General features: G+C 49.8%; 6 protein-coding genes across 10 annotated transcripts; 3 read left to right on the top strand and 3 right to left on the bottom strand.

Moving 5' to 3' along the window:
- Positions 1 to 10,169: 10,169 nt before the first annotated feature.
- Positions 10,170 to 15,854, top strand: STMN1 (stathmin 1). The gene is made up of 5 exons (XM_088843658.1): positions 10,170 to 10,254; positions 12,068 to 12,140; positions 12,637 to 12,809; positions 14,717 to 14,908; positions 15,328 to 15,854. Exons 2-5 carry the CDS (start codon positions 12,128 to 12,130, stop codon positions 15,397 to 15,399), a joined length of 450 nt encoding a protein of 149 aa, XP_088699784.1. The 5' UTR covers positions 10,170 to 10,254; positions 12,068 to 12,127; the 3' UTR covers positions 15,400 to 15,854.
- A 30,507-nt stretch (positions 15,855 to 46,361) lies between these two features.
- On the top strand, positions 46,362 to 57,967 carry PAQR7 (progestin and adipoQ receptor family member 7). The gene is made up of 3 exons (XM_055397819.2): positions 46,362 to 46,650; positions 50,864 to 50,959; positions 55,808 to 57,967. Exons 1-3 carry the CDS (start codon positions 46,612 to 46,614, stop codon positions 56,879 to 56,881), a joined length of 1,209 nt encoding a protein of 402 aa, XP_055253794.2. The 5' UTR covers positions 46,362 to 46,611; the 3' UTR covers positions 56,882 to 57,967.
- A 1,596-nt stretch (positions 57,968 to 59,563) lies between these two features.
- Positions 59,564 to 73,109, top strand: AUNIP (aurora kinase A and ninein interacting protein). The gene is made up of 3 exons (XM_088843629.1): positions 59,564 to 59,719; positions 70,365 to 70,506; positions 71,971 to 73,109. Exons 1-3 carry the CDS (start codon positions 59,636 to 59,638, stop codon positions 72,816 to 72,818), a joined length of 1,074 nt encoding a protein of 357 aa, XP_088699755.1. The 5' UTR covers positions 59,564 to 59,635; the 3' UTR covers positions 72,819 to 73,109.
- An 852-nt stretch (positions 73,110 to 73,961) lies between these two features.
- On the bottom strand, positions 73,962 to 88,812 carry MTFR1L (mitochondrial fission regulator 1 like). Of its 4 annotated transcripts, none has more exons than XM_088843639.1 (7): positions 88,677 to 88,812; positions 85,071 to 85,214; positions 84,557 to 84,661; positions 81,544 to 81,653; positions 80,854 to 81,065; positions 79,283 to 79,604; positions 73,962 to 74,946 (listed from the first exon to the last, which is right to left on the bottom strand). In XM_088843639.1, the coding sequence occupies exons 2-7, from the start codon at positions 85,083 to 85,085 to the stop codon at positions 74,841 to 74,843; spliced, it is 870 nt and encodes a 289-aa protein (XP_088699765.1). In that variant the 5' UTR covers positions 85,086 to 85,214; positions 88,677 to 88,812; the 3' UTR covers positions 73,962 to 74,840. The 4 variants fall into 4 exon arrangements, with proteins under 4 accessions (XP_088699765.1, XP_088699772.1, XP_088699776.1 ...); XM_088843646.1 differs by having other exon boundaries at positions 88,705 to 88,812; XM_088843650.1 differs by lacking the exon at positions 88,677 to 88,812 and adding an exon at positions 87,230 to 88,655.
- Positions 88,813 to 91,507: 2,695 nt separating this feature from the next.
- Positions 91,508 to 108,314, bottom strand: SELENON (selenoprotein N). The gene is made up of 12 exons (XM_088843623.1): positions 108,124 to 108,314; positions 107,373 to 107,490; positions 103,570 to 103,703; positions 101,554 to 101,766; positions 101,250 to 101,374; positions 100,176 to 100,313; positions 98,460 to 98,541; positions 97,676 to 97,864; positions 97,193 to 97,298; positions 95,523 to 95,635; positions 95,332 to 95,433; positions 91,508 to 93,905 (listed from the first exon to the last, which is right to left on the bottom strand). The coding sequence occupies exons 1-12, from the start codon at positions 108,304 to 108,306 to the stop codon at positions 93,735 to 93,737; spliced, it is 1,674 nt and encodes a 557-aa protein (XP_088699749.1). The 5' UTR covers positions 108,307 to 108,314; the 3' UTR covers positions 91,508 to 93,734.
- Positions 108,315 to 125,880: 17,566 nt separating this feature from the next.
- MAN1C1 (mannosidase alpha class 1C member 1) lies at positions 125,881 to 281,532 on the bottom strand. Of its 2 annotated transcripts, none has more exons than XM_088843616.1 (12): positions 281,416 to 281,532; positions 214,901 to 214,997; positions 160,610 to 160,725; positions 158,146 to 158,226; positions 153,639 to 153,733; positions 148,012 to 148,138; positions 144,726 to 144,819; positions 139,420 to 139,535; positions 131,796 to 132,015; positions 128,613 to 128,785; positions 127,388 to 127,503; positions 125,881 to 126,652 (listed from the first exon to the last, which is right to left on the bottom strand). In XM_088843616.1, the coding sequence occupies exons 2-12, from the start codon at positions 214,995 to 214,997 to the stop codon at positions 126,532 to 126,534; spliced, it is 1,356 nt and encodes a 451-aa protein (XP_088699742.1). In that variant the 5' UTR covers positions 281,416 to 281,532; the 3' UTR covers positions 125,881 to 126,531. The 2 variants fall into 2 exon arrangements, with proteins under 2 accessions (XP_088699742.1, XP_055254609.2); XM_055398634.2 differs by lacking the exon at positions 281,416 to 281,532 and adding an exon at positions 279,248 to 279,789.
- Between the last annotated feature and the right edge of the window lie 3,505 nt (positions 281,533 to 285,037).

The following is a 285,037-nucleotide window of genomic DNA, read 5'->3' as shown; positions in this document are numbered from 1 at the left end:
GATATACCCATCTGAATGCAGAGTTCCAAAAATAGCAAGGAGAGATGAAAAAAAGAGCCTTCCTCAGTGATCAGTGCAAAGAAATTGAGGAAAACAATAGAATGGGAAAGACTAGAGATCTCTTCAAGAAAATTAGAGATACCAAGGGACCATTTCATGCAAAGATGGGCACAATAAAGGACAGAAATTGTATGGACTTAACAGAAGCAGAAGATATTAAGAAGAGGTGGCAAGAATACACAGAAGAACTATACAAAAAAGATCTTCATGACCCAGATAATCACGATGGTGTGATCACTCACCTAGAGCCAGACATCCTGGAATGTGAAGTCAAGTGGGCCTTAGGAAGCATTGCTATGAACAAAGCTAGTGGAGGTGATGGAATTCCAGCTGAGCTGTTTCAAATCCTAAAAGATGATGCTGTGAAAGTGCTGCACTCAATATGCCAGCAAATTTGGAAAACTCAGCAGTGGCCACAGGACTGGAAAAGGTTAGTTTTCATTCCAATCCCAAAGAAAGGCAATGCCAAAGAATGCTCAAACTACCACACATTTGCACTCATCTCACATGCTAGTAAAGTCATGCTCAAAATTCTCCAAGCCAGGCTTCAACAGTAAGTGAACCGTTAACTCTGAGATGTTCAAGCTGGTTTTAGAAAAGAGAGGAACCAGAGATCATATTGTCAACATCCATTGGATCATCGAAAAAGCAAGAGAGTTCCAGAATAATATCTATTTCTGCTTTATTGACTATGCCAAAGCCTTTGACTGTGTGGATCACAAAAAACTGTGGACAATTCTGAAAGAGATGGGAATACCAGACCACCTGACCTGCATCTTGAGAAATCTGTATGCAGATCAGGAAGCAACTGTTAGAACTGGGCATGGAACATCAGACTAGTTTCAAATAGGAAAAGGTGTACATCAAGGGTGTATATTGTCACCATGCTTATTTAACTTATATGCAGAGTACATCATGAGAAATGCTGGGCTGGGTGAAGATTTCCAGGAGAAATATCAATAACCTCAGATATGCAGATGACACCACCCTTATGGCAGAAAGTGAAGAAGAACTAAAGAGCCTCTTGATGAAAGTGAAAGAGGAGAGTGAAAAAGATGGCTTAAAACTCAATATTCAGAAAACTAAGATCATGGCATCTGGTTCCATCACTTCATGGCAAATGTATGGGGAAACAGTGAAAACAGTGGCAGACTTTATTTTGGGGGGCTCCAAAATACTGCGGATGCTGATTGCAGCTGTGAAATTAAAAGATGCTTACTCCTTGGAAGAAAAGTTATGACCAACCTAGACAGCATATTAAAAAGCAGAGACATTACTTTGCCAACAAAGGTCCGTCTAGTCAAAGCTATGGTTTTTCCAGTAGTCATGTATGGATGTGAGAGTTGGACTATAAAGGAAGCTGAGTGCCCAAGAATTGATACTTTTGAACTGTGGTGTTGGAGAAGACTCTTGAGAGTCCCTTGAATTGCAAGGAGATCCAACCAGTCCATTCTAAAGGAAATCAGTCCTGAAAATTCATTGGAAGGACTGATGTTGAAGCTGAAAATCCAATACTTTGGCCACCTGATGCGAAGAGCTGACTCATTTGAAAAGACCCTGATGTTGGGAAAGATTGAAGGCAGGAGGAGAAAGGGATGACAGAGGATGAGATGGTTGGAGGGCATCACTGACTCAATGGACATGAGTTTGAGTAAACTCCAGGAGTTGACGATGGACAGGGAGGCCTGGCGTGCTGCAGTCCATGGGGTCAAAAAGAGTCAGACACGACTGAGTGACTCAACTGAACTGAGTTGGCCAAAAATTTCATTCAAGTTTTCCCATAAGGTGGCATGAAAGACCCAATCGAACTTTTTGGCCAACCCAATACTTTGACAAATATACCTCCAAAGTAACCTAGAAACCGGGTTTTGAGTTGAGAATTCTGGAGTTCCTTGGAGTTCCAGGTCAGAATGTGGCTCAGCTAGATCCCTTCACTTCCTATTTATGGCTTCTGTGTGCACCTTCCACACCCCAGACCACATGGCCAGAGTGTATCCACACCCCTTATGAGTAGCCAGCCTTGGGTATGGGGTGTACTCAATGGCAGGGAAGTTCGCCCTTGGGAGGCCGGACCCAGGGAAGGGGTTGGTACAGTTGCTGAAAGTGGACCTTGGCTATTTGGACATGGAGTTCTGGAGTCCTGGTTCTTACAGTGTAGTCTAGAAGAATGCCCAGGCTCAGGGTGTGCATGGCTCCTTGGACCCAGGAGACTCCTTGCCTATGAAAATGGGCACAGCAGGAAGCGGGTCACAGTGAAGCCCTTGGAAGTGCAGAGCCTAGGACAAGGACCCTGTTGACATGTCTAGGAAGATGCTGTCTCTTTGGGCCTCAATTATTTTTAGAGGGACCCACTCACTAGGGTTTGCCCAGGGCTTTCATGGTTGTACCACTGAAAGTCCTGAATTCTAGGAAAAACCCTTAGTCCCAGGCAAACTGGGACAACTGGTCACCCTCACTTCCTCATCTTTACAATTCAAGTTAATAAATCTCATAAGATTGTTGTGGGGGTTAGCATGAGTTAACAAACATGGAGTGTTTAGACCAGTACCTGCCATGTGGTAAGTGGTCTATGAGTATGTTCAGGCTATTAACATGTTTTTTCTATTTTTTTTTATTGTAGTAAAACAGACGTAACATAAAAAGTACCATCATGACCATTTTAAAGTATACAGTTCAGCGATATTAAATACATTCATAATGTTATGCAACCATCACCACTATCCATCTCCATAACTCTTTTCATCTTAGGAAACTGAAACTCTATCCTCATTAAACAGTGTCCCTCATTTGCTCCTCCCCACCATACCAAGTACAGAGGTATTCCCAGAACTGTACTTGCTGGAACACAGAATATGTCTGCTTTTGTTTTTGTTTCTTTTGGCTGTGCTGGGTCTTCGCTGCTGAGCATGGGCTTTCTCTAGTTGCTGTGAGCGGGAGTTATTCTTCCCTGCAGTGCGCAGGTTTCTCGTTGCGGTGGTTTCTCTTGTGGAGCACAGGCTCTAAAGCTCGGGCTTCAGTAGCTGCTGCACGTGGGCTCAGTAGTTGTGGAGCACGGGCTTTCGTTGCTCTGCAGCACGTGGAGTCTTCCTGGACCAGGGGTCAGACCTGCGTCCTCTGCACTGGCAGGTGGATTCCTATCCACTGTACCGCCAGTCCATGACAGTTCCCTTTTTAATTTTAGGATGAGCCTTCGTACTGTTTTCCACAGCAACTGTACCATCGCACATTCTCGCCAACAGTGCACAAAGGTTTCCATTTCTCTACACTCTCACTGACACTTGCTAGTTACTGGCGTTTTGATAGCAGTCATCCTAATTTTGATTTGTATTTACCTAATGACTAGTGATACTGTTTATCTGCATTGTGTATATCTTTTTTGAAGGAATGTCTGTTCAAATACTTTGCCCATTTTCTTTTTGCTTATTTTTTATAAAAATGTCATTGAGGTATAACTGACAACTAAGGCTATGGTTTTTCCAGTGGTCATGTATGGATGTGAGAGTTGGACTATAAAGAAAGCTGATCGCCGAAGAATTGATGCTTTTGAACTATGGTGTTGGAGAAGACTCTTGAGAGTCCCTTGGACTGCAAGGAGATCCAGCCAGTCCACTCTAAAGGAGATCAGTCCTGGGTGTTCATTGGAAGGACTGATGCTGAAGCTGAAACTCCAGTACTTTGGCTTCCTCACGCGAAGAGTTGACTCACTGGAAAAGACTCTGATGCTGGGAGGGATTGGGGGCAGGAGGAGAAGGGGACGACAGAGAATGAGATGGCTGGGTGGCATCACCGACTCGATGGACATGAGTTTGAGTGAACTCTGGGAGTTGGTGATGGACAGGGAGGCCTGGCGTGCTGTGATTCATGGGGTCACAAAGAGTCAGACACGACTAAGTGACTGAACTGAACTGAACATTATGTTAGTTTTAAGTATACAACATCATGATTTTGATATTTGTATGTAGCAAAATCATTACCAGAATAACATCTAATTAATATCTGTCACTGTATGTTAGAACATTTTTTCTTCTTGCGATGAGGACTTTTTAAGATTTACTTTCTTAGCAACTTTCAAGTATGCAATGCAATATTATTAACTATAGGCGCCATGCTGCACATTACATCTCCATGACTTATTTATTCTACAGCTGAAAGTTTATACCTTTCGACCCCTTTCACCCATTTCACCCACTCACACCACCGTCTCTACTCCAGCGACTACCAAACTTTTTCTGTATCTATGAGCTTGTTTCTTTTCGGGGTGGGGGTGGGGGTTGTTTTAGATTCTACATACAAGTAAGATCATAGGGAATTTGTTTTTCTTTGTCTGACTTATTTCACTTAGCATAATGCCCTCAGTGTGATATTAATGCCTTATCAGATATATAATTTGAAAATATTTTCTTACATTCTATGGTTTGCCTTTTTACTCTGTTGATCATGTATTTTGACACACAAAATTTTTAATTTCCCCTAAGTTCAGTTTGTCTGTGTTTTTCTTTTGCTAGCTGGTGTCACATCTGAGAAATCATTGCTAAATCCAGTGTTATGAAGCTTTTTTCCTATGTTTTCTTCTGAGAGTTTTATAGTTTTAGGTTTTATATTTAGATCTTTGATCAATTTTTAGTTAAATTTTTTGTATATGGTGTGAGGTAAGAGTTCAACTTCATTTCTTTGCATGTGGCCATCCAGTTTCCCAGCACTATTAGTTGAAAAGACTATCCTTTCCCCCACTGAATGGATCTTAGCACTCTTGTCAAAAATCATTTGACCATATATGCAAGGGTTTATTTCTAGGCTTGATACTCTGTTCTGTTGGAGTCTGTGTCTGTCTTTATGCCAGTACCACATTGTTTTGATTCCTGTAACTTTGCTGCAAGTTTCAAAATCAAGAAGTACGAGTCCTCCAGCTTCATTCTTTTAGTTACTATCATTTTAAGTATTCCATTGTATTAGAAAGTGCTGTTTCTATAAGTGGAAGCTTACAGAAAGAGGGAAGGGTTGACTGTGCCTTTTTGAGGGGGCTGGGTTTTGTTGCTGTGCTCAGGCTTTCTCAGTTGGGGAAAGCAGGGGCTACTCTCTAGCTGCAGTGTGTGGGCTTCTCACTGTGGTGGCTTCTCTTGTTGCAGAGCATAGCTCTTCTCTGTGTGCAGGAGCTTCAGTAGCTGTGGTGCACAGGTTTATTGCCTTGAGGCATGTAGGATCTTTCTGGACCAGGGATCAAATCTATGTCCCTTGCATTGGCAGGTGGATTCCCAACCACTGGACCATCAGGGAAGTCCATTTGTGTGTGTTTTTAAAAACTTTTGGTTGTGCTGGGTCTTTATTGTGGTACATGGGTTTTCTCTAATGGTGGCATCTGGGAGCTTCTCTCTAGTTGCAGCATGCAGGCTTAGTTGCTCTGCAGCATGTGGGATCTTAATTCCTTAAATAGGGTTCAAACCTCCATCCCCTGCATTGGGAGGCGAATTCTTAGCTACTGGACCATCAGGGAAGTCCTGGAAGAGTTGAATTTGACTGAAGTTTTAGGCCTGAAGGGTGCGAGCCTAGCAAAGCCTCTAAAAGAATGGAGAAATGAGATGTGGTTGGTGGGAAGATGTTAGTTCAGAGTGGGGGTCATACCGAATTTGAGGGCTTTATGGAGCATCCATGAGGAGCTGTCCTTTAGGCAGCTGGAAATGTTTTTTTTAGAGTCCAGGGGAGAGATGGCAGCTCAAGAAGGCATCCGCATAAAAGGAATCATTAGAAGAAGGCATGGACTTAGATAAGAGGGATGAAGGTTAGAACACAGTGAGAAGATGGCACTGATACAGCATGGGCGCCAGAGCTGCTCTAAGGTCAGTTGCTGCTTGTCGAGCATTTATAGGCGTCATCCACACAGACGAAACCAACAGCATGTCTTTCTCGGGGTTTCGAGTTCTCCCCCTCCTTTTCCCTGATGCCTGAAGTTTCTGGGGACAAAACCTGTCAAGTCATTTTTGAATGAATTGAGATAATGACCTAAAATACCACATGGTGGGTGTTGGACTGGTATACATCCCATGAAAGGCAACTTGGCACTATCCAGATTACAAATGTGTTTGTCCTTTGACCTAGCAATACTGCTCTAGGAATACATCTTTCAGATATGCTTCAGTTCAGTCGCTCAGTCGTGTCTGACTCTCTGCGACCCCATGGACAGTGGCATGCCAGGCCTCCCTCTCCATCAACAGCTCCCAGAGTTTACTCAAACTCATGTCCACCGAGTCGGTGATGCCATCCAACCACCTCATCCTCTGTCGTCCCCTTCTCCTCCTGCCTTCAGTCTTTCCCAGCATCAGGGTCTTTTCCAATGAGTCAGTTCTTCGCATCAGGTGACCAAAGTGTTGGAGTTTCAGCTATACTTACCCCTCGGATATACTTACCCAGATGGAAGATACCATCTATATTAGCTTGTTCATTACAGCATTATTTGAAATAGCAAATATTAACCTAAGGGCCATGGACAGGGCACTGGTTAACTAGATTATGGAGCATTCATACATTGGATCCCAGATCCAGGAAATGCTTGATAAATGAATATGGAAAAGATCCCTGACATGTGTTCTTAAGTGAAAAAACACTAAGTGCAGAACGGTTACAGTAGACTGCCATTTTCTTATGAAGGGGGGATTAAGACTACATGGCTACAAATTTGCTAACGTGCATGTAAGCAAAATTGCTTACGTGAAGAAAGCCCTAGGACACACAAGAAACTAGTAACAATGGTTAAAGTCGGGGAAGGGCAAGTAGAGGATTTGGCAGATGGGGATAGAGGAGGGAGAGGAGGAGGAGGAATTTTCATACTTTATTTCTCAACTGCGTGAATGTATTTATTCAAAATGTTAAATTAATTGAATTTTTTAAAATACTCCATGAGAAAAAGTTAACCCAGAGACTATGATTTCCACCCAAAGGAGAAAGTCTACTAGTCATCATTCATTCTTTTATTCAGTAACCTACAGCAATCAAGAAACTTCTGTAGCAATAATGGTTAACAAGTCTTAGCACTGAGAGGGGCCAGGCATCGTGCTAAGCACTTCCACATACAGTATCTCACTTAATCCTCACCACCTCTGCTGGTGCAGGTGTCGCGCATCACAAAAGTGGAAGCTGAGGATGAGTGAGGTGGTTCTTGCCTAAAGTTACGTGCATCCATCCAGGCCCCACCCTCCAGGGCCAGGCTCCGTTCTGGGCAGGCACGATGGATACCAGAGACAGAGACACAACTCCTGCCTTCTTAGGCTTAGTTGTCTAGTGAGGAAGACAAGCAAGTAAAATAGCAGATTCACAGAGAGGTTTTGAACAGGGAAGGGAGTGCTAGAGCATGATGCCTAAGGAATAGGGGACAAAGGGAACAGCGAGACTGGGGACAAGCAGAAAACCTCTCCCACGACACCTTCGGCCAAGGACAGGCCCTATAAACAGCAGTAGAACTCAGTGGCGCCTCTGTGGGAGACAACCCTGCAGCCTCCGAACCAACAATGAACAAAGGCAGCTGGTGCTCTGTAAGAACAGAGCAGATCTGACAACAGCCCGACTTGTTTGATCAGTGTAGACATCCTTTTGGACTTTGAAGCCTGAAGGGCTCTCCTTTAGCTGTCTACACAGATCAAATAAGCTGGATGGCTGCCATATCTCAACTTCACTTTGTGTTAATCCATAGTCACAGCCAGCTCCCCAGCAATTCAACCAAACCATCTGAGCAGAGGCAAAAATAATTCTCATCGGCAAAGACAGATAATCCCAAAATGCAAATGTTAACTCCTTGCTGCCACTTCAGGAGGGAGTGGGTTTTGAAGTTAGTTCTTGGAACCTTCCAAGAAGGGAGCTTCTGCCCCTTTCCAAAGAGAGATGGCAAAGCTGTTTTCTCTCTCACAGTTGAAAGCCCTCCCGATTCCAAAGCTCATTCATGAACACTCAGAAGAACTGACAATACGTAGCTGTGGTCTAGCTCTCAGAAAGGCAGCCCCACCCTAAAGCCCCACCAAACCCTTTTTTATTCATAGAATCATTCTTGGGGAAACCCCACTCCAGTCTCCTCAGTCCTCAAGCAGCAGTGGGGAATCTCAGGAAATCCTCGTCACAGAGATTGTCAGGACCAGGCATCTAACAACAACCCAGAAGCCAAGTGGCATCGTTAAAAAAGATGAAAAATCTACATGAGTTCTAACATCTTCGTTCCTAGCCATGGTTTCCATGGAAATAGACATCTGCTCTAGGGAGAAAGAAAAGGGGTGGGGGGGTGCGGGAAGTGTTATAAGTGCTTTAAAATAATCAGTGTTTTGAAAGATTTATTTTTTTTCTGTCACAACATTAATAGTCAGAAAGGTGAGGTTTTTGTAGCAATTTATTGTATTAAAAAAAATGCATCAAATGGGTGGGACCTTCCTCTGCAAACCTCCAGATCAAGTACAAAGACTTCTAGATAAAGCGTGGTTCAGGGTATAACAGACTTCTCAGCCTTGGATTTCTTGCTCGTGTGTGTTGCCTGTTAATCGTCACTTTTCAGTGAGGTCTTATCCCAACTCCCCTCCAGTCTTCCTGGGGATTTCTGAGATTTCGCTCAGAAAACTGACAGATGGAAACACCCGATTGTTTGGTGGCTAAGTTTGGTTTGAGAAGGAGAAGGTTCTCAGGGCTCAGAATCTGAATTATTGCTGGTCCTGCTCACATGCTAAGGGAAAACCACTTAGATTGGGGGCGGGGGAGAGGCCGACCCCACACAAGGGCAATTGTTGGAGAAAATGCTGCAACAAGCATATTTCAGGCAACAGTGCATTGCTAATTGTTTGCTTTGTGTAGTATGTCTGCTGCCTGTATAATCCAGTTTTCCTTGTCTCAAGCACCTATGAATTATATTTAACTCCTGCATATCCATAGTAAATAGCTGAATATGGGGAGTCTTTAAATGAGGACTCCTGCTCCATCAAAGTAGGTCATGTTTGTTTCTTGGTTTGGGGGAGGTGGAGCCCATCGAGCAGTAAAATGACGGTGTCCTTCTGCCTTGTCAGGATCTCAAGGCAGGTGCTTTGGTGTAATGACCACCACCAAGGACAGAGCCTTGGTTGGGGAATGGAAGAAGGGGCTTGGGAACCATGTTCATTTTATTTATTTTTCCTCTGGGCTTTCTGTGTTTAAGAATGAGGCCAGCCGTTCTAAGATAGCCAGGGTCAGAGCAATTTTCTTTGTGTTTCTGCTGTGCATCTGATCTATCCAGGGCAGGGGGAACCGTGACCTTGTGGCTTCTTTTGTTTTGATTCTTTATAAGGACCCAGCACTGATGTGGGAGCACGTGCTTCAAGAACAAAAGCAACACTTAACTGCAGTCTGTGTAGTCTAGAACTGCAATTGAGCTTCCTTCCCTATCGTCCGGTAAAAGGCTTGGCAGAACAGATGGAGTCTGCATTTAAGCCCAGTGACTTTGTTAGACCAGAGGAGATCAAATTCCAGAGCCGTTTGCTTTTTCCCCCGCACAGGTCTCTATAGAGGGTCACCAGCTCGGGGACCCTAAGACTGTAGGGAGAACGCACACAATGAGTTAAGGGCCACGCCCGTGCCCTGTTGGGGCTGAGTGGGTTAGATTATGATGATGTCACAATACAGGTGACAGGTGGAGGCGTCAAGTGGCATTGTCCCATCACAAGGGCTTAGGCGTCTTAGGTGACTGCACCGAGGGGGCCCCGGAAGGGCAATGCGCTGTTCCAAGGGAGGGCGGCCCTTGGGGTGTGATGTGGGGCAAGGGGCTCCACAGAGGTGGAGTCCAGGGGGGCCACTGTCTTGAGAGGTGGAAAGGGACCTTGCCCCGCCCTTTTCCTAAGAAGGGGAGGAATGGTTCAAACCCAGGCAGGGGCTCAACGCATCACCCGCCTTCCCGGCCAGATGACCGTCCCGGCGCCCCGGGCTCACACCTGGAGACACCCCCGCCCCAAAGCAGCCCTCACCCCTGGCATTGTCCGCCCGTCCCACCAGCCTGAACTACACTTCCCGAGGTGCTCCGGGGTCCCCAGGGGCGGGGTCCACTTGGGCTGTGGGGGGGGTGGGGAGGGGTCGGCACGTGCCGCCGCTCCCAGCCAATGCGGAGCCCGGCGGGGAGGTCACGTGCCGCTGTTTGGCGCTTTTGTGCGCGCCCGGGTCTGTTGGTGCTCAGAGTGTGGCCAGGCGGCTCGGACTGAGCAGGTGGGTGTGGGACTCTCGGGAGGAGGCGGCGGCGGCCGGCCGTGGGCAGCGAGAGGGATGCGGCCAGCGGGAGGGGCCGGCCCTGGGGCAGCGACCCCCTGCTGGAGGCCGGCGGGCGGGGCCACGGGCCGTGAAGGGGCTGGAGGGCGGGGTGGGGGGTCGCTCCGCTTTGTGTGTGGCTCGGGCGGAGCCTCGGCTTTGTCCCTGGCTCCCTGGGGGCGCGGCTGTGGTGGGGAGGGGGTGCGGCCAGCTGGGCGAGCCCGCCGAGGTAGCCCCGAGATGCCTTCGAGGAGACAATAGGGGGCGTAGGCCCAGCCTCCCCCGCCCCCCTGCAGGCGCGGCCCCCGCTGGGGTCCCCATTGTTTGAAGGGGCGGGGCGGCGCCCCCAGGGAGCGACCTGAGGGCCAGACTGCGGGGCCGGAAAGGGCAGCGCCCCCGCCCAGTGTCCGTGAGGCTGCCCGCGGAAGGCTGACACCCCCACGAGAGCTGTCCGGTCCTCTCGGCCCAGGGGCGCGGACGGCTTTGGGTGGCGGAAGACTGGGAGCGGAGGAAAGAGGTGGCCAGCCGATGGCGGGTACCCCACGGTTTCCTCCCGGGTACTGGCACCGCCCGGCCAGCTGCGGCGGGGCTGGGCGCGGGGGGGCGGGGGCGCGCCTCAAGGTGTTTTTGGCGGGAGTTGATGGGGGGCTAGTCCTCGAGGGGAGAGCCCGGGGTGGGCGGAGTTACCCGGATGGGACCGTTAGCCCCGCCCACCCCTCCCCTTCCCACGCGCGCGGGCTCCGGGGTGTTGAGAGTTCGGGGAGATTCGAAAAGGCGCGGGGAGGAAGGGGCGGGGCCCGGGGCCGGAGTGCAGGGCGGGCTCTGATTGGCCGGGGGGCGGCCTGCCGCTATTCCTCTCCGGGACCAGGGCCACGCCCATCCTGGGTCTGGTGTAGGGCGTCTCATGCTGGTCCGGCGGGCTTAGACCGTTTCCCTGCCTCGGATTTTAAGTTCCCGCTGTTGAGAACTTGTATTCCTACGTGTTTGACATTAGACTTGGGTCTGCAGGAATCATGACCTTTGAAAAGATCAAGGGATGTAGAGGGTTTTTTTTTCGTGGAAAAAGTCTGCACAAGGCAGCAAATAGGTGTAACCTAACCCACCCCTGTGTTCTTGCCTGGAAAATCCCAGGGACGGGGGAGCCTGTTGGGCTAACGTCTATGGGGTCGCACAGAGTCGGACACGACTGAAGCGACTTAGCAGCAGCAGCAGCAAGACGTAAAGCTTCATAAAATTGTTGATAATTCATGTTAACCCCCTGTTGAATGAGGACCTTAAGCCTCAGGAACAATAGGAGTACGACATTATTGGTTAATACTAGTTTGGGCGTTTTGTTTTCCACATGGCAGACACAGACAAAGCAAGGGTGGGTATTTCTCGTTTGCACAATGAGTGGTAGGCAGTGTTAAGATGGCTCCGGGGTCTCACTAGGCGTTGAATCTGCACTATCTTCTCACCAGGGGGAGAATATACTGAGGGGTGGGGACCTCGTGATTTAAATCCCTGTCTAATTTTAAAAATCTTAAATATACTTTGAACGGGCACGCTCAGTTAACCTCATCTTGTACAACCAACATTCTATTCAATTCAGATTTCCCAATGTTTGAGTATTTTATAGATTTTTAAATAATTTTCTAACTAATGGTGTCATATTTAATTCCACAGTAGTGTTTTTTTTGACATTGATTTATATGGATGTGATTTGAGGTCCCTTTGAATCAGTGACATGGAAATGCAAAGAAATTGATTGCATGCTTTTGGAAATCGTTTTCAGGGTTTTCCTTGCCAGTGAATCGTGTAGAGTACACTGCCAGTCTCTTGTCTTCTCTTCACCATGGCTTCTTCTGGTAGGTGATCTATTTGGGAAAGCTGAAATTGTGATGGGCTTCTAATTTTAGAATAGGCGATGGCTCAGGTCTTAAGCCATCTTAATTTGGCACTTGTGTTTTGGTCTTACCAAAAAAAATCTTATTTTATAAATTGGAGAGTAATTAAAGAAGAAGAATTACCACTTGAATGTACTGAGAGTACATAGTTAATTGTTTCATTATTAGACGATTTGGTTTGGTCTAAAGGAAAATGTGGAGTTTTGCATGTTTTTGTTCTGTTCAGGGAAATGATTGTCAAATACTGATGTCTCAGAATGGTATTTATCAATCCAAAAATGTCGAGCTTTGCTTTTCTGGGACATGGTATTTAGATAATAATTTCTTGCCTGTAAACACAGCTGCTTCACCAGCCCTAATTCTATTCATTAAATTGATTCGTTTTTAGAAAACGATGAACAGTTTAATAGGAAAAACTCCATTTTTCTGAATATATTATAAATATGATCAAATCTAGATATCCAGGTGAAGGAACTGGAGAAGCGTGCCTCAGGCCAGGCTTTTGAGCTGATTCTCAGCCCTCGATCAAAAGAATCTGTCCCAGAATTTCCCCTTTCCCCTCCTAAGAAGAAGGATCTTTCCCTGGAGGAAATTCAGAAGAAATTAGAAGCTGCAGAAGAAAGACGCAAGGTAAACACCAATTTACAGAAAACCAGATATTTATTAATGTAAGGTGGCAAATCTGTTTTATAAGAGGAGGAAAACAGAATTGTAGCTAGGTGGTGACTGTAAGTATGAAAATTACAGTGGCAGTGGCGGGGAGAGAATACCAGCCATCATTTATTGAGCTCCTATTGTGTACCATTTCCTTTACTTATACAGTTCTCCTTTTCTACTTTGACCCTAGAGGGTAGGTGTTGTCTGAGAGACTGGATTAGAAAATGTTCTCAGGAACGTTAAATCGTTTTCCTGAGTCGTACAGTTAGTGAGTACTGGAGCTGGAGTTTAAGCCCAGTTCTGTCTGAAACCAAAATTCATACTTTTCATGGTTTCTCTTTGGAAAATAAATTGTTGTTGATTCATTTTTTTGTCTCTTAAGGTTTTGGGGTTTGGTTTTTTAAGTTTGTGTGTAAGTCTGTGGTTTTTTAGTTTTTGTTTTGTTTTTTTGAGAGCAGTACAATAAAAACATTTTAAATTGCTAGTGACATGATTGTGTTGCTCTGTCATACTGGCATTACGGTAGCTTTTATCTAGTACTTCTGTTTTAAAGTAGGTATCTTTAAAAAGAACTAATCAGAAAAGTCAGCAAATATTAATATGCTTGTTATAGAAAAACTGAGAACCACAGAAGTTTATAAATAAATTAGAAAATTCATATCCTACTTTGCAGAAATAACTATTGGTAACATTTTCATGTATTTCTTCAGCGTCCTTCTAGTTAAGAATTATACATAAATTCTCATTTAGTCCCTCTTTCTAGCAACTCTTGATTGGGGTGCATGGGTTTAATTTTAAAATTAGGGAAATGAAGGCACAAAAAGGTGAAGTGGTAACCTGCCTGCAACCAACACAGTTTGGTGCTTTGAAGTCTGGTGCCTTTAACCCTGTACATACACTTTGGGGCCCCTTTTAAGCTGCTGTAGAATGGCTGTGCACGTTTCAGTGCCATGTGTGTTCTGTATGTGCGCTGACCCACTGTCAACAGTGAATTCCCTCCCCAGGAAGAGTGGCTGTATTTGCAATGGTGTTTCATCTCTTACCTGCTCTTCTATTTAGTCCACGTTGATGGATTTCATGTAGTTTGAGTTCACGGAAGAGATGCAGCTGAAGGCAGGACAGAGAATTTTTTTTAATCAACGCTGGCCCTGTAGTCATTAGCCAGAGCTTTACATAGTTACTGGCTAAATATAGTGAAACTTATATCATGACTGGGATTTTGAAGAAGAGAATTAACAGAACCAATGGCAGATGTTCTGAAGTTTTCCTGCAAGTTGATGCTTCCAAACACATCGGAATCTGGTAATAAGCTATTCTGAGTCTGTTGAAGGAGGCATACCATGGTAACAGAGCTCCACTGGTCTGGAAGTTAATGCAGTGTCCATAGAAAAATGCTAATAAGCTTTTAAAACAAATCCTTTGGCTTAAATAGTAATCTGGAGGCTTAGTCTTAAATTTTCTATGATTTCTGTGAATTTTCTTTTATCAGTATGGTTACATTTTTTACAATGAACTCATTTTCTTTAGGTAGCCTTTGAAGTTAAAAAATCAAAATTCTTTACAATAAAGTGCCATTTCTAAGTATATATCACTCAAATCGTCTTGATACCATTAAGCAGTAAATGTTACAAAGATTTCCTTAAGGAATAATTGGGCAATAATCTCTGAGCAAATATGGACAGTTTTCCAAAGTAAATACAAACACTGGAAAGTATCGTTTTTACAGTATTCTGATACGGGTAATTCAGGTCCTGGCTTCAGTGTTATTTAAAGGGATCTAACTTTCTATCTTCAGTCCTCTCAGTTGATAATTTCTTCTGTGATTTGACCTAATACTATATAACATTTCAGAGAGCCTAGCCTATTAAACTTTTTTCCAGTCCCATGAAGCCGAAGTCTTGAAGCAGCTTGCTGAGAAACGGGAGCATGAGAAAGAAGTGCTTCAGAAAGCGATAGAGGAGAACAACAACTTCAGTAAAATGGCGGAAGAGAAGCTGACCCACAAGATGGAAGCCAACAAAGAGAACCGAGAGGCTCAAATGGCTGCCAAGCTGGAGCGTTTGCGAGAGAAGGTTGGTGTCTCTTGGCTTTGAGAGGCTTAAGAGCCTGAGGTTTGATGCACCAGTGAAATGGCTTGAACTCTTTGCCTTGATCACATGTCCTTGGTGTCTTTGTCATCAGTTTTGCGGTTAACAAGTTAAATCAGAGGTGTCTTATTTTAAAATAAGGAATATTCACTAAATTGCAGCGCAATTGCATGTTCTTAGGAAGCGCAGTAGAAGGCTGGATCAGTAGGTTCAATGAGTGACCTCGGAAGTTTGAAGATGATGACTTAGAACTCTGTGTGATTCCCATAGTATATATTTATACAATAACAGTATATTATTATACATGCCATATAATGTATGTACTAATGCTGATTTGGGCCTCTTGGGGGCATGACCTTGCAGGCTTTTTTATTTGACTGGTGGTATATACTATTTCTTTACAGGACAAGCACATTGAAGAAGTGCGGAAGAACAAAGAATCCAAAGATCCTGCTGATGAGACTGAAGCCGACTAATTTGTTCTGAGAACTGACTTTCTCCCCCTCCCCTTCCTAAATATCCAAAGACTGTACTGGCCAGTGTCATTTTACTTTTGCCCTCCTGACAAATATTCTAGAAGCTGATGTAGGACTGTATAGGTAGATCCAGACGGTATGATGTTGTTTTAGGGGCTAAAGGGGAGAAACGAAAAGTGTTTTACTCTTTTTCTAAAGTGTTGAAGTCTTTCTAATGTAGCTATTTTTCTTGTTGCATCTTTTCTACTTCAGTACACCTGGTGTGCTGGGTTAATGGCTAGTACTGTATTGGCTCCGTGAAAACATGTCTGTGAAAAGAGTATGTAGTGGCTTCTTTCAAATTGTTAGATGCTGAATATCTGTTCACTTTTAAATCCCAATTCTGTCCCGATCTTACAGACGCTACTGTACTTGAATGGTTAATAAAACTGCACAGTGCTGTTGGTGGCAATGACTTCTTTCTGTCCAGGTAATAAGTTGTCCAGTGATAGAGACCCTCCTAGTTTATGTTTGTTCCAGATGGGGCCTGAGGCTGGTGGAAACAGCCAGCACACACATCCCTGCAGTTCTCTGCCCTGGAGTTTCTTGCTCCGGAGTTGTTTGCATTGTCCTCTTCCACAATCGTCACTTTGTTGTGATGCCTCAGCCCAGATCAGCTGTTATGATAGTCTTTCAGATGTTTATTTGCAAACAGGCATTTTCTGTTTTCTGTGTCCCCATTAAAAAGGCAGACTGAAGGTGCAAATGGTGTTTCTAGAGAACAGTTTAGAGAAACCTTAAGATCCTAGTTAGAGATATTGGATGCTTTATTTGCTTTATGTTACAGGCTGGGGTTGGGGGTGAATCCTAACACTTGCCTGCTTTAGGAACCATTTCTCAAGAATCAAAAGATTAGTAAAACTTTCTGTACCCCTCTAGCAACCCCTATGTACTGATAGAGGGAAATTTATTCTCTGGAGCAGCATTGACTTGGGTGGTGAAGGTTGGTGGTTGCTTTGTCTTGCATCCAGAGGCTACAGTATTTACAGTTTTCACCGGCTTGCCTCTGAATTCCGGGAAAGCCTTTGGCAGCTTTCCGAGGCTATTTGGGAAATAGCCTTAATTACATATGATTATTTGCTTCTCAGACTATCTGCAGAAAAGCTCTTGGAAGCCACATGCCTCCAGTGAAAGAGTTTCCAGGATGACTGCTAATACTGCAGTGGGGTCAGCATGTTGCCACACTTAGGCCTCTGCAGCTCTTGATTGGGGTTTTATCAAACTTATAAGGATAATAATAGCCTATCAACCTTCCTATGTTGTTAGGATTAAAGGAGTGTGTGTGTGCGTGTGTGTAGTAGAGCACACTTAAAACTGTATTTAGTATATATTTAGCACTAATAATGATAACCATTTTTAACCAGAGGCTAGTGAGAGAGCTAATAAGTTTATATGGAGTTGGAAATGACTGTGCAGCTTTTAAGTGCCTTGAATCAACTTAAAATTTTATAAGGTGATCAATTGTAGGGGTTCTGAAAGAAGATTGAATGTAAAAAGTCATGGCTGTATAGGGCAAACAGGAAAAGATCAAGTGTAGTTCAGTATAACAATGGCAATATCTAAACACATAGGCCGAGGTGAAGCTTGTGTGCAGAAATACACCGTTGTCCGTCTTCGGTCTGTCCTATAGTAGGTATTAGAGGTTTGTGTGGGTGAGATGGCACCCACGGGAACCTTTAAAGCATCAGTTCTGAGTAGCTTGGATATAAAGGTGGCCTGAAAGTAGAAATTCATCAGTTATGATACTAGATGTCCTGCAGAGAGCAGTAGGTTTTTGTTCCTGTGGGACATGTGGGGAACGGAACAGAGATCAGGAAAAAGTAAGAAGAGGGTCTAAGATGCACTTGAGGAGGGATCCCCCAGTTGGTTACAGCCAATCCCATGGTGGCCCTGACTTAGTGTCAAAAGTTCCCACCTTGTGATAGCAGTTGTCACAGGGAACTGAAGGAGATCCCTCTAACCCATAGAATCAGAAGCCCTGGCTTTTCTAGTTTACCTCTGACCTTCAGAGAGGTACTAGTCCTGGGCTTCAGTTTTCTCAAACATGAAAAGATTGAATTCGGCTCAGTAATTGCCACTCAAATTGTTTGCCTGTGACTTCGAAGGAGGATTTCCCAGATGGCTTTAGTGGTAAAGGATCCACCTGCCACTGCAGGAGACTCAGGTTCAATCCCCTGGAGGAGGAAATGGTAACCCAGTCCAGTATTCCCACCTGGAGAATCCCGTGGACAGAGGGGCCTGTCCTCTGGGGGTCTCAGAGAGTTGGGCATGACTGAGCAACTGAGCATCCGCACGCAGGCACAACTCGGAGGAGGGGAGTGGGTGTCCAGGAGCTCCTGGGGACTGTATCTGCGCTCCTGGGCCGGAGGACTCTGGCCTGTCTTCACAGTGAGCCAGGCCAGCCTCTCCTGGCAGCTCTTCTGTCAGAGGTCAGAGCGGTTTGACTGCAGCCTGGGGGCTGTCGCCATGGAGCACAGTCTGTTTCCTTTGACTTGAGTGGAAAATGAGGTGCATCCCTTCCTCTTGAGGCTTTTGTACTTGGATATGGTGATTGGCCTAGGCAGAAAGGAGGGGCTTGAGGGATGGGAAGAAAGCCCTTAAATCCACATTTCACAAACAGCTAGAACATGCCCAACTGTGAGCTCTGTGCTAGCGACGCGAAGATGAAATGGGGTCCCCGCACGTCTTGTGTTTATACCTGAAGCGGGCGGGGGAGTGGAACGCCTTGGTGAGAATATGGCCTCAACCACATGCTTGCACTCGGCCAAGTGTCGGTGGGGGGTGTGACCATAGGATTCGGTGGTCTGGGAAGCTTAATAGAGGAGGGAATACTTGAGCCAGTCCTTCAAGAATTCATATATGGACTGGATTACACTTCACTGACTGGGGGGTTTTTGCAGAAACTAATCGGCAATTTGTTATATGAGTGAATTTTGAAACACTGGTCAATAACGTTTGGGTAACAAAAGACATTAATATGTCTCTGGTGAGTATGTTGTTAACATGTACTTTATGAGGACCTGCCATGGTTACTGACTCATGGCAGGCTCTCACAGAGATGCCCTCTCCGTTCCCTTTATCCTGAGCAGTGGGGGCTTCAGAACACAGAACAGGAGTGTTCAGTGAACAAAGCCATTCACTGGAGAGAATGGAGGCGTGGGGCAGGGTGAATTGGAGAGAGAAGGTGACGGAGACCACAGCGGGAGGCTGTCGAAGCACCACAGGGATGAGGTGATGAGCCTCTGAGCTGGATGGGGCCACTGGGCTCTGGAGACACCACACCAAGGAACTGGGAGGCTTTCTGCTGACCGCGGGCATCGGGAGGAGAAATAAACCACCCCAGGGCTGGCTGGAGAGTGGTGTTGCCAGTCCGAGGCTACTGCGGGGTGAGCAGTTCCTGTCGGCGTTGTGATGTCTCCTCAGGTCCAAACGTGTGAGGTGGGTGCCACCACAGGACAAAGAAGTAAACAGGTCTGGAAAGGTGAGGGGATGCCCACAGGTCTAAGCTGGTCAGGGTCTAATGGCACTGAGTCCAGGTCCTTCCTGGGAGGGGGCTGCTCTGCCATTTCGGCGTCCCCTCTTGTCTTGAACCATCCCCGCTCTGCCCCGGATTCAGCAGTGCTGCCACCCTCAAAAAGGCCATGAGTGACCATCTCCTGTTACTCGGAGGGAGAGATTTCAGCCCACCCGCCAGCCTTTTATAAAGGTGTTGCTTTTTTCTGTGCTTTCCTCCCCATGGACAGTTTTGATTCCCAGTGACGTTTAGCACCGCTTTGTCCTCCTAGATAACTGCTTGGCTACCTTACTGTTAGTTGGGTTTCTGAATCACTGTTGAAAATGATTTGCTTACGAATAAGAAGATAAGGCCAGGCTCCTTAGAGAGGAGCTTCCTGCTTTGAATGGGAGGTTGGATTAGGTACCCTGGAAATTGCCTTCCACGTTCAAGCCTAGTTCCAGGTCTTCTCTACCTGATTAGATAAGGGATCCTATCTTGGCCATTTAATGTTCCTCCACTGAGCTGAACTTTTAAGGCACCAGAAGCATTACTGGCACTTAAGTCTCTTGCCATCTGCCTTCCTCTCTCTTTGCCCAGGTCAAGTAGAAGGTCCACAGTGTCCCAGTGGCTGAGGTCCCTGCCAGTGGAAGCTAGCATTCTGCACTTCGGTGGCACAAGGAAGGTTTTCTGACTCGTTATATAGGCACCCAGATTTGTAATACTTAATTGTAGGATTTGATGAGCTCTGAGATGCGGCAGTCTCAGTGGGAGGGGCTCTGGCCAATGGTGGGAAAGGCCTAGCCTTCTCCCAGTGAGATCAAGGGTGGTCAGTACCTTCCTTGGGCACCAAATCCTACCAGGGGCAAGTGTGGGAGATTACCCAGATGCCCATAGCCGCCACAGCAGAATGGAGAGCACCCGGGGGACTGAGCCCTGGGGGTGCAGCGGTCCCTGGGCCCAGGCTTCCAATCTGTGGCCTCACACCTATGGGGGAAAAGTTCCTGGGATTGGGGAGGGACTTGATGGGGTTCTCTGAGAAGCCTAGGCACCCTCTTACATGCTCTTACAACTCTCTGTACTTCGTGGCCGTGACTAATAATTATTTGCATGATCTCAGGGGGTCTCCAAGATAACCCTATGACATTATCATGCCCGTTTCACAGGTAGGAAAGGAGTCCACTGAGATGGATTAGGGTATTTGCCAGAAGTGACATAGCTGACCAAGGGTGGAATCAGGAATCAAACCCCAAGGCCATTCTATACTGCAGCTCCTCATGTTTCACAATGAATTCATTATTGTGGTTATTTGTTTCAACCATGTGTCTCCGGTTAGAAGGAAGTGTTCGCCCAGAGCAGGAGCTGTGCCTGTCACATCACTGGATCTCCAGCACTGAGCCTGGCACATGGTGGGAGGTTAATATGTGCTGAATTAGATGACTATGAGTGGGTGGTGACTCCTCTGGGCATCTGAATTGTTCCTGTCCTGTGTGGACTCGTGGGGAGTCAACCTGATTTTCTAGAAGCAAAGTCTGGCTCTGTCCTGGCTTTGCAGACGGGCCTTGAAGGTGCCCAGTCCTTAACATCCTTCTCAGTTCAAGATTCAAACACACCAACTGCTGGCCTGCACCCAGAGTCAGTCCACAGGCTTGTCTTCACCCTGTGCCATGCTTTAAAATTTTTTAAATTAATTGACAATTAATTACGGTTGAAAATGTGATTTCAGGCTTATCTTGAAAAGCCAGAAAATCCTGCAACCCTGTGCTCGCAGTCCTACCCAGAGGTAATCAGCAGGCTCTGAGCAGCTGCTGCCCCCTTGGGGTGGCACTTGCACACTACAGTGCTTCTGTGCCTCTGGCCCACCCACTTCTGTCCTTACTGATGGCAGGCCCCAGATAGAAACACAGGCGAGAGTTTGCAGGGTTTTCTTCTTTTTTTGGCCACCGTGGCATGTGGGAGCTTAGTTGCCCAAACAGGGATTGAACCTGTGCCCCATGCATTGGAAGCACAGAATCTTAACCACTGGACAGCCAGGAAAGTCCCTGCAGTTCTTGACATAAATGATAGCCACTTTATCCATCAGACAATTGTTTTTTTTTAGGTCAAAAGTCCAATTGGTACAAAAGGATAGACAAGTGACACTCCCTTCTAATGTCCTCCAGGCCGGAGATCCCTGTGTTCCCTTCTTCAGACATGCTGCATCACTGTGATTACGGCCACCAAACCACTGGCTGGTACCTCTCATGGGCCAGACACCAACTGGGCATCAGAGTCACATGGCACTTTTTCAGAATACGGAGACTCAGGACCCTCATCAGACCTTTGCAGGTAGACTTTCTAAAATTGGAGCCCAGGTGTCTAGATGTTTCAAAAACCCAGTGTTTTCTGTTGCTCAGCCAAGCAGAGACCACTGTACTCTGACACAACACTCCAAACACAGGTCCCACTCTGCAGTCCCCACAGCCTGGTGGAAATGCACCCGGAGTCCCAACCATCAAGGCAGCTGCTCAGAGCTGTGCAGACTATACCCTGTGCACAGGAGCACCTAGCTAAGACCTGAAATCTAGCCAGGCCCTCAAACCAAGGCCCACCCCACCCAGAGGAGCAGGCACCGCTTTCAGATTTTCCACGTCAACCATTCAATGAGAGTACGTGCAGGGAAACTGTACTATGATGCAGGGACACATGGGGGCTTCTCAGTTGTGCTGTGAGCCCAGGATGACTTCCTGTAGCAGGTGATGCTTGGGCCACGTTTGCTCTAGGGGTTAGAAGCAAAGAGGGCACAACTTTCCTTCTCATGCAGCTCACCCCACTCCTTCCCCTACCTCACAATTCTCTATGCTTATCAGGGGCCCCAACAGGGACACTTTTATTCGTAATGCACATCAAGAAGACCCTGTGAGACAGACTAGGGTGGAAGGAAGGGTCCAGGCATAAATCAGATCAGTGTGTCTGGCCTGGGGCTGCTTGGGGTTGACTGGCTTGGTATCCAGAAGTTTCTGCTTGAGAAGCAGTGGGTACGGAAATGTTCCTTCTGGAAGTTCTCCTGAGAGACTGCAACACCAGAGTCCACCTCTGAGCAGCCTGAATCAGTTCTGTCAAAGAGCAGCCCTGGGATTGCTGCCAGTCCATAAAACGTTACTGGTCTGCAATGAGATAAGAACAGAAATTGAAAGTAAGCATTTAGGAACTTTTATAACAGCCTTACAAGGTCTGTTGAAGGCTATCCAAGTTGAGGCTAGCATTTTTCTTTTTATTTCATCAAAAATTTTTTATTGTAAAATATACATAACATAAAATGTACCATACTAATCATTTTAAGTGTACATTGCAGTGGCATTAAGAACATTCACAATGTTCTGTAACCATTACCACTATCGAGTATATTTAATTTTATAAAAAATCTAAGTTCTTAGATTAAAAACCTTTTTTTTTTTAGTTGGAGAAGCCCTGATCTAAATCTTGACCTGTGGGCTCCCCAAAGCCTTGAAGATTTGGGGGAAATTGAAGGGCTTAATTCATTGTTTAGTTTCATTTCCCCAGACTGTTGAGATTTGCCCCAGAGAGTGATGGGGGCTGAGGCCCAGGCTCCCTGGGCTAGAGGTGTGGGGGGATGGGCACCACCCTGAAAGGGGGAGGAGGAGGAATTGTGCTGCCTGGGCCAGGGCAGGACCAGGGGTTCTCCCAGGCAGGGCTGCCCAGTGCTCCGGGGGCAGGAAGGCCAGATGAGAGTTGCCGGGTGTCTGGCAGGCCTTTGCCGGGTGTCTGGCAGGCCTTCCTCCTGACTCAGCCGGGGGAGGCTGTTGTTCAGAATTCTAAGAATGTCAACTCCAGCTGGAAGAGCCCTCAGTGACCAGTGCCTACCCTCCTTGTTTAGAGGAAGAGCTTAAGGCTGGAGAGAAAGGATTGCCCAAGGTTACAGCCACTTAGTTTTGGTCCCAAATCCAGGCCTTTCAATTCCCAGGCAGCAGCTCGGTGGAGCTTTTTGGAATCACACAGAATGGAGCCCTGTTAGCTCTTCAGGGGCCGGGGGCTTCTGTGCCCTCACCTGTGAAATGAGGATAATCCCTCGCAGGACGGATGAGTATTGAGTCTGTGCTGGGTTAAATGAAGCGCCTAGCGCAGGGCGAGTCAGTCCCCTGCCCCTTTCCCTTCTTGCCCAGTGACCCTCTTCTCAGTCTGCCATTTTCCCTCGCTGTGGCCCAGGGGACAGAGGAAGGCAGGCCCTCTCTCTCTGGATGGTGGAGAACAGGAAACATAAACCACTGCACCAGCCCACCTGCGCGACTCCTTCCCAACTTGCCATCCCTCTGTGCATGGCGCTTCTGCTGACTCTCTGGGCATCTTTGAGACATTTTTGTTCCTTCTGGGGCTCAGAACATTTGTAGAAGGAGAGTGTTGAACCAGAAGAACTCAAGTCAGTTTCGCAGAGTGGGTATTACCGTTTCGGGTGCTTTATATTTCTGTATCTTTTGTGGGAGAGTCAAACTCCCAGCGGGCCAGACTGGGCTGCCCCTGGTTTACAGCCACCAGCCTCTTTTGATTGTCATCTCTTTCTCTTTGGATTTTCTGATACTTTCTGACTCTTTCCTATCTCTCTTTCCTCCTTTTGTGGTAAAGGAGTTTTGAGCACGTACTGTTTGCTCCACACTGTATAAGCGTTTTGCATAGTCCATCTTACTGAATCCTTAATAATAATTATTATTATTCCATTTCCATGGGAGGAAACAGGTTCGGGGGCTTCCAGTCACCGACCCCAGAGCTGGTTAGTGGCTGAGCCAGCAGGGGGCGCTCTCAACATTATTCCGCAGATGGTGAGGTCATCTTCTGGCCTGAATAGAGCAGGCTCCATATGGTGTCTGCCTGTGCTCCTCTCCTCCCTCCCGTTTTCCCCAAACAGGCTCTCACTCCCACCCAGAGACACTCTGCCTGGCAGGATCACTTGGGCAGTCAGTTCAGTTCAGTCGCTCAGGCGTGTCCAACTCTTTGCAACCCCAAGGACTGTAGCACGCCAGGCTTCCCTGTCCATCGCCAACTCCTAGAGTTTACTCAAATTCACGTCCATTGAGTCGATGATGCCATCCAGCCATCTCATCCTCTGTCATCCCCTTCTCCTCAATATCCCCTTTGCCTTCAATATTTCCCAGCATCAGGTCTTTTCCAGTGAGTCAGTTCTTCACATCAGGTGGCCAAAGTATTGGAGTTTCAGCTTCAACATCAATCCTTCCAATGAATATTCAGGACTGATTTCCTTTAGGATGGGCTGGTTGGATCTCCTTGTAGTCCAAGGGACTCTCAAGAGTTTTCTCCAACACCACAGTTCAAAAGCATCAATTCTTTGGAGCTCAGCTTTCTTTATAGTCCAACTCTCATGTCTATCCATGACTACTGGAAAACCATAGCCTTGACTAGACGGACCTTTGTTGACAAAGTAATGTCTCTGCTTTTTAATATGCTGTCTGGGTTGGAAGTCAGCAGGAAGGGTTTGGATGTTGGTGGAAAGATGGTCACGCATTGGTTCCTATTTCTAACTTGAATCTCAAGTTATTCTAAAGGAGATCAGTCCTGGGTGTTCATTGGAAGGACTGATGCTAACGCTGAAACTCCAGTACTTTGGCCACCTCATTCGTCAAGTTGACTCACTGAAAAAGAGTCTGATGCTAGGAAGAATTGGGGGTGGGAGGAGACGGGGACGACAGAGAATGAGATGGCTGGATGGCATTACCGACTCTATGGACATGAGTTTGAGTGAACTGCGGGAGTTGGTGATGGACAGGGAGGCCTGGCGTGCTGTGATTCATGGGGTCGCAAAGAGTCAGACACGACTGAGCGACTGAACTGAACTGAACCCTCAATCTCCTTCCTCTCCTTACTCTTTAGATGTCTAAGAGCTGAAAGGTCCTCTACGGGAACACCCAAACAAACCTATTCATTCATTTATTCACTGAACAAATACTGAATCCTCTGCCATGCCAGGCAGTCTTAGGCCTTGGGGATATGGCTGTGCACAAGGCAGACGGGGTCCCTGCCCTCACGAGCTTACATTCTGGTGGCGGAGAAAGACAATAGAAGAACTTACGAGGAGTGCATAGAGAAAATGAAAGGGGCGATGTCATAGGCAGTGACCCGTGGCAGAGGGTGAGGAGCCTCCTCACATGGATGGGCAGGGGGTAGTGCATTCCTGGCACACGAAACAGCTCGTGCAAAGGTCCAAAGGCAAGAGCCCGCAGGTGTGAGGAAAGGGCGCACAAAAGGCCTGCTCAGCTGGATAGGGTGTGCAAGAGGGTCTGCTGCAGGGAGGCGGTCAGGGCCCAGCCATGCAAGCCTGTGGGCTAGGGTAGGGGTGCAGTATATATATTCTGTGTGATGTGAAGCCTCTAGGGGCTCTAGGGATGTGATGGGGTTATGTCTGTAAAGGAGCCTTGAGCCACTGTGAAGAAGAGAATGGATGTAAAGTGATCAGGAGTGCAGGAGGGAGAGAGGAGGGAAGTGTGGCCTAAGGTGAGGTCAATAGGCTGGAGAGGCAAAGTTGGGTTCAGGATCTATGTCACAGTGGAGACAGCAGGACGCTGATGGGCTGAATGTGGGCCGTGGAGTAAGGGGTGACCCTGAGTTTTTCACTTGGGCAGCTGAGTGGAGACGTTATCTACTCCAGTGAAGAAGTCTGGAGACAGAACATATGTGGGGGCTGTGGGCTGGGAAGAAGCAATGATTCCGTCTAGCCATGGCAGCAGACCTTGCTGACTGCCTCTCAGTATCCATTCTCTCCTTCTTTGTAACAGAAACCTGATGAACTTCTCTTTGAGTACTGATCTTTTGCCCTTTTCCCATCCTCCTCCTTCCTGCCTGGAATGGAAACATCACACTAGAGATACAATATCCACCTAGTGACCATGAGGGTAAAAGCCATATGATAAGATGGCTGGAGCCAAGTGGTAGGAGTCTCAGTCTGTGGTTATACTCACGAGCTGACATACCAATCTCGGACTGTCCGCCCCTGAGTTCTTGTTCTGTGAAACAAGTTAATCCTTTTACTAGTTCAAGCCACTGTTTTGTGGCTATTCACTGTGTGTCACTGAATACAACTAGAGCTAACGGAATCATGTTAGGTTTGAACACACCCAGCCCAGGAGGCCGACAGGTAATTAATATGCATCACAGTGTGACGGATGTTAGTTACAGAGGAGTCAACAGAAGCACAGACAAGGGGAGCCAAGTCAGACTGGTGTAATGGGGATCAGTCAGGGAGGGCTTCCTGGAGGAGTTCACATCTGAGATGAGGATCAGAGCAGAAGTAGGAGTTGGGCAGGTTTAAAAAAAAAAAAGCAGCAATGAGCGTTTCAGACAAAGGAGCGGCACATGGAGAACTGAGAGAGGCGAGGTGGCAACAGGAGGGTGTTTGGACCGTAGATGGAAGGGCACTAGGGAGGCAGGAGTCTGGGAGGCCATGCAAGGTGTTGTCAGTCGGGACAAGGAGTTTGGGCTTGGCTGGGAAGCCACCAATGGATGGCAAGCAGGGTGGGTCCAGGTTAGATTTGCCTGGGCACCCCATAAACACTTGTTGATGGAATGAACCAGTGGAAGAAGGAATGATAACTGAGGGCTTCCATGCAGGGAGGGGGCAGTCGAATGACCTGACAGCGGAAGGACAAGCCAGGCAGATGCCTGGATGCCAGACCACCACTTTTCTCACCTCCTCTTCCACAGCCCCCCCGCTGGACCAGCACCATCACTCTCCAGGATCCTTCAGGGAGCCTCCACACCGGCCCCAACAGCTGCCTGGTCCCTCTACCGTGCATTCTCCAAGGCAGCCCCATGACCCCTGGAGTCCGATTCTTCATCCTGGTGCTCTGCCCGATGCCTTTGCCACCGCAGCTGCATCCACATGGAAGAAGCCTTCACCCTCACGTCAAAGCTGGCTTTAACAGAGCGTTGCGATGAAAATGTGGGCCAGGACAGATATAAGAGCGAAGAACTCAGAGCAAGAGAACTGTCCTGACCCTGAAGGGCTCCCTCGACCTGATCTGACAAGGAGGAAGATCCAGCATCATCCCCTGTCCTATGGCTTCACATTGCTCTCAAACCCTGAGACGAGGAGAGAAAATGACCCAGGGCAGGCATGAGATGTCCAATATCCCCTCGCAGGTGCTACTGCCCAGGTGGTACCCTCCTGGGAGCTTCTGTTCAGGCCACCAGGGTGGCCGTGGGCTCCGGAGCAGTGTCAACCACATGGTGCCCGGAGTGAGAGCTAGTCCTGCCCCCACCAGTGTCTGGGCTTGATTGACAGTGACTTGAGAGGCACCCTCATAGAGGTTCTGACAAGAAGAGGCTATGACTTCACTCCTGGCAGGAAACTGGTGCTTGATGTGGGGGGAGCAGGGGGTGGGGGCACTGAGTTGGACTTGGGTCAGGAGACAGGCCTGTGTGTCCTCGACCTCCTTCCTGGAGAAGGGCTGAGCTTCTGATGGAAAGGAGGTCGCCCTTGGTAACGCGAGGTCCAGCTGATTGGCAGGAAACCCTCTGATCCTGTCACCTTCTGCTCTTCCCTTGCTGTCCTCAACATGCCAGCCAAGGCCCTGCTTCAGGGCTTTTCTACTGAAGTCCCCTCTTATCTGAGGGGGATATGTTCCAAGACCCCCGGTGAATGCTTGAAACCTCAGTATGGAACCCTGTCTACACAGCTGATGCTTTATCTTTTATCCTGCATATACATACAAACTTATGATAAAGTATAACTTAGCAGTTAGGCATCGTAAGAGATTAACAACAAGACAAATAAAGTAGAACAATTATGGGCTTCCTGAGTGGCTTAGTGATGAAGAATCCAGGTGCCAAAGTAAGAGACACCAGTTTGATCCCTGGGTGAGGAAGATCCATTGGAGGAAGAAATGGCAACCTATTCTAATATTCTGGCCTGGGAAATCCCATGGACAAGGGAGCTTGGCAGGCTACAGTCCATGGGGTCCCAAAGAGTCGGACACGACTTAGCTACTAAACAATAACAAGAATAACAACAACAATTGCAGCAATATACTATAATAAGTTAAGTGAATGTCTCTCAGAAGTGCCTTTTGTACACATTTAATGCCTTTGCCATGTTTTGTGGCTGTGCCACGGGGTATGTAGGATCTTACTTCCCCAACAAGGGATCAAACCTGTGCCCCTTGCGTTGGAAGTGCAGAACTCAACCACTGGGCTGCCAGGCAAGTCCCATGCCTTTTTCTTATTAATTAAGCATTTATCATGTACAGCGCCCATAACTTTTGCAAGTTGAGGCACGATGGCAAAACTAGAGCAGATTTCTTTACCTTCTTCACAATTCCATGGAGAGAAGATCCAGTCAACCTCAGCAGAGAATTTTTTTGTTCTTTCCTTAAGCCCACAACTTTCACCCTTTCAGTTAAAGGAAGCACTTGTCTCTTTGGCATATCTGAATTGTCAGCATCACTACTCTTGCGCTTTGGGGCCATTACTACATAAAATAATGGTGACTTGAACACAGACACTGCATCACCCAACAATCTTTCTATAACCCAAACGGCTACTCAGTGAGTGACTGGCGGGATGTGCTGGATAAAGGGATGATTCTAGGCCTGGCCAGGACCTAACTGGACCGCACAAGGATTTCATCATGTGACCCAGAACCTCACATGATTTAAAACTTATGAGTTGTTTATTTTTGTAAATTTTTATTTTTAAATAATTTATTTACAAATTTATCTGGTTGGTCGTGGTTGTGACGGGTAACTGAAACAGGAAAGGGAAAGCATGGCTAATCGGCAGCTATCGTACTTGCTGTTCCCTTGCTGATCACACAAATGTTGCTTTATCCACAGCAAGGCCTTCTCCGGCCACCCTCCCTAAAACAGCCACCTCCCTGCCCCCAGCACCAGTCTTTTCTTTACCTTCTCTCATTGTATTCACAGCACTCATGCTTATTATCGTCCCCCTGTTAGGAGACAGGTGTCTGTCCTATTCTGAGTCTGTCCTAAGTCCTTGGCTCCTGGAATAGGGCCCAGAACACAGTAGGTTTTGCTGTTCAGTCGCTCAGTCATGTACGACTTTCTGCGACCCCGTGGACTACAGCACACCAGGCTTCCCTGCCTTCACTATCTCCTGGAGCTTGTTCAAACTCATGTCCGTTGAGTCAATGATGCCATCCAACCACCTTGTCTTCTGTCATCCTCTTTTCCTGCCTTCAATCTTTCCCAGCATCAGGGTCTTTTCCAGTGAGTCAGTCTTCATGTCAGGTGGCCAAAGTATTGGAGTTTCAGCTTCAGCATCAGTCCTTTCAATGAATATTCAGCACTGATTTCCTTTAGGATTGATTGGTTTGATCTCCTTGCTGTCCAAGGGACTCTCAAGAGTTTTCTCCAACACCACAGTTCAAAAGCATCAATTCTTTGGCGATCAGCCTTCGTTATAGTCCAGCTCTCACATCCATACATGACTACTGGGAAAACCATAGCTTGATTATATGGACCTTTGTTGGCAAAGTGATGTTTCTGCTTTTTAATATGCTGTCTAGGTTTGTCATAGCTTTTCCTCTAAGGAGCAAGCATCTTTTAATTTCATGGCTGCAGTCGCCATCTGCAGTGATTTTGGAGCCCAAGGAAATAAAGTCTGTCACTGTTTCCACTGTTTCCCCATCTATTTGCCATGGAGTGATGGGACCGGATGCCACGATCTTCATTTTTTTAATGTTGAGTTTTAAGCCAGCTTTTTTACTCTCCTCTTTCACCTTCATCAAGAGGCTCTTTGGTTCGTCTTCGCTTTCTGCCACGGTGGTGTCATCTGCATATATAAGGTTATTGATATTTCTCCTAGAAATCTTGATTCCAGCTTGTGCTACATCCAGCCCAGCATTTCGCATGATGTACTCTGCATATAAGTTAAATAAGTAGGGTGATTGAAGGCAGGAGGAAAAGGGGACAACAGAGGATGATATAGTTGGATGGCATTGGCGACTCAACGGACATGAGTTTGAGCAAGCTCCGGGAGTTGGTGATAGATAGGGAAGCCTGGCATGCTGCAGTCCATGGGGTCGCAAAGAGTCAGACACGACTGAGTGACTGAACTGATGAACTGAAGCGAGTGACAATATACAGCCTTGACGTACTCCTTTCCCAATCTGGAACCAGTCCATTGTTCCGTGTCCAGTTCTAACTGTTGCTTCTTGACCTGCATACAGGTTTCTCAGGAGGCAGGTAAGGTGGTCTGGTATTCCCATCTTTTTAAGAATTTTCCACAGTTTTTTGTGATTCACACAGTCAAAGGCTTTAGCCTAGTCAATGAAGCAGAAGTAGATGTCTTTCTGGAATTCTCTAGCTTTTTCTATGATCCAACGGATGTTGGCGATTTGATCTCTGTCTCCTCTGCCTTTTCTAAATCCAGGTCGAACATCTGGAAATTCTTGGTTCACGTACTGTTGAAGACTAGTTTGGAGGATTTTGAGCATTACTTTGCTAGCATGTGAGATGAGTGTGGTTGTGTGGGAGTTTGAACATTCTTTGGCAGTATGGTGAATGCTGTAGGTGAGCTACTCCATAAACACTTGTTGACGGAAGACGCCTGGGCCACTGACGAAGCCCGCGTGGCCTATAACCGGGTGTGTCCCTTCCCACACCATCATTGCCGTGACCTCTCTGTGTCTCCAGCTCATGTCTCCCACCAGCTGTCAGAGGGAGAGTGGAAATTTCCATTTGACACCGGAACAATAGCCACGTTCCCTGAGCTGGAAGGGCTGAGAGGAAATTTCCATGAACCACCTCTAGCAGCCTGACGGAGTGGTCAGGGAGTCCAGGGAGGGGCTGTGGAGGACCTCTCTCATGCACCTCGTACTTGCCCAGGCCCAACCTAGTATGCAGCAGCATCCTCTACAGATCTGCAGATTGGGACTCTATCCGGGCTTATCTCACACTAGCTCCAGTCTGCCGGGTTCTGGAGCGTCCTCCAACCTTGGAGCAAGAGGGACCCTTAGCCATCATCAAGTTCAATCCCCACATTTTCAAGACAGAGACACTGAGGCCCAGAGAGGGGAAGCAATTTGTCTCAGGTCACACAGAAAGTTAATGGACTCAAACTCAGTTCTCTGACTGCAGTTTTCTTCTTTTCTTTTCTCTTCTGTTCCTTCCCTCCCTCCCAGAGTCCTCCAGCTAATCTTTCCCAAGGGCCACTTTGGGCCAGCCCAGTGCCCTGGACCCTGAACTCCCTGTCCTAGAATTACCCCAGGCTTTGAGGCCAACATATTGCCACTTTCTCTGAAGAGACCTCCAGTTGCCCCTGCCCCTCCACCCCACACATCCTGTCCCTGTCACCAACTTTGCAACCCATTTGAAAATCCTGATGCCCTAATTGCTTCTCATATCAATTCAACTAGAATGTCTAGGGATGCGGTCCAGTCATCAGAATTTTTTTTTTAAAATCCCTCAGTGATTCCATTGCAGCAAAGTTTGGAAACCACTGTTTTGGCCTTGATTAATATCACCTCCCCCTCCTGTTCCTGGGTCCCTAGGTTGCAGATTACGTGGTGATATTTATTTATTTTTGATCCAGATTTACTCTGGGTGCATGGACCTGGGCCTCAGGCCAGATTTAAGCTGAGCAAACCTCTCCCCCTCCTGCTTCTGTTCTTTGCCCTACTCTGGGCTTCCAGTCTGACTAAACCATGTGGTTTGACTTGTCTCACCACCAAGTACTCATTAAATATTTACTGTCAATGATGGCAATGATGTCAGTCTGGCCAATAGGAACTTTGGTGTGGAAGAAGGAAAATGATTTTGGTGTCAGGCAGACTTGGGTTCTGATTCTGGATCTGTTTGCTCTTTCTCAGTCTTGGTTTACTTAGCTATGAAGGGATGTTGAGTGGGAGGGTGAAGTGCCTATCATGAAGTTTCCGTAAAGCTCAAAGATCCTGCCTGATAAATGTAGAGGGCCCAGCAGCTCCTCATCCCAGTTCCTCTGGGGCTAGGCTGCTCTTTCCCAGGTGGTAGGGAAGCATAATGGTTTCTGTGGGTGGAAAGTGGAAAGGAAGGTGACTGTGACCCTGCCCAGGGGCGCTTTCCCACAGTGGAGAGGTGTGGGGGAGGTGCAGAAACAGAAGGGTGGGGGTTCGAAGGGATCAGCTGGACAGGGCCACTACCCTGCCTGGGATGCAGCATGAAGCTTTGGTAGGGCTTTCTCTTGGGAACCCATAAAAGCACCCCATAAGGACAGAATCTGCATTTGGGTACCAGCTGCCCGGAAGCACTAAACCCCAATCACAACCACACTAGACAAAGAAAACCTCTTCTACTCCTCTCACCTCCTCTGACTTACCAGAGAGGGGAAGCTTTAGACCCAAAAGAACATGATAATGTTAATGGACAACAGGACTGGACTTTTGGGGACCCAGAAGTTGAGACTGTTCTTGTACACCCGGGAGGGAAAGGCTAGAGAAGCATCTCAGGCTGGGGCAAGATCTTCAGAAAGATTAAAGGGGCACTGGCAAGAACACACGATGGGACTGCCTGTGCCAGGCTGAAGCCAGATCGGTTGTTCAGTGACTGGCATTTGTATTATGAAATCAGTCTTCTGCTGGTCATTGATGGAGCTGTTGTCAAGTTTCTATGTCATCGTGGGAAGAGCCTTTATTTCTCTGAACCTTCAGTTTCTCTAGCTGTGAAAAGCCCCTGATTTTAAAGGGCCCTGCAAGACTTTGCCAGTTTGTATAAAAGACCTGAGTTGTCTTATTTCCAAGCAGGAAAATTAAATATGTCCTGAGCACAAAGTCTGAAACAACCTCAGGAAGTCAGGTAGCAGGCTGAAAAATGATCTCTCATACTGAGAAAATTAAAGAAAAAATTAATTTGTTGTTTAGAGGCTAATAGTCACATTATTTTTAACAGTTTTATTGAGACATAATTTATGTCCCATAAAATGTACCTCTTTTAAGCATATAATTCAATGGCTTAGCGAATTTACAGAGTTGTACAACCATCATCACAATCTAATTTTAGGATATTCAATCATCCTAAAGAGATCGCTCACGCCAATTCCCACCCTCAGCCCTGGAAACCACTAATCTGTTTTCTGTCTTAGAGATTTGCCTTATCTGGACATTTCACGTAAATGGAGTCATGCAGTGTGTGTTTTTTGCATCTGGCTTCTTTGACTGAGCACAGCGTTTCTGAAGTTCATCCATGTTGCCCTGCGTATCAGTCCTTCATTCTTTTTTATGGCCAAATGATATTCTATTCTATGGATATACCACATTTTATTTATCTTCTCATCATCAATAGATGTTTGGGTTGTTTCCACTTTGGGAAAATGTCTTTGAACATTTATGTATAAGTCTTTTTTTTTTCCCTCTCTTTTCTTTATTCTTTTGGCCAGGCTGTAGGGCTTGCAGGAACTTACTTTGCCAACCAGGGATTGAACCCTCGCTCTTAGCAGTGAAAGCGCTGAGTCTTGACCACTGGACCACCAGGTAATTCCCATTTGTCTTTGGAAATTCCCATTTCCACATAAGTCTTTGTGTGGACATGTGTTTTCAGTTCTTTTGGACATAGCCTCAGTTTCTCTAGCTGTGAAATGCTCCTATTTTTGAAGGGCCCTGCCAGACTTTGCTAGTTTGCAAAAAATACCTGAGGTCTCTTAGTTCCAAGTAGGAAAATTAAACATGTCCTGAGCACCAAGTCTTTGTGTGGACATGTGTTTTCGGTTCTTTCAGGTAGACTCCTAGGAATGGAATTGCTAGGTCATATGATAGATAGCCCCATATGAAATTCTTTGAGGAATTGCCACATTGTTTTCCAAAGTGGCTGTATCGTTTTTATATTCCCATCAGCAGTGTATGAACAGTGTTCCAGTCTCTCCTCATCCTTGACACTGGTTGTTTCCTTTCGTCTAAATTATAGCTGTTCCAGTGGATGTGAAGTGATAATTCACTGTGGTTTGGATTTGCATTCCTACAATGACTAAAGATCCGGAGCATTTTCTCAAGTGCTTACTGGCCATTGGTAAATCCTCTTTGGTGAAATATCTATTCAAACACTTTTCCCATTTAAAAACTGAATTATCTATTGTTTTATTTAGTTGTAAGAGTTCTTTATATATCCTCAGTTCAGTTCAGTCGCTCAGTCGTGTCCGACTCTTTGTGACCCCATGAACCACAGCACGCCAGGCCTCCCTGTCCATCACCAACTCCCGGAGTTCACTCAAACTCATGTCCATTGAGTCGGTGATGCCATCCAGCCATCTCATTCTCTGTCGTCCCCGTCTCCTCCTACCCCCAATCCCTCCTAGCATCAGAGTCTTTTCCAGTGAGTCAACTCGTCGCATGAGGTGGCCAAAGTATTGCAGTTTCAGCTTTAGCATAAGTCCTTCCAATGAACAACCAGGACTGATCTCCTTTAGAATGGACTGGTTGGATCTCCTGCAGTCCAAGGGACTCTCAAGAGTCTTCTCCAGCACCACAATTCAAAAGCATCAATTCTTCGGCGCTCAGCTTTCTTCACAGTCCAACTCTCACATCCATACATGACCACGGGAAAAACCTGAGCCTTGACTAGACGGACCTTGGTTGGCAAAGTAATGTCTCTGCTTTTTAATATGCTATCTAGGCTGGTCATAACTTTCCTTCCAAGGAGTAAGCGTCTTTTAATTTCATGGCTGCAATCAGCATCCGCAGTGATTTTGGAGCCCCAAAAAATAAAGTCTGACACTGTTTCCACTGTTTCCCCATCTATTTCCCATGAAGTGATGGGACCAGATGCCATGATCTTTGTTTTCTGAATGTTGAGCTTCAAGCCAACCTTCTCACTCTCCTCTTTCACTTTCATCAAGAGGCCTTTTAGTTCCTCTTCACTTTCTGCCATAAGGGTGGTGTCATCTGCATATCTGAGGTTATTGATATTTCTCCCGGCAATCTTGATTCCAGCTTGTGCTTCCTCCAGCCCAGCGTTCCTCATGATGTACTCTGCATAGAAGTTAAACAAGCAGGGTGACAAGATACAACCTTGACGTACTCCTTTTCCTATTTGGAACCAGTCTGTTGTTCCATGTCCAGTTCTGACTGTTGCTTCCTGACCTGCATACAGGTTTCTCAAGAGGCAGGTCAGGTGGTCTGGGATTCCCATCTCTTTCAGAATGTTCCACAGTTTATTGTGATCCACACAGTCAAAGGCTTTGGCATAGTAAATGAAGCAGAAATAGATGTTTTTCTGGAACTCTCTTGCTTTCTCCATGATCCAGCGGATGTTGGCAATTTGATCTCTGGTTCCTCTGCCTTTTCTAAAACCTGCTTGAACATCTGGAAGGTCACGATTCACATATTGCTGAAGCCTAGCTTGGAGAATTTTGATATAAGTTATTGAGCAGATACATGATATTTAGGAATATTTTTCTCCCAGTCTTAACTTTTTTTAGTTAATTATCATAAATGTAAGAGTTTGTTTCTGAACTCTCAATGCTATTCCATCGACCTATATATCTGTTGTTATGACAGTACCACAGTGTTTTGGTTATGTGGTTTGATACTATATTTTGAAATCATGAAATATAAATCCTCTACTTCATTCTTCTTTTTCAGAATTGTTTCACTTATTTTGCATTCAATGTATTTTCATATTTTAGGAACAGCTTTGGAGGTTGGATGAGGATCAGCTTGCCAATTTCTGCAAAAAAAAATGTTTTCTGGGAGTTTGACAGGGATTGAAGTGAATATATAGATCAATTTGGGGAGAACTGCTGTCTTAACAGTACTGAGTCTTTCAATCCATGAACATAGATTGTCTTTCCATATATTTATATCTTTTAAAATCTCTTTCAGCAATATTTTATAGATTTCATTGCACTATTTTTTTCATGATAATTTCTATTTATTGTTGAGAATAGAAAATATGGTTTTATTTAGACTCTCCTTTAAAATATTCTTCTTCTTTTCTTTTTTGGAGAGAGTGAACAGATCTCTTGATTTTATTTTTACAGAACAAGTTTACATATAGTTCCACTATACACTGCAATTATTTTTTAAGTAGATAAATTAAGATTTTTGGTTGGAATTTCAACATCAAATTCTCAAAAACTCTTAACATTCATTAATAGAATGAGTGTACGGAGAAGTAGAAGGATACGGTAGACCTGAAGAGCACTATAAACCAAGTCAACATAATGAAGATTCACATAATTTTCACACAACAGCAGGATACAAAGTTCCCATAGATTATAAACCAGGAGACACTGGAAGACTTCCAGGGACATAAAATAAGGGGCAAAAATCTCATGGTCTAAAGGTATTGAAATCATACAGAGTCTGTTCTCTTATCACTGTGGAATTGTTAGAAATGAATAAAAGATATTTGAAAATAACCCACATATTTTCAACCTTGAACTATTTTTATTCCTCAATGTTTACTTATTTTTTATGTGATTATGTGCAATGTTACTTTATTTATTTTTTATTGAGGTATTATTGACATCTAACACGACTGAAGCAACTTAGCAGCAGCAGCATTATATTAGTTTTAGGCATACAACATAATGAGTTAACATTTGCATATATTGTAAACTGATCATCACAAGTCTAGTTAACATCTGTCACAATACATAGACATACTTTTTTTTCTTATGATGAGAACTTTTAAAGATTGTTTCTTTTGGCAGCTTTCAAATAGGCAATACATTATTGGTGTATATTGGCGACTATAGTCTTCATGCTCTATTTTATCAGTTCAGTCAAGTTTGGTCGCTCAGTTGTGTCTGACTCTTTGCGACCCCATGGACTGCAGCACGCCAGGATATATTATATCCCCGTGAGTAATTTACTTTGTACCTAGAAGTTTGTACCTTTTGACCTGATTCACCCATCTCATCCATTCCCCACTGCCTATTTCTGACAGCCTCCACTCTTCTCTGTACCTGTGAGCTTGTGGTGTTTTTTTTTGGTTGTTGTTGTTTGTGGTTGTTCACACAAGTGAGATCATACAGTATTTGTCTTTCTCTGTCTGACTTATTTTACTGAGCATAACACCTTAAGGTCCATTCATATTGTTGCAAGTGGCAAGATCCCATCCTTTTGATGGCTAAATAGCATTCCATGTCGTGTGTGTGTGTGTGTGTATACCTGTATGCAGATATATGGCACGTCTTCTTTATCCATTCATCCGTCGATACTTAGGTTGTTTCCACATGCAATGTTAGTTTAATGCTGAAAGCAAAGGAGAGAGAAAGGAAAAGAAAAATATCCTGAGTAGGCTTTTGAGAAATGGTTAAGCACATTATGGTCTGTTCTACCAAAGAGATATTCTGGGATTATTAAAAGTGGTTGTTGCGTGTTTCCCCCAGAAGGATCACTCTGACCGTGGAGACTGTTGAGCGTGGGAACAGCACTGAATTCATCTCCCCTTTCCCGAGGCTGAGTGGACAGCCGGACACAGCCTAGATGCTGCGTGTGGCAGCAGCTCACGCTGACTGCCAAACATTTGTTTCTTCTCCTATTGCACTTCCTCACCCCCTGAAGTCAGTTGTGGCCACGTGACTTGCTTTAACCAATGAAACATGAAAGAATGTGCTATTTGTCACTCCTGAGCAGAAACTTTAATAGCCAGTGTGCATACTTTAGCCTCTGCAGAGGTGGCTGGATGCACCTCAAGGCTGCTCCATCAGCCTGGCCCCGGAGTGAGGATGACACGGAATAGAGACGCTGACAATGGACATGTAGAATGAGCGAGAAATACAACCTGCTTTAAACTGCTAAGATAGCGTTGTTACTGCAGCAAACCTAACTCCTCCTGACTAGTATAAATATTTATAACTAGGATAAATATTTGTTGAAAAGGATAAATGAAACTGAAAAGTAGAACATTAAATTCTGCCTTGTCTAAAACTGTGAAAAAGATGTCAGAAAATCGGCTGTAAACTTAAGGAAGTTAAAGTCAGAGTGTTAAAGGAGGGGATTTGGGGTGAATTGTTTCTCTTTTAAAAGTGTCTTTTGGGACTTCTCTGGTGGTCCTGTGGTTAGGAATCCATTTGCTTATACAAGGGACACAAGTTTGATCCCTGGTCTGGGAAGATCCCACATGCCTTGGGGCAACTGAGCCCGTGTGCCAAAACTATAGAGCCAGCATGCTGCTGCTGAAGCCCACATGCCTAGAGCCCATGCTCTGAAATAAGAGAAGCCACCATGATGAGAAGTCCATGCACCGCAACTAGAGAGTAGCCCCCACTGGCTGCAACTAGAGAAAGCCCATGCTCAGCAATGAAGATCCAGCACAGCCAAAAATAAATAAATAAATTAAAAGTGTCTTTTGGATTCCTGGACCCAATCCCAATGTCTATGTGAGTTGGGGGAGGGCCAGACTCCCAGACAACACTGGATGATTCTCAGACCCAGCAAGGCTTCTGAGAATTCAACTCAGTTCTGACACTCTACCCAGAAACAGCATCAGATCCCACAGGTTTAAGAACTCAGTCCCGCAAGACGAGCCCTCTCTCCCATTTCAGATGCCAGTCACAAGCTTAGGTTATCGCCTGTGATTCTGACCAACCAGCTATGGGTCACAGGTTCCAATAACCCCCTCCTTGGGTCTGATTAACTTGCTACAGGGTTTTAGAAACCCTGTGTCAGGAACAGGGTCAAAGACAAATATTAGAACAAGAGATGCTCTTAGTGCCCGCATCACTTAGGAAATGACAAGGATTTCAGAAGTTCTATGTCAGAAATGGGGCCAAAGATCAACTGTATTTCTTTTAATAAATCACAGTATCACAGTGTGTTTTAATGCATATTCAGCCTCACTCATAATAGGAGAAATGTGAAGCAAAAGAAAACTGAGATTCCAAACATCAAAAGATTTGACTTGCACTCAGTTGGTGGAAGTGTAAACTAGTCCAATGTGAAGAAGTACACTTTGGTGATAACTATCAAAATCCCCTGGCAAATGTTGTACAGAAGAAAACATCTTTGTCTTTCGCCCCACTGCCCGTGAAGACACTTTCTGCAGCTGGGTCTTCTTGTCCCTTGGTTGAAACCGAGAGCAGATTCCATGCCTTCACTGGACGCGCTCAGATTTTAAAAGTTTCCGATCACGTTAAGTCATCAAGTAGTTTCAGTAATTTGAAAGAGTTGAGTCACAACTTCAGACCTCTTTCCCGGCCCAGGCTTGCTCCGCAATGAAGACATCTTTCCTTTTCCCATCCCTCTCTGTTTCTCCCTCCCTCCATTCCATTAACCTCTGTTAAGCCCTACTGTGTGTTAGGAACTCTTCCAGTTCTGGGGAAATAGCAGGGACCAGGAAGGACGGGTGACCCTGGGGTTATCAGTATGGCAGTGATAGGGACAGGGTAAAGGGACACAGTAGGGAATTAAATAGTTAATCCCACTAGGGAATTGTAAGTAAAAAAAGAAGAAGAAGGTGTGGGGAGACCCTGTAAGTTAATGATTACTTAAGAAAGTTAATGATTCAGTTCAGTTCAGTCGCTCAGTTGTGTCTGACTCTTTGTGACCCCGTGGACAGCAGCACCCCAGGCTTCCCTGTCCATCACCAACTCCCCTAGCTTACTCAAATTCAAAGTCCCTGGAGCTTACAGTCTAATGGAAAAGACAACAATAAAATAGGAAATCAATTGCAGAATTATTACTTAACCACAAAACCAAGCAGGTTACTTGGCATAAAGTGCATGCAGCAGAGGCATGAGACATGCCCCCAGACAATAAAGATGATGGCATGAGACCCACATCCTGCCCAGTGAGCTCAGTTAAATTAATGGCCCCTAGGACATGCTCTCTGCACCCACATACACAAACAATAATTTATGGAAAGGTGACATTTCAAAGCAAAGACTCTCATTGTACTGAGATGTGGAACTACTTTTCCATTGCACCATGACAGTCCTGGCTTGACCCCGTAGGGACAAGAAAATTCCCCTGCCCAACCTGGAGAAGGCGCTGATGATGGAAGTGTGATATCTATTCAAGAAAGAGGAAGAAGGTGGTCTTTTCCCCTCCCCACTTGTCCTTTGATTGTAAAACAGTAGCCTACTAAGTTCTCCATGTGCAGCCCTTGCCCATTGGTAAGCCTCATAAGCATCCTACTCTAACAAACCACTGATCTATCACTTTGCCTTTCATGGAATTCTTTCTGTGCTGAGACACAAAGGACCAGAGTTCCTTGGAGCTCCCTGAAATGCCACCTAGCATTTTCCGCAGGCATGCTGAGTGTCCAGAAGGAAAATGAGACTGGGATGGCTTACCAGAGGTACTTGGTGGGATAGGGGTGCCATTGAGGATTGGGTGCCAGTTGATATAAGTGGTCAGGGAAAGCCTCTGCTGGTAAGGTGACATTTAAGTAGAGATGTGAAGGAAGGGGCAGCCAGACATTCAGCTTTTTGGAGCCAGGCCCAGATTCATGGCCATGGAACCTGTGCAGTCACATGGGGCTCTGTACTCTGAAGGGTCCCATGCTTGATTTAATACTCTGCTCTTGCTACCTTGAAGTTTTAAGTTTTGAACAAAGCCTTGCATTTTTGTTTGTACAGGGCCCCAGAAGTCAAGTAATAGGTTCTGTCTGGGGCAAAGTGAGCTCCAGACAGAAGGAATATCTGGTGCAAAGGCAAAGAGATGGGGAGATGTTGGCAGCTTGAGTCTGGAAAGGAGCCAGGGTGGTACCATGACTGGCTCCTTTATGCCTGCTGTATGAGGCTGCACCCCTTCCCGCAGCAAGTTATAGGATCAGAAAGTATCTGACTTAACCCTCCATCTTCAGCTAGTTTTCTTGCTTTCCAGGTTTGTTGGGCTTCCCTGGTGACTCAGATGGTAAAGAATCTGCCTACCAGGCAGGAGACTTAAGAGACTTGGATTCAATCCCTGGGTTGGGCAGATCCCCTGGAGAAGGGAAAGGCTGCTGCTGCTGCTGCTAAGTCACTTCAGTCGTGTCCGACTCTGTGTGACCCCATAGATGGAAGCCCACCAGGCTCCCCCGTCCCTGGGATTCTCCAGGCAAGAACACTGGAGTGGGTTGCCATGTCCTTGGCTACCCACTCAAATATTCTTGTTCAGAGAATTCCATGGACGGGGAGCCTGGCGGGCTACAGTCCATGAGGTCACAAAGAGTTGGCACGACTGGGCAACTAACACTTTCACTTTCAGGTTTGCTGTTGTTGTATAGTCACTGGGTTGCGTCTGACTTTTTAGGGACCACATGGACTGGGGTCCGCCAGGCTCCTCTGTCCATGGGATTTCCCAGGCAAGAATTCTTGAGTTGTCATCTTCTTCTCCCGGGGATCTTCCTGACCCAGGGATCAAACTGGAGTCTCCTGCATTGGCAAATGAATTCTTTAACAGCTGAGCCAGAGAGAAAACCCCAGACTTGGCAGAGATTTAAAACTGACTCTTCCTGTGGGTGGGTCTGCTTTCCTGGAAGTCCTGGTTTGGTTTTCCCCAAAATCAGAGCCTGAAACAGAGACTTTAGAGATAGTTTATTTGGGAGGTGATCGCTGGAAGTGAAGGGAGGGAGTGGGCAGAGAGACCCGAAAGGAGGCAGAGCAGAGGAGGAGGGTCTGCCGGTCTGCCCTGCAGACAGTGCCCTTCAGAGCTGTCTTCTCCAGGACCGGAGGCTGGGGCTTTCTCCAACAGCTCTGACACACCAGTGGCTGAGGGCTGCTCCCAGGGTGTTGACCACCTGTATTTCTATTCTGCAGCTCAGCAGGCAGGCTGAGCTAGAGCTTCCAAGAGAGCCCTGAGGCCAGAAAGTAGAGGCAGGCTTGGTGGGTGCTTGGAGTGCGGCTGGAGTCAGCACATTCTGAACAGCCCGCCACTGCTGAGGCTGAAATCTTGGTGGGCCAAGAAGATACAGCCTGGGCCACTCTTGTGTTTGCCACACAGGATGGTCACTGCGGGGCCTCCCACCTGGCAATCCCTTGCTTCCCTTGCTGAGAACAAAGTGCATCCACCAGCCAGTTGCTTACAGTGAACCTGCCCTGTTCCCAAAACATCTCAGGACACCTCCAGCCTCCTTCTGCTGAGGCACTGGGCCATTTCTGGAGACCTCTCTGGGTGGGATCTAAGCTGCCCCAGACTGACTGTCTCCTATGACCCAGTTCTGGTCGGGGGCAGCACAGACCCATGACCCGCTCACATACCAGTGCAGTTCCCTCCTCCCACTGCTCCCTCCTCTGCTGCTACTAACCCCTTTGGGATCTTTAGGTAAGAGTTAGAGACCAGCCACAGAGTCCAGCCCACTACCTCTCTGACTGGTCTCTCTGAAGCCACCTCATTAGGCTTGAAATGAGAAGAAAGCCATCCAATCCCACCTAACTCTCACCAGAAAAAACCCCTCTCTCTAACTCCAGTCTCCCCACTGCTCTCAGGGTTGAAGCCGTCCTACCTTGACTCTCTACATTCTAGCATCACCAACCCCCCTACCTTTCCAATGTCCTCTGCTGCCACCAGGGCCCCTATATTTAAAGTTTTCCATCCCCTAAACTTACCCCACCACTCACACCTCTGCGCCTTTGCACATATTGTTCCCTCTGCCTTGAAAGTTCTTTCCCCTCCCCAGGGCTTGGGGAGAAACTCCTCATACTGTAAGACTCACCCCAAGTGGCCTTGACACAGAGAATCTCTGTAGGAAGCCAGTCCCTCCTGCATTGCACTCCCCGTGCCCCAAGCATGGTTGAGATTATGGTCTTGAGTCAGATTCCCCGGGTTCGAACTCTGGTTTTGCTATCTGTATGAGTCAGGAATAGCTTCAACGATGCTGTGTAACAAACCATTTCAAAATTTGGGGGCTTACCACAAGTTTTTCTTTACTTTCTTTTATTTTTCTCACCTGTTGGCAAGGGGATGAAGTAAAGAACTGAAACAGACTGATAGTTGACCTTTATCGAGCAGTCCCTCTGTGCCAGGCTCTGTGAACATGTCACATGTATTATTTCATTTAATCCTCATGCCAACCCTATATGGTGGGTATCATTAGCCTGTTTTAGAGTGAAGCAGATACATAACTTACTGGTAAGTGGTAGAACTAAGATGTGAACCCAGGTAGAACACACCCATGTGCCTCACGGCTTAGCTGCCTCCAGAGAACGGAAGAACTTGCTTGGGCGGAAAAGACAAGAATGTGTTCCAGGGACTTCCCTCATGGTCCAGTGGCTAAGACTCTGTGCTCCCAATGCAGGGGGCCTAGGTTTGACCCCTGGCCAAGGAACTAGATCCTGCATGGCACGACTAAAACCTTGTACAGTCAGGTAAATAAATACAAAAAAAAAAAGATTGTGTTCCAGATAGCTCAGGCGCCCCATTCATCCTTTTACTTCGGGTCCACTGAAGCCCTTCCAGATGGCCTCCCCACTCAGAGCCCGATCTATGAGGCCTTTGGCTCCTTAGGCCTGCCCAGAAATCTAGTCTTCCTGTTCCTTCAAGGGCCGAGCCCGGCATCCGGGAGGGCAGGTGGATGTTGCACAGGTTATAGAATAACCTGTTCCCCTTTCCAGGGACAGGCCTTAAAGGTTTATTGGGGCTCTGGGATCCTGGAGCAGTCGAGTCACTGGGCCTCAACCAGGTGGCCTGAGCCAGGGGAGGGCAGGGAAGTGAGGTGCCCTTGGCTGCCCTGGGGCTGCTCTCACCCTCCCTGGGTTGGAAGGAGTCGGAGCAGAGGAGGGCAGGGAAGGACGCGTGCTGGCCCCACAGCTCCACTCTTTGATACCAGTACTGTGTAGCAGATAAGAGCTGGACTTGGATCCAAGTCTGCCACTAGGCAACTGGGTGACCTTGGGCAAGTAGGATCCTCTCAAGTCTGTTTCCTCATCTGCAAACAGAGATAATGACAGCACCCCATCATGTACTTACAGTGTGTCTAACAGGCTTTGTACATGGCAAGTGCGTCATGACTGATCATTGTTTCTACTTTTATTATTTTTATCATTCAGCTCCCAAGTATCCAAGCCAAGTTTCCCGGTTAAGTGGTTTTTCTCCCCCAAGAGCAAATACAGGTTCACTGATGCATGTGTGTGTATGTGCTCAGTCACTTCAGTCATGTCCGACTCTCTGCGACCCCATGGACTGTAGCCTGCCAGGCTCCTCAGTCCATGGGATTTTCACGGTAAGAATACTGGAGTGGGTTGCCATGCTCTCCTCTAGGGGATCTTCCTGACCCAGGGATCAAACCCATGTCTCCTGAATCTCCTGCCCAGACCCTAAACACACCCTGAGTTATGAGACTTGGGATACGTCATTTCTCTTCACTGGGCTTCATGTTTTCTAGCCATAAAATGGGGAGTAACACATTTGATGTGCAGGAATGCATGAGGCCAAATGAGAGAATTTAATAGTCTCATGTCCCCTTTCTGACCCTCAGTTTCCCAATTTGTAAAATGAGTTAATAGGATTATCTGGATCAAAGGAGGTATTTTTGCCCATGGCAAGAGCTTAATAAACTATGCTACTGCTGCTAAGTCACTTCAGTCGTGTCCGACTCTGTGTGACCCCATAGACGGAAGCCCACCAGGCTCCCCCTTCCCTGGGATTCTCCAGGCAAGAACACTGGAGTGGATTGCCATTTCCTTCTCCAGTGTGTGAAAGTGAAAATAAACTATAGCTTTAAAAACAAGTCCAGGGCCTTCCCTAGTGGTCCAGTGGTGAAGACTCCTTGCTCCCAATGCAGGGGTCCAGGGTTCAATCCCTGGTCAGGGAACTAGACCCGACATGCTGCAACTAAAGATCCCGCAGAACGCAATAAAAAGAATCCACATGCTACAACTTAAGAACCTCCATGCGGCAAAGAAGATCGAAGATCCAGCATGCCACAGTTAGGACCTGGTGCAGCCAAACAGATAAATAAATAGATATTAAAAACAACATAAAACAAACAAGTCCAGGGCAGAGCAGGTGTTCCACAAGTGGAAACTGAATCCAAATCACCTTTCAAGTTGTTATTCACTTCGGTAGAATATGTTTCATCAGGTAGAATGTAATCTCTGTAATGTCCTTCCTTGTTTTCATTTGCTATACCCTGCTGCTGCTGCTGCTAAGTCGCTTCAGTCGTGTCTGACTCTGTGAGACCCCATAGATGGCAGCCCACCAGGCTCTCCCGTCCCTGGGATTCTCCAGGCAAGAACACTAGAGTGGGTTGCCATTTCCTTCTCCAATGTGTGAAAGTGAAAAGTGAAAGTGAAGTCGCTCAGTCCTGTCCGACCCTTAGCGACCCCATGGACTGCAGCCTACCAGGCTCCTCCATCCATGGGATTTTCTAGGCAAGAGTACTGGAGTGGCTTGCCATTGCCTTCTCCTTGCTATACCCTACCTGTTCTAAATGATCGGATTTTCTATGCCACTTTTCCTAGCTCTAAGGGCAATGGAGATTTAAGTAATTCTTGTGTGCTTGTCTGAACCGGTGGAAGTAGAGACTTATTTCATCCTATTACACTATGATTATACAGGTTTTGTTATAAAAGAGAAATGTGCATTCGTCTAGTACATTGCAGTTGACAAACAACCTTCATATCTACTTTAGTTTCACTTACTTCTCCTAACACCCCTGTCAGGTTGGTATTATTTGCTCTGTTTTACAGGTAATAAAACTGAGGCCCACCGAGAACAAGGAAACTTGCCTAAGATCACATAGTTAGTTGGGGTAGCACTAGAACTTGGATCCTATCATCATGGCTTTGCCCCACAACTGTCCCTCTGAATGGGCTCAGAGCTCCCTGAGGGCAGGGGGTGTCCCCCCCAGACAGTCTCCTCTCAGTTCCATCCATCAGGCTGATGCTTCCAAGACAGGTCCGGGTTTCTCCCCAATCTGCCTGGTCCAGATCTTTACATACCTGAGGAGCAGACAAGCCTGCCATTGTTGGTCCTGTATCTCCTGAGGGCCTGCTGGGGCAGGGATAGCCTCCCCTTCAGGTACTCCCTCTCTTGCGGGGAGATGTTACACCAGGGAGGAGAAAGCAGGCTTTGGCCACATGGAAAGGCCTGTGGAAACCTGGATCCGCGACCAGGGATTGAACTCGCGGCCTCAGCAGTGAAAGCGCTGAGACCTAACCACTGGACCACCAGGGAATCCCCAAAGCAGGTGTTTTACTGGAAGTCTAAATAGTGTGTCTTGGGCTGGGCAGGGGAGGTTAGGGGAAGCTGCCCGAAGACAGCGCTCTAGGTGGGGACGTGAATAAGACAGGGTGCAGGGGTAGGGTGGAGCTCCCCGGGCAGCGAGGTTGAAGACGGGGAAGGTCAGGCGCATCTGACCAGAAGCGGCCTAGTGAGGTGGGCTGTGTGGGTTTACGTGGCTTCAGGGCTCGGCTGCGGGCTCTCACTGGAAAATTCGGGTGCTCCAGCTCTAACTCGCTGCCTCCCTCTCGGGTCAGCCAGGTCCAGACTCCGGAGCTTGCAGCTCAAGTCGCCGGAAGTGGGAGCGACTCCTCCGCGGAGCAGCAGCTTCTGCTTTCTCGGCCTCCGAGTCCCCCAGAGACGCAGGAGCTCGCCGGGCTGTCGTCGCCGGTGTGGGTGACCCCTCTCGCCGCCGAGCGCAACACAGGGGCGCGGGCCGGGGGCGGCGGGGCGCTGCTGGCGCCGGGCCGGGCCGGCTTGGTGGGCGGGCGGGATCACCCCGGCCTGGGCCCCGAACCCGGCGTCGGCGGCCAGTCCTCGCCCGGCTCGGGGCGGGGCCTCCGCCCGGCCGCCCCCTTTCATCGGCGCTCCGGCTGCCTGGATGCCGAGGGCAGCCTCTCGCAGCTCCGCTCGGCCGCAGGTACCGGCCGCCGGAGAGCTGGGGGTGCTGGGCGGCGGGGCCGGGCGGGCGCAGGGTGCATCCGAGACGCGGGGCTGGGGGTCTTGGTTTGGGGGGTGGCGGGCGGGCAGAGGCACGTGGGGAGGAAGGGAGGACCCGCAGGACGGCGCCGGCAGAGAGAGAGCATCTCCCGCTGGAGCGGGAGGCTGACGGTGAATCAGCTGGAGGGGGCGCCGCGGCGGAGGGACTGGACTGGGAGGCGCGGAGCTGGACGGGGAGCCTCTCCGGGAGGAGCGGGAGCAGGCTGGAGGCCCGGGGCCATCAGAGCCGCCAGCGGGAGCACGCCCGTGAGGGGGGCGGGCCCTGGGGCGAGCTGGCCCCGGGGAGGACCGCGGTGTCGGAGGAGGATGGACACGGACCACGCTCGTCCCACGGAAGGGGGGATCTAGGGAGATTCTGGGGGTGAAAGGGGGTGTGAGTACCTGGAACTGGGTGATGTGACGGACTCCCAGCTGGGAAACCGGAAACAGTGGAAGAGCACGGCAGGGGGCTCAGAGGGGCTCTCACTCCGAAGGAGCGTAGGTCCGTTGGGATCGGGGCTCCTTTGGTGTCAGCAGAGCCTGAGGGATCCCCCCACTCGCTGAGGGACGCACTTGTCTCAAGACAAGCTGAGGACTATAGGGAAACCCTGGAGCATCCTCCTCACCCCCGCTCACCACCACCCAACTAAACCTGGCGGGAGTGAGAGGTCAGGTCAGGCCAAGACTGGGGAGTTGAGTGATATATTTTCAGGGTCTGGCTGATCCTAGGTGGATGTCCCTGACATTGGAGAGGGACCCAGCCTTCCGTCTTGGGACTTATACCACCAGGGGGCCCCTTAGTGAGAGGCTGCTTTTCCCCAGCTTAGTTCCCCTGCCAAGAGGTCAGTAGGGAAACTGGTCAGTGATAAACCCAGGTCCCTTTTCTGTCCCCATGTCCTGGGCAGTTGTAGCTAGCTCACCTGGGCCTGTTTTCCTCCAGCAGGTGTTTCCCTGTCCTCAGAGCAGTTGTGAGTCTGAGCCCCACAGAGGAATTCCTTTAAGAGTGATTTATTTCATTCTGATCACACTGTTCAGTACAAATGGAGGCAGTTACAAAAAACAAAAGAGGTTTCTGTTCAGTTTTGGAAGACATGGAGGAGCTTTTTCTTTAAACGCAGTGGGAGGCACTGGCGAATTGGTTTGCATTGAGGGAGGTGACCTAGTTGCTGAGATATCAAGAAGCCAGACAGGGATGAAAACTTTGCTTGTATAATCTGTGGCCACCCGCTGGGTGCCTGGGAGTTGACCGCAGTGGATGAAGGACAGGAGCACTGGTTCTGGAGTAAGATTGGCCTGCTCTGGCATCCTGCCTCCCTCCGGGGCTGTGACCCCAGCGCAGCCACAGGCTCAGAGTTGCTGAGAGGGACAGGTGAAATGTGTGTAAAGCCACTGTAAATGACGACTGTTAGTGCCTCGTCTGAGGAATAATACTTCAGGCTCTGCCATATTGTGTTATCCTTGTCAGGACTTCTCAAGAGGGTTTACTTCTGACAGCCCCGTTGTTAACACTGGCCTGGCCTTGATTGTTTTTATCTAATGAGGTTAAACTTAGCCTTCCTTGGCAAGATAAAGTTGTCTTTAAGAGAGTGTGCTGAACTGTCAGGGCCCAGAGAAGTGACGATGAATATTTTGCTTGACAGGAAGGAGGCAAAAGAAGTAGAATTATAATCAAATACTACTTACAATAGGTGCTATTTAGTAAGGCTGTTAAGCTCCAGGAAGGCAGGGTATGAATACCCTTAGGTGTTACCCTTTAGCTGTCAATTAACTGGGCTATTAGTTCCCTGAGGGTGGTGTTTTAACTGCCTTGTTCACAGCTGAAGCTGCAGCTTCTGACACTGCTGCTGCTGCTGCTGCTAAGTCACTTCAGTCGTGTCCGACTCTGTGTGACCCCATAGACAGAAGCCCACCAGGCTCCCCCGTCCCTGAGATTCTCCAGGCAAGAACACTGGAGTGGGTTGCCATTTCCCTCTCCAATGTGTGAAAGTAAAAAGTGAAAGTGAAGTCGCTCAGTCGTGTCCGACCCTTAGTGACCCCACGGACTGCAGCCTACCAGGCTGCTCCATCCATGGGATTTTCTAGGCAAGAGTACTGGAGTGGCTTGCCATTGCCTTCTCCATTCTGACACTGAGTAAGCCTGAAACAAATACTGTTGGAATGCTTCAGGGCCTAAAGGGCCCTTTGAAGTCATCAGAGAATGCATTCTGTCCTTCGACATTTGGAGAAACAGGGCCAAGAACAGAAGGGGCTTGTCAGGGCCACACAGGGATTGAGTAGCCGAGTCAGGACCAGAATCAACAAAGCCGGTGGAGCCAAAGCCATGCCAGAGCCAACATCCAGCATCTGTGACTTTGTTGTTCTTGAGGTAGCTATTATTATTCTCAGATTTTAAATGGACCGGTACAGAGAGGTGAAACAAAGTCACACAACTGGTAAGTTCCAAACCTGAAATCCCGTCCTCACATAAAAACAGGGACCTGGCTTGTCTTGAAGTAACTGCCTGAGGACAGTGAGCAGGTGAGCAGATGCCGTCCCTGGGAGCAGCAGCTCTCTGCAGTTCTCCGTGATTACAGCCGGGGGGCTTCTCTCTGGGATTTATTTTCCTGGGCTCAGGGGTATTTCGTTTGTGTGGGTGAGCCCCATCAGGCAGCCTGTCTGCTTTGTTCACCATCTGCCCCCAACCCGGCAGCCCTGTGCCCCGCGTCCAGTACTCACTGAGTAAAATCTGTGAGATGGGTACAACTCAGGGCTCTCCCACTCCGAAGCCCATTCACCACCTAATCCCCACAAACTGGTCTGCTGTTTTGCCCCCAGAGATATTAAGGAGCCTCTCTCTGACAGTGTGTATCAGGGGGAGACCAGGGGAACTTGAGGGTGGCAAGCTTTGGTTGAGGAAGCAGGTGAGGAGGTTGACCTTAAGTTTAGAAAAGGGAAATGTTCATTGGGAGAGCTGAGGAGGTGGGAGGGGAGAAGAAGAAGATGATGCTTAGGCTGACAGAAGACTTCCCACTGGTGGTCCAGTGGTTAAGAATCCGCCTGCCGGTGCAGGGGACACAGGTTCAATCCCTGGTCGGAGAAATCACCACACGCTGCAGGGTAATTAAGCCCACGCACCACAGCTACTGAGCCCGGGTGCCCTAGAGCCTGTGCTCTGCAACAAGAGAAGCCGCTGCAATGAAAAGCCTACACACTGCGATGGAGAGTAGCCACCACTCACAGCAACTCAAGTCTGCAAGGAGCAGGGAAGATGCAGCAGAGTCAAAAATAAGTAAAATAAACAAAAAAAAAGACATCCCACTTGGGTCCTGGAGATCCCAGTTCTGAAGTTCAGCCAAACCAGAAGGCTCCCAAACCTGCAAGACAGGCCACATATTCCCCGCTAACGGTCTTCCACCTTTACCCTCCTGCTCAAGGATGGGGCTCCTGGGGCTGCTGGGACTGAAGCCCCTTTCTCTGGGGATTTCACTTCTCTTGAGTCAGTGGGCAAGTGCAAGTCTTCAGGGCTCTGTGAATCCAGAGAGGTTACTCTGAATGGCCTTTGCTAAGAACACTTTAATTATTAAATAAGGTCAGTGTCCCCAGAAGTCCAAACTCCAGCCATATTGCCCTGGTCCCTAGATGTACCCTCAGAGGAAGGTAAATGTTTAAAGAGATACAGATAATGTTGTAAGGCCTCCAAACCCAGTGGAACCAGATACTGAGGCCTAAAAGAGCACTGAGAGTTTTTAGAGAACCCAAAGCAAGCTTTTCAAGTTGGGAATATTTTAAATACTAATACTCAGGCTAGGAATATTTCAGATACTACTACTATTAATAATTGATACTAATAATAGGAATCATTTCCCGAATCCCTAAACTGTGCTAAAACTGTTCTCATAGATTTAATCTTTGTAGCATTCTATGAGGTTCAGTTCAGTTCAGTTCAGTCGCTCAGTCGTGTCCGACTCTCCACGTAGATAATGTTAAAATTCCCATGAGGGAGCTGAGGATTAGAGAAGGTAAGTCACTTGTCTTAGGTCACACAGCTAGTGTGTTATGGAATCAGAAGTCAATTTGGTTTGTCTGAATCTGAAGTCCATCTGCTTCATGAGCCTTTATAGTGTCTGTTTTCTCCTTGATTTCTAACTTCCTTCCATTCTGATCCCACCGAGTAGGGGACAGAAGCCAGTCAAGTCTGCCCGATATCCATCCACCAGGCCCTGGACAGCTGGTCTCAGTCCAGCTTTGCCTGCCTTGCCGTGGGATCTTGGGTAAGTCACAACATTTCAGCCAGCTCTCAGTCTCCCCAAATATCTCATGCAGAGGTTAACCATGATCTTCCTTCTTCAGCTGAGGCCTGGCTAGTGGGGGCAGAGTTTAGCCAGGATTTGACCAAGGTGGCAGTGCTAACAGAGGGGAGGGTGGAGGGTGGAGGTGGTCTTTAGCCCCACCCTCTGGTGACGTCACACAAGACACCTACAGTCCCTGGAAGCCCCACCCCTAGTGACCCTCACCTGTGGAAGTGCCATCCAGTGCCTGGCATCTGGGGAATTTTTTCTGTTCTATAGCAGAAGCCGTCAGCCCCAGTGTTCAAGAGAAACCCTTAGGTAACTAGTGCAATTAGGGAGACTTGGAGGGGGGGCCATGGGACTTCCCAGGTGGTGTTAGTGGTAAAGAACCTGCTTTCTAATGTTCGATCCCTGGGTTGGGAAGGTCCCCTGGAGAAGGGCATGGCAACCCACTCCAGTATTCTTGCCTGAAGAATCCCATGGACCGTACCCTGGCAAGCTACAATCCATGGGGTTGTAAAGAGCTGGACATGCCTGAAGCAACTGAGCATGGAGGAGGGCCATGAGGGTGTACTGGAGTGGGTTGAGATGCCTGGAACAAGACTGGGGTGGGCAAACTACTCAGAGGATGCCCTGAGCCTGCCCTCTGGGTCCACCCTCATCGTTCTGGTCACGCTAGACTCCTACCCCTGCTTCTTTCCCCTGGATCCAGGTCCCCTTTCATGGAGTCAGGAGATGGGAACCAGTTCTGAAAATAGAGCTGTTCACATGGAACTGGGCTGCTGGCTGAGGTCTAAAGGAAACAGGGCGACTAGACCTCTGTCACCCCGGTATCTGGTGTCTGGGTTCTGTGCTCAAAGTCCACCGTGTATGGGGGGTAGGCAACAGGGAGTGATTCGTCACCTGCCTGAGGAGGTGGCTGTGAGCCCGGCTTCACTGGTGCAGAGAGTAGGGCTGAGGTGAGACTGAGGTCCTTGGATGCAAGTCAGTTGCTAGAAGCCTAAGGAAGCAATTTGCTGGAAAGGATCTGGTCACCTGCTTTAGAGCGGTGTTTCCCAAAGTGGTTCCGTGGGATGCAGCTGGCTGTGACGGGAAGCAGGGCAGCAGGAGTGGCTGAGGGTATCTGAGCTCTGCAGTCACAGAGCTGGGTCCAGATCCTGGCTTCACCTCTCTCTGCCTACCTCACAGGCTAGTTAGGAGAGTTGCAACAAGGATATGAGTGAGAAAGTGAAAGAAAGGCGCTCAGTCGGGTCCGACTCTTTGAGACCCCATGGACTGTATAGTCCATGGAATTCTCCAGGCCAGAATACTGGAGTGGGTAGCCGTTCCCTTCTCCAGGGGATCTTTCCAGCCCAGGGATCGAACCCAGATCTCCCACATTACAGGCAGATTCTTTACCAACTGAGCCACCGGGCTATGAGTGAGCATATTGTAAACTCTCACTGCATTTCAGCTAGCTTTATAATCATTACCGGGAAAGGAAATCCTTGGTCATGTAAGTCTGGCAAATGTATTGAGCTGGTCAAAAAGTGTTTGGGTTTTCCCATTAACATCTTATGGAAAAACCTGAACGAAGTTTTTGGCCAACCCAATAGGTTCAACAAAGTGAAGCAGGCTTCTTTGGTGCAGGCCTTCTCTGATCTTTTCATATGCTCTTAGGACTTGGGAAGTTCTAAGAGTGGGGTATGGAGCGTTGAACTGGATGTAACAGATTTTAGGGAGCCAGGAACTAAGGCACTATTGCATGTCATCATTCCCAGGCCTTTGTCCTCATGGTGGAATGGAAAGCTAGCTGAATTGGGCAACTCTCGGGAAAGCCTTCCTGTCTCTGGGCTCCTGTTTTCTCAAGGTAAAACAAAGGAACTTCATGAGATGCTTTCAGAGGCCTTTTCTGGTTCCCTGAGGTTCTGAGTTGGAAAGACAGAGCTGTAGACAAGGATGGAGGCCAGACTGCTGAGGCTAAAGACCTGTCTCTCGGGGAGGAGAAGAAATCCAATTCTGGCAAGTGCATTCACCCTGCAAGTGGGCCGGGGGGTTCTTGTGCTCTGCACAGAAGTGGCCCCACGACTGTCATTAGCAAGGGCTTGCTGATGAATTGGTTCATCAGCAGGGTCTGATTCCTAAACCCGTGGCCATCTTGGGATGGAAAGTAGAAGGCTCTTGTGCTCCCCTCTGTAGCACCTCCCACGCAGTGGCATAATGACTTATTTAACTCCTGATTCCCTGCCAGGCTAGGAAAGGTCAGAGGCCAGGGCCGACTCCATAGTGTAATGCAGGAGGAACTAAGGGATGCAAATCAGGCTGGGGATGAGGTGGAGTGTGGGCTGGCTTGACGTTGCCTTTGCACAACAAGCACCCTGTGTTTGCTTGGACTGTGTGCGAATTATTGGGGCTTTGGGGGTGATCATGGTGCTGCTGATGGCGAAGAACTTGAGTGCTTTATCTTGCCCAGATTTCTTGCATTTTAGAATGATTGGTGCAAAGGAAGTTGCAGTAAATATCTGATGAATGATGAACAGAGTAAGTTTGGTTGCGGCGTCCATTAAGCTTCTTGGTGAGAATTTGAGGGAGGGGAGTTGTCTGTTTAGCTAGTTGTCTGGATAGTTTATCAATACATATTTGATTTAATGAATGGTACAGTGAGTAATGATAAGCCTGAATTAAGCAACTAGTATCAGGCAAAAACAGTATATAATTATTAAATTATTAATAGTACTTGCCACCTTGTCTTGCAGAGGGCAGTTTCGGGAAGTGGTTAAAATTACAAACTGAGAGACTTCCGTGGTGGTTCAGTGGTTAAGACTCCACATTTCCAATGCAGGGGCGCAGTTTCGATCCCTGGTTAGGGAACGAACTCCTACATGCTGTGCAGTGCTGTCAAAAAATAAAATAATAGTAATAATAATAAAAAGACTGCAAACTGAATTTATATCATGCCTCTACTGCTTATTAGGCAGGGTACTCAACTTCTCTGTGCTTGTTTCCTTGTCTGAAAAATGGGCATATGATAGTACCTAACTCACAGGGTGTTGTGTTGATTAAATGAATCAAATATGCATAAATTGCTTAAGACACTGTCTAGCACATGCTGTGTAAGCATTTGCTATGCTTTGGTTTCCTCTCTATAACCTCTACCATATTATGAAGTTCCTGAAGGCAAGGATCAAATTCTTTTCTACTCTCCTCCCACCCCACACTCTGGGACCCAGCACAGGACATGAGGCAGAGAAGGAGCTCAGTAAGTGTTTTTTAAATGAATAAATGAATGAATATATTTAAATGATAACTTGTATAATCCATTATAGATCTTCCACAGGGGAAAGTGAGGGGGCATTAAGGGGGAAAGTGTACTGGTCATAAGGGATTTCAGTAGAGGGAAAGGAAGTTGACACAGGGTCTCACATTTGGGTTAGGTGGGAAATGAGGGTGGGAGCAGGTCATGGGGTCTTGAATGCAGGGTGAGGGTTTAGATTGGATTTATTTACAGTTAGCAACGTGCAAGGTCTGGAGGCAGGAACTTTTCAGCAGGGGTATGGCTGCTACTGCTGCTAAGTCACTTCAGTCGTGTCCGACTCTGTGTGACCCCATAGACGGAAGCCCACCAGGCTCCCCCGTCCCTGGGATTCTCCAGGCAAGACCACTGGAGTGGGTTGCCATTTCCTTCTCCAATGTGTGAAAGTGAAAAGTGAAAGTGAAGTCGCTCAGTCGTGTCCGACCCTTAGCGACCCCACGGACTGCAGCCTACCAGGCTCCTCCATCCATGGGATTTTCTAGGCAAGAGTACTGGAGTGGCTTGCCATTGCCTTCTCCGAGGGGTATGGCTAGGGCTGTTTTTATAGGATCAGTTGTTACTAGGGACTTGTGGGGGGAAAAGTGGCTTTTTGATTTGGGCCTTGAAGGCTATGAAGTATTATCAGGATGCTATTATGCTGATTTTTCATTCCACAAGCATGAAATGAATGAAAATGAGCACCAGCCACCTGTGAAGCACCAGGGGTTCACAAAATAATAAGACAAATAAGCCTACCCTGGAGGAGCTTGCATTAACAACTTAATGCCAATGAGAAGTGTTATAATGGTCAAAGGACAGTGGGCATTTGAGTGGAGTAGAAGGGTCAGCATCAGAAGACGGGGGGCCAGGGAAACCCGGGAAAATATCACAGAAGAAATGGATTTTGCGGGATGACTTGGAGTTTGCCAGACAGGCAAGATGAGGTAAATGTCTCAGGTGGAGGGACCAGCTTACCCGGAGCTACAGACATGTGAAGCAACAGGTCCAGGGGCTTGACGAGGCTGTGGCTGGGTGTGATGTGTACTGTGGTTGAGTAATAAAGCTGGGAAAGGTAGCAGGGACCAGATCATGTAGGCTAATGGAGGGTTAGTGGGAGACCCAGGCCATTTGGAAGAAGCTAAAGGTAGAGGTAGCAAATCTGTTATTAGCAAGGACATTGTCACTACCGTGTGAAGACTGCTGACAGCATGAACACGGGAAGAAAACAACGGGGGCTGCTGCATGGAGCCTGGATGGGAACGGAGTTGGCTGACATAGTGAGCCTCTTTGAGTAACGCCTGCCTCAAACATTTATTGAGCACCTTCTATATGCCAGGCACTATTCTAGGCCCTTGGGTTAGATCAAGGAGCAGAAGAATCGTGAGTCAGAGCTGAGCTGTCCCTGAGGACAACTCTGCTCCTTTTTAACTCAGTGTAGGGATAAGGTGGTAGGGAAGAGGGAGGAAGAACTGGGCAGCAAAACCCGCCCAGCTGCTGCTCACGGGGCAGGAGGGTGAAGACACCAGCTCCCTAACTTAGCTCGGGCCTTTCTCTTCCAGCCCCCTGCCCAGCCCACGGCCATGGCCACGATGGTGGCCCAGAAGCTCAGCCACCTCCTGCCCAGTCTGCGGCAGGTCCACCAGGAGCCTCAGCCGTCTGCGCCATCAGAGCCTGTGTTCACTGTGGATCGAGCCGAGGTGCCGCCCCTCTTCTGGAAGCCGTACATCTATGTGGGCTACCGGCCGCTGCATCGGACCTGGCGCTTCTACTTCCGCACGCTGTTCCAGCAGCACAACGAGGCGGTGAACGTCTGGACCCACCTGCTGGCCGCCCTGGTGCTGTTGCTGCGGCTCGCCATCTTTGCGGGCACCGTGGACTTCTGGGGAGACCCGCATGCCCTGCCCCTCTTCATCATTGTCCTCGCCTCCTTCACCTACCTTTCCCTCAGCGCCTTGGCTCACCTCCTGCAGGCCAAGTCCGAGTTCTGGCATTACAGCTTCTTCTTCCTGGACTACGTGGGTGTGGCTGTGTACCAGTTTGGCAGCGCCCTGGCGCACTTCTACTATGCCATTGAGCCCGCCTGGCACGCCCAAGTGCAGACCATCTTCCTACCCACGGCTGCCTTTCTTGCTTGGCTTTCCTGCACTGGCTCCTGCTACAACAAGTACATCCAGAAGCCTGGCCTGCTGGGCCGCACTTGCCAGGAGGTACCCTCCGCACTGGCCTACGCACTGGATATCAGCCCCGTGGCGCACCGCATCCTTGTGTCCCCTGACCCTGCCACAGATGACCCGGCTCTTCTCTACCACAAATGCCAGGTGGTCTTCTTTCTGTTGGCTGCGGCTTTCTTCTCTGCCTTCATGCCTGAGCGCTGGTTCCCTGGCAGCTGCCATGTCTTCGGGCAGGGCCACCAGCTCTTCCATGTCTTTTTGGTACTGTGCACGCTGGCCCAGCTGGAGGCCGTGGCGCTGGACTATGAGGCCCGGCGGTCCATCTATGAGCCTCTGCACACCCGCTGGCCCCACAACTTCTCCGGCCTCTTCTTGCTCACCGTAGGCAGCAGCATCCTCACCGCGTTCCTCCTGAGCCAGCTGGTACGGCGCAAACTTGATCTTGATCAGAAGACTCAGTGAAGGGGGTGGCAGCTGGTAGGGAGGGAGGTATAGTGGGGGCCCAAGGGTCTGGATGGGAACAGATGGGAACCTTGGCTCCAGATGGGAACAAGTCCTGGTAAAGTTGTTTGTGTCTGGCCCGCAGTGATTCTCTGTGCATGCCTCAGCTGCCAAAGGCAGCACTGGCCAGTCCTTGGATTTGAGGATTGGCTGGAGCTGCTGGGGTCTACTCTTGGGCCTGCCCCAGCTGCCTACCCTGGGCGAGGGAAAGAGAAAGATGTGGGTCACCCTGGTTTTGCCTCCCCTCACTGCCTCTCTCACTTAGGGGTGAGGATGGGGGATCAGCTAGGGCCAAGACCCTGACTTGGGGCTTATCTGGGAGGGGGTGAAGTTGGGATTTAGGTTAGAGTCAGATCTGAGCTGAGGGACAGGGGAAGCATCAGCAGCACCCTCTACCCAGATCCCCTTGGGAAAGGACAGCCCTCTGTTGTGTGCAGGACTTTAAATTCCTTGAACTCCAGCTTGGAGTTTGGGTGCTCCAGAGAACCCCCAAAGGTAGAAGTTGTGCCAGGTAGAAATGGATCGCATCCACTGCCCCGCAGCTCTCCAGTCCCAGTGAGCTCCACCCTTCTAGCGCTGGAGTCTGTGTCCCACACATCCTGTTCCCATCGTCTTTCCTGGGTCCCTCGTTCACGACTCAGTGTTTATCTGTTCAGTGTTTCTTGGGCCTCTACTCAGAGACAGGCTATTGATGGGGCTCTATGGATTAATGCAGGATGGTAAAGGCTTTACTATCCAATGAACTGTCAGGGGAAACACTGACGAGGGGATAATTAGTGCTGCCTGGGACCCTCAGGGTCTTGGGTTGAGAAGGGTGAGTAGGAGTTTGCAGATGGAGAAGAGGAAGTGTATTCCAGGCAGAGGGAAAAAGCTGTTCAAAGGCCAAGAGGGATGGAAGGAGGAGTTCACTGGGGCTGAAATCAGGGGTGGTCTGGACTCTGATGTCCTGGATGCAATAAAATGACTGTGCTAACAGCTGCCTCCTTGCTTCTTGTCTCCTCTCCTGGAGAGAGGGCCCTGGTGCACCCCTTGGGTCTGCTCATTGTGTTGAAGAGGGTTTTCAGGGGGAGCTTGGGGGGGTGGGCAAAGGGAGGAGATCCTGTTTTATCTTTGCCTGGGTGTGGGGTTGGGGCCTTACTTACTGTATATGGGAACTTTTTTTTGATAGGAAAAGTGGGGCAGTTTTGTTACTACATAAATATTAGACGTTAAAAGAATATGTTTAAAATATATAATTTGACAAATATTTCATTTCTTGGTCTTTTAATCAAGGAAGATCTTTCTGTTAACTTTTATGATATTGTTACATGTCAACATTTACAGTATAGCCTTTTCCCCAGTACATAAGCAATAAATGGCAATATATGTACAGTGAGGGAAAATTAGGAAGTGCAGGTAAGAAAAGCAAAAAATCTTGAATGAATAAGGGATATCACTCCACTGCTAAAATATCCTGTCGTGCATATATTTTATCTGTGGAGACTGTGGTTATATATGCTAGTATTTTTGTATTTCTGAGGACTTAGCACAATGCTTGGCATGTGTGTGTGTGTGTGTGTGTGTGTGTGTGTGTGTGTGCTGCTCAGTCATGTCCGACTTTGTGACCCTGTGAGCTGTACCCCACCAGGCTTCTCTGTCCATAGGATTTCCAGGCAAGAATACTGGAGTGGGTTGCCATTTCCTTCTCCAGGGGATCTTCCTCACCCAGGGAGTGTGTCTCCTGCATTGGCAGGCGGATTCTTTACCAACTGCACCAACTGGGAAGCCCAGGTGCATTTGGCTTTCAGAATTTCCAAAGTACTTTCACAAACTTTGCTTGATCCTCTTTAAAATTCAAGGTCACACAGTAAGTACTGAAAGCTAGTTCTTGACTCCAAAGTTTTAGTTTTCATTCTACTTAACGCTTTCTAAATCCTTTCTCATGAGGTTTCATAGTTATGCTTAGTTTTTTTGTTTTGAATTACAAAGGTAATCCGTTTAAGGTAGTGCTGAGGACCCCAGCTTTGGAGCTGGCAGGCCAGAACCTCCTCTCCTCTTTTTTGAGATGTTCCTGGGCTTCCTAGATGTTCCTTGGTTTCCCAGGTGGCCCTCGGGGTAAAGAACCCGCCTGCCAATGCAGGTAGACCATAAGAGACACGGGTTCGATCCCTGGGTCAGGAAGATCCCCTAGAGGAGGAAATGGCAACCCACTCCAGTATTCTTGTCTGGAGAATCCCACGGTCAGAGGAGCCTGGCTGGTTACGGTCCATAGGGTCGCAAAGAGTCGGACATGACTGAAGACTAAGCATGCATAAGAATTCAGCAACATGAAAAGGAAGACCCCGAGCTCTGATGGTTATGAGTAAGAGAGTGCAACTAACTCAACAAAAAGAAAATGCATATTCCTTATGCAGCGTCGCGAACGCGTTCACACAGCACAGTTCCGGAATACAACTTTTGGATGAGAAAGCCAGAAAGAACCTGGCCTTGGTGATCCGCTCCACGCCCCACCGTTGTCCTGGTTAAAGCGTAAGACCGCAGCGCTGGGGGAAGGGGGCGGGGCTTGGGCGGGGCGGGGCTGACGCTGAGGGCGGTGCCTGCGCCGGGGCGGGCGCGGCTAGCTCCGCCCCCAGCGTTGGCGGGAGATCCGAACGTCTGCCGAGTCTCTGATGGCGGTTGCGTGAGGTGGCTCGAGCTTCCAGCGGGTGTCCCGTTGGCGTGGTCTTCTCAGCGGCCATGAGGCGCAGAGGCCCGGAGAAGGAGGAGGAGGCCTGCGGCGTGTGGCTGGACGCCGCGGCGCTGAAGAGGCGGAAAGTGCAGGTGGGTCGTTGCGGCGGGGAGAGGGTGGTTCGGCAGGGCCTAGGGGCCCATTGGCGGAGAAGGCAATGGCACCCACTCCAGTGTTCTTGCCTGGAGAATCCCAGGGACAGAGGAGCCTGGTGGGCTGCCGTCTATGGGGTGGCACAGAGTCGGACACTACTGAAGCGACTCAGCATGCCTGCATGCGTTGGAGAAGGCAATGGCACCCACTCCAGTGTTCTTGCCTGGAGAAGCCCTGGGACAGAGGAGCCTGGTGGGCTGCCGTCTATGGGGTCGCACAGAGTCGGACACCACTGAAGCGACTGAGCAGTAGCAGCAGGGGCCCAAAGGCATGTGAAGAGAGGCGTTTGGGTGAACTTGGAGGTGATGGAGGTAGAATCGGGGAGCTAGAACGAACATATTTGGCAGTTGAGGGGAGAGAGGGGCCGGAATCTGAAAAAGGCTGAAAAATGGGATTTGGGAAGGGTGGAGAGAAGAAAATGGGGTAGGAAGGCAGACCGGCAGGCTGGGTGGGGCGGCGAGGTTTCGAGGTGAGGGAGAGGTTGGAGAGAAAATTTGCTTTGAGGAGCGTAATGGAGCAGACAGACTCCTTAACGTAGAATTCCTGCGAGAAGGTAGCAGAGGCTCAAGCACGCGAAGGGGTGGGTGCGTATGCAAAGGGAAGTTCTCGCCGGGAGGGTCTGCTGCCCAGAACTGGTAACTTCGGCGGGGGGTGGGGGGGCGGGAATAGAAGAAAGGAAAAACAAAAATAGTGAGCGTCCACTGGATGTCACATACTGTATTAAGTATTTAATATGTGTTATTTGTATCATCACCTTTATGGGAGTAAGGAGACTGAGGTGAGGTTAATTAGGCCAGGTTCAACCAACTAGGAAAATTGGAAATCACACACAGGTTTGGCACATATGCAAGATTCTGTTAGTCATTACACAGAAACAAAAGTATGAGATAATAATATTTACTGTTTATTGAGCATTTTAAGCCGGACATTGTGCTGAGTATTTCCGATGAGTTATTGTTTGGTGCAATTTTATGTAGTAGTAATATAATGATAACCATTTACAAATCAAAAACAGGCTCAAAACAGATACTTAGGGTAGAATTCTTGCTCTCAAGTTGGTTACAGTCTTGTGGAGAAAAGAAAAAAGTTATACAGGTAAGAGCAATATGTAACTTACTGTTTCCTATGTGTCAGGCACTCAGCTGGAACATTACATGCCTTATCAGTGGCAGGTACTTAAAGTAAGTACTGTCATTATCTCTCTTTTATAGATGAAAAAAATTGAGGCTTGGATTTAGAAATTTGCCTAAGTGAGCAGGGGTTCAGGCTCAGTTCCAACTGCTGCAAAGGCCAGTGCTCTTAACCATTGTGAGGCAGTGTGTGTCCAGATGAGTGGTTTCAAGAGAAATGTGATTTTCTAGGCCAGAGAGACTGTCATAACTTGAGGTGATTAGGGATGATTTAACTGAACAGGTGGAAAGGTATTTGAGACTGGAAGGGCATGCTGGATTTGGGTGTTTTTGGCAGTAGTCCAAAGACCAGGTCTAAATGGTTAATCTAATGGTTAATCTAAACCATTAATGAGAATCTTTCCTGTAGGTAACTACAACCTGCTCAACAAAATCAATTGAGGACCATTAAAAAGTGTCTTACAACTAAAGTTATTTTTAACAAATGAATCACTTACTTAAAAAAAAAAATTTTAACTTAAAAAAAATCTTATACATCTTCTTGGAGTAGGTAATATATTCATGTAGTAATTTAAAATGTTTAGCATATGAAGTGAAATATCCAACATTTATAACCTTTCCCTGTCTCAGAGGCCACAACTTTCTTGGGTATCCTTCCAGAGATAATCTGTGCATCTACAAGCAAATGCATAACTATTCTTTTAAATAGTAGCATGATATATACTGTTCTGCAGCTTGCTTATTTCACTCATTGTATCTTAAGGATTATTTCAGATGGCTCACAGAAAGCTGCTTCATTCATTTTAAGGACTACATAGCATTCTGTTATGAAATAGTATCCATTATATGCAATAATAATGTCTTAGTCAGCTGGGCTGCCATAACAGAGTACCATAGACTGGGTGGCTTAAACCAACAGAATTGATTTTTTCATTGTTCTGGAGGCTGGAAGTCTGAGATCAGGGTGCCAGTATGGTTGGATTCTAGTGAGGACTTCTGGCTTGAAAACGGCTGCCTTATTCTTGTGTCCTCAAGTGGTCTTTTCTTGGTGTGTATGTGTCTGTAGAGAGAGACAGAGATGTGTGCGTGTACTTGACCTGAAGCCACAAGAAGGCTAGTGTTGCTGAAGCAGAGTCAGACAAACAGGAGTAGATGAGATTTCAAGAGTGTGAGAGAGCATCGGTGGCCAAATCATGTCATGTGGGTGTTAGAGCTTCAGCATGTGAATTTTGGAGTACACAATTCAGCCGTCGCAAGTATGTATGTGCTGTGCTTAGTTGCTCAGTCACGTCGGACTCTTTGTGACCCCATGGAATGTAGCCCGCGAGGCTCCTCTGTCCATGAGGATTCTCCAGTCAAGAATACTAGAGTGGATTGCCATGCTCTCCTCCAGGGAATCAAACCCAGGTCTCTCGCATTGCAGGTGGTATTCTTTACCATTTGAGTCATAGGGAAGCCCGCAAGTATATATAGTATTTATGTTTACCAGTCTTTTCTTGATAAGAAGCTGTCTCTAATCTTTTGCTCTTAAAAATACTTATGAAATGAAGAGTTTTATACACACATCCTTTTGTACATATGCAAATAAATCATCTGCAGGATCAATTTCTAGAAATGAGATAACTCTTGAAAGAATGTATGTTTTTAAAATTAAGAACATGAAACATGTAACCTTGTTTAGTAAATACAAAAAAGTCTCTTTCTTCTATCCAGTGGTTAAAATGTAGATCACTTCAGAAATCTGAAATGTATTTCCTGTAGCACAGGAGTTCTTGAGAGAGAGTCTGTGTCAGCCTTATATTTTTTGTTAACTGTGTTTGTTGAATTAGCAAAGTTGTCTTGCTTCCTTGTCAACTTTTTTGTTCTTCTCTAGTGTGTGAATGAGTATGCTCCAAAAATAGGAGTTTTATCATATTATAGCATAGATAGAATGGTGACCTTTCCCCCCACATATAGGGGAAAAGGCTAATTAGATACAGTGCCTGATGAACTCTGGACGGAGGTTCGTGACATTGTACAGGAGACAGGGACCAAGACCATCCCCATGGAAAAGAAATGCAAAAAAGCAAAATGGCTGTCTGAGGAGGCCTTACAAATAGCTGTGAAAAGAAGAGAAGCGAAAAGCAAAGGAGAAAAGCAAAGATATAGGCATCTGAATGCAGAGTTCCAAAGAAAAGCAAGGAGAGATAAGAAAGCCTTCCTCAGCGATCGATGCAAAGAAATAGAGGACAACAACAGAACAGGAAAAACAAGAGATCTCTTCAAAAAAATCAGAGATATCAAGGGAACATTTCATGCAAAGATGGGCTCGATAAAGGACAGAAATGGTATGGACTTAACAGAAGCAGAAGATATTAAGAAGAGGTGGCAAGAATACACAGAAGAACTGTACAAAAAAGATCTTCACGACGAAGATAATCACAATGGTGTGATCACTCACCTGGAGCCAGACATCTTGGAATGTGAAGTCAAGTGGGCCTTAGAAAGCATCACTACGAACAAAGCTAGTGGAGGTGATGGAATTCCAATTGCGCTATTTCAAATCCTGAAAAATGATGCTATGAAAGTGCTGCACTCAATATGCCAGCAAATTTGGAAAACTCAGCAGTGGCCACAGGACTGGAAAAGGTCAGTCTTCATTCCAATCCCAAAGAAAGGCAATGCCAAAGAATGCTCAAACTACTGCACAATTGCACTCATCTCACATGCTAGTAAAGTCATGCTCAAAATTCTCCAAGCAAGGCTTCAGCAGTATGTGAACCGTGAACTTCCACATGTTCAAGCAAGTTTTAGAAAAGGCAGAGGAACCAGAGATCAAATTGCCAACATCCGCTGGATCATGGAGAAAGCAAGAGAGTTCCAGAAAAACATCTATTTCTGCTTCACTGACTATGCCAAAGCCTTTGACTGTGTGGATCACAATCAACTGTGGAACATTCTGAAAGAGATGGGAATCCCAGACCCACCTGACCTGCCTCTTGAGAAACCTGTATGCAGGTCAGGAAGTAACAGAACTGGACATGGAACAACAGACTGGTTCCAAATAGGAAAAGGAGTACGTCAAGGTTGTATCTTGTCACCCTGCTTATTTAATTTATATGCAGAGTACATCATGAGGAACGCTGGGCTGGAAGAAACACAAGCTGGAATCAGGATTGCTGGGAGAAATATCAGTAACCTCAGATATGCAGATGACACCACCCTTATGGCAGAAGGTGAAGAGGAACTCAAAAGCCTCTTGATGAAAGTGAAAGAGGAGAGTGAAAAGGTTGGCTTGAAGCTCAACATTCAGAAAATGAAGATCATGGCATCTGGTCCCATCACTTCATGGGAAATAGATGGGGAAACAGTGGAAACAGTGTCAGACTTTATTTTTTGGGGCTCCACAATCACTGCGGATGCTGATTGCAGCCAGGAAATTAAAAGACGCTTACTCCTTGGAAGGAAAGTTATGACCAACCTAGATAGCATATTAAAAAGCAGAGACATTACTTTGCCAACCAAGGTCCGTCTAGTCAAGGCTCAGGTTTTTCCCGTGGTCATGTATGGATGTGAGATTTGGACTGTGAAGAAAGCTGAGCGCCAAAGAATTGATGCTTTTGAACTGTAGTATTGGAGAAGACTCTTGAGAGCCCCTTGGACTGCAAGGAGATCCAACCAGTCCATTCTAAAGGAGATCAGTCCTGGGTGTTCTTTGGAAGGACTGATGCTAAAGCTGAAACTCTAATACTTGGACCACCTCATGCGAAGAGTTGACTCATTGGAAAAGACCCTGATGCTGGGAGGGATTGGGGGCAGGAGGAGAAGGGGATGGCAGAGGATGAGATGGCTGAATGGTATCACCGACTCGATGGACATGAATTTGAGTAAACTCCGGGAGTTGGTGATGGACAGGGAGGCCTGGCGTGCTGTGATTCATGGGGTCACAAAGAGTCGGACACGACTGAGCGACTGAACTGAGCTAAATTTGCCCATTCCTGTCATAGCTTTTCTTCCAAGGAGCAAGTGTCTTTTAATTTCATGGCTGCAGTCACCATCTGCAGTGATTTTGGAGTCCAAGGAAATAAAATCTGTCACTGTTTCCATTGTTTCCCCATCTGTTTCCATGAAGTGATGGGACTGGATGCCTTGATCTTCACTTTTTTAATGTTGAGTTTTTAGCCAGCTTTTTCACTTTTCCCTTTACCTTCATCAAGAGGCTCTTTAGTTTTTCTTCACTTTCTGTCATAAGGATGGTGTCATCTGCATATCTGAGGTTATGGATATTTCTCCCTGCAATCTTGATTCCAGCTTATGCTTCATCCAGCCTGGCATTTTGCATGATGTATTCTGCATATAAGTTAAATAAGCAGGGGGACAGTATATAGCCTTGACATACTCCTTTCCCAATTTGGAACCAGTCCATTGTTTCATGTCTGGTTTCAACTGTTGCTTCTTGACCTGCATACAGGTTTATCAGGAGGGAGGTCAGGTGGTGTGGTATTCCCATCTCTTGAGGAATTTTCCAGTTTGTTGTGATCCACACAGTGAAAGGCTTTAGTGTAGTCAATGAAGCAGATGTTTTTCTGGAAGTCTCTTGCTTTTTCGATAATCCAACAGTTGTTCACAATTTGATCCTTGCTTCCTCTCCCTTTTCTAAATCCAGCTTGAACATCTGGAAGTTCTTGGTTCATGTACTGTTGGAGCCTAGCTTGGAGACTTTTGAGCATTACTTTGCTAGCATGTAAAATGAGTACAATTGTGTGGTAGTTTGAACATTCTTTGGCATTGTCTTTCTTTGGGACTGGAATCAAAACTGACTTTTTCCAGCACGTGGCCACTGCTTAGTTTTCCAAATTTGCTGACATATTGAGTGCAGCACTTTCACAGCATCATCTTTTAGGATTTGAAATAGCTCAGCTGGAATTCCTTCACCTCCACAGCTTTGTTTGTAGTGATGCTTGCTAAGGCCCACTTAACTTCACATTCCAGGATGTGTGGCTCTAGGTGAGTGATCACACCATCGTGGTTATCTGGGTCCACAATGCAGTACTTGGGTACTTTTTATTGGCCATCTTTGAAAAAGACAATTACAGTTTTTTGTGGTTTTCAGCAAATTCGAAAAAATTGGGGCTATTATTTCTACGTATATTTTCTGCTGTCTCTCACCTTGTGTTTTGGAATTCTTGTTATCTGTGGGCTCCATATACCACAGATCATTAAGAATTTATTCTTTTCAGTGTCTCACTCTGATTCATTTTGGATTGTTTATGTTGCTATAACTTCAGGTCCCGCTGTTTTTTTTTTCCTGTAGTCTATAATCTATTAAGGCCATCTAGTGAATGTTTCATAACTTCTCTTTCTTTCATTATTTTCACATCTTCCTTTAAATCCTTGACCATATTTAAAGTTTGCAAATTCTGTCATCCTTTATATATATATATATATACATACACATACATACACACGGGCCTAACAGCTCAGCTTGCAGTTCCCTGGCCAGGGAGTGAACCCAGGTCCTCAGCAGTGAAAGGGTGAAGTCCTAACCACTAAACGGCCAGGGAATTCCCAGTCATCCCTGGTTTTTCTGAGTCTGTTTCCATTAACTGACCCCCCACTCCACCCCCACCTCCCCATTATGGGTTATTTTCCTGCATTTCACATATCTAGCAATGTTTTGTTGGGTGCTCGACCATGGTTCTACATTGCGGGGGGTCTGGATTTTGTTGTCTTTAAAGAATATTGAAATTGGTTTTGGCGGGCTTGCTCTTTTAAAAAAGTACTCATTTATGTTTATTTTTGGCTGTGCCAGTCTTCACTGAGGCACTGGCCTTTCCTCGAGTTGCAGAGTGGAGGCTACTCCAGTTGCGGTGTGAGGGCTTCTGCTTGCTGTGGTTTCTCGTTGTGGAGCGCGGGTCTAGGGTGCACAGGCTACAGTAGTTGCGGCTCCTGGGCTCTGGAGCACAGGCTCAATCAGGAGTTGTGGCGCATGGGCTTAGCTGTTCCTTGGCATGTGGTATCTTCCTGAATCAGGAATCAAATCCACGTCTCCTGCATCGGCGGGTGGATTCTTTACCACTGAGCCACCAGGGAAGTCCCAGTCAGCTTGTTTTTAAACTTTGTTAGGACTGGTCGATTCAGCAAACATGAACTTGGGCAAACTCTGGGTGATCGTGAGGGACAAGGCAACCTGGTGTGCTGCAGTCCATGGGGTTGCTAAGGGTCTGACATGACTTGGTGACTGAAAAACAGAGAGAGGACAGGTTTGGAATAGTTTTTGTTCTGGGGCCAGTTTAGAATTGCTAAGGGGTGATCCTTCTACTAATTCTGCTAAATGTCACTGATGTTAAAAAAGGTCTTTCCAGGAAGAAATGTGTCTTTAGGTCTTCCATCCATTTTTTGATTGGGGTTTTTTTTTTTTTTTATATTGAGCTCCATAAGCTGTTTGTATATTTTGGAGATTGGTCTTTTGTCTGTTGCTTTGTTTGCAAATGTTTTCTCCCATTTTGAGAGTTGTCTTTTCATCTTATTTGTGGTTTCCTTTGCTGTGCAAAAGCTTTTACGTTTAATTAGGTTCCATTTGTTTAGTTTTGTTTTTGTTTTCATTACTCTAGGGCTGAAAAAGATCTTGCTGTGGTTTATGTCAGAGTATATTTCCTATGTTTTCCTCTAAGAGTTTTATAGTGTCCGGTCTTACATTTAGGTCTTTAATCCAAGTATCATATATTAACACATATATGTAGAGTCTAGAAAAATGGCACAGATGAACCTATTTCCAGGGCAGGAATAGAGATGAAGATGTAGAGAATGGATGTGTAGACACAGGGATAAGGTGAGGGTGGGATGAATTGGGAGATTAGGATTGACATAAATACACTACCATGTGTAAACAGATAGCTAATGGGAACCTTCTGTATAGCACAGGGAAATCAGCTTGGTGCTCTGTGATGACCTAGGTGGGTGGGATAGGGGTGTGGGTGGGAGGGAGGTCCAAGAGGGAGGAGTTATATGGCTCAAACAGTAAAGAATCTGCCTGCAGTGCAGGAGACCTGGGTACGGTCCCTGGGTTAGGCAGATTCCCTGGAGAAGGAAATGGCCACCCACTCCAGTATTCTTGTCTGGAGAATTCCATGGACAAAGGAGCCTGGTGGGCTACAGTAAATGGGGTCATGAAGAGTCAGACCCAACTGAGCGACTAACACTTTCACTTCTCACTTAGTTGTACAGCAGAAACTAACAACACTGAAAAGCAATTATACTCCAATTTAAAAAAAAGTGTTTCTACATTGTCTAGTGAGAACCCTCCCAGCCCTGTGTGAGCTCTAGGAATTGTCCATCTTGCGCTTCCTGGCATTTTTTGTGTGACCTCACAGGGGTTTTGCTTGGGTTTGTTTTCAGTAATGAACTGAAGGGCTCTCTATGCAGATTTCTGGATGTGCTTCTCTGTGCTGCAAATCCCAGCCACCTCATCTTTCCCCAAATCCCAGTCTCAGCCTGCTCAATTCATCAAGACTGCAGTGCTCTGCCTGGGCATCTCTACATACAGTGCAGTCTGACAAGTGCTACCTAGGGCAATCCAGGTTCACCTTTTTCCTGCTTTTGGGGATCACAGTCCTGCATTGCCTGTTATCCATCATCCAAAATCAGTTGTTTCTGTATCTGATTCAGTTTTCTAGTTTTGTATGGTGGAAGGAAATACTCCATACTAATACTACAAGTCAGAGTATGAATTTTATGCCCAGGATTTTCCAAATGTTAAAATGAAGTCAACTTTGGGCTAGAATTAATAATTTGGGTTCAAATTTCAGGCCTACTTCCAAATTGGTACATTGTTATTGTTCATTTGCTAAGTTGTGTCTGGCTTTGCGACCCCATGGGCTGCAGCACGCCAGGCTTTCCTGTCCTTCACTGTCTCCTGGAATTTGCTGAAACTCACGTCTATTGAGTTGGTGATGCCATCCAACTTCTGTCCAACCATCTCATCCTCTGTCGTCCCTTTCTCCTCCTGCCTTAATCTTTCCCAGTCAGGGTCTTTTCCAATGAGTCGCATCAGGTGGCCAAAGTATTGGAGCTTCAGCATCATTCCTTCCAGAGAATATTCAGGGTTGATTTCCTTTAGGATTGACTGGTTTGATCTCCTTGCAGTCCATGGGACTCTCAAGAGTATTCTCCAGCACCACAGTTTGAAAGCAGCATTTCTTTGGCACTCAGCCTTCTTTGTGGTCCAACTCTCACATCCATACATGACTACTGGAAAAACCATAGCTTTGACTATATGGACCTTTGTTGGCAAAGTTGTGTCTCTGCTTTTTAATATGCTGTCTAGGTTTGTCATAGCTTTTCTTCCAAGGAGCAAGTGTCTCCTTGTCAAGTGGGCCTTAGGAAGAATTACTACAAACAAAACTAGTGGAGGTGATGGAATTCCAGCTGAGCTATTTCAAAATCTAAAAGATGATGCTGTTAAACTGCTGCACTCAATATGCCAGCAAATTTGGAAAACTCAGCAGTGGCCACAGGACTGGAAAAGGTTAGTTTTCATTCCAATCCCAAAGGCAATGACAAAGAATGTTCAAACTACTATTCAAATGTGCTTGTTTTGCATGCTAGCAAGATAATGCTCAAAATCCTTCAAGCTACACTTCAACAGTATGTGAAATTGGTACATGGATATTGGCAAATCTCATTCTGTCTTTGACTTTCACAGCCAAATCGAGTATAATCCTACTTTCCCTACTTTTTGGGCATTCCACAACAAGCAAATGGAAACAAAATCAAATCTCAAATAAAGGAGCATGGGATGAGTGTAAGTGTAGTGAGATTTGTGCTGCTTTATTGCTCCTCTTCTTATTAACAGCCAACTATTATTAAATGTTGTCTATACATAAGAATTGTGTAAGCCTTCTACATGAATTAACTCACCAAATCCTCGTAACTGCCCTGTGGGCTTGGTACTGTCATTGTCTCCATTTCACAGATGAGAATGATACAGAGATCAAACAACTTCTAGAGGGTCATGCAGCTAACGGGCTGTGGCAAAACTGGTATTGATTTGAGCAGAAGCTGTGTCACTCGGGAGCCATGCTGTTAAACCACTATGTGACTATTTGAAAACTACTGAAAATGAATCAGCTGCTGCTGCTGTAGAATCATAAATTATCTTTAAGTATAAAGGAGAGAATATCTTCTGTGGAATCCCTTCAACAGATCCTGTTTGTTTAGTCAGCCTGCTGATTTCCATGGGGAAGCAGAAAGAATGGGCTAGAATTGGAATGTATGATTCTTGAGGAAAAACAGACACCATCAGTATGGCAGAAAACGGTGGAAGGTGAGGTACAGCCAAAACTAGAGAAGAGAATATGCGTGGAGTCCAAAGATCTAGTGTGGTTCCAAGAGGGCAACTGGTGTTTATTCTTTCCTGTCTGGTAGCTGTCTTGATATTAATCGTTGCTATTATTCTTTTTCTCCCCTTCCTTAGACACACTTAATCAACTCAAGCACCAAAATGTTAACACTCCTTCCTGGAGAGAGAAAGGCTAAAATTTCTTTTACTCAAAGAAGCTGTCCATCTGCAGGCACTCGGCAGACCAGCATGGCTTCCTTCCTCACCTTGCGGCCAGGTATGGTAAGCACACTGGAAGCAATCAGGGTGCAAAAGGGAGTGCACTCCTTCTTCCAAGCTGGAACATTTGTGAGCAGTGGCGTCACTTGTGCTTTGTGTTAAACTTCGCTGACTCATTAGATGAGTTATAAAGCACAAGCAAGCATCGTCTTTTGGAAAGCAATGTATACGTGCTTTTACAAACAAGCTTTTCTGGTTCTGTTTATCACAGTCTAAAATTAAATATTGGTATTCTTTGACAGAGCAGTGAGGAAAGGTATACTTGAGGATTGGGGGTGCAGAGGGGAGCCATCAGTAAGGTATATGTCTTGGATTGGCCATAGTCAGTAGTCTGTGTAAGATTAATTGATAATTGATATGTCTATATGAAGCTTCTCAACAAAGTTCAGAGGTGTTTTTTTCTTAGAAAGCTTGGCATAAAGTTGGCTTGCGTCTCATCATTCCTTGGCAATTCTTTGTTCGCATGTTCCTCTTTGGAGACCAGCTGCCTCAGAGCAGGCTGGGGCTTACAGAGCAGGATGCTTGTCAGTTGAAGGGTGCTGGGAAGAGTTCTAATTCTTGGTGCCATTCCCAGGACTGCTTTGCCTAAGCCTTCAAAATGCTTTCTCCCTACCAGAAACAAAAACTTAAAACAATCTTTTGCTTTAAGCAACGAGTGCAGATTTTTTCAAAACCACTTTCCAATTCAAAATTCTTGTATATTCTATATAGTCTGTATTGAAATCTTAGAAAAAGTTGAGAATGCTTTTAAAAAATAATTTCTGTAGTATATTTCTTGGAGAAGGAAAGAAGAAAGTTATCAGCTTTGTTTATAATTAGATCTTGGCATCATTTGTGGGGGAGTAGGAATTTCATGTTACATTTATCCTTAGGGCAGATAGGATCCATTCCACACCTGACAAAACGTAGAGGCTGGACACTAATAGTTTTTTAATCGTCCTTTCTACTGATTGACTTAGCAAATAATTGTATCTTTATTCCATTTTCCATGAAATAGTTGGGAGTGGGAGACCTACATTCTCACTGTCAACAAAAGATTTCTGAGTTGGCTGGTTAATGTGATCTCTGAGACTTTACAAAAATGGTACATATTGAACATGTTTCTTAAAGGATAATATCCAGGAGTAATATTTGGCCGGCATCACTATTCAGAAGAAACTACATGTTAAAAAACAAAAGCAAAACTGACCTGCCCTATTGTGTTAAACAAGCCCATAACATGAAAATGTGAAGAGCAGGCTGTGGTCAGATTATATGCCATGTTGGACTTTATTAGGTAGGTCAAAGCAAGCACCTATATATTTGAGAAGGGGATATAAGGGCTGTGTTTTAGACTGGAGATTGAAAGGCAGGAAGATCAAAGGTAGTTACGGTAGCTGACACTGATGACAGAAGAGGCCACCTGAATCCTACTCAGGTGGGGTTTTCCTGCAGAGTAACATTTGTTCATCTGTTTTACTAGGAAAGACAAATGGTTCTGACCAGAGGAGTGTTTCACCTCATACAGAAAGTCAGACCAACAAAGAGCCTAAGGAAGACGCAACCCAGTTGGAACATCTGACCCAGGGCTTGAGGGATGACTTCACGGCACCCCCTTTAGCCACTTCAACCCCTGCAGACATCCAGGAAGGCAGCCTTTCTCCTCAGCCTCTCAGGGCCTCCTGCCACTGTGGAGCAGGAACCCCGTACTTGACTGTGCCGTCTTCGTTCCGGCCTGCTACCCCAGTCTGTGCTGCAGAGAGTGAGGCCTCACTGGCCTGCTCCTCTGCCCAAGACCTGAAGAGTTCTTGCTTGCTGGACCAAAAGGAGGGCGAGGATTCTTCCTGTCAAAGGGAATGGCTTCATGGATCTAAGAAAAGTAATTATCAGAGTGTGGAGAGACACAGTAAAACAACTGGGCGCAAGGGCCATCAGCTCTTGGATAAGACTAACTTGGAAAATGTGTCTGCCAAAAGAAACAGGCAGGCCCCAGTCCTTCAAACATACCAGGATTCCTGGAGTGGAGCAAACACGAAAGCAGTGAAACAAAGCTCTTGCTCTATTCCTGAGTTTTCCTGGGACAGTGAAAGGAATGACAAGGACTCCTGGAGTCAGCTTTTTACCGAGGATTCTCAGGGCCAGCGGGTCATTGCCCACAACTCTAGAGCTCCTTTCCGAGATGTAACCAATGACCAAAATCAGGGCTATGGGCAGGTCCCTAATAGCCCTTGGGCTCAGTGCCAGGACAGGACCACCCAGTTCAATCTACAGCCTGATGTGCTGTTTACCCAGGACTCTGAAGGTAATCAAGTTATCAGGCACCAAGCCTAAATGTCTTTGTGAGGGTTTGGGTGTTTGGTTCTAAAAGTACCTAGAAATGACATATAAGAAAGCATCTTCAGGGGGTGAGTATGTTTGAGTAGGAGAATGTAAGAATTTTGTTTTAGAAAGGTCATTCAGGAGAATGATCTTTGGTGGGAGGGAAGCATGGGATGAGGCTGTTGTTACTGAGCATTTTCTTTGTGTCAATAAAGCAGGTGGTACCACTTGTTGAGACAGTGTGATTGGCTTCATGTCTTCCCCTGAGGGTGAGGTGGCTGGTGAATTACCTGCATGAGTTGTGGTGAGCACTGAAGGGGCAGGGCAGGAACTCATCCCTCCACTAGAGCCCGCTATGCAGCCTGCATAGAGGCACCTCTTTGCCCTTTTAGATGCTTCTGACTTGGAAGCTGCTTCTTATGGATGTGTGTTTTTCTAATCTTTGGCTGTAATTTTACCCACTCAACCTAAGCTTGTCACCGTTATTCTTGACACTTTTGAGTGATAAGGCAATTCTCCCAGACCCAGGCACACAGGGGCAGGGAGGATAGACAGAGAAGTAGAATGATTAGGTACTTTTGTTATTTTATTTTTGTGGTAACTTTACAGCATTTTAAGGTTATATATGTTTAAACATCTCCCTGAAAAGGGCTGACTTATAATGATCTAAATGTGACTGTGTCTTTCTTCTATTATAAGGTGGGAGAGAACTCCCTTTGTAAAACTATGAATCCAAATAAATGATGGTTTACAAAGCTGGCTCTGATGGTAACTAAAACATTACCAATTTTGTTTTTTTGAAAAAGCAATGTTCCATCACTGCCATGGGTCTGATCTGAACACAAAGCCAATCTGATTTGTCTTCTATTCAAGACATCATCCACCGGGTGGCAGTTTCCCATGTTGCAGGTGTGGTACCTAGGAGGCTTAAAAATAAACCTCGAGGGGGCAAGTGTGCAAGTTATAGGATGGACAAGCTTTAAGAAATTAAGTGTTTCTAAAGGAGACAAGAAGCTCCCTAGGGAAGAAGCTTCCTCCTATAAAGGCAGGAACCTGTTTACAAAAGCTCATATAACTTGAAATTAATAGGAATTCTATACCTGTGGGGGATACTGGGTGGTCACAACTCAAGAGATGGACACAACCAACGCAGTATCTCTCCAAATCCTTCCTTTAATGTCAGGTAGTGCTTCAACCCAAACACACACAGGATACATACTGTAGAGAAAAGGACCTGAGGGCATCTGAGTCATGCATGGTATGGTAAGTACAAACCTTGGCCCCACGCAAAGGAGCAGTCAAGGGCCTGGAAGATTCACCTCTTCATTTCTCTTTCCTGCTGGGCTTAAAGTCCATGGAAGAGAAAGAGCTTTCAATCAGTGGAACCAATGAGGCGCCAGGGCCTTGGAGGGTAGATTTGGTTGTACAGTATTACAAAATATATTTAAGAAAAAAACAGCCCAGGCCTCCCAGCAGTATCCCAAGTCTCAGCGGGTCCAGTGGCCCAACCTTTACATGTAGATGTTAAGACAAGGAAGGGGGAGAGAATGATTGCTGGGCATTGGTGTCAGTTCATGATGGAGCAGCATAAGATTTTCCCTGCCCTGTGAACGTGCACATATATTTACAGCCCCCTCCCCTCAGCCCTGCTCTGCTGCAAGGAAGCGGCTGAGAGTGAGTGACAGCTGGGCACAAAGTGTTCGGTGAGACCAGTAATGGGGTCTAGTGCAGTGAAGTCAGTCTTTCATTTAGGACCTACTTTCACACAGGAGAAAGGATAAACCAGAAAGTTCTATCTCACCCTTAAACTGAGACATTCCAACGTATATAATTACCTGTGTCTCAGCTCACAACAGTCCTTTAGCTTCTAAGGTTTGAGTATGGAAACATAACGCAGCTCTTCTTGGTCCCAGCTCTAGCTTTCGGCAAGACTGTTGCAGATTTCTAACTGATGGGCAGAAACGTCTGCGGTGAGGACGGCAGCTACTGAAGGAATTCCAGGAGCGTGAGACTGAGTTGCAGAGCTGAATGATATCAGTTCCCTTTTCTACTGATATCTTCTTCCTTCAGAGCAAACTTCCTCCTTAGGACCTCAGAGATAAGAACAGCAGGATCTTCCTCCTTCAGGGAACTCCGGCTCCTAGAAATAGAATAATAGCTTATGTTTATTGAGTACTTTGGTTTTTCCAGTAGTCAGGTATGGATGAGAGTTGGACTATAAAGAAAGCTGAGCGCCGAAGAATTGATGCTTTTGAACTGTGGTGTTGGAGAAGACTCTTGAGAGTCCCTTGGACTGCAAGGAGATCCAACCAGTCCATCCTAAAGGAGATCAGTCCTGGGTGTTCATTGGAAGGACTGATGTTGCAGCTGAAACTCCAATACTTTGGCCACCTGATGCGAAGAGCTGACTCATTTGAAAAGACCCTGATGCTGGGAAAGATTGAAGGTGGGAGGAGAAGGGGACGACAGAGGATGAGATGGTTGGATGGCATCACCGACTCAATGGACACGAGTTTGAGTAAACTCCAGGATTTGGTGATGGACAGGGAGGCCTGGCGTGCTGCAGTCCACGGGGTCGCAAAGAGTTGGACACGACTGAGCGATGGAACTGAACTGATTGAGTACTTACTCTGTCCTGACCAGGTTTGTATTGGAATGAATACAATCTTTAGTCCTCACAACACTCTTATGAGGTAGAAGCTATTACAGTCCTTTTTTACCAATGAGGAGATTGAAGCACAGCAATGTTATGACTATGCCCAAAGTCATTAGTCAGTAAGCGATGAGTCCAGAGTTTAAAACCAAGCTTGCACATCTCATCTTTTAATTAGACATGGTTTTATGATTTCCTGCAATGGCTATAAAATGTGGGCAAAGGACCATTAACCTGTTGGTATTGGCCTGTCATGGCTAAGCTTCTGCTCCCACATCCTGGCTCTATCTTATAAGCAATCCAGAATTTATAGTTAAATGTTCACATTATAAGGGACCATGGGAGCAAAATCAGTTCCAGTTTCAGGTAGTTTCAAATTACCTGATAACCTCAGGTATCTTCCTGGAAAGTAGTTGCTTGAAATCCTAGTGAACTTAAGTATATACATCCTCGTGAAGGCATTTTATTGGTCATTATGCTAGATATAAGGGCTAAGACGGAGAAGGCAATGGCACCCCACTCCAGCACTCTTGCCTGGAAAATCCCATGGATGGAGGAGCCTGGAAGGCTGCAGTCCATGGGGTCGCTGAGGGTCGGACACGACTGAGCAACTTCACTTTAACTTTTCACTTTCATGCGTTGGAGAAGGAAATGGCAACCCACTCCACTATTCTTGCCTGGAGAATTCCAGGGATGGAGGAGCCTGGTGGGCTGCTGTCTATGGGGTCGCACAGTCGGATACGACTGAAGTGACTTAGCAGCAGCAGCAAGGGCTAAGATTATTATTAAACCTCGAAAACCAAACCAAGAGCAACTGTCACATTTGTCTGTCACATTTCTGAACCTTGAGGACAGGACTACTTTCCCATCAACCCAGCTCCTTCTATCAACAAAGGAGAAAAGATCCCAGGGCATGAGTCAGAGGAAGGGCTTAGCAGTAGGGGATCATAGATCTAATTGGTATGAGAGGCAAGTGTAAGCTCGTTGGAGAGTCAATCTATAAAACACTGATCAGAAGAAGAAAGCAGCAGCAGCTGAATCTGGGAACGCGGGAGATCAAAGAACTGTGGGTCTGCATGACCAGCCTGACTAGGGACAGGTAGTAGGATCCACTACCAGCACCCTTGTCTAGTTTTCAGAAGAAAATGGGACCAGAAAACAAAAAGGGATCTTGTGTGAGGCAAGTCACTGTCCCTTTAAGAGTAACTTTATTGTTTCAGGAGGCAGCCCTCACCTCCCCAGCCCTGAAAACAGCTTTTTTTTTTAAAAGGCAAAATAATTTTTAATGGCATAAATGAATAAGCAAACAATGTACAACATCTGAGCCCTAGTTAACTCATGTGTAGCTACAGATTGATTAATCTGTTTGTAGGTTCACAGATGGGTTCTGTAACTAAGACACTTAACAAAGGGTAATTCTGAAATGTAAGATTTACACATCTACAGATACTGGCTTATCTGCATCCACCCAACAATTTTTCTTTATTTTTTATTGAAGGATAATTGCTTTACACAATTTTGCTGTTTTCTGTCAAACCTCAACATGAATCAGCCATAGGTATACATATGTCCCCTCTTTTGAACCTCCCTCCCCATCCCACCCCTCTAGGTTGATACAGAGCCCCTGTTTGAGTTTCCTGAGCCATACAGCAAATTCCCGTTGGCTATTTATTCTACACATGGTAATGTAAGTTTCCATGTTACTCTTTCCACGCATCTCACCCTCTCCCCCCTCTCCCCATGTCCATAAGTCTATTCTCCATGTCTGTTTCTCCACTGCTGCCCTATAGATAATTCCTCAGAACCATTTTTCTAGATTCCGTATATATATGTTAGAATACGGTATTTATCTTTCTGACTCACCTCACTCTGTATAATAGGTTCTAGGTTCATCCACCTCATTACAACTGACTCAAACGCGTTCCTTTTTATGGCTAATATTCCATTGTGTATGTGTACTACAACTTCTTTATCCATTCATCTGTCGATGGACATCTAGGTTGCTTCCATGTTCTAACTATTGTAAATAGTGCTGCAATGAACAATGGGATACATGTGTCTCTTTCAATTTTGATTTCCTCAGGGCATATGCCTAGGGATTGCTGGGTCATATGGTAGTTTTTTTCCAATTTTTTAGGGAATCTCCATACCATCTTCCATAGGGGCTGTATCAATTTACATTCCCACCAACAGTGCAAGAGTATTCCCTTTTCTCCACACCCTCTCCAGCATTTATTGTTTGTAGACTTTTTGATGAAGGCCGTTCTGACTGGTGTGAGGTGATATCTTGTATTTTTGATTTGCATTTCTCTAATAATGAGCGATGTTGAGCATCTCTGCATGTGTTTGTTAGCCATCTGCATGTCTCCTTTGGAGAAATGTCTGTTTAGGTCTTTTCCCCTACTTTTTGATTGGGTTGTTTTTCTGGCACTGAGTTGTATGAGCTGTTTGTATATTTAGGAAATTGATCCTTTGTCAGTTGTTTCATTTGCTGTTGTTTTCTCACATTCTAAGGGTTGTCTTTTCATCTTGCTTACAGTCTCCTTTGCTGTGCAAAAGCTTTTAAGTTTAATCACAGTTCACTTGTTTACTTTTGTTATTTCCATTACTCTAGGAGATGGCTCATAGAGAATCTTGCTTTCTGTCGAGTGTTCTGCTTGTTTTCCTCTAATAAGAGTTTTAGTTTCTAGTCTTACATTTAGGTCTTTAATCTATTTTGAGTTTATCTTTGTGTATAGTGTTAGGAGGTATTCTAATTTCATTCTTTTACATGGAGCTGTCCAGTTTTCCCAGCACCATTGATTGAAGAGGCTGAAAACAGCTTTTTAACTGCATTAAAAAATACATTAACTGTATTAAAAAATACAGCTGCACACCTGGCCTCTGGACTTTGAGGTTAAGATGTCAAATATTTCAATGCCCAGGAATCTACATTTAAAGAAACACTTCTGGTATGTCCCATGCAGTAGAGAAACACTGCAAGCAGGTGACTCTCAGGCTGGAGCTCTAGGGCTTCTCTGTTAGATGAGTTTCTCATGGTAGGTATTTCCCAAATCCCCTCACGCTCCTGTCACAAACACCTAGAGTTCTATTCCTTGGGTGTTCTGCTTTGCTAAGTTTAAGGTGTACTTTGAACAAACCCAAGCAATTCTGATAGGCAGCCAGAGTTAGGCACTAGGCTTCTCAAAAGCTTTGTTCGTAGATCTGTGTTTCCAGGGTTGGTTTAAATAATGGACCGCTGTTTAAAGGGAATTCTCCTTCCACCAAGTCAGTCTACTTTTTTGAGATACTAAAATAACTATTATGCAACTGTACTTTGAAGGATGGGGTGCAGGGACACTTATTACTAGCAGTATGAGAACCGAAGTGGTGAAGCCTCGCTGAAGGACAGAAGCTGGATTAGATGAGCCTTCTTATTAAACCTCTGTTTAGTAACATTTGGTTGTGTTAGATCACCCCAACCAAATGTAAAGTGTTGCTCTTTTTTCAAACTGGGGGCCCCAGGCACTAGCAAGTGGACAGCAAGCTTTGTGGATGAAATTACACATTGCTACTAATGAGGATTTACTACGTAAGTATTTACTTTCTATTAGATAATCGGCCACAGGCAACTTAAACAGTAAACAGACCATCATAGGGGATTCAGTGGCTAAGACTCTGAGGTTCCAATGCAGGGGGCCTGGGTTCAATCCCTGGTCAGGGAACTAGATCCCACATACCACAACGAAGATCCCATATCCCAAGGGGCATAATGAAGACCCAGCACAGCCCCCTTTGCCCACCCCCCAAAATGGTCATCATAAGCTCCTTAACGTATACTTACAGGTCTTGGCTCTGCTTCATCCGGTGGAAGTCCTTTAGGATACCCATCATATCTGCAAAGCTGCTGGCCTTGGACAGAGAGACGCAGTCATCCTCTTCAGACGAGCTGCAGGTAGCTTTGTGTTCCGGTCTGCAACATTCAGGGCTGGCAGAACAAAGCAGGGGGACTGATGGAAGCTCAGGGACCTCTATCTCGGTCTCCTCGGTGATGTCACTAATGACAAAGGAAGTTGTAGAGTGGAATGAGGGTCCAAAACAAGGTAAGGGAGAAGAGACATTTGAACTTCCTGGAGATAAGAAATCTGGCGTTAATGAAGCCGAAGCTGAAAGAGAAAACAATAGGCATGGATGGACATTGGGGCTAAAATACAGCAGTCACATCTCCCTACAAGCACTGCCTACCAAATATTCACTTCCTGGGCTGACACCACGACATTCTGGGTTCCTCCACTACCTTCCCCTCTCAGGGTCTCAAGAAGATGTAGCAGCAGTACACTTTTCCAGTGTTCAGAAGGGCAGAAAAGCTCACCCCATAGACGCCTTGCTTCTTAAAAGCTCCCATTTTGCAGTGGGCGATGGAATGACAGCACTCTTTAGACTGAGGCAACAGTGTAGAACCATGGCCTGAATTTGCCCTTTCTCAACTAGGCCAGCGCTTCTGACTGTGTGCCTTGAATGCAGCTACCTGTGACTGAGAGAACTGCTCTACAGCAAAAAAAAAAGAATGCTGATAGCTCTCCCAGTTCCCAAATTTTATGAAGAGAATTTCCTCAGTTTCTAAGTTTCTAGGGAATATTTTTGGATTTTTCCTAAACTACTTCAGCATGTCTCTTGGATGATTAAAAAAAATGTAGTTAACAAATATCAATGGAAAATTCAAGTCCATTTTCGCTATAAAACTGCCACATGAGGGAATTAAATACATAAAAATTTCAAAGAGAAAACCATGATTTTCACATGTTCTACCAACTGACAAGGTTTGCGAGCTATGACTTTGAGTCAATGAGTAGCAAAAAAGTGAGAATGGGAGGAATATGAGGGTTAAACACTGAGCATCCTGGGAGAGATCCACCTGCTGGTATTTCCTGCATCTGGTCAGCCCATCCATTCCCAGTGATTCTCCCTTAACTGCACACAGAAGGGCTAAGGGATGGAGAGGTGGTCCCTGGTACAAAGTCAGAGTGCAAGGAAAGGGAAAATATGCTTACAAAGGGGGATATCTCTCAGTGGTAGGGAATACTTATTTCTCATATTGAAAAGGAGAGCCACTGACCACTCATGGAAAACATGATCTTAAAAGACATTTGGAAGAGAGTTGGTTTTTGTGGCTGAGGGAGGGAATCTGCCTGGGGCCCCAGATTAAGTGAAGATTTTGTTCCTAATGCAACCAGTCTACCTCAAATGGTTGACAGAAACCATCCAAAGATTATACAGGCTAGTCAGGCTTTAGGGCAGTCCCAGGGCCCTAGACTCCAGTATCCCCGAATCAAGTACCATTCTTACCCCTATCCTGTCCAAAAGTTAAGCAAAAACAAACAGCCTGCTCTTTGGTCCTGGCTCAGGGGCTCCTACCTGCATCAGCTGCCACTATTTTGGCAATCTGGCTGCGCAGGTGGCTCAGCTCATCCTGCAACTCGGTGGTGCGGCTGAGGGCTGGCAGAGCTGGCTTCTTCAGGGCCAGGAGCCTCTCCTCCGACCCACGCAGGTTGGGCACTGAGGCATTGCGCTGCATGACGATCAGAGGGCTGGGCTTCCAGGTGTGCCTCAGGGGGCGTGTATCACTCCTGGACCAGGCAGAGAAAAGTGTCAGAGACATGGGCCACTGCACTGCTTCCAAAATTCCTTCATACACTCCTGCAAGAGTTATATAGCCAGACCTCCCTGGTGGTCCAGTGATTAAGAATCTGCCTGCCAATGCAGGGAACAGGGTTCCACCCCGATCTGGGAAGCTTCCTCATGCTGCAGGGCAACTGAGCTACGTGCCACAGCTACTGAAGCCCGTGCCTCTAGAGCCCACGCTCCACAATGAGAGAAGCCACTGCAACGGGAAGCCTGCACACGGCAACGAAGACCGAGTGCAGCCAAAACTTAAACAAAGGAGGGAAGTTAGCCTCCTGCTCTTAAAAACACGAGCAACACAGCCCAGTCCTACCCCCACTCCTAGCTCTCACTCCTGCTGCCCTCCGTCTCACTCTTCTGCCGACCACCTCATCTGTGAAGAAGCTTCTCATTCCCCAGTTGGCAGACTACTGCCTCGGCTACCTGACCCGGGCATAAGTCTCCTCTTCATCTGCAGCAATCCAGGCGATGTCAGCCAGGGTAGGAACTGGGGGCACATCCCTCAGACACAGGTCAGAGATGTTGGGCAGGGTCTGTGGGGAAGGAAAATTCATTAACATTTACTGCCATCATGATGAGACAACTGGAAACGGCAAAATACATAGGAGAACATCTAATCCAGCACTGGGTGTAGGGAAGAATTCCTAAAGGATGTCCCAATTGGAAGCAGCTTCAATAAGAGGCCAGAAGTAAGAGTCTATGAAATTACAAATAATTCAGCATGGCTGGAACAGGAAGGATAGCGTGGTGGGGAGTTGGGAGAGATTGGAAAGTGAATTAGGAGCTCTGAAATAATGAGCCATTGAAAGGTCAAGTAATAAGGATTAGATGTGAAGTTTTAAAAGATTACTCTGGCTACGGTTTGGAGCATGGATGGGAAGGTGGAGAGCAATCATAAGATTTTACTGGAAAAAAGAGTCACACTCATTTAAGTCTGACATGTCATGGCTTTTAAGCTGTAACTGCAGAAGTAAGTGGCTGTAATGGAGACCAGTATGGCCCAGAGCCTAAAATATTTACTATCTGGTCCTCTGCTGACCCCTGGCTAGAGCAAAGAAGTCTTCAGTAGGACTGGCAAGAGTTACTTTTTAACAGAGATGCCCACTGTCTAGCCTTCTGGTTGTGAGAATACAGGTGCAAGAACGTGGACAATCTGTTACATCAACAGGAAATTTCTCCTGGCAAGCTCTTTACAACACCTTTGGAGCATACTGGGATCTACATGTTACAGCAACACTGTTAGAAACAAAGCTGATAATTTGACTATTTAGATTTAAATTTAAAAAAATGTCTAATTAGACAAAAGGAATCATAATGTAATTCCTTAAAATATCTCCTCCACCCAAAAGAACAACTAGGGAACAGGGAGATTGAGAGACACCATGTTAAATGAAAAATTAGGAAGGTTCAATTGTATTCTGACTGTTTACAACAAAGAAAAATACATGCTTAGAAAAAAACGGGAAAGAACTAAAACGTGTGTCATGACTATGTGATTACAGGCAACTTGTTTCCCTGTTTTCATAATTTAATATTTTCATAAGGGTAAATTAAAAAATCAATAAGATTCCCTTACAATTTTTTAAGGTAATCAACTTACAACAGATCTAGAGACAGTTTCTCAAAAATCCACCTATATATGAGTTAAATTCAGATGTTTCTGCTATAGACTGTTCAGTAGGTAGATCCAGAACTGATAGCTCTGATTTTTTGATAGGGAATCTGGGTCTCATAGAAGTCAAGTGATGCTCCAAGGTTACAAAGGAGCGCTAATGACGCAGGAGTTAATGCTAAGATGGGCCATTTAGGGGACGCCTCCATTTGCTTTCCTTGATTAGCCAGAGGGCTGCTCTGGTGCTGCTGCTGCTGCTAAGTCACTTCAGTCGTGTCCTACTCTGTGTGACCCCATAGATGGAAGCCCACCAGGCTCCCCCGTCCCTGGGATTCTCCAGGCCAGAACACTGGAGTGGGCTCCTCTGCTACTGGCAATTAAATGAGTTAACAAATATAAAGTACTTAGCACAGTGCCTGGCACATAGTGTGGGCTCAATAAATGTAGCTTGTATTACTAATACTACTTCTGCTCAGTGGGAGCCTGTGCCGTTGATCATCTCTGCCCAGCAGCATCCAGCCAAAGGACTGGAGAGGCTACAGTCAAATGTGGGGGCAACCATGACTGACTCACGCTCCCGAGCTGTCCTTCCCATTGTTCCTGATGCTTGAGGCAGCCAGGGCCACATTCAGCCCTAGGCAATAACTGGGAATCTGGGTCAAGAGACAACACCCTGCACCCAACCCCAAGCCCATTCCAATTCAGACTCCAGATAAGCTCCTACACAGTTTGCAGCTCAGCATCCGGTATACAAACTCAGCTCCTTCATTTGTTTCGCCCCAGGCCTACATCTTCTCAGGCACATATTTCTGTCTCCTTTGTGTAGGCAGAAAGCTGAAGTAGTTCTTTTGTGTTCCAACTCCCCAAAGGCACACACCTTAAGCATCTAACTTGGAGCTGACGCTTAACCATTAGTTCTTACAGGAAGGCAGCTAGGACTAATAAATGCTATTTAGCTTTCCACTGCACAAGGGAGTCTTACTCACCTGGGTTAGACAAGAGTCTGTGCTACAGAGTGAACGCTAAAGGCCCCCTGGGCACAGAGGGGAGACTGAGAGAGCCCAGTAAAGGAATGGCTAAACTTGGCTAGAGAAGAGAAGGTGAGGAATAAAGACATCAGGGAAATACTGGCAACAGGCAGCTACGCAGGGCAAGCCTTAGGGCTGGTGAAGAAAAGCAGTTTAAGTGTTAGTTGCTCAGTTGTGTCCGACTTTTTGCAACCCCATGGACTGTAGCCCACCAGGCTCCTCTGTCCATGGGATTTCCCATGCAAGAAATGGGTGCCATTTCCTTCTCCAAGGATCTTCCTGACCCAGGGATCAAACCTGGGTCCCTTGCGGTGCAGGCAGATTCTTTACTGCCTGAGCCACCAGGGAAGCCCTGAGTGACACCATATTAAAAGAAAAGCAGAGTTCATCTCAAAATCACACACAGTGTTCTGTGAGGGGACCTGCCAGGGTTGCAGGCACACACCTCAGAGCACATACCTGGCTAGTCTGGAGATCCAGTTCAGCAGGGGCCTTTGGCCTACTCTGATACACTGGATTGCTGGAGCCTGATGAAATTTGAGTTGCTTAGCAGAGGCATCAAAGATGCAATATGATTAATTTATGAGCAGATTGGAAGTTTGACTTGTGGTCACAGGTTTGTGTGCAATCAGAAAGCCACAGTGACCAGGATACATTAAAAGCAGTTAAAATATTTTTTGAAAAATGAAGATGTGATCAGGAAAGCAACCTGTCTTGGCAACGTCAAGGAATCTGGGCCACAGAAGCAGTACCACTTTCCCATACTCTCTGGGCCACTATTTTCCAGCTCACTTACCTCAAAGGATGCCCGGGGACATGGCTTCAGGGGCAAGTTGGTCCCAATTCTTCTCACTACACTTCGAGCAGCGCCATGTGGCTTATTTTGCCAGATTGGGATGGTCTAAAGCACAGAGAGACAGCCACAACCTCAGAAAAAATCCAACTGCTGTCCCCATCCTCTCCCCTATCTTCCCTTTAGCAGGAGTCAACCTTCGCCTTGGCCAGATACCTAAGAGGACACCTGCTGTTGCTGAGGCACAGTAAATGCTGGGAGGGTCCAAAGAAACGGTGAGGAATTAGCTGCCCTCCCTTCCCACTACACAGAGTGACAGAAACACACTGACTCCCTAACTGCCCCAATATCACAGTTGGTTCTGCCTGGAGAGAGGGGATGGAAGGCAGGACCCTTCAACTCCAAGCCTGGGTTGGGGAAGAATTAACTTGAGGATCTCAGAACTTCCTAGAGAACGTTTAGCAGGTCTAGTGCTTAATCTTCCCCACTACACCCTTGCCCTGGGAATGCCCCTTACCACATTGGCTTCCATTCCTGACGTTTCAACTGGCTCCTGCACTTGAAGGACAAGGCAGCCACCAGGCAGCGCTAGAGGCTTGGGGAGGCAGGGAGTATAATGCCTTCATATCAGGCCATCTTAAGGAACACCAGACTTCTCTTCCTGTGAAACAATCCCCACAGAAGACTCAGTGGCTACCATACAAGCCCCACAAAACCAGGCCCAACAGTGTTAGTTGCTCTGTCATGTTTGACTCTTTGCGACCCCATGGACTGTACCCCACCAGGGTCCTCTGTCCATGGGATTCTCCAGGCAAGAATACTGGAGTGGGTAGCCATTCGTTTCTCCAGGGCATCTTCCCAACCCAGGGCTCAAACCCAGGTATCCCACATTGCAGGCAGATTCTTTACCATCTGAGCCACCAGAGAAGCCCATGACTAACAGTGAGGCTTCTCTGACGTTTCACAGGGGAAGAAAACCAGCCAAAGAGGCTGCGCTCACCCAACCATGGCTTCTACAAATCCAGACCCTTAGAGGTTCTATTCCAGATGCACCATGTGAGCCTGGCCAAAGCTGGGAGCATTCCTGAGTCCTTAGGTTACCTGAGGCAAAACTTCTAAAGAATATTTGTGTATAACTTAATCACTGTGCTGTATACCCGAAATAAACAGGATGTTGTAAATGAACTATACGTCAATTAAGTTTTTTTAAGTTGGTAAGATAAAAACAAACTTCTAAAGATGTAAATAGAACCCTTTGGCAGAGTGTAGGTGCCATCCAAATCCAACATTCATTCCTAAGGATAAGATATAAAAAGGTCCAGCATGTGCCACCCAGCCTAGCACTGCTGGGCCACTACACCGGGCAGATGTAAAACAGACAACGGGAGAAAGAAGCCAGTATGGCCGAACTCAGGCTACTGGGGAAGAGCCAGAACTTTTTGTCCTGGCTCAGCCTTCAACTGGCTTAATAGCCTTAGGCAAGTTGCTTAATCTTTCAGAATGTAGTTTCTCTATCTGTAAGAAGACAGGAAGAGCTGCCACTCAGGGTTACTGAGAGGGTCAGTCAGTGAAATAAGATTTTACAGTACTTAATGAACTGTTGAAACAAGACACAGATGGGCGGATTCCTCATAGCTGCCCCTGCATGGTGAGCACTTGCAGTCAATGAACTCATTCAGTCCCTAGTTCATCAAACACTCACTCTGTGCCAGGACCTATGCTGGGCTCTGTAGGAAAGAGTAAGACGCAGCCACACTCTCAAGGAGCTCACAATCTAGAAGAGAGACAAGACTCGAATACCTAATTCCACCAGAGGCTGAATATCACTGTCTAAGAAAGGCACAACAGGCAGCTGGCCAGGTAAGTTCAGTCCCCTGGCCCCAAGGCCCATAGTGAGTTCAGAGGGGCTAAAGCTGAAACTGCAATACTTTGGCCACCTCATGCGACGAGTTGACTCACTGGAAAAGACTCTGATGCTGGGAAAGGTTGGGGGCGGGAGGAGAAGGGGACGACAGAGAATGAGATGGCTGGATGGCATCACCGACTCTGTGGACATGAGTTTGAGTGTACTCCGGGAGTTGGTGATGGACAGGGAGGCCTGGCGTGCTGAGATTCATGGGGTCACGGAGAGTCGGACACGACTGAGTGACTGAACTGAACTGAACTGAAGAAGGGAAAGAAAACAGCAACAATAGCACAGGTCTAGGAAAAGAAGGTGAAGAGATGTATAAAGAGCAGAGTGTGGTAAGGCCAGAAAGGTAGGGGAGGGGGGCGCGTGTCAGGTGATGGTCAGGTCTCGAGGGCTGGGAATGTTCTAGGTAAGGAATCAGTGCAGAGCCAAGGGCAGTCTCTGAAGAGGGGATGGGCTGGACTAACCAGCTCTTTCCCGAAACCTCCCTTGGAGGGTCTCTCCTCACCTCTAGGAGAGGAGGTATTACTCTGCGACACAGGAGGAAAGGAAGCTAGAAGAGAGGAAGGGCTTGCTTTAAGGTTACTTGGTGGCCACGGCCGGAGAAGGCAACGGCAAGCCACTCCGGTACTCTTGCCTAGAAAATCCCATGGACAGAGGAGCCTGGTAGGCTGCAGTCCATGGGGTCGCTACGAGTCAGACAGGACTGAGCGACTTCACTTTCACACATTGGAGAAGGAAATGGCAACCCACTCCAGTGTTCTTGCCTGGAGAATCCCAGGGACGGAGGAGCCTGGTGGGCTGCCGTCTATGGGGTCGCAGAGTCGGATACGACTGAAGTGACTTAGCAGCAGCAGCAGTGGCCAGGGCAGTAGAAAGCACCCAAGTCTGGTCCAGATCCTCCTGCCTCCAACCTGGGTTCCATCTTCTCAGCAAAGTTCAAGACTTTTATAAAAGTCCTTCGGTGTGCCAGGCTCTGTGCTGTCAGTGCCTGCCACAAGCTCCACACAACAGCGCTTCCCTGTGTTTCTCACTTTAGTCACTGCAGCTACTACCTCTCCAAACTTACCTCCAAACTCGGTTGGGCCTAATCCTCACCTGGCAGCCAGAGGCCTCTTTTTAAAACACATTGGGACTAGATCCCTGCCAAGCTTCAACCCCTCATGCTTGCTAGAGCCAAGAAGATAACACCAAAACTCTTCAGCATGGCCAGCAGGCCCTCCCTGTCTTTCTCTCCCAGCCGACAAGGCCTGTGCACTCTGGTGAAGGCACACTTCACCGCCACACCTGCCTTCCCCTGCCCTCCACCCACACTGGCCTTGCAGTCCCTCAGTGGCCTTGTCTACTCTATTCACTCCGCTCGAAACTCTACCAGCCTACCAGCCTCTCACCAAGCTCATCCTCAATGACTCCTGGAGCTCAGCTGAAGCACTGCCTCCCCTTCCCAGAAGGCGTCCCGTGTTTCCTCCGGAGCAGCAGTAACTAGATAACGGTGCAGCTTGTGCAGTTTGTCCGAAGGGCGGGATTTCCAGATACAACCCAGAGCCCGCTCCCTACCCGGCAGGCACTCGAGCATTTGTTAAGAAACGCGTCAACGAGAACGCCGACTTAGCCTTGAACCCTGCACAAGTGTCTGCCTAGAAAACTCCCCACGGCTCGCTGGCCGCGCGCCTGGCTCCCACCACCTCCGAGCCCGCACTGCCCTTTCCGGGTCTGCTGCCCTGGAGTTTTTACACACGGTCCCCCAGCGCCTCCCGAGCGGGGCCCGGCCGCACCATCCCGGGCCCCGCCGGGGCCGCCGCGCTCAGCGCCCTTCCGCGCCGGGGTGGGAGCGGCCGCGGGGGCTCTGTCCAGGGCACGCCTCCCTTCCCCCGCAGCAGCCCGACCCGACGGGGTCAAGGTCGCCAAGTTCTCGCCGCGGCTCGGGGGTGGGGGGCGCCGTGGACTCAAAGGCCCGGCGCCGGGTCCCGGAGGAGGCGAGGCGGCGGCCGAAACGAGACGCCTCTGGTGCGGCTGGGTGACCCGGGCGAGCAACTGCCCCCCGGGGACTCGGTTTCCCCTCAGCCGAGCGTGGCGGACAACACGAGTTCCCGCGAGAACCAGCGCGGGCTCATCGGCCGCGGGCCGCGCCCGGCGCCCGGCCCTCGGCCGCGCGGCACGCCGTGCCGGAGGGCCGCGCTCCCGCTCCAGGGCGGCACTCGGACCTAGTCTCACCTCCGCCGGCGGCTCCGGATCCACTCACCTCACGGCCCCTCCTACCACAGCGGGCCGCCCAGCCTCCCTCGCCCTCGCTCCCGCTGACCCACCCCCCGGAAGCGGTCCCTCGCAGCTGCGCGGAGCCACGGCCGCGCGCGTCTTCCGGAAGCGGGCCCTGCTGGGGGTGGGGCGAGAGGGGCTCCTGCGGGGCCGAGGCGGGGCGGCAGAGGGGATGCGCCTCCCGTAGGCCACGGGCCCCGGGAGAAAGTTGATGGCGCCGGGGAACCCCCGAGGCCGGCCGGCTCTTTCCCGCTCTCCACGCTTAGTCCCGATCCAACCTTTGGAAGGGATGTGTGTTGCTCTTCGGCCTCCAGATTGATCGGTGTCTGCTGTCACCACCTCGACTACAAGCTCCAGAAGCTTCGCGCCGGCGTTCAAGGCTCCAGACTTAGTGCTTGCCCCACCTCATCTCACTCTGGTTCCTTCAGTTGTTTTTTTTTTTGGTAAACTTATTTTAATTGGAGGCTAGTTACTTTACAGTATTGTAGTGGGTTTTGCCATGCATTCACATGATCAGCCATGGGTGTACATGTGTCCACCATCGTGAACCCCTCTCCCACTGCCCTCTGGTTCCTTCAGTTTATGCTTCCCAGTCAAGACCCTCTACAGTCTTCTCTGCACCAAGAATGAGCCTCTTTCTCCTCTTGACTCTTGCCCTCCAGTACTTTGTAGCTTTCTTCTATTTTAGCCGTTGTGTATCACACACTCATACCCACCACGGTATAATGTGAGTTGGTTGATCAGATGGGTAGACTGACAAGCAAGACACCAGAGGCATTGCGAAAGAGACCCACATTCCTTCCAGGCTCACTCACCCACTCTCTGTGCTCAACCCCCCAGTCTTGGTCACCATGGCATCCAGGCCTGGGTCACATGCCCTCCTCTGACTTCAGTGTGACTATGCCTGGCTCCCAGGCTGCTGTTCTTTGGTCTCAAAGCTTGAAAGTCCTAGCTGCCAGGGACAGATGGGCTTCACGGTGGGGAGACTTTGTGCTGTCACACAGGACTCGTGGTCAGACAGACTCCTTGTTTTAATGCCCTATTGTTGCTCTCTTGAAATTAACAAATCATTTTTTTTCAACAAGGGCCCTGCATTTTCATTTTGCACTGGACCCTGCAAACTATGTAGCTGGTCCTATTCAGAGACTGTGTCCACCCTGATTCCCACATACTGCAAATGATGAAATTTGACTTCCAGGTCCAGCCCTCTTTCCAGGATGACAAATTGTTGCTTTAATCATCACTTTCCCATCCTGGGCAATGGCAGATCTTGCGAATCCACTCTAGCTGCCTTTCCTTGGATGTGGTAGTGCAGTCTTTGTTTTTCCCGCAGATCCCTTTTACCCAGCACATGACCCTATCCCCCAGCAGCTGTTCTGGCTGCTCACAGCTGCCCCATTCTCAGAATGGAAGCCCTAACCTAATAAGTTACTCTACCTCTAAGCCTCGGAGTGACTGATACAAGGTACAAGAGGCCAGTTCAATTTGGCAGTATGGTTTATGCTCTAGAGCCTTTCTTCTGTGATCTGGCCAAGGTTTGGCTTTCAGATTCTATTCTGGCTCAAGGTTCTTTCTTTCCCCTTTCTTCTTCAATAGCCATGAAATTAAAAGACGCTTACTCCTTGGAAGGAAAGTTATAACCAACCTAGACAGCATATTAAAAAGCAGAGACGTTGTCAACAAAGGTCTGTCTAGTCAAGGCTATGGTTTTTCCAGTAGTTATGTATGGATGTGAGAGTTGGACTATAAAGAAAGCTGAGCGCCAAAGAATTGATGCATTTGAACTGTGGTATTGGAGAAGACTCTTGAGAGTCCCTTGGACTGCAAGGAGATCCAACCAGTCCATCCTAAAGGAGATCAGTCCTGGGTGTTCTTTGGTAGGGCTGATGCTGAAGCTGAAACTCCAATACTTTGGCCACCTGATGAGAAGAGCTGACTCATTTGAAAAGACCCTGATGCTGGGAGGGATTGGGGGCAGGAGGAGAAGGGGATGACAGAGGATGAAATAGCTGGATGGCATCACCGACTCAATGGACATGGATTTGGGTGGACTCTGGGTGTTGATGATGGACAGGGAGGCCTGGCGTGCTGCAGTCCATAGGGTCGCAAGAGTCGGACACAACTGAGCGACTGAACTAACTTCTTCAATCCTTCTTTTACAGGTTTTTCCTTAAGTTACAGCCTCAAAAAAAAAAAAAATCCTAATGCTTATTTCAGGCTGTTTCTAAGATGATGGAGTTAACTTCAGAATCTTTCTCAACACAGAACACCAGATTCTAAAAAATAATAAGTTCTCTAGGTCTATCACAGATTTATTTTAAGCAAGTTACTCGAGCCTTCTGGTGACAAATAAATTAGTCCCCAAAGGGATTCCAGTCATGCTCCCTTGCCCATCTGCCAAATCCCGCAAAGGTTGTTGTTCAGTCACTGATTTGGCTCTTTGCAACCCCACGGACTATATAGCACGCCGGCCTCTGTCTTTCTAGTGATTCACGTCCATTGAGTCGGTGATGCCATCTCATCCTCTGCTGCCCCCTCCTCTTTTTGCCTTCAGTCTTTCCCAGCATCGGGGTCTTTTCCGATGAATCCATTCTTCGCATCAGGTGGCCAAAGTATTTTAAGCTTCACCTTCAGTATCAGTCCTTCCAATGAATATTCAGGGTTGGTTTCCTTTAGGATTGAGTGGTTTGATCTCCTTGCAGCCCAAGGGCCTCTCAATTCAAAAGTATCAATTCTTCAGCAGAGGAGTGAGATGGAGAACAGAACAGAACAGAACAAAGGAAAGGCACTTAGAACCACCCTAACCTCTTCACTTTTATTATAAGATGCACTGGGGACAGAGGAGGGAAGTGGAGGAGGGGTGACAAGAGGGCAGCTGCCCCCCCCCCATAAGCCTTTGAGCACAGTAAGGGGTCAGGCAAAGGCATCAGGAGGGGATGCAGGAAGTGCAAGCATCACCTTCCACGGGACAAGGATCCCTCATCATGGCGTTGGCCTTCTTAGCCCGGCATGAGGGGAATAACCTGCTGGGTGGGAGGGCTGAATGTCTGCTACCGCCACCCATGGCTGGAAGCACTGAGACACCCTTAATGCCCTCCCTCCCTGGAAGGGGAATGAAAGCACTGCTTCCCAGGAGGGACACAAAGAACCTGGCCGAGTTTGCTGGCTCATGTCTCATTTGCTTTAGAGAAGACAGGGGAAGCCGACATTTTGGTTTGAAAGGCTTTCTTTTTTGCCTTGGTGAAAACAGGCAGGGGACAGAGGTGGGAGGGACAAGACAAAACACTGCCAACATCAAGACACAGGCTGAAAGTCAAGTCTACCACTGAGTCACCTTGGGCAAGTCACTTCGCTTTCCTGAAACTTGGTTCCTTCATCTACAAAATGGGAGTGATGACTTTCTGCCTCGTGTTCTTTGTTGTGAGGAGTAAATGAGAAAATGCACGTCATCTTAACAGAGTGCCTTAGATAGAGAAAGCTCTCAGTAACTAGCTATTATCGTGATACATGATACAACATCGAGAACAAGACCATGAGGAAGGCTCAGTGTGGAAACTCTAGTGGCGGGCATGGGGACTCAGCAGGTGGGAGGCCAGGGAGTGCATATGAGCAGACGTTTGCCTTCCTTTCAGGCTGAAGAGGGAGCCCCCCCACCACAGTGGGTCAGGGGAGGGGCATATGTAGGGGTGGGGAGGGGTCTTCGTGAAAACCCCAGGGCTCCTCATGGGCCTGAGCGGAGGATAAGGATACAGTTGGGGGTATACGGACCCTCTGGGGATTATTTTTAAAAAGTTGGCCAAGAAGAAGGAAGAGAGGGGGATGTTTCTTCCCACAGGAGCAACTGCGAAAACATCAAGCTGGATCCACCTAAGCTTTCAGATCCAGCCATCATGGGGCGGCTGCTAGGGGAACACCATTGCCCCCTTCTTTCTCCTCAGGGCCAGAGCTATCAAAAATACATATAAACTGTGAGAAAGTTCACATAAAAACGCTTTCTGCATGTATTAAAAAAAAAAGACTGGCCGCGGTCAGTGGCTCGGGATGTGGACTCAGAGCAGCCAAGGAGAGTTGGTGGCCGCCCAGCGGTAGACAATCTGGTCTGGGCTGCCTGACGGCTGGGACAGTGCCTGCTCCAGGGGAGGCTGCGTTCTTTGGGAGATGTTTCTGTGGAGCTGAGGTTTGGGGTAGGGGGTGGGTGGGGGCTGTTACGGAGGCACTGGCTCCATGAGTCTTGCTGTGACCTGTGCTGGGGTAGGCCATGGGGAAGCTGAGGCCCTTGGCCTCAGTGGACTCCTTGTCAAGGGCAGAAGCTTCCTTCACAGTAAACCTCCCAGAGAGCAGGCCTCCAGGAAGTCCTGAAACAGGTTCTGGGGTCCTTTCGTCAGATTGGATTGAGTGTTCTGGAGAGCAGCAGGGGTACAGTATGATTTCCCCTTCTGAAGGAGGGTTCTGCCCAGAGCTTCCAGAAGGCTGATGTCACCTGGGCAGGGGACACCAGGCGCAGGAGGGCAGCCAGGCAGGCCTCTGGCCTGGAAGAAGGCTCCAGACAAACAGGAGTGCTTCCTTGGCAGCCTCCCCCACCCCAGGCCAAGGCTTCTTGATGTCTCTTTTGGAGGGGTGAAGGTACGGAGAGGGAGTGGCCCTGTCTTTTTAGCACCCATTCTTCCCTATTGTTCGCCCTGCAAGGGCCAGGACTATGTGCCCGAGTTGGGGAGGTCCGAGGAGATGGCCCCAGGCCATCTCTTTTGGGGTCTCAAGCAGCTTCCAGAGCCAGGAATGTAGTTAAAGACTGGTGGTGGCAGCCAGCGCTCAAGGTCAGCCAAGGACCCCCTTTCACCCACCTCCGAGGCAAAGCTCGGATGGCCGCCATTAGCTGACCCCGGTCCCCACAGGCAGCCTTAGAGGCGGAGCGAAGGGCTTGGTGTGTGACACACGGGAAGACTGCTCTGGAGCTCCCGGGAGGAGAGGCCTGTCCAGCTCCCCGTCCAGCTGGTGTCTCACTGGCCAGCAGGCTCACTAGGGCTGGAGGAGGGGCAGGCCGCGCCGGAGGCCCTCCTTCAGGAACTGCATGTAGGTGGCCGTGGACGGGTCTTCAAAGGTGGACGAGAAGCTGAAGACGTGGTTCTCAATGTCCTCGGGCTTCATGGACGTGATGTCCAAGAAGTAGTTGGCGTTGATGTGGTGGACCTGGGGGAAGAGCTGGGTGAGGAGAGCGGGGGTGGGGGCCAGTGCCCACCATGGCTGTGACTTTCCTCGTCTGCGCAGATGACGGACAGGCCGGGCAGCCGTGAGCGCTGCTGGAACCGTGCCCCTTCTCCGCTCACAGGGCTCTCGGCCTCCAGGGCTCCACACCTCACCCACCAGGCGAAACTTAGGGCCTTTCAGTGTCACCTCTCCCCCCAACCCCACCTCTGTGCCCTTTGACCCTCTTGCCACTGCTCCCATAAGCCCTGAAATCCACACTCACTTCTGTCAAAATACCTGCATGCCCAGGCCTGTGTCCCCATCAGCCTCCCACTCCAGCTAGTGAGCACCTTAAGGGCAGGTGCCCGGTAAACGAACGGGAGAGTGCAGGCCATCCACTGCCCCGGTGGAATCCTGTCTGCCCAGCTCTGCCACCTGGGGCCCTGCTGGGCTGGGTCCACTAAGGGGGTCGTCCATGGACCGGTGTGAGCTGGCTGATACCCCGGGGCCTTCCCTTCCCTGAGCCTGAAACAGAAGCTTCCCTGGTAGCTCAGCTGGTAAAGAATCTGCCTATAATGCCGAAGACCCCTGTCTGATCCCTGGGTCGGGAAGATCCCCTGGAGAAGGGAATGGAAACCCACTCCTTGCCTAGAAGATCCCATGGACAGAGGAGACTGATGGGCTACTGTCCTTGGGGTCGCAGAGTCGGACACGACTGAGGGACTGATGCTCGGGGTCAACCCAGCTCTCGCTCCTGCGCTGCTCCCCACCTGCCGACCTCCCACCCTGCCCATACCCCAGGGCTGAAAGGAGAAGGAGCAGCTTTGCTCAGAAGAGCAGGCGATGCTGAGGCTCACAGGTGGGTGCCTGTTTTCAGAGCCAGCTATGCTTCTTGTGCGGCTTTTGCCACGTCTCTGAACCTTTCTGAGCCTCAGTTTGTAAAAATCAGCATTTGTGATCAGCAATCTCACAAAGCTTCTGTGAGAATCCCACTTAAGGATGCGAGTGAGTGCTGTGTCAGGGGCCCTGAGGGAGAGGGAGGGTCTTGCCTCCACCTAGGGTGGCATCAGGTCCTTTCTGCTGTCACAAGGCCAGCCACCTGCCACCCCCATCCCTTCCATGCCAGGGCTGGCTGCAATGGTCTGAGGTGAGACTTCCCTTCTGGGTCACATTCCTGTCCACTCTGCTGTCAGACTGTGCCTGCTGCTGCCCACTGTGTCCCAGAGTGCTGCTAAGGTCCCCGTTCCGAGCGAAGGTCCCGACACCCACAGGCAGGCCGAGGGGATATCAGGGGATAACTGAGGCTGGGACTGGCTAAGAGACCAGCCAGGAGGTGGCAAAGTCAGACTGGGATGATGAGGTCTGTAAGTCTCAGCCCTGGCTCGCTGCTTCCTCTGCCCGCGGCTGAGGCCACATGGCGGGGACCTACCACGGTGCCATTGGGCAGGCAGATCATCATCTCCACAGGGAAGCTGTACTTCTCCAGGTGCAGGCCGGCCAGCTTCTGGTGGGCTGGGTTCTCCTGGTTGTTCTGTGGGGACAGTTGGGCATGCTCCTGCCGCCTGGGCTCTACTGTCCCGGGGGCTGCCATGGGGCTCTTCCCACCCACCTGCCACTCACCTGCAGGTCCTCCAGCTCCTTCACCAGGGACCAGGTGCTGATGAAGCTCTCGTTGAGGAGGGCGAGGATGGGCGAACTTTCCAGGACGGTCTCCCGGAGAGTCCGCCCCGAACCTGTTCAGGGAAAAGCAAGGTCAGGCACACACATGTCTCACTGGGTTTTCAATCAGCAGTAAACCTCAGGGACTACAGAATACTCTGTGCACCCAGGTGAAATAACAGTGATTCAAACAGTGCCACAGAAGAGGTACTGAATACCTGGTAGTTGTAATTAACATCAGTAACATACTGGCAGAGACATTACTTTGCCAACCAAGGTCCGTCTAGTCAAGGCTATGGTTTTTCCCATGGTCATGTATGGATGTGAGAGTCGGACTGTGAAGAAAGCTGATCACCAAAGAATTGATGCTTTTGAACTGTGGTGTTGGAGAAGACTCTTGAGAGTCCCTTGGACGGCAAGGAGATCCAACCAGTCCATTCTAAAGGAGATCAATCCTGGGTGTTCATTGGAAGGACTGATGCTAAAGCTGAAACTGCAATACTTTGGCCACCTCATGCGACGAGTTGACTCACTGGAAAAGACTCTGATGCTGGGAGTGATTGGGGGCGGGAGGAGAAGGGGACAACAGAGAATGAGATGGCTGGATGGCATCACCGACTTGGACATGAGTTTGAGTGAACTCCGGGAGTTGGTGATGGACAGGGAGGCCTGGCGTGCTGTGATTCATGGGGTCGCAGAGTCGGACACGACTGAGCGACTGAACTGAACTGAACATACTGGCATCCTGGGCTGAGACTTGGCATTGGGCCCCACCTAGCCCAAGGGCTTGCAGACATTGACAGCTTCTTTAATCCACTAAATGCTGCCCCAGGGCCTTTGCACTGACTATCCTTCTATTTATCTAAAACACTTCCTCCTGTCACTTGACAAACTCTCTTAATCATCCTTCAGAGTCTCAGTTTGCGTCACACTTTCAAATAAGCCTTCCCCGACCTCCCGGTTACACACTCTTGTGCCACTCTGGCCCTTGCCTTGTGTAAACTTGCCACACTTGCAGTGTCTGCCTTCTGCACACACTGTGTGCTCCCTGAGCCCAGGGACCGCTTCTGACTTCCTCAGTACAGGACGTCCAGCATCCAGCCTACGGCTGGGCACAGGAGGTATCCAGGATGTCTGTCGCCTGGCGAGACGAGGGCAGGGGCACTGTCTGCTCCTCTTTGTAACCCCCGTCAAGCACCCAGAGAACCTTGCACCCAGGAGGTCTTTGGTGTATTTTCTGATTAACTGAAAAGTGTCCAGGCTCTGCACTATTTTTCTCACTTGTGTGCAACACTTTCCAGAGCATGGGCGCTTTCACGTCTGTTTTCACAACTGTGGGAGGTAAGTATGTTATCCTTTTATTGCTAAGAAAACTGAGGTCTGGGAAGGAAAATCACTTGGCCAAAGCCTCCTGGCTGAAGATGGCAGAGCTGGGCTCCTTCTCCTGAGTCCAACAGCTTGCTCGGAGCTCAGCACAGCACCCCAGAGCCCTCACCCCACCTCCCTGCTCCATGCTGTCCTCAAGCAACCTCAGGCCCTGATAGGAGAGTCCCATGGTCTCAGAGCCTCCTGCAACCACGAGAAGTGACACCTTTCCCTACTCTCCCCTTGGACTGGCGGGGTCTCCTCACCTCAGCAGGACTGGTCGTCCAGGGCCCCCCACAGCAGGATTGAGTGCACCAGCTTGTTCTTGGCCTTGGCTTGGTCAAAGGCCTCGGTGAAAGGCAGGTAGGTGACCTGGGGCCAAGTGGGGACAGAGAAAAGCTATTGTGTGCGGCCAGGGTCCCACTGTAGGGGCTGAGTGTGTGATGTGCACGTAGGTGTGTGTGTGTGTGTAGTGGATATGTGTGTGTTTATGTATGCTCATTTATGGATGTGTGTATACATACGCATGGATGTTTGTTGTGTGTGTGTGATGCTGAGCCAGGGGGTGGCTCCGCCAAGTTCTGAAGGACAAAAGGGAGGCTCCCCAGCCCAGGCTGAGCCCCACAGGGAGGCAGCCTCAGCCGCAAGCCCTGCCTGGCACTCGGTGCCCAGTGCCCAACTGCCGCTCCTCAGCTCTCGCCCCAGCCCCAGGGAGCCCACCCCTGCCTGTGCCCACGGTCCCGCCTCACCTTCTTGAAGGGGTACATGGCCACCTCCAGGCGCCGGGCTGCCTCCTCCCAGCTCAGCTCCTGCTGCCACTGGATCTCCTCAAACACAAACTGGAGGGGCTCCCCTGAGGGCAGGCGGCTGTCGATCAGGTTGCCATCCTCATCCAGGATCACGGAGGGCACCGAGGGCCCCAGTGCCTCCAGTTCCATCTGGGCAGGGGTCAGTGAGGGATGTCTCAATGAGGGGCAAGAGTCCTCCAGGGGCCCCGAGAGACCCTCAGAGACATGCCACTCATTGCAGAGGTGGGGAGACAGGCCCAGGGAAGGGCAAGGCCCGGTCAAGGCTGTGCAGTGAGTCCAGGACAGAGCCCACTGTCCAGCCAGGGCTCCACTGAGGGAAGCCGGCTGAGGGCCCATGGCAGCTGCTGGACTCTGCGTGCAGGAATACGTGTCTTCCCAGGATTCTGCTTTGCCTGCCAGGAGCTCTGTCATTCCGTGTCCTGAGGCTCCTAGCCAGCTGGGTCTCCCTGCAGCCAGGCTGACAGACCCTGTGGCAGGGCCCTGCCACCAAGCCCCACCCTCCAACCTGGGGCTTCCTGGGTGGCTCAGTGGTAAAGAACCTGCCTGCCAATGCAGGAGATGCAGGAGACCCGGGTTCGATTCCCGGGTCTGAAAGATCTCCTGGAAGAGGAAATGGCAACCCACTCCAGTATTCTTGCCTGGGAAATCCCACAGACAGAGGAGCCTGGTGGGCTACAGTCCATAGGGTCGCAAAGAGTCGGACAGGGACCACCTGTGCGCTCACCTGGGGTATGTAGCCGATGTCCACCTCCATGTTGCTGCTCTCACTGGCCCCGTACAGCCACTCCATGTCCACATTCAGAGACCTGGAGATGGGAGAGGGTGTCCAGGGCACAACACCATCATCAAAGCTCATCAGACATCCGACTTTATCTCACCGAAAGCCTGCCGCCGGCCCCATTTTATAGATGAGGATGCTGAGACTCAGCAGGGTGAACCCAAGGTCTCAGAGCCGCTGGGATGCTGACGGCAGAGCCTGGGGCCTTTTCTCTCCCCAGGCTGCGTCTTCTAAAGGCACGAGGACCACACCACCCTCCACCAACCCAGGACTTTACAGGGTACAAAGGGCTTCCACATCCGTGGTTCATCCACGGCCCGCGACCCATGACTCTTAGAGGCAGCGGTCATCAGGGCCTCCCCCAGCACCTTCCCCAGAGTGGGGCAGGAGTAAAAAACCGGTACTGTCTTCTCGCTGCGGGCCTCCTCCACTGTCTCCAGTGGGAAGTCTGGCCTGATCATGTGCAACCTTCAGATCCGCCACATGAGGGCGCCCCAGGACAGGCTACCAATCACCTTGGGCCGGTGGAGCAGGCAGGGGAGCTCGGGACAAGCGCTAGGCCTGGGACGGCAGGGCCAGGAGCGGTTGCCCCTGCTCCTTCTGTTTCATCCAATCCAGGCCCCCACCTCCACCCCGGGGCTGGGGGGCAGACGTGCCCTGGGCTGAGCCCCTGCAGCACAGGGACTTGCTTGCTGAGCAAGGGAGAGGAGGGCCGGTCCTTCCTCGTCACTTTTCCATGGAGCTGGAGCCCCTGGGCCCCTCGCTGTCCTCGGTAACCCTCAGAGGACAGCAGGTCGCTCCTGGTCCCGGGTTCTCTTCCCAGGCTGTCCCGGCAACCCTCTCACTCCTGCCCAGGACCCAGCCGCCTATCTAGCAGATGAGGAAACTGAGGCCTGGCGGGAGCCAGGGCCTTGCCCACAGTCACTGGTGCCATGGCTGAGACTTAGCTCTGGGTCATTCAGCTCCCAGCCCAGTTACCGTCCTGGTACAGTCACTCAGGCCTCCCTGAGCGGCCGCTTGCCGTCTGGGACAAAGCTGGAAAGGCTTTCTGCGTCCCCTGTTCCCCTGACAAGAGGCTCACCCTGAGCAGGTGGAACAGGCAGGCAGGTGGCTGGCATCGAGCCCTTCCAGAAGCCGTCCCCGGTCCCCACCTAGGGTCTGGGGTAGCAACTGCAGGCAAGGAGGGCCTGCCCCTTAGATCTCTGCATGTGTTGTTCCCTCTGCCTGGCTAAATCCTCCTCAGCCCCCAGGTCGCTGCACAGACATCCCTTCCTTTGGGAAGGCTTCCTGCACCCCCACCAGTCGGGTCCCTGCCCACCTGCCAGCCTTTCCCTAGGGTGCCAGGGCAAGGTGTGGTCACGGGTCTGTCAGCAGGATGAGCAGAGGGGCGCTCCAGCTTCAGGGAGGGGCTGCGGGCTGCTGCCGTGGGTCCCAGCAGAGCTGGCTGATCACTCCGTCATCCCTTAAGCGTGTCCCAGGCACTACCTGGGATGACAGAATGACCACCTCCCCGCCCCCGACCACCTCATACTGGCTCCTCTGAGGTCAGCTCCAGGTGCCTCCCAAGAGAAGGGGCTTTGGGGAGACTCACGGGGGCTGAACTCTGGGAGCTGGCGGGGGGCACATGGGAGCAGGACGCGGTGGTGGGACAGAGGCTCTCACCTGTGATTGGGCACAAAGAGCCGGAAGTCGCGGACGTGGCTCGCATCTTTGGAGAGGATGACGTGGCCGGTGAACTGGCCGGGGGAGAACCAGAAGGGGAAGTCGGGGGGCTCGCTGAGCTGGAACTCGGCGTGGATGCTGGAGGGAAAGGACCAGCTGGGAGCGGGTCCCCTGGCCGAGCAGAGCTTGCCTGCCCTCCTCCTTCTGCCCCAAAGCCTGGAACCCACACAGGGATGGCTAGACTCTGGGTGGGGCAGAGGGCTGGGCAGGGGGCAGAGGAGTGTGCAGGGCAGGGAGAGGGGAGGCCCTCAAGATGCTGCCCCACCTTCAGGGCCCAGTTTCCCCGCACCTTCCCTGGAAGCCTAGCTGACCCTCCTCTGAGCTCTCACAGCCTCTCCAGGGGCTATGTGACCTGGTGTCACAGCTCTTATGCACTCCCTTCCATGTGGACGACAGTCACGGCCATCAGCTCTGTGCTAAAGCACACTATAGCACAGGGAAGACTCTTGAGAGTCCCTTGGACTGCAAGGAGATCCAACCAGTCCATCCTAAAGGAAATCAGTCCTGAATATTCACTGGAAGGACTGATGCTGAAGCTGAAATTCCAATACTTTGGCCACCTGATGCGAAGGACTAACTTACTGGAAAAGACCCTAATGCTAGGAAAGATTGAAGGCAGGAGCAAAAGGGGACGACAGAGAATGAGATGGTTGAATGGCATCACTGACTTAATGGACATGGGTTTGGGTGAACTCCGGGAGTTGGTGATGGACAGGGAGGCCTGGCGTGCTGCGGTTCAGGGGTTGCAAAGAGTCGGACACGACTGAGCGACTGAACTGAAAGCATACTCAGCACCTTTCTCCTTCCTCCTGGAGGAAGCCACCCCCTTCCTGGTGCGCGAGGAGGAACGTGAGGCTCAGAAAGCAAAGCTGCTTGGCCAGGCCCGCAGGGCGGTAAGTGGTGGTGATGGTGGTGGCGGGGTCTGACCCTGGCTCCTGGGGCTGTACCCTTCCGTGCTGCCCTGGAGCCCCAGGCCCAGGTGAAAGCAGGGATAGGGCTGCCAGGACCCCTCACCGGAACATCACGGTGTAATAGAAGTCGCTGATGGCGGTCAGGCAGGCCACGGCCCCCTGAGGGGCAAAACGGGTCTTCACGAAGGGCCGTGGGTGGAACATGCTCAGGAGCCGGTGGATGATGACCTGCGGGGACGGCAGTGGGACCCGGGGTTGGCTTGCGGGGACCCGGCTCCCCTGGGTGAGTGTTGGCCCTAGACCAGGGGTGGGGCCAGATGGAGGCAGGAGTGCAGGGCAGGGGGCAGGCCAGCAGCCTTGGGGTCCAGGTGCAGGGTTGGGGCATGGGGCCCCAGGGCTGCCCTCACCTCCTTGCCCTTGGGCGGCGGTGGGTAGAAGCGGTTGTTGGACAGGTAGCCGGTGAAGACGCTCAGCTCACTGGGGATGATCCACCAGGGCTCACCCAGCTCCACGTGGCCCTGGGGCGGGAGGAAGGGCCGGAAGTGCCGGGCAGCAAACACGGCGCTAGGCGAGGCTGCCATGGTCCAGTTGCGGAGGCCGGACAGGGCCAGGCGAGAGACCTGGGGCAGGGAGACCGTCAGTGCTCTGGGGCACTGAGAACCTCCCAGGCTGCCTGGAGGTCTCCTCGAGCCCTGAGCCAACCCACAAACCCAGGAAACAGAGGCACTGGGAGGCTCCTGCTCTGGTCAGGATGGGGTGAGCCTGGCTGGGACCGTCCTGCCAGAGCTGAGGCGCACTTCGCCTCCCCCAGTCCCCAGCCTGGGAAGCGGTGCCCCTTCGGGCCCTTGGGTCTAGCCCAGGCCAGACACCTCTTGCAAGGACAGGGGAATCGAGGCAGCAGGAGGGGTCACCTAGGACTGGAACCACCTCTTCCTGCCCTGCACCTGTTCCCTCCACTCGGTGGGAGGGACTCATCCGCTCAGACACCACTCCAGCCCACCAATGGCGGACCTTCTCCACCCAGACCTTACTGGACTCCCCCTGGACGTCCTCCAGGACCTCAGCTCCAGCAGTCCAACCTGACCCCATACAGTCCGTACCAGACCCGTGCCCCTCCTCCAGCCCCCATCAGGCGATGGGTCCCCCATGCACCTGGCCACCAGCTAGAAGCCTGAGATACCCCAACCACCCCTCCCCACCCCCTTCCTTTAGTAGCCCCCCCCCGCCTTTCTTCCCTCCCCAGCATCCCTTGGGTTGTCCTTCTTTTCCATCACCAAGGCCTCCCCTTCCCTCTTCCTGTCTTCCCATCCCTTATGGGAACTGGTCTTCTTCCCTTCCATTTCTCCCCAGCTGCCGGCCTGGAAAGCCTAGATCTGATGAAGGATGTCTCCTATTTCAAAACACATTATGGTATTTGGCTGCTGCAAAATGAAGGCCAAAGTCAGGCAGCTGAGCCCCTGGGCCATCATGCAACTTCTCTTCCAGTCCCACTGATGGGGACGCCCCTGCACGTGTCCCCTGTGCCTGGGGTCCAGTCACCCCCTCTCTCTGTCCTCGGGGTCCTGTCAGGCATCTCCTCCTGCCTTCAGGCCTTTGTTTGTGCTGAAGTGATGGTTCGGTTGAGACACAAAGGCTGAGTAGGTGTGGGCAAGGCAAAGAGAAAAGGTGTTCTTGGCTGAGGGACCAGCATGTAAGCTGGCCTACAGGTGGAGGACAGTCTGGACATCTAGAGTCATGGACAGCTAAGAGGAGAGCGAGCAGGAAAGGCGGCAGGGCCTGGGGATGCCAGATCCTGGGAGGGCTTGAGACCTTGTCCACAGGGCCTTGGGTTCAGGTGGGGCTGCTTAGGATGGCACTTGTTAGGGTCATTCCCCACCCCAGAGCCCCTGCCAGGGACTAAACTTCAGGTCTAGTTCATCAGAGCTCAAGAGAGCACCTCTCAGGTGCCAGGTACTGGGCTAGGGGCCTGGGGATACACAGATGTGTCACAGGCCTTGCCCTGAGGAAATCGCAGCCTTGGAGTGGAAGACTGACCTGCAGAAAGTAATGATTATGAGCAAGGTGGCGCATCAGCATGGTCTCCAGCATACCGGCTGTCTCCTCCAGCCAGACCCTCCCTACCCTGTGGACACCTGCCCGAGCCCTCCTCCCCTGCAACTGCTGTCAGAGGTCATTCCCTCTAGCGAGCCATCTGGGTCACAGGTTCATGCTTATCCCTCCGAGCTCCCCTACCAGAGCGAGGGCCTGGACGGTGGGGACAGGGCCTGGCACACTGGGTGCACAGAGGGCACTGGCTAAGGGAAGGAAGGAAGGAAAGGTGAGCAGCGCACACACCGTCCTCAGGAGGCGAGTGCTCTCGCAGATGGTCCCCCTGTCTCTGGTCCTGTCTCTGGGAGGCCCCTGCCCCTCCTGCCCCAACTTACCCCTAGGAACCCATCTTTGCTCTTGGTCATGGACTCCGGGAGCAGAGGCTGGAATCGGGCTTCTATGGTGAGAGTCTCCTCGCTGGGGTCAGGGGGCAGCTCCTCCTCCTCATAGTCGGCTGTAGGAGTCGACCCTATGAGACACAGGCCGCTGGAGAGGGGTCCTCCCTTAGACGGCAGGGCCTTACTTCCTAGGATGTCCGCATGGGCCAGTGATTAAGGAAGCCAGGCTTGGGAGGGGTGGGGGTGGGAGGTTGTAACAGGTAACAATCACCAAAGTAACAATATAGATTACATCGTTTATCAAACACATACAGATAAATTGTATATGTATTGGGCTAGCCCAAAAGTTGTTTGGGTTCTCCCATAACATCTTACAGGAAAACTCGAATGAACTTTTGGGCCAACCCAGTATGACATACAAAGTGTACATTTAATGAATACAACATAGTATATCCCACATATACAATTTCTCCTCTATATATCGCGTTTTAGTTTCAGAGTAGTCCTGTGAGGCAATACTCTCAATTCCATGTTACAAATGAGAAACTGGAGACTCAGAGAGTTGAAGTCACTTCCCAAGGACACACAGCCACGCCGTGCATGAATCAGGATTAGAATATGGGCCTGCTGTCCCCTAAACCTACAATCAACCACAACTCTCTTCTGGGGACATTAAGATCTCCAAAGTTTCCTCAAAGGTTCAGGAACCAGATGACCTGGGTTCAACTAGCTGTCCCACCCCTCACCAGCTATGTGGTGGTTGGCCCAGGGGCCTGTTATGAGGATTAAATGAGGTAATCCACGTGGTGTTAGCACCAGGCTTGGTACAGATAAGTCATAATAAATGCCAACTGTATGACTATTACCAGTGGTTTCAGGGTTGGGGATCCACAGGGCTAGAGCCCAAACCTAATTCTGACCCTAACGTGTGCTCCTTCTACCAGGCCAGGCTGGCTGGTCCCCTTCCGTCAGCCCATCTCTGGGGTGAGGTCAGCTCTATTTCCTGGACCATTTGCGGGCAAATCCCTCAGCCCTTCTGGGTTTCCTACATGAGAGATGGAGCCCATGCTACTATGCATGTCCAGTAATGGAGGTCTCATGGAGAAGCAAGGGCTGCTCGGAGAGGTCAGGGAACGTGGAATCAGGCAATCTTTGGTGTCACAGAAAGAGCGCTAGTCCTGAAGTCAGGAGACCTGCTTCTCCCTGATTTCCTGGGTGGTCCCTTTCCCCATCGGTATAAGAAGGGGCTGGACTGACAGTAGCTGAACTTGATTCACTGGATTTCTTCCTGCTCAGAGACCTGCCAAGTCTGTAGTCTTTCAAGGGTGGAGGGAGTCAGGATGAAGGCTTGGCGGGGGGGGGCGGGGGGGGTGACTAATAGCAGGGCGGGGCCCCACGACCCAGATAACGGAATGAAGCATGGGCGGGTCACGCCATGACTGCTCTCCTGGGGGCAGCGACCATTGCTTGGTATCTGTTGACGGACCGACAGACTGGATGGGTACATTCAAAGAAGTGCTTACCCAGGAATCACTGGAATGACCAAGATGCCTTTTCACACTACAGATGCCCAGAACCCCCTGAGTCAGACCTACTGGGTCAGTCTTCAGGGGCTAGAACCTGGAGAAAGCATGCTTTTGATTAGCACCCCACCCCCAGTGGCTTCTGATGGAAACCCCTGTTCTAAAGCATCCCAGTTACTTCCGCATTTCTAAGTCAAGGCAGCAAAATTTCAAAACGGCAATCTGGAAACCTCAGAGGAACAGAGCAGCAGGAATATGTAGGGTTACTGGCCAGCTTGCTTATCCAGTCATTTTATGGTTATCACATAATTCTGAATAATAATGCTCTGCATTTTGTGGCTTTTTGGTTTTTAAACAAAAAGCTGTATTTCCCGACTTATACGTAAACTTTGCTCACTATAGACAATTTGTAAAAATGTTAAGCTACAAAGCAGAAAATTAGGCATACATAACTGTGCCACGGAGAGACGACTGCCTGCCTCTGTTTCCTGCTGAGATTTGGTGTTTCTTTTTGGTTTCATTTTTTGTTCTCCCAACAACCTGGTCCAGTTTTGTACTCACAGCGGCTTCGGTGGTAATGGAGAGAGAGATTATTTTCCCCGATGGAGAAAAAGATTTGTGTAAAAAAACTAAAAGCATCCCCTAGCTCAGCAAGTTTGGCCAACATGTCATTATGAGGGAACTTTGGCTCTCTAGGGGCAGAAAAGGACAAGGAGGTGGCTGTGTGGCTGCTCGGAGAAGTGCGTGCAAAATACAAAGTCAAAGCAAGTCCGCACGGGACTGACCTGTGTACTTGTCCATCTGCTTTCATGACAGAACCTGACTGCCTCTGGGAGGCACTGACATGTCTGCTTCAGAAAATTAGCATTTTTCATCTGCCTCTTCTCCTCTGACAGGGACTGCAGACCACCGGGCCGGACCTAGGCTGACCTACCCAACCCAATCCTGAGACACAGAAAGCCCATCTTGGACCTTGGGTGCTTACTCTCCTGAGAGCAGCTGGCATCTCTTTCTGCCATCTATTGACCTACTTACACCAGGCGATCTGGGTAACAAGTAGATGCCCAAGATCAGAAGTTCAAGAAACATCACAAGATATGGACACAGAGGTCAGGGTGGTGATGGAGCGGTGGGAGAGACATTTTATAATTCATTAGAATGCTTTAGCTCATCTTTACAACCGAAATCAAATTACATCCAGGCAAAAACGGGTGACAAAATAGGATAGGAATCTGACAGTTCCCCAGGAAAGTTTAATATTTAGTAGTAAGAGCAATAGCTGTCTATTGATTATCCAGGCTTCCCAGGTGGCGCAGTGGTAAAGAATCTGCCTGCCAGTGCAGGAGATGAAGGAGACTTGAGTTCAATCCCCAGGCTGGGAAGATCCCTTGGAGTAGGAAATGGCAACACACTCTAGTATGCTTGCCTGGAAAATTCCATGGACAGAGGAACCTGGCAGGCTACAGTCTACAGGGTCGCAAAGAGTCAGACATGACTGAGCACACATACCATGCCACTGACCGTCTACTGCATACTGGGCACTTTGCAGACGTTTTCTCTAATCCTCAAATCAGCTGGTGCAGGATTTGAAGACAGAAGCTCCCTAATCCTCGCCCTGCACCTTTCCCTCCTGGGCAGGCTGGTGAGCCTTCCTGCTCCCCAGTCTCTCAAACTACACATATGAGGATCAGGTCAGCATCCATCTCACAGGCCCTGCTAAGAGATAACTCAGAAGGTGCTTAAAGTGAGTCTGGTCCTGGGAAAGCGGTCAGAGTGTTAGCTTGTAATATTTACCCGTAAGGAGAACAGGCTCAGAAAGGGTGTGTATGTGTGCGTGTGTGCACGCATATGTGTATGTGTGTACTTATGGTGAGGCAGCTTGCCCAAACCACCAGCTAGAAAGTATCTCTGAAGCCCAGGGCAGCTGAAGGTGCTTCAAGTGATGTCTGGTCCTGAGGAAGTGGTCAGAGAATGTTAGCTTGTAATATTCACCTGTGAGGAGAACAGGCTCGGGCGTGTGTGTGTGTGTGTGTGTGTGTCTTTGTGTGTCTTTGTGTATGAGTCTGTGTCTGTGTATCTGTGTGTGTGTCTGTGTCTCTGTGTGTGTGTACTCATGTTGAGGCCGCTTGCCCAAAGCACCTGCTAGAAAGTATCTCTGAAGCCCAGGGCAGCCTCCTCCTACTCCAGGCAGTCCTCCTGCTCCGAACAAACACAGAGCAAGAACCAGAGGGCGGTGCCCCAGGTCCCTCCTCCCGGGTCCCCAGCCCCTCCTGGTACCTGTCAGCTTCTCAGCGATGGGCTTGAACTCCTCGGGGCTGATGTACATGTCCCGGTCAGTGTCCAGGGAGGAGAAGAGGAAGAGGCCTTCTGTCCCCAGGGTTTTCAGTGCTGAATCCTGCTTGGGAGGAGGCGCTGGGCTCAGCAACCGGATACCCAACTGGTATCAGAAACCGCTCTCACCACCACCTTCCGGAGTTCTTTCAGCCCATCCATCTCCCAACCATCTGTCCAAATGCCACTTCTGCGCGCCCCAGAGCCCAGGTTATCCACCCCCAACCCCGTTCCCATCCCTCTCGGTCCCTGCTACACTCCGAGCCTTCGTCCACTGTCCACTCTCCGAGGGCCCGCCTCGTGTCCGGAGCCATCGAGAGTCACCCTCTTGGTCCACCCAGCGTCCTCCCTGGTCTCCCCTCCCCGGGCCCGCCCGCCCGGGTGCTCGGTCCCGGCCTCGCTCAGGGCTTTGTCTGCGGTGGACTGTCCCAGTCACCCATCCGCCCGCTCCCCTCGGAGCCGGTCCCGGCCCCCGCCTCACTCGGGGCCAGTCCGCTCAGGCCCGCGTCAGTCCTTCCCAGCCCGCCCGATCTCTGGAGCCCCCCTTTTCCTCCCTGGCCGCCCTCCCGGCCTCCGGCCCCGGCTCCCTCGGGTCGGGCGGCCCTTCCACCCCCGCCCCGTCCCCCACCGGCCCCCGGCCCCGCCGAGCCCCGCCGCCCGGGCCCACCCGAGTGTCCCCGGCCCCGCCGACTCGGACCTGCCTCGCGGCCGCCTGGGCCTCGCTGTAGCGGGCGAAGGCCCGGGCGGCGGCGGCGGCCGCGGCGGCGGCGAGCAGCGCCCCGAGCAGCGCCAGGGCGCGGGCGCGGCGCGGCGGGGGCGCGGGCGGCGCGGCGGGGCCGGGGCCCGCAGGCCCGCGCTCGCCCGGCCGGGTCCGGCCCATGGCGGCGGCGGCGGGCGGGGCGGCGGCGGGCGCAGAGCCGCGGCGGCGCAGGCGGGGCGGGGCGGGGCGGCCGGGGGCGCGGGGTCGGCGCCCGGCGGCGCGGGCTGGGCGGGGCCGGGCCGGGCGCCGGGGCCCCGCTCCACACACACCCCCAGCCGTCCGGCGGTATCTCCTTCCTTCACTTTCCTCTCCCCGAACGAAACCGGGCCTCCGCGTGCCGCCGAGCCTGGCGGAGCCCGGGAGCACTCTCAGGCCGGGCACCGGGAGGAGATGCGAGGGAGGCCAGAGGCGGGCCGGGTACCCACTCTCCCCGCATCCCGCCCTCCCTCTTACCCGACCTGCTTTCTGAAATGTCTCCAGTCATCGCGAAACAGAAAACTACCCGAGTTCAGCCCTCCCTGTTTCTTTCACGGTCCTGCTGGAAGGCCACCTCTGCAGATTCATCAGGGCCAGGAGCTACCTGTGTAAGGACACAGGCAGGTGCAGCCCTGAGCCCTCACCTGCGGGGCCCAAGTTTCCTCACCTGTAAGGAGGATTCTGAGAGGCTCTTCTGTGGGTTGGTTGGTGCTGTTCAGTCACTCAGTCGTGTCCGACTCTTTGTGACACCATGGACTGCAGCACACCAGGCTTCCTTGTCCATCACCAACTCCCGCAGTTTACTCAAACTCATGTCCATTGAGTGGGTGATGTCATCCAACCATCTCATCCTCTGTTGTCCCCTTCTCCTCCCACCTTCAATCTTTCCCAGCATCAGGGTCTTTTCAAATGAGTCAGCTCTTCGCATCAGGTGGCCAAAGTATTGGAGCTTCAGCTTCAGCATCAGTCCTTCCAATGAATATTCAGGACTGATTTCCTTTAGGATGGACTGGTTGGATCTCCTTGCAGTCCAAGGGACTCTCAAGCGTCTTCTCCAACACCACAGCTCAAAAGCATTAATCCTTCAGTGCCCAGCCTTTTTTATGGTCCAACTTTCACATCCATAAATGACTACTGGAAAAACCATAACTTTGACTATAGGGAAATACCCGGTCTGGTGGGGGTGGCAGCCCCCAGGTACAGGGCAACGCTGGCTGTGAGTCACCCCTCTCTGCTGGACCTGGCCTGGCCACTAGAATGGTTTTTCTGGAGAACAACACTTAGGGGAGGGCCTTGGGCATAGAGGCAGGTGGAGTTTGAGGAAGTACTTTCAAGTCCTCCGAAACCTTGGTTCCATTGGGCCTCTTTTCCGTTATATCAAGGGCCCCGGGATCCCAGGGGTGGCTGTGCCTGCACTTCCCCAAGAGAGGGCAGCAGCTGCCAAAGCCTCTGCACAGGAACCCAGAGTCTGAGGAGCAGTGTGTGTGCTGTCCTTGGAGATGACTGCCAGCCCCAGGGCAGGGCACCGCCCAGGTCTGGGATGTCAGGGGGAATTTAGCAGGTACTTAGCACCCACTGTGTGCTGGACTTGGTGCCAGGAAATTCATGCCATCCCATTTCATCCTCAGGCCCCCCAATGAGGCTTGTTTGCCTTATTTTAAAATTGAGGAGCCTGGGAATTCCTTAGAGGTCCAGTGGTTAGGGGGCTTCCCGGGTGGCTCTGTGTGAAGAATCCTCCTGCCAATGCAGGAAATGCACAAGATGTGAATCAAGAAGATCCCCTGGAGTGGGAAATGACAACCCACTCCAGTATTCTTGCCTGGAAAATTTCATGGATAGAGGAGCCTGGTGGGCTACAGTCCATGGGGTCACAAAGAGTAGGACACGATTGAGCACAGAGGCATGCACACCAGTGGTTAGGACTCTGTGTGTTCCCTGCTGGGGCCCAGGTTTGTTTCCTGGGCCAATAACTAAGATTCTGCAAGTCACAAGGGAGGGCCCAAATAGTAATAATAATAAATTAAAATTGAGGATCCTGAGCCCTGACACCCAGGTCTATCTGAGTCCAAATCTCTTGACATGCTACCTCTCAGGGATGATCCAGCTGACTGAGTGGTGGGGGTGGCACTGGTCTCTACCACTTCAGTCCTTCATGGATAACCAGCCATGACAGTGCCATATGAGCAGGGTCCTGCCTTCCTAGTGTCCATAAATGACCTGGAACATAGTGGGCACTCTCATGTCTTTTGAATGACTGATGCCCAGGGACCAAGAGTTGTGGACCCTGGACCCAGCCCTTGCCCAGCTCTCTGGCCCCCCATCCTCCGAGGGACCCACAGAGGCCTGACATCTGATGTCGGTTTCTGAAGGCGTCCAACTGTGCCACTTCCAACTCATTACTGCTGATGTTTGGGGACACCCTGCTTACAACAGATGCTATTAGAAAACCAAATTCCGTTCTTTCAGGAAGCAAAGCTAACAGAGCACAAAGCAGGTTGGGGGGAAGATTGATGAGTCAAGGCCCCTGGAAAATAAATGAGGGACGTTTCCTTCACCAGATCACTTTTACTTATTACACTTGCTTTTTGTTAAAGACACAGGACCCCACTGGTCTCGGTGGCCCAGGGCTGGAGAGATGTGACTGAGATTGGGAGGGAGCATGTCTCTCAAAGCTGTGGGGTTTCTGGGCAGAGGGGGAGTGGAGAGAGGTGGACTTACAAGATTTGACTCAGGTCAGTGAAACTCTGGAAAAAGGGTCAATCTTGGGATCCAGCTCTGGGGAGACATCAGCTCTGGCCTTGGCAGTGTCCCGCTGGTGGTCACCCTTCCCAGGAGGGCTGGCCTCCAAGCCAAGGACCAGGGCAGAGCAGGACAGAGCCTTGAGAGATTGGGCCAGCTGGGTGGCTGTAGCCAGGGGCAGCCCTGCAGGAGCTCTTTGGCACCTCCCGTGTGGGCAGGGTGATATTTGGTAGTAGCAGCAAGTGGAGACTGCACCAAGGTAAGTGGCATGTTGGCCATGTCCTTCTCACCCATTAGCAGGGAGATCACGCATTCACCTACTCAGCAAATAGTTACTGAGGGCCGTCTATGCTCTGGTCTGGGCACCAGGGATCCATCAGAGGATAAGGCGAATCTGTGATCTTTTTCTATTGAATTAAATTTTTAATTAATTAAAAAAAGAAAGATCTTGAGAGGGATCCTGGTATTGGCAGTGAAACACTGCGGGTCTATGATCTCAGGTCTAAAGAGAAAGAGTAGACTAGCCAGCAACATTGGTTCCAAGTCGGTGGGATCAGCCGCCACTTGACATTTGCTTCAGTTCTTTCTGGGAGGAAAGAGAAGGGCAGGGAGGCAGGGAGCGTCTCAGCAAAGCTGGCTTCAGCTCTGGCCACCTCACCTGCCCACTGGGTTTAAGGAGCTCCAGGCTACGAGTTTCAAAACCATAGGGCACCCAGTCCATCACTCAGGAGAAGGGAAGTCACTCCAGGTTCCCAGAAATCTCCTATCTCAGATCCGAGTGTCCAGGGTTTCAGCTGAGTTTTTCAGGCCAACCAGCAGTTACTTGGTCAGTCCTGCAGCCTTGACCCCATCTCTGGAAAGGGCTACAGTCAGAGGGAGTAGGGGGAGTCTAGCCCCCAAGCGTTTGGAGGCACAATTAACGAAGGAAGGGCCCTGGGCTCACTGATTCTAGGAGGGAAACTGGTGCAGGCAGCATCTCTCCTGGGCTGGACAGAGTGAAGCCTGGACACACAGCGGATCCATTCCTATTGCAGCTACCAGCCCTTAGGATTGCTCCCCGGCCTGTCTCGGCTTCCCTCGGTCTCAGCTGCTTCTGAGATGCGCCTGTTGTGGCAAGTCCGTCTCCAGCCGGTGGACAAAGTTCATTGGTTCCCCAACCACAGCCCAGTCAGTCCAGCTCCTCTTGTTTAGCTCGGGTTTCTCTACCATGCAGCAGCCTGGTTTGTCCCCAATTCCCTCATGTCCCCTGATGGTTCCGGGTTGACCGATCTGCCTAGGACCCCAGAGGGTTCTTGCTCTGATGCCTGGACTGCCTCCTCCTCACTCCCCTCAGCTGTAAAAAAACCCTGGGTTTACTCAGCTGGACAGGTCTAGAGCAAGTAGTGTCCTCGGAACCCTTAGCTGAGCAGGAAAGGTCAGCATCTCAGACCCCGAGAGACTAGCAGGGTCAGGGAGCGGGATGGGCAGGCCGGCACCAGGTTCTGTCTCCCACTGACCTGGAATCCTGTTCTGCTCTGGCTTCGAGTCGTCTGGCCGCAGTTGGTGGTGGTGGGGGTTCCCTCTCCGTGCCCACCAGGGTAGGGCTCCCAGGCTCGCTTCTCAGTGCAGTGGGGGAGCCAAGGGCTAGAGTCGCTGGTCTTCTGGACAAATCAGCGGAAACTGACTCCCGGGAAGTGAGTGCCCGGCGAGAGGGATGCATGCAGGGGATGGTCCCCTTGGCTGTCAGGAGGGGTCAAGAGAGGCTTCACAGAGCCGATGTCCAGCCGGGTCCGAATGCGGGAGCTCACTGGGTGGAGCACTGGAAAGAACGTTCCAGGGGCAGGCAGAACAGAGGCAGAGGCTCGAGTCATGTCTATGGCTTTCTGAGGGTGTAGTCCTGTGGGTCTGGGCAGAGGGGGATTCAGGGCAGAGGTGGGGGTGCTGTGAAGGGAGAGGTGGCAGGAAAGACAAGCCGAGCTCCACGCAGCTTGTGAAAGCTTGGACTTCACGCTGGGGCAGTGCAGTCCCAGTAGGGTGGGACCTTCCGCCACTGAGGCACCTTTGGATGCTGGAGACCCGTCCCTCATCCCGTGTCCTGGCTTCTGCCTGGAGGCACAGGAGTTCTGTGTGCACGCCCCGGGTGTCCGTGTAGGCCCTCCCGCTGCTCCCCTGGAAGAGGAGGCAGGTGGTCTTGGTGGCTGGGTCTTGGCCTCACACCCAGCTGTGGCTCCTTCTCTCTCACACACACCCACGTCCACACCTGCCTGCCTTCTGGAAGCTTCCTCTTTTCTTCTGCTCCCTGTGTCCCTGGGGTACGGGCGCCAGGAAAAGGTCTCTCTTCTGCAAGGGGCTCTGCCGCTCTCCAGGGAGTAAAACCAAATGAAGACTTTTCTTCACTAGCTCTGGGCTTCCCAGGTGGCTCTGTGGGAAAGAATCTGCCTGTAACACAGCGGACGCGGGTTTGGTCCCTGGATCAGGAAGATCCCCTGGAGAAGAAAATGGCAACCAGGTCCTGTATTCTTGCCTGGGAAATCCCATGGACAGAGGAGCCTGGGGGACCAGAGTCCTTGGGGTCGCAAAGAGTCGGACACGACTGAGCGACTAAACATGCATGTGCCCTGGCTCACTGGGATAATAGACCTGGAGGGGGTGGGGTGAGGTTAGGGGCAGTGAGAGCCATTTGGCTCTACTTTCTTGTGTTTCTCCTCTGTCGTCTAGGACCTTGGAAAGTCAGAGGGGTGATTTGCTCACATCCAACACTAGCATCTTGGCCGCAGTAATAAGCCCAGTGTCACTTGGGAACAAGGTGTCACTTGGGAAAACTGAGGCTTCTGTTGGCATTGCAGGAGTGGCTTTACCTGCCTGGACCCCATGGGCCTCTCAACAAAGTAAGTACCTGTTCTGTGCTGGCCTAGGGAAGAAGACAGACTGTACTTCCTCCCTTGGACCTAAATATTCTAGCAGGAGGAGAGAGATGATAAAAACTCAGAGAAGGTAGTTTCAGATAATAGTGAACATGAAGGGGTAAGACAAGGTGACACGGGGTGATGCAGGCAGGGGAACATGACTTCAGCTAGCAGCTCATGTTTACACTGCAGCCTGAGTGAGAAGAAGAGGCCATTCTTTGGAGAATGGAGGCAAGGACATCCCAGGCCGAGAGAAGAGGAACCGGCAAGTGCAAAGGCCTGGAGGTAGAAACAAGCTTGGTGTGTTCAAGAAACGTGAAGAAGGCAGAGTGAGCCATCCGGAGAGTGAAAGGAGAAAAGGTTGGTGAAGAGGCTGGGGCCATGTCATCAGGAATCTTGCAGGCTGTGGCCGCAAGTTTCAGTTAGATATGCCGGGAAACCCTTTTGGGTGTTAAGCAGGGGACTGACATGTGAGTTTATTCTGTTCGTCTATGCATCTGTGCTGGGCCTTAGTTCCAGCTCGTAGGAATCTTTCATCTCCCTTGCAGCACATGGGAGCTTTAGTTGCAGCATTTCAAACTCTTAGTTGGGGCATGTGGGATCTAGTTCCCTGATCAGGGATCAAATCCACACCCCCTGCATTGGGAGAGCAGAGTCTTAGCCACTGGACCCCCTAGAGAAGTCTTTGTGATTTGTTTTTGAAAAGACCTTTTTCATAGCCAAAAAGAGAGAAATAACCCAGATTTCTATTGATGAGTGGATAAACAAAAGGTGGTATAGCCAAACAATGGGTATTATTCAGTAATTAAAAGGAGAGAAGTGCTGATGTGTGTTACAGTGTGAACAAACCTCAGAAACATCATATTGAATGAAAGAAGCCAGACACAGAGACCACATATTGTATGAGTCCATTTATATGAAATGTCCAGAATGGGCGGATCTGTGGAGACAGAAAGTACATTAGTGGTTGCCTGGGGCGGGAGTGGATGCCGGGGAGGAGAAAGGATGCGCTAATGGATACAGCATTCTTTTGGGGGGTATTGAATGCTCTAAAATTAGATTGTGGTGATGCTTGTACAACTCTGTGAATATACTAAGAAACATGAATCGTATGCTCTAAGTGGGTGAATTTTATGGCATATGAATTAGAATTCAATAACGTGTTTTCTGGGTCGAGAAGAGACTGAGGGGAGCAGGAGTGGAAGGAGGGAGCCAGGAGGCTCGTTTAGTCCCCTTGCTGGGCTGGTGAGGAGCTGGAAAGAGGTGGAAAGAGGCAGTCAGCCATGTGGTGGAGACAGGGCTTGCTGATGGCTCAGGGGAGGCCGGTGAGACCAAAGACAAGCGTCGATTAGGGCTTGAGCTCGGGTGAAGGAGGAAACAGAACAGACTCCATCTTGAAAGCAGGACTCCATCTTGGGCTGGACTGTGGACCTTGAGTTATATGCCTGGTATCTATGAAAACGACAGACCAACTGGAAAACCAGGCCCCTGGAAGGAAGAGCCCCGGGGCTCGTACCTAGACTCTCCATGTACCTAGACTCTCCTTGACTAAGAGAATACCCTAATTATCTGTGTAGCTGAATAGAATAATACATGCTATTATGCTTATTGGGGTATGACCACAGGACTATTGATAATTGTCCGCTATTAACTACCTAGTCTTAAGGCATATGAATCACGGGTTAACTTTGTATCTTTCTTTTTCCTTTGTTCAGACTAGTTTCAAGGAATCTTCTACACTTAGGGTGTATTCAGTTCAGTTCAGTCACTCAGTCGTGTCCGACTCTCCACGACCCCATGAATCACAGCACGCCAGGCCTCCCTGTCCATCACCAACTCCCGGAGTTCACTCAAACTCATGTGCACAGAGTCGGTGATGCCATCCAGCCATCTCATTCTCTGTCGTCCCCGTCTCCTCCTGCCCCCAATCACTCCCAGCATCAGAGTCTTTTCCAGTGAGTCAACTTGTCGCATGAGGTGGCCAAAGTATTGCAGCTTCAGCTTTAGCATCAGTCCTTCCAATGAACACCCAGGATCGATCTCCTTTAGAATGGACTGGTTGGATCTCCTTGCCGTCCAAGGGACTCTCAAGAGTCTTCTCCAACACCACAGTTCAAAAGCATCAATTCTTCGGCGATCAGCTTTCTTCACAGGTTTTCACAAAAACTGAGCAGAGTCCTTGGCTAAGAGGAGACTCTGCCTTGCGCCTGTCGGTGTAATAAACTGCACTCCTATCTGCACTGTCCTTCTGAGTGAGTTTGTTTCCCGGAATGCATGGCCACAACACAGGTAGATGGTAAGGCCGTTTCCAGAAGTCTGAGAGGCCCAGCCTGTGGGGAGCTGGGTCAGGTCTGCTGCATGGAGATGCCCTGAGCTGCCAGAAAGGCCGCGGGTGTGGGAGTCTGGAGCTGTGAGCTGCTGGACTGCAGACTTGGGAGTCGCCAGCCTCCAGATGACATCTAAAGCCCCCAGATTCAGCGAGATCTCAAAGGAGAGCGAAGAGGCCTTCAGCCTGTGTGGCCGCAGCAGCTGAACGTGGTCCCAGACGTGGCCAAACCTTGGAATCTGAGTGGCTTTGACTGGATTCACAGGCATGGGGCTGGAGCTATGATTAGCCAGAAAATAGATTAATTGGAGGGGTCACGACAGCCTTTGGCTAGACTCTCAGACTGTCCAGGCAGAGAGATTGGTTTCCTGGGGTCAGGAGGTCCCACACGGACTGCTTTATTCTCAGCAGCATTAGCCTGGCTGCCACCAGCATGGCCTGGAGCCTCTGAACAGAGACCAGGCCCCACCCCTACCCTCTTGGTCTGAGGAAGTGGGGAGCTGTTCTCAAGGGCACCTGCGACTCTGAGGCACAGTCAGGGTTGAGAATCGCTGGGCTAGCATGAGCACCTCCAAGTTTTCCTGTGTGGGTTTCTGGAGCGCTAAGCACTGAATGCCAAATCCGGGAGAATTTTTCCTTTTTATAAAATCACCCTCCCTGCACTCCTGTTGCTCATTCAGGACTGGAGGCTGAGAGTTTCAAATGCAGAGACAGCCAGGTTCCAAACAAGCTACAAAAAGCAGTGACTCTGACATTTGGGGGACTTTAAACAGGGTTGGGCACAGGAAGACGGTGCGGAGTTATGAGCCCCACGCTCTGCCCCTCGCGTCTGTTTTGAACTGTGGCCAAGGAGAGGGCAGAGATTGGGGTCAACCTCCCGGTTTGCCCAGGACTGAGGGCCACCCAGTATGAAAAGCTGCAAAGGCCAAGGCGGGTTGTGATGAGCCAGCCGCCCTACAAGGGAGGGACATGTCTCAGGTGCCTCCAGGGTGTTTTATTTCATAAGCTCTGATCTTAGCTGTGTGCTTCAGAGGTTTGAGCCACAAAGGATAGAAAAGGGCTTTGTGACAGCCAGACAAAAAAGCATGAAGGTCCTTCTTATATAGGAGATAAGTCGTTAGAGGTTGTCTCTTATCAGTTGAGACAGAGGAAAACTCAGTGGAGTTTTTATAATTCAAAGACCAAGAAGGGAATTAAATTTTGTGCTGAAATTAGTGGTGGACGAGGTCATCAGAGGATTCACTCTGGGGAGGGCAGGTATTGACAGGAAGCAGCAGGAAGATTTTCTGGGGGCTGGAAGTGTTGTGTCTTGATGAGGGAGATAGTTTTAAGGTGTGTGTGTATACGGGTCAACATTTCGTCAGCTGTACGTTTAAGATTACTGTCCTTTACATGTGTTGCTGAATCTGCATTAAACCTAAAAGGTTGTGTTTTTTTTTTAAAGTAAATATTTCTATGACATTAGGCACCTTCAGTTTTCAACTGTCTTTCATTCTATTTTCAGTTTGGGTCAGGGCTGAATATAAAATAAGAAAACCCCCTTGCAATCTTTTAAAGAGAAGTTTCATTTAAAACCTCATGGAGAAACAGGACTAATTAGAGACACGAAAAGGAAAGTAGATTGAAGGGAGGACTTGGGGTTGGAGGGGGAGAAAGGGAGGGGTTTCCTTAAGGGCAGGTTGAGCTCGGAGACAAAGATGAAAGGCAGGAGGAGGCGGACAGTCTCCAAGGAGGTTGGAGGTAATGAATTGTTCAACAGGAGCGATCCCGGAGAGACTCAACAGAGACAGAGGCAGGCTCTCAGACAGCAGGTCTGATGTTTCCCCGGGGGGCTGGGGGAGGGCACCCTTATGGGGAGCCCCTAAAGCCATGGTGGGCAGCAGCTGTCAGGGCAGGCCCCTTGGCCAGTGGGTGAGCCTTGGGCAGGGAAAGTGTGGAGGTCATATGGTGACTGTAGGTGAGGAGCCATGTACTGGAGGGAAAGCCCTGGAAAGGTGCAGAGTCAAGACCCTCCAGGGGGTGCCAGGCAGACCACAGGGTAGAAAGGGAGGGGGTGCTCTGGGCATGAGGGTAGAATCCAGGCCTGGGGGGGATGCTTCCGGAAGGCGATCATCTCCTGGTTAGCATTCCCCACGAGGGGAGGGTGTGAAGGTGGACAGAGTACTGTGTTTGAGACCTGGAACTCACTGACTTCCTGCCTGCCACAAGTCCAGAAGGTTCTCAAGGGAAAAGGGAGAAAGACCCTGGGCCCCACAAACAGCCTGATTCCGCACATACAAGGGAAGGAGAAGAGCCATTGTAGGAAGCAACTTCTATTTTTAAAAAACCCAGCTGGGCTTGTTGAAAGGAGTTGGGGTTGGGGGGTGGACAGAGGGGCGTGGAAGCTGCAGGAACAAAGGTCAAAGGAAAGCTGGGGTGGCTTGAAGTCTCCCGGGCCGGAGACCAGAGGAACCCAGAGACCGAGGACTGGCCATGCAACACCCGGCAGAGGACACTGGGCTCTCTCTGCACTCCTGGGGTCACTGGTTCCAGAAGTTTCTGCTTCGGAACCCATGAATGGTTTTCCACTGAGACCGATGTGAGGGGAGAAAGAAAAACATTCTTAGACATCTCCACTCAGAAGGGAGAGGAAACTTTCAAAAATGTAAAGGAGGTCATCTCAGGCCCCAGCTTGAAACCCCACTTAGCTTCTTGCTGCTCTCAGATGAAGAGCCAACTCCGCCCAGTTCTGGAGGCCCTGCAGGTTGGAGCCCGGTCAGTCTGAACTCTTCCAGCTGGTAGGACCACGCCTCCCCCTGGCTTGCTGCCTTCCCGGCCCTCAGACAGACCAGAACTTCCTCCGCTGAGCCTTTGCACAAGGGACTGGCTGTCCCCTCTGCCTGCGATGCTCCATCACCCTTGTCAGCTCCCCGGGGACTCTCACATGTCCCCTGTCTGTGGTCTCTCCGCCTGCACTCACCTTACGGATATGTTTGAGGTTTGGTCACTAGCGTGGAAGTCCTGTGGGAGCAGCCACCTTGCCTGTCGCGTTCTCAGCTGCAGTTTTAGCACCCCGCTCTTCGTGCGGCAGAGACGTTTAATAGCTACTTGTTGAATTACAAAAACCTGGAGGATTCTGGAATCGAGGCTGGGGCGGCAGCCATGAGCTCCCTAACGCAACCTCAAGAACTTACTGGGTGGGAGAAAGCACAGTCAGCCTGATCGGGGATGGATCTGTCACACATATGGGGTCCTCTGTTTATAGGAGGGCTGGGAGCTGTGACCCTGGACAAAGCCCACACTCCAATCAGCACCGGCTGCCAGCAAGCAGGAGCAGAGGGACCTAGTCTTTAAAAATATGCTGACTCGGACTTCCCTGGTGGTCCAGTGGCTAAGAATCCATGTGCCAGTGCAGGGGACATAGGTTTGATCCCTGGTCCAGGAAGATTCCACAGGCCTTGGCGCAACTGAGCCTGGGCACCGTGACTTCTGAGCTTGGACTCTGGAGTCTGTGCTCCACAACAGGAGGAGCCACCGGCATGCCAAGCTCATGCGCCGCTTGAGAATAGCCCCTGCTCGCTGCGACTCGAGAAAGCCTGCGCAGAGCCAAAAACAAGTTTAAAAACAAGATGCAGAATCGGTACCTGGAGAGAGTCCCACACAAGTCCTGGGACTGCCGCAGTTGAAATTCTCTAAGGAATTTCAGAAGATGGAAATGCTCCTGATGACTCCGTTCTTGCGAGGTGGCTGAGCACGTACGGGCTTCTCCCCCAGGTTAGAGGAAGTGGTCCCCGATGCTACACCACCTGGCCCTTGGGGGAGCTGAGGCCTTTCTCCATCTGGGAGCCTCTGTCACTACTGCAGTCCCTGCATGGTGAGGGCATCTGAGTCTGATAGGGCTCTGGAGTATCATTTTCAGGGATAATGGCCAGAGGGAGTGGAGTTTGCTTGTCGATGCTAACCTCCAGCTGGTGCTGGGATTTTTCACGTCCTGTTGAGTATGACCCCAGAAAAGCAAGACGCTCCAGAAACTCGGGGTCAGATTAAATCAACATTGGGAGTGGTAACAGGGATGTAGGAGATAGCTCAGGAGGCAGCTGGGGCTGTAGGAACCCTAACATCTGAGAGGCCCTGACATCTAAGGAAAACAATTGAAAGCAGAATTTTTATTCTGGTCAAGACTGAGCAGAATAAAAAAATGGAAGGAGGAGGAGTTGGGACTTCAATTTCTTTGGATTTCAGTTTTCATCAGAAAGGAGGTTTCGTTGTGAATTTTATTTCTTTTTTGAGGAGAGAATTAATTGTTTGGAGGGTGTTCGTATTGTTCAAAACAGGGGGCACTTCTTATTTGGTTTATGGCAGGACCTCTGATGAGCACACACAGAGTTGAGGCGGAAATGATATGGAATGGAGACAGGCCAGGCATGGGTTTTATTCTGGGGTGTGGGGTGGCCTTGGGGATCAGTCAGCATCGGTTCTCCCACACCTACCTGTGCCAGGGTCACCCGAGGGCTTGTTACCAAAAGACTGCTGGTGCCCCCAGAGCTGCTGGTTCAGTCGATCTGGGGGGTTGCCTGAGAACCTGCATTGCTAAGAAGCTCCCGTGTGCTGCTGGTGCTTTGGGCTCAGTTCCATACTCTGGGAGTGTGACCTAAGGATGCTCCAGCTCTGAATCAGCCCAACACAAAACCCCCTTTTTCAGGCCTCAGGGGAGCTCCCGAAGGAACAGTGACTGGGGGAGAGGGGCTCCCGATGGGGTCAGGACCATCTGGGTGTGCTCCCACCCCCACCGCCAGGGAGACAGCGAACCCCTGATGACCGCAAGGTTGGCCAATAAATCCTAAGGCTTAGGAGAGGGAAGTCAACGGGTGTTTGTGTGTGCACATGAGTGTGTATTTGTGTGCTTGTACATGTGTGTGTGTATGCACACATAAGTGTGCATATGTGTGTGTGCGTACATGTGAGTGCATGTGCGTGCATGCGAGTGTGTGAAACCTTTTCCTCAGGATGCTCTCATCTCAGCCCCCAGACTGGAGAGTGATAAACAGTCTGGCCTGTTTCACTCTCTCAGTGGGACAAGGGCTGGGCTGATCAAGTCAGTTTTCTCCTGTGTAAATAACTGCCTCCCTTCCAAGGAGGGATTCAAGGTCTCCAGCAAGAGGAAAGACAAATAGGATCTCAAACACCTTCCAGAGCAGAGATGCCTCTCCGCCTGCATCCTGGACAAGCTCTCAGCCTCTTCCTCCAGCCGGCCACTCCTGCCTGAGCATCCTTCACAAACTGACCGGCCCTTGGAAGCCTGTGGACAGCCTGCAAATCTTCATCCCAATTTCCCAGTTTTCGCAGATTCGGGGCTAACGGCAATATGCCTGTTCCATGCGAAAAGCAGAAAATGTTCAGATTTATTGCTTGGAGAGTTTGGTCTGTCTCTTGGGCCTGGTTGATGCAGTTTCCTCCAAGTTTCATAGCATTTTGTTAAAAGAAGAATTTTTGACAGTAGTGTTTTGCCTCACATTTACTCGAGGTTTAAAGTTTACAGAGTGTTCACGTAATAACAATAATCACTATAGGTATTGAGTTCCTACACCGGGGAGCTCAGTTAACCCTGGAAACCACTTTCCCTTTCCACAGATGGAAAAGCAGAGGCCCAGAGAGGTTAAGGGGCTAGGTCACACAGCCCAGGGAGAGGACGGGGTGGAACTGAACCCAGGTCCATTTGGTTTCAGCCTGCGTTCCTCCTCTCCTTCGTCCTTCTTATCTTCAGCCTGACTGAATGCATTCCAATCTGCAGAAAAACAGTGAGAAAAAACACAAAGCAAAAACCAGAGGCTTTTGCAGAAAACAGAGGTTGGAATGCATATAAAAATAACCGCGTATGTTCAAGGGACCCCTCAGGTCCCCAAACAATATGTTTCGTGTAAGATTCTTTCTATAATGATGCAGGTGGCAGAGGGTCCAGTGGGGCAGGTCGCCAGTGAGCAGAGGACTGACTTTCTAAGTTTTAGGACTGCCCTGTCCAAACAGTGGCCAGGAACCACACACAGCTATTTAATTAAAATGAAATGAAAAATTTAGTTCTTCAGTCGCACTTGCCACATTTTAAGAGCTCAATATCCATATGTGGCCACCCGTTTGGACAGCAGGGGTCTAGAACATTTCCATCATCACAGAAAGCTCTACTGTATAGCATTGTTCTAAGCCCTGATCGCGCTGCTCCTGTCTTACCCTGACTGTCCTGGGGGAGGGGGAGCCACAGTACAGGTGACAGATGCCTATTCTAAGGCAGGCGCCTCCGGAGTCAAGGTACCTATAGTCGCCATCCCAACACCCAAGGCCCTCTACTTTACTCTGAGAGATGACAATACAGGGGAAGCAGACAAAGGCCAAAAACCGAACGAGTGGCCGTTAACTGAGGCCATGCGACTCAAAGTGTGGCCCAAGGACTGGCAGCATCAGCATCTCCTGGGAGCTCTTTAGAAACGCTCCATGCCAGACTCTGAATCAGAACCTGTGTTTTAACAAGACCCCCAGGAGATCAGGTGCACATTTAAATTTGAGAAGCTGTGACTTAAGAGACAGGCTGAGCGGGATCAAAATATTGTCCCAAATATAGGAAACCAATCAGATATTTTTAGACACACAAAAAAATAGCATCAGCACCCTGTTCCCCCAGCAGTGTGTGATTAAACATGAGTCACGGAGGGCTGAGCGTCTCTGCACCACGTGATTAATCAGCATCGTTCCTAGGTCAGGCCCCTCGGGAGGAGCTGGGGGGAGCTGGCCCATTCCCCATCCCTAGCACTTTCTTAAACCAAGATGAGGTCACCTCTCCAAAGCAAAGAGAAGAGCGCTAAGACTCACATCCTGGGTCTCAGGGATGCTGCCTTTATATCAGATTTTCTATTTTTGCCTTTTCTTTCCAATGCGTCTGGCTTTGAACTTTGTAAATTGCCAAAGACACAATGCACTGTGTAAAGTCAGCCTGAACAAACACACAGTCCTTTAAAGGGAAGCACCTGGCAAAGGACTGTGTCCCCCCTTCCCAGGGACGTGATGTCCCACGGCCCCAGTGCCTGGAGCCAGGTGCTAATGAAGCTTTCTGGGAAGGAACCTGCAACAAACTGATCCATGAAGAAAACAGGTGGAAGAGGTGGTTCCATCTGCGATGAGGGCAAAGACGAGGCTTCAAGGGAGCCTGGCAGCACACTGCCCGCCTCCCCGCCACCCCCCGAGCTGGGGACGGGGAGGTCTGCTTCAGGGATGGTTCCAGAGCGCGGGTTCCTACAGCTGACTCACTCTCTTATTCCCCTCTCCTCTCAGCCTACCTTGGGTCTTACTTATTTTTATCCCCAGAATGGAGTTAAGTTGCCAAAAGGATGATATTTCTCCACCTGCAAGGGCCCTCCTGGAGGATGAATTTTAAAATATTCATTTTTACAACTTGCTCCCAGCGATAATGCAGAAGACAAGAATGCTGTGGGGAGGAGAGGGGGACAGTGACATGGGCCCAGCGGGGAGGCCTGGGGCCTTGGGGAACTGCTAAGTGGCTCTGCCATGAGAGACATCCCAGGAATTGACTCCAAGGGGCTGGACCGGGGAAAAGGGGAAGGGGCCAGTATGCGTTCATACCCTCTTTATAATGCTGGGAAGAATCAAAGCCATACCTGAGAACAGTCCTGCTGTTCTTGCCTTGTCAGCAGACAGATGTGTTGTTTTGGTAGCAAACTTCATTTTTTCTCCAGGGACAGCCCATTGCCCATTGCATGGGGTCTTGGTGGGTCTGTCGGTCAAGATGCCTCGCCCTCCCCTTGGCTAGGGGCACGTGACCCACGTCAGGCTCTTTGGAAGCTCGCGTCCTTGAAGGGAGACACAGTAGAATCTGGAGCAAATATTTGGATTCACCCGTCCTGGTGGTGGTGCCTGGGGAGGCTGCCCCCTGATTCTTGCAACCTGGACCCCTCGCAATATCCTCTTTCCTGTCCTTCTTGAGGTCTGGCTGTTCTCTCCTGAGCCACTCCGAGGCATTCTAATACTGTATTGTTATTGTTAATTTTTTTTGCTTAAGTTAGAAAGAGTTGGTTTCAGTTATTTGCAGCTAAGAATCCGAAATGACACAAACCCAAACGCCCAGCAATCGGGGCTTAAAAGCATGATACAGCCCACAATGGAGTATGACACAGCCAGGTACAACAAAGAGACACGTGTGCAGAAAAGATGTGTACAACATATAGTGCAGTGCAGAGCAGATTCTAACAAAACAGGATGCCATAGTATGATTCAATGCTTGCAAAATACACTCTGTACCATCATAGAAAAAGGTCTGGAAAAAACATAACAGTATTTATTCTGGTGCTGACGGATTCATTATTTCCCTGATGCTGGGAAAGACTGACAGCAAAAATAAGGGGGCGGCAGAGGATGAGATGGTTGGATGGCATCACTGACTCAAGGGACGTAAATCTGAGCAAACTCCAGGAGATAGTGGAGGACAGGGGAGCCTGGTGTGCTGCAGGCCATGGGGTCTCAAAGAGTTGGAAATGACTTAGTGACTGAACAACAACATTTATTCTGGAGGGTATGAAGGGGAATGATGTTTCTTTCAGCTTACCATGAAGATATTCCTCACCGTTCTATAATATTTGTATAATGACTCCTCTGTTTTGCTTTTAAAAAAATGGGCCCAAGCAGGGGACACTTTCTTGGTGCCTGTCAAGAGTGATTTGCTGGGTTCAGGCAACAACTTATTTACCAAATGCCAGGGCTCCTGCTACAGCCACAGCTTCCTTGTAGCTCGGACTGTTAAGAAGATGCTGGAAACGTCTGAGTCTCCGTAACAGGAAGCAGCATCTCACACAGCCTGAGGGCACCAGGCACATTCTGCTAATGAGAACCTTATGAGGTGAAGGGTCCACCCTCCGCTTGGTGGAAAAGAGAAGTTCAGAGACAGGAGACCTGCCCAGGTCCCCCCTCCGTGGGGGTTTAAAGCCAAGTCACCTGGCCCAGGGTCTCAGTATCCCAGGGTGCTACTCAGCTTCATTAACAGACAGAATGAAGTGGCTGAGCCTGGAGATGGACTCAGAACCGTCCTGTGAAGTCAACTGTGTGGACACGCTGCCGAGGGGTGAGGGTGAGGGAGGAGACACTCTCCCCAAGCTGTGGGGGCCTGAACTCTCTGCCCTGAAGAATGGCCAGCTCCCTGGGTGGCGGTCAGGGGGAGAGATCTGTGGGGTACTCTTCCCTCCCAGGTCTCAGCTTGAAGGTCATACACTCACAGAGGCTCTCCCTAACCCCTGACCCCTCCTCTAAGGTAGGTCCCGGCGCCAGTGCCTCCGTCTGTTTGTCTCCTTTGGAGCACTTCAAGGAGCTTCTGCAGTCTTTCTGCTCCACGGTCTGTGTCTCCCTGCTTGACTATATGCTCCCTGAGGGACAGGCTTCCGACTGTTCCCCTCACAGCTGTGTCCCTGTGTCTGGCCCCCTGCAGACACTCACCAAGTAGCTGCAGAACGATGGAATAAATGAACACTGGATGGGGGTGGTGAGCAAACCACAGGGGCTGGTCTCGCCTCTGCCTTCATGGCTGTGTGACCTCGGGCATGTTGCTGCCCCTCTCTGGGTCTCTTCCAAGCCATGATGTAAGTATAAATATCCAATAGGGCCGATGCAAGGGAAGGTAATAGAAGCTGGCATCTTCACTAAATTATACCTTAAATCAACTGCTGCTTGATTATTCTTTCTGATGATAACATGGCAGTGCTTTCCCCAGGAGTCACTGATGTGCAATGAACCCAATTGTATCTCTTATTCAATAAACTCTTTTATTGTAACTTTACAGATTTTTCCATTACAGTAATGAAAACAGCACTAGTGATTCATAACTGGCCCAAATCAAAGGGGAACTCTTCCTCAAATTATAAGGTAAATGACACATAATTGAACAAATAGTAAATGTTGGGCAAAAGGAATTCAAAATATAGAAAATGAGGGTCAAGATTTTGTGTGTGTGTGTGAGTGCAAACACTTTAAGGTTTAGTTTATCAGGATGATAGCAGTTTTGAAAGCACATGATTTTGAAAACTATATTTATAATCTGTGATAAAACACAAATGTAGAGAAAAGGCAAAATCAAGCAAAACCCAATAAACCGCCAGAACGAAAGGAAGTGAATCAAACCCACGAGGCTGCAACGCAAACCTCCGGTGCTTTGGCCCTGGAACGGCGAGAGAGAGCAGGTTTCACAGAAATTCTCTGTGGAAAGGAATGTCTGGGCCTGGTGTGACATCTCTGCGTCTCCAAGTCCTGTCTCCTCACAGAGGAAAAGAAGTTGCTCGTCCAACACATCGGCTGGGTCTGCCAGGCAGGGGCCCACGTTCCCAATCCGTTTGAGAACAACCCCCAAATCCAGAAGAGGTGACCTGGGAGCAGCAGGGACCTGGGTGGGCGTCAGCCCCCGCCCCGGCCAGAGCTGTCCGAGTGGTTCACGGGGAGCGGGTGGGCCTCCGTGTTGAACACCCAGTCTTCCAGGGAGAGCATGTCATCTTCAGAGAACAGAAGATACAGATACCTGTGCCCAGCGGGGAGGGAGCAAGATAGACTGTCAGTGCCCCGGGGAAGGGGGATCCACTGGAAACAGTGCTCAGAGCTCGGGGGGCCTCCGGGACAGGCCTGTGCCCAAGGGGGCAGGGAGGTCACAGACCCTGAATCTGTCCAGAGGGCCCATCCCTGGGAAGGAGCGGTGGACACCGGGGGGAGGGCACATTGAGCTTTAGGCCAGACAGAGCTGCTTCATTCTGCCTCTGCCCCCAGCCCCCACTCTGCACCTCCCCCACAACCAGCTTCCCCTAATGGAAGGAGAGACCATTCCCACACATCCTGAAGGGCTAAAGCACAAGGGACCTGCTTTAGCAAACTGCGAGGAAATGGAGGCCAACTTCTACCCAGAAGGGAGAGGACGGCGCAGTGGCTGAACTGCTGTGGTGACGGTACTGACGCCATCATGGTGATACTCTGCCCGTTTTACAGAGAACTTAAGGAACAGGCTGAAGCAGTTCACTGCTCACACAGCTAATGCTCAGGTGCGTGGAGTCTGGCCCACCTCAATCTGCGTGGAGAAACTGGCATGGCCCAGGGCCCCTGCCCCGAGTGGGATAAGCCCCCATCCCTCTTGGGCGCCCTCCTGGGACGGCAGAACCTGACTGATGGTGATGGTGGAGCCTGCCCTCCCTGCCTGCTTCCCTGCCTCCCTAAGAAAAGACGGAGCTGCCTTCTGTAAAGAATACCGGCCAAACCCCCAACTCACTTTAGAGTCTCTGCCAGAAAGAACGTCTGCTGCTTGTTGTCATGGTTGGGAACCTTACTGTATACGTCCTGGATCCCGGAGAACCCAGCTTCCGTCCGACAGTATTTCTCCAAGGCCTGAAGGAATGGAAGGCAGACTTGATGTGGGGAGAGGAGAGGTCTCCCCAAGACCCATGCCTGCCCAGTTCTTTAACAGGCATGGGATCCCCCCACGCCCTGCCCTGCTTCGGCTGGCGACTCCAGCGTTTGTGGGAGCAGCAGGCCAAACTCCTCTCAGGGTTCAGCCACCCTGCGTGAGCAGGCTCCCTGGGCCCTGCCTGAGCTCTTCACCTGGTGGGAACTCACAGGAAGCTTTTCTGCCTCTCGGGGAACTAGACTGGCCTGACAGACTCCCTCACGGTGGCGGACAGAGGGCAGGGAAGGGGAGGGTGATGTTCCTGGCCTGGGATGTGGGACTGGACTTGGCTCGCCCTAGGGATTCCCTGTAGAGAAGTAGTCCTTGGGCCAGAGGCTTGTCTGCCTTCTGCACAGAAATGCAATTTTTACCCACTGAGCATCTATGGGTGGGGCCCAGGGGGACAAAACACATGGCCTTCAATGGTCAAGAACCAGGGTTCTTAGAAAAGGAGGGGACTCTGGCCAGTGCAGCGTGTCTGTGAGCCTGAGCAGGCCCCGCCCCCTGTCAGAGCGTGTGTTCTGGGTGGTCTGGGCCCCCCAGGGCAGTGGGCCAGGGCAGAACAACAGAGGGAGCTCTGCATCCATCCAGGAATCTTCTGGAGTCCCCACCCTGCCTCTGACACCTGCCCCAAAGAGGGAAAGGACTGGAGGAGCAGAACCCAGAGAGGGGAGGCCCAGGGTTGGGCTGGCTTTGGGGAGAGGAGGCAGGTGAGCTGGCAGCCTGCTCCTGTTTGAGACGAGTGATCGATAGCCACCTGTCCAGGCTTCAGGTCAGAAAGTGGTGACCCTGTGTGTGCTGGGTCGCCTCTGGCTGCTGCCCTGTGTTCGCCCCCTAAGTCTACTGACACTACTGGGCACTCAACCCTCTTCACAGGCTCTGGGCCTGCTTCTGCCCAGCTGGTGACTCTTGGCCCTGCAACTCAACCTTGACCCTTTGCACTCTCAGCCTTAGCCAGACGCCAGCCTGGCTGGCCCTTCCTCTGGGATTTGGACACTGGCTGGGAATGGTCAGCGGCACCTGCTGCCGGTCCACCGCCCCCTCCACTCACCGTTGCCACTTCCCAGCCCCACTCCCTGTAGACAGGGTCGTGGGTCTGCCGCCACAGGTACATGTAGCTCTCCACCACCTCCGGCCGCAGGATGTAGTAGCTCTCGCTCGTCTGCGTGGCCACGGCCTCTCTGCCCGAGTTAAACCAGAAGGCCTCGGGCCCCAGTTTGGTATCTGTGGGTAAATGACCAACCAGGGAGCCTGGGTCAGACCTCCCATCTCCTCCCAGCTCTTCAGGACCCTGCTGCCCCAGGACAGATGGAAGCCTCTGGAAGCCCTGGCCGGGACTGGTTGGTGATGGATGGGCATGGGCTGGCCTGTCTGATTTGCCTGATAAGCTGCCTGGCAGAGGTATAGCTCCCCTCCTGGCCTAAACTGGCCAAAGCAAGACCCTTAGGCCTCGAAACTTTGGCAGTTTTAGACCCTGAGAATCCAGACGAACGTCCCAGCAGTTCAGGGAGACAAAGGTTTGGGTGGTGTGCCTGTCACTGTGTATTTTGAGACCACAGTCCTGCTAAGATGTTAACCGGAGCTCAGCCAAGAAAGGGTTGCAGGTTTAAGCGTATCTGGGGAACAGTGGGTTAAAACCAAGTAAAAGTCTCTTGTCTGTCGACCCTTCTTTAACTGGCTAATGCAATGATGCTTCTCCATTGCCTGCCCCCCACTCCTACCCCATCCCACCTTCTCTGGGAACTGCTTCTGACACTTTCCAGAACCGCCTTTCCAGAGCTGATGGTTTGGGGGTCTGCTGAGGTGGAGATGAGGGAAGATTTGCCCAGAAGGCACACATATTCAGGCAGAGGAAGCTGAATATAGGCCTGCTGAGGTCTGGGTTTTGCTGTCCTTGTCTGTTTTTGGTCAATTTGCTGCCGTTCCCATTTTCTTATAACCACCACTGCAGCCACCACGGATGAGTTCAAGGGTTGGGCGCTTTACATCCATTTATTTCAATCCTTAAAAAAATGTTGTTTTGGTTAAGGCAGATATTATCTGCCTCTCAGGCATGTGGAAACTGAGGATCAGAGAGGCTATGTGATTTGTCCAAGGTAACACAGCAAGCAGCCATGAAATTAAAAGACGCTTACTTTCCCGTGGTCATGTATGGATGTGAGAGTTGGACTGTGAAGAAAGCTGAGCGCCAAAGAATCGATGCTTTTGAACTGTGGTGCTGGAGAAGACTCTTGAGAGTCCCTTGGACTGCAAGGAGATCCAACCAGTCCATTCTAGAGGAGATCAATCCTGGGTGTTCATTGGAAGGACTTATGCTAAAGCTGAAACTCCAATACTTTGGCCACCTCATGTGACGAGTTGACTCACTGGAAAAGACTGATGCTGGGAGCAATTAGGGGTAGGAGGAGACGGGGACGACGGAGAATGAGGTGGCTGGATGGCATCACCGACTTGATGGACATGAGTTTGAGTGAACTCCGGGAGTTGGTGATGGACAGGGAGGCCTGGCGTGCTGTGGTTCATGGGGTCGCTAAGAGTCGGACACGACTGAGCGACTGAACTGAACTGAACTGAACACAGCAAGCTGTGGCTGAGCTGGAGTGTGACCCTTTCCCCAGGCTGTCCTCTCTCTTTCTCTTCTGGGTCTGACTATCTAGGTCCAAAATCTAGGGGATATAGGTCAGATCATCTTCCCTTTAATGCCTGCCCATCCTGTCCGGTCAGCGGAGGGCCCAGCTCTGGTCCTAACATGGCCCTCCCCACTTCCCCTGAGGGCTCAGAACCCCTAGACGCTCTGGGCTGCTTTTTCTCAGGAACACACTGGAGATTTGCAGGACATCCTACTCATTCATGGAGGGCTTCACAGAAGAGGAATTAGGCAGACCCTGGCCCCTCCAATCCTCTCAAGTGGCGGAGCCGCTCGTGGCCATCAGAACCCAGCCGTTTCTCCAGGCTGCTAACAGGGCGAGGGTGAGAGTGACCGCGGCAGCCATCCGTGGCGGAGCCGGGCTGGCTGCAGAAACACGCTCTGTTAAGCAGACTGTCTCTTATGGTCTGGGCTGATTGTCCCCGGCAAATAGCAGGCTTTTTCTCATTCCTGAGATTTCCTGTTTGTTTATGGTGCTGGCAGAGACAGCTCTTTGAAGGGAACTGAAGACCAGTTTTCAGGACCCACTGCCAATAGCTGGCCTCCTGAATACAGCTCCAGGAGCTCTGGATTCCACTGCTGCGCTCACATACTCTCTTCCGTGGACCGTTAACAAACGCCTCCCACAATGCTGGCTGAAGGTGCAGGCTGACTACTTACCATGGGGCCTAGGAGACCTGTGTTATGTTCCCTTTGAACAGATGAGAAAACAAAGGCCACCAGCTGGGTGAGTGGCAGAGTGGTACTCAAGTCAGGATTTTTTTTTTTTTACTGGAAATCTTGCGTGGGTCCTCTCCTCCAACCAAGGCTGGGATTACAACTCAGAGCAGTGGGCCCCTTTTGGGGTCCTGGGGTGGGGTGGCCTGGGGCTTTTTCTGAGGGGCGCTGTTTGGAGAGGCAGCACACAGGTGGGGCGGGGCATCTGAAGACCTGGGTTCCAGCCTGGCTGAGCTGCTCAGGCGCAGTGTGGTTTTGGTGTAGGCACTGTGTTCCCCCTGTAAAATGAGGGCATGGGCTTATGGTCACTAACAGTGGCTTCTGAGTCTAATGTTTGGCAGTTCTGCCGTGAGAGCTGGCGGGGATGGTGCAGAAGCTCTTGAGCTTCCCAGGGGGTCTTGGATCAGAAGGTGATTATGGGGGTGGTGCCAGGAGGTGGTAAGACCCTCTAAATAAGAGGATTCCAGGGAGGAAAGACGGGGTATGTTGCACGGTAGGAGCTCAGGGAGAAGGAATCTGCTAGGCTCAGGAAGCAAACGTTTCCAGCTCTGTGCCCCTCATGTGGGAGCCTGGCTGGGTCACCTCTGAGCCTCAGTTTCTTCAACTGTGCTGTGAGGGTCAGCGATGGGAGCTGGGTGTTGAATGATGCCCAGCACAGGCAGAGTGCTTAACACAACACTGGGTTCCCTGAAACTGAGGACAATTTCGGTGCACGGATAGCACGCCGGCATTCAGAGTCTGCGTAACCCCGGAGGCGAGGCACCCCTAAGTCCCTGTGTTCCCTTCACTCACTGCCGCTCTCCTGGTCGTTCCAGTCCCCCCTGCTATCCAGCCTGTCTTCCCTGCTGCCCCTTCCCCTCGCAGGGTTACCTGAGCGGGCGTACGACTCGTGGCACGTCTTGGTGATCTGGGCTGCGAGATCTCGGTAGTGGGCCCTCTTTTCTTCCTTGGCATCCTCAGCGCCAAGGGCGATCATGCCCCCGGAGAAACAGGCCAGGTGCCCCATCTTGTGGTCCAGGATCCCCCCTCGCCACTCGGCGATGTAGGTCAGGCCCCCGGGAGACACATTCACCAGGTGGGTCTCTATCGCCTGGGAGCAGGTGGGAATCGGGCAGGGAGGAAGGACGAGCAGGGCAAAGAGAAGGGAAAGGAGAGGCCGGAAAGTGAACACTGCGGAGATGCAGCAAGCGCAAATCAGCCCTCCACCCCAGACAAAGGGGGCCTGCTGACCTTGGCTGGGGGTGGTCCCCGGCGGGGCTGGCGGGAGTTTCTGCCACTCGCCCAGCTGAGGTGGGGTGGGGGGCTTGGGCACAAGGCAGCTTCCCCAGGGGGAGTCTCTTACACAGATTTTAAAAAATCCTTTACGTTCAAACATTTTTAGAAAAAAAATCATAAAATTATTATCATTCTCCATTATATCCTCTGTCTCCTGCACTGCAGGTGGATTCTTTACCAGCTAAGCCACAAGGGAAGCCCATATCCTCTGTTAAGGAATCTTAACCTGAAGCCTGGATGGCCTGTGGATGGGCTCGAGGGGGTCCAGAATTCCCCTAATATTGTGTGTGACACTTTAGAGCATTTTCAAGGGAAGAGGATCAGTTATATTTGATCAGATTCTCAAAAGGGACCACAGACAGTAAGAGCTGCCCCCTACAAGCCCTTATCAGAGGCTTCCTCACTTGATGCCCATAATAAGCCAGGCACAGCGGTCAATTGGCTTGTCCCAGGTCTCCCGCCACACCAGGATCAGGACAAGGACCCCCACATGCCCATATCTGATTCCTTCCAGGACCTGACAGCTGCTCCTCTTGGTGACAAGGGGCTTTCAGAGTCCCTTCCTGCTCCCCCAAGAGGTGATGCTGTTGAGGAAAGACTCCCAGGATATTGGCGGAGGGTGTAGGTGTCAGGCCATCACACCCCTGACTTCCTGCCGTTAGTCAATGGGACTCCAGGAGCCCTGGAGACAGAGGTAATGGTGGCAGCCACCCACACAGCACAGGACTGCACTCAATGGGTCCTGCCCCAGGAGCCTGGCCAGGCGTCTGCCTCCAATGGTCCCCTCCCTTCTATTCTCTGGGGTGGGATGGGGGGGTCTATGCACTCTGTAAATAGCACACGTGCCTGCATCTTGGGCCTGTGTAATGCCCTCCCATGGTTTCCAAGTGCCCTCAGACAAAAGTCCAGCAGGGCCTCCGAGACTCTGTGATCTGCACCCTGAGGTTTAACCCAACGCCAGGGACATGGCTCCCAGGTGTAGACTCCAGATCAAACCGCATCTCCACCAGCCCCAAGCTGTGTGACACTGGGTCGGTTCTCTGCTCTCTCTGTGCCTCAACTTCCTCATGTATAAAATCAGGGAGAGAGCACGAGCCACTTCACAGGGTTATGAGGGTTCAATGTGACCTGTCTGCAGAGCTTAGCATGTTTCTTTGTGCAGAGAGGCCTTAATAAAGAGGCCTCTGGCAACTTGCTACCTCTAACTCTGCTGCTTCCTTGGTAAGAATACCCCCGTCGAAACCACGGTGGCCCCGTCACTCTACGACCGTTATCTCTCTATATGGTGCTGGCCCCACGTGCCTGCTCCTATTTGTATATGATTCTAGGGACATCTGCCTCCATCCCAGGACCCTGTGTGCCAGGTGATGGCAGAAGCCACCACCATCAACTACCAGCCAGTGGCTGGCACAGAGGAAGTGCTCAGACAACATTTGTTCCTTGATCTGTTCTTCTTTGCCAGAAAAAGCAGAGAGGCTGGCAATTATGACTCCTTTCCAGTCTGTCCTCCGGCCACCCCCACTCCCTCCCTCTCTGGCCCTGGCCACACCTTGTGCCCCCTCCCAGCCCCCAAGACATTTTGTGAGCACTCTCAGTGCCAGTGCTGTGCTCCACGCAGGGGATACAGCCCAGAAGATGGGCCTGGGCCCCAGGGAGCTCACCGGTGGGCACAGAGGCTTCCCAAGAAAAGCAAATACACCCGAGAATCATGAGTTATGATCAACATTTGAATAAAACAAGTTAAGGGGATGAGACAGAAAAAAGCTTGGGGAGGGGGGTGGTCCTACGCTGCAGAGTGAGGTCAGAAATGGTTTCAACGCTGGTGACCTCCACCAAGACCTTTTTTTCCTGCCTCGGGCTTTGTTGCAACAGCTGTTTCTCCCCTAAGCTCCAGCCCCAACTTGCTACCTCCAGCTCTGCCACTTCCTTGGCGAGAATACCCCTGTCGAACCCACGGCGGCCCCGTCACTCTACGACCCTGTTATCTCTCTATGGGGTGCTGGCCCCACGTGCCTGTTCCTTTCTGTATACGTTTCTATGGGACGTCTGCCTCCATCCAAGGACTCTGAGTGCCAGGTGACGGCAGAAGCCACCACCATCAACCACCAGCCAGTGGCTGGCACAGGGGAGGTGCTCAGACAGCATTTGTTCCTTGATCTGTTTTTCCTTTGCCCTCGGCTATCAGGCCCAAACTGGTGGGCTGGCAGCAGGACCCTCGCTGAGCAGCAGATGGGGAAGCTCTGATGATGTGACTGATGCGCCAGGGCACTGGTCTCCTTGGGAGGAGCACTGGGGCGACCTGCAGGGCTGCAGGACCCTGGCTCCTGGGCAGAGCTGGGTCCACCGCAGCTGCTCTGCAGCGCTAATGCGTTGGAGCGGGGAAGGGCGGCAGGGCTAGTCCTGAGTGCAGAACCCTGGTTCAGTTACCCACTGTCAACAATTGGGAGAGAACCCAGACATCCAGGGAGATCCTAGGAAGCTTCGCACTGCAGCTGGAAATCGGCACCTTTAAGACTGTCTCCCATCGGTTAACTTCTGTTTGGGGTTAATGGGGCTTCCCTGGTGGCTCAGAGGGTAAAGAATCTGCCTGCAATGTGGGAGACCTGGGATCGATCCCTGGGTTGTGAAGATCCCCTGGAGAAGGGAATAGCTACCCACTCCAGTATTCTGGCCTGGAGAATTTCATGGACAGAGGAGCCTGGCGGGCTACAGTCCGTGGGGTCGTAAAGAGTCGGACATGATGGAGCAACTAATACTTTCACCACACGAAGTAACTTGGTTAAGAGTGAAAAGACAGGCCAGTCTCTCTCTGAAGCTATAACTGAGAAAAGCAAATGTAAAGGTGAAAAAGCAAACCCCAGTTCAGTTCAGTTCAGTCGTGTCCGACTCTTTGTGACCCCATGAATCACAGCACACCAGACCTCCCTGTCCATCACCAACTCCCAGAGTTCACTCAAACTCACCCCTAAAGCTTTCTAAAACCCTAAGCAAGATAAGAGACAGCACAGTCGGGCAACTGACCGGTAGAAAGGCTAAAATCATAGCAAGAGACAGAGTAGAGGGCTGAGTTTGAACCCCAGCTCTGCAGTTTGAGAGTTGCATGACTTTGGGCAAGTTGCTTTACTTTTCTGAAGGCTCTCTTTCATCATCTGTAAACTGGGAACAATACTTCCTGGATGGTTACGAAGCCGCTCCAAGACTCTGGCTAAGCACTGGCATTGATGGTTCCTCCCTTTGCCTCCTGGAGGACACCCCGTCTGCACCCTCCTGAGGGGGCTGTCAGACCAGCCAGGATTCTCTGTGATTTGGCAGCTGGTAAGTGGAGGATCTGGAGTCAGTGAGACCTGTGTTTGAGCCTTGGCTGTGACACTTGCTGCTGGGGGCTTTGGGCCTTTCTTTTTTAAAAATTAATTTATTTTTTAATTGAAGGATAACTGCTTAACAGAATTTTGTTGTTTTCTGCCAAATATCAACATGAATCAGCCAGAGGTATACATATGTCCTATCCCTCTTGAACCTCCCATCTCCCTCCCCATCCCACCCCTCTAGGTTGTTACAGAGCCCCTGTTTGAGTTCCCTGAGTCATATAGCAAATTTCCACTGGCTATCTATTTTACATATGGTAATGTAAAGTAATGCTCAAATTTTGAGCTAGCAAAGTAAAATTTGGTAAAGTAAAATTTAATTTGGTAAAAAAAGTAAAATTTAGAAAAAAATTGAGCTAGCAAAGTAATGCTCAAAATTTTCCAAGCCAGGCTTCAACAGTACATGAACCGTGAACTTCCAGATATTCAAGCTGGATTTAGAAAAGGCAGAGGAACCAGAGATCAAATTGCCAACATCCGCTGGATCATTGAAAAAGGAAAATAGTTGCAGAAAAACATCTATTTCTGCTTCATTGACTATGCCAAAGCCTTTGACTGTGTGGGTCACAATGAACTGCGGAAAATTCTTCAAGAGATGGGAATACCAGACCACCTGACCTGCCTCTTGAGAAATCTGTATGCAGGTCGGGAAGCAACAGTTAGAACTGGACATGGAACACAGACTGGTTCCAAATAGGGAAAGGAATATGTCAAGGTTGTGTATTGTCACCCTGCTTATTTAATTTATATGCAGAGCACATCAAGAGAAACGCTGGGCTGGATGAAGCACAAGATGGAATCAAGATTGCCAGGAGAAATATCAATAACCTCAGATATGCAGATGACACCATTTATGGCAGAAAGCGAAGAAGAACTAAAGAGCCTCCTGATGAAAGTGAAAGAGGAGAGTGAAAAAGTTGACTTAAACCTCAACATTCAAAAAACTAGGATCACGGCATCTGGTCCCATCACTTCATGGCAAATAGATGGGGAAGCACTGGAAACTGACAGACTTTATTTTTTGGGCCCCAAAATCACTGCAGATGGTGACTGTCACCACGAAATTAAAAGACGCTTGCTCTTTGGAAGGAAAGTTAGGACCAACCTAGACAGCATATTAAAAGTCTGAGCGCCGAAGAATTGATGCTTTTGAACTGTGGTGTTGGAGAAGACTCTTGAGAGTCCCTTGGACTGCAAGGAGATCCAACCAGTCCATCCTAAAGGAGATCAGTCCTGAATATTCATTGGAAGGACTGATGCTGAAGCTGAAACTCCAATACTTTGGCCACCTGATGCAAACAGCTGACTCATTTGAAAAGACCCTGATGAGGGAAAAGATTGAAGGCAGGAGAAGGGGACAATAGAGGATGAGATGGTTGGATGGCATCACCGACTCAATGGATATGAGTTTGAGTAGGCTCCAGGAGTTGGGGATGGACAGGGAAGCCTGGTGTGCTGCCGTCCATGGGGTCGCAAAGAGTTGGACACGACTGACCAAACTGAATGTAAGTTTCTATGTTCCTCTTTCCATACATTTTACCCTCTCCTTCCTCCTCCAGACCTTGGGCCTTTCTAAGCCTCAGTTTAATTACCTGTAAGAAGGGGACAAAATGAGGCCAGGCACCCAGCACAGCTGCCTGGAGGAGACCACAAGGACAGAAACTCCCCGTTCTTTCTCCTCTTGACCCCCAGGGGTGTGCCTGCCTGCCTGTCTGAACCCCTGCTCCCCATGCCCACCCTAGCAGGAAATTGGTCTGACCTGCACACTGGAGGCCCTGAGGCGGCTTTGACAGTGGTTGCCTGGGTCCCAACCCAGAGGTTGTAAAGTAACCTTGTTGGGGTGCAGTCTGGGCACCGGGATTTTACAGCTCCCCAGGTGATTTTTAACATGCCAACAAGGTTGACAACCACCAGAAAATTCTTCAAAGCCCCAAACTCGCCAGAGGCCCAGCCTTTACCCAGGGTCAGAGACACTGCAGGCTCTTCATTGGGGAGATCAAATGCCAGAGCAAAGCTGAGTTCTCTCCTGTTCAATCAAGTGTTTCTATAAAGCTCCCCGTTTGCTTAAATAATTCATGGCCATTTCTTCCCTTGAAGCCTCAACTACAGTGTGCCCTGAGGGCTGGGAACCGGGCTGCTCGTTAACTTTTCTGTTTATTCTGCAAGGAAGGCAGAAAGGGCCTCTCCAGGCAGCACTGCTGGACCTGACCGCTAATCCTTGACAGACGCTGCAGGCGCTCAGTCGTGTCCGACTCTTCGCAACCCCATGGACTGCAGCCTACAGGCTCCTCCGTCCATGGGATTTTCCAGGCAAGAGTACTGGAGTGGGGTGCCATTGCCTTGTCCGATCCAGTTGCTGCCCACCCCCATTCATCCACCTATATCCACCCACCCACCCACTCAGTCGTCCCTCTGTCCTTCCTTCCCGCCCTCCCTCTGTCCATTCATTTGCTCATAAGACAGTGACTGTACGCCCCCAAGGCACCAAGCACTGTTTTGGGAGTCAAGCACACAGTCAATGAATAGACAAGATCCTTGTTCTAGACAGTTCAGGAAGAGAGACCGTGCACGAGAGAACAAGTAACACGTGTGATCACTTTAGATGCTGATAAAGGTGAAGGCGGTTAATAATGAGCCTAAGGTATGTGAGAGAGAGAGAAGCTGGGGAAGGCTAATTCTGTGGCCTTTGAGTTGACCAACAGGCAGGACCCAGCCACGTGAATGATATTCCAGGTAGGAGGGCAACAGGTACCAAAGCCCTGAGGTGGGAAAGAGCCGGCGTGCCTGAGGGAGGCTGGGGACCAGAGCTCAGAGGGCAAGGGGGAGAGAGAGAGGTCAGGGTGATTGGCAGGCCCAGGTCAGGGACCGTGGGCAAAGGCGAGAAGCCTGGTTTGTTCCAAGCGCCGAGCAGCGGTGCGGGGAGGGACATGCACTTTTAACTATTCAGGCTGCCGTGGAAGAACTGACTTAGAGCGGGGAGGGGTGAGCAAGGAATCCAGCTGGCTTCGATCAAGGAGGGAGCAGAACAGATCCAACCTGCTCAATGTACTTTATCAGGAAACTGAGGCCTGGAGCCTGCCTTTTCTCTCGTTGGGCTCAAAGGTATCTTACCAGTGGGCTGCTGGGCTCCACTCCCCCTTCAGAATAGCCTAGGCTAACTGGCTGCCCGTCAGCCCCACAGCCTCTGCCCCTTTGGCTCATCTGAGCCTAGCATCCTTCTTCACTCCACGCCACATGAACAGACCAGCTGAGGGCGGGGGGCGGAGACGGGCGGCTGGCTTTGGAGACCTGGACTTCTGCCCGTTCTGTGCTGTGTGACTTTGAGCCAGTGCCTTCCTCTCTGGGCCCAGAGTCCGGTGTCCATCCCCATCAAGAGAAGGAACAGAATGGGGTGCCTCGCTGAGGGAGGCCCCTCCCAGCTTGGATGTGCTAATTACGTGGTTCAGCCGGAAGATGGCTGAAGGTCTTGCTTTGGCCGCCTCCCTTGGGGGCCCCTGTGTTCTGGGTTCTGACACAGCAGGAGCACAGACCCTGTGGTTTCTGAACCAGGCTGCCTGCTGCTTCCCCCAGGCCTCGGACAAATGACTCCACCGCCTTCAGTCTGGGTTGTGCATTTGTAAAACGAAGGGGCTGACATGGCCCCGATTTCAGGGTGTTTGAGAAGAGTCACAGACAGGGTGTGAAGAGCGACGGGCTGGGGAGGGGCCAGTCGCGGGGTTCCTTTGGGCCCGCTCGCTGTGGGGGGCGGGGGTGGGCAGAGGTGGGTGGGCGGCAGGCTCCCAGCTCTCAGGGACCCTCGGGGAACGGGTGGGGAGTGACCAAACCGCCCATGCAGAGTCGGGCGCCTGTCTTACCTCCAAGGCTTCGTAGTACATATCTTTAGCTTCCATATCTGTCTTGGCCGACATCAGCCAGGACTTGATCAAATATTCATAAAAACTGTCCCCGAGTCCTCCAACCGAGACGTGGTCTGTGAGGGGAGAGAGGACAGGAATATTACTCCACCGGCCGCCGGCAGGACTCACCGGGTGAGCTCGGTGGGGAGTGCGCATTTAATCCCCGGCCTCGGAGACCCCAGCAGAACAGTTCAGGAGTGCCAGGAGAAAGGCGTGGCCTGCGACTGGGGGCCACCGGGGCAGCTTGAGCTCGATGGTCCCACACAAAAGTGCAGGGGCTCCTCTGGCTGCTATAAATCATGTCGTTTAGCAGGTGGAGGACAGCAGGGCCGCTGGTTATTAACTGTAAATGAGTTGCATTTCTTTAAAAAGATAATCTGGTGGCAGGCAGTTCAGGGATTTTTTATTACCTGGTGCCAAACATGGTAATTAATGCTGGGCAGGTTCATAAAAGGCCATGGGAAGGAGGAACGAGAGGCTTAATTTAGTCGGTCAGAGTGTAGAGCTATTCTGAAAAAGCCAGGTTTAAATTTAGCCAATTGGGATGAATGGAGTTCAAAGGAACAGGGGGAGGGAAAGCCGGGTTGGAGGACCCCTCCGTCCGCCCTGGGGGAGCAGGACCTCCAGGCGTGGCTGGACAAGCAGGTGTCCCCATGTAGGTCAGCTCCGAGAGGGTGACAGCTGACAGAGGAGCGCTTAATTACAGAAGCAAGAGTGCACTTCACTCCCACTAACAGGCAACATCAAGGCATTCAGCAGATACCACAAGGAGCGAACTGTGGTTCTTGGTTAAGCAGGGAGACAGAGAGAGGAAGGAAAGGGGCTGGATGAGGGCAGGGCGTGGGAAATGGGAAGAGGATTTTCAGCTCCTCTGGAGAAAGACGGGGCCCAAAGTGAGGAGGGAGGGGAAGTGGGTGGGGGCAAGAGAAAGAAATAGAGAATATGGCAACAGCTACCCTTTATCGAGGGTCTGCTGTGGGCCGGAAGCTTTACTGGATTATGTGTAACAGTCTTCCCAAGAATCCTGTAAAGTAAGCATGACAAACCCCATTTCTCAGATGGGAAAACTGAGAGCGAGCCTAAAGAGCTCAGCCACCAAGCCAGCAGGCTCTCACTTTCTGCAGCTTCACACAGTCAACCAAGAGAAGGCGAAAGAAAGGGCAGGTGTGGAGAGGGAGAGACCAGAAATGGGAGGAAGAGACAGATGGGAACCAGCAGAGGGGGCTTACAGGAGGCCCCCACGGTAAACCAGCCCTGCCAGCCCCCTCCGGCCCCCTCCTTAAACAAATCCCAGTCCAGCTAGGGCTCAGGAAGGGGACAAGCACTTGGGAAAATGGGAACAGACCAGATAAAGCGTGGGGCTTAGGGAGGTGTGGGAGGGGGCCAGCGTGGGCTAGACTTTGTTACCCAAAAAGGTGGAACCAGCCTAGTGTCCCCCTCGGCCCCTTTCCCTGGGGAAGGATACAGCTGGGCAAGCACAGAGGTGGGCAGGGCTGTGCCAGCCCTGACAGATGGACAGTGTGTCCACAGCCCTGGCAGGAGACCTGCGCAGAGCAGAGGGAGGGGGAAGCTGGAGAGTGGACCAGGTCAGCCTCCGCAGAAGGGGCTGTGGCTGGTGGCACACAGAAGGGGCACGGTGACCTCCACGGTCACCTGCTGGGCCTGCCCCCTGTCCACCGCCCCAAACACTGCAGCCCCACCCACCCACACTCTGTCTCAGCTGTGATGACCCCTCTGCCAGGAAGACCTTTCCCCCTGGCATGGCTCAGGCCCTCTCCCTGCTTTGCTCCACCTAGAGAGGCTTTCCTCCATGTCCTCACAGTGGGACATGAGGAAGGAGGGAAAGAAGGCAGCTGTGCCCTCTGGCCCTGTGCCCTCCTGCGGCAGGTGCTAGGTGACAGCGGCCCCCCACCATTGCTGGGTGCTGTATTGTCAGGACCTGTCTGTGGGTCTGCCTCCCCTGCTCGGCTGTGGGCTGTGTGGGGAGGGACTGTGGGAGATTCGCAGCTGTGCCCAATACCTCCACGGCACACAGCGGAAGCCCCAGTGGGCCCCAAATGAGAGAAAGGCGAGCAGATCTGGGCTGTGCTGGGAAGGACCTTGAAGGCCACGCCAGAGAGGCTGGACTTCATCATGTGACTGCAGAGCGTGGGTGAGTGACGAGGTCCAGGGCTTCACCTGGCAGGTGTGTGTGGGAGAGGGGAGCCAGGTCAGCAGGTGTCCCACAGCTGTTTGAGACAGGATCCCCCTTGGGATGTGCGGAGAGTTTCACAGGGCCTTGCCTGGGGTGCACAGTTCTCATCTGGAGGTCCTGCTGCTTTCTAGCCTGTGTGTGTGTGTGTGATGTGTGTGATGTGTGATGTGTCTGTGTGTGTAATGTGTGTGGGCAATGTGTGTGTGTGTGTGTGTGTGTGGTGTCTTCCCACACCAAGGGGCACAGGGGAAAAGTACAGGAGTGGGAATTAGAAACATGGATCCGCCATTAGCTCGGGACAAATCAGACCCCCCACCCCTTGCCTTGGGGGCCTCCTTCTCCTGATTTGTAAAATGCAGATGGGAGCACGAGTCTGTGTGCGTGAGTGGAGCTGGATTCTTCTGCTTCCTGACCATGTCAACAACACTCCCATCACACTCGGCAGCAGGAGGCGGCCACCCTACATGCCCGGGAATCAACAGCAGGAAAGTAGCATGAACCTGGGGAGGTGGCCAGGCTGCAGCTGGCAGGCCGCTCACACTCCTACACCCAGGGGGGAGAATCCTGGCTCGCCACGTCCCTCCCACCAAGGACGGTGTGGGATTCAGGCAGAGAACAAGGAGGCCAAGCCACTCCAGGGGCCAAGCCAGAGGGCTAGCAGCTCTTCAAGCTCTCGGCGGCTCTGCTGGGGCCAGTCTCATCTTGGTGCTTGGTGCCAGCGGCAGCCTGGTGGACTTATCCTGGCTGCGACGTCCTAGGGGCGGGAGGGTCTCGGCCTCTCGCTACCCTGACGCCCAGCTTCGGGCAGGAGTGGGGACTGGGCAAGAGCATGGGTCTGGGCTGGGATGCAGCCTCAGTTAGTTCTTTGCCTCCTGAAGCTGCAATGTCTGTGGCTGCAAGTGGGCTACACAGAGGATTCAAGGAGAGATAAGAACGTGAACTTGGCTTATGCAAGGTGGGAATGGCATCATCTGCTGGAAAATCAGAGTCATCCAGAAAACAAAACCAAACGGAACCCAGTGAAAACCACAGAAAACCTGAGGTGACCTCTAGCACCGAAGCCAGGGGAGGAGGAAGGTAGGTGCCCAGAGGAGCAGGGCTTTCTCTATAACCTTCCCTCTGCAATCCAGTGGGTCTTGGCTTCATACTTTATTAACAGGAAACAATTTTCCATATGTGACTGAGTCTGCCCAGCCCTGCGACCCTGGGTGCAGCCTGCAAAGAAAATTATGCTTCTCAGCAGGGCAGGGGAAGGCGGGGAGCCTCCCCTGTAATTTGCCCAAGGTGGCCCTTCAGGCTGGGAAGCCACGTCCCTAGTTCCCTGGTAACGGGTTTTGCCGCATTGTCCTGGAGCAGCTAGGGCCAGCAGCTGCACAGTTTATCTCTTTCACCCAGTCAGGCCTTGCAATTAAAGGCAGTAACAGTTATTGAACTGTCTCTTCCCGTAGCCATAATCTGTAATTCAAACCTTCATTTTCCTCTGGCACTTCTGAATTTGGTAGTGTGTTTTGGTTATAAATACTTTGCGTTTCTCCAAGCAGTTTTTGTAGGAGGCTCCTTGGGAATGAGGTCATCACCAAGGAAAATTCCTGGGTCGAATTTTCTGGGCTTCCTGGACCGGCGGATCCTAGCAGCTCTGGCTTGGAAGGGCAGGCCTCTGCAGTTTCCTCACAGTATCCCTACTGGCCGGTCAGCTGGCCGTCTAGGCCCTGCTTGCATACTTTTGGTGATGGGTGCTTACCTGTTGGGACAACCTATGCCATCTTTTAATTTTTTTTAAGTCTTTGTTTGAATTTGTTACGATAGCGCTTCTGTTTTATGTTTTGGTTTTTTGGCCTTGAGGCGTGTGAGAGCTTGGCTCTCTACCAGGGATCCAACCCGCACCCTCTGCATTGGAAGGCAACATCTTAACAACCGGACAGCAACCGCCAAGGAAATCACAGCCCGTGTCATCCCTGGAGAATGAACCGAAATCTGTTTACTGCAGCTTTTGACCATTGCTCCCACACCCTTCTGTAGTACACAAAGTATGTACTCTAGTATCTATGTGTACTAGAGATATGTAGTACACATATCTCTAGCTCTTCTCCCATTTTGCAAGAGAGGAAACCAGGGCTCAGAAAGAAGAGGTGGCGTTCCCCCTGCCCCCCCAGGGTGGGCGGGAATTAGGCTCAGGTCCACCTCGTCCTGAGCCCTTGCTGATGACATTAAAACTGGGGTTGGAGGCAGGGAAAGGGGTAAGGGGGCAAAAAGAAAGGTAAGGGTAAAGGGAAAGGGTCCCTGTCTGGGTAGAGGCAGTGGAAGTGGGGCTTCTGGGTGAGTCTTGGGAAGCCCTGAGAGGCAGGGCGCATGGAACCAATTTGTGCTGACTGTGACCACACGACTAGGGCCTTGGTCAAAAAGGCAAGGCAGAGCCAGGCTTCCCGACAGCGGGCCAATACTGGGGGCTGGGAGACTTTAACACTCCCCTGCCTGAGTTTCACAAACCCTATTCTGTTTCAGTGGGTGGAGCTGGGGGCTGTGAATGAGGCTCCAGAGGTGACCCACAGCTGTCTGGTTGAGAGAAAAGCCTCTGAACATAAACAGCTGGAAATCCTAGCACCGATTCTTATAGGTGTAAGATATGGGTGAGGAACTCATGATTTTTATATTGCTGTATAGGGAGGATCTGCTTAAATGTTTTTTTAAGAAATTAAAGTTGGAGGAAGGGAACCAGATGAAATGGGGTGGGAGGGGATTGCATGGCTTTTCTTGGAGCCACGTTTGGAGTAAACCTCTAACTGGAGCACTCTTGCAAGTTTGGGGGAGGATGAAGGAGGTTTCGGAGGGCATCAGAAGAGATGGGAGGCTGGGGATGGCCAGCACGTGGACGACGCACAGGGTGGGCCTCACGTCTGTCACAACGGCAATGGCAACAGCAATGAGCACACCCCATGGCACCCGGCAGGAGGGTGGTGCCCAGGAGCCCTGAGCAAATGCACCGCCGCTCACTTGGGCCAGGTGCCACACACAGCCAGGCAGGCGGGGAAGCTGGGCAGAAACCCGGTGGACCAGGGGCACCCGTACTCACGTTGCATCCAGTTCCCGCTCACCGGGCTGAGGAAGTTGGGGTAGAGGCCGAAGGGCTTGTCAATTTCCCGAAGGACCTTCCGGATGTTTCTGACCTGCCGAGAGATGGACACCAGGCACATCTTTACTTTCTCCAAGGAGCCAGCTGATTCCCAGCCCACTGAGGACCAGGGTGGCTGATTCCAGTCCAGAGAGGAAAACAGAACACATTCCAACAAGGAAGGAAGGGAGAGCTGGGTAACCAGCAGTTGGTTCCAATCTGGAGGTCAAGAGAGGGGCCCTTGTGCTCAAGAGTGGGGCATGGCAGGATGTGGCCACAGTTGGGCCTGACCTCCCACCTCTGTGCTGACCAATCTGCCAGGGGCCCTGCCAGTCTCCCCTTCCCCACCTTACCCCTTCCTCACTGTGTGTGGATTTCGGGGAGTCTTTTTACAAGGGGCTTCGTATAAGTGATAGTCGCTCATTTGTAAGTGCTAGACAAAACTGTCTTTTTAACAGTCAGAAATGGTTAAATATTGGCAGTTTCACATAGCTCAGCCTGGTAATATGTTGTTTTATCTGACACGGTAGGAACCATTCCAGAAGGGAGGATCCTTAGCATCCTTGTGCCCTAATAGGTATCTCGGGGTTTTAATAACAACTGCAACAGCTGTTAACATTTCTCAGTTGCTCTGAGCCAGACACATCAGATACACGATCGCCAACCCTCCTAACAATCCATACGGGATTATCATCTCAGTTTAACAGGCAAGAGACCAGGGCGTCAGAGAGGTGCAGTCACTTGCCCGTGGTCACGGGGCTTGTAAGTGGCAGAACCAGGGCGTGAGTCTGGTCTGTCCGTCCACACGGAGTGGCCCCAGGTCCAACAGGGATCAGGGCAGGGACCGTGCAGCAGCATGCAACAGAGGCTGCCCCCACTGGAGCAGAGGCCGGATCTGCAACCTTCGGGGCTGCGAAGGGCATGACATGGGATTCAGCAAGGCTTTATCCATCAGGGGCTGCTGTCTGGCAGAACATGAAATCTTCCGGTGCAGCTCCGCAGGACAGAAAGGCCCTTGGGGACCGAGCTGTAGCATGCTCGCAGATTTATCTACAAGCTGAGGAGCAGTGTTTTAGCTGTCAGACCTTTCTATCTGGGCACAGAAGCTTGCTTGCACTTAGCTTTGCCACATCAGATCTCATATCCATTTATGCTAACGGAGTCCATTATGGGGGACAGGGCTGCGCTTGCACCTGAGTTAGTCTTGATTGTCCTGGTGGTGAGCAGTGAAGCGGGCTAAATGAGCTCCCCTGGAGGGTGCGGGAACTTCCAGAACGGGGGCCAATTTGTTGACTGCCAATAATCGCCTGTGTGAGAGGCATGTCTGGGGGAATCAAAGGAAGTGGAGAATGTAAATGTAGTGACAGAGAGGTGGAGGGACTCTTGTGAAAAAGCTGGATGCCTGCTGTAGTGATCTAGTCTTGAAAGAGCATGGGTTTCAGGGCCAGAAAGTCCCTGGGTTTGAGTTTCGGCTTAATCACTTACCAGATGGATGACTCAGGACAGGTGATTGAACCTCTCTGAGTCTCAGTTTCCTCCTCTGTCAGATGGGGATAAAAGAAGACACGCCTCACAGGCTTGGTGGGAAAATCAGAGCCATTATACGTTGCCCAGCAAATCGCAGGTGCTTAGGCAGCGGCATCTCCAGTCTAGCAGGAACCAGAGCAACTCCTCACCTCACTCCTCTATGAGCCAGCTGTGGTATTCCTAGAGGAGTCTGGCTCAAGAGCAGTGGAAATAGGGAGGCTGGGGGCAAAGACAGCCTGGAGTCAAGCAAAAGGACCAGAGACTAGAATATAAGATTCATCAGAAGTGGGATTGAATTTACTCCATGAGCTCTGGAGCTGGGGTGTCCCAGGGAGGCAGAGTCCTCTCAATATAAGGAGGGGCTTCTGAAGGGAGGTCTGGCAACATGAGGGGCTGTTTAAGGGTGATGGTGAGCCCCAGTGCTGAGCAAGTGAACAAGGGGTTGAAAAACTCTTCTTGAGATGCTTGAGAAAGCTTGGGTGGATTCCCACATTGAGTAAGCGGGGGTCCTCAACCTGACATCAAAAAGCACATGGGTGCTGTTTTCTTTTTTTTTGATGTAGACCATTTAAAAAATCTTTATTGAATTCGTTACAATATTGCTTTTATGTTTTGGTTTTTTGGGCATGTGGGATCTTAGGTCCCCGACCAGGGATCAAACCCACACCCCGCCACCCTGTACTAGAAGACAAATCCTTAACCACTGGGCCTCCAGGGAAGTCCTGTCTGGGTGCTTATTTAAAATGCAGATTCTTGGGCTTGGGGTGACACTCAGAAATCTGCTTCTTCACCAGCCAGCGTGCTAGGTGATGCTGTGAGGCTGGTTGGCTGATGTAAGCCTGGGAGCCACTGGCAGTGGTATGACTCTGTGACCCCCTGGCTCCCTTGGCATTCTAAGAGACTAACACAGGACCAGGGAAGAGAAGACTTTGGCAGTGGGGAGGGGGGCGCGGTGGTCTCCTGCTTCCTGGAGGGCAGGGCTTTATCTCCCTACAGGGCCAGGACTCAGGAAGGGTCAAGTACCATCGGTGGGTGGTGTGTGTCCACTTTCCTTCTTTGGGTTTAGAGTCAGATCTACAGGGACCCCTCCAGATGGGACTGCCCTGGGCTATGACCCCGAGAAACCGCTCTTTCTGGAGGGCTTCACGGGGCAGGGGCAGCTGTCAGGAGGGACAAAGGCCTGGACACTAGCTCTCTGCACCCCTGTGGTCTTAGCCAGCCAGGTAACTGAGAAGGAACAGACGTGAGCCTCTGCCACGGAGGGAAATCGCTTTGCCAGCCTGCTGACAGCATGAGCTAGACGGGCGTCTGGAAGCGTTAAGGCAGGCAGATCTCACCCGAAGAAGTTAAATGTCTCTGGAAGGGGGACTTTGGTGCCGGGTGGCCAGTTCCTGCCAATGCAAGCTGGTGCCTAGATTTCCCTGGTTGCACTTGCTCCGGATTTCACACGTGTGTGGTTGCTGCCGAGCTCACACCTATACCGGGTAAAACCTTCTCGCTGGCAGCCATGTCTCTTCCCCGCTCACTCCTTGTTCTCACCTTCCCTGCCGCCTGGCATCGGGTACAATTAGGCAACTACTTGCTACACTGGCCCTGGCTGCGGGCTTTCAGCTCCTCCGCCCCCCCACCTCAGCTGGCCCGTGCTCCAGCTCCCTGTCACAAGCTGAGTGCTCACCCTCTGCTCTCTGCAAGGGAAAGAAGGAGCAGAGAGAAGACTTGCCTTTTCTGCGAAGACCGGGTTGCCAGAGAGCTGGGTGAGGTGTAAGAACTCCAAATGCAGGGATCCAAACTCCGCCAGGATGCTGCTGCTTCCTGCCATGGCCCAGCCCCAGCTCCTGTTGGAGCCGCTGAAAAGACAGAAGCAGTTGGGGTCAGCCCCTGCTGGCAGGGCTGGCTCCTCTGCTCCGTGGGGAAGCACCTACTATGTGCTGGGCACTGGACTAGGAGCTTCACCACTCAATCTCAGTGAGTCCTCCCTGGGGGTTGATAACTGTTCGTACCCCCGTTTATCTGATGAGGATGTTCAGGTTGGTGAGAAACTTGCCTACAGGTCATTTAAACCCAGGGCTGTCTGACAGGCAACAGTCTTTGTTTCTACGGTCAAGCAGCTCCTGTAAGATGTGTGGGCTCTCGAAGGACATGAGAAGAGCTGCCTTGGTGGTCAAGACCTGGCACAGACACGATGCTAAATTTACAGGCGATAGGGATGATGCTGTCAGGGACCACAAAGACCCCCAAGAACATTCTATCTGCATCCATGTTTTCAAGGGCAACTGATTGCTCACAATCATTGTTGCTGCATGTGGAGAGGGACTCTGCATGGCCCTTTCCTTCCCTCCACAGTCACTGCTGCCCGTGGACTCACAACGGCCCCCACCTGGAACTTTGTGGAACCCACACCCGAAGGGTGGATGGCTCTTCTAAGACCACCCACCAGGGACTACCCAGACCCTGGGAAGTCCGAGGCTAGGGATGAAAGCAGCAGGGGCTCTCTGAGCAAAGGTCTCCTCGCCGCAGAGATGCATGCGTTTCATGAACACCTTAGATGGATCACCAGCATGACTTAGCGACTCCGCTGGAGAAGGCTGTCAGCTCCTCCCTTTCCTTGAAAGTACTGGGTGCTTTCAAGGAGGAAGAGTGTAGAGGCAGGGCCTTGGGTAATCCTCCCATTTGCCCCTTTCACAGATGGGGAAAACAAGGCACAGGTTGGTGACGTCACTGCCGGAGATCACACGGTTAAGTGGAGCCGCTGGGACCCCGGGAGCTGGCCTCTGTCCGTCCTCTGTCTCCTAAGGACAGGACCTAGGAGGGCAAGTGTGGGCCTGGGAGGTCACAGTTTGCCAGCTGAGGGGCCTTGCTTTATCTGGGTGGGCTGGGGCTCCCCTGAGGTTGCCCTTCTCCTCTCTGATGTGGTTTCAGGAAACTCTTGCAGAAACAGATGGAATCAAGTTCAAGGATCTTTTGGAGCAATGACCTCAATAAACACACCAATTTCCTTGGGTATTACTCTGACTCTGGGCAGGTGGGGAGGGAGGGGTTGCACAGAGGGGAAATTTGAGTTCTAGACAGTAAATAAAACAGCTTCCAGATACAGGCACTGGGGCAGGCTGTCCACATCATGACTGCATTTAAAGCCCACAAAGTTAAGCATCATTAATCCCTGAGGAAACAGAGGGAAGTGAGTTGTCTTTAGAAGCTCAGAACCAGTAGGTGGTGGAGGTAGGATTTGAACTGAGATCTGGTGGCCTCGGCCTCAGAGAGTACGACCCTCAGGGCTCCCCCAGATGGCCCCCTATCCACCCCAGAGAGGGGGAAGCTGATCCCTCTGTGTCCCTCTTCCCTCCAGGCCAGGAGACCTCTCTCTCCAGCCTGCGACCTCAGTGGGAGCCGCAGGCACCCACAGAGGGCTTCCTGAATAATTGATGCTTCCTGCCCTGGCAGAGAAATTCAAGGTAAACAAACAAAAAACAAGCCCCAGCCACGATCAGCAGTCTTTTGTTCTCCTTTTCCTTACAGGAGCCTCTCCTTCCTTCCCCTCCCTCCCAATGCTCACCCTCCCAAGTGGACCTTCAGTGGTGGAGTCGCCCCGGGCAGGCGCAGGCAGTGGGCCGGGCGCTTTCCTCTCTCTGACTTGGCCTCACATATTGGTTTCCCCAGTTCCCAGCTAGGGGACGTCAGGCGGGTCAGGGAATTCACCTCACAGAGTCATTGTCAGTTATAGATCACGCACGCGATGACCGTCATTGTAACCATTATGTAACAATGCACATTCAACTATGTTGTCTGTTAGAGTTAAGCTCTCGATATGTGCCAGGCAGCAGCGGTATCTTATTTTACCTTCACATCCAACTGCAGGGGTAGATAGCAAGATTCTTATTTCACAGGTTAGGACAGTCAGCCTCAGAGAGGGTAAGACACTTTTTCAAGGTCACACAGTAACTTGATAGTGTTAGCTGAGCTGAAACCAAATCCAAATCGTAGGCCCTTTGTGCCCCTAATGCATCCGTTCTGGGCAGCATCCATTCGGAGACCAGGAGGTCTTCTGATCAGCCTTGTGACTGGTGGGCTGATGGAAGCGGGTCTGCTACCCTCCCTGCCTTTTCAGCCTGCAAGTGGGCCTGTAGCCTGCGTTCTCTCCCCTGGTGTGAGGAGCTGCTCCATAATAACCCGTCCCCAGCCTGGCAGAAGCTTCTGTGTGTGTACCTGTGGGTATGGTATCAACACAGTCGTTAATTCTGGAACCAGGCAGAGACTGGATTCTAATTTCTAACTTTGCTGCTGTGTGATCTTGGATAAGTTACCTCACCTCTCTGAGTCTATCAGTTTAAAGTGGGGTCCGTGTGGTTGCCGTGTGATGAAGAGAGAGAATCCATAACGTCGGGCCCTAGGACACGGTGACCATTCGACAAACCTGCATAATTACTGCCACATGGATGCATGCGTGTGGCAGAAATGTGCACTTGTAAACACATATTTGGGCGTGAATCTGTACACGTAGGGATGGGGGAGTGCGTGTGGCAAAGGTGAGGCTGGCTCTCTGAGCCTTCATGATTAGGGTGAGTGGCAGTGGAGTGCACGCGTGTGTGTGAGCCTGAGCGTGTGAAAGCTACCTGGAGAGGCGGACTCAGCTGCAGAGGCCCTGGGACTGGACACCTCCCCTCTCCCAGAGTCCAGTGGTCCTGCAGGTCACAGGTCATGGCTGCCCCCTGCCTCTGCCTCCCAGGCCTGCCGCCAGGGAGGAGGAGTGGTCATGCTCACTCAGGAAGCACGACCCCTCAGGGTCGTCCTCCTAGTTACTGCCCTTCCTCCTGGGGCCCCGGGCAGAGCTGCCCACAGCCAGCCCCGCGCCGGGCAGGGGCAGCAGCGTGGACCCCGCTCCGCCAGCAGGACCTCTCCAAAGGCAACACTCAGCACCACGCCCCCAGGGCTGTATACATCCCTGACGCTTTCCCTGGCAGAACCAAGAGGCATTTTTAGCAACAGACTCTCTTACCCAGAAAATGAGAGGGAGGTGTTGCCAGGAAATATGCATTTACATACATATGTATACAGCCCTGGCAGCATGCAAACAGCCTAAAAATAAATGCGCTTTCTTAATCAGAAATGTCAGGATCTGTGTGAGATCAGGTCTGGGCTCTGAGGGACCTGGGAAAGGCAGGCGGCCAGGGCCACAGCGTGTGGGGCTTGCTGGGTGTCAGGGGAGGGGTTGCCACGTATGGAGGAGGGAGGGGTGCCTGAGCTAAGGTCTTATCCTGACCCTGGGCAGGGAGGCCCAAGAAGCTAGACCCGGGACATAGAGTCAGAATCACAGTGTGCTTTATGTCTTGGCTCCGAGACATCTGGCCAAGCGTTTGTGGGAAAGGAACCTGAAAAGATATCCAACTGCCCACCTCTGAGGAGTCAAGCCTGGCACTGAGATGGTGTTTCAGTGGGTCCCTAGGGGTCCTCGCTGGCCTGTCACAGAGACTAAAGTGACATCACTCCCCAGGAATCCTTTCAGAGCAGAGATGGTAAGTCATGATGCCGAGCAGGGCGAGTCCCCTCTTCTTTGCAAGGTGGAACCTCCTCTGGACGGACAGGGGCGGTAGGGACTCTACCTGAGCCCACAGACTCTGCCTACCCTCCCCTGTGGGGCTGAGATTCCTGAGATGAGAAACTGCTTCAGGTGATGGGACGAGAAGTTCAGTGTGATGGAAATATTGCAGCTCTTTCCCCAGGGTAAGGCTGTAGCAGGGTCTAAAGCACAGCCCCAGAGCGCTCCCTGGGTGCCTGGGGGCCAGTTCGTGCCTTCTACTAAGTCTCCTGGCTCTGTTCCATGCAGTGATGGGCAGCAGGGTTCCTGCCTGAGGGAGGGCCAGCTGGGCATCAGGAGCACAGCTGTTGATCCATAACGAAATGAGTTAAAAGTTGGCCCCGTTACCTGTGAGCTAGAAGACCTTGGGCAGCGGCCATAAGATAAATGCTGACCCTAAAGGACTGCCGTGTGGAGAGTGATAGGCAAGGTGATGAGCGAAACCCTCAGCATGACACCAGGCACAGAGTGACCGCTCAATAAACGTCGGAATCAGCAACCATCAGAGCCGGCCTCTCGTCCCATACACGGTGCCTCGAGCGAACATGCGTGGAAGGAGTGAGAAAAGAAGGGGATGTGTGTCCTGCACTCGAGAAGCTCTAGGGCTGGTGGGGGAACGCGGGGAACGAGGGTAATGAAGGCCAAATGGAGCAGAGAGAGTGCCTGGTGGCCAGGCAAGGCCAGGATGCTTTTGGCTTCTGGAGAAGGTGGCATCTGAGCTGGGCTCTGATGCTCAGAGAAGCGGCGAAAAGCCCAGGAGACAAAAAGGAGGAGGGCAGGCAAGGCAGTGGGGTGCACAGGGGCCTCCAGGAGCAAGCTGTGTGGTCCTCAGTGGCTCTTAAGGCCTGCTGGCTGCTGTCCCCTTGACTTTCACCCTGCTCTTCCCCTCTGGGAAGCAGCGGGACGCAGGTAAGTCCCCGAAGGCTTTGGAGTGGGCTGGAGCTGCAGCCTGGCTCCACGTGCTCCAGCCACGTCCCCCAAGGTCCCGTCCACTCTGGCTCTGGGACTTGGTGAACGTCCAGAAAGATGCTAGCTCCCTCACTGAATTAAGCAACCCACTGGGAGGGAAAATGATGGAAGTGGCCAGTGAAAATCAATGGCCAGTGGAAAGAAGCATACCCGTGGTTTCTTGCTTAGTGGAGTCACATGGGATATTTTGGGTCTCATCCAACACTTCTGATATAATCCACATTTTTTTTGCAAGGAGAATTTGTTTTTATAGGGGGGACTCACAATAAATATTATTGAAAATGGAGTGGGAAGTCTTGGGCTCATGTCCTAGATGGCCCTTTACTGGCTTATGTGACCTCAGCCAGGGTCTTTCCTCCTTGGAGTCTGAGGCTCCATGGGGTCGATGTTTCAAGAAGCCCCTCTGGGCTCCTGAGACTTGGCTCTGAAAGGAGCTGAGGGTGAGAGTCAGCAAACCAAGGTCCCTCTGTCCATGGTTCTGACTCCCCAGCGGCTGCGGGTTCCTGTCCGTGGTGGGAGGTGTGATGTTCCTCCTGGCCAGGCATCCCAGCTTGGGAGGGGGGTGGTTGGGGCACAGCTGTGGGGCTGTGAGTCATGGCAGCATTACAGGAGGGTCCGAGGCACGGCGACCCCCTTCTCCACACCAGGAAGATCAGGTGAGCCCTTGGCTAAGGCTGGCTTTCACTATGCCACCCACTCCCTGTGATTTCCACACCAGAATCACCCCACCCCACCCGCCACCCTGTGCCTCAGTTTCCATGCAGATGCAGCCAAAGCCACAAGGGGGAAACCAGAAGGCATCCTACCTTTTGAAGTTCACCACGCCTTTTGGGATTCCCGTGGGGGTGTCAAAGGCTGGCAGGAGTTTCTCTCCCAGCTTGATGGCCTTTATCCGGAACACCTGTAAAGGAAGGGTCAAAGGGCACTGCGAATCCTGGCAGATAAGCCCGCCAAGGCTGCTGGACCTAGAGTAGGAGGTTTATTAGGCTCTGGGGTCAGACAGGCCTGGACGTGAACCTGACTCCATGATTTCCTGGCTCAATTTCCCTCCTCATTTATAAATCAAGGACCATACTACCTTCTTCAGAGGGTTGCTGGTGGCAGGAAAATCAGATAACGGTTGTAAAGCACCTACTGTGGTGTCAGGACCGGGATGAAGGCTCGGTGATTATGCTGTGATTAGGGTGACTGGAGGGAAGACGGAGCAATCAGGGCAGCGGTCACCAATGTCAGTGCCAGCCTGCACTGCAGCACCAGTGCTGCCCAGGCTGGGCACATGGGAAGCACCTTCGGACAGAATATAAGGAGCACTGGCCTGGGAGCTCCAGGCCTCGCTCCCCAACTTGGCTTTCATGTGCTTCTCAGCAAACCTCTACCTTCCCCCACGCCGTAAACCCAGGGGAAGGGCCTTCCCCACTGACATTCTGCCCACTGTTCCTGTTTTACAGCAGGAAAGGTGAATGGCTAAACCAGGGATATGATGGCTAGGGAGCCCAGGTGTCAGGGACCCTGCCCAAGGCTCTGGGTACCCTCAAACTGTTCTGATTAATTCAAAATCACCTGTGACTCTCTGAGGAAATAAATCAGGGAAGTTGCAACAACTTAACTTTATGGCTATTTATTCCAGTGTTGTTTACAATAGTAGAAAAAGTGGAAATACACTAAATATCAAGTAACAGGCAAATGGTGAAATTATGGCTTTTAAGCGCAACCACTGAAGTGATGTTGGAGACGGTTATTTTATAGCAAAAAAAGGGGTTTATGATCTATTAAGAGAAAATATTTCACAATGGTGTAATTCAACTTTTGCATGAGGAAAGGTTGAGAAAACGCTGAAATATTAACAACGGTCTTCCCAAAGGACTAGGCTCATGGAGGATTTTTATTTTCTTCTTTTGGTTTATCTCTATTTTCTGTGCTATTTTTACAATAAAAGCAAACCCACAAAAAGGTTATTTATTTTTTTAAAAAATAAGATGGAAGTCCCCAAGCAACCACTCCTGGTGAGACAACAAGCATTTCCTTTCACTTCGGGGCTCCAAGGGGGTCTCAGTGCACTGACCCCTCTGTGTGTCGTTGCAAGATGAAGTGTTCCTGAGGTATCTCCTTCTAACACGTGCAGTTTATAGCTGCTCAGGCAGCTGTCTGGGGACCACAGTGGGGAAGGAGTTTGTGAACACCGCCTGCGATGTGGATTAGAGGGCTCTGTGGAGCAGGTGTGGTTCCGGTTTAGGAAGGAGGGTGAGAGGGAGGGAGGGAGGTGGGAGAATTGCCCCTGGGGGCTGGCTGTGATGGGTGAGAGATGATAATGTCCAGTGCCAGACAGTGGGTCCTAGAAGTGGGTACAGGGGCAGCAGAGCACAATCCCCAACGAGTTTGTCTAGACACCAGATTCCCAAGCCTCGAGTCACCCCAGAAGCCACTGGTTCAGTAACAAGGGGCTCTTGTTTGAAGGTCCTGATATTTCATTTGACTCCCAGGGGGGTTGAGCACAGAGGCACAAAGGAACCCACGGGGATCTGACGCAGGCTGAGGCTCCAGGCTGCCCTCTGCTCGAGGACTCCAAGCTAACTCCTCTGAAATGCTCCTCTCTGCCAGCAAACCACATCTCCTTTGGAAGGTCCTCCTGCCGACTGGCACAGCAGGGTCTCGACCATCCCAGGCAGGATGCTGGGGGACTGTGTAGACAGGAGTAGTACCACGGGGAATAGAAAGCCCATCCTTCTTATCGTTTGGAAATGATGTGTCTTATATATGTGACCTTCAATCCTTGCAACAGCCTTGGGGAAGACAAAACTGAGTCTCAGAGAAGCAATTTGCCCAAGGTTGTGGAGCTATGTTATGTGGCTCTTTTCCAGGACACCACACTGCCTCACCAACACAGAGAGAGTCGGCCTCAGACAGTCGTGGTAAACAACGGGCGGTGGCCTCCTAGTTCCAGAACAGAGGTGAGAGAGACTGGCAGAAATTACGTGTCACAGAGTGGAAAGGGCTCTGGACTGGGAGTCAGAGCCCAGGTTCAGATCTCCCGTCTGGGCAGCTGCGTGACCTTGGGTGAGCCATGTGCTGTCTCTGAGCCTCCTCTGCACAAAGGAACAGTGATGTGTGCCCTGGCTGCTTCAGAGAGAGTCTTCTAGAAAACAGATGAGAGGATGTACATAAGTGAATATGCTATATAAGCTGTAAAGTGCTCTGCGAATGTCACTTGGTGCGGCTGTGGCTGTACTTCTCATTCTTCTGGGAGCAGAGTCTCCGTCCACCCTACCCAGCAGGAGCTCCACCTCCTGCACGTTCCCTCCATAGCAAGAAAGGCCTTAGCACCGGAAGGGATGTGGGGGCTCCTTCACCGTTCATTCCACAAACACTCGTGGGAACAGCCCACCCCAAGGATACCCACTGTGGGCAAGACGGAGGAGGAGAGGGGAGGGCGTCCTCACCCTGGTGTGGCCAAGTCCCGGTGACAAGCAGTGATGCCGGGCCAGGCTGAGCAAGGGCTAGGACCCAAGCCGTGGCAGGAAGGCCACAGGAGCCCGTGTGACTTGCACCAGATGGCTCTCTAGATCTCGGTCTGCACACCTGCGAGGGCAGCCTGGTCTCTGCCACGTGGAGAGAGGGGTCAGGGAGGCGTATCTGGGGGGACGGGGCAGCACCGATCACCCAGGAGCCTGCCTGCTCAAGGGCTCTGCACCGATCAGGCCCTCCTGGGGCCTCCTGGACCACGGCACTCACACCACACCCCACTGCCTGCTCTGCCCCCCAGAAATCATTGGTCCCACACACACCCCAGTGGGCCCTGAGCTGTATTGCTCCTCCCCCATCCTGGACAGGAGGCTGGGGAGTGCCTGGGCAGAGCCTGGTGCCTTTCTCGACTCCACATCATTTTCCTGTCCTGGGGTTTTTCAAACGACATTCAGGCCTTAGGCGGCTCGCAGGGTTCCCATGGACCATCAGTTCAGTTCAGTTCAGTTGCTCAGTCATGTCCGACTCTTTGCGACCCCATGGACTGCAGCATGCCAGGCCTCCCTGTTCATCACTAACTCCTGGAGTTTACTCAAACTCATGTCCATTGAGTCAGTGATGCCATCCAGCCATCTCATCCTCTGTCATCCCCTTCTCCTCCTGCCCTCAATCTTTCCCAGCATCAGGGTCTTTTCCAATGAGACAGCTCTTTGCATCAGTTGGCCAAAGTATTGGAGTTTCAGCTTCAACATCAGTCCTTCCAATGAATATTCAGGACTGATTTCCTTTAGGACTGACTGGTTGGATCTCCTTGCAGTCCAAGGGACTCTCAAGAGTCTTCTCCAACACCACAGTTCAAAAGCACCAATTCTTCAGCGCTCGGCTTTCTTTACAGTCCAACTCTCACATCCATCATTTGGGGACAAATTGGTATAAGCAGGAATCTCTGCTGAGATCAGGCGTGAGGGAGAGGGGCCTTGAGCGACCGCAGAGATCGAGGGCTCACTGCTGCCTCCACACCCTTGGCATCTGGGACAGCCCAGCGACCTCCTCCGACAGCAGTGGCAGAGACTCCCTGTCGGCAGGGAGGGGACACAGCAGGGGACACGGTCTCTGAGTGGACACAGCAGTGATGCGCAGAGCAGTGCAGCCCTCTGGGTAACAGAGACATGACTGATGGCTGACCCATGTGCTGGGACTCAGCCAGCTTGCCCCTCAATCCTCAGACACTCCCCAGGGATGAAGTCCCTGCTCTGTGATCTCAGGGTTCCTTACAGTGCAGAGAACATGGGCTCTGGAGCCTTTCAGCCCTGGGTCCGAACCCCTTCCCTCTCATCCCGTTTCACAAGAGCTCTCTGACACCACGGGCTTAGGATCACCCCATGGAGGGGAAGGTAGGAGGCCCAGGAGCGGGAGCAGAAACTTGCTCAGAGCCAGCCACAGGCTGGTGCCCCGTGTGGGCGAGAGGCAGCTTCTTCTACTCCATGCCCAGGGTCCCACCTTCTCGCCTCATTTCAAGGCTCTCCTTCTGGAAGCCAACACAGCTTGCCTGGGCTGAGTGGCCAGCAGTGGCTGCCCACCTCCCTGGTCACCCCCCTGAGACCTGGAGCTGGTGTCTGGCCCAGAAGCAGCTGCCCTTAAAGATTTACCACCAACTGTGGGAGCCAGTTCTGAGCAACAGAGTGGACGCACTAGACAGAAGAGGAGGAAGGATCTGCAGGTGGTCCTCTGGAGACGGGAGGTGGGTCCCGGGAACCCCTGCCTCCTCATTGGTAAAATGAGGGGGGTGGGGCTGGTGTTCTCCCAAGCCCTTAGCAGCCAGGATGACCCAGGGGCCTCAAGAGGCCAACTCACCTCTTCTCCCGTCAGGTAGAAGGCTGAGAGGAGTCCTCCGATGTACCGGATGTTCACTTCGAACAAGGACGCCTCTCCGCTCTGCAGGGCAGAAAGATGGGGAGGGCAGAGGGGACATTCGTGAGATCCCCACAGGGCTCCCTGGGGCCGCTGGGCCCTTGAGACAGGTCACACCTGCCACCCACCGCCTCTGCTCCACTGGCCTGGCCACACCTGGGCCAGGCTCCAAGCCCTTGCCCAGCGGGCCGGGCTCCCCGCGGTGGGGGTTTTCAGAGCAAAAGGCGAGAGGGATCAGCACCTGCCCGGCGGCAGCTACCGCACATTTACAGAGTTCCAAATAAACACTGGGCTTGGCTTCCTTCCCTGGCCCTTGCCAGAGGCCATCGGAGCAAAGTTATGCCTGGCTGCTCTCCAAGGAGCTCGAGATCGCGTAGGGGGAGCTGCCGGCTGAAACTTAACCCAAGGACCGGCAAATCCTCTCCCAGTCTGGCCCCGTCCCCTCTCCGAGGGAGCCCCCCTTGGCTTTGCAGGAGGCTGGTGTGGTTCTTCTTTGGGGTGACAGGGCAAGTAGAAGGTTCCCAGAGGAGGTTCTGGGGCAAAAGGAGGGCTGCCAGGCAGATCCTGACAGGCAATCAGCACTTTCTTAGCTTCCGCTCTGTAGCCCTCAGGGTACACCCACACTCGCCTTCAACGTTGTTGTTTTCTTTCTGAAGCCTGGACAGCAAAGCAGGGGTATTGGAGCATCGCGCTAAGGACCAGATCTGGCTTAATATCCCACCTGAGTCACTCACTTGGCTTTCGGACTTTGGGCAAGATATTCAGCCTTTCCCACTCCGAGTTTCTTCTTCCTGAGCGGGTGGATAGGAGATGCTGACTGGGGCAGGGGAGAGGCCTGCCCAGTGCCTGTCCAGGGCTGGGTGTGGCTCCAAAAAGGTACCTGCTGTTAACCCCCCTTGCTCCTGAGGGTTCTCTTTGCACACTTCCCACACTGCAGTCTTTGTTACTGATGACAATGACGGCCATCCTTTTATCTGGGAGAGCTTTTCCACTAACAGAGCCCATGCATAGCTGCTCCTCTCTTTTGCCTTCCAGTCCTTGCTGAAGTCATCACTCCCACCTTTCAGATGAGACAGCCCAGACTCAGAGAGGTGAAGAGCCCCCACCTGGCTTTCTTCCAGGGACACTCCCTAACTGTCCCTGGGCTGCCTGCATGTCCCTAGGCTCCCCAGCCCTGCTACCACCCGGCCCCTTGGGCAGCTGCCTGAGGCCCACTCTCTTCCCAACATCTGCTCAGGGGTCCAGATGGGCTCTGGAGCCACTCCCACCTTCTCCTGCCTCTGCTCCCATAGGAAATGGCAGGATTCTGCACTTTCTCACCTCACGCAGACTGGGCAGAAGTCATAACAAGTTTCGAAATCATCACAGGGATGATGGCATCACTTTATCCGCACTGGACTTCACAGTGTGTTATAAAATGCTTTTTACAACCTTCCGTGGTCATCCATCCCTACAAGTCTGTGAATCAGGCACCAGCATCACCCCGTCTTTCAGGTGGGAAACAGGTCCAGGAAGGCCACATGACTGTTTTCCAGCCTGCGGGCCAAGCTGGAGGCTCCCCTGTAGCGTTGCTCTCCCAGACCTTTTCCACTCTGTCTCTCTGCCTTGCTCCACGGTGACACGGTCCCCTCTAGGAGCAGAGGCGTCCACTCTGCCAGGAGTTACAGGAGCCATCCCAGTTCACAGCAGGACCTGTCACTCATGGAGCCCCAGCTGGAGCCTGACAGTGGGCTTTGACATGACCCCACCATCTGCCTCCACGTCCTGCTCCCCAAGACCACCTAAACGGCTTCTCCCTGCGGGGAGCTGGGACTGCCAGGATGGATCTGTCACTTTAGTCCAGGCTGGGAGATCGCTGGGAGAGGCAGGCGTCTGGTATCTAAGGCTTTTGTACCATCCACACACATGAGCGTTCCCTCCCCAAGGCCTGGTCCTTGAGGTCCTGAGCAGGGTTGCCTGCAAAAGCTGGAGACCAAGAGGGTCCCAGACCTGGCCATGGGCCTCACACCAGATGGCCTTCATGCCCCCTCACCTGTCTCAAGAGGGCAGTGCAGGGGCACATAGATGGGAGCACCGGCTCAGGGCAGCTCCAAGCAGATAGCCACTTCTCCCTTCCCAGAGTCGCTTCCCCTGTTGCAGCTGTTCTGTCTGACAGACTTAGGGCAGAAGGAGCTTCCTGGGTGGGAGCAACGTGCATGGAGTTCAGGCTGGTAGATATTCATGGGCTGGTGGGACATCCCCTACCTTAAGGCTGGTCACAGGGGAGGGCACTTAGCACAGAGCGTTGGGAGCCCTGGCTCTGATAATGCCCTGCTGGGCAGCCTGGGTCTCGGAGATGGGAGGGAAGCTGGTGGCTGACCTCTCGGGCCCCTTCCAGCCCTAATACCCCAGGAGGCCTCGGACTCACCACATTCAGGTGGAAGCTCTCTTCGACCCAGGCCTTGGCCTCCTGGAACTCCTCCTTCAGCTCCATGAGGTAGAGGGTGTCAAGGGAGTCGATGACCGTGGCCCCGCTGAGGCCTCCTGCAGGCGCAGAGGAGGCAGGGCGTGACCCAGGGTCGTTCTCATCCTTCCCGCCCCAACCATAAGCCACCTTTCGCCAGGCCCCCTCTAAACACCTGGGCAGGCTCCCAGGCACAACTCAGGGAGACTCCAGGGTCACCAGCCTTTAAAGGTACATCTGGGACCCAGAGTCCTCCCTTTGCTTCCTCCTCAGGGCAGCAAAGAGCGGGTGGTGGGTCGGGGAGACAAGTTCAAGGGCTGAGCCGCTTCCCAGACCTTGGTTCACCGTTGCATCGGCCAGCAAGTCAACTATCAGCACCAGGAGGGCACCGACCACTTTCCTGTGATGCTGGAGGCGAGGGGAGGGGTGGGTGAACTGGCATTTGGTCTACAAAATCTTAAAAAATGTGCTAGCGCTCTGCCTCTTCAATTCCATTCTTTACTTTATGCTAAGAAAAAAGATGTTCATAACTATTTACCCAGGAAGGTATTTACTGCAGTAACATATAATGAGTGAAAAGTGAAAGTGTTAGTGGCTCAATCGTCTCTGACTATTTGTGACCCCATTGTAGCCCACCAAGCTCCTCTGTCCATGGAATTCTTCAGGCAAGAATACTGTAGGGGGTAGCCATTCCCTTCTCCAGGGGATCTTCCCAACCCAGGGATAGAACCCAGGTCTTGCAGGCAGAACTTGAAAGCAGATTCTTTTTTTTTTTTTTGAAGACAGACTCTTTACCATCTGAGCCACCAGGAAAGCCCCAAATATAATGGGTAAAAGTTGGGGGAAAAGAGCTCCAAGTCCAATAATAAGGGATCAGTTATACTAATTGTGGCTTATGTAGAAACCAGGACACTATGCGTACATTCACACCACTGAGAAAGATGATTAGTTGGGGAGATATCCATAGGATCCGATAAGCTAAAAAAATTAAATTGCAAAAAAAAAAGCAGAGTATAATTTCTTTACTGTTTGCCAGTATGGACAAGCTGGTACGGAATTAAGTCTGGCAGGAAGTGATTCAGTGGTTATCTCTGAGGGTGAGGATTACAGGTGCTTTTTGATTGCTTCTAGCTCATGGATTATTTTTATAACCAGAAATTTATTTATGCCTAAAAAAAAAAAAAAAAAGGAAAGACAGTTTGAGCAAAGAAACCAAACACAAGCACAAACTAAAGAGTCCATGGCCACCCCTGGGCCTCAGACTCCTGTCTTGGGAGTAAAGGCAGAGAAAGCTGTACAGCTTCACCCTCACAAGCCGGACAGAAAAGCAGTGAGGACGACCTCCCCATGTGGGACAAGAGAGCGTGGCTTGTAGATAATGGTGATGGAGGAAAGGAGGGAGAAAGAGAAGTGCTTGGTGCCACCTGGAGGGCTTCCTGGAAGCAGGCTCCCACTAACTCTGTATTACAGTCATCACAGGCAGCAGTAATCTCCTTCAGGGACTAGGGGGTAACTTAAGAGGAGCAATGTTCCTTTAGTGTACTCCTTGCAGAATACTCCTTCCCCCAGAGGCCTCCAGAGCTGGCCAACGGGTGCTGAGCCCCACTTGAGTTTGAAGCACGGCTCTGCGGGCCCTCCTGCATCCAGAGCTAGTGTCTGATCTCCTTAATGAGTGCTTCCCTAACTGCTCACTTGTGCTGACTTTGCAGAGTAATTCCTATGAAACTCCAACACTTAACCACCTCTCTAGGCTGGGCAAGGTCAGATAAAAGGCATGCCCTGGAAAAGGATGGGAGGTAGACTCAGAAGAAGTTGGCAGAAAGTTAAGTCTGGAGGTTAAAGAGCCATTTCCAGGAGGAAGGGTTTTGCAAGGAAAAGTAGAAGGTGGGGAGGGCTGGCAGAGTGGTTGGGGGTGAGGGTGGGAGGAAACGACTTGCTTCCCAGTCCAGAGACGTGTGTCCTGGGATGGCTTTGGCATTTGGGTTGAAATGAATTTCCAGAATATCAACTCCTCCCACACTTAAGCATTAACAGGAAAACATACTCAAAGCCAAACAAAGTCAATCTTTTCCTGGTTTATCCTGTCTGCTTCCAGGCAGGTGTCCAAGGCCGAACACAGTTCGTGGGAACTCTGGGTCCTCCTGATGTGCTTGGGCCTTGGGACACAGATGGGCCACCCACGGACAGAGACATGCCCAGACCCAAGGGTACTGGCCTGGCATCCATGCTCCAGGCTCTGATGCCTTCCCATTAACCACAGGGCCTCAAACCTGAGTTCTTAAGGGCCTGGAGGAATTCTTGAGATTCCCCCCCTTGCCTCACCCCTAGATTTCATAGATGAGGACCCCAGAGAGATCCCCTTCAAGTTTAGGCCAAGAGAGGAGAGGAGTCCCAGGCTGGGCCACATGTAATGTGTTTTCCGTATGACGGCATCTCGGTTCGCTGGGAAACAATTTCATATCTGCTAGCTGAGCCCCCTTCCTGGTGGGGCCAGGAGGCTGCTCTGATCAGTGAGGAGAAGAGAAGCCCAAGCTGCGTGTCCTTCAGGGCCAAGGGCGAGGCGGCCCAGAGTATCTGATTTCTGGATCCTGTCCCTGGGCTGCTGGGTGTTTTCACCCCATGGGCCCTCCGTCTCCTGGGCTGACCCTGAGCCCAGAGGTCCCGGGACCTCGGCTGGGCTGGGAGGGCAGCCAGGGTGCCTCGTGATCAGCTGTCCTCCTGAACACTCCCGAGGCTGCTCACTAAGAGATCTGTTGGCAGGGTTCTGCCCCGGCTCTCAGCTTCCTCTCACCCTGCCCCCAGCCACCACCCTGCTGGGCTACAAGCCAGCAAGTCACTTATTGCAAAACTTTTCGTTTCAGGCCAGAGGTTGCCTGGTGGCCCGGCCGCCAGGCAGGAGAGAAGGCGTGATACTGAAGTCAACTCTATCGGCACCTGTGGCCTGTCTGGGGTGGCTCCCCCAGGGGAAAATAGATCCGACCGTTCAGTCAACAGGCCCACAACTTGTCGGGAAAGAGCCAGAGGGGCGCAGAGAGTCAGGCAGCTGGCTTGGCAGTTTCCTGGGCTGCGGCAGCCCACTCTCCCAGCTCTAGCTCTGAACTCTTGTTCACAAAGGACACCGCTGGCTCCCCTTTCTGCCAGGGCAGGAGGCAGTGGTGGTGGTGGTTCAGTCACTAAGTTGTGTCTGACTCTCACGACCCCATGGACTGTAGCCTGCCAGGCTCATTCTATCCATGGGATTCTCCAGGCAAGAATACTAAAGTGGGTTGCCATTTCCTTCTCCAGGAAGCGAGGCAGTGGGGTCTGTTAAAAAACAAAAAAACAAACCACAGCTCTGGGTTCAAATCCCAGATTGGGTCAGCAACATATCTCCTCTAAGTGCCAAAGTTCTCATCTGTAAAATGAGGTAAAAACCACTGGGCTGGGGTACTGGGGAGCTACTGAAGGTTCCTGAGCTGGGACAGGGTACCATATACTGCCCAGCCTAAATACACTTGCACATGTCTGGCATGGAGTAAGCGCTTGACAAATCAGTTCACTGCTCTTATTTCTGGGGTCCCTTAGCTCACCTTGAAATTCTGGCCTGGCCCAGGGAGGCATGAGTTCACATTCTGGCTCCATTATGTACTAGCTGTGTGACAGGGCAAGTCGCTGTATCTTGCTGAGACTCATTTTTCTCATCTGCAAGATGAGGAATACAGTAGGACCAACCTGATAAGGCTGCTGGGAGGGTTAAGTGGGGCGGTGGATGAAAAGGAGCTGGCACGATGTTGGGTACACGTGAGCTTGCTCCTACAAGCAGAGGTGTGGCCCTCTCTGTCCCCAGCTGGCCCTGGGCAGCCCCTCCACAGAGTCTTCTAGGGTCACTGAGGCCCTGTGATGCTCTTGCATTTGCTGGTCTCTCACCAGCCCGTGGGGCTCCAGACACAGCTTGTAAAAGTCTTGACCTCAACTTAAAGGAAAAGCGCATACAGGTCCCACCTGTGTCCGCCGCTTCCCACCCCTGACTTGGCTGTGCTGCTGCCTGCCTCCAAAAAGGTCTGCCTGCCTCCCAGGCCTCTCTGATTCACCCTGCACTTTGTCACCTTACCTGTCTTCCTAAAACCAGATCCACTGTGCCCCTCCCCAGCTCAGGAACCTGCAAAGGCTTTGCAGCACCCATGTGACAACCGGGGACAGGGGGTGAGGCCTTTTAGGTCTGAGTCCAGAAGATCTGGCTAATATCAACTCCCATCCAGCTCTGCATCCTGGACACAGGTTGCATGCTCTGGCCTCCCTACATTTGCGTGTGTGGTCTCCTCTGACAGGAGAGCTTCTCTGTGCATCTGGGCATACACAAAGCCTTCACCTTCTTCAAGGTCACCTCCCACTGGCAGCCTTCTCTGATTGCACCCAGCCAACCTCTTCTTCCTGCCCAGAGAGCTCCCATAGGACTTTCCCAGGCCTCCCACTCAGGTGCCCTTCATTCCTGCCCTGTACTGTGAGGCTCTAACTAGACTGTGAACTCCTTGAGGCCAAATGCTCCCATGGCTTCTCTCACACCCCTTCCCTGTTGCCCCAAAGGCCAGAGCCCCCAACCGCAATGCCACCCACCATTCCCTGCAGCCTCAGCACCTGCCCTGACTTCTATGACACTTCTGCAAACTGCCAGGAATCACCTTCCCCATCCCCGCTTCTCCTGCGGGATCTGGAGCCCGCCCAGGGCCTCCTCGGCCAGGAAGCCACTGTGATCCTCCCTCGCAGTCTGCATGAAGTCTCACGTGCCCTGAGACATCCTCACCAGCCCCTCAGGACCCACTCTCTAGGCTCGTACACGCTCATCTCCACGACAAGTGCGCCACTCTCGCCACCGTAACGGAGCTGTCAATTCTCTGCCCTGTCCTCTGCCACAGCAGGGCTCAGTCTGCAGCAGGGTCGCCTCCACGCTCGAGAGACAGTGGCCAATGCGGTGGGCAGACAGGAGGGAGGAGACCCGGCCGGCGCATCTCTGGCACAGGCTCCCTGGCCTCGCGCTGGCTCTGGGCCTTCAGGACGGCCCTCTTCCTCCTGCTTCTCCTCCTCACGCTGCGGTTGCTTCTCCCCAGTCTCCTTGGCTGGTTCTCCCTCATCGTCCGTGAAAGCCTGGGGCTCTGTCGGCTGTTCTCCTTCCTCTTCTTCATGACGCTGTCTGGCCTCACGGCTTAAACACCATCCACAGGCCGATGACTCCCAATTTAAATATCCAGCCAGGACCTTGACCTCCAGCCCAGGCTCACTATTCAACCACGCCTTACTCACACTTCCACTTGGAGATCTAGAGACATCTCGCCTGGTAGCTTGTCTGAAGACAAATCCTGCCCCTCCCTCCCAACCTGTCCCTCCCACAGTCTTCCCACCTCGGTGAATGCCCACCCCCTCCTCCCAGGAGCTGTGGCCCCAAGCCCTTGACTCCTCACCTCTCGCCCCCACAGCTTATCCTGCAGCAAATGTTGGTGGCTCTGTCTTCGTAAGAGCTCCCACCTCCACCCACCCCTCACCTCCTCTGGCCATCCACCTTCAGAAATGCAAGTTGTGTCACGCCTTTCCTCTGCTCAAAACCCTCCCAGGGCTCCCCTCCTGCCTGGAGGGCTGTGATCCTGCCCTGGCTTCCTCTCTCTGCTTGGCCTCCCTACCTTCATGCCAGCTGCTAGTTGCTCCCAGAGCCCTCCAAGCCCTAGAGCCTTGGCCTCAGTGCTTGTGATAGCTCTCCCCTCTCTCTCTTTATCTTCAGCAACTTTATCCCTGGCAATGTACACACGGGTCTGCTTCCCTGTTTACTGTCTTCCCCAACAGAGCGTAAACTGCTGGAGGGGAGGCTCTGTTTTGTGCACTGCAGTCCTCCACTGCCTAGAGCACTTCCTGCCCATCACAGGTGCCTGATGGGTATTTAGGAATAATGGGGCCCCTTCCTGGGGCAGGGAAGGCTTTGAAGGGGCTGTCGCTCATTCATATGTTTCCGTGCTTGGCTACAGTCTGGCACCCAGAGGCATTAAAGGTAAATGTGTGGGTTGAACAGACTGAACCTATCACGTGGGCATCTTCAGTGACAACGTCCAGGGCAGCTTAACTCTGTGCTCTAGGAGCTGGCGCCAATCAACAAAGGAGACCCTCTCAGCAGGCTGTGGCCAGATTGGCCAGAGTGGTTGAGCGGGTCCATACCACTGCACTACACAGAGCTATCTGTCTCACATGTCAGGCTCTACAAGGGAATGGACCCTGGGACCCCACGTCTTCCTCCCCTGGGGGCTGCCTGGCCATGAACCACCCTGCCCTGCTGGACTGTGGTTTGTATTGCCTCTTCTAACTCTGCCATATTAATGATGATGAGGTTTCTATGTGACATTATATTAGCAAAGAGAAATGGGTCAGGCTGGGGCAACATAAGCTCCAGAAAGAACATTTAGATAGAAAAAAAATTACCCAAGGTGTAGCCTATTACTGCAATATCCCCAGAGCCAAATACTAATGGTTGCATTTAATTTGATGACACAATCCAGAGACTTTTCTTAATCTGTAAAGCAACAACACAAATGTCTTTCTCAGCTTCCAAAGAAACCAATGTGGCTGTGAGGCAGGTTGAGTTCCCAAAGATGGATGCCACAGGACGTCCTACCCCACAAGAGAACCTCTGCCCACAGCTCCTCTCCTTGAACCCGGCTGCAACTTTGTGACTACTTGGAACAACAGAAGAAAGCAAAATGGATGATGTGCTGGTTTTCAGGCCCAGACTTTAAGAAACAGGCAGTTTCTACTTCCTGTCTCTTGGAATGCTGGCTCTTGGGATCAGCCGCCATATTGCAAGGAAGCCCAAGAAAGTCCACAAGGAGAGAACATGTGGCGAAGCCATACGTATGCTCTCTGACAGACAGCCCATCTGAGGTTCCAGTCACCGTCTGCATCCATTCCAGACATGGGAACGAAAAAGCTTCCAGAAGGTTCCAGTTATCAAGTCACCTTCGGCCTTCAAGCTTTCCCAGGTTAACGGCCGTATATCCTAAGGCCTATGGCAGGGAGATAAGCTGTCCCCATTGCGCCCTTTCTGAATTCTTAGCCCACTGGATCTGTGAGCATAATAAAATCATTGTTTTAAGCCAGTAAGTTTTGGAGTAATTTGCTATGCAGCAGTAGCAGCTGGAATGTTCTGCCACATGGGTTTCTATGAGGATGAATTAAAGCGATATCCCCACTACCCCAAAGTACATTGTTTAAAACGACCTGAGGTCTTCTGTGAAAGAGTGAAAAAGGAGAGTGAAAAAGCTGGCTTAAAACTCAACATTCAAAAAACTAAGATCATGGTATCTGGTCCCATCACTCCATGGCAAATAGATGGAGAAACAATGGAAACAGTGACAGACTTTATTTTCCTGGGCTCCAAAATCACTGCAGATGGTGACTTCAGACATGAAATTAAAAGACACTTGCTCCTTGGAAGAAAAGCTATGACCAACCTAGACAGCATATTAAAAAGCAGAGACATTACTTTTCTGACAAAGGTCTGTCTAATCAAAGTTATTGCTTTTCCAGTAGTCATGTATGGATGTGAGAGTTGGACTATAAAGAAAGCTGAGCAGCAAAGAACTGATGCTTGTGAACTGTGGTGCTGGAGAAGACTCTTGAGAGTCCCTTGGACTGCAAGGAGATACAGCCAGTCCACCCTAAAGGAAATCAGTCCTGAATATTCATTGGAAGGACTGATGTTGAAGCTGACACTCCAATACTTTGGCCACCTGATGCAAAGAACTGTCTCATTTGAAAAGACCCTGATGCTGGGAAAGATTGAAGGCAGGAGGAGAAGGAGACAACAGAAGATGAGGTGGTTGGATGGACATGAGTTTGAGTAAACTCCGGGAGTTGGTGATGGACAGGGAAGCCTGGCGTGCTGCAGTCCATGGGGTTACAAAGAGTCGGACATGACTGAGCGACTGAACTGAACTAAGGTCTTCTGGTTGCATAAAATATTTTAGGGATGAGGACTTTTATCAGGTCTGGGTTATTTGTTTTCCTCCAGGAGGAATTTTTTCCTTGAAGCTTTCCATAATGATTAGTTCCTGGATTACATAAAGTTGTGTTCAGGGGCTGAGTATTTCCAGGAAAAGGTTTCTTGATGCCTCCGGAAGGACTGAAGATATTTTTTAGGAAATATTCTTGGAATCCAACAGAATGTTCTTACGAGAAGCTGATTAATAAAAGGTGACCGGATCTGACTGTATCACTGCCCTTTAAAAAAGCCCTCAAAGCCTCCTGTTCTCCAAGTTCAAAGTCCTGGGCACAGTGTGCAGGGTGCCTGTGGTCCAGGCCTTGGCACCCTCTCCAGTCTCACTTCCCTTCTGCTCTCTTTGCACGTGATGCCCTGCCCAGAGCAGACCACTAGCAGCTCCCCAAACACCCTGCAGTGTCTGCTGATGCGAGCGCTGTGTCTTTTCTCAGGATGTTCCAGAACCACGAAGCAGAGCTGACTGCCCCCTCCTTTGCAAGCCTGACTCGCTCTGCAGCAGGCGCCTCTGTCACAGCACGGTCCACCCTGCATCTGACATCTTTGCCCGTGAATCATCTCTGCCCATGAATCATCTTTGCCTGTGAATCCCGGAGGGCAGTGGCTGGGTCTGACTCTTCCCAGGAGCCCCAGCATCCATCCTCAGGCCAGGCACCAAGAAGGCAAGAACAAATGGCTGCTGCGTGAATAAATGGCTGGTAGAAATACCCACAGCACTTTCTTAGGGATTTCCAAACATTTCACAAGCCCTTTTGGCCTCGGAAAAAACACAGTGCTCATAGCAGTGACCAGTTATCCGAGGAAAGCACTGTCAGAGGGACATGATGGGCAGCTGCTGACATCAGGGCCCTGGTGGAACTAATGGCTTCCTGCATCCTTCCCAAACACATGCCACACTTTGCGGCCACAGCCGGCTGGAGAACGCTTGTTGTGGCTGACCACCGGATGATGTTTACTGCGACGAATGGCCAGACACGGTTCACTGAAGCAGCCTGCTGGACAGGGTTCCTCATTGGAAAACAGGGTGTGTTTAAAAATGTTAATGTTTTGTTTGTTTTTAAATAAGAGCTGCGGGTGCAGGCTGACCTGGAAACTGGTATTCAGACAATTCCCTGCAACAGTGCTGTGTAACAAGCTCTGAACTGCTTTCATCTCAGAATATCTCAGAGAGAAGAAAAGGCAGATGGAGAAACTGGAACTCAGGGTGCTCACAGCTGTAACCAGACTTTTCAGACCATGTGACTTTACAGACTTGGTTTTAACCCAGCTTCATCCTTTCCCAGCTGTGTGATCACAGGCAACTGACTTGACCTCCCTGGGGCTGAGAAAAATGGGACAATGGGGCGTCGTTTTGAGAACGGAGTGACCAGTTCAGATGGATAAATACCAGAGCACTCAGTAGGCGCTCAGTACCAGAGAATCTGATACCCCCAGCACAGAGCAGGTACTCTGTGCACAGGGCTGTTATCATAAGGCTCAGTTCTGGCAGAGGAAGGCATACCCTCGCCCCAGAAGGAAAGGATGGCACGGCCTATGTGCCAAGCAGGCAGGAGCTGCGGGCTCTCAGGAAGGCAGGACCAAGCTGTGCAGGCACTCTGGCATTTTTAACACACTTCTTGCCTCAACAGGAAGAAGAGCAGAAGCCGGAGTCCTGATGCTCACCCCAAGAGACCCTAAACCCAACCGCTGGTCTGGGTAGCTCCTGAGGGCAGACCCAGAGTATCTCCATGGTCTGGCTTCCCCCTGCAAATTAGACGATTGCTTAGTACTGTCCCTCATCAGCCTTGGTCTTATCCATGTAACCTTTTTTGGCATCACGGTGGGAAGGGAATTAAAATTGGCTCTGACTTGAGGCTCGGCCCTGAGACTTGCCAGTGGGATTAGTGGACACGACTTGCACAGAGGTTTGAAATGAGCTTGCATGGGTGGATTTGCCCTCCTGCGTGCCCACCTTTCACCAGGAGAAAAACAAGTCTCAAACAGTCACTGGTCCATGAAGGATGACAGATGGATGGAGCAGACCTGAACCAGCTGAGAGCAGCCTAGATAAACCAAACCCCAGCCTATTTGCAGCCATGTGAACAAAAAATAAAAGCTGACTGTTGTCTGCCACTCACGGTGGAGTAATGTTTTACATGGCATTATTTTGAAAATAGATGACTGATAAAATGCCCTTTCGGTCCTATTTCTTAACAGTCTTGGCATGTTTTCTATACCCTAGCTAGACTACAGACTCTATGACTGTAGTGAGACTCCTTTTCTCACCTTCCAGCCCTTTATTCTGTCTGCTTGGAAGTGCCTCCTCTAACCCAAAGTGTCTCCACAGATGGCCAAACCCAATGTCTACTTTAAGTCCCAGAGAAGTCTTCCTCCATGAAGACATCCCTGATTGCCCCACCTGGACCTAAGGTCATCCTCCTCTGAATGTTTATTAAAAGAATTGCTTTTCAACTTTCCTTATAGAAATCTGTGTCCTTTTCTCCACAGATGGCCAAACCCAATGTCTACTTTAAGTCCCAGAGAAAATGCTACTTCCTCCATGAAGACATCCCTGATTGCCCCACCTGGACCTAAGGTCATCCTCCTCTGAATGTTTATTAAAAGAATTGCTTTTCAACTTTCCTTATAGAAATCTGTGTCCTTTTCTCAAGTCCATCCCAGGCAGTGAATGTCTTCAGGGCAGAATCTAAGCCTGTTAACCGAAGCTGTCACAGGCCCTGGAGAATAAAGTTGTCACTGAGAACTACTGAATGATGCCTTCCACCCACTGCCTCCCACCTGGATGACGAAGACTCTGGAGAGCCAGGGCCCCTACCAGAGGCTGTTCCTAACATGGTGGCAGGTGTGGAGGGTTGGAGGGGGAGGGCAGAGACCGAGTCCACGAATCTCTGAAATCCTGGCCCAGGGCGGACACCCAACCGAAGTTCGCTTGTGGAATGTGGGATTCTCCTAAATGCCCACCGCAGAGGTTAACAAGAACAGCTGTAGACAGCAGTCCGTGCCGGGCACAGGCTTACATGTTTACACACATCTTTTTTAAGCCTTGTGAAAACGCTTATCATTGTCCCTCTTTTACAGGTAAAGATGGAAACTTCAAGAATTAAGTCACTTGCCCCAGGTTTATTCATTTACCCGAGAACACACTGTGGAGTCAGGCTGCGCCGGGGGCTGAGCACAGCGGGGAGCGGACAGTCCCGGTCCCCACCCTCAAGGAGCTGCGGGTCTGGAGCGGGAGAAAGACACCAGCCAGGTATCACGATGGCACTGGGTTACGAAGGACTGTGTGCGGCAGAGGGAAAGAGAACGGGCATGGCCGAGCCTTTGAGTTGAGGCCTGAAGGAAGCACCGGAGGGAAGAGGGCGTCGGGGCAGGCCAGGCCGCTACACGGCAAACAGAACGGAGCGGGGAAGTCTTAGCCTGCTTGTGCAGTAGAGAGGAGGCGTGGGCTGGTGAGAAAGAGGGAACATAGTGGGTGGTGAGGGGTGGTGGGCCACCCACACAGGGCCTCGGGGGCTCAGGAAGCCTCGTGTGGATGGCTTAGGACCCCAGCTGCCTGGTGTTTTAAAGCGACACACAGCGGCTGTGTGAAGAGTGTCCTGGAGGGGGACCCAGTGGGGACCCCAGGTAGAATAATCCCTGGAAGCTGCCCATCTTGGCTGGGGAGTGGCCCTAGTCACTTAGGATGAGTAGGAGGGAGGCAGGGATCACCTGGGCCTGTGCTTCGAGACCCCTGAAGGCAGCCGGAGACAGCTGGTGGGAGGCTATTTACCAGTCCAGGGTAAGGAGAATTAACCAAGAGCACAGGGCAACATCAGCCAGTCACCTCACTTCAGCCCCGTTGAGGGGAGCCTCCAGCTGCCCTCTGAAAGCGCCAGGGCCTCCCAGGTCCATGGACGCAAGGTCACAGTGTCATCTTGTATATACATGGTGGCCACACAGAGCTATACATTGATCATGGCAAACACAGCCTGCAGGCCAGAGCCAAGAGGCACAGATGCAAGGCTGTGATAACAAGATGAGTGATGACTCCTGGAAAGGGGAAAAGCAAGGAAATCAAAGAGGCCCTATTCATCCTAAGAAGCATAAAGAGATGGCAGAGGCAGTGCTGGGAGAGCCTGGTACAGAGCTGTGCCCCAGCCGAAGGCCCCTCCAGTCGCTGGGACGGCCGAGCTGCACGGAACGGTCCAAGCCCTGGAGCCCCACTCACTAGCTGCCTCAGTTTCCTCATCTGTACAATGGAGCAACCATACCTCCACCCTGCAGAACCACCCTGAGGGTCAGGGATCATACCGCTTCCGGTCCATAGCCAGCCTCGACTGAACCTGTGTGGAGGCAAATGGGGGCACTTTTTAAACAGCCTCTCAGCAACCCTCTGAGGAGGGTGCAATTGTGTCGCTTTTTATCAAGTGGGGAAACTGAGGCTGAGACAGGTCATGGAAGGTTCCCAAGGTTGATGAATGGGGAGCCAGGATTCAACTCTCTGCCTGCCTCAGAGACTCCCCATTTCATTGCTGGGTCATCTTGCTTCTGTGCAGTTTCTGGAAACTTGGCCAGGTTCAGAGGGCCTGGGAGGGTTCCAGGGAGGTGCCCACAGCCACTAGACCCCCAGGTCATCTCCTCAGGGCTTGGCAGCACCTGCCATCTGTGGGCGGGAGCAGTGCCTGTGTGAAAGCAGCTGGTACCTTCCAGCAGGAGTCCTGCCTTGATGCTCAGACAAGCCTCCACAAAGCCTTCCCAGATCTCCTCGAGGGAGTGCTGCTTTCTCCCTGCACCATTCTGAGTCCCACTGCCAATCACCTGGCCAGGCCAACTCTAGGAGTGTTCCTGTTGGTCTGTCTCTCTAACAAGCAGGAGCCTGGAAGGCAGAGATCCTGCCATATTCATCTTGAGACCATCTACGATGGCTTCCCTGGTGGCTCAGATGGTAAAGAATCTGCCTGCAATGCAGGAGACCTGGTTTCAATCCCTGGGTCGGGAAGATCCCCTGGAGAAGGAAATGGCAACCCACTCCAGTATTCTTGCCTGGAGAATTCTATGGACAGAGGCTACATACAGTCCATGGGGTCGCAAAGAGTTGGACATGACTGAGCGAATAACACATACACACACACACACACTCACACACTTGATGCCAGGTGTGCTCAGCAGGGTCTGAGTCAACATATACAGAATTAACCTGGAGAGAGAACTGAGGAGGAGCCCAGCAGGCACGAGCAGAGGCCAGACCAGCTGGCTCTCTTCCCATCAGGTCCACGATGGCCTCTCCTGATTCGCCCTCAGCATCCAGGGAAGAGGAGGGGGCTGGTTCCCCCTCCTCCACAGATACCTGAGACCTTCCCTTTCCTTAATCCATAGACCCCTTTCAGAATCTGCTAGAAGCTACCCCAACCCCTCCCCTTTACTAAATGGACATTTGCATGCATTTTACACAGAAAGTAGCACAGGTTTCCCACTGGCAGACCTATCTGGGTTGAAAACCTAACTGAGATGGGGGATCCTCTGGGCAGATTTTTATTTCCTACAAAGGATGAGGTGAGGAATTTATTAGAGTCAGGGGGATGTAGAAACAAATCCTACCTTACTATTTCTAGCTGTGTGATCTCTGGTTAGCTGGTTTACCCACATAAGCCTCAACATCCTCATCTGTGAAATGGGGACAATGTCAGGTACTGCACATTATTAGAGAGAATGCACTAATAGGTGGACAGGGAAAGTTGTTTTTTCCCTTTAGATAAGAAAATCAGCTGCAGCAGGTGCCTCTGAGTCACCTTTCACTTGATTTCATTTGACTTCTTTTAATAGGCAGCAGTGATAATGGAAAAAGCATAGGCTTCAAGTCAAAATGTTTGAGCCTTGGCTCTGTGTATTACCAGCTATGTGACCACAACCAGTTCCTTAACGTCTCTGAGCCACGAGTCTGCATTTGTCAGAAGGGACTGGTAACAGCCCCCTTGAAGATGTGGGTGGCTTGGATGCGGCACAGAGTCCGGCAGAAACAGGGAGCAGGAGGGGAAGGGTCTGTGTGAACTGAACAGGGAGAGCCCCTTACCCACCTGCCCATGTGTGCCCACTGCCCATTCCTGGTGCGACAGCCCTGAGCACGCTTCCTGGGTGAGAACTGCTTCTGTTTTAGATCTGGAGCCCAAGGCAATAAACAAATGCAGCAGACGTGCCCTGGCCCAGAAGACAACTCCCTCTGCTTCAGAGAAAACACACAGTTCAATTTCCCAAAGATCGAACCCGGGAGTCTTTCAAGGCTTTCCCAGAGAGAGCAGTTCTCGGAATTCTCAGGCGCCACCCTCATGCAACTAAACAATTAAAGCCCAAGTATTTGTCATTCTCAGCAAAGGTTTGCGAGGATGAGTGAGAAAATGAAAAAAAAAAAATCTGATTTCAGTGGCACAGTGTTCAGAAATATATGGTAATCCATTTTTGTCAATCCACGGAAGGCACAGCTCAAATCATTAAAAAGCCATCGTACTTAATCATGCATGGAGAAGGCTGGGCTGTGACTCTCAGATCATTTTCAAATGGTTTCAGGTTAACTTTCAAAAACTGACAGGCAAGCAGGCAGGGGATTATGACAGATGATAATCTGAAGAATTTCTGGTTCTATTTCTCAGAGGATGAGGGATTTATTTGAGAGAAAATTGCCACCCAGACCTCAGCATGATGGCAACAGTGAGGGAGAATCCAGGATGGATCAGCCGTGACCTCTGCCCTTGGGGAGTCTGCAGCTGCTTTCTCAGAAAGACAGCAAGTTCAGAGCAAACTATTAAGTAAGCAAATAATTGTGATGCATTGTGACAGGGGCTAATAACAGGCGGAAGTTGACCCAGTGGTTAAGTCTCAGCTGTGAGCATACAGACCTGGGTTTGGAATTCGTCTTTGCCACCCACTCCGTGACCTCACGCAGGTTCTGAATCTCTCAGTCTCGGGTTCCTCATCTATAAAAAGGGATAGCCAGCTCATAGGCTCAGGAGGTTATGACTGAGCTCATTCCTATAAATCCTTTCACATGGCGCCTGGTACACACTGAGCTCTCGGTCAATGCTGGCAAAGCAGCTACCTCTGCGGAAGGAAGCCTCCCAGGTGGCCTCTGATTGGGCTCAGGAAGGATAAGCGGGAGTCTGCAGGGAGGAGGGGTGGAGGAAGGATGTTCAGGCAGAGGGCACAGCACATGCAAAGGCCCTGAGGTGAGAGGTTGGCCAGGGAGGTGCACAGGGCGTGCGGGGAGCAGGACGAGGGAGGGAGTGCTGCAAGGGAGTCCTCCTGTGAAGGTCAGTGACCGCCAGGCTGAGGCATTCGGACTGTATTGAAGGCGGGGGCGGTGTTTGCGACCTCAGAGGGTCAGGGACATCCTGCGTCTTCTTCCAGGTCTTAGTGCATGTTGGTTGCTTGTTGAATTCTCAGGGACCAGCTCCCATCAAACTCAATCCAGGCCTTTGTGTTAGAAAAACACCCCAGTAGTGGTCATGCTCCCCGCTCAGGGCAGAGCTGCTGGAGGGGAGCCACCATCCAGTCAGGAACCGTGCTTCCCACCTCCCTTACATTTAGGAGGGGCCTTCTGACCTGGTTCTGGCTGGTGGCATAGGGTGTAAGTTACACACAGACTGAGCCCTGGTCCATGAAACCCGCTGTGGGATCCTCTGAGGCTGAGGTGACCTTGAGAGTCACAATCTGAAGATGACGGAGCCTCTGTTACCCTGTCCCTGAGGGACCGTGATGGGTGGGGCTCCCTCCTCCTGCCATTAATTTGACCTTACACAAGCAAGAAATAAACGTCTGCTCCCAATCCATAAATGATCTCTGGGTTTATCTGTTACAACATCTCGCATTACCTTAAATAAATACACCCATTACACAGCATGACCGTGGGCATGTTATTTTGCCTCTCTGAGCCTCAGTTTCTCTAATGCGATTGTCGTGATGTGAGGGAAAGCATTGCTGGTGTTGTGGCTTCAAATCTCTCTGAGAGCCTGCAGGGAAGTGCAGCTAAGGGCTTGGAGATGCTCTGGGCAAGGGGTCCAGATCTAGCAGCAGATCCTGACCTGGACTGGAGACCCTCACTCCAGGCTTTAGTTCTGCCCCTTGGCAGAGATGTTCCCCAAATGGCTGAGGGAGGGGGCTGGGGCCTGGCTTCTGTCTCTTGGCTTCTGCTCCCCTGGGAAGCAGTCAGCCCAGCCTCCCTGATGATAACTTGTTCCAGCCTCTCACAACTCATTAGCAGGAAATTGCATGCCCTGCCAGAAAGAGGCACGTCTGATTTTTCAGACATGTCAGGTAGACACTGTTATCAAAACCCTGTCATGTCTCTGCACAGCCCCGCATCCTTTTCTGAGGTCCTCCTGGCAGGCTCTGTGCTCAGGGCACATGCTTGCTATCTTGGGAGATCGAAGAGCCTTGTTCAGTTGAGCATTCCGCCAGCCAGCTTGCAAGGAGCAGGGGCTTGGGACGGAAGCCCGAGCCGCTGGCCGAGGCTCATGCTCCACCCTGCCATTAAGCCGTCCTGCACTCCCAGCCTAGGACTGAGGCTGAGACCCGCAGAGGAGACAGGAGGAAGGCCTGAGTGGTCTGTGACGTGCTGAGCTGGATCTGGCCAAAGACAACTTTAACAGGATCCCAGTCATTACACAGAGAAGGCAATGGCAAGCCACTCCAGTACTCTTGCCTGGAAAACCCCATGGTTGGAGGAGCCCTAGGCTGCAGTCCGTGGGGTCGCTAACGGTCGGACACGACTGAGCAACTTCACTTTCACTTTTCACTTTCACACATTGGAGAAGGAAATGGCAACCCACTCCAGTGTTCTTGCCTGGAGAATCCCAGGGGCGGGGGAGCCTGGTGGGCTTCCGTCTATGGGGTCACACAGAGTCGGACACGACTGAAGTGACTTAGCAGCAGTCATTACATGTCCTTTTGCGGACAGGGTTTCCTCTCCCATAGATTGGAAGTAGGGATGGAGAATGCCCCACCCCTAGCCTCTGGAGCCCGAAATTGGGGCAGGGCCACCTCATCTTGTACACATGGCCCCGGTGGCCCTGTGCTCAGGTGGGTGGGTGCAGACATTGACCTTTTCCACCTTCTGTGCCCTCACCTTTGCTCAATGCGCACTGGCCAGCGCTAGTGGAAGGCATGTAAAGAGCTCTCAGATCACCTGATAGAGTAAAGACCATCAACACCCTGGGCTCGGCGCTATGGAGAGACAGAGAAGAGCCAACAACAAGGACAGAAAGCATCCGTCTCCACAGCCTTTTCACACAAGAATGAATCTGTCTGGGCCTTATATCCTCTCTGAGGAATACCATTACCCTATTCCACTGAGGAGGAAACTGAAGCTCACAGATTCAGCGACTGGTGCTCAAGGTAACCCAGCTAACGCACTAGGCAGTAATCCGAGCTGCATCCTGTGAATGTCCCATAATAACCAGTCACTTGCTTAGAAGGTCCTACATGTCAAGTACTAGACTAAGCATTTTGTCAGTTCTCCAGCTGAGGTCATATGATCTCCATTTCCAGGTGATCTATGGAGGCTCAGAGAGGTTAAGCAACTTGTCCAAGGTCACACAGCAAGCAGGCAGTAACCACAGCCTTCATGGCTACAGTGGTGCTCTCTCCCTACACCAGCTGCCTCACCAGGGAGAAAGGTCCCACCTAGGGAGGCAGCGAAAGAGGGAGGCTACCAGATCCTACCAAGCAAAAAAGCAGCAGACAAAATTGCACAGATGCTGGTCACCACTCCGTTAAAAACCCGAGTGGGCACGGACTGGATAGGGTGGGATCTGGTAGACAGTTGGGTGGGTGTCTCAGAGTGAGGCAGGGCCTGGCAACTTCTGTTAGTTCACGGTCTCCCTTGGCTGAGTTTTCCTTGTAAGGATGGCTGAGGGTCAAAGTGAATAGGGGCCAGGTAGGCACAGGTGTGGTGGCTCCTCGGTTCCTTGGTCCTGGCAGCAGGGGGTTCTCCCTCCTTCTCCCAGGTGCAGGAGCCACCTGGCCAGGTAACCTCTTCACCCCACTGCATGCCAGACAGCCTTCAGTCTCAGGCAGAGATCCCAGCAAACTAGCGCCCACTGCGCTGAGCATGTGGAGCTTTTGAAATAGCGAGACTCGCAGGAGAGGGGCTGAGCAGCTGCGACAGCCCAGGCAGTGCGTGTCTGTGGTCCCCTATCCCGGAGGCCAAGGCCAACGAGCTGGTTTCCAATTACCTTCTAAAAGGCCCTCCGTGATGTAGCCCCTGCCCTCCGGGCAGCTCATTACCCACCTCTTCTTTCATGCTCCAGTCACTCTCAGGGCAGCACACAGGACTGCCAAACCTCCTCCCCGGCTGTCCTTTCTGCCCAGAATGGCCCCCATCTCCACCTGCCTATTCTTCAGCTCTGGAATACACGTCTGCTGTTCTCAGCTGCCCTGAATCCACCCTCCAGCTTTCAGACGGGGCTATACATCTTAAACTTCTGTTCAAGCAAACGCTCTAGGAGAATCCTTTCAGAACTCCTGCAGGAAGCCAAGGTGGGGTGGAGAAGGAGAGCGGGGAAGGGGAGAGGGGCACCGAAAGGTGAGGTGAGGTGAGGTGGCCCGAGGGTGCCCGGCACGCCCATGCTCCAGCCAGCTCTGCGCAGCCTTGCTCTAAGCTGCCTCTGCAACAGCTCCCGGGCTCTCACGCCACTGTGCCTTGCACCTGCTACGCCCTTCACCCAGAAGGCAATTCTACTCTTCTCTATCCGAGCAGCCCCCGCTCAAGCCTCAGGGCCCAGTTGGATACTATCCACTCTGCGATACTACAGTAGTAGGCTCCTTCCTCTGTATTTTCAGCACTGCGTATGTCACAATGACGTGTGGGTCCTTTCCTCGAGGAGAACTCTTTCGGGATAAGGGACTTGGCCAACTCATCTTTGCATCTCTTTTATCAGCCCAGAATTGGCCTGGAAATGTCTCATGAGTGAACAAATGAACCTCCTCCTCTAAGACCTCAAGAGGCCTAATTCCCCTCTTCCTGCTGGGCCTTCTTCTCCAGTCATGAGAGGAACAAACTGTGCCCTTTGTCTTCATACCACGTTGGTATTGACCAGAGTTGGATTTTAATGGCGCTTTGACAAAAGGCAGCACCCACGTTCATTTTCCTTGGTTAATTACATTTCCCAATTGAAATGCTTATCTCTGGGCTGATGTTAAAGACATAATCAGTTTCCAGAATGGATTCAAAGGAGGTGAGAAGCAAGAAAATAATTAAGCTAACTTCTGATTGAATCAAATAATTAAGCAGATTAAATCGGCTGTTTGTGATCTAGAGCCCAGCCCAAGCCTGGGGAGTGCATTTTTCTATCGGAGAGATTATTTCTGATTGTTTTAGAGATGGAGAGCCTTTCTTCTGAGTAGTATGTAAAAGACTGACTCCTTCTGCTGAATGCAAAATCAGAGTGGCAGGACCCCAGCTTCCTGGTCTAGGTAAAGCAGTCTGGGTTTAGGGAAAGAAAGCTTGAAGCAGGGAGGGGCGCTCTGTTTCAGAACCACACCTGGACACTCGTGGCACAAGGGCTGCATTGCTGGCCTTAGTTTCTCACTTCTCCTTGTGTCCATGCCCTCTGCCCTCTGAGTAGGCTTTCCTGCCCTGTCCTCTTATTCGGGGCTCAGGCATGTGGCTAACTTTAGCCAATCATAGCCCATGTGATATAAGCAGAGGCTTGAAGAAATACTTGCCTGGCCATCACTGTGAGAACATGCTAGCACTAGACCCTGAAAAGGAAAGACGTAGAGCAGAGCTGAGTTGACCAGTTGTCCCAGCCAAGGGTTTCCTAGGATAGTTCACAGTCAGCTGTCCTACTTGAGATCAGCAGTCACTTAGCTGACCCAACCTGGAGTTGCTAAACCCTGAAGACTCCCAGGCTAAATGAAAACTTAGTGTTTCATTACTTAGTGTTACCAGTGAGGTCTGTGAGTGTGTGTTATGCAGTGTCACTGTAGGGCTAGATTATCCCTCAGCCTGGGATGATCCATTCTCTAGCCCCAACTCTAGAAGGTCCTCTCTACCCTCAGTTCAGCATCACTTAGAACCCTGGTAGGTGACCAGTAAATACTGGGTTGGGCAAAAAGTTCATTCAGTTAGTGAATACGTTGTTCGATAAAGTTCTTGGTGAAAATGAAAAAATGTCTTTTATTTTTACTTTAAACTGAATGAACTTTTTGGCAGACCCAATATTTACACAAAAACTCATCTGATCTTTACAAAGGCTCCTGGGTGGTTGTCAGGACAGGGATCATTTACCCCATTTTATAGACGATGGTGTGAAGGCTCCAAGCAATTAGAATAGCAAGGGATTATGGTTACGGAGAGTGGGTTGGATGAATACATCAGCCTCTGTTTCTATCCCTACCCTGAGACTCCACTGAAACAACAGTATAATTTTTTTTTTAAGATATCAATTTAGAAGGACAAAACAGAGGAGAGGTAACAGCAACAATCTCGGCCTCTGCTAAAGAGAGATGTGTAACAATGAATTAGCAAAGCCGGGAAAGTAGAACCTGTGCCAAGATGCTGAAAGCACATGCATCAGGTCTATACCAGAGAAGCTCACAGGGTCTGGAATTGGTGGCAAGAGCAGCATCTCTGAAGGATTTATCGGAAGTCATCTTAAAATAGTCATTCCATTGATAAAGGTGGGGACAACATCCTGAGAGCATGGGGGTTTGGGACTGCCCCACTTTGTCCCCTAGCTCTTCTGCCTACCTGGTTCTCAGCAAACAGAAGCCTGGAGTTCATTCTCAGAGAGGAGAATGGAAACATCTCAGCAGACGCTGAGCAGCCACAGAAGGCAAAGACCTTTATCTAGAGTTCTCTGTTGCTTCACCCTGCAGTGAGGTATCAGCCAAAAAAACCCACTCACCACATCGGAGCCCCAACCACCTTCTTTCCTGGCCCCTATTTAACACGCATACAGCCAAGGGTCCCTAAACATTTTAGGGAAAACTCATATGTGCAATAGACATACATACACTCAAATGAACAGGAAAAGTATGTTTAGAGGACACAGGAAGGAGGAAACTACAAAAAAATAATCATATCCTCAGAGAGACAAAAGGAAATGTTGCACCCATGAGATAAGAACAGGATGCTCACAAAAGAACATTCACAAAGCAAAACACCTCTTGGAAATTAATACATAGTCTGACAGAAGAAATAAAAGCCCTACAGAAGAGTTGGATGATAAACCTGAGGAAGTTTCCCAGAGTAGAACCAAAGAGAAAGACGAGGATGGGGAACAAATGCAAGTCTCAGACACTGCTGGTGGGGATGAAAAAGGGTACATTCACTTTGAAAAAAACAGTTTGGCAGCTCCTTACAAAGTTAACCACACACTTAATACATGACCCAACAGTTCCACTCCTGGGTACACACATCTACACAAAAACTTGTACATGATATGCAAAATAGCATTATTTATAATATCCCCAAATTGGAAACAACCCAAATATTCATCAGTTGGTGAATGGAAAAAACCAACTATGGAATAGTCATACAATGGAATATACTCAACAATAAAGAAGTGCAAACGACTATACATACAACAATATGGATGAACCTTAAAAACAATGTTAAGTGAAAGAACATGACACAAGACTTCACACTCTGTGGTTCTATTTATAAGAGATTGTAGAAGGTTCAAACTTGATTGTCTGGGCCAGAAGTTGAAGAAGGATCAACTGCAGAGGGGCATGAGAGAACTTTCAGAGGACAAAACATTCTGTATCGTGATTTTCAGTTCATTTCAGTTTAGTCGCTCAGTCGAGTCCAGCTCTTTGTGACCCCATGGATTGCAGCACGCCAGGCTTCCCTGTCCATCACCAACTCCTGGAGCTTGCTTAAACTCATGTCCATTGAGCCAGTGATGCCATCCAACCATCTCATCCTCTGTGGTCCCCCTCTCCTCCCGCCTTCAATCTTTTCCAGCATCAGGGTCTTTTCCAATGTGTCAGTTCTTTGCATCAGGTGGCCAAAGTATTGGAGCTTCAGCTTCAGCATCAGTCCTTCCAATAAATATTCAGGACTGATTTCCTTTAGGATTGACTGGTTGAGGATCGTCATTTTGGTGATGGTTACAAGCACTTCTCAAAATGCACTGAATTTTGAGAATTTTTGTTATTCTCTTAGAATCATAGAGTGTGTACTCTTGTGTCATGTTCTTTCACTTAACAATTGAATTTTTAAGTACACTTAAAACTGGGTGTATTTTATTGTAAAAAATTATACATCAATGTAGTTGATTTGAAAGTAAAAAAAAGAGAGTTACTGATTCAATTGGGGTTTAAATCAAGGATATTTCATGGAGAAGGCAGAATATAAGCTTGGTTTTTAAAAATGAACTTGAGAGACATATGGAAGAGAAGAGCAGTGACCTGTCAAGGAGAGCAAATCGTGCAGGTGTGGCTGAAACTGCTAGTGCTCCCCTAACATGCATTCTCTCCTAATGTCTGTAGGAACAGAAACCACAACTTCATCTGAGCACATGGCCATAAGAATAAAGCCCACATTCCCCAGCCTGCCTTGCACCTCGGTGTAGGCATGTACACAAGCTCCAATCTGTATTGTAACTTGGGGATATAAGTGGAAGTAACTTGGGGATGTAAGTAGAAGTGGGGTGTGCAACTTCTGGAGAGTATGTTTAAAGTGAAGGGACATTCATTCTCTCCCCCCTTTTCTCTTACTGCTGGCTGAAATGTGACATGATGACCAGAGCCAGAGCAGCCACCTTGGACAACAGTGGACTAAATGCCTGTGTGTCTCCAAAATTCATGTCAAAACCCTAACCCTCAATGTGATGGCATTTGGAGATGAGGCTTTCAGGAAGTAATTTGGGTTAGATGAGGTCATGAGGGTGGAATTGTCTGATGGGATTAGAGCTCCTATAGAGAGCTTGTGCATTCTCTCTCTCTTTCCCCTACCAACCCTCTCCTGCTCTTGTTCCTGTTTCATAAGTCCACAGAGAAATCATTTGAGATGTAAGCACACAGCAAGATGGTGGGTGCCTACAAACCAAGAGAAGATGCCTCAGAATGAAACCCACCTTGGCAGCACTTTGATCCTGGACTTCCCAGCCTTCAGAACACTGGAAATAAATTTCTGTTGCTTAAGACATCCGACCTGTGGTATTTTGTTTCGGCACCTCAAGTAGACTAATACACACAAAATAGACTACGTGTGTGCTTCCTGAGGACAGGGCCTGAGGCCCCCTCAACACTCCCACAACCCTTGCACCTAGCTGCAGAAGACTTGTTGTGGGATCTCAGGTATTTGCTGAAGGAAAGAATGAAAGGTTGATGTTGCAGAAATCTGAGGTTTCACAGCCAGAATTTGCCCATCCTTTTGGTTAACAGGTTCCCAAGTTGCTTTCAGGGGTGCCTCCTCTTCTCTCTCACTCCTAGTTCATGTCCTTCTTCATGGAATGGGGCTGTCTAGAACCCCGGCAATGGGAATGAGTGATCGAGACCCCAGCCAACCCCTACCTTTCATCCCTTTGGACCTAAGGATATGTTAGGGACAGACAGAGCCATGGGTCCCATTAAAGCTTGTCAGAGATAATCTTGGGACTTCAAGTGAACAATAAAAAAAGTGGCACACACAAATTGAGCGGATGAAAGATAAAGCAGCTGTAGCCAAATTGCTATCATTAAGGAACAGCCAATCTGAGGATAAAGCCAACTGAGAGAAAGTAGAGCACAGAGACAGAGGGGGAATGGAGCCCTGGTGACTTCATTTGATGCCTGGATCAAGCTGTGCCTGAAGTCCATCCAATCCCAGTGATTTAAACTAGGTGATCTAGTAAATGTCCTTGGGGGTTAAACCAAATGGGCTTCAGTCTTTATCTCTTACAACCCAGAGAGTGCATACTGACACAACTGACCTTAAGGGTCAATGTCACTTTTAAAATATGTCATCTTGGGAGCAGTGCTGCCATCTAAAAAGGGGGCCAGGGCATGACCAGGTTGTTGCATTAACTCTACTTCCTTTCAAGCATAGCTGACTCCGAGAACTCGAACAAGGCCTTGTTGATTCTACCTGGTATGTGACATTGTAAACCAATCTCACGTTATCAGCATTGCAAAAATTCCCCTATAAAAACACAGGAGTCTAAAATGTTAATCTGGGAATTAGTGGACATTTATCTTCTTTTGGATTGGTATAATTTCCTCCCATTTTTTTATCTGCTTTCTGAGCCACCTCATTTATCTAAGCTTTCAAAAGCTCATGCAAAACACATAATGTACTTCAGCTACAAAAATCAATGCTTGAGAATGTGTTTTTTACCAGGATTGCTACAGAAATTTTTCCTGTTGCTTTTCAGAGCCCTCACTACCAAAATTTTTATTCATGAATAAGAGTCAGAATAGTTCCAATTACAAACAAAGCTTTTCCCTAATTATCAAATAAAGGGGAAAATGTAATTTTAAAAAATAATTCTGTTTTTTTAAAATATATTTTTGAAGAGGAGGAGATTTATATTAGTTTGGACTTCAAACAACCGTCCCCTACCCCTCAACCTCACCGAGACTGACTTTAATTAAAGACCATTTACCCTGGGAATGGATTGCTTGCTGCAATTTGTACCAAAGAGACACATTTGCAGACAAATGGATTGCAGTTCTTAGATTTTGCTCAAACGACAAAAGGAGCGATTATGTTCCCTAGTCACTTCCTCACTCTGAAGAACTCTATTAAGAGAATAATTTGAACGGTCTCTCTGCTACTCTGCATTTTAAAGTGTGATCTATTTCAATGCCACCAACATTTTCCCCCTTTAAAAATAATGAGTGATATTTAAGGAAAAATGCCAGCTGGGTGTCTATTTGAGGAGGGGCTTGTAGGAAACATGAAGGTTTACATAACTCCCTCTGAAGCCCCAGCTGCTCCCAAGTGCATGGGTAACCTGTAGCTTTGTTTTGTGGCTGCAAATAGCAGACAGAGACAGTCCCAGAGCACAGGAGGAGGCTAATCGAATTCCCACGCTCGCTCTGAACACCTTGTTCTATTTTCCATTTCCTGGCTGCCCAGTGCCAGAGGGGTTTCAATGGGGCTGTCTAACTCTGGAGCCATGGATTTGAAATGGAACTGTCAGCCCTAAGGATTCCTGACTCATATGTGGTCTGAAAACAAGCCCATGGATCCGCTGAAGGAAGCCCAAACTGTATGGAGGTCGCTGGTATTATATGAAAACAAGCCCAGGGGTACCTCCTCCATGACCCTATAAACACCTGCGTGCTGTTATAATGTTCCATGCATCTGTTATCCTAAAGGACTGAGGGTGGGTGCCTTGAAAACCGGGGCTTGTCTACCTCTTCAGGGCTTAGCTCAGTAGCTGGCACACAGTGGGGCTCCCTAAATGCAGTGAGTGACGGAGTGAGAACATGTCCTTCAGGTCTGTCCAGTTGGAGCTGAGCCCAGCACCAACACTGACTGGACCCCTGGGCAATTCGTCCCAAACCCAGGAAAGGCCTATCTAGTCCTTGGCCTGAGATGATGGGAACCAGCCTTCCTCCTCTCACGCTGGTCCACGCACTATTTGGTTTCAGAGAGTTTAGAACAGGGAAGAATCTGATGTGGTCAACTGCAAAAACGTTCCCAGTTCTTCACCCTTCCCTGCACCCATGTCTTTGGTAATGTGATTTAGCAGATGATTTCAGTCCATCTCCTCACCTCTTTGTCCAGGCTGGCCTTTGAACCTGCTTAGCCAACAGAATACGAAAGAAGTAATGGTGCACCTTCTAAGCCTGGGTCTTAAGAGGACATGCATGCTTCCACCTTTCTTTTGGACACCTGTCTCTGTCAAGAGAAGTCCAGGTCCATATGAAGCCAAATTAGGTAATCCAACCAAGTCCATCCGAGACCAAGGGCTCCCAAGTGACTTAACAACTGACTACAGATTCATGAGCCAGACTATCCAAGACCCATCGACTGGTAAGAAATAATAAATAGTTTTGTTTTAAATCACTAAGTTTGAGGATGGTTTGTTATATAGCAATAGCTGACTGGTATATGGAGCTCAGCATTCCAAACAAGTAGGCACCCTGAAGCCCAGAAACGGGAGAGAACGTTCCGAAAACCACGAATGCCAGTGACAAGAATCCATGAACGGAACCACTCACTCAGGGCCCTTTCAACTACACTGAACACTGGTCTTTCTTTAAGTACCCATTTCTTTTCATCTTTCTAAGTCATCAGCCCTCAGGTTCTGGACAAAGGGCAGGGGCAGGCACATGAAGATCACCCAGCAGCCATGAAGAGGCCAAGGACAAGTCATTAGTTTCCATCTCACTACCTCCGAGGTACGAGAATCATACTCCCAGGAAGCCACTAGGTTCCCACACATTGTAACCACGTGTATTGCCATGAAAATCACCCACAGTGGCCTTTCCCCAATTTGTAAAAAATTACGGAAATCAATAGGACTTTTAATGTCAATAGTCATCTACAAAAGGAACTTAGAACAGCATTTGGCACACAGTAAGTGTTCAATAAATATAAGTTATTATTATTGTTAAATTCTCCTCTCATATTTCTTCTTAAACCTCTGGCATCTGCTACGATGTGTCAACTAGCAGGCAAAATGCATGGATAACAATACCCACAGCTAACATTCACTGAGCACCCTGCAGCCCTTCTACATGTCATCGATGTTGCTCTTCACCCTTCTCTGAGGTACCAACCCCCTCTTACAGATGAGGAAACTGAGGTTCAGGGAGATGAATTCATCCAAGGTTAATAAAGCTAGAAAGTGGCTAGACTCACACCTCAGTTGTCCGACGCAAGCCTGGGGCAGCACAGATCATGACATGATTATTCTTTATTTTCTCTTGTGCTTAGCCTAGAGGAGAGACTGAACAAAAGTACAGAATGAATAAATATATTTCAAGAATTCAAAGACAAAAATGTCTCCCTGCCCCATCCCAAGAAGGGCTGAAAATAAAAAGATTGACAAGGGACTTCCCTTGTGGCCCAATGGCTAAGACTCCACTTGCCAATGCAGGGGATACAGGTTTGACTCTGGGGTCCAGGAAGATTCCACATGCCACGAGGCAACTAAGCCTGTGTGCCATAACTACTGAGCCCAAGCTCTAGAGCCCTCCGCCACGACAGCTGAGCACATGGGCGGCAACTACTGAAGCTTGCGGGCTCTAGGGCCCATTCTCTGCAGCAAAGAAGCCATCAAGATGAGAAGCCTGTACCCTGCAGCCAGACAGTAGCCTTCACTCGCAGCAGCTAGAGAAATTACACTCAGCAATGAAGACCCAGTGCAGAAAAAAGAGAGACAGAGAGAGAAAGAGATAGACAATATTAAGTACTGGTGAGGGTGTGAAGCGACTGGAACTCTCACGCAGTTTCCCCACCAACTCCCCACACTCCCTCCTCCCCCACCAAACCCCAGGCTCTCACACTTGAAATGACATTTTCTGTAATCGAGAGGGCTGGGCAGCAACTGTGTCTGATTGGCTGACACAATTAAACATGAGCTTCAGATCTATGGGTAGGGTGGACGAGAACTATCTGTGAGCCCCTAGAGTGTTAAGCTTGATCCAGTACTGCTCCTTTCCATGGAACTCACTCATCGCTTCTTCATACTTTATTGGGCACCTACTAGATGCCAACACAGAGACGTAGAAGCTGCTCCTGTTATGATCGCAATATAGAAAGGTGGCCCTATTGGACTTCTCTAAACTCAAACCAGCCTGCTTGATCTTTGGTTACCTCCTCTACATGCTGCATCAGGTCCCTAAGTGTACTTCCTTTCTGAGAGGAGAAAATACACCTATAATCCAAGCCTCTCCATCTTAGAAATAACCAAAGCAGCAGGGATACCATCTATACTGACCTTTCAATTCTCAAATCAGGAAAACTGTACCCTCCCTGGAACATGGAAGCCTAGAGATTTTCTCTGTTCAAGGGTGCTGCAATGGACTGAATGTGCCTCCCCAAATATCATATGTTGAAGTCCTAACACCCAGCATGATGGTATTAGGAGGTTAGGCCTTTGGGAGGAGGTTTTTAGGTAACGAGGGTGGAGCCCTCATAAATGGGATCAGAATCCCTTTTATAAGAGAGCTCTCTTGCCCCTTTCACCCTGTGAAGACACGGTAAGAAGACAATAGTTTATGAACCGGGAAGCCAGCCCTCAAGGAGACAATTACTCTGCCAGCACATTGATCCTGGACTTTCCAGCCTCCAGAATCGTGCAAAAGAAAGGTTTGTTCTTTAAGCCACCCATTCTGTAGTATTTTTGTTATAGTTGACCAAGACAGGTGCTATTTTGTGGGGGCAGTATGACCTTCCACTCCACCAGCCTGCCCCTGCTTAGTGCTGCGTGACAACTCAGTTCAGCAGGTCCTGGATTCCTGCGTGGCAATGGACATTGGCTATGTCACATCTGGGAAGATCTGTGGATTCCCAAGTTCCTAAGCTCAGGAAAATGCAAGTGTCCAAATCCCAGGTGATACTGACTAAGAAATCCATTAGGGTTTCTCAGATACTTTCCAAGACAGTGGCCCTTTGGTTCTGTCTTGGGATTGAACTCCCCATCTCATAGGTCCTAAGATCACACATGCAGTTGTCTAACACAACCCAGATGCCCACTGAAAGATGAACGGATAAACAAGTTGTGTAATTGTATACAACGGAATACTACTCAGCCATAAAAAAGAACAAATCCGAGTCAGTTCTAGTGAGGTGGAGGAACCTAGAGCCTGTTACACAGAGTGAAGTAAGTCAGAAAGAAAACAACAAATAATGCCTGTAGGATCTCTATAGCAACAGAGACTCAGACATGGAGAACAGCTTGTGGACACAGTGGGGGAAGGAGAGGGTAGGATGAATTGGGAGTTTAGCATTGAAACATCGGCATTACCATATGCAAAATAGACAGCTAGGAGGAAGTTGCTGTGTATAACACTGGGAGCTCAGCCTGCTGCTCTGTGACAACCTAGCGGGGTGGGATGGGGAAGAGGTTCAAGGGGGAGGGGGCACATGTATACTAATGGTTGATGCATGTTGCTGTGTGGCAGAAACCAGCACAACATTGTAAAGCAATTATCAGTCAGTTCAGTTCAGTTCAGTCACTCAGTCATGTCCGACTCTCCGCGACCCCATGAATCACAGCATGCCAGGCCTCCCTGTCCACCACCAACTCCCGGAGTTCACTCAAACTCATGTCCACAGAGTCGGTGATGCCATCCAGCCATCTCATTCTCTGTCGTCCCCTTCTCCTCCCACCCCCAACCTTTCCCAGCATCAGACTCTTTTCCAGTGAGTCAACTCGACAATTATCCTCCCCCGCAAAAAATACTGTCATATGATTCTTCTTGTTTAATCCTTCTAACTCTAATCCTTTTTCTAATTAAGAAAGTATTACCGATCCTCTAACCATAATATAATTACATTAGATTTGAGAAGAATTGTCTTTGTTTTAATACCGTTTTATCATTATTTTGTTAACTACACTGTCTAACAAAATTACTTGTTGTTGTTCAGTAGCTAAGTCGTGTCTGACTCTTTGTGATCCCATGGACTGCAGCACGCCAGGCTCCCCTGTCCTCCACTATCTCCTGGAGTTTGCTCAAATTCATGTCCATTGAGTCAATGATGCTATATAACCATCTTATCCTCTGCCGCCCCCCTTTCCCTTCAATCTTCCCCAGCATCAGGGTCTTTTCCAATGAGTAAGCTCTTCGCATGAGGTGGCCAAAGTATTGGAGCTTCAGTATCAGGCCTTCCAATGAATATTCAGGACTGATATTTCCTTTAGAATTGACTGGCTTGATCTCCTTGCACTCGAAGGGACTCTCAAGAGTCTTCTCCAGCACCACAATTTGAAAGCATCAGTTCTTTGACACTCAGCCTTCTTTACAGTCCAACTCTCACATCCATACATGACTACTGGGAAAACCATAGCTTTGACTATATGGATCTTTGTTGGCAAAGTAATGTCTCTGCTTTTTAACATGCTGTCTAGGTTCGCCACAGCTTTCCTTCCAAGGAGCAAGCATCTTTTAATTTCATGGCTGCAGTCACTGCAGCCTGCAGTGATTTTGGAGCCCAAGAAAATAAAACCTATCACTGTTTCCACTTTCTCCCCATTTGCCATCAAGTGATGAGACTAGATGCCACGGTCTTAGTTTTCTGAATGTTGAGTTTTAGGCCATCTTTTTCACGCTCCTCTTTCACCCTCATCAAGAGGCTCTTTAGTTCCTCTTAGCTTTCTGCCATTGGAGTGGTGTCATCTGCAAATCTGAGGTTGTTGATATTTCTGCCAGCAATCTTGATTCCAGCTTGTGATTTATCCAGCCTGGCATTTCGCATGGTGTACTCTGCAGTACTTAGTTGCTAAACTTTGTGGGGGGAGTATGTAACTCATAGCAGCAGTCTCCAACCCTTGTGGCAGCAGGGATAGGTTACGTGGAAGACAATTTTTCCATGGACTGTGGGCAGGGGGGATGGTTTCTGGATGATTCTCATAAGGAGCACGCAACCTAGATCCCTCATACGTGCAGTTGACAAGGGTTCATGCTCCTGTGAGAGTCTAATGCTGTCGCTGATCTGACAGGAGATGGAGCTTAGGCAGTAGTGTGAGTGATGGAGAGTGGCTGTAAGTACAGATGAAGTTTCTCACTTGCCTGCTGCTCACCTCCTGCGGTGCGGCCTGGTTCCTAACAGGCCACAGACCAGTATCAGTCTGCAGCCCCCGGGGGGTTGGGCATCCTTGACTTAAAACATAAGTGGAATTGAACTCAATGAGGGAGAAGGCACTAATTTCAAAACCCTAACCCTTTGAGGATGGTCTGGGTTAGGAAATAGTCTCCCCATTTTACGGGCTTCCCTGGTAGCTCAGCTGGTAAAGAATGTGCCTGCAATGCAGGAGGCCCCGATTCAATTCCTGGGTAGGGAAGATGCCCTGGAGAAGGGATAGGCTACCCACTCCAGGATTCTTGGGCTTCCCTGGTGGCTCAGCTGGTAAAGAATCTGCCTGTAATGCAGGAGACCTGGGTTTGATCCCTGGGTTGGGAAGATCCCCTGGAGGAGGGCATGGCAACCCACTCTACTATTCTTGCCTGGAAAATCCCCATGGACAGAGGGGCCTGGTGGGCTATAGTTCGTGGGGTTGCAAAGGGTCAGACATGACTGAGCGACTAAGCATGGTACAGCACTCCCCTTTTTACAGATGAGGACACTGAGGTCTAAGAAGAAAATTCCTGGCTGAGGATCAAACAGGCTTCCTGCCTGACTCAATCTAGTGTTCCTTCTACTATATATCTCATAAATAAGGTAGGGTGGGGAGCAGAGAGGTGGGGAGAGAGGGGCATAGTATTACAGCTCTCCTGTTTTTACTGCATTAGGTGTTTTTGTGTGTTATCACCACAACCAGGTGAGGTGAGACTGTGCCCATTTTACAGATGAGGAAACAAATTCAGGAGAGCTGACTGGTTTGCCCAATGTAATGACAGTAACCAATGGCAAAGCAAAATTTAAGCCCAGGTTTTGAATCTGTGCAGCGGCAGGCAGAGGCCTACTTTCTAGAAAGAGAGTTATTGGGTTCCCAGTCTGGTGAGTGACAAATTAGCAGGATGTGACAATGCCTGGTTCAGACACTGACTTCTAAAAGCAGTCCTCAGGTGGTAGGTTAGAACTGCTTGAGGCTGGGCAGTATCGGGAATATGAGCTGGCCTCTCAAAGGAACCACCTGGAAAGAAATGAGTCACTTATGTTATTCTAGTAGATATGTTTTTTAAAAACATGTAAGTTTTGAGGTCAAATAAAATAAGACCATGAGCCTGGAAGGATAAAAGGCTGTCGAGAGTTTCAGCTCCAGTATGTCTTGTTATCTCAGGCCATGCTCTTAGGATTCTGCCCCCAAATACTTATTTTGGCTGTACACCCTCATCTCTTCTGTGCTCTGGGGCAAATCTGTGTTCCTGGCTCTGGGAAACAGGAAGTATCTGAGGTCTGCAGCGTAGCTGTCACCAACGCCTGGAGACCTTTTCCATCAATCAAGCTCTAGCCCACCCATCTGCAACATCTAAGGCTTCATAGCGGTTAAGAATCTGCCTGCTGGGCAGGAGATGTGGGTTTGATCCCTGGGTCAGGATGATCCTGTGGAGGAGGAAATAGCAACCCGCTCCAGTATTCTTGCCTGAAAAATCCCACGGACAGAGGAGCCTGGTGGGCTACCATGGGGTCATAAAGAGTCGGACATGACTTAGTGACTGAGCACACACACCACTCTTCACAGAGAAATGAACAGAAACAGCTTCTCTTTAATAGTTGAGCTGAGATTTCTGATGTGGTCCATTGCAATCACCCACAGACAGGAAAGGAAAGCTGAGTGCCTGCCCTGGGGGCAGGGGCTGGAGGCCTTTTCCTTTCCACTCCCAGCACTTGCTTCCCAACATCCATCTTAACAGTGTTGCAGCTGACTTTCCCGTGAGACACGAGCCGTGTCAGGCCAGGACCCAGGGCTGGTTTCGCTCTGAAATCTCCAGCGTCTAATCCAATATTTGGAACTCTGTAGGAGCTCCACCGCGATGGCTCGTGGGATAAACGAAGGAACGAACAAATGACTCAGTCCTGTCCGATGACTGCTTCCCTGCACCAGGGGCCTGGCGGCTGGTGACGAATGTGAGGCTAACGATAAGCAAGAAGAGGTGAAGTTTGTTGTTCAAGGTTACAGCAAAGTTCTGGACAGAGAGAACAGACGCTGACCTTCCCAGCCTCAAAGCTTGCAGTAGCTTTTCCCAGTTGGCCCACGCCTTTTTGAAGCCCTTAAATGCATTTTCTCCCCCAGATCAAGTTACTGCAGAGGCAAACCAATTCTCTGGTTAAGTGAAAAGAATGTGAGCAGATTATCTATTGATTGCCATCCTTCCAGGTTTTATGGATAAAGACCCCCTACCTGGACTCTGCATGGAGCATTGACAGGCCAAGTGGCCGCGTGATGGGAGGTTGAGAGGCCAGAGCTTTGAACAGCCTGATTTTAGCGCTCTGGTAATCTCCGCTGTGTGGGATGGCTTTCGACATTGGCATTTCCGCTCCCTGGGTTTTAAAGAATGAGAAATCTGTGGCTGATCACATATTCAGCAGCCAAAGGCACTTATTCGAAGACCTAAATTGCAGAAATAACTCGCCTGATTAGTTGAATGAATATGAGTCAGATCATCAAGCTCAATCTATGGATAAATCAGGAAGAGTTAGCTGGGCCCAATGGAGGGCAAGTCTCTTCGGCAAGTCTCATCAGCCTCTTCTGCCGGGCCAAGACACACTTTCCCTGCAAGGTGGCCCAGGTGGGAATCCTTGAGCCTCTGCTCCTGAGAGAGGCTTTGCCTTGCTCTGCTTATGAATCAGGACCAGCCGCACCCCGAGCCCCAGCTTCCAGGCAGACTTTCAAGTTCGGAGGCAACTGGACCGCTGATTATTCCCCAAGGGCAGATCCCCTGAGGATGAGCCCAGCCTAGTGAGAGACGTGTGAAGAGGGCCCCAGCTTCGCCCTGGGGCCACAAGCCTGTCCTCCTCGTGCTCGCTGGTGAGTTCCTGCAAAACAAGCCTGAGCTTCTAGGCGTCAGCCTTAGATTAGCCCAGTCCAGCAGCATCATCACCATGCAAATCTCTAACAGCCCTGCTGCGTGCCCAACTCCCCTGAGTGGCCTGCAAGGGTTCCCCAGCCAGAGCCGGGCTCCCACAAGGAAGTGTTCTAGAAGGAGTTACAGAGCCTCTGAGCACAGTGCATGCTCAGCCTGCCTGTACTGCAGCCCAGCTGTAGCCCAGCCCTGCTGAGCTGTCAGAGACCTTACGGCTCCCTGAAAGTGGGCCTCCGGTCAACTCTTCCTCTATCTGGAACATTCCCAAGAAGGCACGTCCCAGGGACTGAGGACCACACCTAAGTCATAGAGGAATGGCACCCCAACACCCACCGATTCTTCCTTTCCTGTTCCTATTATGTGATGGTGGCGGTGACGGGACTCTGAGAAGACCAGGCCTTGAGTGAGGTGGTCACAGAGTAAAGAGCTGGAGGAGACGCAGCAGGGGACAGGTACCCTTAAACCATCAAATGAAGGCTATACAGACCTAACCCTTTCCATCAAAGCTTGGAGGATCAGAGAGTTTGGGTTCCAATTATGGCTCAGCAATTTGCCAGCTGTGTGACCCTGGCCAAAGTGCACACCCTCTCTGGACTTCAGTGTCCTCATCTGTAAAATGTAGATATTTCTATATATAGTTATTTGTAAGACTCAGACTCAACAAATAATATATTTAAAGCAGTCAGGAGAGTGCCATGTGGTAAATGCTTGCACATGTTAGCTGCTGCTGCTGCTGCTAAGTCACTTCAGTCGTGTCCGACTCTGTGTGACCCCATAGATGGCAGCCCACCAGGCTCCACCATCCCTGGGATTCTCCAGGCAAGAACACTGGAGTGGGTTGCCATTTCCTTCTCCTAGCCCTGTTTTAAAAACCTATCTTAAAATATTAGGACACGTATGCCAAGATTAGTGAACTGAATTAGAAAGAATGGCAAAAAAAATCAGAAATAACCTAAATGTCCAGTAGAAAGATAAGAAAAATATACATAAAATGTATATACATACATACTGTGCTGCAGTCCGTGGGGTCACAGAGTTGGGCATGACTGAGCAACTGAACTGAACTGATGTATATATATAAACATGTGTGAATATACACATCGTATATGTGTGTGTGTGTATATATGTTACTTCCCAGATGGCTCAGCCGGTAAAGAATCCACCTGCAATGCGGGAGACAGAAGAGACGTGCGTTTGATCCCTAAGTCGGGAATACCCCTGGAGGAGGAAATGGCAAACCACTCCAGTCTCCTTGCTTGAAATATCCCATGGACAGAGGAGTCTGAAGGGCTACAGTCCATGGGTTTGCAAAGAGCAGGACATGACTGAGCATCCAACCACACACACATGTATATGTTCATACAACAGATGACTGCAGTGCCATTAAACATGACGATATAATTGCTAGTGTTTAACAGCTTGAAAAGGTGATCAGAAAAACACTTTTTAAGTGTTAAGTGAAAAAGGCAGATTATGAGACAGTGCTTTTTATATTATTCCACTTATGTAGAAATACATATTCATATGTATGCATTTTTCATGAAAGAAGACATACCTGGAGAGACACACGAAACCGTGGGTCACCTCTGAGTGATGGAACTTCAGGAGCTTCTCTTTCTGGTTCTTATTTGGAATTTCTAATTTCTCTACAATGGGCATGTACTACATCTACCTTTTTTTTTTTTTTTTAAAGGAAAAAGGAGATGGAGTAACTTTAAGGTAGAAAAGGATTTTCACACCCAGATAATTCCAACACAGATAAAAGGATTTGTTCAAACTTCATCACTCTCCAACTGAGAAGAGGCATGAAGAATGGCAACCTTAAAAGAGAAAATCCCACATTTCAAGGTTTAGTGTCTGAGAAGAGTAGGTTGAAAACTGAGAGTGTCTCGGGCCATCCTGATGCATCCTTCCCCATCGCTCCATCCCCCGGGACACCGACCTTGAAAGTCAGCAATAAACCACACACAGAAGGTGTCTTTCTCACAGAGAACACAGAATCAGAGTATCACAGTGACAACGAACGTCTACTTTACCTCGCAAAGAGACTCTTCCCACTGAGATGGGGGAATTTGGGGCACAAATCAGCGCTCTGGAAGGAGGAGACATTTTCACAGGATCAGCTGGAGGTCGGGGAAAACTGCAAAGTCTAAACATTCTTCATGTCATAACTTTGTCAGCTGTGTTGAAGTTGACAAGATGCTTACCCAGCATCTCAAGTCATATGCCCAATTGAAGTGGTTAAATGTGTAAGCTATAATAATACTGCAAAGATTTCATAAGCCTGTGCCCAGGGCTTTAGCAAGACTGCCTGCCTTTTCTCTCCACACCAGGAGCGGCACAGCCAGACTGTCCAAAAGTGGGTCGCAGGACAGGAGCCACTGGTTTACCCACCGGCCCATTTCCAGCATCTGAGCTGTGGCCTGGGGCTGGCACTGGTTGCAGGGTCAGTCAGAAGCTGTGCCTGCCTTCAGGAAGCAGATTATACTACAGAGCACGTTCTTCCAAGAGGAAAACACAAATCCAGTTTGCATTCCCTCACAAAGGGAACATCGGAGCTTGGAGGCAGCAAGGAAGAGAAAGGGGTAGATGGGCAGAGAGGCTGTCCCACGACTCAGCCTTGGGAGAGAGACGGGGGCCGGCAGTGGGCAGAGAGGCTGTCCCACGACTCAGCCTTGGGAGAGAGACGGGGGCCGGCAGTGGGCAGAGAGGCTGTCCCACGACTCAGCCTTGGGAGAGAGACGGGGGCCGGCAGTGGGCAGAGAGGCTGTCCCACGACTCAGCCTTGGGAGAGAGACGGGGGCCGGGGCTGCCGAGGTTCCTGACTGGCTCCTACGACCAGAGACAGGGGTGGAGATGTGCTGAAGGTGTAAGGAGCCAGGTCAGTGCGCCAGGCGGGGGTCCACAGCGGGCTGGGCAGTGGGATGGGCACTAACAGGGGAAGGCGGGGCCCCGCCAGTGCCCAAGGAGAGGGACCATTTGTGATAATACAGCTCCTTTGAGGTTTCTCCTATCAAAAGCATCCAAAATCCTCTGGCCCCACAGGAAGGTGGGGCTAACATACATCCACACTCCCAGCCCCTTCTCAAACCACACTTTAGAAAGAGCTCACAGTCACACTGAGAACACCCTGTTAGCTGGGGGTAGGGTTAGTTCCCAAGTACCATGTGGCTGGAAGACACTGTCTTTTCACAATTGCTCTGCCTGCCATTTGCACAGGTCGTGCTCACTGAACATCTGCTGAATGAACCCCTAGACGGGCTGGACCACTCACCCCACATGGCTGCTCTCCAGACCACTGCAGCCTTCCTGCTGAACTGGAGACTGGCCTTCCACATCCAATAAAGTGTGACCTCCCCTCATCCCACCCAGGTGGCAGACTCAGCATCCACAGTGGGGCAGGGGGCTCACCCTGGCCAAAGGCACCACCTGGGCTGACGGGTCTGCGAGAAATGGACCAATCACTTCGGGAACCACATTCTTTAGGCCCAGGAGGGTCCCATGGTTCCTAACCCAGCCTGTGTATCAGAATCACCGGTGGGGAGATTCTACCTTTAACACAGGTTCCTGGGCCAGATCCAGACCTGCTGAATCAGAGTTTCTCGAGATAGACCACAAAAATCTGCATTTGCAAAAGCCTATGGGTAATTCTGATGCTTCTCCCTGGTAAGAGCTACAAATTGGTCCACACTGCTCATTTCATAGACAGCAAGACTATGCCAGAGAGAGGGGAGAAAGTGTGTTGTCCAAGGTCACACAGGCAGAACAGGGAGGGGACCTAATCCTCCTGCTTCCCTGGGCAGCTCTGACAATATTAACAGTAAAAACTGATGATGATAATGGCAGCTACTGTTTATCAATGCGGCTCTAAGCCCTTCACGTGTATTAACCAACTGAATGCTCGCAACCGCCACTCTGTGCCACACACATTATTATTCTTGTTTTTTCCAGGAGAGAAAACTGTAGCAGAGAGGTTCATTGAATCACCCAAGGTCACACAGCCAGAAAATGGTGACAATGGTGACCAGGCAACCTGGTGACAAACCTGTGCTCTTAACCCGTTAGTATAACTGCTTTCAATCACCAGGAGCCTTCCTTGGATTTTGCTTCTTCCCCGGTGTGTGGAACTGCAGACTCTGGGATGCTCTGGGGTCTGGTCTCTGTGGAGCTGCCCAGCTTTGCACCCTGGAGGAGGAAGACAGAGCCCCAGCCCTGATCCTGGGACCCGGGGGAGCCCAGAGAGTCCCTTGCTTGCCGAGGGAGCTCCTTTTGCATTTCCATCTGGGTCTGAGTATGGTTCATGTCCTAGGAATTCAAGTCCCTTCAGACAAAGCGTTGACTCATTAGAAAAGATCCTGATGCTGGGAAAGACTGAAGGCAGGGGAAGAAGGGGATGACAGAGGGTGAGATAGTTGGATGGCATCACCGATTCAATGGACATGAGTTTGGCAAGCTCTGGGAGATGGCGGAGGACAGGGAGGCCTGGCGTGCTGCAGTCCATGGGGTCACAAAGAGTCGGACACGACTGGGTGACTGAACGACAGCAACAGATGAAGCCGTGACCCCAGCGGAGAGAAGGCCCCTCGCTGTGGGTCAGGGCAAGGACGGACGGGGCAGCTCCCCGGACAGCCCCCGAGACACCCTCAGACGGCGGTGAGCGTCGTGCAGTAATCGCCTTGTCTGAAGTGTCTGAGACTTTGTCCTCCTCGGTTTGGGGAAAACAAGTAACTACTCTGGCTTCACTTTTTCAGCCCAACGCAGGGCAGAGGGACACCATGGACCAAGGCCAAGCTGTGTCAACAGAATCTCGGCGGCAATCTCCTTTTAATCAATAAACATACACAGGCACTTCTTTGCCCTTCACTAGTCCTCCGGACACCCCAAAGCACCATCTGGGCCTGGTGACAGGCTGGTGTCACACAGGGAAGGTGACACATCTGGCCCACGGGGGGCTCACAGTCCCTGAGGCAGAAGAAAGAGGACAGGGGAGCTTCGGAGGCAGAGAAGCCTGGGTTGGAACCGCTGCTCTGCCTCTTCGCAGGCCTGGGTTGGTTAGATCTTTTCAGAGCCTTGGTTTCCTCGTTACACCCACACCTCAAAGAGGCACCATCAGGAAAAAACGAAACTCACGAGCAGGTTCCTGTGCTGGCAGGTGGGCACCTGCAGCGACTCCTGCCAGCCCAGTTCTAACAGAGACAAAAAACCCTGGGCTGCTGGCAGGTGTACTGCCAGCATTCCTGACAACAGTTCTTGTCAGGAAGAACTTCCCATGGACAGTGAGCAGGTGCAGGCTTTCCCAACCCGACTTTCACAGGTCCAACCTTGGTAAAATAAATAAACAACTCAAAATAATCTTTTACAGCTGCATTGGTATAAAGAAGCGGGATTCATTATTTTATATTTGCATTTTCTTCCGATTTGAGAAGGAATTAAAATGAAAATACTTTTGTGAACCCCAGGCACTGCGTGTCAGGGAGAGGTTAGGCCCTGTGCAAGGAATGCCTGGCTGGATGCGGGATGCTCAGACAAGATCTCTTCAAGATGCAGCCTCCCACCTCCACTCCCACCAACCACCCTTGCATCTGAGCACCAACATTCTACACAGCAGGACCCCTTGACCTTGGTCTGAGCTGCTCCCCAGCCTGTAACAGAAATTTCACGGGTGTCTGCCAAAACCCTGAGCAACTCTGGGGTAGGTGCTGCCTCCTCCCGTTTGACTCCTCCTAAGTGCCACTGTCCCTGTGACTCCCCAGCAATGAAACGTGGAGAATGTGAGGAAACCTTTCACATAGTCTCAAGAACTTGCTCAGCAGCTCTTGGTCAAAACTGATGTCCTCTCTCGCAGCTGCGTCGTTAAGGCATGCATGTTCTGTCCAGCTGCACAGGCAGACGTCATTTGTCTTTTTTCCAATGTGCTCATCGCGTTGTTCTTTGCACCCTCTTCCCTGCTCCAGACCTGGCTCAGAGCCCGGCACATAGTAGGGACTCAATGCAAAGCTGCAGAGCTGAACGAAAACTCTCCACGTCCCCCCGCGTTCTCAGCTGCTTGTTGCAAAATAACATCCAGACGCATTTCTGGGCAGCTGCTATTTTGGGAATGGGTTGTTTAAGGAGTGGAGCCCTGGCTGCTAGACGTAGGAAGCAGGCAGAGGGCCTCGGGCATGATGGCTCACTTCCTCCCTGTCCTAATCATTTGCTTGGTCATTGGTGGGATTAGACAACAGCAATTATCCTACATGGTCTATTCCCAGAATTCAAAGTTACTGGGGGAGAAAATACAATTGTGCTTTATCCAGTCATTAAAAAACAAAATAAGAGCAGTGGATTTCAAACCGCCTTTCAGACTTGATGAAAAGAAAAACAAACTTGAGTATTAGCTTCAAATTGCGCTGACAACACACTTCCGGATCCTTTGTCCTCCTCCAGGCTCTTTTTAGAATTTTTCAACAATTCCTATTGATCCCTGCGTGGTTCTCATGCTGACCATTTATGCCCCCTCTGCGGAGCAGGGAACGGTTCTGCCGGCCTCAGAGGCCCCTGCGGGGAGGTAGGGGAATTGAAGTCGGGTCCCCTCCCTCCAGAGGAGTGGCCACCACAGCCTGTGCAGTACCTCTCCGTCTGTAGCTGATCAGTCAGGGTGAAACACACTCCAATCACCCTACTCTTTTAGGACCTAGAAGTAACACGAGAGCCCATATGCCAGAGGCCCAAAGTGTATGGTGGGGAGACAAGCCCAGAGAGGGAATGAGCTTGGCTTGGGTCACACAGCAGATTGGTGGCTGAGAAGCCATAAGAAGTCAGGTCTCCTGGCTTTTGGAGTCTGGGGTGGGGAGAAAACACTGGGAAGCATTCATGGGACTCCCTTAATATGCCAGATACCCACAGAGGGTCTCTCACCATACCTTCACCCTCTCAATCCACAAAGAACACCTTTTAGACCCCAAGGGGCCATAGTCTTGGAGAAGGCAATGGCACCCCACTCCAGTACTCCTGCCTGGGAAATCCCATGGATGGACAGGCCTAGTAGGCTGCAGTCCATGGGGTCGCTAAGAGTCGGACACGACTGAGGACCTTCACTTTCCCTTTTCACTTTCATGCATTGGAGAAGGAAATGGCAACCCACTCCAGTGTTCTTGCCTGGAGAATCCCAGGGACGGCGGAGCCTGGTGGGCTGCCGTCTAAGGGGTCGCACAGAGTCGGACACGACTGAAGCAACTTGGCAGCAGCAGCAGCAGGGCCATAGTCTTGCTCAATCTCTCTTTTGAGGTCTTTGCACATGTGTTTCTGAGCCCATGATCCCGCTCTTATGCTTCTTTCATGTTTCAGGCCTCAGTAGAGGCCATGTCCCCTCCCCACTCAGGAAATCTTTCTAAAGCCTATACCTCCAAGGATGAGTTAAGGAGCCCTTGGTATGAGCTTATACCTCACAGCACTCATATTGCCTTAACTGAAACTACAAGTTCATGCATACATCTCCCCGCTAGCCTGGGGCATCCATGTGGGCGTCCATCTTGCTCCCTGGTACTTGCCCTGTGTCTAGAGCAGGGTCTAGTGGCACACAGAAGGCACAGAATGGTCACTGGCAGATAAAGAAATGGTCTTATGTGATCCAGGAAGGTGTCATCATCCTCATTCCACAGAAGAGAAAACTGAGTTCAGAATGGAAATTTTCCACTTACCCAGTGAGTTAGTGGAAGAGATGGGTTTGGACAACTCAAGTCTCCTGACTCCAAAGTCAGCATTTTCTCCATTAAGATCCCTTTCCTAGCCCAGTAACTGAACTAGAGAAATGCCAGTTCATACCATCTTGGCTCGTGTGTCATAGCCGAGTGGGCTGGGAAGTAGAGAGGCCACCCATGGTGCTGGGGAGACAGTGTGGGGAGAGGGGATTGAAGGAAGCCATTGCTGACTGTTCCTTGTGCTACAAGGAGGCACTTGAGGCAAGCTGGCCTGAGAGCCTCGATCTACCAGTAAGTCCAGGCAGGAGGGGCAGGGGTCTGCTCCAGGCCAGGGCTGAGCCAGCAGCACAGGGCGGCTCTGCCTTGGGAACCACAGGCCCAGGAAGCTGAGGCTTTGAACGTGGGGTGTGGTGGGATCTTGATGCAGAGGAAGGCAGCATTCAGCAAGAGGCTAATACTGAGCACACTGAGGACAGCAAGCCTTGGTGAGGATCGTAGAATCAGAACGTCACACACAGCTGGTGGACTGCTAGTTTATCCTCTCTGGAAAGCCGGGAGCATTCAACTAAAGCTCAACATATCGACACAGAAGGACCCAGCAATTCCAACCTTGGGTCGATCTCAACATAAGATGACTGCTCGTTTCCACCAAAAGCACATATCAAAGTGTTCATTAACTTCAAATACTCTTCATAGGAATGTAAATGGTGCAGCCACTGTGGAAAGCAGTAGCAGTTCCTCAAAAATTTGCACATACAATTACCATATGACTCAGCAATTCCATTCCTGGGCATATACCAAAAGAAATAAAAACCAACATTTCATACACGAAAACTTAAACAGGAATGTTCATAGGAGCATCATTCATAACAGCCAAAAAAAAGTAGACACAATCCAAACATCCACTGACAGCTAAATGGATAAATAAAATGTGGCATGCTCATACAATGGAATATTACTTGCCAATAAAAAGGGATAAAGTACTGATATCTGCTACCATGTGGATGAACCTTGAAACATTATACTCAGTGAAAGAAGCTGTTCAGAAAAGGCCAGTTTCAGATGGTTCCTTTTATAGGAAGTGTTCAGAATAGACAAATCTGGGGATTTCCCTGGTGGTCCAGTGGCTAAGACTCCATGGTCTAAAGTCAAGGGGCCCAGGTTCAATACCTGGTCAGGGAACTAGATCCCACATGCCACAACTAACAGTTCACACGCTGCAACTAAAGATCCTGAAGGCTGCAACTAAGACCTGGTGCAGCCAAATGAATAAATAAATATTAAACAACAAAAGAAAGCCTTCCTCAGTGACCAATGCAAAGAAATAGAGGAAAACAACAGAATAGGAAAAACAAGAGATCTCTTTAAGAAAATTAGAGATTCCAAGGGAACATTTCATGCAAAGATTGGCTCGATAAAGGACAGAAATGGTATGGACCTAACAGAAGCAGAAGATATTAAGAAGAGGTGGCAAGAATACACAGAAGAATTATACAAAAAAGATCTTCACGACCAAGATAGTCACAATAATGTGATCACTGACCTAGAGCCAGACATCTTGGAATGTGAAGTCAAGTGGGCCTTAGAAAGCATCACTATGAACAAAGCTAGTGGAGGTGATGGAATTCCAGTTGAGCTATTTCAAATCCTGAAAGATGATGCTGTGAAAGTGCTGCACTCAATATGCCAGCAAATTTGGAGAACTCAGCAGTGGCCACAGGCCTGGAAAAGGTCAGTCTTCATTCCAATCCCAAAGAAAGGCAATGCCAAAGAATGCTCAAACTACCGCACAATTGCACTCATCTCACACACTAGTAAAGTCATGCTCAAAATTCTCCAAACCAGGCTTCAGCAATATGTGAACCGTGAACTCCCAGAGGTTCAAGCAGGTTTTAGAAAAGGCAGAGGCACCAGAGATCAAATTGCCAACATCCACTGGATCATGGAGAAAGCAAGAGAGTTCCAGAAAAACATCTATTTCTGCTTCATTGACTATGCCAAAGCCTTTGACTGTGTGGATCACAATCAACTGTGGAAAATTCTGAAAGAGATGGGCATAACAGACCATCTGACCTGCCTCTTGAGAAACCTGTATGCAGGTCAGGAAGCAACAGTCAGAACTGTACATGGAACAACAGACTGGTTCCAAATAGGAAAAGGAGTATGTCAAGGCTGTATATTGTCGCCTTGCTTATTTAACTTATATGCAGAGTACATCATGAGGAACACTGGGCTGGAAGAAGCACAAGCTGGAATCAAGATTGCTGGGAGAAATATCAATAACCTCAGATATGCAGATGACACTACCCTTATGGCAGAAAGTGAAGAGGAACTCAAAAGCCTCTTGATGAAAGTGAAAGAGGAGAGTGAAAAGGTTGGCTTGAAGCTCAACATTCAGAAAACAAAGATCATGGCATCTGGTCCCATCACTTCATGGGAAATAGATGGGGAAACAGTGGAAACAGTGTCAGACTTTATTTTTTTGGGCTCCAAAATCACTGCAGATGCTGATTGCAGCCATGAAATTAAAAGACGCTTACTCCTTGGAAGGAAAGTTATGACCAACCTTGATAGTATATTAAAAAGCAGAGACATTACTTTGCCAACCAAGGTCCGTCTAGTCAAGGCTATGGTTTTTCCCGTGGTCATGTATGGATGTGAGAGTTGGACTGTGAAGAAAGCTGATCGCCGAAGAATTGATGCTTTTGAACTGTGGTGCTGGAGAAGACTCTTGAGAAATCCAACCAGTCCATTCTAAAGGAGATCAATCCTGGGTGTTCATTGGAAGGACTGATGCTAAAGCTGAAACTGCAATACTTTGGCCACCTCATGCGACGAGTTGACTCACTGGAAAAGACTCTGATGCTGGGAAAGGTTGGGGGCGGGAGGAGAAGGGGACGACAGAGAATGAGATGGCTGGATGGCACCACCGACTCTGTGGACATGAGTTTGAGTGAACTCCGGGAGTTGGTGATGGACAGGGAGGCCTGGCGTGCTGTGATTCATGGGGTCGCGGAGAGTCGGACACGACTGAGCGACTGAACTGAACTGAACTAACAAAAAAAGAATAGACTAATCTATAAAGGGATAGAAAGCAGATTAGTGGTGGCTTTGGGCTGTTGGGGAAGGAAATGGCAACCCACTCCACTGTCTTGCCTGGAGAATCGCAGCGACGGGGGAGCCTGGTGGGCTTCCATCTGTGGGGTCGCACAGAGTCGGACATGACTGAAGCGACTTAGCAGCAGCAGCAGCAGGGCTGTTGGGGAGGGAGGGTTGGGGAGAAATGGTGAGCAACAGCTAAAGGGTGCAGAGTTTCCTTGTGGGATGGTGAAAATGTTTTAAAATAATTGTGGTGATAATTGCAAATATAATCAATCACTAAATTTTAAACAAAGAAACAAAAAGTGTTTATAGCAGCTTTCTCATAATTACCAAATACTGGGAACAAATTTGTCCAGGAACAGTAGAATGGGTAAACTTGAAAAAGAATGAACCCTTCATGGTACAGTTATGAGTGAAAAAAAGTAAACCATGAAAGTACATACAGTGTGATATGAACTTACTTTTTTTTTGGCTGCACCCTGAGGTATGTGGGATCTTAGTTTCCCGACCAGGGATGGAACCGGCCCCACCTGCATTGGAAGCATGGCGCCTGGACTCCACGTCCACTGGACCACCAGGGAAGTCCATGATAGGAAATTTTAAAGCAGACAAAACAAATCTAAGGTGATAGAAATCAGAAAAGTGGTGGCCCTTGGGGACCGCTGACCAGGAAGTGTCGGGGGAACATTTTAGGGATAACAGAAATGCTCTCTGTCTTGATCTGTGGGGGTGGTTACAGGGGTCTATCTACATGTAAAACTCACTGGACTGCGCACTTAAGATTTGGGCATTTTATTCTAAGTTACAAATTACATCTCAATTTTTAAAAAGGATTTAATTAAAAAGATAATGGCTCAAGTCACAGGACCAGGGTTCAAGTCCTGGCCGTTAGGCCTTCTCAAGAGTCCCTGTCCCCCTGTGCCTCTTTCCCCATCTTTAGACACTGGACCAGATGGTTTCAAAGACTCCAGCTGGCACAGACAGTCTGAGATTCTGTGAATTCACATACCTATTTGTCACTGAGTTTGCTGGGAAATTTGGCAAGTGCTTGCCATCAATGTGGTGCAAAGAAAAGAAGGCTGGCTGTCTGCTGTGGGCTCTGCCTTGTTTCCAAGGAAGGCAAGGTCTTTGGAAATTGGGCAGGAACACATCACCCCCAGGAAGGAATGTCAGTTTCAATATGAATCATCTTGTGCATCACCAGTAACTGACTCTGGGAATAGATACCCTGACTCACTCCTCCCCAACAGGAGCAAGACTTGCCACTAAAATTTCAGATTTCAAGAGAATCAGTATATCCCAAATAGCTTCTCCGAGGCCAAAAAAAAAAAAAAAAGGAATCAGCCTAGTAACCAACCAAGAGTCACGGGGAGGACACCGGGAGCCCAGGGTGCAAACCTCTTTGTCCTAAAGCAGAGACAGGGCCCAGGGGAGGTCGCCGGCTCACTTGGCTGCTGGCGCCAGGGCTGGGACAGGGACCCAAAGCTCTGAGCCTTGAGTTTTCTTTTTACAACAACCTGCTGCTATATTTTCTAAAGAAATAAATTATGCTCTGTGCTGGTGGGAAGCCTTTTAAATGAAAAGAAAAAGAAAACAGCCAAGAGGCATCTTAATTAGAAACTGCTTGGGGAAAAAAACAAAATCTTTGCAGGGAGGAGGGTGCAGAGCAGAGGGCTCTGAACGGTCAGCTGCCCAAGAGCCTGAATGTGCAGAGGGCTGATTCAGAGGTAAGCCTGCTGCTTTGCTAACCACCCAGGTGGACATTCTGGTCTTCAGAAGGTGGCCAGGGAGCTGTGGATCTGATATTCGAGGCCACAGAGAGGCCACCATGGGGGGCAGAACCCGACCAGCAGTTGCCAGTCCATCTGTCCTTCGCACGCATGGGGTACAGACTTTCATCCTATCTCCCTCCTTGCACTAAAGGCCATTTGCCAGTGACCACCGCTTCTAATCCATTTCCTCTGAGCTTTGACAGCCTCTGGCCTCTGGATGGAGCAGCCTGGGCTCCTCAGACACGTGACTGCTGGGAAGGTCTGTTCGCTGCCCTGAAGCCTGACCCAGTCTACCCAAGGAATTGCAACATCACCACCTCCGCTGAGGCTGATGACAGCTCTTTCTCAAAACAAACTCCAAGCCTGGGTCAGGAATGTGCATCACGGCCAGCCAAAATCAGGAAGCGGCCTGACATCAATTTTCCAAGAACTAAGGACACTTGGTGTTTTGTTTTTCAGAAAACAAAACAAAACAAAACCTCTGAAAAACAAAACCTGTAAGAGCGGATACGGCATTTTCAACCAGATAAGTCCAAGTGCCCTGGTACTTGATAAGACAGGAGACAGGAAAAGGACTGGGAAGGGTGGATCTGCACTTGGGGAAGAAAAATCGACTGTTTTATGAGGAGTTACTAAGTGCAGGCTCTGTACTGGGAGGACCAAGGCCTGCTGGGCCCCTTTTACAGGTGAGTAAACTGAGGTTCAGAGAACTCTGTCTCTTGTCCAATTTAAATCAGCAGGTAAATCTGAACCAAAGATTTGAACCTGGGCACAGCTCCAAAGTCAAAACTGCTGCCACCCAGAAACAGACTCAGAGATCCATGGAAACAATGTGGAGATCCATGGAAAGTGGGGAAATGACTGATTTCCCCAAACGATCTGCAAAGTGTGCAACTCCCCTGGCAGCCACACTGCAGTGTGTGTGTGAGAGAGGCTGTGAACCTTTTGTGGAAGGCACTGCTAAGTCACACGCCTCAGCACAATTGTAAAAATGACATCTTGGGGCCTGGATTGATTCCCTCTTCAACATCATATTTGCTCTGTTTACAAGGCAGAGATGCTTTTTTTCCCCCCTCTCTGCCAAGGCCAAATATTCCTGGGCTGTGATCTGAAAATCGTGCTGTGTTCATTTTAGCTCTTGACTCACCCAAAGCCATAAATCATCCCTTGAAATGGGGATCTGGTTGGGCAGTTCTATCAAGGATTCACCAGGTGGAGGCAAAATCCAGTCCGGGCTCTCACGGTCACCCGGGGCCGGCTCAGAGATTCTGGCCACACAAGCATCTCTATCCTCCAAAGATAAGATGCCCACGATCAGAGCCGCTGACTAAGCAGGACTGCTGCTCTTTCAGGGTCAGCCTGCTGACTCTAATGCACTTGGTGATGGGGGAGGTCAAGGCAGCTGCAGAGGATGCGCGCACAGCAGGGCCAGGAAGAAGGGCTTCAGGGAAAACAGGGCAGGCAGAGACTGCAGGGGGCAATTCATTCACTTGATAATATTTATCGAGAGCCTACTGTGTGCCAGGCACTGTTGTTTTCCTTGGGATGTAATTATTCTCACAATTATTTTACAATAGACACAATAATAACGGCAGTAGCTTACAGTTAATGAGTGCATATAGGCAAGTTTATTTAAGCATATGGGCAGGTTTTCCACACATCAACTTTCATCTAATCCTCACCACTGCTGGGTGAAGGAGGCATTATCCTCATGGTATAGATGGAGAAACTGAGGTGCACAGAGTTTAAGAATCTGGCCCAACATCACATGATTAGTAAGTGGCAGATCTGGGATTCAAACTCAGGCTGGCCTGGTTCTCAAATCCATGGTTCATCAAATCCATCATGCTGACAGCCAATAGCATGTTTTGCAAGTAGGTGTTTTTAGACTGTTGGGCAGAGATAAAATATTTGCCTATGGTGGGAGATAAGAGGGAAATCTTAATGTTTTTCCCAGGCCCTGTATAGTTAACTGATGTCTAAAAAGTCATGATGCCTTCGGATGGGTGGCTGCAGACCCTGACCTGAAATACAGGTCTTTCTGGGCTTCCCTGAGGGCAGTGGAGCAGAAGAAGCAATACCACCACCTGGAGACTATCCCCTGGCTCCGTTCCCTTCTCTACAGATGCCCATGTGGTCACTGGGAGACAGGGCAGTATTGGTGGTTTGTGGACCGGGCTTTGGAATCTGATGGAGCTGTGATCAAGTCTCTGCTTGATTACTGTATGACTAAGCAAGTCCTAAAACTTTTCAGGCCTCAGTTTCCTCATCTGTGAAATGGGGATAAGTGGGTAATTCATACCTTAGCGGAGCTGTGAGCAGGACATGAGAGAAAGCAGCGACAGTGCCAGGTGTGATACATGTGCAGGAAGCAGGTGGGCTCTTGGTCCCTAAATCATGCACCTCCTGACAATTCACTCTTGCTAGAGTTCTGAGAAAGCCCAGCTCCTGGTGGTGATCTGCCCAGGACCACAGGCCTTGCTCTGTCAATTGGGCTAATCTCAGAGTGGGTGGTGAAAAGAGCACAGAGCTGCGACTCTGGCCTCCAGAGTTCAAATTCCAGACCTAAAGTTAGCCTGCTGTGTCACCCTGGGCAAGTGCCTTCCCTGCTGTGGGCTTGGTTTCCCCATATCTAAGATGAAGGAGTTGGACTTGCCATCAAAGGGCCTCCCAAGACTCTGTTTCCAGCACTGATTTCCCCCACTGCTGAGGGAGAATGAAGGTTTTACGACTGCTCTTCTGGGAGGATTAATGCTCACTAAGTGCTTCAAGGCTGGCAGCTGGCACCGAGTGGAGGCCTCAGTACTCTCTTGGAAACCCTTCTGCTGGCAGGAGGCCAAGTTACTCCACATTCTTGAACCCTAACCTTCCCGTGACTCTTCCCTGTTAAAAATTCCACTGTAAGCTACTTAAATGAAAGGGTGAGAGGCACACTGCCTACCAGCGGCCTGCCCACTCATGATCTGCCATGGGCACTCGAGGGCTGCGGGGAACAGGACAGGAGGGATCAGGGCTGGGAAAGCCCTGGAGTCCTCGTGTGGGTCCCTGAGTCCAAGACACGTGGTCACAGCCCAGTCAAAGTGGGAGAAGTGCACACTGTCCTATGGGTCTCACGCCATCCTCATAGCGGCTGAACTGAAGGATGCTTCCTGTGAGCCAGGCGTGGATACAAGCGCTTCTCACGTATTAACACATTCAGTTCTCAAAACAATCCTGTGAGTCGACATGACAGACCCCACTTCACAGCTGGAAACTGAGGCCCAGGAAGGTTAAGAAACTTGCCTAAGGTCACACAGCTGGGAAGTGGCAGGGTAGCATGCGAGCCCAAGCCGTCTGGTTTCAGAGTCTGTGCTCTTCAGCTGACTTCTTTAATATTGCCCCAGGTTCTAGCAGCAGCCCCTTTTACAGGGAAGGAGGCTGGGCCTCTGAGTACTGAGCGAGTCGCTATACTTTATAGCATCCCCAGCAGCAGCTTTATGGCAGGTTCCTCTACACTCCCCTCCTCGAATATGCTCTTCAAGTGGCGGGCTCACCTCTGTGACTTCACAGTGCTGAGAGCATCGCCACTGTGTGCCGGCTGTTCCCGTGAGGAACAGGCCATGTCCTCCCTGCTGGCAACTAGCACTAGGGTCTTGAGGGCATTTTCTGGCAGGATCTGCAGAGCAGGACTGTGGTGAATTAAAAGCCACTTTAACACTCAATTGCTCAGGACACAAAAGCTAACTTGAGTGGTGCCTCACCCAGAGGTCTGACTCTCCAAGTGACAACAGATTCGGGAAGGGACACACGGGCGGCAGGGAGGAGAAATTCAGTTAGGTGAACCACCCCATATGGAGCCCAGACTCCGCATCCGATGTCCTCGCTGTAGCCCCTGCAAATCCTGCAGAGCCAGGCACCGGCGTGAACCTGTTAGTCCTCCCCATATGCAACTCTCCTGGTCCTGCAGGTCTGGGGAGGAAGATGTCTGAGCCCACGCCAGACCCACACACACCAGGATGCAACTCAGGGACCCCGAACATCCACCCAGCTGGGCAGAGCAGGGTGGGGACGGCCGACAGCTGACCAGGGCCTGCAGGGCTCAGCTTCCAGTGAGGTGACTGATGACAGAGGCTGCCAGAGCCCAGGAATGATGCCACCCATAAGCCCGTATGAGTCCAGCAAAAGTAGCAGTGGTATGACAAGCAGCTTAATTCAGGCCAGTTCATCTCCTACCTTCTAGAATAGTCAGGCTTCCAAGTCCCTCGTGGGTCCAACCCAAACTAGAACCTCCTCCAGGCTTCTCAAATGCCCTGAAACCCTCCTCCTCCGGGGGTGTTCCCATAAGCCTCTGTGTCATCAGATCCATTTGCGGCAATGATAAGCATAACTACAACCTATTAAGACAGTTCTGTCGGGAAGCCCTGGGCTGGGCTGGGGTAATGTTTTCCTTTTTTTTTTTAAAAAAAAAAAGATTTATTTACTGTTTTCGGGGGTGGGCTTGTGCTGGGTCTTCATTGCTGCACTCAGGCTTTACCTAGTTGCAGAGAGCAGGGGCATCTCCTGTTTCGAAGCATGAGCTCTAGGTGTGTGGGCTTCAGTAGCTGGGGCTCATGGGTTCTACAGTGTGGCCTCAGTAGGCACATGGGCTTAGTTGCTCTGTGGCGTGTGGGATCTTCCCAGACCAGGGATCAAACCCATGTTCCCTGCATTGGCAGGCAGATTCTTAACCACTGGGACACTGGGGAAGCCCCTGGGATAATGTTATCATTAGTTCCACTTTACAGAGAACTCAGACTCAGAGAGAAATACCTTGCCCAGGGTCACTCAGATAGGAAGTAGTGAAGTCAGTCTGAACTTGCTGGGCTCCGGGGGTCCAGAACGCAAGCCAGAGAAGGACTGTTGATCCCCTCTAGTTGCCCCTCATTCTGAGAGCATTTAGATGACCCCAGAGGGGCCCCAAGGAAGGATTCCCAGTGTACATCTTGGCAGAGCTGGTAGAGTTATCGCTGTACCATTTACCCCTGCGTCCCCAGCAGTTAGGGCCAGACGTGCTAAACAAGCAGCTAAACAAGCAGCTGCTGAGTGACAGAGCAAGAAACCAAGGCTAGTTTCTCCTTGGCCAGTGCCTGGGGCCCTGCATGTCCTCTTTTCCAAGGAGACAGCCGCCCACTGCGGCTCAACTGCTGGCTGCAGAAGGCAGGCCTCGCTTCACTGCCAGGACTGCTGCGGACATGGGGTGACGGGACACCCAGGGCCTTGCCAAGGCTGCTCATGGGAGAGAGGGGACCTCAGCACCCACCGTGGGCTCACCTGGGCAACTGCCAACCACATTTATTACACTGGAAATCTTAAATCACTCCTATATACTTGGCCCTTTGTTCAGGGTGTTCTTGCACCCTCGCATAGCAACCTGAGTGTGAAAGACGAATGAACAGGAGCCCAGAGAGGTCAAGTTACTTGGACTTGGACACACAGATAGTTCAGGGCAGAGTGAGGACTTGCACCCAGGTCTCCTGGTTTAAGATCCAGGTTTCTTTGCATCGTTCCAGGCTGCCCTCTCTCCCTCAGGCTCCGTGATGGGAAAGGGGTTGGAGGGTTGAGATGTGCATCACAGGCCCTGAGGAATTTCATAAAATGGGACTTGGTTCAGCCCAGTTCCTCCCAGTAGTGCTCCCTATGGGTGCTCCCTCTATCCCCATGAGTGGTCACAGCAGTAGCTAAGCCCATGCTCTGCAGTTTCAGAAATCAACAGCCTCCCGTCCACCTCCACCAATTTCCTGAATATTTGCACCCTGTGCAGAGAGGAAAGGATTACTTCCCTCAATGACACTAGTAACCAAAGCTCTAACAACTCTGATGAGAGCCACACTAGTCATCTTTCCCCAGGGCTGATGTGGGTATTGGGGAAGGTCCATGATCTGGGCAGGGAAGGCAGTTAGCCTCCAAAACTGGAATTCACACATTTCATATTTGAGGTTAAAGAAACATCTGCCTTCCTCTTTCCAACTCAGGAGTCCTCTCTCCAAACCTGTCCTAAGACAACATTTTGTGCACAAAGATGGTAATAACGTGCTATTTCTATTGGTGAAAAATTGGAAAGAACATTTGCCCAACATCAGTGGAATGGTTAAATGAATTATGGCACATCAATGCAATAATTGTATCCAATAAGAATATTCTTTTTTGTTTTTGGCCATACCACATGGCATGCAGAATATATTAGCTGCCCGACCAGAGATTGAACCTGTGCCCCCTGCCATGGAAGTGCAAAGTCTTAACCACTGGACCACTAGAGAAGTCTCCCCATTAAAAATATTCTTTATGAAAAATTTTACATGAGTTAAGGAAACACATGATGTAACATTAAGCTAAAAAAAGAAGGAATATAATATTATATAGAGAAGACGGAAGAGAATACTAAGGAAAGATTGAAAGGAAATAAGCCATAGTATGTTAAAAACCAGAGACATTACTTTGTCAACAAAGGTCCATCTAGTCAAGGCTATGGTTTTTCTAGTGGTCATGTATGGATGTGAGGGTTTGACCATAAAGAAGGTTGAGTGCCAAAGAATTGATGCTTTTGAACTGTGGTGTTGGAGAAGACTCTTGAGAGTCCCTTGGATTACAAGGAGATCAAACCAGTCAATCCTAAAGGAATTCAATCCTGAATATTCATTGGAAGGACCATGCTGAAGCTGAAGCTCCAATACTTTGGCCACCTGATGTGAAGAGCTGACTCATTAGAAAAGACCCTGATGCTGGGAAAGACAGAAGGCAGGAGGAGAAGGCGATGACAGAGGATGAGATGGCTGGATGGCATCACTGACTCGATGGACATGAGTCTGAGCAGGCACTGGGAGTTGGTGATGGACAGGGAAGCCTGGAGTGCTGCAGTCCATGGGGTCTCAAAGAGTCGGACACGACTGAGCAACTGAACAACAACAAAGCAAGACGTCCACAGAGGCTGCATCTGTGTGGTGGAATGAGTTATCTTTTGCCAGCTTTACTCTTTTGATACTTTCTCTTATCCCCTACATGCCTATCATAATCAGGGGAAAAAAAGCAAGATTCACCCCAAATCACACCCTCCTACCCAAGGGAAGCAAACTGTCTGAACAGCCAGAAGGGTCAGGATGCTGCCTGGCGTAGATCCTGGGTCTCTTTTCACGTAACACAAATACGCATGGAAGGCTTTTCTTTGTAAACCTGCTTTTGAAATTTTTCTGGAGAATTTCATCTGACTTAGGTCTTTGGTTCTTGGTGTCAGGAGTCTGTGCTTCTGAGGAGTGGGAAATACAGGTGAGGAGTTTCTGTCTCCAACCCCACCCTACCCAAATAGCTCCTGTCTCTCAGGGAAGAAGAAAGCCCCGTGCCTCCAGCATCTTCTCACACGAAAGGCCTGCAGAGAAGGGAGCTGGCAGTTTGTCCAAGAATTACATTTGAAACCTGAAGCTGTGCCCGCAATGAGGCACTCTGCAGACTTTCCAGCTGAGAGGGGCTTTTGAGGCTCTGGGTGAAGAGGATCTCATAGCAGCAAAGGGCAGAGAGGTCGGGCAGTGAGGCTGCAGGTCAAACTCAAGCTGCCAACACGCGGTGGCACCCATGGGGCTTCCTAACGTGACTGTGTGTTCACCAAGCCGGCTGGCAACAGACACGCCCCCAAGACCCCCAAGGCAGTGTGTGTGCCCAGTTTATCAGAGGCATGTCTGGTTTCTCTAGGCAAACACCCCAGATCATTTCACAGTTGCTTGAAGAAGTGGATTTAAACCCCATCCTCTGTGTCCTTCAGATCTGCACGACTTCCCTGTGGAAACCCATGTCCATCACTCACTGTCCCCACTCACATTTCCAAGTCTGTCTGCTCTGAAAATTAACAACAGGTGCATTGAAAGAAGAGTGTGAGGTGAGGGAGAAGCATGTGGGTTTCCCTCAAACCTAGAAGGCTCAGCAACCTAGACAACCCTGAAGGGAACTCACACTTCGGAGCCTCCAGGTCTGGGGAAAGAGGGACACCGCTCAGGAGGCAAAAATGCCAACAATAAAACTGTCCCCGAGCAGGGACACTGCTCAGCCCCCAGGGGCAGGGGGTCTCCCGAGGTCAGCTCACCGAACATGTTGCCCTCGTAGCCGTCTCTCGTGAGGGGCCGGAGCTCATTTTTTCCCATCGCGTAGCGCTTGTAGCTCTGCCAGGCGAACTGCATCATCTGTAAGGAAGAGAAGAAACAGGCTGAGCGTGCAGAGTTGCGGCAGCACGGGCTGGCCACACGGCCTCGCGCCCTGCAGCGGGATTTGAAACCACATTACGAAAGCAATCTTCCACACTGAGGAAGACAACTTCCTCTCACCATCATTTTCATAGTTACACCTGGAAGACCATTCTCCTCAGACCACCCCACACATCCTGTGTCTACCCACAGATTCTGCAGAGATGACACAAGTGATACTAAGTACCTTCTGGCCATCCGGATGTGAGTGCCACCGTGGAAAGACACCTCCTCCATGAAGCTTTCTTGGACTTAAAGTGACCCTTTGAAGAGAAGGAAGTGAAACTCCCCAAGGGATGTCTGTTAGAATCTAATAGAACCATCCCCTGAGGGAGGGATGAACTCCCGTTTTGTAGATAAGGAGACAGGTCAAGAGAGGAGGTAACCTGCCTGGGGTTACCCACTGAGTCAGTGAGAATGCCAGGACTTGAGCACATGCCCTCTGGCCCCGAAGTCTTAAGTCTGTTTCCTGAAGTCACTGCAGGAGTCTCCTTGAACTCCTCCGACACTTGGCTTGGCTGTCCCAGGCCTCCAAGCACCCCAGCAGGTCACTGTTAGTTTTCAATTCACTGGCTCTGAACCATGAACTCTTGAAAGCCATTAAACTATACTTTCTTTGCTTCAGTTTCCCTAAAGCACCCTGCACAGGTCTTGGCAATGAGTAATTGTCAGCCTTGTCTCCCAGTGTGTGCATGAGTTCTTCCTATGCTAAGTCACTTCAGTCATGACTGACTCTTTGCGACCCTATGAACTGTAGTCCGCCAGGCTCCTCTGTCCATGGGATTTTCCAGGCAAGAATACTGGAGTGGGTTGCCATTCCCTTCTCCAGGGGATCTTCCTGACCCAGGGATCGAATCTGAATCTCTTACATCTCTCCTGCACTGGCAGGCAGGATCTTTACCATGAACACTATCATTAGGTCAATTATGTCAGCCCCTTGGTAGCATCACAGAAGCACCTCTGTCCCCTCACTGTGCTTAGCACTGAGGCTGGAGGGACGCAAGGTGACAGTTTGTCCCCAGCTCTGCCTTTTGCTTTTGATGGCAGGATGAAGGAGGAGGACAGCTGCGCAGCGCTCTGGGATGACCATGGGGTTGAGGAAGGGGCCAGGCCAGGCGGTGGAGGCACTCCTGAGAGACAGGTAGGTGGGAGGCAGCCTGGACTAGTGGAAGGAACTCAGGCTTCTGGGCCAGGGAGGCCTGGGTTCTAATTCTCTCTCTGCCACTCTCTCTTTGATTTTGGCAAGCGACTAAAAGTCTCTAAGCCTCAGCTGTCTCATCTCTGAGATGGGAATACAAGGCCTGCTCTGCCACAATCCTGAAAGGTTTAAATGAAAGCAAGTAACTGGAAATGCCCAGTTTCGACCTGACACAGCAAGTGATCGATAAACACAAGTCCTCCTTCCTGCTCAGCCTTTAAAATACCCCTTGGGTTCTCCAAAGCCTCGTCCATCCACCCCTCCCCTCAGCCACCTTGTTAGTTCCTAGACTTGGACTGCATCTGCGTCACCTGGGGAGCTTGTTAAAACAGGCTGTTGGGCCCCATCTTTGAGTTTCTGATCCAGCAGGTCTGGGGTGGGACCTGGGATTTTTGGCTAAGAGACTCCGCATGGTCCATGGGCCACACCTGAGAACCACTGGTCTACTGTGTGTGTTTATTTCTACTTCTCGGCTCACTTCCAGACACTGTCTGGCACCCTTCTGCTTTTCTCCTTCGGTCTCCCGGCCCACCTTCCTGCTTCAGCTCTGTCTTTCTGGACAATGCCACCTGCACTCTCCGTGCTCTGCCACTCCTGGTGCCAAGCCATGTCTTCCAGGCACACCTAGACAGTAACTGCTGCCATGCTCACCACTGGGGCCCAAACACACAGACCCAGAGGGCAGACATGCCATGTCTATGACCTGCGCTCTCCATGAAATCATGATACTAGAATAATCTAATATTCTCTCTCCACTTCAGAGATGATGAAACTGAGGCTCGAGATGGAAGGCGGTCAGGGAGGCACAGTCACCAGGACTGGTGGTGGGTGTGCGGCCCTTTCAACTCCCAGGCTGGCAAACCCCACCTCCATGCTTGGCCTGCCATGTGGCTTCCCATGGGACACACATGTGAATGTCATGGTAATGCATGCCGAGCACTTGGCACAGGCTTTGGGTCCTGGTTCCATTCCTCTGTTATTTTCTACTTATCTTGAATTGGCAATAAGGGAAACTAATTGCCGGGTATGAGTGCTTAAGGGAGACCAGCCTCCTCCCTCAGGCTCTCTTATTCTGGGGGGGCCTCAATTAAGTCGTGGGGGAGGTGGCTGGGTAGGGGAGCAGCAGGAGGCTGTTCCAACATAAATGGCAGCAGGAGAGCAGGAGCGGATGTCGCGAGGGGGAGGACCGAGCCCCACCCCAGGCCCCGCCTACTAGAGAGGGAGGGAAGTGGGTGTGCAGGAGTAATTAAGAGAACCATACATAGGTATCCACTTGTTCTCAAAGGAGCTGTCACTGCAGGGACGTGGGGATGTTTGGATCATGGCCTGTTCTCACAGTCCTCTCCATCAACGGAGGGGAAGGAAGGCACACACAATCCCAGTGTCACTGGGACAGGATTCAGAAGGCAATCAGAGCTGCTCGGTCACACACACATGTGCCCAAGGGCACACAGACCCTTGAAAGCTCAGCCGAATGTCTGCACCTCAGGTCGCCAGCCCAGGCACTGGATGAGCAGGGGTGATGGGGAAAGGTCACAGCCAGGCAGTCTTCACTTCTCTTCCCCACCCGCCCTAACCTACCAGGTGGCCTGTCCTGTGCTTGCCGCAGTTTGGGGTGCAGTCATTATGGGAGTGCTCCCCAGTCCCCTCCCTCCACTTCCCTGCCAACCGCTTATCTACTTTCAAGTCTCAGTGGAAATCTAAAAGAGGGTGTGTCTTCTAAGTAACAGAACGGCTCAGGAAAAGGCGTGTGTCTCAAGGGGAGCTCCTGGGTGCATACTGTGCTTGGTCACTCAGTTGTGTCTGACTCTTGCGACCCCATGGACTACAGCCCGCCAGGATCCTCTGTCCATTGGGTTCTCCAGGCAAGAATACTGGAGTGAGTTGCCATGCCCTCCTCCAGGGGATCTTCCCAACCCAGGGATCGAACCCAGGTCTCCCACACTGCAGGTGGATTCTTTACCATATGAGCCACCAGGGAAGCCCCAAGGGGAGCTTCACGGGCACCCAAATATCCTGATGGACATGTAGGATCGTGAGGACACAAGAGGATGACCCTGGAACTAGTGCTGTGTGCCTTGGGCAACCCCTGGGCTTGGCTTTAGAAATGGACGGTCCCTGGCTTCCGGTTTAGGCAGTTCTAAGGCCTGAAAGGTGACCCGGCCACCTCTTGCCCCATGCAAATTCCTTAATAAAAGGCTAAGCAATCTCTCTTTGAACACCATGAGTGATGGGGTGCTCACCATCTTACCAGGCAGCTCATTCAACCGCGGAGTTTCACAAAGTTCTTAATCAATCCAAATCTGCTTTTCCCTGTGGGCCATGTGGAAGACAGCTCATACGCTCCCACCACAGATCTTCACACAGGAGAAGTGAACTCTCAAGCCACTCTAGGCTGCCTACTGGCCACGGAACATACCAGCTCCTTCAACAGTTCCCCTGATGGCAGAGCTCTGAATCCCCTGAAACTGCAGGCATAGATCATAGCATTTTTCCAGGATGCCCAGACTTTATCGCCCATTTGTAAAGGTTGGTTTTTGGTAACAAGCAGAAACCAAAGTGCAAACTCTCCCTGGTCCAGATATATCTGGACCAGACTTTGTGGGTGTGGATTTGCCATTTGTCCTTAATAACTGCATGTCGTTGGACTCTGCATACCATTCTGTGCTGTCAGGATCTTTCTGGAACCAGATCTTATCATTCAATGTGCATGTGTCTGCCTGTTTTGGGTATTTTGCCTGCTTTGATGGCTCTGTCATCTGCATCTCCCCCAAGTTTGGACAGAAATATTCAGTGGCTGGGATGAACGCAGAATCAGGGAAACGGCAGCAGGGGCCCTTCACCTGACTCCCGCCCTGCTCTCTGAGTGTCATCTGTCAACACGGGAGGAATCTGCCAGACAATCAGTCCAAGCTCCACATCTCCATTTTGTGTACAGATATTGTGAAGGACAGGACTGAAACACAAAAAACACTCTGTCCCAGTACAGGGAAAATAGATTTTTTTTTTCTTTTAAAGAGAAATCAGGGCTTAGCCTGGTATGATCTGCTCTTAGAGAACCCAGTTTGGCCCCTATGGGTCCTCCTTTTTCGGTTCTAAATGCTTGCAACTCACCAACTTAAAAACCCATCAGTTCCACTAGGATGGCTGTAATCAACAAGATGGACAATAACAAGTGTTGGCCAGGCTGTGAAGAAATTGGAACCCTCATCAATTGCTGGTGGAAATGAAAATGGCTGCAATTGCTTTGGAAAACAGTTTAGCATAAAAAGTTAAATACAGAGTATCATGTGACCTAGCGATTGCACTCTCAGTGCAGACCTGCACAGAACAGAGATAACACAGCAGGCCTGAGACTTCTATCCCTAGAAAGGCCCTGCTTGCACATTTGGCCCTTGGTTGCTGTCTGGGAACTTGAGTTTAGTGAGTGTTCTCACCATTCTCTGATGGGTAAGGGTGGTTTACTGCACCCGGATGGCACAAACAATGGGGTGTATGCTGAACACCCGCTTTCCTTCTGGGAGTCTGGAATTTTGGTACGTGTTAGGCAGGAGGTTCTTCCATGACCAGCCCCCAATAAAACTCTGGGCATTAAGTCTCGAATGAACTTCCCTGGTGAACAGCGTCTCACACCTGTTGTCCCAATTCAGTGCTGGACGAATGAAGTGTGTTCTGTTTGACTCCACCCAGAGAGCACTCTTGCAAGCTGGGCCTGGTTTCCTTCTGGGCTTCCTGCATGCACATTTCCTCTTTGCCGATTTTGCTTTGTGTCCTTTCAGTGCAGTAAATCAGCCAGGGATAGGACTATGTGCCAGGTCCTCTGAGCCATCCTGGTGAGTCACTGAAGCTAGCCATAGTATTGGGAACCCTGACACATACCCTAGAAAACTGAAGACCTATGTCCACACAGAGAGTTGTACACGAATGTGCATAGCACCACTATTTGTAATAGCCCCTAAGTGCAAACAACCCAAATGTCCACTGACTGATGAGTGAATCAACAAAATATGTTGTTGTTTAGTCACTCAGTTGTGTCTGACTCTTGGCGACCCCATGAACTGCAGCACGCCAGGCTTCCCTGTCCATCACCAATTCCCGGAGCTTGCTCAAACTCACATCCACTGAGTCGGTGATGCCATCCAACCATCTCATCCTCTGTCGTCCCCTTCTCTTCCCACCTTCAATCTTGCCCAGAATCAGGGTCTTTTCCAATGAGTCAGTTCTTCTCATCAGGTGACCAGTATTGGAGCTTCAGTATCAGTCCTTTCAATGAGTATTCAGGACTGATTTCCTTTAGGACGGATCGGTTTGATCTCCTTGCCGTCCAACGGACTCTCAAGAGCCTTCTCCAACACCACAGTTCAAAAGCATCAATTCTTTGGTGCCAGTCTTCATTATGGTCCAATTCTCACATCCATACACGATTACTGGAAAAACCACAGCTTTGACGAGATAGATCTTTGTCAGCAAAGTAATGTCTCTGCTTTTTAATATGCTGTCTAGGTTGGTCATAACTTTCCTTCCAAGGAGTAAGTGTCTTTTAATATCATGGCTGCAGTCACCATCTGCAGTGATTTTGGAGCTGAAGAAAATAAAATCTGTCACTGTTTCCATTGTTTCTTCATCTATTTGCCATGAAGTGATGGGACCGGATGCCGTGATCTTAGTTTTTTGAATGCTGAGTTTTAAGTCAGCTTTTTCACTCTCCTCTTTCACCTTCATCAAGAGGCTCTTTGACTGATGAATGGCTGATGAATGAATCAACAAAATGTGTAAACAGATATTATATAATGGAATATTATTTGTCCATAAAAAGGGATGCAGTGCTGATACCTGCTCCAGCATGGATGAACCTTGGAAACACTGTGCTGAGTGGAAGAAGCCAGATATAAAAAGCTGCACAGATTTTATTCATATGAAATATCCAGGACAGGCAAATCCAGGCCAACAGAAAGCAGATTAACGGTTAGATGGACTGGGGAAAAGGACATGGAGAATGGTTAGTAATGGGGATAGGGTCTTTTGGGGGTGATGAAATGTTTTAAAATTGATTGTGATAATGACTGTACAACTCTGGGAATACACGAAAATCCACTGGATTTTACACTTTAAAACAGTGAATTTTATTATATGTGAATTATAACTCAATAAAGTTGTTATTAATATATAATTTTAAAAACTATTAATATGGACAAACAGATATCACATGCCATTTAACACGCCATTTCAGTGGTAATCTTGCCAAAAATGCAAACCTGAACTAAATCATGAGGAAAGATCAGACAAACTCAAACTGAGGGACAACTTACAACATAAAGGGAAGCCTGGTAATACAGCGGTAAAGAATCTGTCTGCCAAGCAAGAGATGCAGGTTCGATTCCTGGATTGAGAAGATACCCTGGAGGAGGAAATGACAATCCATTCCAGTATTCTTGCTTGGGAAATCCCACTGACAGAAGGAGCCTGGCGGGCTACAGTCCGTGGGGTTGTAAGAGTTGGACATGACTTAGAGACTACACCACCACCACCACTACAACATAAATGGCCTTTACTCTTCAAAAACATCAAGGTCATGAAAGAAAAGACAAGACTGAGGAATCGTTCCAGCTACAGGAGACTAAAGTGACATGAACTAAATGCAATACATGATCTTGGATGTGATGCTGGAGCAGAAATAACAACTACTATTATCATCACTACTATAAAGGACAATTGTCAAGAAAATTGACAAAATGTGAATATACAATCAGATAGTATTGTATCAATGTTAATTTTCTGGTTTTACTGTGGTTACGGAGGAAAGCAGAATGAACCTTTTGGAGATACACAGTGAAGTATTTAGGAGTAAGGGGCGTTATGCTTGCAACTTATTTCCAAATAGTTCTGAAACCTGCATGCGTGCGCGCGCGTGTGTGTGTGGGGAGAGAGTACACACAAAGTGAACAGGGCAAAACACTAACATTACGCTGAAGCTCCAAGACTTTGGCCACCTGATGCAAAGAACTGACTCACTGGAAAAGACCCTGATGCTGGGAAAGATTGAAGGCAGGAGGGGAAGGGGACGACAGAGGATGAGATGGTTGGATGGCATCACTGACTCAATGGACATGGGTTTGAGTGAACTCCGGGAGTTCGTGATGTAAAGGGAGGCCTGGCGTGCTGCAGTCCATGGGGGTCACAAAGAGTTGGACACAACTGAGCAACTGAACTGAACTGAACTGAACTCAGAGGAATCTGGGTGAAGGATAAATATGAATCTTTGTAATATTTTTTGTAACTTTTCTAAAAGTCTGAAATTTTTTCCCATAACTTTATTTTTTATCTTTTGGCCACACTGTGTGGCATGCAGGATCTTAGTTCCCTGACCGGGGATCAAACCCATGCTCCCCGCAATGGAAACACAGTCTTAACCACTGGACCACTTGGGAAGTTCGTGATGTTCTTTTTAAAAAATATTGGGGAACTCTGCAGGATATTGGTGTCATTTTCAAAGAATAACAAGAAGATATAAGAAAGCCTTCCTCAGCAATCAACGCAAAGAAATAGAGGAAAACAATAGAATGGGAAAGACTAGAGATCTCTTCAAGAAAATTAGAGATACCAAGAGACATTTCATGCAAAGATGGGCTCAATAAAGGACAGAAAATGTATGGACTAACAGAAGCAAAAGATATTAAGAAAAGGTGGCAAGAATACACAGAAGAACTGTACAAAAAAGATCTTCACGACCCAGATAATCATGATGGTGTGATCACTCACCTAGAGCCAGACATCCTAGAATGTGAAGTCAAGGAAGCATCACTACAAACAAAGCTAGTGGAGGTGATGGAATTCCAGTGGAGCTATTTCAAATCCTGAAAGATGATGCTGTGAAAGTGCTGCACTCAGTATGCCAGCAAATATGGAAAACTCAGCAGTGGTCACAAGACTGGAAAAAGTCAGTTTTCATTCCAATCCCAAAGAAAGGCAATGCCAAAGAATGCTCAAATTACTGCACAATTGCACTCATCTCACATGCTAGTAAAGTAACGCTTAAAATTCTCCAAGCCGGGTTTCAGCAATACGTGAACTGTGAACTTCCAGATGTTCAAGCAGGATTTAGAAAAGGCAGAGGAACCAGAGATCAAATTGCCAGCATCTGATGGATCATGGAGAAAGCAAGAGAGTTCCAGAAAAACACCTATTTCTGCTTTATTGACTATGCCAAAGCCTTTGACTGTGTGGATCACAATAAAATATAGAAAATTCTGAAAGAGATGGGAATACCAGACCACCTGACCTGCCTCTTGAGAAACCTGTATGCAGGTCAGGAAGCAACAGTTAGAACTGGACATGGAACAGACTGGTTCCAAATAGGAAAAGGAGTACGTCAAGGCTGTATATTGTCACCCTGCTTATTTAACTTATATGCAGAGTACATCATGAGAAACGCTGGGCTGGAGGAAGCACAAGCTGGAATCAAGATTTCCAGGAGAAATATCAATAACCTCAGATATGCAGATGACACCACCCTTATGGCAGAAAGTGAAGAGGAACTAAAGAGCCTCTTGATGAAAGTGAAAGAGGAGAGTTAAAAAGTTGGCTTAAAGCTCAACTTTCAGAAAAGTAAGATCATGGCATCCAGTCCCATTACTTCATGGCAGATAGATGGGGAAACAGTGGAAACAGTGGCTGACTTTAATTTTCTGGGCTCCAAAATCATTGCAGATGGGGATTGCAGCCATGAAATTAAGACGCTTACTCCTTGGAAGGAAAGTTATGACCAACCTAGACAGCATATTAAAAAGCAGAGACATTACTTTGCCAACAAAGGTCCATCTAGTCAAGGCTATAGTTTTTCCAGTGGTCATGTATGGATGTGAGAGTTGGACTGTGAAGAAAGTTGAGCACAGAAGAATTGATGCTTTTGAACTGTGGTGTTGGAGAAGACTCTTGAGAGTCCCTTATACTGCAAGGAGATCCAACCAGTCCATCCTAAAGGAGATCAGCTGGGTGTTCATTGGTAGGACTGATGTTGAAGCTGAGACTCCAATACTTTGGCCACCTAATGTGAAGAGCTGAATCATTTGAAAAGACCCTGACGCTGGGAAAGATTAAGGGCAGGAGAAGAAGGGGACGACAGAGGATGAGACGGTTGGATGGCATCACCGACTCGATGGACATGGGTTTTGGTGAACTCCAGGAGTTGGTGATGGACAGGGAGGCCTGGCGTACAGCATTTCATGGGGTCGCAAAGAGTCAGACATGACTGAGAGAGTGAACTGAACTGAACTGATGTCATTTTCAACCGAATTTATACAGTACAGAATTCTGTTTTCTTCCACTTTTATAAATTATGACAAAATGTTGTTTCCAGTCTCCTGTGGTTCCTCTTACTCCTCGGTTCCTCAAAAGCCCTACTGGGCTTTCATGTCCCCTTCACCAAGCCTGGCCCGCCCACGCTGGTCAGAAGATGGAGCAAATGAGGAACCCGTAACTTTGGTTTCTTGCTTTATCATCATCTTACTACATTCAAATGAGGTGCCCATCCTTACTCTACTCTTCCTGCTCCAAAGCTAAACTAAAATGCACCTTTTGTGGTACAAGCCTTTTCCTAAAAGTTCCAGGTCAGTTTGGGCTCAGCAACCCCATGCCCTTTTCTCGCATCTCTGGGTCACTCCTTTCACTTGAGCTTGGTTCTGTGCCCCATACTTCCTTCTTCCACCTACATCCTTTCCAATAGTTTAAAAAACAAGGTTGATCTAGCTGTCTATCCAACTACCTATCTACCTGCCCATCTATCTTTCCATTAAACCAAGGTATGCAAGCTCACTGCAGAAAAGCAAAGAGAAAGAAAACAATCACCCATCATTTAAATATTATAACCACCATTCCCACTGGGTGGTCTTTCTTTTCACTCTTCTTCATTCATCTTCACTTTTTCCCGTGATGGTGACATAAACATCTTCCATTTTATTACAAAGCCTTTGCAAACATCATTTTAGCTAGCGATATAAGAGCCTGGCAAGTAGGTTCAGCATCAGTTACTTAACCTTGCTCCCATACAATTGGACATGGCAGTGTTTTCTACTTTGGGGCTACTGTAAATAATGCCTTCATGGACATCTTTGTACATACTCCCTTCTCTATATTTCAGGTAAATTCCTTAGGACAGAGCCTCCAAGAAATTACCAGGAAAAAATAAAAACTTATTAACAAGTACATTCTCTTTTAAAGATTAAACCCAGACAGCTTGTTTTACCCACCACTAGGCAAAACTTCACGAACAGGAAAGTGAAAGTCGCTCAGTCGTGTCTGACTCTTTGCAACCCCACGGACTATTATATAGTCCATGAAATTCTCCCGGCCAGAATACTGGAGTGGGTAGACTTTCCCTTCTCTAGGGGATCTTTCCAACCCAGAGATCAAACTGAGGTCTCCTGCTTTGCAGGTGGATTCTGTACCAGCTGAGCCACAAGGGACACCCAAGAATACAGGAGTGGGTCGCCTGTCCCTTCTCCAGCAGATCTTCCTGATCCAGGAATTGAACCGGGGTCTCCTGCATTGCAGGCAGATTCTTTACCAACTGAGCTATCAGGGAAGCCCTCACGAATAGGAAAGCATACAACCATTTTGTGAATACATAAAGTATTTGCTCGGGAAGGTAAAGCTAACAGTACTACAGTACTCATGATCATTGCTCATATTTGTTTAGCTCTTTGCACACTTCCTTAATTTGACTGGACAGTTCAGTGGGCTTGACAGGTATTGTTCCCAATTAAAAATAATCATGCAAGGGATAAAGTATGAGATGTAAAGTATGAAACAAGTGTTAAAAATCGTGTTTCCAAGGAAGGAGAGGGTGAGATGAGTGGAGAGAGTAGCATGGAAACATATGCACTAGCATATGTAAAACAGATAGCTAATGGAAGTTTGCTGTATGACTCAGGGAACTCAGAATGGGCCTCTGTAACAACCTGAAAGGCTGCAAAAGGATCGGTAGTGGAAGCGAGGTTTTGAGAGGGAGGGGACAGATATACACCTATGGCTAATTCATGCTGATGTATGGCAGCAAACAAACCAACCCTGTCAAGCAAGCATCCTCCAATTAAAAATAAATTTTTGAAAAATGTGTTTCCTGGGTATTCCCTCAGGGTTCAGTGGTTAAGGACTCTGTGCTTCCCCTGCAGTGGCCTGGGTTTGATCCCTGATTGGGGAACTAAGATCCCACAAGCCAAAGAGCCAAAAAAAGTTATGCTTCTAAGTATTTAGTGATATAAGCTAAATATCACTATATAGAGAGAGACACACACAAAGATGCTTGTTATATAATATTAGTTGGAAAAGCAGGACACCAAGTCATATGGCATGAAGATCACTGGATTATTATTAGTATTTTAAAGGAGAAAGACCGGAAGGATATGCACAAAAATATTGACAGTGGTTGTGTCAGATAGTGAGTGGTTTAGTGGTCATTTTTTCTTCGTATTGACCTATATTTTCTGGATTTTCTACAACGACTATCTATAAATGTTTGTAAGGTGAAAATGAAAGATTGTTAAATAAAAAGCAAGGAAAAATGATACAGTGTTACTCCTAAGTCAAAGGGAGTGCATGGCTGATTAGCCATGGGGTGGATGGGAAGGAGTGGGTTTTGACAGAGTAGACGGCCTTTACAGCCAGGAGTCAGAAAGGGCCCAACCAGCAAGAGAAACAACATAAACAGAAGCAGAGAGCCAGAACCTCACAGTCAGATAGGACTTAATGCCAGAGACATTACCTATTTGCCAAGCCACATTTTACAAGAACCATGTGAGACCAGACAAGGGAAACGACTCGTCATCCCCTAGATGCGTAAGTTAATAGTGCAGGGACGGTCGTGCTTCCAAAAAGATGGGCCAGGACGGTGAAGCAGCTGATGTAGGCAGGGGCAGCCTGAACCACAGCAAGAGAAACCTGGGACAGACTCAAAATGTGGCTGTAGGAATCAACAGACGCGAGAGCTAAACGCCTCTGCCCCACTGGGATCTGGAAACACGCACCAGGCAGTCATCCTCTGTATGTGCGTGTATCTATGTGTCTGTGTGCGCACATGTGTGTGTGTGTGCATCATGCATGCCCATGCTAGAGACAGAGGGAGCTCCGGATGGTCTCTGGAAGCTCCTCCCTTCCAGCAGCCTATGATTTATAGATTCAAAGAACACCTAACAATAGACCACAAAGCAGTCCCTTTGCCGAGCTCTGCAGAGGCAGGCAACAAAGCTCCAGTGATGGAGAGTCAGGCAGAGCAATTGCAGCCGAATCCTAAGACACAGCTTCAGTTCTCTCTCAAACAAAAGCTGTTCTTGTCCACCTGAACAAACTGCAATGACATGAAACCTTACAATGAAAAATATTTACAAGTTTGAGGCAGACATTATTATTTTGCTTAAGATGCTCTTTCTCCCTGTCTCAGAGTTCTAGAATCCTGTCCTGCAGAAAACTAGAATCCATGGCTATCGCCCTTGCACAGACACCCACCCCAGCCTGAGGAGCCCCCAAACAACACAGCCAAGACAGAAAGGAAGTGTTTGAGGAGACAAAGAAATGGAACTACTGGGAGACTGTCTGGAGAGTGGAAACTGGACAGAGAGTTTGCCTCAGAAAGTTCTTTGGCGGCAACTAGGGAGAAAGGAGGAGAAGGCAATGGCAAGCCACTCCAGTACTCTTGCCTAGAAAATCCCATGGACGGAGAAGCCTGGTAGGCTGTAGCCCATGGGGTCACTAAGTCAGACACGACTGAGCGACTTCACTTTCACACACTGGAGAAGGAGGTGGCAACCCACTCCAGTGTTCTTGCCTGGAGAATCCCAGGGACGGGGGAGCCTGGTGGGCTGCCGTCTATGGGGTCGCACAGAGTCGGACTCGACTGAAGCGACTTAGCAGCAGCAGCAGGGAGAAAGGAGCGATCACCGAAACAAGTGAGACATCCTCCCCTTTTTAAAATAAAGCATGCGCACAGACAGATCAGGACTGGCGAGGACCCAGAAGCACAGTTGCAACATCACAAAGCTGCCAAGAAGGGAAATGGATTTTCCCAGTCATTAAAGTGCTCACACGGTGACTTGCAGCCTTATTGGCGTCTTCCAGCAGTGACACCTGGCCCATCTGCAGGGGCTGAGCAGGAAAGGGCTTGGTCTCCAATCATCCCAGGAACTAATGATCACACAGATTAAGAGATTAGAATGGTGGGTCGATTTTGTTCTCTTTCATTTTCAGTATGGCCCAGGGAAACAGCTGACAGCTTGGTACTAACAACCATCCACATTAGATTTCTCAATCCACCCCCATCAATGGGTCCCCCACAAAATGATCTGACTGACAACTGCGGAGACATCTGTGAATGGACGTGACCCCGGGTCCCTGGTTCAGAAGCAGACTCAGGATGGGGTCTGGTTGTGCTGAGGGGTGGAGGGGCGGGTGGGGAATAGACAGAGAGGTGCTACCTCCAACCCTCTCACTGAGCTATTGGGCAAAGGGAGGAAGTGAAACTGTGAAATAGCTTCTGACCTATCTGAGGTCCAGACAGCTCTCCCCGTTCCTGCCCAGGGTGGGATTCAGATTTGAGTAGCTTCAGAAATCTCCCACCATCTGCAGCTGTTCTGAGGCACCATGGCTGAGAGTGTGGGCTCTGGAGGCAGACAGACCTCTGTTATTCAGTGTGGTCCAGGGACCACCGGTGGGGCAGATCCGGGCAGCATGTTAGGAATGCAGCATCCTGGGGCCCATCTCAGACCTGCTGAACCAAAGCCAGCATTTAACAAGATCTCCAGGTGATCCACTTTTTTCAATTTCAGTCTGAATTTGGCAATAAGGAGTTCATGATCTGAGCCACAATCAGCTCCTGGTCTTGTTTTTGCTGACTGTATAGAGCTTTTCCATCTTTGGCTGCAAAGAATATAATCAATCTGATTTCGGTGTCGACCATCTGGTGATGTCCATGTGCAGAGTCTTCTCTTGTGTTGTTGGAAGAGGGTGTTTTAAAAAGGGTCAACTGTTGTTGACCAGTGCGTTCTCTTGGCAAAACTCTATTAGCCTTTGCCCTGCTTCATTCCGTGCTCCAAGGCCAAATTTGCCTGTTACTCCAGGTGTTTGTTAACTTCCTACTTTTGCATTCCTGTCCCCTATAATGAAAAGGGCATCTTTTTTGGGTGTTAGTTCTAGAAGGTCTTGTAGGTCTTCATAGAACTGTTCAACTTCAGCTTCTTCAGCGTTACTGGTTAGGGCATAGACTTGGATTACCGTGATATTGAATGGTTTGCCTTGGAAACAAACAGAGATCATTCTGTCGTTTCTGAGATTGCATCCAAGTACTGCATTTCGGACTCTTTTGTTGACCATGATGGCTACTCCATTTCTTCTAAGGGATTCCTGCCCACAGAAGTAGATATAATGGTCATCTGAGTTAAATTCACCCATTCCAGTCCATCTTAGTTCGCTGATTCTTAGAATGTTGATGTTCACTCTTGTCATCTCCTGTTTGACCACTTCCAATTTGCCTTGATTCATGGACTTAACATCCCAGGTTCCTATGCAATATTGCTCTTTACAGCATCGGACTTTGCTTCCATCACCAGTCCCACCCACAACTGGATGTTGTTTTTGCTTTGGCTCTGTCTCTTCATTCTTTCTGGAGTTATTTCTCCACTGATCTGCAGTAGCATATTGGGCACCTACCGACCTGGGGAGTTCCTCTTTCAGTGTCCTATCATTTTGCCTTTTCATACTGTTCATGGGGTTCTCAAGGCAAGAATACTGAAGTGGTTTGCCATTCCCTTCTTCAGTGGACCATTCTGTCAGACCTCTCCACCACGACCTGTCCACCTTGGGTGGCCCCACACGGCATGGCTTAGTTTCATTGAGTTAGACAAGGTCCCACCACTTCATGGCAAATAGATGGGGAAACAGTGGAAACAGTGGCTGACTTTATTTTTCTGGGCTCCAAAATCACTGCAGATGGTGACTGCAGCCATGAAATTAAAAGACGCTTACTCCTTGGAAGGAAAGTTATGACCAACCTAGACAGCATATTAAAAAGCAGAGACATTACTTTGTCAACAAAGGTCCGTCTAGTCAAGGCTATGGTTTTTCCAGTGGTCATGTATGGATGTGAGAGTTGGACTATAAAGAAAGCTGAGCACTGAAGAATTGATGTTTTTGAACTGTGGGGTTAAAAAAGACTCTTGAGAGTCCCTTGGACTGCAAGGAGATCTAACTGCTGCTGCTGCTGCTGCGTCACTTCAGTCGTGTCCGACTCTGCGTGACCCCATAGACAGAAGCCCACCAGGGTCCCCCGTCCCCGGGATTCTCCAGGCAAGAACACTGGAGTGGGTTGCCATTTCCTTCTCCAATGTGTGAAAGTGAAAAGTGAAAGTGAAGTCATTCAGTCGTGTCTGACCCTTAGTGACCCCACGGACTGCAGCCTATCAGGTTCCTCCATCCATGGGATTTTCTAGGCAAGAGTACTGGAGTGGCTCGCCATTGCCTTCTCCGGGAGATCTAACTAGTCCATCCTAAAAGAAATCAGTCCTGAATATTCATTGGAAGGACTGATGCTGAAGCTGAAACTCCAATACTTTGGCCACCTGATGTAAAGAGTTGACTCATTTGAAAAGACCCTGATGCTGGGAAAGACTGAGGGCAGGAGGAGAAGGGGACGACAGAGGATGAGATGGTTGGATGGCATCACCGACTCAATGGACATGAGTTTGGGTGAACTCCGGGAGTTGGTGATGGACAGGGAGGCCTGGTGTGCTGCGGTTCAAGGGCTCTGCCACCTACTGGCTTTGTGGTCTTGAGTGACTGACTTGACCTCTGTGAGTCTCAGTTTCCTCATCTGTAAAAGGACAGGAACATTTAATCCTTATGATAACCCTGGGAGTAAATAAGAACACACAAAGAGTGCTTAGCATAGCAGCTGGCACATAACACGTGCTCAGTCAAAAGCGGCCATAGGATGACTGCTCCGTTTTAATTTATCTCCCGTCTCCCTCTGCGCACTCCTCTCTGCACCTCTTCTTGAATCTACACACTCCCGCCTCTCTGGGGGACCCTGCAGCAGCCTCCAACCTGGCTGGAGGCTCCTGTTTGGTCTCTTACACAGTGCCCCACACTATAGCCACAGTGATTATGCAAAGTGCAAATTTATTCACATCTCGGCCCCACCCCACACACACACTTCAGGATCTCCAACACCTCCAACAGGAGGCCCACAGGTACAGCAAGAGCGGGTGAGACACTTTCCTACCGCACACGCGCGTGCTCTTGGTGCGGGGTCTGAAGGCAGACAAAAGCAGCTGGTGGAGAAGGCCACAAGCAACTCTGAGCTCTGCCGCCGGACTGAAGCTGGCTCCCCAGCTGTAAAGTGAAGGGTCCTCCCCACTCCAGTCTATCAAAGACGGGGCACCGGGGTGGAGGCAGGAGGTGGGGACAAGGATGACTGACAACAGGAAACACCGCAGCACACCTGTGAGTGAAATTCCAAGCGGAAATCATTCAACGAGGCCATTCTGAAGAAACTGAGTATAAAACCCACCCATGTGCAGCTAGCTCTACCATTTCCACTGTGCTTTGCCTTCCTGATTTGCGTCTTACGAGCCTGTGGGTGAGGCAGGGTGGGTGTCATCAACACTCCCACTCTACAGAAAAAGAAACTACACTTACACACACACACTTATGGAACATACAGCATGTGCCAAGCACCATGATAAAGGCGCCTGTACATACTAGCACATATAGTTCTTGCGACAGCTCTGAGAGGCCTTCTCAAGGAGGAGCTAAGGCATGGAGGATAAGAGCCTGGCTTTGGGTCCCAGATTTCCCTAGCTGTGTGGCTTTAGACCTCACTGTGCCTCAGTGATCTCATTTGTTTAAAGATAATGATACTGTTCAGTTCAGTCGCTCAGTCGTGTCCAACTCTTTGCAACCCCATGAATCACGGCACGCCAGGCCTCCCTGTCCATCACCAACTCCCGGAGCTCACTCAAACTCATGTCCATCAAGTCAGTGATGCCATCCAGCCATTTCTTTCTCTGTCGTCCCCATCTCCTCCCGCCCCCAATCCCTCCCAGCATCAGACTCTTTTCCAGTGAGTCAACTCGTCGCATGAGGTGGCCAAAGTATTGGAGTTTATATTACGCTTAATATATATATATTAAGTGGGTCATCAGTGTTTCACATATATGTCAACTCTTTTAATCTTCACACTAACTTTATAAGATTAGTATATCATTATTTCCATTCTTGTATGAGGAAACTGAGGCAGAGGCCCAAGTGTCACATCAAGTAAGTGGCAGACCCAGGATTCAAACCCAGACGGTCTACACTCTTGGTCACAATACCCTACACCTCTCACATGTTATGCTTCGTCGCTCAGTCGTGTCTGACTCTTTGAGACCCCATGGACCACAGTCCGCCAGGCTCCTCTGTCCGTGGGGATTCTCTAGGCAAGAATACTGGAGTGGGTTGCCATGTCCTCCTCCAGAGGATCTTCCCAACCCAGGAATCGAACCCATGTCTTCCGCATTGTAGATAGATTCTTTACTGACTGAGCCATCACGGAAGCCCAAGAACACTGGTGTGGGTAGCCTATGCCTTCTCCAGGCAATCTTTCCAACCCAGGAATCGAACCGGGATCTCCTGCACTGCAGGCGGATTCTTTACCAGCTGAGCTACCAGGGAAGCCCATGCCTCTCACAGAACGGAGTGATTACCATGCCTGCCTCCAACAGGGCTGTAAGGACTGCAGTCGTCCCTTAGTAGCCAGGACCTCCCGCGGATATCAATATCCACAGATGCTCCATCCCCTTATGTAAAATGACTTGGTACAGCTGGTCCTCCTTATCTTTGGGTTCTGCATCCATGGATTCACCAACCTCAGACTGAATTTCGGTTGGTCAAATCCACGGATGCGAAACCCATGGATATGGAGGGTCGACTCTAATTACAAGGCTAGGCATTCGGCCCAGCTCCCCACAGAGAGAAAGCCCTGTTGTGAGTGTCAGCACTGGTGGCTGCAGCCGTGGGCTCCACATTCATTATCTTTCCAAGACTGGAAAAGGCAGCTCTGTACATCTGAAACCTCCGAGTCCTCTGGAGTCTCCTTCAGCTCCACACCTCATGCTCCAGCAAGTCTGTCGATGATATCTCTCATTCATCTCTTCCCAGCTGCCTCCTAGCCTAACACTGTCCCTTAACCTCACCACAGTCTCCCGGATTCCTCTCTTGCCCCCGCTCCTGCATCCTTGGTCTATATATCCACCAGAGTAAGCCCTTTAAAAATGCAAGCCATTAGAGATTTCCCTGGTGGTCCAGTGGCTAAGACTCTGTGCTCCCAATGCAGGGAGCCCAGGTTCAATCCCTGGTCAGGGAACTAGATCCCATGTGCTGCAACCACGAGTTTGCAAGCTGCAACTAAAAAAAATAAAAGTAAAGATACTATGTACCACAACTAACACCTGGTGCTGCCAAAAAAATAAAATAAAAAATCATTTTAAATTAATAAAAATAAAAATTGTTTTTGTTCAGTCGCTCAGTCATGCCCAACTCTCTGCAACCCCATGGACTGTAGCATGCCAGGCTTCCAAGCCATTAAATGCCATTTTTGTGTAAGAGCTTCCAAGAGCTTTCCAAGGCAACATACCTGTAAGGCTTGCCTCTGACCACTTCCCAGGCCCCTTCCATTCTCCAAGCTTCAGCCTTTGGATAATATCTCAAATACACACAGCACCTTCCCACCTAGGTCTGGCAGAATAATGGCCCCCACAGGTGCCCATGTCCTAATGCCTGGAACATGTGAGTATGTACGGTAAAGCAGAACTAAGTTTTCAGATAGAATTAAGATTAGTCATCAGCTGATCTTGGGAGGGCGACATTAGCTTGGGCTACCCAGGTAAGCCCAGCAGAATCATGGGGTCCTGAGAAGTGAGAGAGGGTGGCAAGAGCGCCAGCATGGTGAGATGGGAAAAAGACCCCGCCGGCCACCGCTGGCTTTGAGGGTGGAGGAAGGGGCCAGAAGCTGACGAGTCTACGGAGCCTCCAGGAGCTGGAAAAGGCCAGGAATGGATTTTCCCCTGGAGCTCCAGAAAGGAATGCAACCTGGCCAACACCTTGATTCTAGCTCAGAAAGCCACTCCTGTTAGACTTCTGATCTCCCAAAAGCATAAAAAAGTAAATTTGTGGTTTTAAGTCATTGAACTGGTGTGATTTGTACTACAACGATAGAAAACGAATATGCTACTTCAGGGCCTTAGCACTTCCCAACGAAAAACTGAATGAACAAACCCCACTTGGCCTCCAAACCACTTTCCACTCCACCATAGCCCTGTTTCTGCAAAAGGAATTCTAAAGTTCTGAAGCATGCTGCTGCTAAGTCGCTTCAGTCATGTCCGACTCTGTGCGACCCCATGGACGGCAGCCCACCAGGCTCCCCCGTCACTGGGATTCTCCAGGCAAGAACACTGGAGTGGGTTGCCATTTCCTTCTCCAATGTGTGAAAGTGAAAAGTGAAAGTGAAGTCGCTCAGTCATGTCTGACTCGTAGCGACCCCATGGACTGCAGCCCACCAGGTTCCTCCATCCATGGGATTTTCTAGGCAAGAGTACTGGAGTGGCTTGCCATTGCCTTCTCCAGTTCTGGAACACAGGTACCAGTATTCTGGAATTCACTGTCCTACACTCTCTTGTCTTCCATCCATGACAGTACTTCAAACTTCTGCAGGATAATAATTTCTTTCATGTCTGCCTCCCCTGACCTTGAACTCTGTGACCTATTCACCAACGCAGCCTCAACCTCCTAGCACGAGGCTAGCCCAACAGAGGAAGTCAACAAAGCACATTAGTAAAAAGAATGGCTGCATCTGTTACCTCTGTTGTCCAGTGGTGGACATGTACTGAGCACCGAGCCTGTGCGGAGCCCTGGGCTAAGCCTTTCAGAAGCATTTCATCCTACAATCACCCTGCAGGGTGGGTTACCACTGTTCTCCCTATTTTTACAGGGTGAAGGAAGCAGCTGAGTCTTGAAGGGTTAAGTGACTTGCCCAAGGATGCAGAACCAACAGTGCCAGGGCCAGGCAATGGATGAAAGAAGACCGCTTGGGAGTCTGCACACTTAATCACAACAGCACACTGCTTCCCACTCTACAGCCTTCCCAGGCAAGATTGGCATCTCCTGTGCCCAACATCTGGGGCCCTGTAGTTGGCAAGTGGCAGAGCCAGTGTTTGAAGCTGGGGTCTGACTGATTCAAAAGGCTGTGTCCCTTTCCACCTCACTAGGCTGCTTCACTGTCCAACGAGTGAATGAACAAAACATCAGCCCAGCACCTCCGGATGGCACGTGGCACACAGAATCAAAACGAGGACCGGCTGCAAACCAGTGACACGCGGCCCATCCTGAGGACTGTTTCTTTTTGAAAACAAGCACTGTCCAAATTTCTAGTTCCCGAAGGCTCAGTCTGCGAAAACGGAGGGATGACCTGCTTTAAAGCTGCCCCAGCAGAGGCTGCGGCCTCTGGAAATGAGAGGCAGAACCAGTTCTTTGTCTAAATGTTAAGAATTTTTAAAAAGAAAGGGGAAGAAACGGGTTTATGTGAAAACAAGGAAAATACCAAAGTGAGCGGTAGAGAGGTCATCACTGAAGTGCAGAGAGAAGTCACCTCTGTGGCCAGGCTGTCTAGGAAGGTAATGCCATTTGAAATCCGGAAGAAGAGCCTTGATAACCAGTTTCTAAAGGCTGTTAGTGCATCTCTGTGACAGCAAGGTGCCTCGGTGGCCTGTTTCAAGGTCTCTGGGGGATGCATGGAGACCTTCAGCCGAGGATGAGAACAAAAGGCTCCAGGAGGACAGGAGTCTTGTTTTCTAGGCAGTGCTGCCATCTCTTGAGGAGCCAGGTCTGAGCATAGAATCCTTAGGACCCCAGCTTTGACTCACGCATCAAGAACCACGTGAGACTGCCTACATTTACGGTGGTTCTCCTTGGAAAGGATTAGTACCATTTCCCCTGGAGATACCATTCCTAGACCCAAGAAGGAGGCTTGAGAACCACTGGACACTCCTAGACAGTAGAGGGCCCTGTTCCTGGTCTGGTAAAATTGTTTCAATCAAGGCTTGGAGAATGCGCCAGTATTTATTGAGCACCTCCCTGTACCAGTCCCTTTGCCAGAAGTTACCATATACTTTATCTCATTTAATCCTCCACTGCTATTCTGGGAAGCAGGTTAATACTTGCCCATTTTAAAGAATAGAAAACTGAGGCTCACAGAGGTTTGGTAACTATTCCAAGGGCACACAGCCAATAAGTGGAGGGTTTGGATTCAAACCTAGGTCTGATTCCAATCTTTGCCTCTTCTTGTTCCTTTCTCAACCTCCCTTCACCTGACATCCATTTAAAAAAACGTGTGCTGAGCATTTTACTATGTACCCCATGTTCTGGTACATGTAGCAGTGAACAAGACAGGCAAGGTTCCCGCCTTTATGGCTTGGATACCCTCATGTAGGCAGATGGACAATAAGGAGACAGATAAGCAAGGTAATTCTCAATAGTGATAAGCACTGTGGAGAAAACTCAAGCAAGGGATTGGGGGAGAGGATGATTGAATGAGTGGAGGTGGCTGAAGGAGGTCTCCAGATGATAAATGAGCTGAGATCTTAATTAGTATCCCAAAAAACCCACCAAATTCCTCCTGTTTCCCACATGTAGCCTGAGATATGCATTTGACTTTTCTCTCTATTCCCTCTAGTCCCCCATCAGCAGAGATTCCAAAGTACATCATTTCTTTTTTGGGCTAGAATGCCTTGCGAAACCCACTGATAAGGTTACCTGTTCACACCAGGAGAGAGAATTTCAAAGCGGTGAACAGACCTGCTCAGCCTTACAAACACCATATAAAGACAGGTCCTGGGGCTCATTTATCCTGCGAAGCCAAGGAGCTGCCACCCCATAAGCACTCCTTGAGTCTGCATTAATCAGACAGCTCAACGAAGGTTTCCTTTTCATTTTTCTAGGTCTGTGATGATGGATGATGTGTGGCGGCACTTCTGGATCCATAATCGGCGGGGCGGGTGTTTTCTCACTCCTACAAGACTAAACTTCATGGGACATTTAGGACATCTTCCTTGACAGTGCCGAGCTAAGGCGCTGTGTTCTTGAAAGGATGGTTGCAGCCCTATTATAAAAGATAACCTACTCACACGGGAGAGAGTAAAACATCAAGCAATTTGATTTCAAAACCCTGAAACAGAAGACCAAAGAATAATTAATTATGAAAACCGGAAGGCTCTAATCTTGATGAACTAGTGGGACGACCAGGAAAGATAGAAAACTTAGATCTTCGAGCCTCACAGATCCCTGAACGACTTGAATGATCAGAATCAGAGCTCCCGCAGCCCTTCAGTTGGCTTGTGTATGAGTTTTCTCCTCCCACCCCCTCAAGTCCCCACCCCCCCCACACACTATCAAGTAACCAAGTGCACCTGCCCCAGCTCTGCCGTTCTGGCTTCTAGTAAGAAAGAGAAGACATGCTCTCAGTGGCCCCCAGATCTGGGCTTCCTGCTGAGGCCTGTACACCTGCTGCAGAGAGGTGGCAGTTCCCACAGAGCCGGCAAAACAGAACCTTTCACAGAAAGGAGACAAATGGACTGACAGCCAGGGACAGGTGATTCGATAAAACCTTCACAAGATTTCTCTTCCCTGTATTTGCTTTTGAGGTACAGCTACGGGGGACGGTGGCTCATGGGGGCTCTTTCATAAATCTCAAAGACAGGCCCTTTTAGACACTGCCTACAAAGGAAAGCCCTTGGTGAGATTTCTGTCACCGACAGCCATACGTTCTCTATAAAGGAGAAAACCGTCATGTTTTCCCAATTTTGAGCACAGTGGCTGAGGAAAAAAAAACATCGCCTAAAACGATGCTGATTGCAGCCAGGAAATTAAAAGACGCTTACTCCTTGGAAGGAAAGTTATGACCAACCTAGATAGCATATTAAAAAGCAGAGACATTACTTTGCCAACAAAGGTCCGTCTAGTCAAGGCTCAGGTTTTTCCCGTGGTCATGTATGGATGTGAGAGTTGGACTGTGAAGAAAGCTGATTGCCGAAGAATTGATGCTTTTGAACTGTGGTCCTGGAGAAGACTCTTGAGAGTCCCTTGGACTGCAAGGAGATCCAACCAGTCCATTCTAGAGGCGATCAATCCTGGGTGTTCATTGGAAGGACTGATGCTAAAGCTGAAACTCCCAATACTTTGGCCACCTCATGCGACAAGTTGACTCACTGGAAAAGAGTCTGATGCTAGAAGGGATTGGGGGTAGGAGGAGACGGGGACGACAGAGAATGAGATGGCTGGATGGCATCACCGACTCAGTGGACATGAGTTTGAGTGAACTCCGAGAGTTGGTGATGGACAGGGAGGGCTGGCGTGCTGTGATTCATGGGGTCGCAAAGAGTCAGACACAACTGAGCGACTGAACTGAACTAAAACGATCTCAGTTCAGCTGGCAGGGTTGGGGCCAGGGTGAGGGTGGGGCCAGGGTGAGGGTCTTCTCCAGCTGCTGTTAATAAAATAACAACTCAGTCTTGGGTGCCTTTTCTAGGAAGGGTGGCTTCGACTCAACATGCTGACCCAAGAAACTGCTCTTTCTGTTTTTCTTTTTCTGAGCAAGAAGAGAAGGAAATTCTTCTTAGCTTCACCATGGAGTTGGTATTCCATTTGTGGACCCGAGAAAGATGTGATAACCATTGACTCTCAGATCTGACTCTGGGCCTGGTTAGTACCACTTAAAATGAATAAAAGAGATGAGCCTCATTAGCCGGGATTCAACAGGCCCCTCGTGGATGAGAAGCCACAAAGTGAGAAAGCTTCATTCAAGGGTGATGAGAGGGGGTCAAGGATGGAAATGACGCAAAGGAGAAAATGAAAATGCATGCAGTTTCCTGAGTGATTTGCTGTGGCTATTTAAACCATTAAAAGTCTAAACCCTCTTGAGGTCAGGGAAAGAACCAGTGGAAAATCAGAGGTACATTTTAAAATGCAAAGCATCTCTAAACAGCTATTTGATTAGGTTTTTATCCAACTAGACTATGATAATTAGCAAATGCCTGGGAGATGAGATTTAAATATGCCAATCAGCCCATCTCAAGAGTTTAGCGTGAACAATGTAGAATTTAATTATCCTTAAGCGATCACCACTTTGGCGGGGTTACAGCCTTAACTAGAGATCTGAAACCCAAAAGATGACCTCTCCTCACGCCTGGAGCAGCTGCTTTCCCACTTAAAAAAAAGAGCAATCCCAGGTGTTATCTGAAAATTCCACCAGTGTGACCTTTAAAGAGAATGATTTGGAGTACTTCTGGTGATAACTCTGCCATCATTTCTTCCACTAACGGGGCAGTTTCAGAAACAGCAGGGTGGTGGAGATAACTGGCTTCACGGAGGTGCAATCAGACTCTACCTGCAATGCCTAAATTGCCATTTTCCCTGTCAGTGACCATTTCTTAGGCTGAAACTCATCAAAAGTGTAGATTCACAACTTCTGGCTTCTCATGCAGTCAGATGGGACATGAAAAATGGGACCTGAACTAGAGACTGACCTATAATGGGATTGAACATAACTTGAAAGAGGGGAGGAGAACGCAGTTAACTGTTGAGGAGCGCTTTTCTGTCTTGCTACCCAGGAATGTGGCATCGTGAACTCTGATTAAATGAAGTCTTTTCAATGACTCAGGTTCTCGTTACAATGGGTCCATTTTTCACCCCACAGACTGGGCTTGACTATCTCTCAAAATAGCTTTTTAGAATATTGTGATGGCAAAATGGCTAAGAGCAAGGAAGCTTTCACTTCTTCAGACCGTAACTATAGAAACATTCATGTCTCGGGCACAAAGGGACATTACCAGGCAACATGACAAAAATGAATAGTATTAAAAACCATCCCACAGTATCAGCTTTTGTAATTATAGGTGACTGCAAGTACAACAGATCCCGACGCAAACGGGTATAATGGAGACGCGATCATCTCTCTGCTTCCTTGTCACCAGCTCCCTTCCTGTCTACACGTGGCCCTGCACTTGCATGGACTGGAGAGGTCTCTAATTAACCACCTGCCAGTGTCACTGGCCATAACTCTAACTGGGCCAGCACTTTCTTGACGAAGTTCTCACAAGTGATAATTAAATCCACCAGCCTCACTTATGAGGTCTGTTCACAACTGAGCAGTTCATATATACATTGGCATGTCTAACAGTGACAGATTCTCCAAGTACCACTGGCTGGCGTCTGGGCTGCCAGCACTCTAATCATGAGATAAGTATCTCCTTATGTGAGCGCCTTGAGACACAGCCTCTGCCCCGGGAGCCTTCACCTTTTCTTTTAATGGAACAATGTTTTGCAATTTCAGTTCCATCTATCAGGCACCTCCATTTTCTACTAATAGAGTTTACAGAATCCTATTCCCTGGTCTAGGGCCAGAGCCAAGAAATCTTCTGTCATTTCTGTAAGTCCAAGAACATTGCAGATTCACTATAAACTGAATTTGAACTTGGTCCACCATTGGCCGCCGACCTCAGAATGTGACAGCAAGGGTTTTAATTCATAATTAGATGTTGACTAGACAAATTACCTGCCATGGTACCTTTGCCCACTGCATCGCACCGGAGAATAATATTCAGTGTGGGAATACATGGAAAAACAGAGCTCTCCTGGGAAGCAGTGTTTTGCAAAATCTAGTTCCTTGACAACTGTTTTCCAAGCAAAAGCTAGTACTGCAGATTTTTCCCCCAATGATTTTAAACTATTCTGGTGTCTAAAAATCAACATTGTCAAACAACCTAATGTGAAAAATAGGGATTTAAATAGAAGAAAAAAAAATTTTTTTAATTCTATAGTTGAACATTTTAAAAGGTAGGGATTCACATGTACCATAAGATTTGGGGAAGAAAGGGTGGTAATGAGCAGAAGATGGGCAGTATTTAGTGGTAACCACACTAGGAATTAGTGACATCGGTGACCATGGAGAAGAATGTGGAGGACAAACAGGCTGCCATGCTGGGCCCCTCTATCCAAAATTGGAGGACTAACCTAGTTCTATGCGGAATACAGCTTAGACCCCTTCTGAGGTTTAAGGAAACTCCAAGAACAAACCCATTAGCCTCGGGTCTAAGTTAAGTTCCTTAAAATTACACAATCTCTGATTTTCTGGGACTTCGCTGATGCCTCAGATGCTAAAGAATCTGACTGCAATGCAGGAGACTGGGGTTTGATCCCTGGGTCAGGAAGATTCCCCTAGAGAAGGAAGTAGCAACCCACTCCAATATTCTTGCCTGGAAAATGGATGGGGGACAGAAGAACTTAGAAAATGGACAGGCACGGACAGAAGAGCCAAGGGGTCTACAGTCCATGGGGTTGCAAAGAATTGGACACAATGAAGAGACCAACCTTAATAATAAGACTGATTATATATTATATAATAATAACCTTAATAATAAGACTTAACTTATATGCAGAGTACATCATGAGAAATGCTTGGCTGGAAGAAGCACAAGCTGGAATCAAGATTGTCAGGAGAAATATCAATAACCTCAGATATGCAGATGACACCACCCTTATGGCAGAAAGTGAAGAACTAAAGAGCCTCTTGATGAAAGCGGAAGAGGAGAGTGAGAAAGTTGACTTAAAGCTCAACATTCAGAAAACTAAAATCATGGCATCCAGTCCCATCACTTCATGGCAAATAGATGGGGAAACAGTGGAAACTGTGGCTGACTTTATTTTTCTGGGCTCCAAAATCACTGCAGATGGTGACTGCAGCCATGAAATTAAAAGATGTTTACTCCTTGGAAGGAAAGTTATGACCAACCTAGACAGCATATTAAAAAGCAGAGACATTACTTTGCCAACAAAGGTCCATCTAGTCAAGGCTATGGTTTTTCCAGTGGGCATGTATGGATGTGAGAGTTGAACTATAAAGAAAGCTGAACACCGAAGAATTGATGCTTTTAAAGTCTGGTGTTGAAGAAGACTCTTGAGAGTACCTTGGACTGCAAGGAGATCCAACCAGTTCATCCTAAAGAAGATCAATCCTGGGTGTTCATTGGAAGGACTGATGTTGAAACTGAATCTCCAGTACTTTGCCACCTGATATGAAGAGCTGACTCATTTGAAAAGACCCTGATGCTGGGAAAGACTGAGGGCAGGAGGAGAAGGGGATGACAGAGGATGAGATGGTTGGATGGCATCACTGACTCAATGGACATGGGTTTGGGTAGACTCCGGGAGTTGGTGATGGACAGGGAGGCCTGGCGTGCAGCAGTTCATGGGGTCGCAAAGAGTCAGACACGACTGAGCGACTGAACTGAACTAGACTGAAGAGACTAACAGTTTCATTTTTCACTTTCACTGATTTTCTGAGATGGGCCCAATTTCTACCCCATTATCAGACAACATGTCAGACACCATGTTATAAGTTTTTATTTGGAAAATGATCTTATGGAGCAGTGGCCTTCCAGTTATGGGCAGAACCACACTCCTAGGGCCAGGACAGGTCGGCGGTGTGGAGAACGCTACCATTCTCTGCTCAAGCTGACCCTCTACCCTGATGACGTCAATGAAATTTTTAGCTTGACTCTACACTGCTGCTGCTGCTAAGTCGCTTCAGTCGTGTCCGACTCTGTGCGACCCCAGAAACAGCAGCCCACCAGGCTCCCCCGTCCCTGGGATTCTCCAGGCAAGAACAATGGAGTGTGTTGCCATTTCCTTCTCCAATGCATGAAAGTGAAAGTGAAGTCGCTCAGTCATGTCCGACTCCTAGCGATCCCATGGAGTGCAGCCTACCAGGCTCCTCTGTCCATGGGATTTTCCAGGCAAGAGTACTGGAGTGGGTTGCCATTGCCTTCTCCAGGGGATCTTCCTGACCCAGGAATCGAACCCGGGTCTCCTGCATTGTAGGCATACAATTTACCATCTGAGCCACCAGGGAAGTCAAGAAAAGGTTAAGAATCACATAAAAGTTATAATGCAAATTGCTGTTTTCTGTCAGAGATGCCTCTCGAGAGGCACAAGAAGACATAAGAAAGACATAAGGAAACATAAGAAAAAGCTATGATATGGAGGTCAAGTTTGGGCAGGACTTTGACAAATGCGAGAGTTTGGCTTCAACTGCAGCAACTGGAAGGAGGAAGGCTTCCTTCTTCCAGCTCAAGCCACTCCCTCCAGAGCCCTCTGGGCCTCTCACCTACATGAATCTCCCTCCTCCAAGCTTATTCCCTCCTCCATTCACTTATTCAACAAGTTCTTTCTGATTGCCTTCTGAAGCCAGGCCCTGTGAGCAAACCAGACATGGGTGCCAGATTGCCTGCCCTCCTAGAGTTGACATTCTTATGAGAGAGACAAGATATCCATCAAACATGCACTCAGATACTTAATTACTGCAAAATGAGATCAATGCTAAGTAGGGGGAGAACAGAGAAAGAAGCGACTGGATGGCCGTGGGTGGGGGTCTGATTCCAGAAAGAGGAAGAAGGCTTGGGGTGGGGGCTGGGTGGGGAGGCATTCTGACCGCTGTGCTCACTGGCCATCAATCTGGATTATAAACTGCCCCACAAGCTTGAAAATCCCTCAAGGGGAGAGGTCTCAGATCACAGGCTTGGCAGCTCACAGAGCTTGCGAGCACCTGGCTGGGTAGGCATTTGTATTTGCTGAACAAACAGAGGTGTGAATCAGCAGGCTATCCTGTGATATTTCTTATATTAAATATTTTAAACCCTTTCAGGTGCAAAGGTCTCATTTTAGATCTCCTTCATTCCCGAAGCACAGAGAACAGCTAACCATTCTTGAGGCAGGGAGGATGTATCCCATTTTCACAAACTTCAAAGAAACTGATTTTGCTTCCCTCTTCCTGGCTCCGTCCCAAAAGCTGCTTCACTATTCAATCCCCGGCCTTCATTCAAGTTCCAAGCCTTTCCTGCATGATTCTGCTCAGATTCTGTCCTCCTCGAGCTGAGGCTCATCCCCAGCAGCTCAAAGTTGAAAGACAGGACCGGAATGGAGGCAGAGCTCACCCTGGGAAAAGGAGATCAAGACTCAGAGAGGGAGCTTTCGTGCCTTGAAGGAGGGAAGGGTCTGAAAATGGAGTTATTCTGTCGGTTGCCTGTTTTGTTCACTGCTGTGTCTCTAGCGTCTGGCACACAGTACACAAGATGTATTTGTTAAGTCAATGAGCCAGTGAATGAAAGGGAACTGAAGCATGCCAATCAAAGGCATGCAGCTGGTAGAACACTTGGGACCAACAGCAAACCCTGTGATGTGCTGACAAGAGGTGGAGTTCCCACACAAGCACTGGTCAATCTTTTTGTTTACCTTAAATAGTACGACAAAAATGAAACAACAAAAGCATACCAGAATTTAATTTGCTTGTCAGTGATATGAGTGGGTTCTCTGCTGAATTTTTGGTAGCAGTAGTTTTTGAAAGTCAGAAAAATGTTATTTTCAACCCTTCGCGCTTTTTTACAATACATGTTTAATGCCTACTCTGCACTATTAACATTTTCTCCACCACTTTCTTAAGTTTATATAATCATCAAAACAATAAATAAAACCCTGATTTATAGGGTTGGCCAATTTCTGTGGTGTAAATATTCCCATACCAAACCTATGATGGGTAGAGACATATATAGCAGCACACCATTATATACAGACACAACAGACATAGGTAACCTCAGGAGGTTATCTATTTATTGTAGATAAATAATAAAAAGTGGAGTAAGTTAGGGAATAATGAGATTTCAGTATTTGCTACCTTTGCTTTTAGTATAATTTCAGTGAAAGAGGAGAGTGAAAAGGTTGGCTTGAAGCTCAACATTCAGAAAACGAAGATCATGGCCTCTGGTCCCATCACTTCATGGGAAATAGATGGAAAAACAGTGGAAAGTGTCAGACTTTATTTTTTTGGGCTCCAAAATCACTGTGGATGCTGACTGCAGCCATGAAATTAAAAGACGCTTACTCCTTGGAAGGAAAGTTATGACCAACCTAGATAGCATATTAAAAAGCAGAGACATTACTTTGCCAACAAAGGTCCGTCTAGTCAAGGCTCAGGTTTTTCCCGTGGTCATGTATGGATGTGAGAGTTGGACTGTGAAGAAAGCTGATCGCTGAAGAATTGATGCTTTTGAACTGTGGTCCTGGAGAAGACTCTTGAGAGTCCCTTGGACTGCAAGGAGATCCAACCAGTCCATTCTAGAGGCTATCAATCCTGGGTGTTCATTGGAAGGACTGATGCTAAAGCTGAAACTCCAATACTTTGGCCACCTCATGCGACGAGTTGACTCACTGGAAAAGACTCTGATGCTGGGAGGGATTGGGGGCAGGAGGAGAAGGGGATGACAGAGAATGAGATGGCTGGATGGTATCACTGACTCGATGGACATGAGTTTGAGTGAACTCCGGGAGTTGGTGATGGACAGGGAGGCCTGGCGTGCTGTGATTCATGGGGTCACAAAGAGTCGGACACAACTGAGCGACTGAACTGAACTTTAATTGTAAATTTATATATTTAAAAATAATGGCTATTTTAACAATCAGCTCACAAAATTTCTGAAAATTTAACAACGACTCTCACGACTCAGCTCCAGCACATCACTGGGCACATCCCACTGGCAGACCCAGCCCTTTTTTGGGGTCACAGGCAATGTAGCGTCAGTGGACTCATCCAGGACTATGCAATCAGAAAAGCCAGAAAAGCCAGTGTTCACACAACATGTGACTTTTATGATTAAAGAAAAGGATTTCTTTTGAACTACATTTCAGGATTTAGGGTATCTAAAAGCCGAGCCCCAGCATCCCCTACCCCTAAGGAGGAAGGGTATAGGCCAGGCTATTCCCCAGAGGGACTGGTGCTGCCTTTTGGAGGGCCTGAGAAGGACGTAACCAGCCCTGCGCTTTTTAGGTTGTGAAGCACATCCTGTGGAAAACGGTAGCCTGAGGGCCAAACCAGAAGCTCCCGAAGTCAGCCAGGTGAGAGGCACTCTAGATCTGGGGCAGCGGTGGGAGGACAAAGCCAGGGGAGCTTCAGAGGTAGAACCACAAGCCGAGCTGACTCCATGGGGCACAAGGAGGGGAAAAACGGCCCAGGAGACAGTGCTCTATAACAAAGGGACACTGACTTGGCAGGCTGCCCAGGAGCCATCTCACCAGCAAAACAAACTCCCCAGCCCTGTAGACTCGGAGGCTCCAAGTCACTCTTGAGTCCCAGCTGGGTTCATGTGTGTGACACCAAGAATAGTCAGGCAAGCAGGTGACTCCACACCTAAGTCCTCCAGCAGATGGTGGGAATGAATAAGCACCCTCAGCGCTACGACGGCTCTCGCCCTTCCTAAGGCGTCTCCCCTTGGCCTCAGGCTCTGGAGCAAGGTGGGGTGTGCAGGGGAGACAGGGTCCCTCTCAAACAATAGTCGAGCTGAGATTTCGGGGACATAGGAAACCCCAACTATGGGGGGTGGGGCCGGGGGGTGGGATAAGGGTGGGAAAGAGAAAACGGTGAGAACGCGACTCAGGACCCCGAAGTCCTGCTCACTCCCTCTTGTAGCTGTTTGCTACACCCTCTTGGGCAAGGCCCTACCACAAGTCTCAGTTTCCTCATCTGGAAAGAAGAGGCCACTTTTGAGGACTGCTTTATTTTGAAAAGTTTTTAAAAACTCATTTGGCTGCTCCAGGTCTTGTTGCAGCATGTGGCATCTTTGACTTTCGCTGTAGCATGCAGGATCTTTAGCTGCAGCATGTGAACTCTTAGTTGTAGCATGTGGGAGCTAGTCCCCTGGCCAGGGATTGAACCCAGGCCCCCTGCATTGGGAGTGCAGAGTCTTAGTCACTGAACCACCAGGGAAGTCCCTTGAAGACTATTTTAAAGACTATTAAAAGAGAAAGAAGAAAGGCTATATGAGAACCGATGGACTAAGCAGATGGGAGGAACCTCAGAGAAGAGACAGGACATCAGGAGGCAGGTTAGGGGGAACAGTGAGTTGTCTCCTTACCAGGCTCATTCCAGTCCCAGGACCACTGCCTTTCATTCCCAGGAAGCCTCCAGCCCGCTCTGCACTCATGCCAGCTCATAGAGTCTACAGTTTGTGCATTTCATGATCAAGGGCAAAATGGGATAAGCAAGGCTCCCTCTCGGTTCTGCCACTTTCTAGCTGCGTGACTCCATTGCCTAACATCTCTGAGCTTCAGCTTCCTCAACCGTAACACAAGGAGAGCCATCTCTGTCGGCTAGAACCACGGTGGAGATTACCAACCAATGGGAAAGGCCCACTTCCTGGCAGCAGTCACTGAGTTTTGGTTTTGATAGACTGACCTTGGCTAGGCCACCCAGACTGAGACCAGGTGTTCTTGCAGAGCCGGGGACGTGGTCTTACTTAGACTGATCAAGGCCTGGGGGCAGGAAAGCGGGCATGGGAACAGAGAAGAGCACAACAGGGGCCTGGCTGTACATGCTCCTTAAGTGGGTGAGCCCTCAAAGTGGGCAGGGGTTCAAGTGGCTGCCAGGCTCTGTGTGTGGCCATCCTTCCATCCAGAGGCAGGCCGCAGCCTAGGGTTCAATTCCTCCAACCACACTACAGAACAGGTGACTTGGGGTGCAAATTACATGGGGTTCTTACTCTATAGTAAGGATGACATATGACAGGAAGGCGGCAGTAGCCGTTGATTACTTACTGAGGCCAACGTCCCTGTGGGTAACAGGGTCTAACACGAGGTTACCAAGTTCCCCAGTCCTGCCTTCTCATTTCTCTATGGCTCTTGCTGTATCAATCTCTTTTTTGTGTGTTTGTCAAAGGGCAGCCCCCAGAGCTCCCCAGTGGGACATAAATAGAACTGATGTACAACAAACTACTATATTCTCAGCACTGGGAGTGGAAGGCCCTTAGTCTTAAAGTGACAGATGAGCAGGAAATTATTTCTTGCTAACGAATAATGAAGACCATAAATTGCCGTGTGTATGGATGGTTCACTAGAAGGTGAGCATCTCCCACTGAAAAAGGAAGGTGCCACCACTTCAAGCCTCAGGGCCCAATTTCACCACTTCGTTCCTCCACTTCCAGCAACCCTACCCACCCTCCTCCTCTGCGCTCACAGCCCTTGTCCCTCCTTCTCCTCAACCTCTGGACAGACGCATGTGTTGAGGGCCACTTTCTCCGCCGAAAAGTTACTTTACTCCTAGGAAAGGGTTTCTGGACACAGAACTGTTCATTGGGTAATGGTGAGCATGGCCATGACGGGCTCTTGATTTGAAGGTTGAAGGCCCTGGGATCCATCTTCTGACCAGGTCCCGCACATGAGACCTTTCCTCTGCCTGGTTATGACCCAGGTTGCTCTGTCACTCCCTCTCTCTCCCCTCTGGGACTCCCGCCTGATCAAGGGACCTAAACAGCAAGATGCCAGCACGACTGCGATCAAACACGTGTCTTCATTTTCCACTTCTAAGAGCACCTTCAGAGGAATCACTACAATTAAGCAGATACAAGCACAGCCTGACGTACAGCAGAGAAACACACATGGAATTCCCTGCACTAGGCAGAGACCTAGAAGAAACTTAACACACAGGCTTATTTATTTCAAATACAAAGTTGACCCTGTAGACCTGAGGAACGGGTTTCAGCTAACACTTTGCCAAAGCACTGCTAAAACGAGACGGCTCATCCTGGAGGAGGTGCCAGATGGACCTGTAGTTGTATGATGAAATGATGTCTTTTCAAAGGACAGGATCATCCCAGCCTATGACAGCCCCCCGCCCATTGGCTTTGTAGCCTACTGGTTTCATCACCCCACCACTCCTAGAAGAGAAAGCAGCTCCTGGGAACCCCCAGTCAAGGCCCTGGGCTGCTCTCCCATCCCCCAGGGGAGCTATCTCACACTGTCAGGTTCAAGGATAAGATTTTTTTTTCTTGAAGTCAAACTGCAGCAGGAGAATTGAGGTTTTGGTGAGACTGAATTTCTTTCTGTTGTCTTATTAACCACTGAAATGAGTCCCTGAGGGAAAATTGGCATTTTCCAGAGGGTTTTAAACAAGGAAGAGATTTCAACCAATAGACTGGAAGTCAGCACTCCTGATCTGAAGCTGACAACAGCACCAAGGCAAGAAACCAGGAGTTGGAAAGGGGTGGGAGGAAGAGCCTGTCTTCGAACCAGCTTCACGCTGCCCCACCCATCAATCACCTCTGTCCCCAAGGGCTGGGGAAAGAGCCAGAGAAGAGCCTTCTGTTCGTATTTGTCAAACTCAGCTCACTCCCATGAAGCCAAGGAAAGAGATTTAAACTACGCGTGTTGGCCGGTTCTGTGTAACAAAACCAGGCATCTGGTATTTTGAGAGCCTCTGAGAATCATGACGACGAGGCGAGGAGAGAGCTCATTCTCAACTTTAAGAAGGGGTGATTTTAGCCCTGGAGGAGCAGTAATCAAGCACACATTCCCTAAATTCCATGAAATCCAGGATCTGAGCAAAAGGCTGTAAGCCGGAAGCAGACTCAAGAGACCCAGTCTGGGGCCCCCATTTCAGAGATGAAACTTGGACCTGGAGAAGTTAGAAGCCTTGCCCAAGATCCTATGGTAAATGAATCCCTTAATCCGCGACCTTTGGGGATGAAATAGGCTGGAGCCCTCAATCAGAGACAGGCTCTAAGTTTTCTTTTCATTTTAAGACAGCCTAGCTCACAAGATGGTTTATTTCAAACCAATAAGGCCTAGCTTTGTTTTAAGCCACTTCAATGATCAGAGGACAGCATGTGTTCCGGTGAACTCCACGGCACTTTGGAACCACGGAAAATTTACAGCCTACACGTGAGAAGATTACATCCCCTGGCATCAGCTGTCAAGTCAGGCTTCCCAATGTGGCCACACACAGATTAAAGCAGAAAACTCGCGGCGCATAAAGAAAGGACAATTATTTGCAGGAGAGTAGAACTGCTTTGGCACCAGCACAGTCCTGGGACCTGGGTGGGCTCCTACCCTCCCACCCACCCCATGGGATGGCACTTCCTTAACTCAGAGCCTGGATCCAGTCCAGAAGTGCCCCTTCAAATACAAGTCAAAACCACTTTCCTTTTACAAAGTCTGTTCCTCTGGAAGGAGTCAGGTGCCTCGTGAATCTGTACAGCAGCCTGGGGTCCCCTAAGACAAGCAGCTCTATATCAGATGAGACGTCCCTGACAGATCATCATCTGGAAAGGCAAATCCCAGGATCCCCGCGTACAGGAAGGAAAACTAAGGCTCGGAGGGTTTCATTTGTCCACAGGTGCACAACCCATCAGTAAGAGAAAAGCGATTCTAGGATCGGGGGCTGGGGGAAGGAAAGGAACGGAGGACTCGGGCTGAGGCTGCTGGAGGCTGCAGCTCGACAATCCTCAGCGCTCCCAGGGTTCTTTCTCTGTCCAGCCAGAAATAGATCAGGGTTTCTCAACCTTGGCATGATTGACATTTTGGGCTGGATACTTCTCTGTTGTGGGAGGCTGTTCTATACAGTGTCGACGTTTATCAACATCCCTGGCCTCTACCCACTGGATGCCAACAGCATTCCCAGTTATGACATCTAAAAACGTCTCCAGACAGTGTCAAAGGTTCAGGGAGGTGGGGCAAAACTACCCCAGTTGAGAAGCACTGGAAGAGATGGACAACAGGTTTCAGAGAGAGAGAGAGCAGTTCCCCAAAACTGTGCTCCCAGACGTGCATCCGGTCCCGTCACGTCACGGCAAATAGATGGGAAACAGTTGGTGACTTTATTTTTGGGGGCTCCAAAATCACTGCAGATGGTGACTGCAATTAAAACATGCTTACTCCTTGGAAGGAAAGTTATGACCAACCTAGATAGCATATTAAAAAGCAGAGACATAACTTTGCAGCAAAGGTCCGTCTAGTCAAGGCCATGGTTTTTCCAGTGGTCATGTATAGATGTGAGAGTTGGACCGTAAAGAAAGCTGAGCACCGAAGAATTGATGCTTTTGAACTGTGGTGTTGGAGAAGACTCTTGAGAGTCCCTTGGACTGCAAGGAGATCCAACCAGTCCACCCTAAAGGAGATCAATCCTGGGTGTTCATTGGAAGGACTGATGTTGAAGCTGAAACTCCAATACTTTGGCCACCTGATGTGAAGAGCTGACTCATTGGAAAAGACCCTGACACTGGGAAAGATTGAGGGCAGGAGGAGAAGGGGACGACAGAGGATGAGATGGTTGGATGGCATCACTGACTCAATGGACATGGGTTTGGGTAGACTCTGGGAGTTGGTGATGGACCAGGAGGCCTGGTGTGCTGCAGTCCATGGGGTCACAAAGAGTCGGACAACTGAGCAACTGAACTGAACTGAAACATGCCTCACCTCCTGTGCCCTAGAAAAGAGCTTGGCCACTCAGCCAATTTTCTGTAGAAGCCAGACTAGAGGAACACTGAGGCCAGCCACGGCAGTCTGGTCCTGGAGAAAACAGGTTAAGACCAATACTCAGAACATTGACACCTACTGGAAATTCAGGGAGTCCACGGAGCTCCCCACCTGGATTGCAGCCAGGGCAGGGTGACAGACATCTAATTAGCAGGCAACTGGATGAGCTGTGCACAGTAGCCGCATTGCAGCACAAAAAGATGGTGTCCTGTAAGTCCCTTGAAGAGCTGGGGCCATGACCAGCAGGGTTGGGGAATATTCAGGGGTCTCAGCAGAGGAGATGCAATAGGAAGCTAAGATTGATGTGCCAGGAACTCTGCTAAGCACTTGACATAGTCTCCAACCCTGAGGATGGTCCCATTGCACAGAAAAGAAAACAGAGGCAGTGGTTCAGCACCTTGTTTTGAGGTCCCCTGTTCTTCCGGCATGTTGGCGGGAGGACAGCCAAGCTCTGCTCAGGACCAAGCCACCCTCGTGCAGTGTGCCTCACAAGGCGCTGGTCCCAGCTTGCAAGACCCGTCATCGAGCCAGAGGAAAAGACAGTCTGACCTGAGGGCCGGCAGCAGGCTTCAGTCTCTGCTAAACAGCCTCGTGCCAAGTGCTGCCAGCAGCTCGGCCCCATGCCTGAGCGGGTGCTGGGGGCCTTCCAGCCCGGGGAGCGGGAACAGCGGACGCCAGCTGGAACAGAACCTGAGAACACATTAGCAGAGTCTCACTTCCCAGGAGAATGCCACTCTGCTGCGCTGAGCAGACTTCTTTGGCAGCAAGGAGGACTCATAGAGAGTCCCGGTGTCACTCAGAGGAGCCCTTTGTTTCCCAACAGAAACCCGGGAAGGCGGCAGTGGCCCTCTGGCAGGAGTCAGGGAGGCCTCTGCTGGGAACCGCTCAGTCCTTCCAGCCCCGGAATGAGGTTCAAGCTCTGCAGGGCCGAGCCAGGGGCACGGGGTCTCCCGGGGTCCTTGGGGTCAGCTAGGCAGACTCTTAGAAGCCAGGAGCTGCTATGAAGGGGCGGACTCTGGGACATGGTGAAGGACAGGGAAGCCTGGCATGCTGTAGGTCACGGGGTTGCACAGAGTCGGACACAACTGAGTGACTGAACAACAGCAACACTGGAAAGTCAGAGCACGTGGCCCGGGTGGCAGTGCTGGGAAGCGGGACAGGCCATCTGGATCTGCGGAGCACTCAGCGATACCAGCTCGGGCCGGCCCCCACCACTGCAGGCGGACAGCAGAGTCTCGCCCCCTGCCCCTTCCCCCACTGCAGCCCTGACGGGGCCCCACTGCTAACACACCACAGATGGAATAAGACCATCACTTTTCTCAATCCCACCACCCAGGAGGACACCGGAGATACGCTTCTTTAAACCCCCCGAGGAAGAGATTCTCCCCACAGGGCGCCTCCTCCTTTCTTTCCGACAGGCTGGGGTGGGGATTAGAATGCCCTCTAACAGGCCAGAGCTGGACGAAGCTGAGCGACTCTCACTCACTCGCTCACTCGCTAACAGGCCAGCAGGACCGTCTGTGGTTAAAGGACAAGCAGGTTAATTCTGTGAGGCCTGCTCAGCGACAAGAGGCAGAAGGGCACGCGTTAGTCTCCCTGCAGAGAGCATCCGCCTTGAAGAGACAGAGCTTCTTTCGCCCTGGGTCACGGCCCCACAGACACAGAAGAGATGGACACTGCCTGCCTCGAGGAGTCTTGGCCGCAGAGCTGAGTGTGGGGTGTCCTTCCCACCTGCCAGGAGGCTGCTCACAAATGCCAAGGGCAAAGTGGGGACAGGGGTCTGTCCACTTCTGCTACTTGCCAGGCAACGAGCAGCCAGGAGCAACCCTCCTGGCCTCAAAATAAGGCAGTGAGCAGGGAGAGAGGATTAAAGCACAGCTGAACAGCCAAGCAACCTCAGGGTCCAGGCCTGGAAGAACCAAGAACCCTCTTGCCTCTCAAGCTGGGCAGTTTGTCTTTCCGACCAGCTGGGCCCGATTACAAAAGGAACCTTGGCAAGGGTAGGCCTGCAGGTTCCCCCCTGGGACAGGAGAAAGGATGGGAGCAGTTTCTAACGAGCACTTCAGAACCCAGTGGTGGCTGGCCCCCGGTACTTGGCATTCACTGATTTCTAGAATGTTTGCTTGTTAGTCGGTGGACCCCCTGTCAAGTGTTCAGCAGGTGGGATCTCTCCAGAACCAAGCTTCCCTCCCCGACTCCTGCTGTGATCATTTCCTCCCTTTCTCCCAAGCCAAGCTCTTCCAGTTCTCCTTTGAGGGGTTCTTATTTACTCAATGGACAAGTGAAGAAAATAAGTTTAAAAATAAACGCAGCTAAGAGCAATACAGCCTCCCTTTAGCCTTTGCCATAATACTGATTTGAAACAGGAGAGTCAGGTTGTCCGGGTGAGAATTACAGGGTGTATGGATTAGGGAGACTACCGAGACTTCTTTATTTCTCTTCTCTAAGGACTAAATTGATATTTACGTGCATAGGCCAAGAGGAAAACGGGGCAACCAGCTCTCCTAACAGCCATTTATACACCCAAGTGTGGCAGATTTATCAGAGTCTAAACTGGCAGAAAGAGAACTCAGGATGCAAAATGTCAGAGATGAGATCTGTGTTGTGCCGAAGAGAGTGTCCTGTGGGTAGAAGGCCCTGTCCTTTGCTCGAGGAGAGACTTGGTTAGGCCACAGAGTCAAGCAGAAAATGTCTGACCTGGTCTCTCTCAGGGACTCTCAGTACTCCCCCCAAACAAGCTCAGAACCAGCTCAGAAGCGGCTACATGGAAGCAGCCTGGAGCTGTGGTTGTCAGCGCGGCTGACGGGTCTCTTAGAGCCTTGGCATCCTGAGCACCAGGCACTGATTTGGGCACAAAAGGCTCCAGATTCCTACGGAGTTCCTCATTAGATCCTTCAGCTCTTGGTCAAACACACTCACCAAGGTCACAGCTCAGCAATGAACCAGATGCCTCCTCATCCATCCATCCCTTGGGGGCAGGAGAAATAAATGCTGGGTAAGAAACAACGCTGAGGACCTGATTTATAAAGGCAAGGAGGACACTCTGTCTTGTGGCAGAAAAGAACTGCCTCTGTTCAGGGTAAGGCAAAGACGCACAGGAGCCCAGCTGCACTGGGGATGCACGCCTGTGTCTGTGGGGGCTGCCAGCATTTATACCCTCTGCTTTTTGACTCAGAAGCACAGGTTCTATCCCCTCACTTTGGCATCTCAGCCTGGCCGGTGGCTGAAGGTCTTCTTGGGAGCCAGCACAGTTACGGGCGAGATGGAGCACCCCTGGCATCTTCAATATCGGAAGTAACAAGGCTGAAATATGCTCAACTTCTGGGTTCACCCTGTTATGCTGGACAGGAGCTGGCTCCTTCCATCAGCAGGCTCTCAGAACCCCAGGAATTCTGAGGTCCCCGTGGGGCAGGGAAGTCAGCTCTCTAGGACCCTCCAGCCCAGAAACCACGCATATACTGGATGCCAGAAAGAGAAACACATGTATGGGCAGATGACCTCTGAAACCCCGAAAGCATCTCCTACCTGGGAAATGACAGCAGAGCCTCACAGGACAAAGGGGCCCACAGAGAAACAGGGAGCAGCTGAGAATGGAAAGGACAGCTAGGTTCCCAGGTCGGTGTTCAGGGCAAGAGGTGGAGGTTCCCATCTCAGAGCTCACCACGGGTAAACTCTAACAGCAAGAAGACCCAACAGCTTGAACTTCAGAATCATTAAGAATGGCTCCCCAGCCCCAAGACTTGGAAAGCAAGTACAGTCAAAGGGTCAGCCAGTATGGACCAAGGATCCCCTCAGTTGCCAATAAAGTCCAGAAATACAAGGAATTCTTTGTCCATAGAGAGGCTTGGTCAAGGAAGTCTACAGGAAGAGAGTTGAAAACAGGGCCAGGGTGAGCCAGAGAGACAGGAAGGCACCAGCCAGACCTAGGCCCCTGAGGTCCTTCACTCCTCCCCACACTCTGTGGAGTCACATCACTACCAGGAAAATACTGGGATTTCTGACATTGAAAAGGTGCCTAAGTATTAAACATTGGGCTTCCCTGGTGGCTCAGATGCTAAAGAATCCGCCTGCAGTGCAGGAGACCCAGGTTCCATCCCTGGGTCAGGAAGATATCCTGGAGAAGGGAATGACAACCCGCTCCAGTATTCTTGCCTGGAGAATCCCCACAGTCAGAGGAGCCTGGCGGGCTACAGTCCGTGGGGTTGCAAAGAGTCGGACACAATGGAGCCACTAACACTTTACTTTTCACTTTTAATATTAAATATTAGCATGCTCTGTGTGCCCTCACATGGTGCATTGGTCACAATGACAAAAGCTGAAGCTCAGAGTCACTGGTGGAAAACACAGCATCTTCAGGAGACCTGCTCAGTCTGAACGTTCTGCAAAGAAATTGGTGCCAAGGGTTCTTATGCGAATTAAGTGCTTATGAGCGGCAAGTGCTAGACAGTCTGGAAGGAACTCCTTTCTGAGCTAGACGAAAACTCAAATCAAGAGTCCTGGGGTCCTTCTTGGTACGTGCCTGGCATGAAGGTTAAGAACAGTGCTCTTGAAATTCCTCAGGAAACACAGCAGGTGATCTGGCTTCCACCATTATATCATTGACAGGAAGCAGGAGACAGGTAGTCAGGGAAGAATGACAGTTTGGGGATTCGTGTGATGACAATTAGCCAAGTTCTGCTCTGCTTCTCTTTACAAAGAGAACTTCCCTTCTCTTTGCTCTTGGAATGCCATGTCAGAAGAGAGACATTTCCATGGCAACCACATACACATTTAGTGATGTGTCACTAAATTTGTGAGTGCACAAAGGCACATTAGGAGACTTTTTGAATGTGGCAAGAGAAATAGATTTTCATAATTGAATGTTGCCCTCAAGTAGAGTTTACCATTTGCTGAAAGCCGAGGTTGCAGCCGAAGATGCAAAACTCTGCCTCAACAGAATTGAGGCTTGACCCAAAAACTCAAAAAAGCAGACTTTAGGTGTGGGCTGGCTCTTTAGAACGCTGCTGCCCAGAAAAGGGTTTAGATAGCTGTGGCGGGGGGGCCGGGATGGTCTCGGCAGAGGCAGGGAAAGAAGATCCATCTACTTGACCAGAGCCGAGAGAGAGAGCAAGCTCCCTGCATGCAAATCAGACATGACCCCAAGACGATCATCTGTTCTAACAAAGAGAGAGCAGGAAAAGATTAGCACCAATATCAGATGGCTTCCCCCAGAAGGAAAACAGACTAAAGAGAGCTGAATCGAGAGCTAGAAGTCCCAGGTGTGTGTCCTAGTTCTGTCTCTTCCTAATCAGGGAAATTTGAAAGCCCTTCTTTTTCTCAGCTTCAATCTGTAAACTGGGAATATGCTTTCTGATTACCAGGTGCTTCAAGGAGGCGGCAGACATAGAAGCATCACTATTAAACCGTAACGCTGACAAACTAGAACACTGTTTATAAGGTGGCACTGACTTGGCCCAGGTACCCTGAAGGGGGCCTCTAGCCAGAGGCAGGCTAGGCTCCCAGGGCATGGGTGTGGTGAAGGGGCCACCCCAACTCTGCCTGCACCCTTTGGGGGCTGCTGTGGATTTATGGTGGCCTGCCCCTGGGTCTCTTCAGGAGCTGGGACAGCCCTGAAGCACCTGCCCGGTCCCAGAGCCTCTGACACTGGCCTTTCTGGCCCTCCCTGCCCCCACCTAAGTGCTAAGTCCTGAGCAGTCAGCACAGCTGCCAGAGGGCGTCAAATACTCAATTCTACCCACCTGCCACCCCTCCCCTAATCTCTTCATTCTCCCCATTACCCTTCCCACTCAGACTAGACCTTGGCCTCCACTGCTTCCAGCAAAGAAAAGCCACCACAGGAAAGTAAACAAAAGAAGCTCAATTTTGGCTTTTGAGCTTCCAAGGGCCTACGTCCTGGCAATGAGAGGTTTTCAAGAACAGTTTTGAAGACCTGGGATTCCCCTGACACGCTTGATTCAGACCTTCACCTGTGTCTCAGGAGAGCACTCTGCTTTGGGGTAAGAGCCAGCACCTCCATTCTGGAGCCCAGTGAAGCACCCCCTCCCCATCACCGCTCCCCCTCCTCCTCCCAACAGCCTCATCCGGAGCCGGGCTGGGCCTGCCTCAGGGCAACCTGTCTCCCTGGGGGGCCTGCACCTGCCAGCATCCCAGGCTCAGGGCCTACATGTCCCACCCACAGACAAAACCCGCATCAACCCTCCTGACCCAGCACGTGGCCCTTCCACTGCCCCGCTACACACTCCCATCACACACACCCCCAACTCCACCCTCACCACACACACTCCACATCACACACACTCATACCACACACACTCCCCACCACACACTCCCATCACACACACCCCCAACTCCACCCTCACCACACACACTTCACATCACACACACTCATACCACACACTCCCATCACACACACCCTCGACTCCACCCCCTACCACACACACTCCACATCGCACACACTCATACCACACACTCCCACCACACACACCCTCGACTCCACCCCCTACCACACACACTCCACATCGCACACACTCATACCACACACACTCCCCACCACACACTCCCATCACACACACCCTCGACTCCACCCCCTACCACACACACTCCACATCGCACACACTCATACCACACACACTCCCCACCACACACTCCCATCACACACACCCTCGACTCCACCCCCTACCACACACACTCCACATCGCACACACTCATACCACACACTCCACATCACTCACACTCCCATCACACACGCTCCCATCACACACGCTCCCATCACACACACTCCCACCACACACACTTCCATCACACACTCCCATCACACACACTCCGCACCACACACACACCCACCACACTCTCCCCACCACACACACACCTCACTGCACACTCTTCATCGCACGCACACTCTCATCACACATTCCCCACCACACACTCCACATCACACACACTCCTGTCACACACTCCCATCACACACACTCCCATCACACATACTCCCACCACACACACTCCTGTCACACATTCCCATCACACACACCCCCGACTCTACCCCCCACCTCACACACTCCCCATCACATACTCCCATCACACACACTCCTGTCACACACTCCTGTCACACACTCCCATCACACACACTCCCATCACACATACTCCCACCACACACACTCCTGTCACACATTCCCATCACATACAACCCCCACTCCACCCCCCACCACACACACTCCCCACCATACACACTCCCAACACACACACTCCCCACCACACACACTCCCACCGCACACTCCCACCACACACACTCCCACCACACACTCCCCACCACACACACTCCCACCGCACACTCCCACCGCACACACTCCCACCACACACACTCCCACTGCACACTCCCCATCACACACTCCCATCACACATTCCCACCACACACTCCCACCGCGCACACTCCCACCACACACTCCCACCACGCACACTCCCCATCAGACACACTCCCACCACACACTCCCCATCACACACTACCATCACACACTCCCACCACACACACTCCCCACCACACACACTCCCACCACACACACTCTCACCACACACTCCCCATCACACACTCCTATCACACACTTCCACCACACACACTCCCCACCACACACTCCCATCACACACTCCCACCACACACACTCCCACCACACACTCCCATCACACACACTCCCACCACACACTCCCACCACACACACTCCCCACCACACACACTCCCACCGCACACTCCCACCGCACACACTCCCACCACACAGTCCCCACCACACACACTCCCACCGCACACTCCCACCGCACACACTCCCACCACACACACTCCCACCGCACACTCCCACCGCACACACTCCCACCACACACACTCCCACCGCACACTCCCCATCACACACTCCCATCACACACTCCCACCACACACTCCCACCACGCACATTCCCACCGCGCACACTCCTACCACACACTCCCACCACGCACACTCCCCATCACACACACTCCCACCACACACTCCCCATCACACACTACCATCACACACTCCCACCACACACACTCCCCACCACACACACTCCCACCACACACTCCCCATCACACACTCCTATCACACACTTCCACCACACACACTCCCCACCACCACTCCCATCACACACTCCCACCACACACACTCCCCACCACACACTCCCACCACACACACTCCCACCACACACTCCCACCACACACACTCCCCACCACACACTCCCATCATACACTCCCCACCACGCACTCCCTCCACGCACACTCCCACCACACACACTCCCACCGCACACTCCCCTCACACACTCCCCATCACACACTCCCACCACACACTCCCACCACACACACTCCCACCACACACTCCCATCACACACTCTCACCACACACTCCTATCACACACTTCCACCACACACACTCCCCACCACACACTCCCCACCACACACACTCCCACCACACACACTCTCACCACACACTCCCCACCACACACTCCCATCACACACTCCCACCACACACACTGCCCACCACACACACTCCCATCACACACTCCCACCACACTGGAGCAGCTCGACCACCCCTGGGGGCTAGGCTCCGGCCTGCCCACTTACACTTGTGATCTCCGAGCTCCCCAGGCCCTGCAGCCCACCCTACCCACTCCCAACCCCCCTGGTCCACCCTCCACCGAGGCTCACCCCAGAGAACCACTCTGGTTTATGCCAGAGGGGCTGGCACACTTGGCTCCAAAAGTCACCATCTCCCCTCATACTGCTGATGAGAACGTAAACATTTCCAGTTTCCTGCTGTGGAAAACTGGCAATTCTGCAATGAGGTATACACAGAATTACCATATACACATAAGAGCAACCTCTTACATATGTCCCCCAAAGGACTGAAAACACGTGTCCACCCAATAACAAGTACATGAATGTTCAAAGCAGCATTATTCATAATAATAGCCCAAAGTAAAGCATCCCAAATGTCCATCAACAGGTGAATGGATAAACAAAACGCAGTATATCCACACAAAGGAGTATTACTCAGACGTAAAAAGAAATAAAGCCACCACGTGCTGCAACATGAAGAGCTGGAAACATCACAAAGGTCACACAGTGCACGGTTCCACGTACGCAAAAGGCCCACAGCGGAAAACTGCATAGAGACAGAAAGCGGGCTGGCGGTTGCCAAGGGCTGAGGTGGGAGTGGGCGACGGGGCTCCCCTCTGGAGGGCGAGAAGGTTCTGGGGTGCGACAGTGGTGAGGACCGCACAACACTGGGAGCGCACTTAACGCTACGGAATGGTCCACTTTAAAATGGTTAAAATGATGAACGTTATGTGTATTTTACCTGCAATTATTTTCAAAAAGTCACCATCTCACAGGGAGTCTGCATTTCCTTGGTGCCTCCCCCCAGCAGCCTCTGCAGCCTTGCAAAGGTGAGACCTTGGGGTCTCTGGCACTCTAAGACTGGAGAGGGGGGTTGCTGGCTCAGGCCCCCCGGGGGCAGCACTGCAAGCATCAGATGCTTCCCAGCTAAGCTGGTGGGGCTGCTACAAGGGCCGCTGGGGACATACATACACTCTAGGAGGGCGGGCATGGACGAAGGAACAGGAATCCATTTCAGCTTTCGGCACCTCTCTGTGGAAGCTGAACAGCTCAACACAGGCTGCTGCTAAAAACACTGTGACCCCAGGGAAGAAAGACAGCAGACACTTTTCAGTCCTGCGACGACAAGGACGATAAACCAGCACTGAGCATGCAGCACCTGTTACCCTGGCGGGATGAACGGACCTAAATATTCAGACTATAAGATGCTCAAACCACTTCAGGAAATGTCAGAATGATCAGAGCAAGATGGCAAGAGCCAGGACTACCAGGCTGCCACCACACAGGGACTGCTTTGAACCAGAGCTTTCAGGATGTCTTCCAGGTGTTCAGTCCAGCCTGTTTTCCATCCCAAGCTGAGGCCAGGACCCAGGGTGGCTTCTGCAGCACTGGTGGAGCTCGGATATCAGGAAGACAATCTGGAAGGGTGGCCGGGGTGCGAATACCCGCTAAACACACCTTAGATGGCAGGATCGCAGGGACTTGGCCACATGATCCTCCCTTCAGTGGTCAGGGGCATGGTTTCAAGAGAATACGCCCCACCGGGGCAGAGATGATGGCCAGAAGCTGAGTGTGGTGGGATCTAAGCGGTCACTGCTTGTGTTCACGGGGAAAAGACAAAACCCACCACTACCACTGCGCAGTCTCCCTTTCCTCCACAGCAGCGAAGACTGAACCCTGCCTCCCCCACTCCAAGCGCGGCCTCCTCTTTTCACTGAAGAGGAGTGGAGCTGGCCTGCCAGTCTTCAATGCGTGGGCAGGCCGGGGGATGCACACACCCTACTTCCAGAAAGCAGGGGAAAGAAGGGCTCCCCCTGTGCTGCTACAAGGCTGAGCTCCTCCAGCCTCAGGCCAGGGAAGAGCCATACCCCGGGCTCAGCTTGGCTCTTCATTTCTTAGTTGAAAATCAAAGAGCAAATGGCTCAGAGCATCAGCTCTTCAGAGCAGAGGTCCGGATACACAATCAGAAAACAAAGGGAAGAAACGGATGCTCTGATTCTTGATGCCAGCAGGGAAGGAAAGTTGTGGGGTCTGTGGCTGGTGAAGACAGTGCTCTGAAGCTGGGAGGTGGTTGAGGAAGAGACAGGGCAGGCGGCTCAGGACAGGGTGCTGGACTGCAAGCCTGTGTGAGCCCAAGAGCTGTGCGCGTGGCTCAGGGGCCACCAAGTGTGGCAGAACCAGTCAGAGGAAGGAAAAAGGAGGCTGGACAAGGCCCCCTTGGTCTCTCGGCTGCCTCTGTCTGTTTCCCAAATCTCTGTTCTTTCTCTAAAATGCTTAGGTTCCTGAAGGCTCTGACCTCTGTGCTTCTCAGTCCAGGTTTTTCTCGAGCAGCTTCACACTCCAGCCTTGAACCCCCAGCAGGCCATCCTTCTGAATCCGCATCTCCTGTGCCATTGTCCCCAACCAGTCCTAAACCCATATTTCCAACCACCTAGAATTCACAGGTGTCTGGGATTTTTGTTTAATCATGTCTAGAATTCAACTCATCTCCCCATCCCAGGATTTCTCACTGTCCCCACTTCTTGATGTTCTTATCTACCCCCAGGTAGAAGGGGCTCCCCAGTGGCTCAGCAGTAAAGAATCTGCCTGAAATGCAGGAGATGCTGGAGACACAGGTTCAATCTCAAAGATTCCCCTGGAGAAGGAAATGGCAACACACGTCAGTATTCTTGCCTGAAGAATCCCGTGGACAGAGGAGCCTGGAGGGCTACAGCCTATAGGTTGCAAAGGGTTGGAAACGATTGAAGCGACTTAGCATACACACCCCAGGTAGGAACCTTGGTCATTCCAAACTTTACCTTCCATATCCACATCTGTATCACACCCCAAGATCCAGGACACGGAGCCTCTTGCTACCTGACAAGTCCACTCCACCTGGTATTCTCCACATTTGCCTGAAACACTGACCTTTCCCCTAAGCTCACATCAAAGCTGCTATGACCCCCAGGCCTTTGTTCACCCCGTGACTGGGACACCTCCATGGTGCCACAGCTGTGTGCACACGTCTGCCTGGATGTGGTGCTCAAGGACAGAAGCCCCACGAGTGCATCCTCAGCATCTAGGGCACTGCCTGGCAGGTGGTAAGAACAAGGTAAGTTTTCTGGAAAAGTTGAGCTGGAATAAAACAGATAAGCGGCAGGTAGTTAATATTCCTCTCACTGTGTATCAGCTCAACTACATTATTTCATAAGGTCTGGTTTGGACCTGTTTGACAACTAGGTTTCCAACACGAATCAGCTCTGCAAATTCCAGCAGTCACATGAAGGCGGTTTCTAGAACAAGAACGACAAGGGGAGAAAGAAACAGCAGCTCAGAGAAGGAGGCAATGAGGGTTGCATCAGGAGAAAATGAAAGGAGAGGAGGTCAGGCCCAGAAAAACCCCAGATCCTCTCCAAACTGAGGAGTGGCCTGGGGTGGGGGCGGGGGTCGGCACAGGGGGACCCACGCAGAAATGCCTCTGCACCTAATTAAACATTTTAGACTCCACTGCACACGAGAAGGAAACCTACGTCCCCCAAGGAACCCTGACAAATGAGTCGTTTCCAACCAATCTATCACCATAGCATCTGGGCACCTCAGGAAGATGAAAATAAGACCAATACATAAATGAAAACCAATATATAAACAATTGTCTCCCCGCACAGGCCTCCAGGAAGCCACAGCTACAGCCATCTGCCAAGTTCCACCCTCGTCACTGCTTCCCGCAGCCAGAGGCCTCTGAGTAAGCATGGTTTAATATAAGATTTAACAGCAGAAGGAAATTTCTTCTCTGAAGTCTGCCTCTCCATTAATGCTCCTACGCTAAATGTCCACCGCTTGAAGCTGGAATAAAATAAGTTTGGCACTAATAGGACTTTGTTCTATGTGCCACGTCAGCCAAAGAATTTGCCAGAAATAGTTGGGGCAGATTGACGAAAGATCACAACTTAGCACAGGCTGAAAATTCAAAGGTTTCTTGCATGGAAACGGAGCTCTTGGGGGGCCCGTCACTAAGCCGTGGGAAGGAGGCTCACACTCATCTATGGCGTATTTTCACCTCCTGCGGCTTCCACGTGGATGGGGCCTGGGTAGATGTGATCTGATCAAGCCAGGACAGCAATTCTCAGATTCAGTCACATCCAACACCTGGCAAGGCAGTGATGATATGAAATTGCAGCACTCTTGCCCTGAGCCTGAACACCTAGGACTAGGTTCAGCTCTTTTACTTCAGAATCTTTTTCCTGAGCATCTGTGATTTGATTTTAGGGCCCAAGCAGCAACATAAAAGGTTGCTCTGCTAACTGGAAAGGAGCAGAGCCAGTCACTGTAGTGGGGGTGAGAAATCAACTTCTGGACAAGCAAATATTTTCATTCCAGATGTTTATGTTCTGCCTGCTTCCCCCAAAAAAGATTTATGTGGGACAGGCAAATATTTATGCAGTTAACTGAGGTTTCCTTTCTTCCAAGCATGTGTATATAGTGGGAAATGATTCCGACACACAACAGCATTACACAATGAAATTCCTTAAAGCCAGAGATTCATCTCTAATTTTCTTTAGCTCATATAGCCTTTGGTGTATAACAATGTCTGTTTCCAAGATCTTTTTCTTTAAATAAATTTATGGCTTCTCTTGATGTTAATAGTTTATGCTCTTAACACTGGAAACCTCAGTTTTAATTGAGTGTCTTCTCCAGCACATCTGACCCGATCCTGGTCTTAATAAATATAGAAAATTTCCAACCTCTTCCATAAGTGGGTAGAAGGGAAATACAGTCAGAAAGGAGATACAGCTTAGGTGAAGACAAGTCCTAAAGCAACCTGTCTGGGAAATGTTTAAAAATCCCAGTGCTCGTGCTGTATTCCAGACCAATTAAACCAGAACCTCTGGGGTGGGAACTTGGGTATCAGTATTTACTAAGAGACCCCTGGGGAGTTCCAGACTGCAATCAAGGTTAGAATCCCTGTTCTAAAGATTCGTGAGACCCGTTCTGTTCAATGTCAACCAAGACTATGACAATTTCTGCTTTATTTCACCCCAAAGTGAAAACTCTTCCTCTAAATGATCAACCTTGACCCTTCAGATAACTTAATAGAAGGAATGTTAGCCAGAGAGTCAGGAGAGGAGGTCTGAGTCAGGGCATCACCATTGAAACTGGAAGGGCCTAGAGTTGGGTGTTATGGCCTTCGCAGGGTGTTCATTCCCTGAGCTATAAAAAGGGATTATCGCCCTGCCATGTATGCCACAAGGCTGCTGTGGGGACAAGCTAAACTCCTAATGGGATGCAAGGGCTCTACTAAGAATATCACACACACAGGAATCTTTGATCTCATCTGTCCATGAGGTTGGGTATCAGCCCGGTCCAGCCTCTGCTCCCCTTCAAAGCAGGCCCTCTGGAAACTCCTCTGGGGAGAAGTTACAGACAATGGATGGTACAGGGAGCAGACAGTCAGAAACCTCTTCTCTGACATGCAAGAAAACTTCAAATTCCAGGGCTGACAAACTGCTTCCACTGGTGCCAAATTTGAGAGCACTTTACTCAGATCACAGAGAATCTGATTATGCTTTAATCTAATCCAGCGCCTAATCACAGGAAAGGCTAAGGCTGTTTGTCTCCCTCAACCCCATCTGAACCGATGCCACTCTGGTACCATTCTTAGTTACTCAAGGATCGATAATCAGAGCTCCTACCATGATTACAGGGCCGCTATTACTCAAGACCACCTCTGAGACTACGTCAGTGTGAAGTCTCTGCCCTTTACCAAAGTATACACCCCGAAAGACCTACATCTGAAACTGCTAAAGCAGCCTCTAGACTGAGCTGCTATTTCTCTGTCAAAACGTGAACCTTTCTCTATAAAAGGTTTCCTCATAGTCTAAAGCAGGAAAATTGATTATATTTATTGGATGTTCTCTAAAAGGTCCAGTTCTGAAAGCAAGAAATTTAAGTCTTCTTTTCCCACTGATTCTTATCATTAAAAACCAAGACTAGTCCAGAGCTCTGTAAAGTATGTGACAGATGGAGAATGGCTTCTGGGAGACCTGGAAAAGAGGAAGTTTTGCTGATTTAGGTCAAGAACACAAGTACAGAAAAACAAAAAAGGTGCCAATGTCTTTCCAGGAGATCGGCACTTACTTGGCAAAGTTTAGGTTTAACCTCTGAAAAGCTCATTTCAGGAATGAAAGTGGAGGAAAGAGATCTTAAATAAGAGACCTGTAACTTTAATTCAACACTTCCCCCCCATGCCAAATGAGACGAACGAAATTAAAGGTAGCCTTTGCAATAAGATACTACATTTATTTCCTACTGAACTTTGCTGAATGAGGGAAGATAAGAGATCACACCCACAGCCATGTAAAAATCCTTCAGCCATGTATATTTAGCTTCCTTCTGACCAATAATCAGCAATTTGGCCTATACGAATAGCTTTTTTTTATGTGGGGATTTACAAACCAAGTTTCTAAAAAGTCATCATTAGAGTTAAGGTAGAGAGGCTAGAGAATATATTTGACAGATTAAAAAATTCTGAGAGGAAAGTCACACTAATAGAGACTGCTAGAATGTTACAGATAGCAACAAGTATTTCTTCTAACACCTCAAAGCAGATGAGCAAAAAATGCACAAATAATTTCAGATGACATCAACCAGAAATTAGACACCACTCTGAGAACTATTTATTCAGGATACAATTTCAAAACAAAATTATATTTCATGCATCTCATGCCAACTACCAAAAGTAAATAAGAATCTTTAAATATCTAAACTGTACCAAAATATGTCAAGTTTATATACTTCATTCAGGAGTCTTCTGAGACCTACTCAAGGTCTATTTATTTGTACTTTATATATAATGCTAACAAGATAGATTGAATGTTTCCTAGCCATCTGCAGACTAGAAAATAGCAAAATAGGAAGAGTAGAGAATAAACAGGACAGAAGCAGGCATCTTGACAGCCCAGAGATGTAACAGCTGTCAGTCTAACAGAAAAGGGAGTAAAAACTACTTAAAAGCAGATTAAAAAAAAAAAAAAGCAGATGAATCTAGAATCTTAAAAAAGTACATTCGCAGTGTTTGACATAAAATGTTTACCAATGAGTAGTTACATGAAGATGTAGGAAAATGTGACCCATAACCAAGAGATAAAACAGTCAACAGTGACAGACCCGATAATGACAAAGAAGACTTTTTAAAACGCTATTACAGATGTGCCTTAGGATTTAAAGGACAAGTGAAAACAACGAGTGAACACATGTGAAACATCAGGGAGCTCAAAACAATGAAAAAGGTCCAAATGGAAATTCTAGAGGTTAAAATCCCAACAAACTGTGGAAAACTCTACAAGAGGATGGGATACCAGACCACCTGACCTGCCTCCTGAGAAATCTATATGCAGGTCAGGAAGCAACAGTGAGAATTGGACATGGAACAACAGATTGATTCCAAATAGGAAAAGCAGTATGTCAAGGTTGTATATTGTCACCCTGCTTATTTAACTTCTATGCAGAGCACATCATGAGGAACGCTGGGCTGGAGGAAGCACAAGCTGGAATCAATATTGCCGGGAGAAATATCAATAACCTCAGATATGCAGATGACACCACCAATTTGGCAGAAAGCGAAGAACTAAAGATCCTCTTGATGAAAGTGAAAGAGGACAGTGAAAAAGTTGGCTTAAAGCTAAACATTCAGAAACGAAGATCATGGCATCCGGTACCATCACTTCATGGCGAATAGATAGGGAAACAGTGGAAACAGTGGCTGACTTTATTTTGGGGGGCTCCAAAATCACTGCAGATGGTGACTGAAGCCTGAAATTAAAAGATGCTTGCTTCTGGGAAGAAAAGCTATGACCAACCTGGACAGCATATTAAAAAGCAGAGACATTATTTTGCCAACAAAGGTCCGTCTAGTTGAGGCTATGGTTTCTCCAGTAGTCATGTATGGATGTGCGAACTGGACTATAAAGAAAGCTGAGTGCCCAAAAATTGATGCTTTTGAACTGTGGTATTGGAGAAGACTCTTGAGAGTCCCTTGGACTGCAAGGAGATCCAACCAGTTCATCCTAAAGGAGATCAGTCCTGGGTGTTCATTGGAAGGACTGATGTTGAAGCTGAAACTCCAATACTTTGGCCACCTGATGTGAAGAGCTGACTCATTGGAAAAGACCCTGATGTGAGAAAGATTGAAGGCGGGAAGAGAAGGGGACAACAGAGGATGAGATGGTTGGATGGTATCACCGACTCTATGGAGTTGAGTTTGAGTAAACTCCAGGAGTTGGTGATCGACAAGGAGGCCTGGCATACTGCAGTCTATGTGGTCGCAAAGAGTCAGACACAACTGAGCAACTGAACTGAACTGAGAGGTTAAAAAAAACCCTGAAAATTAAAAATTCACTGGGTGGGCTTAACAACAGATTGGACACTACAGAATAAAATTTCAATGAAATTGAAGATGGGTTAACATAAAGTATCTAAAGTGCAGAGATAAAGATTGAAAAGAAAATGAGCATAGATTCAGTGACTTCTAGGAAAATATCAAGTAATTTAACTTATAAGTTAAGTTCTAAAACAAAAGGAGGTATTTTGGGGTAGGAAAAATATTGAAGACCTAAGGGCCAAATATTTTTCTAACTTGATAAAAATATCAACCCATAGACACAAGAAGCTCAACAAACCCCAAGAAGGATAAATAATTACATCCACATTTAGGTACATCATCAGATGACTTAAAGAGAAAATCTTAATAGCATCCAAAGGGAAGGGAAAGACATTATATGCAGGGGAATATACTCTGATCTTTCATCAGAAGCAATACAAGTTACAAGACAATGGTTCTTTCATATAAAGAAAGGGTGGTTGGCGGGGAGGAGATCAACTTAAAATTTTATATCCAACAAAAATATTCTTTTAAAAGGAGGGCAAATAGAGGCATTTTCAGAAAACAAAAGCTGTAACAATCAGTCAACAGTGGACCTACACTTAAACAAAAATGTTCAGAGGAATTTGATTTATATGTTCAAGGCAAATCCAATAAAAATCCCAGCATGATTTTTCATAGAAACTGATGGACTTATTCTCAAATGTACTTCAGAAATGTAGAGGACTTATAGTAACTGAAGCCATTAAAAAAAAAAAAAGTTCAAAGATGGAGAAATCACACTCCCTGGTTTTAAGACTTACTATTAAGTTCCAGCATCAGTATAGTATGAATTGACAACAGGGACCTACTGTATAGCACAGGGAACTATATTCAATACAACAATCTGTAATAGAAAAGAAACTGAAAAGAAGATATTAAAAAACCGAGTCACTTTGCTGTACAACTGAAACTAACGTAGCACTGTAAATCAACTATACTTCAATTAAAAAAAAAAGCCAAAAAAATTCCAGGAAACAAACAGCAAGATGGTTTGCTTAAAGCCAATCACACTCAAAAAAAGACAGTATAAATTGGCATAAAGACAATAGAACAGAAGAGTCCAGAAACAGAACCACATACTTATGACAAATTAATCTAACAAGGTATCAAAGCAATTCCAAGGGGAAAAGAAAGCTTTTTCAATAAACAGCACTAAACAACTAGACATTTAAATGGAAATAAAGAACCTCAACCACATACAAAAGTTAATTTGAAGTATATGAAAGACCCAAATGTAAAAACTAAAATGATCAAGCTGCTAGAATTAAAAGGAGACTATCTTCATGACCTTTGGGCAAACAAAATTTTTAATCCACACAAGAGTACCACCATAAAAGAAAACATTGATACACCAAGATTTCATAAAAATTTAAAACTTCTGCTCTCTGAATGACACATTAAGAAAATGAAAAAATAAATCATAGAGTATGAATATGGGAATATATGTTGTTGCTTAGTCACTTGGTCACGTCTGATTCTTTTGCAAACTCATGGACTGTAGCCCATCAGGCTCCTCTGTCCATGGGATATCCCAGGCAAAAATACTGGAGTGGGTTGCTATTTCCTTTTCCAGGGGATCTTCCTGACCCAGGTATCAAGCTTACATCTCCTGCAGTGGCAGGCAGATTCTTTACTGCTGAGCCACCGGGGAAGCCCATGCATATATACATCTGACAAATGACATATATCCAGAATATGCAAAGGATTTCTAGAATTCAATAAGAAGACGACAAATAGTACAAATTTTTAAAAAAAATTAAAGGGGAGGCAAAAGATCCGAACATACACTTAAAAGGAAGAAAAAGAAATGGCAGATAAACATATGAAAAGATGTTCAGTAACAATAGCTAACAGGAAAACAAAAATTAAAACTTCAACTAAATATTACTATACATCAAATAGAATGGCTAAACCAAAAACGGTGGACAATGGCAAGTGTTGGCGCCGATGCAGAACTCTCACACACTGCTGGTGGGAGTATAGAACAGTCTATTTGTGAAAAGCGTTTTCCACTTTCCCATAAAATTAAACATACATTTACTCTGTGAGCCAGCAATCATTTTCCTAGATGTTGACACAAAAGAAATGAAAATATACCTACATAAAGATTTGTGCGTAAGATGTTCATAACAGCTTTATTCATAACAGTCAAACCCTGGAAACGACCAAAAGGTCCAACCACATGGGAATGAATAAACAAATGGTGGGATATTCATACAATGGAATACATCTCAACAAAAGGAAACGAATACTGCTACACACAACATACATGAGTGTGAAAAACATTCAGTTCCGTTCAGTCGCTCAGCCGTGTCCGACTCTTTGCGACCCCATGAATCACAGCACGCCAGGCCTCCCTGTCCATCACCAACTCCCGGAGTTCACTCAAACCCACCTCCATCGAGTCGGTGTTGCCATCCAGCCATCTCATTCTCTGTCGTCCCCGTCTCCTCCCGCCCCCAATCCCTCCCAGCATCAGAGTCTTTTCCAGTGAGTCAACTTGTCGCATGAGGTGGCCAAAGTATTGGAATTTCAGCTTTAGCATCAGTCCTTCCAATGAACACCCAGGATTGATCTCCTTTAGAGTGGACTGGTTGGATTTAGCCTCAGTGAAATAAAGTTTTGCACAGAATGGCATATATTGTACTACTCCATTTAGCTGAAGTTCTAGAAAGAACAGGTTGAGACTAATCTCTGGTGACAAATCAAAACAGTGTTTGGGTTTGGATGATGGGGGACTGATTGAGAAGGAGCAGATGGAACTGTCTGGGTGATGGAAATGTTCTATATCTTCCTAGGGGTGTGGTTTACATGGTTTTCTGCAGTTGTTAAAATTTAGCAAACTGTATATTTAAGATCTGTGTATTTGCCTATATGTAAGTTACACTTAAATAAATAAATAGTTTTTTGGGGCTCCAAAATCACTGCAGACAGTGACTGCAGTCATGAAAATGAAACATGCTTGCTCCTTGGAAGGAAAGCTATGACAAACCTAGACAGCATATTAAAAAGTAGAGACATCACTTTGCCAACAAAGGCCTATAGAGGCAAAGCTATGGCTTTTTCAGTAGCCATGTATGGACATGAGAGTTGGGCCATAAAGAAGGCTGAGCACTGAAGAGCTGATGCTTTTGAACTGTGGTGCTGGAGAAGACTCTTGAGAGTCCCTTGGACTGCAAGGAGATCCAACCAGTCCATCCTAAAGGAGATCAGTCCTGAATATTCATTGGAAGGACTGATGTTGAAGCGCCAATACTTTGGCCACCTGAGGTGAAGAACTGACTCATTGGAAAAGACCCTGATTCTGGGAAAGATTGAAGGCAAAGGGAGAAAGGGACGGCAGAGGGTAAGACGGTTATATAGCATCACTGACTCAATGGACATGAATTTGAGCAAACTCCAGGAGATAGTAGAGGACAGAAAAGCCTGGTGTGCTGCAGTCCCTGAGACTGCAAAGAGTCAGACGTGACTTAGCAACTGAGCAACCACCACCACCACCGGCATCACAGGGTTGTTGCAAAAAAAATAAGGCAGAGAGAGACCAACAGTCTTACCTAAATGATTCATCAGGCCCTCATGGGACATGCTGTACTGCACAGAGGATTTTACAGTGACCCCAAGTCACAGCAGAGGTGAAATGAGGGGAGAAAAATCCATCAGCCACTGAAAAGGGTTGTTATTCAGGGAAAGCTATTTACCTAGAAGTTTCGTCTATAGAGCAGCTGACTCCCAGAGCATGCCAGGGAAGAGCATAATTATTGCTTATCTGTTAAGGACACTAATCAGTATGCCCAAGTTTCTTCTGTACCACTGCAATACTGCACTAAAACAGATGGACAACCGCCCTAGCCTTAGCTTTTAATTAATGAAAATTCAGAGTTAAGAGACACATTCAGACTCTCTTGTGAATAAGGCCTCTTCTGACCACCTGCCTGTCAAGTGTGGGGAGACCTCAACCCAGACCTTAGAAAACAGCCTTCTCAAGGGAAGAAACACATACAGCTGGGTTACCACACTGGGCCACAGCCTACAGCTGTGGTCTCCATGGTTCCAGTTTTCTTTGGGGATGGAGAAACCAAAAAGTAGGTCTGACTTCCAGCTATCTCAGCCACACCCTGCATTTAACAGAACCAAAACCATACTGCCTTGACTATTAACCAGCCACCAGAGCTGAGTGGGGGTGAAGGAGGGAAGGGGGACTTGGATCCTTGGGTCCTCAGAACTCCTTAAGCAATCTCCAGTTTCTTTTTCTTACAATCATGTGCCACGAGGATTCAGAGCTTAAAAAAATCTGTTTTATTCCCCAAAGTATGCAAACACTGGTTCATAAGGCCTTGGCACTGAGACAGTGGAAAATGAAGAACCAGAGCTTATTCTTTCAATGAGCCCGGTCTTTTGGGGGCTGCAGTTTACAGAACTGGAATAATAATCATTCTTTGTTCAGGACACTCATTCCTGCTCCATGTATGTGGAAGTCACTCAGTGGCGTCTGACTCTTTGCGACCCCATGGACCATACAGTCCATGGAATTCTCCAAACCAGAAAACTGGAGTGGGTAGCCTATCCCTTCTCCAGGGGATCTTCCCGACCCAGAAATCAAAACAGAGTCTCCTGCATTGCAGGTGGATTCTTTACCAGCTGAGTTATCAGGGAAGCCTGCTCCATGTATGGCACATCTTTTAAAGTTAATGTAACAAGTGCCCACCACTCTCTCTTGAATCCTGTCCATCATGCTCTTGTGAAAACGTTCCTGACTTGGCTAATGAAAGCAAGGCAGGGAGAGAATTTCCTGAAGCCCTCGCCACCTGGCTTGGTGCAGATTCAACTTAGGATGCAGAGGCAATCACCTTCCCCGTGCCAGAGGCAGTACCCCTAGGCTGGTTGCCCACCTAGATTACCAAATAGCTTCCCTGCATGGGGCTTTCCAATCTGTGAGCCTGATTTATTTTTTTCAATAAGAGAAAAGATGTAAGTCCCTTTGAGCAAACTATGCATGATATATATCACAATATTTATTTTTGGGAGAGTAATGGATCAGTCTTCAGGGAGAGCTAGAGAAAAGGCATTTCTTGAGCTCGGATGTAAATCAGTCACTCTGAAAACTGTAGGGAATCTATATTCTTGCCCCTCTGCTAAAAACAGTGTGAAATAGGCAGCTGACTTTTAAAAGTCATTGCACTATGTGTTTCTAAACCTAACACTAAGGACAGAGTTAAAGATGTGAGGCCTGAGAAATGACTGCTTCTGGAATGCCTGCACCAAGTCCCCCAAATAATGGTGCAGCTCACGACGAAGGTAGAAACCCACCCAACCTGTGGTTGTTAAGCTGCAGACCTGGTGGGGACAAGGTCTAAGCTTTGCTCTACTTGCAGTCCTCTTAGTTCTAAGAAGCACTTAAAAAGAAGGATGAAACGTGTGACTGGGCATACAATGTGAGGGTCTCCCAAGGGACCTGTCCAGTTATTATAGGCCAGTCTTCTTGTCTATATTAAATGTATCACAGAGAAGAAGGACAAGGGGGTAAAAATCTTCAGTGGATTTCCAACTCAAACAGAGCTCTCCGAAGGAAAGCTATTTAAATCTGAAGATGTTCCTAATGTTAACTATCCTGAACATCTCACAGGCTCGATTCACGTGCTACAAAGAACACAAAGCCTTTTAATCTTCCTACCTGTCCCTGAGACTAGCAGTGATAAATCAGACATACAGAGAAACCACATGTGACTAATAAACCAGCCCATCAGTGGGGAGCAAAGATCATCTGCCAAGATGACTTATCTGGACATAGTCACACATTATAACCAGCAATGTCCTGGAGGCTTAAGACAGCAGGCATGGAAGGCAAGAGCTGGGGCACTCCCTGCCAAGTCTCAGGACTCCAAGGTAACTTGGGCATCTTCTCAATGCCTGCTATCCAGGCATGAAAGATTTTACTCACAGCTGCCCCCTCCCCAGTCCCTTCAAGCTGCACTTGGAAAATTACTGCAACTTCTAAAAGGTTTCTTGGGTCACAGAGCTGCTGAGCCCCAACCTTGCTGTGGTCCCTGCCCTGCAACTCCTGGAAGTCCAGGTACCATCAGGAAGAGACCTGGCCTCTGCCACCAGAAACCTTAACTGTCAGTTAAAGATCTTTACTGCAGCTGCTCATTCGAGCATCTGGGCTCCAGTGAAGTGTCAGGTCCTATCCCAGGTGCTTGGGCAGATCCATAAATAAAGCAGGTGGGAACAGATGGGAGAGAAGATTTCCCTAAATGCCAATCCCTTCATTTTACTGTGAAAACTGAGGCCCAGTGACAAACAGAAATTTTCACCTGAGGTCAAGGATGATGGCTTGGCCAGGGCCTGAACCCAGGCTGGACCCCCAAGAAGACTGTCACATACAGTGGTGCATAAGAGCACAGTCTTTATATGGGTGCCCCAGTCTCACTGACCAATTCCCTTTAACAAAAGCCCCCTTCACCGGAAGGGACAATTCTCCAGATCAGCAACCAGCCATCATTAGTAGGACCCAACACTGTCTGAAACCTTTCATCGGGATGTAAGCCTCGCAAGCTATTCACTCCCAACTCTTGTCATGTGTTCAGTTCAGTTACTCAGTAGTGTCTGACTCTTTGCGACCCCATGCACTGCAGTATGCCAGGCTTCCCTGTCCATCAGCAACTCCTGGAGCCTACTCAAACTCATGTCCATTGAGTCGGTGATGCCATCCAACCATCTCATCCTCTGTTGTCCCTTTGTCCTCCTGCCTTCAATCTTTCCCAGCATCAGAGTCAGCTCTTTGCATCAGGAGGCCAAAATATTGGAGTTTCAAGCTTCAGCATCCATCCTTCCAATGAATATTCAGGACTGATTTCCTTTAGGATGGACTGGTTGGATCTCCTTGCAGTCCAAGGGACTCTCAAGAATCTTCTCCTGCACCACAGTTCAAAAGCATTAATTCTTGTGAGAAAGGTCTGTTGAACTTGAATAGCAGCCTACCTATGACCCTAACATAATAGGTAATTATAACAATAATTTCCTATATTATCCTCAGATCTGTAAGGGAAGGCAGTCACAGCAAGCCATTTCTCATTCTTACTGACCCCTTTACTCTCCAAGATGAGCCCAAGATGAGGATCTGTCACTGTTCAGTCCCATCTCTAAAGTTCAATACGTGGGACAGGAACACTTAGCTATGTGGTGCTAGGGATACAGCAGTGAACACATCAGCATCATCAACAAGAGCACAACACTGTCCCTAACTTCAAGGAACTGAGACATGCTGAAAACAGGGCTGTGAAAAGCCCAACTGCTGAGGAGTCCCTGGCCAGACTGGCAGTCTACTTAGGGGCCGGGTCTGGAAGCAAGCGTTTATGTAACCAGCCTCTTTTCCTCTCTCTCATCCCACTTTACATAAGGGAAAGCAAGGTCCGGGAAGGAGAGGAGGTGGCTTGTCCAAAGTCAGACAGTTGGTGATGGAGCTGACCCTTGAATCCATGTTCTCTGGGTTCCCCTTTTTACCACTGCCTCCTCCAAGGTTCCAAAATTACAAGTGAGGAGAAATCGCTGGTTCCAGTGACAGATGGTTCCCTGATGCGTGAACAACCAGAACAGGCAGCCTCAACCCATCTTATCAGCAGAGACCTTGTGTCCACGTGCATCCCTCACACCGGAGCGTTCATAAGTATACTTCGCTGACCTAGAGCCTGAGTGTGCAGTCTTCATTCACCTCATTTATCACCCTCTCTGCATTGCTCCTGATGCTCACTTTTGCTTTAAAAACCTCATCTTATGAGAACAGAGCCCTTTTTATCTGATGCTAGCTCCCCCTCTGCTCCTGGGGTCTAATCAATCCATGTCTGGAAATAAACAAGCCAGAGAGGAAAGCAGCAGTCCCTTTTCTGAAAACAGGCACCTTTCTAAAATGATCTACCCCTGGGCTTGGCACAGATAGAAATTTAAATGAGAAGGAAATAAAGACATCCTCCAGCAACAGTCAAACACATTCCTCATCAGGTGGGACACCAGGGAAGTTAACTCTGTGTTAACAGCTAAATCAGACACTGCCTACATTTTTTTTTTTTCAGGTTATTTGGGGAGGTGGGGAAGGGAAGGGTCCAAACTCAAGACACCTGAAGAGACAATAGGCTTCAAAACATAATAGCATATATAGTCCTGTCCCCTCCATTCTGAGGAGCTTACGGCCTTTAAGACGTAAGAGAGGGTTCACTGGACAACTAAAGGTACAGACAAGCAGATTTCTGTCTACTACCAGGGGTGTACAGAGATGCCAGATAGAAAGATCCAGACACCTGGCAACTAACACAGACCTCCACGCATTGTGTTACTTTACACTCACTGGCAAAGCAGAATCTCTACACCTCCCACCATCCCCAGCCACGGCAGCAAGTCACTGCCCACAGCCTCTGCCCTCAAGGGAGGTTCTCTTGGAATAGAGGGGCAGAACTTGGTTCCCCGCTAGCTAGCCCACTCTTCCAACCACAGCTCCCAACCACAGGCTTTCAGAAATGGGTCACAGTCTTAGATGCAAATGCAGAAAGTACTGCTTCCGAAAAGGACAGTAGTTAATTCTTAATCCTTTGGGGGATCTTTTGGAAAATCTAATGGCAGCTCTGCTGCTGCTGCTGCTAAGTCACTTCAGTCGTGTCCAACTCTGAGTGACCCCATAGACGGCAGCCCACCAGGCTCCCCCGTCCCTGGGATTCTCCAGGCAAGAACACTGGAGTGGGTTGCCATTTCCTTCTCCAATGTGTGAAAGTGAAGTCGCTCAGTCATGTCTGACTCGTAGCGACCCCATGGACTGCAGCCTACCAGGCTCCGCCGTCCATGGGATTTTCTAGGCAAGAGTACTGGGGTGGCTTGCCATTGTCTTCTCCGATGGCAGCTCTACACCCCATGAAAAACTGCATACATGCACTTTATATGTAACTTCACTGGGAGTCACAGTCTTCCGAGGAGGTCTGAAAGGGTTAATGTGCTCAGAGGCAGTTTTAGGAGAGGGAGCTGGAGTGGTTCAGGTGAGTATTCAACAACACAGCTCCTTAACCAATGGGGGAGAAATGATGCCGCTTTCTTAGCTACTGCAAGTTCTAAGCTTCAGTTAACCTTTGGGATTTCAGTTAAGAATTTGGAAACTGACAGTGCACACTTGCACACAAGAAACAAGGACCCTTCTTTGTGATTCCCAATCCTGACGTCACAAAACGTCCAGCGACTGCTAGTTATTCAGTGAGACAGAGTCTGCCCAGGGCTTGGCATAGAGAGCTGAGTAACGCCAGCAGAGATAACTGGGGAGAGCTGGGCGCTGGGAGAGAGGGTAGACCGGGAACGGGGAGGAGGGCCGCTCAGCTCTCTGCTGGCTCTGAGCAGGTCCTGGCCCTTGCTGCCTGCTCTCCCTGGAAATCAGAGCAGACTTGCTGACTGCTCTGCAGCAAACCAAGAGGTCCAGATAGAAGCAGTCCTTTCCTTCTGGGTCCACGGGGACAGGGGAGCATCTTCTCGATTCTAGGGAGGAGACCCTGGGCCACTGCTTGCCCACAGCCCCCTCGTGGTCCGGGGGTGTCACTGCAGCCCCCTCTGCAGTGCTGGGCAAAATCCTCACACAGGCGGCTCCAACAGCAGGCAGCTCTAACAGTGGTTGAGCAGAACATTTAGTTATCAGTGGCGGTTTGGCAACTGTCTCCAAGCCACTGTGAGGCTGCATTTGCTTTTGGTGTCTTAAACTAGGACTCAGATTCAGACTCAAAGTGATCCATCTAACCCCTCTCTGGTACAATCCCTACAGGAAACCAGTCCAAGACCTGCTTCATTAAGCCAATAACCTCAGAGCTTCTGTATCATTACCACTACCTTATTGATCACTGCTCCTTGTATCACATGCAATTATGTACAATTGTTCCGAAGCTCAATAGAAACAGTTAGCAAGAATGCAGGACATCTTCTGGCTTGTGGGTTGCTGGCTAGATTACAAAACACTTGCAGGACCTCAAGTATCCCCCAAACTCTGGATTTCCAGGTAGCAGATCCTAAAGGGGCTTAGGAGATGTCTTGACTTAAGGACTCACAGTGAGAAAGAACATGGCCCTTGGCCCCTTCGAACAGAAAGGGTAGCCATTAATGAACCCCACTCCTGTATTCTTGCCTTGAGGCTCCCCTGGACAGAGGAGCCTGGTGGGCTACAGTCCATGGGGTCGAAAAGAGTTGACGCCTGAAGCGACTGAGCACGCATGCATGCATGCAGCAACTCCACAGAAATCTTATTAGCATCTCCAAAAGGGAGGGAGCAAGGCCCACCTGGGCTCAGGACTGGACTGGAAAGACCAGAATTCGGGGGTGAGGGAGAGTTGGTCTAGGGCTTTAGCTACCATCTATCAGGAATGCGGACGGTTAACTGAACCCAGCACTGGAAAAGTGTGCAGGAAGCAGTGAAGGTGGGAAGTTTGGAGGAGGGCCTTGAGCAGGTCAGGGAGCCCGGGAGTGACTGGGGGTGAGCGAGGATGGATGGAAGCACAAGAGCGTCTTTTAAAATATTCTGTGGGAGGAGGAGGAGAGTCCTTACCTCCTTGATTTTCTCCCGCTGGGTTTGAACTAGGCTCTGGGGCTCCTTACTCCTGTCGGCCCTAGTCCCCAGGACCGGGTGTCGGAGGCGGCTCCGGAATGCCTTGAAGTCAAAGCTAGAGAGGACGCTCCCCTCCTGGGGTCTGAGGGCCGTGGCGCTGCCGCCCCGGGCCGCCGTGGCCTCCTCCCGGGGTCCGGTGGGGTGCGTGCGGCGCAGCCACCCTTTTCTGCGCCGGGAACTGGCTTGGCTGCCGGGGTCATCCTCGCCCGGGGCTGGAGCCGCGGGGGCCGGGTTGGGAGGCGACTCCTGTCCGCGGGCCCGCGGGTGACTGGCGACTTGGGCCACCGCCTCCAGGCCGGGCTGCTGGGTCCGAGGGGCCAGGAAGAGGCGCTTGAGGCGAGAGGAGTTGGGCAGCAGGAACAGGGCCCCGAAGCACAGGGTGACCAGGCCGGAGAGGAAGAGGAGGAAGACGAACTTCTGCGGCAGCCGCAGCCCCCACGGGGAGGCCGGGACGAAGCCGGGCACTTTCCTCACGAGCATCGTGACCCGGCACCGGCCTGGGGCTCGCTCAGCTCCGGCCGAGCTCCTGAGGTCTCCGGAGTCCAGGCACTTGTCAGCAGCTGGGCTCGGCGAGGGGAGGTCGTCGAGGACGCGCCGCCCGGGGTCGGGTCCCTGAGAGTTTCGCCCTTTGGGGGGGGCTTGTTCCCGAAGTTCAGGGAGTTTGGAGACAGTCCTCCCGCGCCGGGACAGGGGGAGCGGCGGCGGCGGCGGCGGCCTCGGCGGGGCCCGGGCGAGCGAGGCAGGAAGGCTCGGGGCCCGGGCCCGCGAGGGTCGACCGCGCGCCGCAGCCTTCCCTCCGGCCGCCGCGCCGCCCCTCCTCGCCGCGGCCGGAGCCCGCGGGGCCCGCGCCCCTTCCCGCGCTGCGGCTGCCGCCGGAGCCCGTCACATGCCGTCCGCAGCGCCCAGGCTTGTCCTCGCGGAGGGGCGCCCACAGGCCTCGGCCCCGAGCCGAGCCGCCCTCAGCAACCCCCCACCACCCCGGCCCAAAGTTTTAGCCTTAGAAGCAGTTTCCAGAAGGGGTCGACTCCCGGGGGCCGGGGGGCGACGCGGCCGGGCTGTCAGTGGCGCTCCGAGAGCGCGCTGGAGCGTCCGGGTCGCGACAGCGCGGGGGCTTTGGCTATCGGGACACGTCCACAACTTTGCTCCGCCGCGGGGCGGGCGCCGGGGAGCTGGGGGTGGTGGTGGTGAGGCACTTCTGAGCCAGGCGAGGCAGGATGGGGGGGCTTCAGACGGGACCCCGGGAGCGGAGGGATGCCTGAGCCGGGTCCGGAGCGCAGTGCCGTTCGCCACCAGCCGCGGCGGGGGCGGCTGCAGCTGCGCTGGGGAAGGGGCGAGCGGGGGGAGTGCGGGCTCCCGCCCCGCCAACTCTCGGTAGGGCTCCGGGTTCCCGCTGGGATCACCTGTTCCCGGTGCCCGCCGGCTCCGCGGAGCGCGCAGTCCCGGCTGCGCCTCCCCCGCTGCAGCTGGCTTCCTCGCCGCGGCCGCTCCAGACGGGCCGCCACCGCCGCCGCAGGCTGAGCCGCCGCCGCCGAGCCTGCGCCCCACCACGCGCGCACACACCGCCCGGACGCCCCCGCCGCCGCCGCAGCTCGGGCTTTCACGGAGGCAGCGCCCGCGGCCCCGCCTCCCGCCGGGCCCGCCCTCGGGCCCCGCCCACTGCGCGCGCCCGGCCGTCCGCCCCCGCCGCGGCGCCGCAGCCGGGCCAGTTGGCCTGGCGACCCGGGGTGGGGAGTGCGCGGGGGCCTAAGCCCGAGTCCGGGAGAGGGCCCGGGACTCCAAGCCACGCCCCCTCCCTCCGCGGGCCGGCGCCGCCGCGCACACGCCCCCCCAGCCCACCGGCACCAATGGTCCAGCTGCGCGGGGTTGGCGAGGGCGGGGGCGGAGAGCGCCGCGAGGTCATTGGCTGCCTCGCAGGGATCCCCGTTGGGCCGCGGTCCCCCATTGGTTAGTGCCCAGCATTAGCCGGACTGGGCGCGACCGAGACAGCCCCCACCGCCGCCCCGCTTCTTGCCGCCACCCGCGCGGCTCAGGCTGTTGCTCCCCTGGAGCGGGCAGGGGGCCCGGCCGGTCTGCTCGGGCTCTGGCGGCCGTTCGGTAACCTCACTCACCCGCTCAGTGTGAGTCCAGAATTGGCAGGGAGCCGGGAGCTTGCCCGGGGGTCCCAGAGCTTCCCCGGGGAGGCGTGGAGGTGCTGCTGTGGCCGGCTGTGAGGAAGGGCTGGCTGAAGCCCCCCGCCAGGGAGCTGTGGCCGCGGTTGGGCTGGGTTCAGGAGGGTTTCCACCGGACGCCGCCCGCCCTCGCCCCCGCACCGGCAGACCACAGCTCTGCCTTCCCTTTCTCATGGCCCGAAACCAGGCCGGGGCCCCTGGGTGGGGCAGGGAGAGACGCTAACCTAACCGCAGCGGAGCGTAGGGCAAGGAAGGAGAAGGAGCCTTGGTCGTGTGCGTAGAAGACCACACACATCATGTGACACGCGTACCCAGATGCCTGCGTGTGTTTATGTGCACGTGTGTGCTTCTGTGCCTAGATGCAGATGCACTCGGAGATTACATGTGGGTGTGTACCTGCACACAAACTTACGCTTAATTTAGGTAGAAGTGATTTACCGAAGATCATGTAGACGTATATGCATATTATACATGTACTGATTTACATATTAGTATGAACAGTGACACGTACACACGTACCCACATGATACTTACACAACAGGTCCAAGAAACACACACGTGTTCACACTACCAGACATAGAGACACAGGTGTCTCCACCCCAAGGCCCTCACCCTTTCCTCCCTCGTATTAAACCTAACCCAAGGCAAAGAAACACTGTGCTGTGTGGGTCTTTCATGCAAAACACTTTATAGAGACAAATAACAGCAGAGGGAGAGACAAATTAAGAGGTGTAATAGGCAAGAGGGAAAATATCCGCTTTCAGCTGCAATTTAAAATGAAATGCAGCGTTGATGAGACAGAAAATACTGCAGGGAGGCCTTTCCAACAGAAGCGACCCAGGCGGGCTCTCATCTCGTAAATCTTGCTTCTTCCCTGAGGCCTGTTACCGGTGGGCCTCTGACATCCTTCTGCTTCTGGCCAGGCCACTGACAGCAGCCCCTCCCCTGATGTTTAAATGCCTTTGGCATGTCAGTTTCTTTCCGTTGAAAATAAAAGATTGCTCTGGGTAACAGGTGCAAATATTTTGGTCACTGGAGATACATAGTCTCTCCCCACCCTACAAGCACACCCAACTTAAAAATGTGAAATGCCAGTTGAGGTGTTTCAGTCTCTCATGAGTTTGACTGGCAGGAGTCAGGTGCCTGGAACCAGCTGTGAACATCAGAGACAAGTGTGTGGTCCATTTGGATGCAGGAGCCCAGAGATCTGGCCAGGCTTTTGCGACTCTCCAATGCCCAAGCATCTACCTACTGGGACCCACCTTGGGCGGAGGGAGACTTGTCTTTGGAGAACCAGACAGGAAGGCAGCAGGCACTGGAGGCACCCCACAGGACAGCACATGGAGAGTGCAGGGGAAGTCACTGCTCAGTCCCCTGAGAAGGGAGGGCCCAGGAGAAGGGTCGGAGGGCCGGCAGAGTCTCAGAAGGCTATTTGAACTAGAGCCTCACTGTAATTGTGACACAGTGACTAATCTTTGGTGTGCTGGTGAGCTGGGGTAGAAAGTGAGGTTGCAACAGGATTCTCCAGAGAGCCTACCAAAAGAAAGAAACCAGAGCCGGGGGGACAAGTCCATTTCAAACCGTTGTCGTGTTGGTGATTTCATGACGTTAGTGATCCCAGAACTTTCTATAATCTCCCTAGCAAGCTGGCTGAGGACCCATCTGGAGGTCCCATTCCACCCCCGTATCCCTAACCCCTGCAGACCTCACGCATATTATGGCTCTTCTCTCACTGGATTTGCGCTATTGATATGCTGTCCCACAGCAGAGTTAGTTCCTCACAGCGGGGACCATGCGTGGCATGTTCACCTCTCTAACTGCCCTAAGTCTTAACTACAATATCTGGCACATGAGTGCTTTGTTTGTTGTAATGAATGCATAGGTGTGGGAGTGGATGCCCATTTCACAGATGAGGAAACTAACGCTGAGGGAAGAGAATAATAACGAACCAACATTTTCAATGTGCTGAATACATGTTGCTTCATTTACTTTCAGAACATTCTAATGAGGTAGATATTATTAACAAGCTCATTTTACAAATAAGAATACTAAGGCTAGAGAGAGATTTAGGATAAGTTTAAAAATACCTTTCTCAATTCAATTCAGAAACTCAAGTGGGACTGGGAACAGAAATATCATTTTAAAATCTACTCTGTCAACAAATATTTATTGAAATTAGATTCTCGGTATTGCACTAGTCTCAGGTTGGTCACAGATGAGAAAAGCATAGTCCCAATTATTATGGATTCATTCTCAGTAAAGAGCTATTTACTGAACACCTACTGTGTGCCAGGGGCTGGGGAAAACAGCCCTAAATAAGGCAGATGTGAAGCCTGACTTCAGGGAGCTTCTTGTCTAAGAGGCAACAGGAACCAGTTCAGCATCAGGAAGAGAATCACCATGCACTGGCTCCTGTGCTGTCTGCTTTGCTCTCATCCTGTCTGCTCTCACAATGACTGTTTCTGAAGTAGGCATTGAGGTCCCAGCTTCAGAGATGGGGAAACTCAGGCTCAGGGATGTGACGTGACTTGTCCACACAGGGAAAAAATTGCAAATATAAGAGAAAACCACATTCATCCAATGCTGGGATCTATGCTCTTCCTGTTAATAATACTAATAGTAACTAAGCTTAATGGGGCACATACTATGTGCCAAACCCTTAAAATCACACAGAGATTTTAAGGGTCTTACCCGATGTCACACAGCTGGGAAGTGGCAGTAGAGAGATTTGAACCCAGTTGGTCAGGCTCCAGAGCCCTTACGTCTTTCAGAGTCTTGCTTCCCTTTACAGTGCCAAGAGAGCAGGTGCTGTAGGAAGTCAGAGCTGGGAAGGAACATTGGCCTCAGGCAGAATTTTCACAGGCTTGTTGGGAGGATTGTATGAGTTCACTCAGCCATTCAGTGAGTATGTATCAGGTACCTGCTATGTTCCAGGCAATATACTAGGCTTTAGCGAAATAATGAGGAGCAAAGATGGATACATTGTTCTCATGATGGAGATTACAGTCCTAAGGGGGAGAGGAGTTTAAATAAAGAATCTCCCAAATAAATCTGCAAGCTGAGATAAAAGTGAGCGATGCTGCTCCAAGGATGACAGATCTGGACCTAGAGTGGGTTTGAGGGAGAAGTGGTGAGGGAAGACGTCCTCTCAGTGGGATTACCTAAGCCAGGAGAGAGGGTGAGAACACCGAGCTGACGGGACAACACACGCACAAGTCTTGGGGTGGACAGAATATGCTAACTTTTGAGAACAGACTAGTCAGGATGTCTGGAGCAGAGAGAGTGAAAGGGAAAGACAGGAAGCATCACCGAATGATTCAGGGCAGGGGTAGGAATGTGTGTGGGGGGTGGATTCCGATTAACATTTACAAAGGCTACTGTAGCTGGACTGGGAAAACAGAATGGAAGGCAGGAGTGGATGGAGTGCGTGCCTTTCAGAGGATATTGCAATCATCCATGGCGGCTTGGATTGGGAAAGTGGGAGATGGACAGGCCCAGAGGATCCAAATCGTACTCAGAATCCAGAACTGAGAGGACTTGGTGAAGGCTTGAGATTGGACTT

The sequence above is a fragment of the Moschus berezovskii genome, chromosome 2, assembly GCF_049115385.1.
Source record: "Moschus berezovskii isolate FMDL1 chromosome 2, NW_MosBer_1.0, whole genome shotgun sequence".
Taxonomy (NCBI): Eukaryota; Metazoa; Chordata; class Mammalia; order Artiodactyla; family Moschidae; genus Moschus; species Moschus berezovskii.
The sequence above is the reverse complement of the archived record's forward strand: the minus strand, read 5'-3'. Positions and strand labels throughout refer to the sequence as shown.

What these genes read in the sequence shown, in the direction of transcription:
- AUNIP (XM_088843629.1), top strand. Translation starts at nt 59,636, where the DNA reads ATGAGGCGCAGAGGCCCGGAGAAGGAGGAGGAGGCCTGCGGCGTGTGG. An exon ending in TGAAGAGGCGGAAAGTGCAG is followed by an intron (nt 59,720 to 70,364) that starts GTGGGTCGTTGC and finishes CCCCTTCCTTAG; the next exon opens with ACACACTTAATCAACTCAAG. An exon ending in CTTCCTCACCTTGCGGCCAG is followed by an intron (nt 70,507 to 71,970) that starts GTATGGTAAGCA and finishes CTGTTTTACTAG; the next exon opens with GAAAGACAAATGGTTCTGAC.
- MAN1C1 (XM_055398634.2), bottom strand. Translation starts at nt 279,787, where the DNA reads ATGCTCGTGAGGAAAGTGCCCGGCTTCGTCCCGGCCTCCCCGTGGGGG. An exon ending in AGCGGGAGAAAATCAAGGAG is followed by an intron (nt 214,998 to 279,247) that starts GTAAGGACTCTC and finishes TCTTCCTTACAG; the next exon opens with ATGATGCAGTTCGCCTGGCA. An exon ending in CTACGAGGGCAACATGTTCG is followed by an intron (nt 160,726 to 214,900) that starts GTGAGCTGACCT and finishes CTGCGCCTGCAG; the next exon opens with GAGGCCTCAGCGGGGCCACG.
- PAQR7 (XM_055397819.2), top strand. Translation starts at nt 46,612, where the DNA reads ATGCCGAGGGCAGCCTCTCGCAGCTCCGCTCGGCCGCAG. An exon ending in GCAGCTCCGCTCGGCCGCAG is followed by an intron (nt 46,651 to 50,863) that starts GTACCGGCCGCC and finishes CCCACCGAGTAG; the next exon opens with GGGACAGAAGCCAGTCAAGT. An exon ending in GCCTTGCCGTGGGATCTTGG is followed by an intron (nt 50,960 to 55,807) that starts GTAAGTCACAAC and finishes TTTCTCTTCCAG; the next exon opens with CCCCCTGCCCAGCCCACGGC.
- STMN1 (XM_088843658.1), top strand. An exon ending in CTGCAGAAGAAAGACGCAAG is followed by an intron (nt 12,810 to 14,716) that starts GTAAACACCAAT and finishes ACTTTTTTCCAG; the next exon opens with TCCCATGAAGCCGAAGTCTT. An exon ending in TGGAGCGTTTGCGAGAGAAG is followed by an intron (nt 14,909 to 15,327) that starts GTTGGTGTCTCT and finishes ATTTCTTTACAG; the next exon opens with GACAAGCACATTGAAGAAGT.
- MTFR1L (XM_088843639.1), bottom strand. An exon ending in GTCCCCGGGCATCCTTTGAG is followed by an intron (nt 81,654 to 84,556) that starts GTAAGTGAGCTG and finishes CCTTCCCCACAG; the next exon opens with ACCCTGCCCAACATCTCTGA. An exon ending in AATAGTGGCAGCTGATGCAG is followed by an intron (nt 79,605 to 80,853) that starts GTAGGAGCCCCT and finishes TTTCTCTTTCAG; the next exon opens with CTTCGGCTTCATTAACGCCA.